Source organism: Heterocephalus glaber, unplaced genomic scaffold, assembly GCF_053883595.1.
Source record: "Heterocephalus glaber isolate CG9 unplaced genomic scaffold, H.glaber_assembly_v1.0 deba00001729, whole genome shotgun sequence".
NCBI lineage: Eukaryota > Metazoa > Chordata > Mammalia > Rodentia > Bathyergidae > Heterocephalus > Heterocephalus glaber.
In genome coordinates this window covers 2,491,316-2,779,673 of record NW_028258440.1, presented here as the reverse complement: position 1 = coordinate 2,779,673, position 288,358 = coordinate 2,491,316, and the positions used below count along the sequence as shown (strand labels likewise).

The 288,358-nt window shown below is 37.9% G+C and overlaps 2 protein-coding genes across 8 annotated transcripts; both read right to left on the bottom strand.

The window, feature by feature from the left end:
• Positions 1-22,948: 22,948 nt before the first annotated feature.
• On the bottom strand, positions 22,949-26,207 carry Rap2c (RAP2C, member of RAS oncogene family). 2 transcript variants are annotated; one of them, XM_087199870.1, is made up of 3 exons: positions 26,021-26,201; positions 25,739-25,899; positions 22,949-23,261 (listed from the first exon to the last, which is right to left on the bottom strand). In XM_087199870.1, the coding sequence occupies exons 2-3, from the start codon at positions 25,811-25,813 to the stop codon at positions 22,983-22,985; spliced, it is 354 nt and encodes a 117-aa protein (XP_087055996.1). In that variant the 5' UTR covers positions 25,814-25,899; positions 26,021-26,201; the 3' UTR covers positions 22,949-22,982. The 2 variants fall into 2 exon arrangements, with proteins under 2 accessions (XP_087055996.1, XP_087055995.1); XM_087199869.1 differs by having other exon boundaries at positions 25,739-26,207.
• A 131,177-nt stretch (positions 26,208-157,384) lies between these two features.
• Positions 157,385-269,045, bottom strand: Mbnl3 (muscleblind like splicing regulator 3). Of its 6 annotated transcripts, none has more exons than XM_087199838.1 (9): positions 267,929-268,236; positions 263,590-263,632; positions 221,946-222,595; positions 193,194-193,358; positions 178,772-178,960; positions 177,490-177,726; positions 172,692-172,842; positions 170,650-170,685; positions 157,385-165,315 (listed from the first exon to the last, which is right to left on the bottom strand). In XM_087199838.1, exons 3-9 carry the CDS (start codon positions 222,120-222,122, stop codon positions 165,176-165,178), a joined length of 1,095 nt encoding a protein of 364 aa, XP_087055964.1. In that variant the 5' UTR covers positions 222,123-222,595; positions 263,590-263,632; positions 267,929-268,236; the 3' UTR covers positions 157,385-165,175. The 6 variants fall into 6 exon arrangements, with proteins under 6 accessions (XP_087055964.1, XP_004860132.1, XP_012933336.1 ...); XM_004860075.4 differs by lacking the exon at positions 263,590-263,632 and adding an exon at positions 168,211-168,305 and having other exon boundaries at positions 267,929-268,232; XM_013077882.3 differs by lacking the exons at positions 263,590-263,632; positions 267,929-268,236 and adding an exon at positions 268,930-269,045.
• Positions 269,046-288,358: the final 19,313 nt, after the last annotated feature.

Genomic DNA, 288,358 nt, shown 5'->3' with positions numbered 1-288,358 from the left:
AGTGAAAAGCAGTGTTTTACAAACAACGCCGTGTTGTCAGGGCGTGACACAGCCACTTTGGGCACTGTCCTCATCCATTCATTTTTCAGTCCACAGGTGCCTAGCTCACACCTGCTCTGCACCAGTCTGTGCTAGCCCTTGGGGAACAAAGCGGCAGCTGTCATTTGAGGGTGGCCTAAAGAAGAGGGAGGCATTTTCCGCCATATTGCACCAAACACCATATTCTTTGAATTTGACTCTGTAGGCAGATTCACAGCTGTACCTTTGTATGAATCAGAAAATGGCACCAATTCTAGGCACTCCCAGAAGCTGGTGAGAGCCCAACACCCTCTCTAGTCAGATAAATTGGAAGTAATTATCTTTTCCCTCCTTTAGGACAGATTCAACTCCACAGGTATTCTTCATGGCAGGGGAACACAGGCTGGATTCTAGACGCCTCCTTGTCCTCTCAGTAACCATCTCTTGTGCAGTGTGTAACCTGCACGATTGTCCATGATAACCTTGGCTGTGGGGGCCCAAGGTGTCAACATTTCCTCCGGACAGAAGATAGTGATGCTTAGCAACTAGGAAAAAGCTAATACCCGGAAAAACTATTACTTGATAGAAGTAGTAGTAGTTTTTAGCATGAATTGCAGAAGCCAGTGGAAGCAGCTGGGAGCCAGTGTATGTGATATAGTACTTTCCAAATGCAACATTACTCAGTAGAAGTGTCAGCTATGCCCAGGAAATATAGCAAAGCTTTGACCACCCAAGAACACTCGGGAGTTATAAACTAGGAAAATGCAAAATCCATATGGAAAGTGACAGTATTTATTTGTGAGCACATTTGAGATTCCCCTTAAAACCATCCAGAAACAAACAAACATGTATGATGGTAGGAAGCCTTCTGGAACTGAAAGGCAGCCAGGGCTAGAAAAATGTATGCGCAGGGGAGGAGAGGGAGTTTGCACACGTGTGAGGGTTCCTCTCTACATTTCGTATAAAGCATATAGCCCGAGCTGTGTAGCCAGAAGTTTCTAGTATCTGCAAGAAAAGAGGTAGTTTTCTTTTTCCTTGAGTAAAAGAAAAGCCATTTGTTCAGATAGGCCGAAATGGTTTTCTGTGCCATCAGTCAGACCATTGAATTTAGGTCCATGGGACTCTCACAGTGCTGGTGACATCAAAACACAGACATCTATGTAGCCTTCTGTTGGCTTCGATTTCTGTAACTTATTGGTATGAGAAGAATAGCAAGGGGCTGGGGTGGAACTCAATGGTGGAGCACATGCCTAGTGTGAAGGAGCCCCTGGGTTCCACCCCCAGCTTTGCAAAGAGAATGAAAGAGAAGAAGAAGGAGCAGAGGGAAGAAAGGAGAGGGAGGTAGAATAGGGGACCATGTAAAGAATTGCTGTCAATCTTCATTATTCCTCAAGTGTTGCTTTTTTATTAACAACCTTTTTCTTATTATAAAACCAATATATGTGACCCGGACTGAAGAACATGTACAGTTCATACAGAAGCAAATGAAAATTAGTCCTTAGCTGGGTGTGATGGTGCCTGCTTGTAATCCCAGCACTTTGGGAGGCTGAGGCAGGACGATCACAAGTTTGAGCCCAGCCTGGGCAATTTAATGACTTAGTGAGACCCTGTCTCAAAACTAAAAATTTAAAAAATATATAATAATAATAAAATGGGCTTGGGATGTAACTTTGTGTAGAGGACTTGTGTTTAGTTCCTAGGGCTGGAAAAAATAAATATTATCTTTGAAGGACAGACAGATGGATAGCTGACATTTCCATAGCAACATTAGAATTCAGACACCCTAAAATGAAATTCCCAATGTGGAATGAGAAAAATTATCAACCCAGAATTATACAAAATAATAATGAAGATGAAATACAACTTTTGCATATTTAGACATCTTGCCACTGGCAGACCTATATTAAAATGCTAACCAGGCATGGCACACACCTGTAATCCCAGCTAAAGAGGAAGCTGAGGCAGGAGGATTACAAGTTCAAGGCTAGCCTGGCATATTTCCTGAGACTCTGCCTTGAAATAAAAATAAAGAAGGCTAGGGATATAGCTCAATGGCAGATCACCCTTGGGGTCAGTCTCCAGTATCGCAAAAGGAAAATGTTAAAGGCTGTATACTCCAGGCAGAGTGAACATAATTCTAGATGGAAAGTCTAAATCACAAGAAGGGTTGACAAACAAAGAAAATGATAAATAGGTGGAGATCCCAGGACATTGGCTGTACAAAACAATAGTTTCATGGTTTAAACAAGAAAATTTAAACATATATTAAAATTGTGTTTCTCTGTTGTTTTATCTGCATATATATATATATATATATATATATATATATATATATATATATCTACCTACATATTTTTCTATGGATTTTTCCTTTGCCCAATTTTGTTTTGAAATTTTATGTTTGACTTCTCACTTTGTATGATATATTATATATATATATATAAAATAAACAATAAAATAAAAAAAAAATCTAGTTAAAACTCAAAGTCTTATCTTTCATTATTTCCTCCACTGACTGCATTTTTGGGCAGTTCTAGGGGTGGGACCCACACCCTCATGCATGCTAGGGAAGCACTCTAGCACCAAAATTACACCCTCAGCCCCCTTTGCTGCCTTCAAAGTTAAAATTTTTTGGTCAGAGGATCTTACGAATAGTGCTCTTTTTTTCTTATAGCTTTGAGTTCCACCTTTCACATTTCTGTTTTAGATCCTTGAGGATTCTATGTTGATACATATTGTGAGGTGAAATTCTTTTTTAATTAATATTTTTATCTGGAGACAGGGTCTTGCTAAGTAGCTCAGTTGCCCACACTGGGCTCAAACTTTCGATTCTCCTATCTCAGCCTACCAGATGGTGAGAGATTAAATTCTAAAAATAGTTAACTAATTATCCCAGCACCATTTGTTGTATAATAATTTATTTTGCCACATAGTTTAATACCTTCTTATAGTATAGTACATTGTTATACGAACATGGAATCTCTAGGGCCTGAGCCTTGTGTCCTGTCTGTTTAGGCTCACAGCTTTAGCACACTGTAGCTTTGCAGTATATGTTCATGAACGCCAAGGCTAGGGCATGTCCTGCCATTACTCTTCATTTCTCTAATCATTTGCAAGTGGAGAGGAGCACTCGACTGATTTCCGGAAGCACATCGATTGATTTGACCTTGAGACTCTGGTATTCAATTTGGGGAGATCATCAAGGAGAAGGCCTAACAGGAAGCTCTTGGGGGGCAGGAGCTAGGCCTTGGCCTCTGCAGCAGAGGAGACTGAGCCCTTGTGGCCTGCTCTGCCAACCTCCAGCAGTGGACTTTTCCATGTAGAACCTGGGAGTAGGAAACTTGGAATCTAATCTCTTCTTTCCCCGCACCTTCCTGGCTTCAAATCACTTGAAATGTGTAAATGAGTGGAACTTTACTTTAGCGAGAACTTTTCACTCTTCAGCTACAGTTTCTGTCTTTGTTAGCAACTTTATCCTCAAACACAGTGGCTAGCAACGTTACCCTTCACTGGAAAGGATGTTGTAATGTTCCTTCCACATCTCTTTAAGGGTTAAATCTGTATCTGAGACCATCTGGAAGCACAAGTGGCTGGCATTTGGGTTGTAACTCGAGACTTTGTTCGTAAGTTAAAACTAAAATTCTGGTCATAACCCAAGTTGTTCATATGTCAGGCCGGACATAACTTAAAGGTCCACTGTAGTGGGGTTTAGAAGTCTTGTTTCCTTATTTCTTTACCTAGGCGCTTGTCTAAGATCAAAATTTCACCAGATCCTTTCCCCTAGTATTTTCAGCACATGCTCACTGTTCTCCCTATCTTTGTTCTACTCATGTTCATAATTGCTCTGTGCCTAGTCTCATTTTCCCTTCTTTTGATGCTCCTAGTAGTTATGTTAAGTCTTAAACTGTAATTTTGCCTTTTCAATTTTGATACCTCTTTATGACTTAACAATAAAAAGGTTGTCTGGTTTTTATCATCTGTCTCCATAGTGATCTCTCGTTATGCAGGGAGTACAGTTCTTTCCATTCATACATGATTTCAGTAGTTGCTTCCTTAACTGCAAAAGCAATCTCATTTACTGTAGCATCTGAGAGCAGCTTTGAGTTAGAGGTATGTGTGTTACCCCACATCAACTACTTTGTGGGGCTGTTGAACACAAATGTAACAATGTATTTTTGTGAATGATCCCTGGCAGGTCAAATACATCCTCTAGAAAAATTCGTGTAATAGTCTTTGATTTCTAAAGTTGACACTCTGTATTATTTTTGTGAACACCCTGATGTTTGACATCTTTTTTTTTTCTCAAAATAAATCCTTATTAAACCAGGAATTTGGAGGAAAATAACCTGGTTTCTTATTTTGTATAATTGTTTACCTTGAATTCTTTGTTTTACAGAAGCCTCCACAAAACCCTTAGAATGTTCTAAGTGCTGTAGATTTCTCTTGAAGTCATTCAGGAGCATTGTGTAGAACTCAAGATGGATGTTGCATTAAGTAGTAAAGGAGACGGGACATAATAATTACTGTGCTTTCATGCGGGATGACAGAAGCTGAGTGTAAAAAGTGCATGTAATCTACCTGTTCTAGGATGGCCAGAAGGTTGGCTTCTTGAGGTGGTAAGCAGTGGCCTTTCCTCCCACATACTGACTTGGTGGATCTTCCTAAGCTGGAACAGAGAGGAAGGTGCCCTGAGGAAGGCTGCACAGGACCCTGACTTGGGGTGTAAAGGAAGGCCCTGAGGTAGCTAAGTGCGGAACCACAGGTACAGGGAAGTCTGAATCAAAGATCTTTTAGCAGTAACTGCCCTAGGGTGAGGTGGAGCCTAGTGGTAGAGTGCTTGCCTGTAAATGTGAGGCCCAGGTTTCGATCCCCAGTCCTGCAAAAACAAACAAATCAATAAACAAACAAACAAACACTTGGACCAGCTGCCCTGTCCTGTTTAGGGTCTATTTCCATAAGGTAAACCACTGAGCTTCCTGGGATGTGTGGGGAACAATGCACAGTATTGTAGGTGGGATCTCTCTAGATGGTGCAGATGCTTACTAGAGTATGACTGTCTTCCACAGGGAGAGTGAGCTCTGTATTTAGGTTGCATAATCCTGCTATGTATTACTTTCTAACTGCAAATAAACAAACCTATCAGAACCTGAATTATCTGCCAAAGGATATATTTGTGTCTAATGCCTCCGTGGAAACCTTAATAGGAAATGGAAGCCCTTAAATCTGTTTCTATCAATGGAAGAAACTTCAGCACTGATGTGAACACTTGACAATGCCATGGGAAAACATTCTTTCCCTCGGTAACAGATTAGGATGCATCTTGATTTGCTAGAAGGGCAACTGGAATTTAGCCACGTTATTTGCAAGGGTTGCTGGGATAAGAAAGTCCCATTTCAGCTTCACTGAGCTTTAGCTACGGCCTCACTTGAGGGTGATGGAAGAACACAAGTCCTTGTCCCCATCTTCAGTCACAGCACCAGAGGCAGAAGGACTAGAGATTTGGCTTAGGTGGCTTTTCAGTTTCGGGTGTGGATTTGGGTTTTGGTTTTTTCTTTGCTTGTGTTTGAGACAGGGTCCCACTAGGTTGTCCAGGCTGGCCCTGAACTCCTGGGCTCAAGAGATCCTCCTGTCCCAGCCTCCTGGCTACAGACGTGTACCACCGTGCCTGGCTGGACTTAGTGTGGATGTAACTTGCGAGCTTGACATCTGCCCTGCTTAAGTAGAAGCAGTGACTGCATGTGCTTTAAGTCTGCACTCCATGTGCCTGCCCACCTGTCATTGCGGGCCAAGCCAAAATGATCACACCACCATTCCCAACTACCATCAGCTTCCTCTCCCGAAGGAGCGTTCTCTCCATAGTCTTACTATTCACTCAACTGCTTGGCTCCAAAAGTCCATTAGTCATCTGCATCGTGCTAGCACAGAGGTAAGGAGTGAGAGAGACACGGTCCTTTCCCTTTCGGAGCTCACTGTCCACAAAAGGTACGCACACAGCCATTTCCTATCTGATTAGGAGACCTGCAAAAAAGTAAAGGAAGACGTAAAGGGTGGAAGAAAGACAATGAGCAAAGGCATGAGAGTGTGTGGAAGGAGCCGAGAAGCCATCGAATGTGCAGGGGAGGTGTGAGGGCAGAGTGGGAGAGAAACTGGGATGGACAAGGAGGCAGGAGTGTTGCATTGTGAGGAACTACTGAGAAGTATAGGGTGGTGGGAGTGTAGGAGCCAATTGGCATGCTATTTATACCTATAAAAGATCACACAGGGCTGTTTTAAAGAAAGGATTAGAATAGGCCAAGAGTGGAAGCAGAGGAACCTATTCAGAAATGTAACTATAGCAGGCCTGGTGGTGCAGGCATGTAATCCAGCACTCTGGGAGGCTGAAGCAGGAGGGACTCGGGTTTGAGTTCAATCTAGGCAACTTAGTGACTTGGTGAGACCCTATCTCAAAAATTAACTAATTAATTAATTAATTTAAAAGGCTGGGGATGTAGCTCAGTGTGAAGGCCCTAGTACAAAAAAAAAAAAAAAAAAGAACTATCCAGTTACCCAAAGTAGAAACTACTTACTTTCTTCTTCCCTCTCTACACTGTAACATCGTAACCAAATAATCACATCAGATCCTGTCAGCTCCACTCCCAAAGTTCATTTAATCACTTAGTGTTTATTGAGCTCTTGTATGCATCCAGGCCTGTGCTAGGTGAAAAAAGAATCCGTTTCTCTCCCAAGAGAAGCTGATTGCCTTGTGGGGGCAACTGACAAATAAATAAGTAATTTTGAAATAACGCGGTGAGTAGTCACTGGATACTAGCCAAGGTGGAATGGGGAAGATATCCCTCTTCCTGCAAGGGGAGAAGGAAAAAGGGAGGCAGAGGGAGGGAGGAAGGGAGGGAGGGAGGAATGCAGAGAGGGAGAGGAGGAGGGGGAGGGGAGGGGAAGAGGGGGAGGGGAGGGGAAGAGGAGGAGGCAGAGAGCGGAGCGAGCTAGCTGAGGGTGCAGAGGAAGTAAGGGAGTCCTGAGCCTGATGAGGCCCTTGGGGAGAGGCTGCAGGGGAGAGGGAATTAGGAAGAGGGAATGGGAGTGAGCACCGGCAAGGGCATGTTCAGGGTCCAGCCGGGGTGGCTGAGACCAGAGCTTGGAAGGTGAAAACCCTGGCCTAATGAGGTGGACCCTGGTGAGCTAGGAGAGATATCTAAGCCGAAGGATGTGGCAGTGTCAGATCTGTGACTTGAGTCCCCATTTTAGGCCACTTGAATGCCTCACAGTCTCCTCATCCCCGACTGTGCCCTGTAGCCCTGTAAAGGCTCTTGCTCTTGTCCTTGCCATGACTGTCATGGGCTCTTTGCAGACCTCCTGCCTTGGGCCAGGCTCCTCCCAGCTGTTCTCCGCTTCTGCTCCTGTTAGTCTCCTGCTGCTGCCTGCCCTTGGCTCCCCATCAGCGGCAGGAGAGCTCCTCAACTGTTCAGCACTGCCCCCGGAAGACCCCCACATCCAGTCCAAGCTAGAGCTGCCTCCCAGCCTCCTCTCCCACCTTTCCTTCTCACTCTTATTGCAGCTCCTCCCTTTTGCTGTCCCTGCTGACTCCATCTCCTGAGCCTCCAGGCACACCCAGGACTCCATGTCTCCTCTCACTTTCCCCTCCAAGCCTGGGCAAAATGCCCTTGCTGCAGATCTCCGCATAACCTTCAAGAATCTACTGGAAAGGCAAGTTCTGCTGACCTTCCCTGACCTGCTCAGAGAACAAATCCTTTCCCTTCTCAGGGCTCCCTGGCCTCTGGTACATGCTGATATGAGAGTGCACACCACGTTGCCTCATAATTTATTGCTTGCAAGTCTGTTTTCAGGCTAGAATGTAAGCTCTACCAGAGACAGCCTTGCCATATGCCTCTTATAAACTCAGCTCATAGCCCCCTGCCCGGTACCTACTTAGAAGCTCGGTGAATGTTAAATGAAGGCACTGATCTCCCTGTCCCATTTTTGCCTAGCATAATTTATCCTCCTCACCAAGTAACTATTTACTGTCAAAGGGAAATCACTTCTTTTGTGGGACAGGTTTCCATTCCTGGGTCATTGTCACTATTTTCTTTAGCCAGCCAGAGTGCTGAAGGCCTTATAAACTCAGGCCTCTGTTGCATTAGAGAGCAAGGGCACCATTCTCCAGGCCACAGCTGCCAAAGGGCCTGGAGCAGCCCCCAGACTCAGCTTGCAACAAGCCCATGTGTCTTTTTCATGTCCAACCCCCCTTCATCCACCTCTATATATTTTGGGCCTGATCAAAGGACCAAAAATATTTGTAGAGATCTCTTGGTGAATGGCAAAATGTCTCCACTTCATTTGAGATTTTTCTAATAGCCCAACTTATGTCCAAGAGGGACCACTGGAAACCAGAGAAAACTGTCCATTGGTATCAGGGCTTGCTGGTGCTCCCTATTAAATAGAGAAACAATGAAGCCCCCCCCCACCAAACATACACATTTATTGAAGGATCAGAACCCGCTGGGATCATTATATTTCTCAGCTGTAGATTTAGCACCTGTCAACTTTAAAGTTCCAAGAAAAATTCAGCAAAGGCTTGACTCCCCACCCCCCAGCTTTTAAACTTTATAGCAGCTGGGGTAGGAGCTTCAAACATCTAGGCCCAGAGGTGTTCCCTGGGGCAGACAGCAAGAGTGAGAAAGTATGTAGAACCTTAGGAACCAATTCCTGGGGGCTCTCTGGGGCCTCGGGGGGGCGGGTTCTGGTTACCTAGCACACTGCACATACCATTAATACTCAAATGCATACATGGGATAACCTTAGGTTGGTGTAGGGGAGACCTGACAAGTCTCCAAGAACTGATGACAAAGGAGTTGGAGACGGACTCTTGGAAGTTGGAGGAAGCAGAATAAAAGAATCTTGCAATAGCTTCACTGTTTGTAAAATTATGATTCATATAGAAAGACGGGGAGGGGCAGGGAAGGAGTTCAGTTAAATGTGGTTCAAGTTAGTTGGTAGTGCACTGAGAAGATGGGGCAAGGAGGAGGGAAAAGCAGAGGGGCTGACTGTAGGGGTACAGGTGAGGGTTGTCTCCAAGGGAGAACTGGAAATGTCTCATTAGAGGGGAAATATTTGAAAGGTTTTGGTATAAACATTTCTCTGACTCACCAAGGAATGAAGCAGGGTTGGGTCTAGGAAGCTTTGGAAACCCAGGTATGGGTAGCAAATACCTTTTTTTAATTGCAGTCTTGAGGATTGAACCCACGAGTGCTATAGCACTGAGCTACCCCGCCCCCAGCCCTTTTTGAGACAGGGTCTCACTAAGCTGCCCAGGCTGCCCTTGAACTTGGAATCCTCTTGCCTCAGCCTCTGGAATGGCTGGGATCACAGGCATGCACCACACCACACCTGGCTTCCTTTCTTGAGTATATTTGTGACCCTAGAGCCTTAGAAAATTTAGTCTTACACTCAAGGCCCTTCCGTCCAGCCACTGTATGTCTGTAAAGACTATCTATGGTATACATTTCCTTTGGAAGTGAGTCTAGAAACAATTATTATAAACAACAAAAATAAAACAATTTAGTTCTATAGAGGGTAGAGGAAGATGAGAAGACAAAATACATTTCCCACACTATTGAAAATGTGTGGACGACCAGCAAGGAATGTCCTGGTTAGTATGCTTGAAAGGCAAAATGCCTTACTGACTCTGTGACCATAATTTCATAATATATTTATTTAGCACCTATAATGCAGTTGAGATAAGCATTGAGGATGAAGAGGTGATTTAGGCAAAGTCCCCGGAAATGATAAATTATATCAAATAGTTGAAGCAGAAAAAAGAAGGAACACTTCTCCCCTCATCTTAGGAACTCAACATTGTGCTAATCCTAAAATTGGATAAAGATAATAGAAGAAAAAAGTATGAATATAGATAGAAATTTGTTTAACAAAACAAACTCTTAAAAGTCAGATCTGGCAGGATGTAGAAAGTGGTTTTGTTATAGGGATGGCAGTGTTGGTTCAGCATTGGAAGATCCACCCCCAAAAGTCATCATTTTAACAGAGGAAAGGAAAAAGCCATATGATCCTGTCACTAGTTGGAGAAAAAGTATTGGACCAAATTCTACAGCTGTTCATGGTAAAAGCTATCAGGAGACTAGAAGTAGAACAGAAACTTCTCAACAAATTAAAGACATGTACTCCATGGGTATGGCTTATCACTGATAATGAGACTGAGATCAGCTGCACTTCTGGTCCTCTATCCAAACTACAAGTTTAGGCAGAAAAAGTGTGCAGCTGAGCCTGCAATGGATTCAGGATACAGCTGCTAAATCTCTAGTTCTGTTGGCACTAACTGGGCTGGGTTCTGCTTGGCGGCCAAAGGCTGCCAAATCCCTGATTTAAGATATTGCCTTTCCAATGAAAAACAGCTATAATGAAAATAGCTTATGTCTTACATAAACTCTTAGCAATATAACACACACACTACCTTTAAATAGGACCTATAGCATCTTGTTACATATGGACTGTCACACTGACTTAAAACAGCTATTTTTTTGCTGTGTGCTTTTTGCCTTGATTCCATGAGTTTTATAATTTTAATAGTTCCACTTGACTCTATGCAATGATAAATTTATCTGAGACCTTCTCCAAAAGGACCTTTCTCAACATTTTAATAGTTTAACCTTGCCTTTATGAACTTAAGTCACAACTTTCCTGAGCCTTGGTTTCATCGACTATAAAATGAGGGCAATAAAGTCCAAAACACCAGGTAGTAGGAAACTTCAATGGAAATACAGGTGAAAGCAGGTGCCTATCTGAGAAATTATCCCTGCTTTAAATTTGAAAGAGAAGTCTTACAGTTTTGGATCTTGACCCCAAGGTGATGTATCTTGGGGTATAAAGACCAGATGAATCCTCTCCCAAGATAACAATGAGTGAAGAGGCCAGAAGTGAGGTGCAAAGGTGATCTACCTGAGAGTCTGATCCTGTTCAGGCTCACCAGCCTAGTCTCCCTCGCTCTTGTTCCATCCTCTCATGCTCTCTTTGTGTCAGTCTGTCTGTCTGTCTCTCTCTCATTCAGTTATAAATGTTGACCTTGCTAAATGTGAAAAAAAAGGAGGGCTCTGAAATCATCAATGGCTTCACTGCAGAAAAAAAAAAAGGTTTTGGGGCTCCAAGGAGAGCATTTAATACAACATAATACAGCCGGAGCCCAACTAAAGACCAATAAATTGACAATAATATTTTCTATATGGTATGACTCAGGTATATAAATCTGTCCATTCACAATGTAAAAAATAGTCCATACACATTTCAGCAGAATTGTCTAACCTCAAAGACTGATGATGAGTTTAACAACCACTAAGAGAGTTAGCCCAGTGTGGTGGTGCACGCCTATAATCCCGGCTACTCAGGGGACTGAGGCAGGAGGATTGCAGGTCTGAGGTTAACCTGGGCACTTAGCAATGCTGTGTCTCAAAACAACACAACACAAAAAGAGGACTGGAATTGTTGTTCAGTGCCAGAGTGCTTGCCCAGCATGTGTGAGACCCCGGGTTCAATCCTCAACACTGTAAAAACACAAAAAATAAAGTACACAAAAATATACTGAGATTAAAAGAATCTCAGTTCAACAATTTAAAAACATTGAGTTAGGCCATGAATTGTCATTGTTTTATCCACTGAAAGATTTTGCCAAAGTAATAACTTGTGTTGAATTTTCTGAATTTAGTATTTCAAAATTAAATTATATTGCTTAATGTTTCCTGAAATCATTGGTACAGAGACATTTCCCAACCAACAAATGTGTATGTGGGGCACTTTCTTCAGATGGGCCAAATTATATACATTCTTTTTTACCCATTTTTCATAATTCCTGATTTATTTATGAGTTATTCAATTGGATTATTCTACTTTAGGACGTATTTAACTCCCCCCCCCCATATGCCAAAATAGGGGCTAAGGAAATAAGTGAACATTTAACTTTTGTTTAAACATCCTCTGTAACGCACACTATCACTTTGATAAAAAGTAATGACTCTCAACTATGAGAAAGACTTATACACTAGCAAGTCTAGAACAAGAAGCAATACATGAAATAATTAAAGAAATCAACCTCAGTAATACAGATGTCTATTTTATTAAAAAAGTTACAAACAGGTGGACTGCAGGGTCATCTTACAAAATGACAAGAATGAAATCTATTGGAAAAAATTTACTTTTACAAATCTTTATAGGTAATTGTTCAATGTTTGTACTTGTTATTTGAGATTTTTACCGTTCACTGATAAAGTTACAGTACATTAGATCCATGACAAAAGGTTACATGATTTTATTTGCAGAGCCCTACTGCAGTGATTTGAACAACTCCTAAACAGATGCCATAGTAAAGACAAGACATATATTGCATTTAATATTAATTTATTATCCTAATAGGCAACATGCAATCTATTGAGGAAGCTAAAATAACTTTTGGTCCCTTTTCTTAAAATGTGCTGGAGAAACCACTTTTAAAATCACTTTCCCCTGATTCCTGCGATCCTAAGTGAATTCAAGTTAAATTTGCTGTTGAGGTCAACGACAATGAACACTGTAATAGGGAGAGACGGGGGCAGGAGGGATGACAATATTCGTAGGAAAGAAATACTGTTTTAAAAAATCAATCTGCAGAAACTTTAAATCATCATGAATTATTTGATTCCTTTAGAATTTCACAAAGCTAAAAAGATGAATCATGATCACGTAACCTACTTTGAAATGAGTGCTGGGTTTAAGTTTGGTATTAAAGTGCAAACTTAAATATTCATTTCAAGCCATTTATAAATAAGGAACAATGTTTCAACTGCCTCTACCTTTACAATCTCACCATAAAATTCAAAATTCAAGAATTAAGAGTTCATTTTGAGGGAATTTGATCAGGAATCAAATGCAACACGATTTAAAAAAAGGAAATCAAAGTTTAATCCATTTCTATTCAATAATTAATGGTCATGCTGACCAATAAGTCACATGAATGTAGATATCACTTTATTTGAACATCACACACAATATAAATTCAAAACTTGCCACACCCTTCCATAAACCATCACTGCATATATTAAGAGCTTTCCTTGACAAAGTTATTGAGCTATTATTATAAGTCAAAAGTATAGTTTTGGTTTTTTTGTTTCATTTTACTTAGAAGCATGTTCAAATGACTAAAGCTGGGCTCCTAAAATCGAGAACTTTGGTGCAGTAGGTGAGCTGCGGTTACTAACGTCTGCAAATTAAAAGCACAAATAAAACCAAATAAAAACCTAACAACAAAATACTGTCAAACTTACACAATTGAAAAATCATTGCTAGAAAAAGCGCTCATTGTCATGATGCTGAAAATGAACCAAAAGATTACTCTTTATAAGTTTCCTTTGTGTTTCTATACCTGTGTTACTGTTAAAATGTTCAAGTATTCAGACAAAATGTGCTGATTAGGTAAACAACATGGAAGGCAATGGCTATTACAATGCACATTTGCAAAAATAAAAAATAGCCCAGAGACTCGGTGCTATTCTCCCTCCTGTTACACAGATTTTGTCTCTACTACGAACATGCTTCTTGAGAAATAACTAAAAAGCAATTGTGATAGTGCAAGAAAACTTTAACAAATATTGCTTTAAACTATTATTCAGAAAGATAAATATTAAGAACTAGAAAGTATACATGACTTTACTTGAATTCAATTTTACATGTGCAGAAGTCTACTAGATGTCAATTACAAGCCTGACAGGCAAAGCTGAGCTATCTCTGTTTAGGTATGCAATTAATTTACCATGGATACAATATCCCTTTTCAAAAGCATTACTAAGTAGGTCATAACTAAATTTAGAACTTCACAGAAAGGAAAATGTTACTGCCACAATTCAATGCTGTAAATGAGATTAACACATGTGAAAACCTAATGGAATCGAATACTTAACTCTTCAACTAAATACAGTCAATTTCCAATATCAATTTTAAGTTTCAGAATATGTTAATTACAAAACATCACAAACTGTACTTGAAGAAAGGGATATTCCATCCATACAGGTAAAATGTGATCTTTAGTTTCTTTTTACAACACTGCCACACGTAAACAAAGTCTCAAAATATCAACCAACCATTTAAAGGAGAAAGATTTTACAAATAGGATGGATGAAGCACTGGTACGAGGTAATATACAGAAGTAACCATTTGTTTAAGGCTCAACTTTTTTCTCCATTATAACTTTCTTTTAAAAGGCATTGAGTAGGTAATACTGAGTTTGAGTGTTTAATAAATACAAGTTGAGAAACTGATTAAAGAAATCAATTAAGATATTAAAAATTAATTCTTGCGTATTAACCATTAATAAGAACTTAGAAAGCTATAAAAGGACTGATTGCTAAAGAACAGATTTTAAATGTATGGTAAACGTGCTAAGCATTCCTGTGTAAGGTCACTGGATCTTGAAGGCCAAAGACCTTATGCACTTAGATGCATGGCAACACGCTGTAATAGAGACAGGTTTACCAAGGCTCAGTTCTGCAACCCAGGTTGTCAAGTTCTCCAAAGCAGCATCTGTGCAAATTTCCTCTGAGTTTTATCTGCAATTAAGACAAACATGTCATAAAAATGTAGAAATATAAATTATAGTTTAAAAAATAATAGACAAACAGATCTATGCAGAAGTGGTGACAAGAATGAAAATCCTCAGGTGGAATTTTACTGTGTTCTCCAGCAGTTTAGGTGAAACGTAATTTTCTATGATGTGGAAAAGACATTATAAAGTAGAAGCACAGTAATGATGTACTGGATATATTATACCATGCCTGTATAACTACTCTAGTTTGTTTTAATGTGATTACACTTTTTACTCATACTTGCATGATCTTAAAAACGTTCTTACTAGTTTAAATGATCTTCAAGTTTAAAAGCTGTGGCAAATAGTGCTCCTAATTTGAACTTGATCTCTTCGTACTTGAACTACATTAGAATTAAATCCAAGGTAATTATGAGTTAACTTGACAGTATGCTAGATTTTCCAAAATCTAGTTGTTTTGGCATTTAAAAATAAAAGATGTGATTCAATCAGAGGTTGCATATTGAGTACTTACTAGCTGCCCTGGTTTGCGCTAGATGCTAATTGACAGCAGTAGTTCACATTTCCAGTCTGGTCTGCCTTTTTTGGATATACTACTCCCAAGAATAGAACTTCTGTGATTGGGATTCCTCAGTCTCTGCTCTTATAGCTGATAGATTTCTGCCCTTCCCTTTAATAGTGGGGGAAAAAAAAATCTATCGTTCCTACAGACACAACGTCCTTCAGCTGTGCTGAATCACCAAATAGTTCCAGGGAAACGGAATCACATTTGCTTTTTAATGTGGGAGATAGAAATGTTATCATAAAGCCAGAAACAAAAGAATAGCAACTATGAAATAATGGCAATCGAAACTGGCAGAAGATCTCCAGGGGTTGTACCAATGCTTATAAATGCATAATTTTAATGTCATTTGACAACTACACTTCTATAATATTCAAAGATCCGGAGAGAACACTTTCCTAGTAGCTATATCATAACCATGATTACTTTTAAGGAACACAGCTCTGCTCATTATTGAAATTCAGCCACCTAAATACATTAGGAAAAAAAGTTTTCCTCTTTAGAAACTATCAGAAACATTTTTGCTAATTAAAATTAAGATTTTTTGCATTAAAGTTAATTGTTAATTAGGACATGGATTATTTAAACTTGGGCAAATCTAGTTTTCTCATTATTAAAATAGTGATAAAGATACTTTCCTCACAGAAAATGCTGTTGTGAGTATCATATAAGGTAAAGTATTTTATAAAGAGACTATACAAGTATCAGGTATTATTTTCATTTCCCAAATGAAGACCAAGGCCCTTTGTGGGGTGTTTTTCAACTTTGCCTGAATTTTCTATACCTATTTAAACACAACAGTATTTTATTATTGTATACAGGCAATTCATTATGAAGACTTTTCAGTAATTCAGAATACATTTCCCTCAATTCATTTGAATTAATGTTTTCTATAAATTTTAATCTACATTTTTTCAAAATGATCATAAAAAGCTTGAGATTGTAAAATATGTCTCCTAAATAGTGAAGACTTATAAAATGTGATGATTTAATAGTTGAGGCATTTTCTGAAATCAAATGAGAAAGTAGTTATGGTTCATATGGTGCCAAAGTAAACAGTAATATAAAACAGTATATTAACCGTAACCTATATTAAAAAGATTATATATTCATCACTTTCCACCCCCCCAAAAAACCTCGTTCACCTTTGTTCCATCCATATTCCTCCACAACACTCCAGTGAAATCAAGAGATAATTCTGGAATCAGACTGAACAATATTAGCACTTGGCTTACTGTTTAAAAGTTGGCATGTTGTTTAAAAGTATGCCAAGTGCTAATATTGTTCAAAGTATTGATACTGGCCATTTTTCAAGAGAACAGGGAATTAGAATTCTCTACAGTAATAAACCCTGAAACAAAAGCTTGCATTAAGCAAAAAGGACAGTGTCTTAGATTAGAACTTCAGAGAACATAAAACGTAAACATTCTTGTTCCAAAGAGACAGCAAAATTTTCAGTGTATTAACACTCTCACTCATTTAGAAAAAATAACCCAGAAATTTTAAAGGTAGCTAGTCAAATTAGTACTTTTTAATGCACAGGATACTGTATCCATACACCCTGCAAAGGTATTACTTGATGCTTCTGAGACAGAACACAAGTTAATCTTGTTCTCACTCTCAAATTCCAGCAAGATACCCACAAAATCTTAATTCTGGAAACTTCTACTCAAACTCGTGCTTAACATTTTGGTTTCACTTTATTTTCTTTTTCTAATAAAAAACGGGAGAGTACAAAATAAACAATAGCCCAAACGTTTTGCTCAGTATATTATGAAATAGTCTCCCAAGCAGGGTAAATTGGTATACAAGAGTGCCAAACACAGAATTGAAAGAACAAAGATCATTATTTGTCAGACTGAAGAAAAAGTGAGATTCTTGATTCAAGAATAACACATCATTTCACAAGGCAGCAGAATGCCTGTTGTTAACAAAAGCTCCTGAAAGGCTTAGCAGTTTGTGAATGTCTTTTTAGCTTAACTGGTTTTACCATTTTTAAATACAATGATATTTACTAGCATTCATTCTCTCACTCTTTTTTGCTTTTTTTTTTTTTTCTTGGTACCAGGGATCGAACTCTCATCCTTCCTCTTGTGAGGCAGGCAGCGGAACAACTGAGCTAAATTCCTGGCCCTACTCTCACTCTTTTTAACAAATACAAATGTGCAAAATGTGCCATCAGAGTTACTTACATTTTTTTCTTGTTTTAGGCACATTATGTTCTGGGGATTTAACCAAAGAAATGAATTTCTTCTCACACTTTTTTTACTTGGCATTTCCATATCCAAGTTAAGTATTAGTTGTATTAGAAAGATGTAAGGTTAGAATTCTGTATCTGACAGAGGTTACATTTTTGTTAAAAATCTTCAGTTTTGTTTTACTACCCTAATTCGCACAATACTTACAAACCTTACTGGGGGGTGGAAAGGAAGACTATCTCATTAAAAGTGCTGTCATCCACTAGAAACACACAGAAAGCAAAACCTGAAGCTATGCCATATATTTCCATGAATGGAAGTGCATTTGCCCTTGAATGAAAGCATGCACACTAAATGTTTGTGGTGAACCTAGGTAGAAGGGAAGAAATTTGCCATTTTTCATATATCCTAGGCCTAAAATCTCCAAGTTTTAAATTACTGTGAATTCAATTCTGAAATCTCAAATACTGTGATCAGGTCCAGTGATGATAAACAGTAGTTGTGAGCCCAGTGATGTGATTACGGTTTCTAACTGTGAATCCGACCAAGTAGAGAAGTACTACTCTCATCAACTCTACACTGCACTTTCTGAATGTGGTATTCCAAGTACTGTGGCTAGTCAAATGAATTTGGGAATATGTTTTTGATTGGGTAAGTTCTTCCAATAGAGGACAGGACTTGAATTTTTCTCAGTGACATTATCTTCTGAACTATAGAATTCCACTGAGAAGAAATCCCACAAGGAGACTCTTTCCTGTTGGATAGCTAGAACACTTCCTTGGTGGCAATTCTCCAACTCCATGATGCAATTTTTGTTAATTCTGATGGTTCATTGTAAGCCAGAGAGGTAATGGGGTAAAACCGAATGGCTTATATTCACTTCACTCTGCAATAAGAGTCTAATCTTGAGGTTAAATAGAAGCAATTAAATGAGGGAACAGATATACAGAGTCATTCTAGGTATGAGACACCTCCACTTCCAGAGCAGGTCTAACTAGACACCCGTCCACTCTAAACAGTGAACCTTTTGGGGGGTCAGTGAAAGCCTGGGCAAATGGCGGGGGGAGGGCAAAGCAGCTCTGCTCTTTCCTTTTACTCCAAGTTTACAGTAGGCCTTCATGGCACATACTACCCCAAAGCTTGCCTCTTCTGCCATCCAAGTCCTCTTCTTTACTCTGGGGTGCACTACGAAAACTAGATGACAGATGAGCATTTTAATTAAGCCATTTCTCTCATCCCCACTCAAAGTTAATGCAGAACAGGGTAGGAGTAAAAAAAAGAGTATCTAACAAATCTGTAACTTCTACGACAGACTTCCATTCCAGTGTTTTACTGATGATTAATATTTAACTTGGATATGAAAATTCCAGTTCAGGGTAGGAATTAATATTAAGGATTTTTTCCTCCGCACATGTTAAACTCCCAGCATATAACTTAGGGAAAGCTTGGAAACAGACTAAGGCATTCTGATTGTACATTGTTATTTATTTTAAAACTCTGAAAATGCTAATCAATTCCACTGTATTTAGAAACAGTAAGTCCAGTTACAGTAAAATGACATTCATAGATGGTTCAGCCTTTCAGGAGCCTTTGTTAACATCCCAGGCATTCGGTTGCCACGTGAAATGATGTGCTGGTCCTGAATCAAGAGTCTCCCTTTTTCTTCAGGCTGACATATATAATGAACTGGGGCTGACATAAATAATGATCTTTGTTCTTTCAGTTTGCTTCCTGGCGTTTGGTACTCTTATGCACCATTTACTTCACTTGAGAAAACCCATTCCATAATAAGTAAGGAAAATAGTGTAAAATCTTGCAGGAGACCTTCAATCCGAAGTGAAGAACATCCCCCACCCCGTTTTCTTTTTTTATAACTCTCATCAATACTGGAATGACACATAGAAATCCTTTAAAAATCATCTTTAAAAAATTCCATTTGACAAAGGCTATACTGAATTGTCACATTTAAGGGATAATTTTAACCACTTCTTCCCTCCTTTCAAAAATGGACAGAATTATTTTAGTATATTATACTCCTTTGAATTTCTTCTGTTTGGAAATAACTCTACCCCTCTTAGTCCCTCAAATTCTATCCATTATTCAAGGACTGAATCAAATGCTACTGCCACCCAGCTCCTCTAACTCAGTGGTTCTTAACCAGAGGTGATATTTCAACTGTCCCATGGAACATTCGGCAATTTCTGGAAATATTCTTGTTTGCCACAACCAGAGGAAGGGGGAATATTATCAGTATCTAGTGGCAGAAGCCAAGGATGACACTATCTGACAATGCATAAGACAGCCCCAGACAACAGAGCCCACAGTTTTGAGAAACTGCTCTCCTTTCTCTCAATCCCCACTGCAAAGTGATTTATTTGTTTCATAGTATGAGATTATTAACAAAACATCCATCCCTTCTCAATAATATACCAAAAGAGCAAGCTGCCAATTATACCAATATGGAGAAACTATGATATAGTGAATAAAAGAAGGTAGTTACCACACTGACTGGGTTTTAGGCTGTACTGCCACTGCACAGTAAAAGATGTCCTACAAAGCACTTGGCACTTGATGGCACCCCCACTGGTCAGTACAGACATCATGACTATGGCTGTGCAGGAAGATTCTGGCCATGCTTCCCAACTTACGCTAACATGACTGCCAGTGGGAGGGTAAAAGGTGAGGAAACAATCCTGGGAGCCACGCAGATAAACAGGTATTGGGCAAGCAACCAGTGACCCAAATTAAAGGGTGTTAAGAAATAAATGTGAGGATTTATCAGGAACAATTTCTAGAGTATTAATAAATTTTCCCTTTCAGTTAAACACAGCCAATTAACAATCACAGTCCTTCTGTCTTAAGTTCTATTATTTCTAACTTAGACAAAGTACTTTTCTAAATACAAAGGACGAACATTTCTCAAGTTACTTCTACCTGTCAAAGTTTTATCTTCAATCTAGATTGGGATTGACAGATTTCAGAGTTCCATGACTCATAAACTACAAAATTTAAAATCCATCTCCCCTTTTGTGTGTGTGTGTGTGTGTGTGTGTGTGTGTGTGTGTGTGTGGCACTGGGGATTAAACGCAGGGCCTTCACACTGAGCTACAACCCTAGCCCATTTTTTATTTTTTATTTTGAGACAGGGTCTCACTAAGTTGATAAATTTCCCAGGCTGGGATCAAACTTGCAATTTTCCTATATCAGCCTCCCAGAGTGCTTGGATTATAGGTGTGTATCACCATGTCTGGCTCATTACATATTTTTTTGTTAGGTAGTGAGCAAGGACAACCACAAACTTTACTAGTCTCAGATTGCAGATTTCCAAACATATCAGTTCAATCTTATTTGATGTCAGAAAAAAAACTTTATATAATGTACTGTACTTTGTTCTAAAAGATCTTAATTAGGAAGTTCACATTAATAGTTTCAAAATTCAGCTGATTAGATACCTATTTCAAGATCCACAACTTCATTCATGTACTCTGCTTACAAAAACAAAGACCAAGCAAAAAAACCACATGGGGCATTTGAGTGTGACTATAAAAATGAGTAATTAATGTTATTAATTTCTGATTTTTAGTTGGTGTTTGGGGGGAGGGTTTGTTTTGTTTTGATTTTTCACATGGGTTCTCACTACATTGCCCAGGCTGGCCTCGAACTGGCAATCCTCCTGGTTCAGCCTCCTGAATATGTAGGATTATAGCCCGTACTACCATAGCCAGCTTGATTTTACTATAATAATCAATAAGAAATGAAATCACAGGGCTGGGGATTTAGCTCAGTGGTTTCGCTGCCTGCCTTGCAAGCCCAAGGACCCGAGTTCAATCCCTGGTACCAAAAAAAAAAAAAAAAAAAAGAAATGAAATCACAGCTGGCTAGATATAAAAAAATCTATACATGCATCCCTACAGATTAATCAAATGGCTTAAAAATAATTCAGATCACAAAAAGTTGCAAAATGAAATGAATTTTGAAATAATTCCGAACAAAAAAGGCTTACAAATAGCTTTAGAAGTTATCCATTTTCCAACAGTTGGCCTCTATATGTATGAGATTACTTTTATTCCTTTTACCTCCTATAGCTGTGTACACTAATGATAGGAAACTAGAAACATTTTGTGGGGTTTGGTTGATTTTTATAGAGATGATGAAACTAAAACAAAATGTATATATTTAAGTCATCTGCCCATTTAAAAGTGTCAGAGAAATAAGAGCATCATGATAAAGATGCAATAATTGCACGGAACTTGTTCATACTTGAAGCTGGTTTACAATTTACAAAGAAAGATTACAGAAGCAAGAACATGGGACTCACCTACCTAAACCTGTCCCCTCCTCAAACAACTATGCTGCAAGTGCAACACTATCAACAAGCTGACCCACACCTACAGTCTGAATAGTGACTTTGTAACAGGTGTAGCTAGACATAAAAAAATAAATGAGTTTTCATCATATGGTAGTATGCTAAAGGCTGACAAAAGTATTTTGAATAAAGCATTGTTTTCATCTTTCATTTTCAAAGATGACACTACTTGACAGGAGACCTTGTCTGAAAAGATAAATCAGAGACCGCTAGTCTTTTCTCCAGGGAGCAGATATAAACCCAGACCTTTGATTAGGAATCATCTCTGCAATCTGAAATGTCTATTGCCATTTGCAATACTGCTTCGTAGACTCGAGGTCAGCCTGAGCTCAGAAAGATCAATTTCACTCCTGATATCATCAGACTAGTCTGGCATTTGCTGAGATTTCTCAGTCATCCTCAATATTGGTTGTTTTATTTTATTATGTAACTGTTACTGAGACTGTTTGCTCAGTTACAATCTAGTCAAAAGGCTCATGATATAAAATCGCAGTTTAAATGCTAAGTAAATTTCATATAATCTTACTTTTTCAAAACCTATCATTTAAAAAACTAAGTTATTAACTCAACAGGTTCGTTATTAATTTCATTATTTATTAGTTGGGATAGTTTAACACATCACAGGTGATTTAACCAGATTCTCATGTGGATTATATATTCATAATGAAGTCAAGGTGCATTGTGGCATAATTCATTATTATCAGAGGTCACTTAAGTCCCTAAGCACAAGGTACAGATGAACTTGATTAAATAATCATCCTGTTAAATCAAGTACTTGGGTGATTAGTAAACTGATGATCTCAATTATAGCAACTCTCTTGCCAAGGATATATAAAAGCATAGAAGCCTAGGGAAAAAATTTAAAACTAATCATCTTCTGAATTATCAATATTCTACTGTGCCTTTTGGATGCTCAATCAGCAAAACAAAGAAAATGTGTATTATGTTTTGATTTACCCCCCAAAAATATTATTTGTAAAGGACAGGAAAAGATAGTAACTCACTTTAAAAAAAATTTGGTGATGAGAACATAGGCAGTTTCTTACCTTTTTTTTGCTCATCTACATTTTTTAGAATTTTGACATTGAATGTTGACTATTTTATGCTGAGGAAAATAGTATAAAAATAAATTTATAATAGCATCATATGTATTAATATTAACCAGCTTTTTGCTAAAATTGATCAAAAACAAAACACTACCTGGCTTATTATAGTTCCCATCAACAACTAACCTGCTCGGTATGGCCATGATTGAGGTTATCTTTTTTACTGGACAACACAAGTTGTACAACACTGATCTTGCTTCTCGGGCAGGGATGAATAGTTCATTTGCCTGACGATCTCAGCAAAAAGTTCATCTACCATTGATTTACTTTTTGCCGATGTCTCCATGAAAGGACAGCCCCATTCTTGAGCCAGAGCTCTGCCTTCCGAAGACATAACCTCTCTTTCTGGTTCCAGATCCACTTTGTTACCTACTAGGATTAGTGGGACTTTTTCATATCTCTTCACTCTGACAATCTGATCTCTCATTGGCTTGATATCCTATTCAAATAATCACAAAGAGAAAGAAAATATTAAGTGCATAATCACAGCAGAAGTATAACAATCTCACAAAAAGTCATCCATTGGTGATTATATAAAAGCCAAACTCAAAATCACACACCCAAATAAGGAATGCATCATTATTTTTTTCCCACGAAGTAGGAACTTGATAATTTGCACAAGTCCTACCTGCTGGTTTCATGTCAGAAATATGTAATACAGGCTGCACACTAACTTTAAAACTCATATAATCACTTCCCCCACCCTTAGTCAATAGTGAATAAAAAAATCAAGTTCCAAAATACGATTAATACATTCGTACATAAGGATGTTTGTCCATCACCCTAAACCTGCCTGCTTGTCATTGCTCCTTGTAACACCTGTTAGCTAAACACAGGATTGCAGCATCTATGCATTCCTAGCCATTTGGCAAGAGAGCCTGAGAGAAAGTGTTTTGGGTGGGAATAAAAAACTTTATAATGTCTAGAAGACTAGCTTTAAAAACAGACTAGTTCACACTTTAATTTTTCATTTAAAATTGAATAGTATGTCTTTATTTCAGTAAAATCAAACACTTTAAAATACACTAAAAACTATAGTAACAAATCACCTTCCAGGAAGGATAATACAAGAGTTGTCTGGTGGCAAGAGTCATACTTTTCTTTGCCTATATTTGTTCTTACTAATTGACTTTTTCCCCTCGTGTATTAAATTTTCTAAGTAATTACAATTAATTACAAAAGATAAGATCCTTAGCAATTCTCCAGTAGCATTAATTTGGGGAGGGGAAAAAGTATCAATTTACAATTTACAGATTTAACCCTAGCATTACAATTTTGAGGATTTTTTTTATAACTTAAGATTTGTCTTAAACATAAAATGTGTATTTAACTTGAATAGTTATGGTAAACATATAAAAACAAGGGTTTGTGAAAACTTATAACAAATACACACTGATTTGATATTTGCAGAATTTGGTTTTGATCAGGTGTCAATTCGGTCTTCTAGGTTAAGCTGCTTTTCTGATTGTCCTTATGGAAACACAAGTTGAGGTGAAAATCCAAACTTACAGCATTTGGGCTCAAATGAGTCTAAATCTGTTGAAATAATGCCGTGGTTTTCTCTATTTATGTCCATAACAGAAGTGAATATAATAGAAATCTTATGAAACAGCCTTCAGAAGACTACTAGCCTCAAGAGAATCAGCTGATAGAATAACAAATTCTTGAAGATCCTTAGAAAGAAAACGTCTGTCAAATATCATCTTTAGTACTTTGGTAGTTTCTGTGGAAAAATGCTTTTATGACACTTTGGTTTGGAAGTTTAAGCCTATATAAAATGAACTTTAGTTTGGCCTTGATAGCTTTGATTCACTTTTTCAAAACTTGTTATCTTAAAAAAAATCTTTGCGGTTGCTATATAAAGTTATTGGAAAAATTTACCATAATACTTTAACTCAAAATACTAAAGAATGTGAAATTAGCACATTGCATTGTCTAAAGCACTTAAGGTCTCTTAGGTAAGCAACATTAAGTGGATACCTTTAAATGCAGAAAAAAAATATCCATTTCCTAAATCAATGGTGGTCAATATAATGCGTCAATATAAGGTTATTTATTTTCAAGGAATAAATAGCAACAGTTATTGCATCTCGTAAAATAACATTAAACCTTCAGTCTGTCTCCCAGTGAAGGATAGGACAGATTTTCCTAAGAAACTGGACCACATCCACTATGGCAGTGTTGCCAGGGTTAAGAAACCTGCACTCATTCAGTGTTTCTAGACCCACATATTTTCTATAAAATATAAACTATGCTACCAGAAACACTATGGATCAACTGCAGAAAAGGAGAATCAGTTTTGATTTTTGCTAGTTATTAAATCTAGGCACCAGTCTTTTCAATGAGAAACTTCCCTTTCTACTACAACCCCCAAGTCAGTAAGTAAAATGCCTACAAGGCAGGTCTTGAGCTCAGCTTGCAGCACCAAGATTTACAATTCTAGTTAAGAAACTCGGGAGAGAAATAAGGGGCGGGGGGGGGGGGAGTGGCGGCACGCAGACCCTGGTCTTATCTATACAAGATGTAATGAGCTCCCAATAATTTTCCTTTCAGAGTGCTCCATTTACCAGAGATTATCTGTTAAATGTTGTTTTCCTGAGTAGATTAATCAGTACCTGTTGAACTGAATAAGTAACTTCACAAGACTATATTCCAGGCTCCATATGTACAGACTGACCTATTTAGTTTTCACTTTTCTTTTCCTTAAAAATGACTTTAAAATATTTGTTGATGCTTGTTATTTTAGTCCCCTCTATAGAAACAACTCAATACTTTTCCAAGCATAACCTAAAAAATGTGCCATGTCTAACTTTCAAAAGCAAAAGACATTCATTAACGCACAGTTCAAACAAATCAGAAGTAGATGTAGGATTACCACACCCCCTTCTAACAAATTACAAGACTTGGTTTGGTTACCTGAAAAGACTGTTGATTAACCAGACTGTAAACCAGGATGAAACCTTGGCCGTTTTTGATGTAGAGATCTCTCATGGAGGCAAACTGCTCAGTTCCTGCGGTGTCCAGAATTTCCAGCACGGAGGGGGAAGAGTCCACTTCGATCTCTTTGCGGTAGAAATCTTCAATGGTGGGGTCATATTTCTCAATGAAAGTCCCAGTGACAAACTGCACAGTAAGGGCAGATTTGCCAACCCCTCCGCTCCCTAACACCACTACCTTGTATTCCCTCATGAGTCTCACCTTCAGCAACTCCTACCAGAGGGGGCGAAAATAACACCCCGCTAGCTGCGCTGCGGCTAGGCGAGGCGGAAGGTGGGCGGAAATCTGCGAACTGGGGAGGAGAGCGCAGAGCAGCCCAGGGCCCAGCCGGGGAAGAAGAGGAAGTTAAGGGCGGGGGAGGGGAAAGAGCGAAGTGTCGGGGTGGGTGGGGAAGGGATGGTAATGCCCTTCCTATAGGAACTGAAGCCCAGGCAGGGGGCGTGGGGAGGAGGGCGAGGCCGGAGCCGCGCTGCGCCGGTGGGGAGACGGGCGCACCCCCCACCCCGGGAGGAGGGAGGGAAGGGGTGGGGGCCGCGGCTGGGTGTCCCCGGAGCCCGCAGCAGGGGCTGCCCGGCACCCCTCCCCCGCCCTTCACACAAAGGGGCCCAGGGACCCCGCTTCCTCCTGGCGCTGCCGAGCCGGCCCAGGCCTGCGGGCTGCGCTCCCGTCACTGGCGACCGGGCGAGTTTCCCGCGGGGGTTGTCCGGCCTGTGAGGGGCACAGGAGGAGCACGTTACCCGCCTGACCCCAGTCCCAGAGCGGCGGCCCAGGCTGCCGCCTCCTGCAGCTCCCACCCGCTTCGGGCCGCCGCCGCCGCCGCCGCCGCCCGCCGCTTACCCTGCGGCCCGCACCCGCCCGGCCGCCCGGGAGACTGTCACACCAAGGCCATGGCCACCCGCCGGCTGCTCGGTGCTGTGTCCTCCCCAGCGCTCCTGCTCGCGGAGCGGGAAGGGGCGGGGGCCGTCCGGCGGCGGCCGCAGGGGCTCCAGCCGAACCCACCTCTTTTTTTTTCCTCACCCCCACCCCCCACCCCCACCCCCACCCCCACCCCCCACCCCCAGCATACACCCGGAAGGGTTTCCCTGACACACTGGCTGAGGTGCCCCAGTTCCCCAAGACTGGACGGGATCACTTCCGGTGGGGAAAGTCCCACCTCTTTGGGGCGAGCCGGGGGGCGCTAGTGCCGCGCCCTGCTGAGCAAGCGTGGCGGCTGAGACGGTTTCGGGTCGGGGCTTTGGCCAAGGAAAAGGGCCCCTCTGAGAAACTCCAGCCTCCATACTTTCCCGCCCAAAGGAGCTGCTGTCCCACCCCTAAGCCGAGGAAGCCCCTCTGCTTCTTGGCCTCCACCAGCTGAGTCTGAGGACTGCATGCCCTCCTTGCCCGGTGCTGGACGGCCGGCTGAAAAATCTAGTAGTGGGAAGAAACTCAAACAGAACATCCCTGAACTAGAAGTTGGAGGGAAAATAAAACAGCTCAGGACGTTTATTCGCTGGGTTGGTATTTTTTCCACTTGATTGGCTAAGAAATGATACAAACTACCCTTCAACTTGGCTTTGGTTCTGATTTCGTATGTGATGCGTTTTACTTAGCTGTGCCTCACAATTAGACGCACACTGTACTTTTATTGTCTGGCAAATCTGCCTTGACTCCACCAGCAAGTTCTAAAGTCACTGCTCTTAAAAAATCACAAGGCTCGGGAAAAAAAGGTATTAGAAATAGATTTTATGGTATTCAGTTTTGTCCCTATTTAATTCCAACCACTACACGGCAGAAAAGGTAACCAATATTCAGGGAAGGGTTGATTGGAAATGTTTCAGCCCTGTGGATTGATTTCATTTAATCTTTGATTATCTGCATCCATAACAGTTTTCACGGTTGGCTGTTGCACTTTAAAGTTTTAAAGGCCATCTTTTGTAGCCTCAAAACTCAAAAGCAAATTAGTGTTAAACACTAAGATTCTATTTTTAGATAAAATTGTTACTTCTTACTTATCTTTCCCTCTGCTAACTTTCCTTTTGTAAACTGTGTCAGATCCACAGGGCCCGTTGGCCAGAAGACCAGGCTATATTTTAGGCATGTCCCTCCCTCTTTGATTCAAGTACACCTAGCAACTTTTAGACAGTGGGTGGCCAGCCTTAAATTGACCCCAAATTTCTTTATTTGCAAGCCCTAATGGCCAAACTGTATGAACAGAGATGCATTACCCAATTCAAATTGTTAGATATTAGCAAACAGGCGAATCGCAGTGGTGTGGAAACCCATTCTCTTCACTATTCCCCAGTGTCACTTACAGTATTTAAAGAACAGTTTAGTTCAATCTCTGCTCAGCTTCAAGCCAGTGCCATCTCACCAGCGAAGTCCCCAGCTACGGCCGCAGCTGGCCAGGGTCCTGCTCGATATCTGAGGCACTGCCCTCTGCTGGAAGAGCTTTGGTTTCTAAATCCTGCAATTCCCCATAGGTCAGGGCTTCCTCCGCAGTGCTGTTGCCAGATTTGGAGTTGTGCTGCTCATCTCCTGTCTCCAGGCTGCCTAGTGGAATCTCCAGCCCGCCACTAGCCATGCTTGGAACTGAGTCTGAAAATTCCTCTTCTGATCTAACCAGAGTCAAGCAATCATAGTAAGTCTGTTCTTTCACTAAACCACCAAAACAGGACATTCCTTCTGAGGTTATCCCACCTGTTGGCAACTCGAATATCTCTGAGGGTGCTGGCTGTGTTTTGGGGGTGGAACAATGTCACACTCAGTCTGAGGGGCCTTCAAAACTTTCTTAGAGGGGCGGGGATTTAGCTCAGTGGTGCAGCCACCTGCCTTGCAAGGTCCTGAGTTTGATCCCTGGTACCAAAACAACAACAACTATAACAAAACACCAAAAACCAGCTTTCTTAGGAAAGGTATTCATTATCACATTGATTGGGAAAGCAAACAGTTGGAAGTTTAAAAATGAGTTTTAAAATTATACATATAATATCACAAAATGGGACACTCTGCAAAAAAGAGAAAAGTAGATTTGTAAGTGCATATATGAAAAAAATGGCCAATGGTTTCGCCGCCTGTTGCGCAAGTGCAAGGACCCGAGTTCAATCCCAGATACCGAAAAAAAAAAAAAAAAAGATGGCCAAGAACAAAAATGCTTGCATTTATGTAAAATGTGTTTGCAGTTATAGCCAGCCATTCACATCTGAAACAAAGCCATTAATTGAGTGAGGGTATTAAAAAGGAATTTCCTTTCTCCAGATCATTTTAATTTTCAAACAACAATCAGGTAGTATTTGGAAAAGGGAGAGTGAATATAGCTTTATAATTTTTTTAAAGGAGGAAAAAAGAAAGCCGTTGATCATCACTTCATTAAAAAAATCTCCTGGCTGTCTAGGGGTCCATGGACAGATCTCCCTAATTTTTTAAAACTTCCTACTACTGCCCACATCTCCAAACAACTCTATCCTTAGAAAAGTATTTCCATATATTGTCTCATTAAGCTGCAGTTGTTTCCCAATGAACTCCCATTAGGCAATAAGGGCATAAAGATCAATTAGAAGAGTGTGGCCCAGTAGCTGAGCGTTAGGGCTCTGAAATGCAGAAGAGGACACTGAAATTGCAGTTCCCCTGCCTTGTAGCTGTGTGACCTCAATTAAGTGATTTCATAGGTCTGAGCTTCTCCAACTTCCCACCTGTAAAAGGGAGATAGGAATTTAATATGAGAATGTAATGAGGTATTACAAGTAAAGAGCTTAGCAAGTCCCACAATCCCCAACACATGCTAGTTATTTGGCTTTTATTGAAAAGATTCAATGAAGTATTAGGTTTTTTTTTTTTTAAAGAGAACATAGGGAGGAAAACAAAATTTAAAACATATCCAAATGCACAAAAATAATAATTCAATTACACTTTCCAAAGACATCTATTGTTAAAAGCTTTTTGTGTTTCATTTCAGGGGAAAACATTATTTATATTCCACTATAAGTGTCAACTCACCTTCTATTTATAATTATTATAAAAGTAATGTCTTGAAAGCGCAAGGACCCAAGTTCAATCCCCGGTACCAAAAAAAAATGTAATCATGTTATACACACTATTCTACGCCTTGTTTTCACTTACAAGACCTTGAAAGTTTTTCCATTTCATAAAATACAGATTTCCTTCGTTTTTTCCCATGCGTGTACCTTAATGTAGTTAGCCAGCTCTCCACTGAACCACAAGGATTGCTTCTAGTTCTTCATACTGAATTTCTTGTGCATATGCCATTGGCAGTTAATCTTTGGGGCAAATTTCTAGTCACTCAATAATAAAACCAAAAAGTACTTGCACTTAAAATTCTTCTAGAAAGTATTGCCGAATTGTCCTTCAGAAAGGTCACACCGATTCACATTCCCATCAGTACAGTATGACCATATTGTTTTTCTTTATAACCTTACCTTAGGTATTACTAATTTTAGCATTTTATGGCTATCGTTACTTGCTTTGGGGTATTTGCAGCACTGAAAATGCAGGGTAGTGTTTTAGAAGGAATGTGGGTTTCAGAGTCAGGCAGTCCTAACAGTCCCCTTTTCTAGCTATGCCTCCATTCCTTCATTTGTAAAGATAGGCAGAACAGCAGTACCTAACTCACAGAAGAATAAATGAGACAATCCACTCAAAACATTTATCTTTCCAAACACTAGCTGTTCAGTAAGTGGACGCTGCTAAAATAATAGTTCTCCAGTCCCAAGGCTCAAAGATGAAGGGGTGAGAGGATCTTCTTCAAAGACCACGACCCTAAGTTTCAGAGAGTTTGCTTTAATTCTGTATTGGTCTCTCCAAAGTAACTGATTTTTTTCGTTTGTTTTGCAGTGCTGGGGATCAAACCCAGGGGTTTACACATGTTAGGCAAGTGGTCTACCACTGAGCTACATCCTCGGCCCCTCCAAAGTAACTGCTGCTCAGCCATCATTTTCAAGAACACAATTAATTTTTACCATGGTGTAAAGAAAGCTTAGGGTATAAACTATACGCAAGGTATGTAAATTACAGAATGAGCTTGGCACAAGATTATAGTGCTAGACAGTCTGTTTCGGGTACTGGTTGCTCATTATGCCTCCCTTCCTCCTTTCAAGTTGGTACCCCTTCCATTGCAGACCTTGGAGCCATTAACTGTCCTGGGCCATCTATTTATCCACTTGCCAGGTGAATCTTCTTGCCTTCTAGGTCCTGGGGAAAAGCCAAGCCCTTTCCTGTCCATGTCCCTGGCACTTCCCTTGTTTTTTCTGCCCCAAGTTGCCCTTGAGTTAACAGAAAGCTTCTTAGGTCAGTAGTGTCAGTCTTTGCCTATAGAAATCTCCAGAAGGGTGTCTCAGTGTCTTCCCTTCATGTTTCAATACTTTGGGATCCCCATTGAGACTATTTATATTGTTCTGGATTTTTTTCCATCTCCTGCTGACCTCTTAAGATTGCAACCTCCCCTTTCCAATCCTGCCTCCAGCTAGCGCAGCCATTGCTCTTGCACGCCAGGCTCCACAGGTACACAGAAGCAATTTTATGCCTCTGTTGTATTTTTCTCATTGCTATAGAGACACAAATCTAGGTTTCCAGGTGTGACAACTGAGAAAGTTCGTTCTGCATAACTCAAGGACTTCCTCAATAGGCATGTATCTGCTACAGGTCTGAACTCCTTAATCACAATTTATGTGTACTTGGAGGTGATGGGAAGCACCGGAGCCCAGGGCCCGCCCCCCAGAGCTTTTGATTCAGTAAGTCTGGGGTGGGGCTGGTAATTTGCATTTCTAAATTCCCAGATAGCACTGTTGCTACTGGCCCAGGGATTGTACTCCAATCACCATTGTTCAAGCACTGGGGTTGTGGCTCAGTGGTAGAGCCCTAGCCTAGCAGGCCTGTAGCCATGGGCTTGGTCAACACCCCTGTTCTACAGCTTTATATTTGGGCCTTCCCTATTCAATATTCATGAATTTATTCATTCATCACACATTTGTTGTATTCCTACTCTAAGCCAATCACTTTATTAGTGCTTTGGAGGAATATGGACAAAGAAATCAACATGTATGGTACAGTAGGGCAAATACAGGGACATGGCCACAGTACTGTAGCCAGCTCAAGAAGGAAACCAGGGAAGGTTTCTTGAAGGTGATTGGGCTGTAGGCAAGGAGGCTGGAGAGAGTGATAAAGGCTAAAGACAGAAAAAGAAAAGCCTGTGTCCTCAGGTAAGCAGTTTGGCCTTGCCTCTGAAGGCTGGAGGAAGCTATAATAGGTGTTTTTACAAAGGTAGGGCAGTACACTGCACTGAGCAAAAGTTTGGGCTACAGCATCCAGGCCTAGATTCCACCACTGGCTGTGCTGTTGGAGAAAAAAAAATGGCTTAACTTGCCTGAGCTTCTTTTTATTCAGGCATAAAGGTAAAAGAGTATCTAGCTACCTTATTTAAGTGTTGTGAAGATTAAAACACGGTACTTCCATTTTTGGCATGTGGTAGGTGCTTAACAGATGGTAATAATAATCATGTTTGAACTTTAGAAACCTAAAGACATGTTCCTTAGATTATTGCAATTCATTTGACACCACCAGGCTGATCCAAATATCACAGTTGTATCTGATGGAGTGGCAAGTTGGATGATTTAAGGGTGTAGTGATAATGATTTATTGACTAAAGACTATATGCCGGGCATGGCAGAAAATGGTTTACATATGTAATTTTATTTAATCTTTGCACTAACCTTGCATTATATACTATTATTATTACCTCCAATTGTACAAAGGGATGAGGGCTCAGAGAAATTAAGGAACTTCTACAATGTCCTACTGCTTGAATTAAACCTCAGTTCAGTCTGACCACAGAGCTTACACTGTATCAATCATCTTGGTCCAAAATAAGCAGTTCTCTTTCTTTGGAGTACAGGGGGTTAACAGGCAGCCAGACAATGTTGCAGAAGTTGGACTTTATTTTCCTGTTTTTCTCTGACCTTGAGAAAGGCTGGTTGCTCCTACTGATTTCATAGCCCTGTAGGGAACATACCTGCATGGTCTGCCATGGGCCATTTGACGCTGGCTCTTTGGCACCTGGTGCCAATGCTGAGGTGGTCATAATTCCCCTGCACAGTGCTCTGGAGCTTATCTAACAGCAAACCTTCTCTTCTTGCCACTGAGACCACATTTGACTTCCTGGGAGGAGGCAAAGGGCTAGCTTCATTATTTTAATATGGCTGTTCCAAATACGTTATTGTTTATTGGGCACTGGCCATGGGTCAGGAATTTTGTGGAATGTTTCAATTCGCACAGCAGCCCTACAAGACAAGTATGTTATCATCACATCTAGCCTAAAGATGAAGAAACAGGCATGTAGCAAGTGCAGTCAGCCTGTAGATGTAGATTCAAGTGGAGAACTGGTTCACACATTTTCACAAACCTTATATTTTTAATTTCTTCCTTTGCCTCCCTAGCTACAACACCACCAAATACAAATTCAATCCTCACGCCTGCCTGGCAAGCACAAAGTCCTGAGTTAGATCCCCGGTACCGGGAAAAAACAAACAACAAAACACTGTGACACAAATTCAATCCTCTCGAATGCTTCTACTGTCTACATGCTTTAATTATCACAAATAGTTTTAATGCATATCATATTTATGCGGATCATGCCTGTTTCTCCTTAAAACATCATTCTTCCCCTCACCCTATTTACAAATTCATTCTTCTTTATAAATGGCCATTTTAAATAATTACATGGAAGGCCAGAATTTTGTTGTTTAGTACTGAATAAACTCTTACCATGAAATTGTGCGTTCTTCAACAGCTGAAAAGAATGCTTATAAAAACGTTGCAGACTCCAGACACAGCTGACACATCTTCCAAGGAGAATTTATTTATCCTGAATGCTTTAAGACTTATGGAGTAAAATCTCACTTACTTGGCCCTCCTTGTACTTTTAGGAATTCCTCCAACAGGTCACTGAAAATAAGAATAGAAAGAAATCGTCTCCCAGATGTTTACTAAAGACTGGTGTCTGAATGCTTTAAAAGGCTGATACTTAAATGTAAGAAATAGTGTATAAAATGTAAAGATAAGATAGATATTGAAGCTTGCTAAAATAGCTCCTCGTTATTTGTTTCATATTCATGGCAATTTAAAAATCCAGGTAAAGTTTTTGTTTTTGTTTTTTCTTGTGGCACATAGCAGAATATACAGAATTCTGGCACTAGGTGTCAGCAGAAGATTAAGTTAGAAACACTCACTTTGCTTGTTTTTTTCTCCTATTTTCTATATGTTTGAAAGTTTTAGAACAATAAAAATATAATGCGTGCCCTGGATTGTTAAAAGAAGACACAACACACTTCCTTGCTGTGACAGTCTCAGTGTAGGAGAAGCTGGGTTGCTGTTGTTGAAAGTAGGTACCTCAGGGAAATCCCCATGTCTAACTTTGACCTTCACTTAGGAATAGTTTGGAACTCAGTTTTCTGTCATACAGAAGTCTGGTGATTCAGAAGTTTGGAGGTAAGTGTGAGATGGTAAAATACATGCCTGTGAATCAGTTCCTAAAAGTCAATTTATTTTACACACGGAATTATAATGCCCACGTCAATCCAAGGTGCTTGTAATAGTTAACTGATTAACTTTGAGGATCTTTGGAAAATAAAGGAGTTGGCTGAGCCTAAGGACCTCTCAATTTATTACAGTTTGAGCATCCCTAATCTAGAAGTACAAAATACAAACTGTTCTACAATCCAAAACTTTGAGCGTCAACATGATACCATGTGTAGAAAAGTCCACACCTAACCTTGCTTTCCAGGTCACAGTGAAAACACATGCATGCTAAAAATATTGTATAAAATTGTCTTCCGGATATGTGTACAAGATGTATATGAAACACAAATTAATTTCCTGTTTGTGCTTGGGTACCATCCGTAAGATGTCTCATTATGCATATGCAAAACTCCAAAAATCAGAAATTTGAAATACTCCTGTTCCCAAGCATTTTGGTTGAGAGATGCTCAATATGTATATTCAAATTTAGAATATCATTGCTTTTTATTTTAATTTCCAGAACTTTTTCCCCAATATATTTCCTGCCACAGCAAAGGGCATCACTATCCACCACTTATTGAAAGTAGAATGTAGAGTATCATCCACAATTCTATTTTCATCTTCACTTCCAATAATTAAAATCTATTAAGTCCTGCCGATTTTACTACCTTACTATTTCTTATACCTGTCTCATCCTATCCCTACTCCAGTGTGTAGAGAGATTTGAGAAACATTTGTGGGACATCTCTTTCCTAAACACTGTAATACCCTCCTAAGTGGTTTGGATGTCTCCAATCGTTCCTTCACGCTTCTACCAGCATCCTGAAGAAAGTCTGTTTGAAGCTAGTCTAATTACATCTTTCTGTTGATTTCTGATGATCTGTCAAGATTGTGTCCAAGATCATATGCATGCAATGTAAAGTCTTCTAGAATTTTGTTCCTGCCAGCTTCCAAACACATCTCCCACTTTCACAACTGTTATGTTCCAATTCAACTAAACTCATGCTGCTTTCAGTAAATTTTCACTCAGACTCAGGGCTTTAGATGTATCTTACGTATCACAGACTCAAATTCACAGCTTCATGTCCAGTCTAGGCTGCTTTCCTGAGTATGCTCTCTCTCTCTCTCTCTCTCTCTATATATATATATTCATATGTATATATTCATATATATATATTCATTCATTCAGGCATCTCAGATTTAACACGGCTAATGCTGAACTTTGATAACCACTTTTCCTCAAAATAAACCCATGCCCCTCCCTAGCTCTTAAAAATCTCAGTCAGTAAATATTCCAATTTCCAGGTGCTCAAGCCAAACACTTTCTGGCATCCTTGAATCTTCTGTTTCTGCCATGACATTTAGTTCAATCCATCCGGAGATACTGAAGGTCTTACCTTCATAATATGTTGGAAAGTGAACCACTCTGTACCACCTCCCCTGCTATGAATCTGGTCCAAACCACCATTTTCACTTTCCTAATTGATTTTATTCTTCTGACTGCTCTTACTGCTTGTGAACTTACTACCCCATTCAATGCAACAGCTAAAGTGATCCTGTTGTAGCCACAGAATCCTCTAGTAGATTCCTTCAGAGGAAAGTCAGGTTCTTATAATTGCCTAGAAGGCCCAGAAAGATCTGGCTTTGACAAGATAAAAGATTCTGACACAAACCTTTGCACTTACTGTGGCATCTGCCTAAGAAGTTCTTCCCTTAGGTTCACACAGCTCCCCTTCTTTCTTGAGATGTTTTACTGTAAAGCGGTTTCCTCAGGAAGGTCACTGTATAAAACATTGTGACCCTCTAATACAGTGGTGCCTCGGTTCACGAACTTGATTCTTTCCATGATTCTGGTTGCAAACTCAATTGGATGAGAACCAAATCAAATTCAATGATTAGGTTCAATGTTGACCTGATAGGAAAATTTGATTTGGTTCTCATCCAATTCGGTTTGTGACCAGAATCATGGAAAGAATTAAGTTTGTGAACCAAGGTACCACTGTACGATGTCTTCAAGCCTTCTTATTTGTTTCACTGATTTCTCAGCAGTATTTACAGTATCCTCTTCTAATGCGGTATATAATTTGACTAGGAATTTTAATAGGTTTCCTTTGCTAGAAGTTAAGATCCACCATGACAGAAAGTTTTGTTCAGTGTGGATCCCAGGGTCTCGAACAATGCCCGCAGCACAGTAGGTGTTAGAGAGTGATGCATTTATCAGCCAGTTTCTGTTTTTCTGCACATGATACTTCTTTTCCTCTGGACTTTGTGTTATTGCCTCTGTTGAGAAATTTCCCCATCTTAATTCCTCCCAGCATGGATTTCTTTGCCATCGTTCTTTTTGTTACTTTTTATTTCTTTATTTATGCAGTGCTAGAGATGGAACCCAGGGCTTTGTACATGCCAAGCAAGTGCTCTACCATTGAGATGTGCCCCCTGCCCTATTTTTTTTATAAACAGATTTATGGAGACATAATTCACATACCATAAATTCATCCATTTAAACTCTAGAATCCAATATAATAATATTACTATATTCAGTGTTGTGCAATAATCATCACAGTTTTAGAACATTTTTATCACTTCAAAATGAAATCTTGTGCCCTTTAGCTATTGTCCACTTTTATCCTTACTTCCCCAGCCCTAAGCAACCAGTAATATACTTTATGTTGCTATAGAATTGTCTATTCTGGACATTTCATATAAATAGAATGATATACTATGTGATCTTTTGTGACCTGCTTATTTCAATTAGCATGTTTTTAAGGTTCATCTATATTGTAGCATGTATCGCCACTCCATTTCTTTTTCATAGTCAAATAATATTCCACTGTATGAATATACTGTATTTTGTTTATCCATTCAGCAATTCATGGACATTTGGGTTATTTCTACCTTTGGCTATAATCAGTAATCCACTTATAAGCACTGATGTACAAATTGTGTGGACATAATTTTTCTTGAGTATATACAGGTAGAAGTAGAATTGCTGGGTCATATGGTAACTCTAGGTTTAACTATTTCAAAAACTACCATTTTACAAAACTGTATTTTCCAAAGTAGCTGCATCATTTCTCATTCCCATGAGTGTTTGAAGGTTCTGATATTTTCTCCTCCTTTATAACATTTGCCTTTTTAATTTTAGCCATCCATGATATCACACCATAGTTTTACTTGCATTTCCCTGATAAATAATGATATTAATCATCTGCTCATGTATTTATTGTCTTTTCATATCTTCTTTAGAGAAATGTCAACTTGAATACTTTGCCAATTTTCAGATTGGGTTGTATTTCTATTACTGAGCTGTAAATACTACTAAAGCATAGTCATGCAGTGGAATATTTTGCAGCTACAAGAGAGTGGAATTCTTCATGTAATAATTAGTGGATAGTCTTTAAGACCTATCACTGAATTAACAAAAGCAAAGTGTAGAACTATGTATAGTGTGCTTCCATTTGAGCAAAAGGGGAGAAAAGCTGCATGCATACTAGCTTATATGTACATGAAATATTTTCAGAATGATAAACTGAAATCTTTGGTTGTCTCTGGGGACATGTAATGGGTGCCTGAGAAACTTTGATATCTACCCTACTTGGCCATTTAAACTTTTAACTGTATTAATATAATGTCTATTCAAATGGTTCAATGTATGCACTCTGTTTTGTGCCTTGAGACTGTGATTAAGGGACTCAAAGTCATGCACATATTAATTTATAACCAAAATATAACAAAAACATGATACCAGTGGACTGACTGATGAAAAGATATGACCTAGCCATCCATAGCTCAGCGGTTCTCCATATGTGGTATCCAGGAGCATTGTCATCATAGGAGAAACGTGTTAGAAATGCAGTCTCAAGTCCCACCGTACACCTACTGAATCAGAAACCTTGAGGTCGATCCCAGCCATCTATGTATAACAAGAGGATCCTGATGCAAAAGTCAAGTTTGAGAACTAGTGCAAGGTCAAATTCCCCAATGAAGCATGTGTACGTAATGAGTACCTGTGTGCAGATCACCTCTATCCCCCTTACCCTTGGTCAGGCCGACCTCCCCCTGTGGATTCTTGCTCTGAAATGGCTGCATCCATTTGTCTGTCACTGCTTCTTCCCATTGTCAGCCCTGCCATCTTGGTTCAGGTGCTCATCATCTCACACTACAAGAGCCTTCTAATTTCCCTTTCTATTTCTAACATTGTCCCTTCCAGTTCAACCAAAGATTCTTAAGATATTGCTCGAAAAACTGCTTTGTACATATCAGTCTGTGCCTTACTCAAAAGCTTCATTTCTCCCAAGAGAAAGTACCCATTCTTCAATTGAACATTCCTTAATTTGGCTCCAAACTAACTTTATAACTTTTCTATTTTTAGGTTCTCACCAGTAATGCTCCTATTAGCCACATTAGTCTTTACACATTCCATGAGAATTTTTACCTTTGTATCTTTCTCTAATCCAATTTTTCCCGCCCTGTCCTCACCATCTTTCCCATCTACCTCCTACTTACCTTAAGTTAGCTTAGATACCTTTTGCTGAAGCAAAAGGATACCTTTCCCAGGTGCATCACAGGAGGTCAGGTGACTCTTCTCTGCGCTCCCATCGCACCCCTTTCTCCTACACTCTCTTTTTATTGTCTGTCTCTTCCAGTAGTGTGTAAACTCCCTGGTGGCAAGAACATTGTTCATTATTTCCACAAATATCTATTGAACATACTCTGTGCCAAGCTCTGCATCCCCAGCACCTAGGAGGTATTTATCCAATAGATTTTTTTCTTTCTTTTTTTTTGAGTGTTCCCTTTCTTTTATTGGTACATTGTAGGTATACAACACAATTACATTTCTCATCGGGAATTGTACCTTTACATGATGCATCTTGGTTCTTATTTTTTCCCCATTCCTAGCCCTCCCTTCACCCCCTCCACCCTTCCCTATTTACAAAGACTTTATTTCCATTTTTTCCATTTCTCATCATTTTTCCATTCCCTTCTTTCCTTTCCCTTGCCCCTCCCACTACCCCTACCCCTTTGGACCTTTTCTTCCTAGTTTACATTATCGACTATTCATTCTAATAATTGGTACATTTTAGGTATACAACATAATGACATTCATCATTGGAAATTTGCACCTTTACATAGTCTCTCTTGGTTCTTATTTTTCACCCTTGCCCAGCCCTCCCTTCAACCCCTCCATACCTCCCTATTTACAAAGATTTTGTGCCTATTTTTCCATTTTCTCATATTAATCCCATTCCCTTCTATCCTTTCCCCTAGCCCTCCCACTTCCTTCCCCTTTGCCCTTTTTCTTCCTATTTCACATTACCTATTATACATTTAGTCCTTATGTACACTTTCAGTTTCTCACACCAGAGAAACTATTTGGTATTTACACGTGTGTGTCCTATTTATTTCACTTAAGAGTATTGCCTCAATGTGCATCCACTTAGCTATAAATGTCTCTAATTTCTCATTTTTTATGGCTGAGTAGTACTCCATTTTATTAAAAAACCACGTTTTCTTTATCCAGTCTCCAGTTGATGGGCATTTGGGCTGTTTCCAAGTTTTAGCTATTACAAACTGTGCTGCTATGAACATGGGCACACATATATCACTGTGGTATGATTCTTTGAATTCTTTGGGGAAGATCCCCAGCAGGGGAATACCTGGGTCAAATGGGACTTCCAGTCCTAGTTCTTTGAGATATCTCCATACTGATTTCCACAGTGGTTGCACCAGTCTACACTCCCACCAGCACTGGAGCAGGGTTCCTCTTTCCCCACAGCCCCACCAGCATTGGTTATTGGTTGATTTCATGATAGCAGCCATTCTTTCTGGAGTGCAGTAGAATCTCAGCGTTGTTTTCATTTGCATCTCTCGAATGACCAGTGATGTTGAACATTTTTTCATGTATTTATTTGCTATTTCTACTTCTTTGTCTGAGAAATGTCTATTCATTTCAGATGCCCATTTTTGGATTGGGTCTTTAAATTTGGGAGGTCTGATCTTTTAAAATTATTTGTAGATTCGAGATAGTAGACCTTTGTCTGAGGAAGAGCAGGTGAAGATTGTTTCCCACATGGTGGGTTGTCTCTTCACACTGCTGCTGGTGGTTTCTCTTGCTGTGCAGAAGCTTTTTAATAAGAAGAGATCCCACTTGTTGATTGTTTGTGCTAGTTCATGGGCAACTGAGGTTTTGTTCATAAAATCTTTTCCTACACCAATGTCTTCAAGGGTTCTACCTAACCTCTGTTCCAACTGGTTCAGAGTTTCTATTTTAATATTTAGATCTTTAATCCATTTTGATTTTAGTTTAGTGCATGGTGAGAGATACAGATCTAGTTTTAATCTTTGGCAAGTTGAAGCCCAATTTTTCCAGCACCATTTATTAAAGAGGCTATCTTTCCTCCAGTGAGGCTGTTTGGCTCCATTATCGAAGATGAGATGGCTGAGTGTGTCTGGCGTTGTTTCTGCATCTTGTAATCTGTTCCACTGGTCCTCAGGTCTGTTTCTTTGCCAGAACCATGCTGTTTTTATCACAGTAGCTTTGTAGTAGAGTTGCAGATTGGGGATTGTGATACCCCCTGACATGTCTCTGTTACCTAGAATTGCTTTTACTATTCTGGGTCTCTTCTTGCTCCAAATGAATTTTTGGGTTGTATTCTCAAGGTCCATGAAGTATGCTGCTGGGATCTCAATTGGAATTGCATTAAATCTATATAGCAGTTTTGGAAGTATGGCCATTTTCACTATATTAATCCTTCCCACCCAGGAGCAGGGGATGTCTGTCCATTTTCTGATATCATCTTCAGTCTCTCTTTTCAGAGTGCTATAGTTTTCAGAGCAGAGGTCTTTGATTTCTTTCATTAGGATGATTCCTAGGTATTTCGGTTTTTTGGATGCTATTGTGAAAGGAATTATTTGCCCTATTTGTCTCTCAGTGAGTCTGTCATTGGTGTAGAGGAAAGCTATTGATTTTTGTGTGTTGACCTTGTAACCAGCTACTTGACTGAATTTGGTTATTAAGTCTAGAAGACTTTTGGTGGAGTTCTTGGGGTCTTCTATATAGAGTATCATGTCATCTGCAAATAATGACAATTTGACTTCATTTACTGTCTTTATTCCTTTTATTTCTTTCTCTTGTGTAATTGCTGTGGCTAATGTTTCCAGAACTATATTGAACAAGAGTGGTGATAGTGGACATCCTTGTCTTGTTCCTGATTTTAGTGTGAAGGATTTCAGTTTTTGACCATTTAGTATGATATTGGCTGTTGGTTTTTCATGGATGGCTTCTATCAGTTTGAGGTAGAGACCATCTATTCCAATTTTTTTTAGGGTTTTTTTTTATCATAAATGCATGTTGGATTTTGTCAAATGCTTTTTCTGTGTCTATGGAGATAATCATATGGTTTTTGTCCTTGGCTCTATTGATATAGTGTATTCCATTAATTGATTTTCGTATATTGAACCATCCCTGCATCCCTGGGATGAATCCCACTTGATCAGGGTGTATGATCTTCTTGATGATCTTCTGCATTCTGTTTGCCAGTATCTTATTAAGGATTTTTGCATCTATGTTCATTAGTGAGATTGGCCTATAGATCTCCTTTTCGGTTGGGTGTTTCTCTGCTTTGGGGATCAAGGTGATGCTTGCTTCCAGGAATGAATTTGGGAGTATTGCTTCCCTTTCAATTTCACTGAAGAGTTTAAACAGTAGTGGCAGCAGTTCCTCTCTAAATGTCTTGTAGAATTCAGCAGTGAAGCCATCAGGGCCTGGGCTTTTCTTAGTTGATAAGTTTTTAATTACATTTTCAACTTCATTGGTTGATATTGGGTTGTTCAGAATTTTTAAGTCTTCTTTGTTCAACTTTGGTAATTCATATGTATCTAGGAATTTGTCCATTTCTTCTGTGTTGTCCATCTTATTGACGTATAGGTTCTGGAAGTAGGTATTGATGATCCTCTGGATTTCTGCTGGGTCTGTTATAATTTCACCCTTTTCATTCCTAATTGCATGAATTTGGGCCTTTTCTTTCATTTTTCTGATAAGATTGGCTAAAGGTTTGTCAATTTTGTTGATTCTTTCAAAGAACCAACTCTTGGCTTCATTGATTTTTTGTATCGTTCTCTTAGTCTCCATTGCATTGATTTCTCCTCTGATCTTTATAGTTTCTTCCCTTGTATGAGCTTTGGGGTTGTCCTGCTCTTCTTTTTCTAGAAGCTTGAGGTTCAGCATCAGGTTGTTTAATTGGGCTTGTTCTGTTTTCCTAATATGCATATTCACTGCTATGAATTTCCCTCGTAAGACTGCTTTCATTGTGTCCCATAGATTCCGATATGTTGTACTGTCCTTGTCATTTAATTGAAGGAACTGTCTGATTTCTTCTTTAATTTCCTCTGTGACCCATTGGTTATTCAGAAGTGTGTTGTTCAATTTCCACATGTTTATGAAATTTTTTGAGTTTCTTTTTTCTTTCTTTTCTTAGTCAGGGATCAAACTCATGACTTTGTGCTTGTGAGGCAGGCGCAGTGCCACTGAGCTAAATCCCCGGCCCAGATATTTTTAATGGATTTTAAAAAAGTCATTTTATGCTTGAACCTTTAGAGGTCACTTCAGGTATAGTATGTAACTATGATTTAGAGGAATTAATTTTTGGACACTGAAGATCACATCCAAAAGCAAGAGAGTGCTGTAAAAACAGAAGAGCTGTGGAGCTAATGGCAAAGAGGAAAGAGGGAGAAAAGTATATTCATCAAGCAACCACAGTGGGCCAGGAAATAATGCTATTTATTATCTCACGATCTTTTCATGGGATTTGCATATCAAAATTAAATATGACCAAATAAATAGAACTTAGCCTGAAAAAGCAAGCCTTTGGCACATATTTGCATGTCAGAAAAGATGAGTGTTTCATATTAAGGTTAGGAAAGTGGTTTTGAGTGTGAATTAGATTCCACTATGCGTAACTTACATTTAGATTCTTAATCTTTCCCTCTACTTCTTATTGTACTCTCGTCCTACTCTTCATTAATTAATGACATCAAGTAGGAGTGCCTGCAATGTAGGAAAATGTAAGAGAGAGTGAAAACAGGAACTCCAACACGTTTTAAATCCTTATACTGAATCTGGTCCATATCATTAATAGCAGCACTTGAATATCTACAAGTTCCTTTTTTAATGTTAATGACTTCAGAAGAGCTTTATGTCTCCACGTCCTTCCTCAAAAGTTGGATTCCCTGGGTCTAGTTGCAATCACATAGGAGACCTTGCAAGTTGGTTACATTATAAAGGGTTCTAATGGAAGAATTTGCTTCCATTAGAACCATTGCTCTGTCTGTGCACCTTGAGGGCTATGGATTGGGTTGCACTCTGTGAGCTGTTTTGTACATTTGAATTCTCCTCAAGGTCCAGGATATGCGAGCAGGTAAGAGAAAAATATTGAAGTTTATCTAAGTCAAGAATTAAGGCAAACAGATGTTTGGACTTTTGCCTAGAGGGAGAGAATCTAATTCAGTTACTACCTGGGATAGTACTGGAAACAACAGTCTCCAAGAGCTATGTTTTTGTTAAATCACAACGTATTGCCATGAGCTATGACACCAGGGATCTTGGAATGTTTGTCATAGTAGATAATTCATGTCATTTAGAAATGCCAGCTATAACTCATGACATACTTACCCATTGGAACATGACCCCCAAATAAGTTTGTACTTTGGTGGTAGCATTTTATTAATTTAAACGAATTTAAAATTTCATCTTCTGTGTTGGGCTTTTGCCTAGTGCAATCATGATACAGTCATTATTTAAATCAACAATGTGGTTGAACACAACCTCATATTTTGGCTGTTACTGACAATTGGACAATATTTACTCACTACTCCATATGGATTGGAGGTAAATTAACTGCATTGTTTGTTTGTTTTTAGCTTTGTTTATATCAATCCAAACAAATATGTCATTAATTTCTGCTAACAGTATTGTTTGAATGAGGTAAAATTAGATGGGTGTTATTACAAAAATCAGGGGTTTTTGTTATTTGAGACTATTAGAGATTACAATAGAAGATTCTGCTGAGTTTTGCTTGCATACCAAGAAAAGTTTATATGTAATATCATGATAAGAAATGAGTGGCAGGCCCGGGGATTTAGCTCAGTGGTTTCGCCGCCTGCTGCACAAGCACAAGGACCTGAGTTTGATCCCCAGTACCAAAAAAAAAAAAAAAAAGAAAAGAAAGAAAAAAGAAAGAAAGAAATGAGTGGCAGGTTCTTGGAACGGGGCCATTATACCAAAGTGTAATATATTTGCAGCAGTAAGCCAGAGGCCAGGAGTTACAGAAAGAAGGCTGCCAACTCAGATGGGACATCCTTGCAAATAAGAAGCAAACCAGAGATCTAAGATTATTCATTCAAATGTGGTAAGGTCTGAGTTTGGAAGCCTACTCCTAAAGTAGCAAACCAACTCCCTATGAAACCTAGATCTCTCTCTCTTTAGACCGCCCCCCCACCCTGGCCCACAAGGTTCTTTTCTAGCTCTAGCAGCCCAGGAATTCTATAATTCTTCTCAGTGTAAAGTACTATGCTAGGTGCTTAGTGGGAACCAATTTCAACAATTAAATGTTTGAGGCTATAATGTTTGTCTTCCCTTCAACTTCATTTCTTGTGCTCCAGGTACCTACTTACGCACTTCCAGTAAGAAGTGATAACATTATTTCTTACTTTTTGGGCTGCTATAACAAAATACTACAGCCTGGATGATTTATAAAGAAAAATGAATTTATCATAGTTCTAAAAACTAGGAAGTCCATGATCAAGGCACCAGGACTGGTTTCTGGTGAGGGCCTTCTTGTTGTGTCTTCACATGGCAGAAAGCAGAAGAGAAAGCTGAGACAAATGTTGTGCCCTCACATGGTGGAAGAGGGAAAACAGAGTAAACCCTCTCAGCACACCCATTTTATTGCATCATTAATCCAGTTATGGGGATGGAGCACACAAGCATTGTTGTGGTCGGGGTTTCCAAGAATAGATTTAATATAGGACACATAATTTATAAGATTATTTTATAATATTTACCCAAAAAGTCAAATACAGAGGAGGGCAAGAGATTTGTCCACACCCTGGAGACCCGAAGAATCCAGCTGGGGGCCTGGATCCCACAGCAATGTCCCCGACAGGTCCAGCCAGAGGCCTAGAGCCCACCGAAATGTCTCATGCAAGTCTGTATTGAGGATCTGCACGGGGAAGGCCCAAAAGCCAATGGTGGAAGCTAGAAAGCCTGTGCCAGCAGAGTAAAGGATTTGTGCCACTAGGCTGAGGGACCTGCATTGGACCCAGGAAGCGATGCTCAAGGCGAAGATCAGATCTCTCCCGACCTCCTGAGGAGAATACCAACCAATCTCAGTGACTGCAAGGACCCAAGATCCTCCTCTGAGAACAGCCAAGTTCACATCAGGAAAACCAGCTGCAGCAGGCTTCTCCTAGAAAATCATGCCAGGATCTTCCCCTCCAGTTCTTGTTTTTTGCTGTTGGCAACAATCCTCAGGTGGGTGTTCCACCCAAATCACACTGATTCAGTTCAGCTGGGCATTTCAAGTTGACCACTAGTTAATCCATCACAAGCATCTGAGACCTGAGTACCTCCCATTATACTGTAACTCCCAGCTGTGTTGCTTTGGCGTTTAAGTTTCAACATGAGTTTTAGAAAGAACCAAAAGATTCAAAACATAGCACATTAATTTAAGAACTAACATCCTAACACTTAGCTACATGTATAGTCTCTTGGAAGTACTTGGCATACTTATGATTTCAGAGTTTGTTGAGTTTGAATACTAGCCATGCTATGAACAGTTACATATTATACCTGACATGCCCTTGTCATTTCATTTTTGGAATAAGGAATATCTTTTACTTCTGAAGGGAAACATTTTAAAGTAATACTGAATGGCCCCTCCTCTTAGCCATTTGTTATGTGCTATATGCTAAACAAGATTAATTGCCACAGCAAATCTGTGATGTAGGCATTGTTTCCCCCTGCTTAATAGATGGTAAAAGTGAAATCTCCCCAAAGTAAGGGAGATATCAATAAAAATGAAACTCTTCCTTCAAGTTTGCCAAGAATTATAAGAGAGGATTGCTCCATAGTGTATTTGAGAAGTTCTTCCTCAGTGGTTGATAATGTAGCTTTACTGCATTTGACTTTCCCCTTATACTTTTCCAATGTTGTAAAACCATTTTAACTAACTGGAAGAATACACTGCTCTTTCCACACTTACCTGCCAGAGATGTGTGACTTTCCAATTTGTCAGCTGTGTATGGTAGGGGTTTCTCTCTTCTGTTGTGTGGTTTATTTTATTGAGCTTCACGTCTTTTTGACCCACAGTGCATATTCATCTTGACTCATGATAAAAATTCTTTTAAATAGTCTCTAGGCTTCCAAGATATTTTTCACAGCCAAGAAAATAGTAACTAACCACAGGTAATTTATTTAATCGCTCTGAACCTGTTTTTATACCTTCCACTTTGGGGTGCGGGGCGGGAGGTTCTGTCTTACTGCCTCTCACAGGATGGCCAGATGGTCTGAAGCAGCAATCTGCTTGAAGGGACACTGAAGTATACTGTATGCTACGAAACACATGGAATTTTTTCACGTTGATTATGTGATTGACTAAACCACTAAGGCATTGTAGATTCGGATGTAATTTGATCTAGGCTCTCTGACCTGGCTCCAAAGAAAGATTATATTCTTGTGTTAGCTCCAGAAAACAAAAAGGAGTCATACATTACTGAAGTCCAGGCTCTGAAAGATTTCTTTTTGGCAATGAAGCATGGCAGCTGTTACTGCTCACTGTCTAAGGCATTCCAGGAAGTAGTTTATCTCAATGAACCCAGTGGGGACTTTTCTCCAAAAAGGCACCCCCTGCAAAGCGAAGCCAATGGATGTAAAGCATGAGAACAAAGGGCATGAGTAAACACTCTCAGTGGGAGAAGCAGGGGCCCTCCTAGGACTTTCAGCCCATATTCTCTCCCATTGTTCCAAGATAGGCTAAGCTCCCCTCACTCTGAATCACTTAGTTTATTTAACTAAAACAAGAGGAGGGATGGAAAGAAGAATACTTGCTTTGCTTACCCTGCTGAGATACTGTGAAGGGCTTTGTCAACTGCAAGGAGCTATCCACAACTAAGATCTGTTGAGTGCCTACTGTGTACGATGCACAAAAGTAAAAATTCGCCTGCCCTGGAGAAACTAGTTGTCCTTAGAAGAAGAACAAAATGTAGGGGAAAAAAAGTGAGGTAGAAAATCATGAGTGCTAAAATAGAGGCTCATATTATTATTACATTTCAAAAAATAAGTCAAGTACATGGTGACTGGAACTGATCAATAAACTGATTAAAATAATAACTATCATTTTAGGCACACAGCTCTAACATCATATATGCTTTATTCCTTGTGCTAAATTAACTAAATTTGTTTTCATGTGGCAAAACTTTATTGAGCATCTACTCTGTGTTGGTACTTGTGGCAGAGCTGGAGATATACGGAGAACTACAAATGCACATTCCTTCTCTCAGTGGACTTATGTCTTAGGAAGGAGAACCAAACACACACAAACACAATAAAAAAGTTACACACACAGTGGTGGACACTGAGGTTCCAGTAGGGTGTAATGCAAAGGAGGCAGTGGTAGGTTTGGGCTAGAGGTAGGGTGGGGACCTGGGAAACTTCATAGAGGAGCTGCCATTGACTCTTGCAGGAGAAGGAGGACTCCCTCAAGCAGACAATAACCACCCTTCCATGTGTATTTCCTGTGTTTTTGGAAGTATCTTCAAATCTGACCCTCACAAAATTGGAAGGACTTTGCCTTTGCAAGAAAGTTTTGTTTCCAAAATTTTTGAGTCTTTTCTGGGTAAAAAAACATGGTGATAGATGGCACACCTTGATTTGGGGTAGTGGATTGCTAGCTGCTACATATTGGTTAAAGGCTTTCACTGTGAACTGCTTTTCTTGCTGGAAACAACAACAGTCAGAAACATTTCAACATATCATTTGGGTTTCTAAAGCTCCTTAGTAGTTGTTAGCTCACCAAATGTTAGTATTGTTCCAGAATATGCTTCAATAAAAGGCTGTGCTTTTCCACCTTTCCTTTTCCCTCACTCTGTGGCTTCACTTGCAATATTGTTTAGCACTGGGCTGAGGGTAGGGTCTTTCCCTTTTCCTGAGGAACCTCTCGCTTACTGTGTTAGAGTTCACAGAAATGGAATGAACACTCCATGCTCCTAAGAGGCTGACATGTTAATGTTCTTTTGTGATATATTTCTCTCTCAAAATTAGAGAGTCTTTATCTGCTGTTGACTACAGGCTATCTTGCATGAGCATCATTCCTGCCTTTTCAACAGAAGCTAGTCTAGTGCAATTGCCATTTGCCATAGGGGAATTCCATTACCTCTCCTTACTAAAAGGATAGATTCTGTCTGGTGTTTACTGTGAAGATGGGGGAAAATTTAATTAAATTCTTTCAAGTGCTAGATTTACTTACACTATCAATTTACTGCTAAAACCACCATTCTCATTTTGGAGAAAGAGAATAGGACCATATGTCTCAAACTTATCAACTGTCAGCACTTCCAGTAATGGTTTTCTGCTTAGAATCAAAGAAAGATTTGGGTTTTTGAGTTCCCAAAGCCCTCTAGTTAGAACCTTATGGACTTCATGATTTGGAACTGAATTTACTATACATTTTTGTTGATCAGAATGAGTTTTGCAATAAATCCAGTATCTTATTTGCAAAATGTCTTAGAGCAAAGTTTGGCAGCTTCTTCAAAGAGTAGTTCTTTCCTCCTATCATTGCCTGGTGAAGACTATGCAAGAATTAAATTAAACAGCACCACTGCTGATAAATCATCCACATGTTTGGCCAAGTGTCAAAACTTTGGCCTGTGGGGAAAGCTGCAGAATGTTAGGATAAGTACACACATTCGTTGGCACAGAAATAAATATAAAGAGAAACTTGGTGAAAATTTCTGATGCCACTGTCCAAAAATGGCATTATGGGAAAATTTCCCTTGGGTTTCAGTTTAGATGATTATTTGATGTTTAGGTGGAACAGAAATATATATATATATATATATATATATATATATATATATATATATATATACTTTTTCATATTCCTGTAACTTACAGACAAAATGTTTGACATCTGGGTAAAAGTTGAAAAAAATCATATATCTAATGGGATGCCTGATCCTGCACAAGGAATGTAAACATTGTGTACTGCAAACATGTACTATTAAGAAGTAAATCTTATGAAATGTAAGACCTATCCTAAAGTAGCGTATGGTACAGTTGGAAGGATGAGACTCCTACACATGGCATCATGAAAGTCAAAGAAAGTTTGTAATAAAGAGTAAAATGTGCATAAATTAGTGTAAAGCTATGTGGTATAGACATATCTTAAACTGTGGAAAGTTAGGAAGAGGAATAAAGAATTAATGGAGTGCTTGAATCTTGGGGAAAACTTCATAAAAGAGGTGTGATTTATGCTCAGACTCAAAGGCTTGGCAAGTTTGTATGCACAGAAAGGACATGGAAGTAAGATATTTTCATTAAAGAAAAAAAAGGAGTAAGGGCTTAAGAGATAGAATCAATATCATAGGTTAAAAGGCAAAGCACCAGGCTGCCTGGCATAGAGTATATGAAAAGGTCAGCATGACTAGGTAGATTTAGACTTGGCAATCCGGGCATAAGAATTTGGTTCAAATTCCAGAGGCAAAGAAAAGCCATCAGGATCCACTGAGCAGCACAATGACATGATGAAAGCAGTGTTGTGGGAAAATTAGACTAGGATTTATGGGATTACATATGGCCATCCAGATGGCAAATGTGCCTCTTGCAAAGATTCTTACTTGCCAGTACAATGAGGAGTGAGATGATTGTAAAGAGAAAGAGGCTGAAGGCTGGCATCAAATCAGACCAGGATGGAGGCTAGGACTGACCCGAATAAATTAAGTTAAGGAGGACAGATAGTTTCAACTGGCTGACCGGAGAGTTGAGATGAAATATCCTGACAGTGTACCCAAAGGAAACTAAGTGGGAAAAGGAAACTAAGGAAAAGAAGAGAACTAGAATAGTGAGGGGCCATTATTATCTGGCCCCTGTCTCCCACTCCAGTCTAATTTCCATGCATGCTGCAATCATTTTAAACTGTCTGCATTTCCCTGAAATCCATATTTTTCTCATTTTCCAGGCCTTTACCCAGAGCACACTTTTGCTCATTTTTCCTTGAATGTAGTTGTAGGTGGAATGACAACTAAAAATAACCAGGTCATAATCCCTGGAACCTGTAAATATACTACTTTAGTTAGAAAAAAAAAACATTTGCAAATGTAACCATGATGACAGACCTCAAGATAGAGAAGATTATCTTGGATCATCTTAATGGGCACAGTCTAATTAGAGAATTTTTTTTTTCTGGCTATAGTCAGAGAGATATGGCACAAGGAGAAGTCAGAGAGACTTTAAGTATGAAAGGACCTCACAGATGTCATATCTACTTTTGCTGGAGGGAAGGTGACATGGAAAGTATAAGAAGGAAGAAAGATGGCCCCCAGGAGCAAAGACTGGCTTCTGCTAATAGTCAGCAAGGAAATGGGGACCTCAATCCTACAACTGTCAGGAACGGGATTTGGTGAATGACCTGAATATTTAGGCCTGGAAGTAGGTTCATCCAATAGCCCTGAAAGAAATGCAGCTGCTGACATCTTGGTTTTGACCTCGTGAGACTCAAAGCAAATGAACCACCCAAGTTTCACTGTACCCAGATTTCTAAACACTATTGTTTTAAGAATTTTATGGTACAGTAATTTGTTACAGCTGCCATAGGAAACCAATACAGCATCCTTAAACACTCAGCTCCAGCATCATGATTCTAATTATGGCAGCTAGTAGTTATGGGGTCAGTAGGGCTTAGGAACAATGGGGTGGTAACAGTTACTAGATATGCAAGAAAAAGGAGATAGAACAGTTAGAAAGGAATAGTAACAATAAGCAAGCTGATCCATTTTAAGGACTGAACAACCCTAGACATTACCGTCATTAAGTTCTGCCCACCAGTTATTAAGTGCAGTACGCTGCCCAAGGTGCTTTTCAGTTCTTTAATCTTAAACAAGAATGGATATCCAAAAATTATCAGTCATTCACAAGAAAACTCCAACTTGAAAGAGTCTAAAGCAAAGGAAAAATAAAACAAACTAAAACATGGTCAAGAACAGAGGAAATCTCTCTGAAATAATAATATTCTCAAAGAAAAGAGAGGATATTGTATCACTAAGACAAGAACATAATTATATGAAAGAAAGAACAATCAAAGAACAAAAAAGCATCTGAAAAATTATAAATGTGGTGCCAAAATTTTCAGTAACAAGGGTTGACGATAAAGTTGAAATTACACAGAAAACAGAGCAAAAAGATAAAGAGATTTCATTCATCAAAGTTGCTTGAGTGCTTATTATGTGCCAGATTGTCTGCTAGGCCCTTGGATACAACATTGCATCATCAACAATAACAAACTGACAAAAATTTTCTGTTCTTGTGTAGCTTACATTTTAGTAGACAATATGATAATAAAGATTAGAAAAGTAGAGGAATTATCCAAATAATCTATCCACAAACTCATAAGAATTTCTAGAAAAAAATGAAAGGATGGTGGTGGGAGCAAATTATCGATAAAATAATCCAAACTAGTTTCCCAGCTCAAGGACATGAGTTTCCATATTTGCAGCAAAAGAGTATTGTGAGAGTCCAGAACACTAGGGATAAAGGAAGAACCTGGAAACTTCTTGAGAAAATAGAAAATAAGTCACACACAAAGTGTTATGGTGGTCCCCCTTCCTCAAGAGCCTCATGCACTAGTAGAAAGTCATGGCGACTTATAGCGGACTTGCTGTTAGGAGGTGGGGTCTGATTGGAAGAGGTAGGTCACTGGGGATGTGACCCGGAAGGGTTTATCTCCCTCCCTACCTCCTCACTTCTCTCTCTGTTTCCCAGCTGGCCACCATGAGATGAGCAGTTTTCCTACACCAGACCCTTTCATCGTGCCTTCTTCCTTTGGAGCTGGCCAACTGTGGACTAAGAATGTGAGTCAAAATAAATATCTCTGTTAAGTTGAGGGTGTTGTGTATTGTGTCCCAGCAAGGAGGAAGGCAACTGAGACACACAATATTTGGACCTCTCAATAGTAAGATGGAAGAAAAGAAGACAAGGAGGTATTGCCTTCAAAATTGTGAATAAATGATAAGAATCAACCATTTATCCCCAGCTGAATTATTAATCAAGTCAGAAGGCAGAATAAAAACATTTTCAGATATGCAAATTCAAAAAGTATTATATCTCCACCAGACAAATGTGTAAACTAAGAAGATTCATGAAACACCTGTTCAGTAGGAAGTTGACAGGAATGACAGCTGTGTATCAAACTCATTGTGGTAAATTCTATTGTTACAATAGATGAGGCAAAGGGTTATGTAAGCAAATTAAATCCTCATCTACTATTGTAAGATGGCAACAGATCAATTATAATGATTCAAAAGATAATGGTGCATGCATGTTATTTACCAATGTGGAGGTACAGTTTCTCAGAAACAGTTGAAAAATTAGAAGTCAGATGGTGCAAGTGTGGGGGTAGTAGATGGAGGACAAGGGTTTTACTTTTTAGAATAGAGTAATATAACATTGTAAATCACTGTATATTACTATATAAAAATAAAGACTATGTTGAAAACCAGTCAAAGGTAGTTAAACATATGATAAGGGTTATTTTTTCCCTCATTGTCTGAACACTTTGCTCCTGGAAATTATGTGGTTTCTCCTGGGCCATAAAGGGAGAGAATAGAGTCTGTAAAGCTCTTTCACACTGCAATCCTCCAGTGATGGCGAATGTCTTAGAGCTTTTAATGATACAAATAGCCCACTGCAGCATGTGTGCCATAGGTTCGCCACCACTGTCCTAGGCACTTTGTTTTCTTTCAGGAGGAGGCTCTTGTGGTTAAAATCTGAATTTTTAAAGACTTTAGAGCAGATCAATGCTAAGGAATTATTTCTAAATATAGATATATAAGGCGTTAGCACAAGTCCTGATCAGGATGGGATTTGGTTGCATAGGTGAGCGAGTGAGATACTTTCTATTAGAAAAACTTTCATTTCATTCTGAAATAGAATCATGTATGAAAACCAAATATTTGGAACCTGGCATGGTGGCACACATGGCAGCACTTTGGTGGCCAAGGTTGAGGATTGCAAGTTTGAAGCTAGCTAATGACACTTACAAAAGAGGACTTCCAGAGTCCCATTTGACCCCGCTATTCCCCTGCTGCTTTCACACGACTCTTTTGTGGCCCCTTCCCCCACCGACCTTAAAAGGATCACCTGGCCAGCAAACTAGTTGTGCACACAACTCCACTCTTGCCGAAACTCTCGGCCAACCTACCCTTCCCTCTGCCTCTTTTCTTTCTAAGCACTAAATAAAGGTGAGCAAAGGAAAGGCAGGGGCATCAGAAATGGAAGGCAAGCAGGTTAGTGAGGTGGAGAAGCGGTGGGAACAAAACAGGTCCCAGATCCCTTATTGTTTGGTGACTGGAATTCCAAACATGGCACCTGTGTGTCTTCTCACCAGAGTCACAGAACTGAGCATTCTTCACTGCTAGCACTCAAGGCTGGGCACTAACAGAAACACACAAGGAAAGGCACAGTCATTGCCCTTTAATCAGCAATTACCTGAAATGCATAGGTAACAGTCTTCTCACAGAGTTTGTCAGCCTTCCCAGCAAAGAACCAAAAACTACACCCAATGGTTTGCCCCATCAGGGCCTCTCTGATTGCCTCCAACCAGACACCTGGCAAGCTGGATGCCATTCAGAGCAATGTCCCAACCAGCACCTCAAGAAAACCTACCAGCCCTACACCAGGAAGTTCCCACTGTGGAGATACTGGGGTAGGCCGAGCTTGAGAGCTGAATGAGATGAGTGACAAGGGTGGCCCCCGGGATTGCCCAGGAACTCACTGTTTAGGCCAGCCTTGAGAGTCTGCAGGAGCTAGCCTTGTCCCCACTAGTGGTGGCATTTTCTCAAGCAGACCATCCTGTGAGGCCAGGGTGAAGACTGAGGTGCCTGAACACTAGGGATGCCTCTTTCCTATTTCCTCCTTTCCCTGATAGGTTGTTCCACACATGTGTTCCACTCTGCAACCAACCTAGGAGGCACTGTATCATAGACTACTCCCTCACTCTATCTGGGGAAAACAATGGAATCAACAGAAGCAAACACATTGAGATATTTGAGATTTAATGAAATATTCTTCAGATGCTTTGCATTTAAACAGAAAACAAATCTTTGCACAGCACTTTAAGCACTGACAAATAGTCTATGGCTGCTTTCAAAAAATATACAGAAATTTAGAGCTAGCAGAACCACTGGAAATCAGTTGTCCACATCCTCACTTTACAGAAGGGGAAACTGATATCTGGATAGCAGAAGAGACTTACTCATAGTCCTTAAAGAGTCAGTGACAGAGAACCCAAGCCCCTACAGACAGGCCAAGTTCAACCACACCATTTCTAATGAATACATGGTTCCTAACAAATGCCTTAGAAAGAAACTCTTGGAGACCAGTTCATCAGAAGTCTGAAAGCTTTTCTATGTCCTAGACAAACTATCAAGAAACTTATTCAGTAAGCAAATCAATAAATGTGGGTAGAATATTAGCTAGTGGATATTCAGAGGAGCTCACAGTCTAGTGGAGGAGAAAGGGTAAAAGGGACAATCAGAATGCAGTGTGATCATCATTGTTTAGGCCATAAGCTGGAGTTGTTGAGATTCTTTAGGTACATAGAGGAGGGGCACCTCATCCCATCTGGAGGAGAAGAGGTCAGAAAAGGTTTTTCAGAGTGGGGGATATCCGAGTCCAAATTGAGTCCTGAAGGGGTTTGGGGAAAAAAGTCAACGATCCAGGTGTAGTCTAACTCTAGTGAGAAGGACAGATAAACGTATGGGCCCAGGAAAATTTACACAGCGTCCTCCACGTTGCCTTCAGAGTGGCTCTTGTTAACCACAAAATTAGTCATGTTAATCCCCCTTTTAAAATCCCGAATGGACAAATAGGTTCACAGCAAATTTAATGGCTTCTGTACAGCCAAGGAAGCAATCAACAGAGTAAGGAGACAACCTATGGGATGGGAGAAAATATTTTTAAACCACATATCTGGTAAGTACCACCCAAAATACAGTCACCCCTCCATATGCACAGGTTTCACATCTTTATATTTAAACAAGCATGGTTTGAAAACATTTAAAAAAGTTGTTCCTCTACTAAACATTTACATGACTGGTTTTTTTTGGTACCAGGGATCAAACTCGCTTGCAAGGCAGGCGGTGGCACCACTGAGCTAAATCCCCGGCCCTCATTTACATGACTTTTTTCTTGTCATTAGTCCCTAAACAATACAATATAGCAACTCTCTACATAACATTTACATTGTATTAGTTATAAATAATGTAGTGATATTTAAAGTGTATGGGAGGATTGTTTAGTTTGTAGCAAATAATACACCACTTCATATAAAGGGCTTGAGCATCTTCAGGTTTTGGTATTTATGAGGGGTCTTGGAAACAATCTCCTGCAGATATGAAGAGACAATATCAATTCAATAGCCCCCCCCCAAAAAACATCCAACCTAGTTTTAAAATGGGAAAAAAGGGGCTGGGAGTGTGTGTTAGGCGTAAAGCTCATGCTCAGCAAGGATGGGACCCTGGGTTTAATCCCCAGCATCCACTCCCAAAAAAAGAAAAAAAGGAAAAGAAGAGGAGAGGAGGGGGAAGGGGAGGAGAGGGGAGGGGAAGGAAGGGAAGGGAAAGGAAGGGAAGGGAGGAAAAGAGAGGAGAGGACAGGAGAGAAGAGAAGAGAAGAGAAAAATTAGGATAAAACGGTGTAGCCACTATAGAAAACACTATGGAGGTTCCTTAAAAAAAATCTTCATGCAATCTATAACCCCACAGCTGGATATTTGACCCAAGGTAATGAATTCAGTATGTTACAAGATCACCACACTTTCACGTTCATTGTAGCATTATTCCATAGCCAAAATGAGGATCAACCCTTGTTCACTGGTGTATGAATGGATAAAGAAAATTTGTTGTTTAAATATATACAAGGAAATGTTTCTCAACCTTAAAAAGAAGGAAATCCTGTTATTTCCTTGTGAGGGAAGATACCATCATCTGGAATCTGTATAATTATTTAGACACAATTTATTGGCTTTCTAGGAATTAAAAAAGATAAGGCCATGTGATGAAAACCTAGGGAAAAAACAGAAAATACCAAGAAGTTATATATAAGTTAGCAGACAAAGAATTTAGAAATTCAAATAATTAATTTTTCAAGAAATAGAGGAAAGATGGATGAACTATATGAAAAGAAACAAAATTTAATCCAATAATAAGAATCTACAATAATCAAATAGAAAACATATAATTGAGAAAATTTAGGAACTAAATAGTGCTTGATGAAAGATTATACATAGTAAAAAGAGGATTAGTAAACAGAGGACACATCAGTGTTTAAACTGATAGGCATTAAATAGCACATATTTCTTTTATATTTAAACCTAAAATATAAATAAGTAAGTGAATAAAATAAAGGAAAGATGAGAGGAATCTAGAAGGCAGACTCTTGAAGAAGAAAAAAGGGGTAAAAGGGAGGGGATAAAGGTAGAGGTGGTAAAGGAGTTGAAAATGATCAATTCTCCAAAACAAGCATCATCATTCTATATTACAAATAGGCATTGATTTTTAAAAACTCACAGAACTATAATACAAGGCTAAAACATGTAAAAATGTGAGAGAGAGATGGGACATGGTAAGAAGGTTTAACATAGTTATTGTTAACACATATGAATTGTACAAATTAATGGGATTCACTGTGATATTTCCATACATAGATACATCAGTAATATCCATCTTTGCTTCTTCTACCCTTGGTTCCTATATGCTCACATTGCCCCTTTTCCAGTTCCTATTAACCCCAGACTTCCACAAATGTTAGGACTTAATTCTTCTTTATGGCTGAATAATACTCCATTTTTTTGTGTATATATATAAACAATAGTTTTTATTCATTCATCTGTTAACATGCACCCAGGCTAATTCCGTATCTTGGGTATTGTACATAATGCCACAATAAACATGGGTATGCAATTGTCTCTTTTATATGCTGATTTCATTTCTTTTGGATGTATACCTAAAAGTGGGAATCGCTGGATTATATGATTGTTTTATTTTTAGTTGGTTTTTTTTTTTCAGAAAACTCAATACTGTTTTCATAAGGGTCTATACTAATTTACATGGTCACCAACAGTGCATAAAGGTTCCTTTTTATCCATGTCCTCCCTAGCTTTTGTGTCATTTGTTTTTTTGATAATAGCCATTCAAGGGTGAGGTGGTATATCATTGTAGTTTTGGTTTGTGTTGCCTGGTGGTTAATGATATTGAACATTTTTTATATATTTGTTGGCCATTTTTGTTCCTTCTTTTGAGAAACATCTAATCAGATCATTTGCCATACTGTAATTTGTTTTTGTTAAGTTTTGTAAAGTTCTTCATATGTTCTGAATATTAATCCTCTGTCAGATGAACAGCTGACAAAGACTTTTTTCCATTTTCTAGGTCAATGGTGGCAACCTATGGCACACGCGCCTCAGCAGGCCGTTTGTTATCATTGAAAGCTCCAAAAGCTTCGCCATCACTTCTCTAGGCTGTCTCTTCACGCTATTGTTTCCTTTGCTATGCAGAAGCTTTTTTTTTTTTTTTTTGGTACTGAGGACTGAACTCAGGACCTTGCGCTTGAAAGGCAGGCGGCAGCTTTTGGGGTCCTATCCAGTTCATCCTTGCCTGTATCAATATCTTGAAATGTTTCCTAGCAAATAAACATATGAAAAAAATATTCAACATCCCTGGTCATTCGAAAGATGGAAATTAAAACAACACTGAGATTCCATCTCACTCATGAAAGAATGGCTATTATCAAGAAATCAACCAAACAAATGCTGGTGGGGCTGTGGGGAAAAAGGAACCCTTCTCCACTGTTGGTGGGAGTGTTGACTTGTGCAACCACTGTGGAAATCAGTGTGGAGATTCCTCAAAGAATAAAACCAGAGGTTCCATTTGACTCAGCTCTTTCCCTTCTCAGTATCTTCCCAAAAGAATTAGAAGTGTCCTAGAACAGCGATACATACACACCCATGTTTATAGCAGCACAATTTGTAATAGCTACATCTTGGAAACAGCCCATATACCCATTAACCAATGAATGGATAAAGAAGATGTCAGAAGATGTCGGGGGGTTTTATACAATGGAGTACTACTCTCCCATAAAGAAGGATGAGCCTCAGACATTTATAGCTAAATGGATGGACCCTGAGACCATACTCTTAAGTGAGATAAATCAGACACGTTTACTGCATTGTTTCTGTGATGTGAGAAACTGAAAGTGAAAATAAGGACAGATATATAATGGATGTTGGGAAATGGGAAGAAAATGTTCAAATGATAAGGGAAACAAGGAAGAGGGGAAGGGGAAAGAAAAGAAGGGACAAGGAAACAAAGCTTTTGTAAACAAGGAATGGAAAAGAGGTTGAAGGGAGGAGAGGGGAATGGGAAAAAATAATCAAGATACATTATGTACAGGTACAAATTCCCTATGATGAATTTTTATCATTATGTATATCTAAAATGTACCAATAAATGTTTTGCTTCCAAAAAGAAAGAAAGAACGAAATGTTTCTTCTGAATTTTTCTGCAGGAGTTTTAGGTCTCAAATTAAGGTCTTTGATCCATTTTGAGTTGTTGTTTGTACAGTGCGAGAGACAAGGGTCAAGTTTCAGTCTTCTAGTGTGGATACCCAGTGTGCCCAGCACCATTTCTTAGAGTCTGTCCTTTCTCCAATCTATGTTTTTGGTAACTTTGTTGTGAGTTAATTGACTACAGATGCATAAATTTATTGCTGGGCTTCTCTATTCTGTTCCACTGGGCTCTGTAATCAGTTCCATTTTTCTACTTTTATGCCAATACCATGATATTTTTGTTACTATGGCTCTTGAAATCAGGTATTGTGATGTCCCCAGCTTTGTTCTTTTTGCCCAAGATTGCTTTGGCTATTTGGGTTCTTTTGTGTCTCCATATGAATCTTGGGATTTTTTTCTATAGTTTTGTGAGGAACATCACTGGTATTTTGATGAGGATTGCCTTGAATCTGCACATCACTTTTGGAAATATGGCCATTTTAACAATATTAATTCTGCCAATCCATGAATATGGGTGGTCATTCCACATTTTAGTGACTTCTTTGTTCAGTGTCTTGTGATTTTCATTGTAGAGGCTTTTACTTCCTTAGTTGAGTTTATTCCCAGGGATTTTTTTGTGGCTATTGTGAATAGGACTGCTTTCATAAATCCTTTCTCAGAAAATTCATTATTGATGTATAGAAAAGCTACTGATTTTTGTATATTGATTTCATATCTTCCTACTTTTTTGAATTCATTTATCAGTTGTAAGTGTCTTTTGGTGGAGTCTTCAGGTGGTTTGTGTGTCCGTGCATGTATGACCTTCACACTGAGCTACATCCTCATTCCTTTTTTATTTTGAGACAGAGTCTCACTAAGTGGTTAAGTTGGCCAGGCTGGGATCTAATTTGTGATCTTCCTGCCTCAGCCTCCCAGAGTGATGGAATTACAGGTGTGCATCACCATGTCCAGCCATTTTTACAGGCTGTGTGTGTGTGTGTTTGTATATGTGTATAGAATCATATCATCTGCAAATAGGTATACTTTGACTTGATCTTTTCCTCTTTATATGCCTTTTATTTCTTTTTCTTGCCTAACTACTCTGAGTGAATAATATGTGGCATTGCAGAATTGTGGTGTGGAAAAGCACTGGGCTTTTTGCCACATTTACCTGATAATTATAATAAGGATGAGTATGTAGTTGAGGGGATATTTGGGTATCTGATTGGGTGTGTGTGGGATAGGTAGTGATTTTAGAGGGCATTCATTTTTCCCTTGTATCACAAACGTCCATGGAGGTTCCTCTAGTTTTTCCAGTTGGTTAAATAGAGCAAGCTCCCATTCTGGTCCTGTTGTAAGTTACATCGAGAGAATTTCAGTTTTAAACTTTTGCACCCTAAGTCATCAAAGACCCTTTGGGTTAAATTATCACTCAGTGCCCCATGCTGTGTAGATTCATTATTCTCCCTTCCATATATATATATATATATATGAAGGTAAACTCCAAATACTGCGAGCACTACATTTTGAATAACTGGTTGAGGCCAGCTTTTATATGTAGTCATATCTATATGAATATATATTATATTCATAAAGAGTGAATATGAAGCCCAGGAAAAGGTTAAACATTTACTTGTATTCCTAAAGTTGAGTTTCTTCACTCAAAATTGCAGTAGTAAGGACTGTGAAGTTTCCTCAAGGAGGTGCCCCAGGAGCATGCTAGAGAAAGTAGAGTATCAGGTCATTCTTTTCTGATACCTAGCCTCCAATGACGGTCCTCAGTGAGCCATTCTTCCTGGTATGCACATGCTGGTGCCGTCCTCTTGCACACTGCTTCCGGGGTGGTCTGTGACTGGCAGCGTCCAGTAGAAAGCAGCAGAAGTGAAGTTGTGCCAGTTCTATGCCTATTATTTAAGACGACTGGCAGTTTCCTTTCCCTTTCTCTTACTGTACTTGCTTTGAGACACCCTGTAAGAAGCCTGGTTTCCCTCCTAGAGATCCAGAGACCACGTGAAGATGTGTCTGAGACTTCATGTAGAAGAGCACAGGGCCAGCCACGTCAGAGACTCAGTCAAGCTTCTGAATGTTCACCTGCCATCTAACTGCAACTGCATGAGAAACCGCGAGTGAGATCAGCAGAAGAACCATCCTGCCAAGCGCAGTCAATCACAGAACAGAGAAAGAAAACAGGTGGATGTTTTAGCCTTTAAGTTATGGGGTAGTTTACAAGGTGACAACAGATGATAGAAACACTCTTTTTCATAGCTTTTCTGTAGCCCACACTGCAATGTAGGGTAATGGAGATCTGATTTCCAAACTTTCCTGAGCCCACAAGGCCAGCTTTCCCTGTGGGAAACTGAACTCTCTGAGCCATCACCACATTGTGATCCAAACTTCAGTACAGTATCTTCCCAGAAGGTAGGACAGTCATCCCTCTGGATCTGTGGGTTTCACTTCCATGTATCCAATTGCAGATCAAAAATACTTGAAAAACTTGTCAGTAGTGAGCATGTACAGACATTTTTCTTGTCACCATTTCCTAAACAATACCGTGTAACCATTATTTGGCTGGCATTTACATTGTCTTAGGTATTATAAGTATTAAGAGTAATTTTGGGATGATTGAAAGTGTATGGGAGGGTGTGCAGTGGTTATATATGGCACTGCTTTATATCAGGGACTTCAGCATCTGTGTATTTTGGTATTTGCTTGGTGTCCTGGAACCAATCACTCAAGTATACCCAGAAACAACTATATTCCAAATCTTGTCTTGAGTTGTGCATGAAAGGCCTCAGGCCCAGATCTTGGCATTTCTGGCACCAATAAATCGGTAGGGAAACTCTTTGGATGATTTCTAATCAATCATCCAGATAGGCGGTCTCCTCCTTCAACATGCCTGCCTATCCGCAGGGTGACAATTCCTCAGTGCCATTAGCTTCCTAGACAACCATACTGCCCACCACATACCCAGACAAAGCCTGGTTCCACTCAAGCATTCTCACCTATGAATACATGATGTCTCCTAAAGCTTGCCTCAGATTGAGCTCGGATTGCCTATTTTTCTACAAGCATCATTCTGCTGCAAATTCAGAAGGGATATTGCTTTCTGGCTTTGTTTACTTATTTTTGCTTCTCTAACAAGAGCTATACTTAAACAGACCTTTGAAAATATTAATTTGCAGATGTATATACTTTTGCAGATGTAAATATACTTCCAAGTATATTTTGGAGATAGTTGATTGGCATATCATCCAAGTTAACCACTTAAACACAGCAACCTTCCTTGCATTGTTTCATTTAGAATGCACATCTTTATTTTTAAATGTATCCAACTCAAATTATCTAGGTTACTGGAAGGTCAAAGGGCTGTAAACAATGGGAGGGGGAAGTTAATTTATATTTGTTTTGAGAATATATTGTGGTTTTCTCCAGGAGCAGCAGGTGTCCTTAATTATGGTTTTGCTTACATGCACACTGGAATGAGCTTGTGCAGTCCAAGCATGTATTTGTCAAGGACATACTGGGTAACAGGAGGGAGAGCTGCTGTTCCTCACCATGACAGGTTGCATGCCAAATCCAAAGATGCCACACTTACTCAAAATTCTGAAAATGTCTCTTTGTTATTTACCTCCAAGATCTGCCTCCCTTTCCCTCAGTTGTAGGAGAGTTTGGGCCGAAGTCTCTGCTTGTCCATTCTACAGTCTGTCCCGGAAGAACTTCAGGGACCTGGCACGGTTGGGAGGCATGGTGAGCGGCAGTGGGACTGTACTGGATTCAGTATGAGAATGCAGCGCTTCAGGTGGCATCTGACTTGATAACTCCCGTGTTTCTATCCCTGGCCCAAACTCTCTCCCAAACCCCAAGAGGTGCCTATTTATCTCCCCTGGAATGTCCCACGGGATGGGACCTGTACTTGAACTTCTTTCCCTCTTTCTCTTCAAAATTGCCCTCTCCTCTGTTCTTCACATCAGTGACTGAGGTACCCCAGTCCCCATAACTAAGAGTTTAGGAATCATTCCTTCCTTCTCCTCCTCCTCTGTTGCTCTTCACATTCTCCAGTTTTTGCTGATTTATCCACTTATTTTTACTGTGTCTACCTCTCTCTCTGCACCCTCACTTCCATTGAGACCAGCCTCCATCAACTCATGTCTGTTCTACTCAAACATTCTCAGAACTGGTTTTCTTGCATTCAATCTTGCTTCCCATTCCCATCCATCCTCCACAGAGCAAAGACGATGAAGGGCTGTCACAGACTATTGCACTATTGCATGCCATTCCCTACCAATGGCTCACATTTTCAAGCCTTCACACCTTTGCTCTGGTGATCTAGTCTCCTGTAAGCCCTTACCCTGTTTCTTCCTGTTAAGTCCAGCTTCTCTTTCACAAACCAGCATAAAGGTCTTGTCTTCTCTGAATATTTGTCGTCCCTACCTGCAGCTAAAAATGTCCACTCCATCCTCGGACTGTATCTAGTCCTTTCTCCTTCATTATGGCACTGATCCCAGTGTGCAGGAAGATCTTTCTCTTCTACGTTGCAACCCGCAGGAGATAAGGGCTTCCTCATTTCTTGCTAACAACCTTCTTTCACCTGCACAGCTGATTGGACTCAACCAACACTAGCCATTTGGGGCCTATTTGGAGGCCTCCCACATGTCTTATTACCCTGTACATAAAGGATGGTCCACCAGGTTCTTAGATATCACCTGAAGGCTTGTTAGTAACTCACAACCTCACTGAATTTATCAAATCAGAACCTGCATTTTAGCAAGATCCCTAGGTGATCCACATGCACATTAACATTTAGGAAGCAGTACACTACATCATTACCCAAGGCAATGAGCATTCTCAAAAAACGGCAAAGAGCACACCTTGTAACTCAGTGCTCTCAGACATGGTCCCAACTTTCAGATCAGCTGTGCAGTGTGAGTTTTGGCTTCTGAACTGCCAGCCCAATTTCCTTCTTCCTTGTAGTTTGAGACCGTTCCCTTCTCCAGAAACATAGAAGGTCCCTGTCCTAGATGCTGCAACCCTTTCTCTATTGGAGGGCTGTGGTTGCACAAAGATAGCCCCCCTTAGGGAGGGAGCTTGTGATTCCTTACAGCTCGCGTAGTCACTGTGGTCTTTGGCCAAGGTGTGAGTCAGGCCTTGGATCCTCTATTAAGCATCAGTGAAAGGAATGCTGCTGAATGATATCCAGCGAGCTTTTGAGCTAACCACTCCTAGAAACATCTGGCACTGGCATAGGCTCTTGACTATGAATGTGGATGAAGGAAACAATTGAGCAACTTGAAGCAATCACAGTTTTGAATGTTTTGTGTTTATGCTTTGATGAGAAGAGGCAAACAACTAAGCAATGCTTCCTAGATTTTAGAAGAAAGGTAAAGACTCCATTAAAGGACTTTCTTTCCTTTTGAATTTGAACAAGAATGCCTTTCCCTTCCTTCTAGACCTTCCCTAGTTACCAACACAGCTCAGGCATGGCATTCAGTGCCCGCCTTGGTGGCAGGCACTGGTGGTCTCATGAAGTACTCTGGCTCACTTCTTCGGCATGTAGCAAAGACACCTGGTAATCTCAAAGGCCCTCCAGGTCAGGCAAAGCAGCTCCAATTGGGAAGTGGCAAAACCCGCTGTTTTTGCCCCAGGCATGTATTTGCCAATAAATTACCACTCCTCAAAATTCTTTGCTCTCATTCCAGCTGCTTGGCTTCTAGTCAGAACCACACCTAGTCTGGGATGGGAGTGGTTTCAGATCAGTGTCTGACAATGGGAAAGACACAAAATTGTCCTTCTGCCACTGAAGTGACAGAGAAATCAGGGCTTGCTAACAACCTTTCTGTCACAGACCCCTGACCGGGCATTTAATCAGAGGATTATGTTGTCAAATTAGGCTTTGCCAGTCAAAATAACAACTATTTTAAATCAGAAATTGAAAGATGATGAACAACCCAATGATGGAAACTACACTTCTCACGAGAAAATTGCCTTTAGACAAAATTGGGAAATAGAGCCACATTTCACATTTTTTCTTTATTAACTAGGTATATCAGTAAGATTTCTTTTGAGGAAAAAAAATATGCCTGTTCATGAACTTAATCTGTTCCACTATTTTGGAAAAGATGGCCATGTTCATGTTCGTGTGGGAAAGATGGCTGAGGCTGTGTTTGTCACCTAATGCAGAGTTTTCAAACAAACAAAAACAAAATTTTGCCGAACACTTCCATTTGTGAACCAAATTGTTCTCAAACAAAAGTGTTCACGAACCGAGGTACCACTATATCTCAACAGATTTGTTGCCCTGCCCAGGAGAGATATACTCTAATGGGGTCCTTTTTCCATTTGGTGTCCCGAAGCCAACAATGAAACTGAATCTGAGTTTCCATGGCACATGTTTTAATGCAGCGGACAAAGAACAGAGAAGCAGGAGCCCAGTGTACAAATCAACTTCTCAGTTAGGATTGAAAGGTTGTACATATAGAGTAGCATGTCTTTTCCTGAAATTTGTAGAATCTTCTCAGAACTCAGGTGCCACCTCTTTCTTCCTTTCATGTTCTAGTTTTTCCAGTCATGACATCAGGTAGGTGTGTCATTTAGCATGGAAATTAGATTATAATGAAGTTAGAGATCATCTGACAGCCATCTCAGATCCAACATGTTTTGGCTACCTAGCCAAAGGGGAATTGTTGGCCCTCACACATGCTGTCTTCAAAGATGAACAAAATTAGGACAAGAAATTCAGCTAGATCTCATAGGCATTACACTGGGTAACCAGACAGATGATAGATAGATAGATAGATAGATAGATGATAGATGATAGACAGACAGACAGATAGATAGATCAGATTTTGAGAAATTAGCTCACATGATTGTGGGGGTTGGCAATTCAAAATCCATAGAGGAAGCCAGCAGGCTGGAAACTTAGGCAGGATTTTTATATTATAGACTTCAGATGGAATTCCTTTTTCTACAGTCTAACAAGGCATGTCTGGGATTTCAGTTTCATTTAATCTACGTCATATTTTGTTCCATGTTTCATCCCACCAATTACACTGTTAGACTGGGTAAAAACCAACTGGCCTTCCTGGTCGAAGAGGACACAGATTCAAAGATATTGGTGTGAATCACACAGAAATATGGCAGGGCACCCTGTGTAATTAGCAACCCAGGAAGGGTTAGAAGAGAGTGGCATTTGTCTGATGACTCCAGCATGCATAGACAAGTAGGCTGACAACTTGTCTCAGTCTCAGCTTGTATAAATGACCTTTGCAGCAATGTCTAGGGAGCCTGTATTAGTCTACTCCCTGTTGCTACAACAAAATACCTGAGGATGAATACTTTATAAAGAAACTCTAAGAATGGTACCAACTCAAAGTCACAAGATTTTCTCCTATGTTTCTATATAGAACTTTCACGTTTAGGTCAGTAATCCATTTTGAATTATTTTTGTGTATATGATGTGCATTAAGAATCTACTTTTCACATGTGGACATCCAATTGTTCTAGACCATTTTTTGAAGACTAACCTTTTTCCATTGTATTGCTTGTGTTGATTGTTTGTCAAAAATTAATTGGCTATTAATGGACTTTCAATTCTGCCCAATTGATCTCTTTTTCTGTCCTTGTGCCATTTTTAAACTTTCTTGTTTTGAAACCAGGTCGTTTTTCCTTCCAAAATTGTTTTGGCTATTCTATATCCTTTGCATTTCTATGTAAATTTTGGTTTCAGATTGTCAATTTCTACACAAAAGTCTGCTGTGATTTTGATAGGGCTTGCATTGACATTTTACATCCCTTTTAGGATCATTGCTATCTTGACATTATTGAAATTCTCAATCCATGAATACAGATTCTCTCTCCATTTATTTAGATCTTTATTTTCCCTCAGTAATGATCTATAGTTTTCAGTGTGCAGGGTTTTTTTACACCTTTTGTTAGATTTAATACTAAGTGTTTCACATATTTTTATGCTATTTAGCACATATAGTTTTTGGCAGTGCTGGGGACTAAATCCAGGGCTTCATGCATATTAGGCAAATGCTCTACCACTGAGCTATATCTCTAGCCTTTTTTGTGCTATTGTAAGTGGCATTTAATTTTAGATTCTTTCTAGTACATGGAACTACAATTGAATTTTGTATACCGGTCTTGTACCCTGTGAATTTTCTAAGCTATTAATTCTACCATTTTGTATAGATTCCTTGGAAATTTTTATACACAGGATCATGCTATCTGCAAATGAATACAGTTTTACTTCTTCCTTTTCAATCTGGATACCCTTAATATCTTTTATTGATATTACTTACTACGTTGGCTAAAATCTCCAGTGCAGCGTTAAATAGAAGTGACTGAAATAGACATCCTTGACATGTTCTCCTCTTAAAAGCAGTCATTCTTTCACCATTAAGTATGATGTTAAACTGTGTTTTGTTTTATTTTGCTTGTTTTCATAGATGCCTTTTCAGCCTAAGGAAGTCTCTTTCCAGTCCTAGTTTGTTGAGAACTTTATCCTGAATGGGTGTTGGATTTCAGAATTTGGAAAATGCTAATTTTCTTGTTTTATAGTTCTATTGGGATATTCATGTGGTTTTTTGTTATGATATATCATGTATATACTACTGGCAGTACTAGAGATTAAACCCAGGGTCTTCACACTGAGCTATGTACCCAGCCCTTTATAGCTTTTATTTTGAGACAAAGTCTCACTGAGATGATAAGTTGCCCAGAGTGGGTTCAAACATGTGTTCCTCCTGCTTCAGCCTCCCAGAGTGCTGGGATTACAGGCATACACCACCATGCCTGGTTACTTTTAGGCCTTTATGCAGAAGTGGGGGCCAGGTATTCAGGTGGTGCCCTCTAAATTCTGTTCACTGCCTTGCTTTTTTGTACAAGAGACATGGGAATGGAAACCATACTTTCTTTTGTGCTAAAACACACAATTCTTAGTGTACCATTTTTACTTTCTGTTATTTTAACCATATGTTTTAGCTAATTTTAATGTTCTAAGCATTACAATTATAATATTTTAACTTACTGCAGTCACTTTAGATGAATATTAATTTAATTCCAGTAAAATATAGAAAGTTTTCTTTCAACAGAGCTCAATTTACTCATTCCTACCCCACTTCTTTGTGGTTTTATTGTCATATATACTACATCTCTATATATGTTATAAATCCAACAATACTGTGTTTTCATTGTTGGTTTATGAAATCTTATGTCTTTAATAGAAGTTTAGGGAAGAAATTAGACAAAATGTATCTCTGAGGTCTTTTATATTAACCTACTATTTCTGTTACTCATTAATTCTTGCTGTGGGTTTAAGTCAGAAATTATTTCCTTTCAGCATGAAGGACACACTTTACTATTTCTTATAAGGCAATCCTGCTAACAAAGAATTCTCTCATTTTTTTACCCTGAAATATCTTTATTTCATCTTCAGTTTTAAAAGAGTCTTCTACTGTGTGTAAAATAGGCAAATGGGATTACATCAAAATAAAACCTCCTTCACAACAAAGGAAATAACAGAGTGAAGAGACAAGCTATGGGCCAGGCGAAAATGTTTGCAAACCACAGATCTGATAATGGATGAATATCCCAAATATATACGGAACTCAAAGAACTCTAGGTGAAGAAAAAATAATCTGATGAAAAGATGAGCAAAGAACCTAAATAGATGTTTCTCAAAAGGCCAATAGATATATGAAAAATTGCTGAACATCACTAATCAGGGAAATGCAAATTCAAACCACAGTGAGATATCACCTCACACCTGTTAGGATGGCTAGTATCAAAAGGACAAAATGAGAATAAGAACTGGTGAGGATGTAGAGAAAAGAGAACCTTTCTGTATTGTTGGGGGAGATGTAACGAAATATAGCCTTGATGGAAAACTTTATGGAGGTTCCTCAAAAACTTAGAAAAAAGCTCGGTATGGTGGCATGGGCCTATAATTCCAGCTACTCAGGAGGCCAAGGCATAAATTGGAGTCCAGCCTGAGCAATTCAGCTAGACCTTGTCGCAAAGTAAAATTTGAAAATGGGCTGGAACTATAGTTCAGTGATAGATCACTTACCTAGCATCCATTTAATCTCTAGTGCCACAAATAAATGAATGAAAGAAAAATAAATTAAAAATGGAATTATATATATATATATATCCAAAGGAAATGACAGTTTGACGTAGAGACATCTGCACTCCCTTATTTACTGCAGCATTGTTCACAATAGCCAAGATATGAAAACAACCTGAGTTTTCATCAACTGATGAGTGGAAACCAAACACCACAGCACAGGCTTATAATCCCAGCACGCTGGAAGGCTGAGGAGAGCAAGTTTCAGCCCAGCCTGGGGAACTCAGTAAGACACTGTCTCAAGACAAAAACTACAAAAGGGAATGGGGATGTAGCTCAGTGCAAAGGCCCTGGGTTTAATCCCCAGTATGGGAGGCAATGAACGAATAAAGGAAAAGAAATGTGTTAGGATGCATACAACGAAATATTATTCAGCCTCAACAAGAAGGAATTCTCTCATCTGTAATAACACAAGTGGAATTGGATAACATTGTACTGTGTGAAATTACCTAGGGGAAGAAAGACAAATACTACAAGATGTTCCTACATGTAGAATCTAAAACTATTGAACTCCTGAAAGCAGAGAGTAGAACTAGTGCATACCAGAGGTTGGGGAGTGGGAGTAATAGGGAGATACTAATCAGAGGGCACAAAGCCTCAGTTAGATAGGAAGAATATGCTTGATTTTATTTTAAGCCTGCTCCATAGCATGGCAGATATAGCTAATACTTGAGTACTATACATTTTAACATGTCTGGGAGGGTGGATATCGAATATTCTCATCAAGGAAGATGTCAAATATTTGAAGTGATGAATGTGTTTGTTTGTCTTGTTCTGTAATTCCACACTGTATTAAAAAATGTAGCACAACTTTGTACCCCATACGGGTGCAGTACATCTACGATTTGTCAATATATGGCAGTTTAAAAAGGGACATTGTTTTGGTGGAGGTCTCAAAGACATTGCCAGGAAAGTTGAGTATGCTGAGTATGAAAGGAATTGGGGTCTGGATTATTGAGAGGATTAAAGGAGCAGACAAAGTAATGAGAAACAAGGTGTGGGGAGAGGTTTTAGGAAGAAAACGTCCCTGGCTAGTGTGGTCTTTGCTTTTAGTGATGATAGAAATTAAAACTGCAGTGACGGTATGAATTTACAGACAAAGGTTTTGTTGGAAGGGAAGAGAAGATGCAGAAAGGATTCCAGCTTCAAAAACCATATGATCATCTCAATAGATGCAGAAAAAGCATTTGACAATATACAACACACATTTATGATAAGATCCCTACAAAAAATTGAAATAAACCTTCTCTACCTCAATCTGATAAAAGCTATCTATGAAAAACCAACAGCCAATATCATACTAAATGGTCACAAAATGAAATTTTTTTCACACTAAAATCGGGAACAAGACAAGGATGTCCTCTATCACCACTCTTGTTCAATATAGTTTTGGAAACATTAGCCACAGCAATTACACAAGAGAAAGAAATAAAAGGAATAAAGATAGGTAATGAAGAAGTCAAATTGTCATTATTTGCAGATGACACGATACTCTATATAGAAGACCCCAAGAACTCCACCAAAAGTCTTCTAGACTTAATAACCAAATTCAGTCAAGTAGCTGGTTACAAGGTCAACACACAAAAATCAATAGCTTTCCTCTACACAAACAACAGACTCATTGAGAGAGAAATAGGGCAAACAATTCCTTTCACAATAGCATCCAAAAAACTGAAATACTTAGGAATCATCCTAACAAAAGAAATCAAAGACCTCTGCTCTGAAAACTATAGCACTCTGAAAAGAGAGATTGAAGATAATATCAGAAAATGGAAAGACATCCCTTGCTCCTGGGTAGGAAGGATCAACATAGTGAAAATGGCCATATTTCCAAAACTGCTATATAGATTCGATGCAATTTCAATTGAAATCCCAGCAGTATACTTCATGGACCTTGAGAAAACAATCCAAAAATTCATTTGGAACAAGAAGAGACCAAGAATAGCAAAAGCAATTCTAGGCAATAAAGACAAGGCAGGGGTTATCACAATCCCCAACTTGAAACTGTACTACAAAGCTACTGTAATAAAAACAGCATGGTACTGTCAAAGAAACAGACCTGAAGATCAGTGGAACAGATCAGAAGATGCAGAAACAACGCCAGACACACTCAGCCATCTCATCTTCCATGAAGGAGCCAAACAGCCTCACTGGAGGAAAGATAGCCTCTTTAATAAATGGTGCTGGAAAAATTGGATTTCAACTGGCCAAAGATTAAAACTAGACCTACATCTCTCACCATGCACTAAACTAAAATCAAAGTGGATTGAAGATCTAAATATTAAAACAGAAACACTAAATCGGCTGGAAGAGAGGTTAGGTAGAACTCCTGAAGACATTGGTGTAGGAAAAGATTTTATGAACAAAACTTCAGTTGCCCTGGAGCTAGCACAATCAACAAGTGGGATCTCTCCTTATTAAAAAGCTTCTGCACAGCAAGCAAAACCACCAACGGTGTGAAGAGACAACCCACAATGTGGGAAAAAATTTTCGCCAGCAGTGCTTCAGACAAAGGTCTACTATCTCGAATCTATAAAGAACTTAAAAAAATCAGACCCCCCAAATTTAAAGACCCAACCCAAAAATGGGGATCTGAAATGAACAGATATTTCTCAGACAAAGAAGTAGAAATAGCAAATAAACATATGAAAAAATGTTCAACATCACTGGTCATTCAAGAGATGCAAATGAAAACAATGCTGAGATTCCGCCTCACCCCAGAAAGAATGGCTGCTATCATGAAATCAACCAATAACAAATGCTGGCGGGGCAATGGGGAAAAGAGGAACCCTGCTCCACTGCTGGTGGGAGTGTAGACTGGTGCAAGCACTGTGGAAATCAGTATAGAGATACCTCAGAGAACTAGGACTGGAAGTCCATTTGACCCATTTATTCCCCTGCTGGGTATCTTCCCCAAAGAATTAAAAGAATCATATCACAGTGATGTATGCGCACCCATGTTCATAGCAGTACAATTCGTTATAGCTAAAACTTGGGAGGAACCCAATTGCCCATCAAGTGGAGACTGGATAAAGAAGATGTGGGGTTTTTTTAAAATAAAATGGAGTACTACTCAGCCATAAAGAATCAGAAATTAGAGACATTTATAGCTAAATGGATGCACATTGAGGTGATACTCTTTAGTGAATTAATAGGACACACATGTGTAAATACCGAATAGTTTCTCTAGTGTGAGAAACTGAAAGTGTAAATAAGGACTAAAAGATATAATGGATAATGTGAAATAGGAAGAAAAGGTGCAAAGGGGAAGGGGAAGTGGGAGGGGTAGGGGAAAAGAAAGAAGAGAATGGAATTGATATGAGGAAAAGAAAAAATGGAAACAAAGTCTTTGTAAATTGGGAGGGGTGGAGGGGTTGAAGGGAGGGCAGGGGAAGGGGGAAAAATAAGAACCAAGATGGATTATGTAAAGGTGCAAATTTCCATTGGTGAATGTCATTATATCTTAAATGTATCAATAAAATTAGTTAAAAAAAAGAGAAAGGACTCTAGCTTGAGTAGTAGCTGGAGGGGGCACAGTCTTATGGAAGAGGACCAGACTGGACTATCAAGTCCAAATGGGGGCCACTTTTAGTGCACTAGTGGGCTGGGGTCAGGTCAATCACTATGTCAGCCCTGGTTTTGTAACTCAAGTTGAATCTTCATGATTTGGCACCTGAGTTCCATGGAAGAAATCCTCATGACTTGAGGGGCACTTTCAGTCATGTGGGGCTCTGCTGGGGTCCAAGGTCCCTGCAGGTTTCGAGCAATGGAGATTTGGGGCATAGGTAGGTGTCCCTGTATATCTCTTGTCTTGGTGTCTTCGGTTTTGAATGGTTAATGAGATAGGCTAGATAGATTTAGGGCTAATAAACCTTGTTTTGCCAACTGTTAGCCAAGTACTCTCTAAATGAGTAACAGATCAGAGAAGGATTTGACCCAGAGTTTTAAAAAATGGAGGTCAAGCTTTGTTCCACTTTTTGCCACTCATTGGAACCTTAAATGAAGTTACAATTTTTAGCAAAAACCACTTTTAAGTGTCTGAATGCTTCAGAAAACATAAATCGTGCTTTTTATGAGTGAAAGTTAAGGATATAGGAGTTTATTTTTTGTCACTATGGTGGCCACTACGTCCAAAGGAGAAGGGGTGTAGTTTGGAAAAAAATTCATTTTGAAAAGCCATGAGCACATCCAAAAGAACAGTTGGAAATGTAAGGCATCTGGAAATGTAAGTCTGAAGCTCAGGAGCAAACCCAAAAACAAAACAAAAACCTCCAAAGGTGAAAAATACAAAAGACCTTTCATATTGCTATTTAGATACACAAGCTGGGTATGCTACATATGCATGGCTACATAGCACCCTGGGAGGCTGAGGCGGGAGGATCACAAGTTTGAGCCCAGTCTAGGCATCTTAACAACTTAGAGATACTCTATCTTAAAATAAAAAACAAAACGAGCTAGGGATGCAGCTCAGTGTGAAGGCCCTGTGTTCAATCCTCAGTCCTGTAAAAATAAGGGGCGGGGGGGGGGGATTACAGATATGTCCAAAAACCTTTGGTCCTCTATAGTCCAGACTTACCTACAACCCCAAGAAAGCCGTTTGTTGTTGTTTGTTTTCATTTTTGCTTTTGTTTTGTGGAAATTGTATATGGAGAGGTCATGCGGAAAGGAACATACAGACTAAGTAAAAGAGTGTGGGATACAGAAGAAATTGAAAAGAAAGGACAAAAAAAGCTCATATGACATACCAGGAAAGTAGTCAATAACCATCCCCTTAAAACTATGATGCAAGTGCTGGTCCAGAGCAAGTAACTATGGTAATTTTCTCTTCCACTTACTCCCTCTCTGTCCCATTTTCAATGTGAGCTTCATAAATATCTGTATGGGTTTTTGTGTCACTTGCTTCGGGTTTGTTTTGGTACTTGCCCTTTCTTGCCTTTTTTCCTCTTAGTTTCTTTATCAAACATTCCCTCGGGGAACTTTGCCATTATACACAAGTCCAATATTTGTCCTTGCGTTGGCCCACGTTTCTCCAAAAGCTTGTAATTAAACTACATCTGAGAATGCCGAGGAGTTGCCTCAATATAGCCCAGAAAGGCCACTAGATGGCAGTGTCTGGAAGGAAGATTTGCTAACCAGACTTAGGCATTCAGGAGTCCTTTATTGCTGCTAAGCGGCGAATTGATTATTCTGCTTTTAGGCTGTTGAAACCAGTTGTTAACAAAAAGCACTGGACCTAACTGGATCCCTTTGTCTACCGCAGGAGAAAATTCTTGTTTATAAAGCTCTCAGGGCTGCAAAACCTGCTTTCCAAGTTTGTGCGCTTTTTTCCCCAAGTTTGTGTTTTCCCCCCACCTCAAATATCACACTACTTCCTAGCCACAAATCTTCTGATCTGTTCCCTTTTATTCCCTATTCTCTATTGTTTGTTTTTATTTTTAATGCAAATAATGAATCACTTCTCATTCTGCAGCTTGGTTAGTGAGCTGGGTTGATTTTCTTTCCTCATTTTCAGCATCAATTTGTAGAATCATGTGCTATCAAAGCCCAAAGGGATCTTAGATTTTGTTGAGTCCAGCCCTATCATTTACATGTGGGGAAACTGAGGCAAAGAAAGAGCAGAATCTTTCTCAAGGTCACAGAACAAACCAGGGCAGAGTCCTATGGGTTAGTCTCATAACGTACTTGTAATTATCAACAAAACAACCTGGAGATCTTTTTTCTTTTTTTTTTTTTTGTGGTACTGGGGATCGAACCCAGGTCCTCGCGCTTTTGGGCCAGGCAGCGGAACCACTGAGCTAAATCCCCAGCCCCTGGAAATCATTTTTGATTTATTAATTATGGGTATGGTACAGCTGGGAAAGGGAAAGGGACAGGAGGTATAAGACATGGTACCTGACCTCCAGGCATCTAAGTGGAAAGGTAGACTTACACACAATGAAAACAATTAATGCCTTGTGTGATAAGGCAGTAGAAGAAAAATGCTAATATGGGTGAATCACACAGGGATTCAGAGCAGCCATGAGAGGAAATGGCCATGGGTGAGGGTAGAGGAGTAGAAACAAGAGGAGGCTTGGAGATGGACAATTCAAGAATTATTATTCTTCAGGGACCAAACCTAGACTGCTTTAAATAGCGCATGAGGGCTGAAGAGAAGTAAAAGACTAGATTCAATGGTGGGCTGGAATTGTACCATGGAGGCCCTTAAATGTCAAGGAAATTTGCTACAAAGGCTAAACAGGAAGTTGCAAAACTTTTCAATTTTCAGATTCTCGATTGTCAGTGGTAACTTTCCATTCCATTTGAGTCCTCCAGAAGTATCATCTTTGCTTTGCCCCACTTTTGTTAATGTATCTCAGCATCTCAGAAAGGGAGATGAAATTGAACTTAAAAATTGGACTGAAGGTTATTTCTATTACACTTGTTCCTTAATGACTAAACCGAGGGTGACCTGGCCATTCTCCAACTATAAAACCCATCCATTCACTTTGTTTTGATTTTCCACCCACTCAGGGAGTCTGAGTACCCCATCTCAGCATCCCACAGCTCCCTTTGTTCCAAGGCCCTTAGAGAGTCTTTGCCATCTGAGAAATCTCTATAGGAAGCGAACATGACTTCATACAAATGAAAGAGACCTCCAAACAAAAGGGCTCTTTAAAAGCAGTCTGAACATAGGAACAAACCAATATCCTTTTCAAATTGTCAAGAGCACATCAGTGCCCAAGCAGCTCAGCTAGTCATATTTCAAGGCCAATAAAGCCCACCCCCACCCTTTCTTGAGTCTTCCATTAATGCTCCCAAATGGCTTAAGTTCTTCTCTTTACCAGCGGACCTTCCATGTGTCTTTCCTCCTCCTACTGGCTCCTTTCCCTCCACCAGTATGCCATGCTTTTCCTCTTGGCCTTTGCTTGATACACTGACAGGAACATTCCAGGCACTCCGTAAATGATTTTCTTTTCCTTTGCAAGGGCCTTTGCAAGTTAGCAAAAGTGGGCTAAAACAAAGATGATACTTCTGAGGGAATCAAATGGAATGGAAATTTACTACTGGCAATCAAAAATCTGAAGATTAAAAGCATTTGAAACTTTCTATTTAGCCCTAGTAGAAAATTTGCCTGACATTTAATGAATTTTGCCTTTTACCTAGGCTTTAGATATTCTAGAGCTACTTACTGGATCATTGGATGTAAGGATCATTCAGCAATAAGAAAATAGTCATGACATTTACAGTTCTCACTTCTGTGCCTCGTCACATGGCCATAGGTAGTATTTAGAAGTACCTTCTTCTATTTTCCATTCTGCATTACCTTCACTTCAGCTGGCACCTCAGCTAATGGCTCTTTACCTGGTGAGTGACCCAAATCTTCACTCCTGAAGGATCCGGGCTGCTACTAGTCCTGCCTGGATTAGGTTATTGTTGTTTTTCATTAACATTAATTATAGGATTTGGGAGTATTAGGAGGCACTGTATGGATTTCCCTGTATTCCATATATACTTCTTACCTCCATTTTGGCGGAGTGGTCCAATTACCTCTTGGTCATGAGGATCAATTATCTCAGCTAGCCCAGCACCTCTTTTCTTTGCTTTGCTTTTACTTTGCCTGTTGATTCAGAGGCATGAGGAATTCGAAGTGGTCAGGCAGTGGTCTTAACTTCACATTAATAAAGTCATCATTTTATTTCCTGGTGGAAGCATTCCTCCTTTTGGAACTAAGATTTCTAGTTCACCAAAACAAAAGGTCATGGGAAGAGAAAACAAAAATGTTGCTAGTGTTTCACTTAGAGTAATGATGTGTGCTGCTGCTTCCATTTCCACCCCTTTGATTCCCAGATCAGTGAATTTCCTGGCTATGAGACAAACAGAGCCATATATTGGATGCTGATTCAAAGCATACACTGCATTTGGTGAATTTCCCCCCAGCCCTACAAGTTATTTCCTCCTAGCTAGTGCTATAACTGAGTCACCAAAAAGGCATTCAACCATTCTATCAAGCTAGCCGCTTTAGAATCGTGAGGAACATGGTAAGACCAGTGCATTCTGAGAGAATGAGTCCAAGGCTGCACTTCTTTGGTTGTGAAGTGAGTTCCTTGGTCAGAAGCAAGGCTCTATGGAAAACTATGATGGTGGATAAATCATCATATGGATGTTAATTTTTGCACAAGCTTTGTGTGGAGAGAAGTTTTGTGTGCAAATCTTTCTCCAGAGTAATTCTAGAAGGACAAAACACTGCACCTTGTATGATGGAAGCAATCCAGTGTAATCAGCCTGCCATAAAGCTGGCTGATCACCTAAGAGAAGGGTGCCATATTGAGGACTCAGTGTTGTTTCTCAGCACACTGGAAATTCAGCAGTGGCTGTAGCCAGGTCAGCCTTGGTGAGTGAAAGTCCATGTTGCTGAACCCATGCGCAAGCTTCATTCTTGCCTCCATGGTCACTTTGGGTGACAGTTTCATGTGGGCCATTTGGGCCACTTCTTCATATAACTTATTTGCTCATGAGCCCATTCAATGATAGTGTGTGTCTGGGTAAAGATGTTGACTGGTATCCACAGAATGGGTCATCCTGTCCACTTGATCATTAAAAGCCTTTGCTACTGAGGTCACTTTTTGTGAATATTCCAATGGGACACACATATTTTCATCTTTTTGCCTATTCAGAGAAATCTAGCCACATACTTCTTGCCAACAGTTTCTTTTTAACTTACCAAATTTTCAATCCAGTTAAACCATTTGCCACAGTCCATGAATCAGAATCTAATCATACATCTGGCTATTTCTCCTTCCAACCAAAGTGAACAAGCATTGCTGAAAGTTGTGTCGGTTTGGAGATTTCCTTTCGGTGTTGTCCCACACAGATGTCCCACAGTGGGGCTATAGCACTGCTGCTGTCTGCTTTCAAGTAGTGCCTGAACAATGTGTAGAACAATCTGTAAATAAGGCCCAATTCTCCTCTTCGCCTGTGAACTGATTGTAGGCAACTTGTTTTGAGGCTGCATGTGCAGGCTGAGCAAGAGAAAGCAGTGCCACAGGAGTGGGAACCATGGGCATTTGGGCTACTTCTTCACGAGACTTCTTTGTGCTTTCAGAGCCTGCTGCAGCCTAATACTGTGTGTGCCATTTGGTAGTGGGAGGACCAAATGCAAAAATTTATTTTTCACCTTAGCAGAGATTTCTTGACATGCTTCACACAATTGGACCCCTAGAAATTCGTCGAGCTAAGGGCTTGCCAAATTTTTATTGAATTTATTTCCTAGCTGCTGTCACTGTCTTTTCATTTACATAATTGCTAATATGCTGTCACCCATATATTTGTTCCTCTGAACATAATGCATCTCTTTTCTCTCTATTTAAGAGTTTCTCTTTATAATTAGTTTTGAGCAATTTGATTATGATGTGCCTGCCTCTGGTTTTCTTTTTTTTAAAATTAATTTTATTGGTACATTTTAGGTATACAATATAATGACATTCATCATTGGAAATTTGCACCTTTACATAATCTCTTGGTTCTTATTTTTTCCCCCTTCCCCTGCCCTCCCTTCAACCCCTCCAGTCCTCCCTATTTACAAAGACTTTGTTTCCATTTTTTCATTTTCTCATATTAATCCCATTCCCTTCTTTCCTTTCCCTTACCCCTCCCACTTCCCCTTTGCCCCTTTTCTTCCTATTTCACATTATCTATTATACCTTTTAGTCCTTATTTACACATTGCCTCTGGTTTTCTTCATAAATCTTATGCTTGGGGTTAATTGAAATTATTGAATATATCGGTGTATGTTTCTCACCAAATTTGGAAAATTTTCAGCCATTATTTCTTCAAGTATTTTATCCCCACCACCTTAGAGCATGTCATTGAATGTACATTAGGCCACTTATTTTCCTAAGCTTACTTAACATTTTTTCTTTCTGTACCTCACTCTTTTGTGTTTCCTACTGATATCTTCACATTCACTAATCTTCTCTTCTGCAATATGTACTCTGTTATTTAACCTATGCAGTCTATTCTTCATCTTAAGATAGTTTTCATCTCTAGAAGTTCAAATTGGGTCTTGTTTATATCTTTCCTGCCTATGCTTAACTCTGAATATATAGAGTTACAATAATTATTTTAATCTCCTTTTCTGCTAATTCTGATACACTTCTTCTCCTCAGCATAGGTCATGTTTTCCTCCTTCTTTGCATTCCTGGTAATCTTTCATTGGATGCCTAACATTGTGATGTTTACTTCATTGGGAGCCAGATACATTATTGAGGTTTATTCTGGGATACTGTTAAATTACCTTGGAAACAGTTTGATCCTTTCAAATTTTACCTTCATAATATATTGGGAAGGTTTGAAAGAGTGTTCGGTCTAGGCCTAATTATTCTGCACAACTGAGGCAAGACCTTCTAGAATACACTACGCAATGCACTGGAATACTGAGGCTTTCTAATCTGGCTTGTTGGGGACAGGATCTATTCCTGGCTTCATGAGGGCCAAATGCAGTTGCTTGTGATCTTTGCAGATGGTTCTTTCTCCAACATCAGGTACTTTCCTCCAATACAGGTCTTGTCTTAATACTTGACAGGAACCATTTGTGAATCCTCTCTTTATGCGGTGCTTTCTTCTCTGACACTCTTCTGTAAACTCTTGCCTCCAAAGTCTCCCCCAGATTAGCAGCTCCATCTCTTCAATTCAGGGAGCCTGGCACACTCTACCTGGGACTTCCTTCCTGCACAACGTCCTGGGAGGTTGCCCAAGGCAGTAGACCAAAACATCACAGGACTCACCTTCCATATTTCCCCTCCCCCAGCTAATACTGTCCTTCATTGCCAGATATCCAATAATGAAGAGTATTGTTTCATATTTTTTTTCCCCTAAATGTTGTTATTTCAATGGAAATAAATCTGGTCCCTAAAATCTTAACTGATTCAGGTTAAGCTATTTTACTGTGGCAAACTTTACAAAAACCATATAACCTGTGCTAGAAAAGTACAGTGTATGCAAATGAAGGGCCCTGAAGCTATAAAGTTCATTTCCATGATAAATCAACACATGCATGTACTATTTTGACATTTTATCTTAGTTCCTATGCTAGTGTCTTTCTCTTAGAGTCTTCTCTGCCTCTTCAATGACTTGCTGCCAAACAACCAATCTCTACATTATTTTTAATAGCACTGGAGACTGAATCCAGGGCCCTCACACTGAACTACATCCCCAGACCTTTTTATTTTCATTTTTTATTTTGAGACAGGATCTTGCTATATTGCTAAATTGCCCGGGGTGGGTTTGTGATCCTCTTGCCTTAGCCTTCCAGATAGCTGGGATTACAGCCCTGTGCCACCACGCCTGGCTGCAAGCACTACTTTTGCACTTTGTTTTAATAATTCATTTTAGTCATCCAACTACCTGATTTTCCAAATGCATAATATTCTCATTATCCCACTTTGCCCCAGGCTTCGCCCAGCGCTACTGTAAACACGAGAACCAGTTTTTTCCTCAACCTTCGCTCTCCCACCCTGGCCAAACCAACTTATCAAATGTATCTGGACAAGCTACTTAGCAAGGAAAAAATGAGTGGCTATAAGTCATAGTGAGAGTGTTATCAAATATACAAGGAAGTAGAAAGAAAAGGTCATCTAAGACAAATAAAAACATGTTCAATTTTGAGATGACCTAGATAATTTCCAAAGAGACAATGATATGTCTATGAAAATGTTCCCCTCCATAGGTCCCCACATATCCCAAACCCCTCTCTACCCACAAGAGTTAAGCATTAACATCCTTTGGGTCTAACTTTTAACCATATAAAGTGTGAGAGGTGTGATAAAAAAATACAGTGAGTGTTTAAATTTTAAAAAGAATTTATTACAGTAAAAGACACATTGCGATTAATCCCCCTGAAAATACTTCCCATCACTTCAAACACACTCATCACATTGTTCTTGCCACTTTCTGAAGCAGTTTTGGATGTCCTCTTTCACGAGTGTCTTTAGTTTTACTGTCATGGCTGCCTCAATGTCCTGAGTCAATTCAAAATGTTTATCTTTCATGGCCATTTTGACTTTGGGGAAGACTCAGGAGTCTCATGGTGCCAGATCCAGTGACTAAAGTGGATGAGGACACACTGTAATGTTTGCACCAACCTGCTTTCCGTTGGATGGCACGCAGCAGCAGCATTCACCGAATATTTTGATCTCATCTTATAAAGACACTCACAAAGGAAGACTTCCAAAACTGCTTCAGAAAGTGGAAAGAACCATGGGGTAAGCATGTTTAAAGCAATGGAGAATTAATGGCAATGTGTCTTACTGTTCCAATTTTTATTAAATTAGAACATTCACTGCCTAGTTTGACTATCCCTTGTGTCCATAGCAAACCTGGGCTCGTAGCAAACTGAAGATAGGGACTTTTGTTTCCTCACCAGCTAACAATGACTGAACCAGAGTAAGAGTTCAGTGAACATATGTTGAATGAAATTTGTTACTCTGTATTTTACTAATCTTTCATTCATTTGGTGCTAGGTATTGAACCTAGGGCTTTTGCACTGAGCTACATCCCCAGATGCTTTTTATTTTGTATTTTGAGACAGGATCTCATTAAGACACTAAGTTTCCCAGACTGGGCTTGAATTTCTGATCCCCCAGCCTCAGCCGCCCAGAGTGCTGGGATTACAGGTGTGCACTACCATGCCCAGTTTATTTTAAGATCGGTACACACTTTGTGTCCCATGAAAAAGGCACTGTTACTTATTTTCTTACCTGTAATGTCTAGCACTATGCCTGCAACTTTGTGCATATTTTTTCTCGGTTCTGGGGATCAAACTCAGGACCTTGCACTTTTCAGGCAGGCACAGTGCCACTGAGGTATATCCCTGGCCCCTTTGTGCATTCGTAATAAATAGTTTATGGATGAATGGAAATACAGCATATCACTTAGGGAATCACATCAAGGTAACACTTGCAGTAGGGTTTAACACTCCTTCAAGAATCAATAATGGTTCCCTATACCTGGGAAGGACAGAGATTTGATTTGGGCAATGAGATGGAGCATGAGGTGGCCTGAATCGGAATTTGAAGTGTGCCTTCCCCACCATTGCACAGGTGCCCTCAGATGAACGGACACCAGCCCATTTGGAGCTACTGTCACTTTTGAGCACATGGATCTTTACTGTCGTGGCATCTAGTCTAACGTTAAGCTTACTAAGTGGATTTTTCACTTCTACATATTCATTCCATTGTTTATGGTTGAGATTAATGTTTTTATTTGATCTTCCAGAAGATTTTTTATTGTTTAATATGGGATGAGACTTGACAACTTGCTGGGTTTCAAACCTTAAATAAATTGCTTGTTAAGCATAATATGTGTAATGTGTTCTTAATCTATATACTATGCCATAAATCAGCAGCATTTAACCGTTTACTTTAAAATCTCCCAAACAAGCAAAATATTCTTTTAGTAGCTAATGTGATCAACATTCACCTTGTGAAGTGGTCAGAGATTGGATATGTAATTCTAGTTGGAATTAACTAACATGTACATAAACAGGATATTTGTTACAGTTTCTATTATTTTTATGTCTCTCTTTAAAAAGTTAATTTATTTTATTTTGGTAACACTTAACAGGAAAGCTACTTGCTTGCATTTTGAAATGTATGCCATAGTATTGTTGACTATAGGTACAAGGTAGTACAGCAGCTCTGTAGAGCTTATGTATGTTGCTTGACAAACTTTGTGCCCCTCGATTAATAACTCCCCATTTCTCACTACTCCTATCCCTTGGAAAGCACCAGTTTACTCTGAGTCTATGAATTTGGCTATTTTTGATACCTGACATAAGCGGAATCATGCAGTATCCATCCTTCTGTTACTGGCTTATTTCACTTAGCATAATATCACCCAGATTCATTCATGTTGTCCATATTGTAGAAATCCCTTCTTTTTTACTGCTGAGTAATATTCCATCACGTGTCTGCATGTATGCATGTATGTACCACATTTTCGACAGCCCATTTTCTATAGACATTTAGATTGTTTCCATTTCTTGATCATTGTGAATAATGTTGCAACAAACATAAGAATGCCAATATCTCTTTGCAATCCTGACTTCAATTCATGTGGATAAATACCCAGAAGTGGGATTGATGTGTTATATATAGTGGTATTTTTAATATTTTGAGTGACTTCCATATACTTTTGCATAGTATCTGCACCATTTTTATTCCCATTAATAGTGTGCAAAGCTTCTAATTTTTCCACATCTGCTCCAACATTGGTTGTCCTTTGCTTTTATTTTTTTTGGTACCGAGGATCGAACTCGGGTCCTTGTGCTTGCAGGGCAGGCGGTGGCACTATGAGCTAAATCCCCGGCCCTGTCCTTTTTTGTTGTTTTTTGGTACCGGGGATCGAACTCAGGACCTTGCGCTTGTGAGGCAGGCGGCACAACCACTGAGCTAAATCCCCGGTATCCTTTGCTTTTTTGACACTAGCTGTCCTAAAGTTATGGGATCACATCTCATTTGTGGTTTTAATTTGCATTTCCTGAGTGATTAGTGATTTGGGGTATTTTTTTCACATACCTATTGGCCATTTGCATATCTTCTTCAGAAAAACATCTATGCATGTACTTTGCCTATTTTAAAATCATTTTTTTGCTACTGAGTTGTAGACATTCTTTATTTTTAAATAAAGATATTAGTTCTGTGCTATTGAGTTAAAAGAATTGTATGATTTGCAAATATTTTCTCCCATTCCATAGGTTGCCCCCCTTTTTGTAGTACTGGGGGTTGAACCCAGGGCCTTTGCACTGAGCAACATCTCCAATTCCAACCTCCTTTTTTATTTGGAGAGAAGTTCTCACTGAGACACTAAGTTGCCCAAAGCAGGCTCAAATTTATGATTCTCCTGCTGCAATGTCCTGAAGTGCTGAGATTACACATGTGTGTCACCATGCCAGGCTGTACATTGGCTTTTCACTCTGAGGGCAGAATTTTTGTTTGGCTGTAGTACCATTTGTCTAGTTTTACTTGATTGCCCGAGCTTCCAGTATCATACCCATGAAATCATTGGAAAGACCAATGTCATGAAAATTTTCTCCTGTGTTTTCTTCTAAGGGAAAATAATTATAATTTGGGATCTTATGTTTAAGTCTTAAAGGATTTTTAGTTGTATTTTAGTGTATGTTAATATAAGGTCTGATTTCAATTTTTTTGCATGTGGATATCAAGTTTTCCCAACACAATTCATTGAAGAGACTATGCTTTCTTGTTATGTGTTTTCTTGGTACTGTTGTTAAATACCAGGGGACCATATACATGTGGATTTATTTTTTTGAATTCTGTATTCTGTTCCATTGGTCTAATTGTCTGTCTGTATGCCAGGGCCATACTGTTCTCATAACTAAACCTTTGTAATATATTTTGGAATTTGGAAATGCTATGCCTCCAGCTTCACTTTTCCTTTTCAAGATTGCTTTAGCTATTTACAGAGTGTTTTCAGGTTCAATATGCAAAAAAAGTTTTGTATATGGAACTATGATTGGTACCAGTTCAAGCCACTCTCTCTGTTGTCCGTGGGGTAACTAGACTGTGTCAGATCCTTTAGAACACCAATACTAGCAAGACAGGTGTCAATATTTTGGACAGCCCTGGAAGATGGGACATTGAGTGCATATATAAAACTAAACTCTTTGCCTCCTCAAAGGGAAGGTGAGATCTGGGATTTTTTTCCCCCTCTGCTCTCTGTGTTGAACAGTGGAAAGGAGCGATAGCATCTACTAGTCTAAGCTGTCATCTCTCTTCTCCCACAGGTGACTAAATCATGCTGGATCCATCCAAGCTTCGACTGGCAAGAAGGAAGATAATCAATCCTCTGATGAGCACTCTCACAAAAGTTGGAGTAATGAACACATAAACCAACTTTCCCCTCCCTCAGAAGGCTCTTGGAGTGAAAGAGTCCCTTCCTGCTCATACGGTGCTGTGCCAGGGAGAGCGTGCCCCAAGTCTCCCTCCTGGGTTCCATGAGTCTGTGTTTGCATTTGCTCAGGGTGTAGGAGCCTTTCATTTAGTTTCTAGATTTCTCAGAAAGAGAATTTATATAGGAATTATTGCTTAAACGGTGTGTTTGTGAGGGGAAGGGGGATCCAGGGGTTCCTATTCTGCCATTTTGCTGGTATTACTCTTTGTTTCATAATTTTCTCCAATCTCCTGTTTTCCTCTTAATGTTTTCCTTCCAGTACTTAAATATATTTATAGTAGCTTTCTAAATGTCCTTGTCTAATTCTATAACCTGAGTTATTTCTGAGTCTGCATGGCCCAAATTTTTCTGGGCTCTGAATCACATACCCCTGTCTTTTTCACATTAGTAATTTTGCTTTGGATGCTAGATATCATGAATATTGTTGGGATCCTGTTATGTTACCATGAAGAGTGTTGGGGTTTGTTCTGACAGAAAGCTAAGATACATGTGGATCATCTTGATCCTTTTGAGTCATAGTTTTATGCTTCATTCAAGTGGGTCTAGCATAACCTTGAGACTAGAGCTAAAATGTAAGTCACTATGAATGCATGAGTTTTTCACTCTTTACTGAATATTCCAATTATTCAGTGTAGCTTCTCTACTTTGGTCAGAATTCAAGTGTCCTCTGGCCAGTGTCAGTTCTGGAAATTATCCAAATTACGAGTCCCTAGTAGTTGTCCTTTGAAGGTCATATAGATTTCACTCCATGCATGTGCAGCTTAGTATTCATAAAAACTCAAGGGGACCACATGCTATTTTCTGGGCCTTTTCCTCTGCACAGCTCCCTCTTCTCTGGTGCTCTGCTCTACAAATGCCAACTACTTCAGCCTCAGTGAGCCCACAATTTTGACTTCCTAACTCAGCAAGGTTACCATGCTCTGCTTGAGTTTGCTCTCTCTATGCCAGTGGTAGGAAAGCACACCAGTCAAAAACCTGAGGCAACCATGGGACCTACTTTATTTATCTTCTATCTTTTCTTTCAACTGTATACACTTTAATTGGTACATTTTAGGTATGCAATATAATGACATTCATCACTGGAAATTTGCACCTTTACGTAATCTCTCTTGGTTCTAACTTTTCCCCATTCCCCTGCCCTCCCTTCAACCACTCCATCCCTCCCTATTTACAGAGACTTTGTTGCCTTTCTTTTCATTTTCTCATATTAATTCCATTCCCTTCTTTCCTTTCCCCTACCCCTCCCACTTTCCCTTCCCCTTTGCCCCTTTTCTTCATATTTCACATTATGTATTATACCTTTTAGCCCTTATTTACACTTTCAGTTTCTCATACTAGAGAAACTACTCAGTATTTAAACATATGTGTCCTACTTATTACACTTCAGAATATCACCTCAATGTGCATCCATTTAGCAATAAATGTCTCTAATGTCTCATTTTTATGGCTGAGTAGTACTCCATTTTATTTAAAAAACCACATTTTCTTTATCCAGTCTCCAGTTGATGGCCATTTGGGCTGTTTCCAAGTTTTAGCTATCACAAACTGTGCTGCTATGAACATGGGTGCACATATATCACTGTGGTATGATTCTTTTAATTCTTTGGGGAAGATTCCCAGCAGGGGAATAGCTGGGTAAAATGGGACTACCAATCCTAGTTCTTTGAGGTATCTCCATATTGATTTCCACAGTGGTTGTACCAGTCTACACTCCCACCAGCAGTGGAGGAGGGTTCCCCTTTCCCCACAGCTATGCCAGCATTTGATATTGGTTGATTTCTTGATAGCAGCCTTTCTTTCTGGGGTGATGTGGAATCTCAGCGTTGTTTTCTTTTGCATCTCTCAAATGACCAGTGATGTTGAACATTTTTTCATATGTTTATTTGCTATTTCTACTTCTTTTTGTGAGAAATGTCTGCTTATTTCACATACCCATTTTTGAACTGGGCCTTTAAATTTGGGGGGTCTGATTTTTTTAAGTTCTTTATAGATTCGAGATAGTAGACCTTTGTCTGAGGGACAGCTGGTGAAAATTTTTTCCCACATTGTGGGTTGTCTCTTCACACTGCTGTTGGTTTCTCTTGCTATGCAGAAGCTTTTGAGTAAGAAGAGATCCCACTTGTTGATTGTTTGTGCTAGTTCATGGGCAACTGAGGTTTTGTTCATAAAATCTTTTCCTACACCAATGTCTTCAGGAGTTCTACCTAACCTCTCTTCCAGCCGATTTAGTGTTTCTGTTTTAATATTTAGATCTTGAATCCATTTTGATTTTAGTTTAGTGCACGGTGAGAGATATAGGTCTAGTTTTATTCTTTGGCAAGTTGAAACCCAATTTCTCCAGCACCATTTATTAAAGAGGCTATCTTTCTTCCAGTGAGGGTATTTGGCTCCTTTGTCGAAGATGAGGTGGCTGAGTGTGTCTGGAGTTGTTTCTGCATCTTCTAATCTTTTCCACTAGTCCCCAGGTCTGTTTCTTTGTCAGTACCATGCTGTTTTTATCACAGTCACTTTGTAGTATAGTTTCAAGTTGGGGATTGTGATACCCCCTGCCATGTCTATGTTGCCTAAAACTGCTTTTGCTATTTTGGGTCTCTTCTTGTTCCAAATGAATTTTTGGATTGTTTTCTCAAGGTCCATGAAGTATACTGCTGGGATTTCAATTAGGATTGTGTTGAATCTATATAGCAGTTTTGAAAGTATGGCCATCTTCACTATGTTGATCATTGCCACCCAGAAGCAAGGGGTGTTTTTCCATTTTCTGATATTATCTTCAATCTCTCTTTTCAGAGTGCTATAGTTTTCAGAGCAGAGGTCTTCGATTTCTTTTGTTGGGTTGATTCATAGGTAGTTTAGTTTTTTGGATGCTATTATGAAAGGAATTGTTTGCCCTATTTCTCTCTCAGTGAGTCTGTTGTTTGTTTAGAGGAAAGCTATTGATTTTTGTGTGTTGACCTTGTATCCAGCTACTCTACTGAATTTGGTTATTAAGTCTAGAAGACTTTTGGTGGAGTTCTTGGGGTCTTCTATATACAGTATCATGTCATCTGCAAATAATGACAATTTGACTTCTTCATTTCCTATTTTTATTCCTTTTATTTCTTTCTCTTGTCGAATTGCCTTGGCTAATGTTTCCAAAACTATTTTGCACAGGAGTGGTGATAGTGGACATCCTTGTCTTGTTCCTGAATTTAGTGTGAAGGATTTCAGTTTTTGACCATTTTGTATGATTTTGGCTGTTGGTTTTTCATAGATGGCTTTTATCAGATTGAGGTAGAGAAGGTTTGTTCCAATTTTTTGTAGAGATTTTATCATAAATGCATGTTGTATTTTGTCAAGTGCTTTTTCTACATCTATTGAGATGATCATATGGTTTTTGTTTGGGCTCTATTGGTATAGTGTATTACATTGATTGATTTGCGTATTTTGAACCATCCCTGCATCCCTGGGATGAATCCCACTTGGTCAGGGTGTATGATCTTCTTGATGATCTTCTGCATTCTATTTGCCAGTATCTTATTAAGGATTTTTGCATCTATGTTCATTAGTGAGATTTGCCTATAGTTGTCTTTTTCAGTTGTGTCTTTCTGTGCTTTGGGGATCAAGGTGATGCTTGCTTCCAGGAATGAATTTGAGAGTATTGCTTCCCTTTCAATTACACTGAAGACTTTCTGTTTTTTTTTGTTGTTGTTGTTTTTTGTTTTTTGGTACCGGGGATTGAACTCGGGACCTTGTACTTGCAAGACAGGCAGGAGAACCACTGAGCTAAATACCCTGCCCTCATTGAAGAATTTGAACAGTCGTGGCAGTAGTTCCTCTCTAAATGTCTTGTAGTATTCAGCAGTGAAGCCATCAGGACCTGGGCTTTTCTTAGTTGGTAAGTTTTTAATTACGTTTTCAATTTCATTGATTGATATTGGGTTGTTTAGAATTTTTAGGTCTTCTTCTTTCAACTTTGATAATTCATACATATCTAGGAATCTGTCCATTTCTTCTGTGTTTTCCATCATTTATGTTCTATCTTTAAGGGGTCATAGTCTTCTACTTTTTGTTGCCCAGTGTTTGTCAGTGTTCTTTCATATATTATGTCTAGTTTCATAGTTATTTATTTCAATGTCAAAGCTGCTGCCATTTACTCTCATGGTTACTCTCTTACTCAGACAGAAGTACTGCTGTCACCTTCAAAATTCATTGACTTGTTGATTTTTCTTAAGTGTCTTCTGTATTCCTGCCTTGTGCTAAATCCCAAATGATGTACAGAAGAGAAATGAGACAGAATCCATGGCCTCCAAGGATACACACAAGCTAAAGGAAAAAAAATCCATCTGAATTCTCTTTCCCTTTACTTGGAAAGTCTTCTTTTGTCCACCTCAGTGCTAGTTAGCCTCTGCCCCCCTAGCTCTCAGAGAACTCTGTGCATGAGGCCATTCCCTGGATTCAACGAACAATGCTGTTCTTTGAACCCAATTAGATCGTGCATATGTTTCAATCTGCACCCTTTAAGCATCTTCTTGTGTTTCATTGTTTATACATTTGTCTTCTTGACTAAGAAACAAGATCCTCTAAGGCAAGGATCCTATCTTTTTTCCAACAGCCAGAAAAGTTACTAGCACTGACTAGCCACACAAAGCAATAAATACCAGTTAATTAAAGGAAAGAATGAGTAAATATAGAGATATAGGCTAATTAAAGTACAACAAGTGAGAAACAGTGTAGTGCTCTTATGCAATAACATTTTTAAAAAGATCTTGGCATGGTGGCACATGCCTGTATTTCAGGAACTCAGAAGCCTAAGGGCTCCTGCCTCAGGAGTTCAAAGCCAGCTTAGGTAACATAACAAGACCCCATTTCAAAAACAAAACAAAACAAAACATTTTTAGACATCACTTAGTGCTGGGAAAATCAGGAAGGTCTTTAGAAATCAAGTGATACTGGGAGGTTGTGGTAGATAGAATAGTGCCTACCCCCCATGCTCATGTACTAATGCTTAGAAGCTGTGATTGTGTTCGCTTTATATAGCAAAAAAAAAAACTTTCCAGGTGTGATTAAATTAAAGACTTTAAAATTAGGAGATTATCTCATATTAGCAGGTGGGCCAATGTAATCAATTCTTAGAGCTCTTTAAAAAGTCATAGAAGGAGGTACTATGGCAAAAGCAAAAAATGCAGAGTGATACAGTATGAAAAAGTCTTGATCAGCCATAACTCACTTTGAAAATAGAGGAGTGGAGCCATTAGCCAAGGGAAAAAAAGCTGGAAATGAAAAGAAAACATTTCTGCTGGAGGACACAGTACCTCCAACACTTTGATTTTACCCCATTGAGGCTCATTTTGGAATTCTGACATCTAGAAATGTAGGATAATAAATTTAGATTGTTTTAAGCCACCAGGTTTGTTATAATTTGGTACAGAAGCAATAGGAAACTAATATTATTGTACAAAGAGAACAGAAATGGATTTGTCTGGGCCAACAAAGGGATCTGTTCTGATGCAAGAACTGAGGGTATTTAATGAATATCCATGGGATTATCAGCCTCAGCTTGAGTGTTTCTCAATTGGAATGCAACTCCAATTGAGTGTTTCTGGGCAACTGGAAATGAAAACAAATAGAATTGATACTCAAAAGTCATGCAGAAATCAGATGTTGGCTTAGACAGACTTAAAATGCAAATCAAAAGACTACTGTTTCCATGTCCAGAGATTACACAGAGGGCACAAATAACTCCTTAATGTAATTGCACTCTATCTTGGAGTGTGTTTTCTAAGCCCATTTACAAAGATGAATTTCCTTTCAGCCAGCACTCACAAAGAAGGGGACACACTCATTCATTCACATATTTGTTCTCTGCCTAGATATTGAACTACCAATGTTCTCACTACTGTAAATACAATCCTTGCTTTCTAGGAACCTGAGTATAATAGGAAAGTTGGATAACTTTAAGTACAGTGGGACCGAGTTCTTCATCTCTTTAACTGTCTTCGCTTCTTTTCCTTCTTATTCCTAGTGAAGGATAAGCTTTTAAGCATAATGATGCATCAAAGTCTCATCATTAAGGGCCCTGAATATTAGTAAGAAGAAAGGTCTTCCAGCTTCTCTGTGCAAAAGGCTTTGAAAGATTCAAAGGTGCTCACAGAAGAAAAGTAAGGAGCTCTTGGAAGGAAAGACTCACCATGAATAACCTTCCCCCAGAGAAGAATCCACAGCCTGGACAACACTTAAGGTCCTAGACAATTTGGAAAGCATGCAGGATGGAAATGGGACATAGTGGGGTGAAAGAAAGGAGATTGGGGTTATCATCAGAAATGGATTTTTTGTTTTTATTTCTTTGAGTCAGGGTCTCACTATGTTGTACAGGCTTCCCTTGGACTCACCATGCAGCCTAGGCTGGCTTCCAACTTGCATTCCTCTTGCCTCAGCCTCCTTAGTGCTGGGATTACTGGTGTGAGCCACCATGGCTGACTTAAAAATAGACATTGATTGGGTGGAAACAAAAAACAATGGGTAAGGTGAATAACATTTTTGTCCTGTCCTCTTGAATCTTAGTGTGTTCATAATGGGCTACTGGTTAGAAATGGGCTATCCTTGTGAATGATTCCAAGATAGTTTGCAAAAAATTGTGGTGTTACATAAAGCAAAGTGTGCCAAATATTATAAGAGTGACAAACAAAATGACCCAGGGGTTCCATATGAGTGTGATCAGACAAAAACCAAACATGGGGGTCAGGAATTTAGCTCAGTGGCACTGCGCCTGCCTTGCAAGTGCAAGGACCTGAGTTCAATCCCCAGTACCAAAAAAAAAACCCAATACGTTTCAAGTCCCCAACATAGCTCTCCATAGGGACTGCAGAATCTGAAATTCTACCCCTGATGCCTAACACTTTTATCTTAAACATTACTCTTTTTACTGGCCATTTAGTTGTTGTAACCTTGGACAAATCTCTTCCAATTTCTGAGCTTCAGCTTCCCCTTCTGTAACATGATTGGAAGGGCAGGGTTCATTAGTAAGGATGTTGAAATTTCTGATTTTAAAAAGTAGAGAAAGAAAGCAATCAGTTCCTTTGAAACAGTGCTGCCCAGCCACGCCTGCCTCAAAAGCACAAGGTCCTGAGTTCAATCTCTGGTACCACCAAAATAAAACCGAAACAACAACAACAAAACTGTGCTGCCTGAAGAAGCTCCATCAGCGGGCAGCAGGCAATCTCTGGGTTTGCAACTTCCAACCGACAGCTGCAAATCCAGACACAAACACTTCTGAAATGGGAGCTTTAAAGGCATGGTGACAGCACTGGGGGAGACAGTGTTGTCCAGTGGCGGCACCTCATTGCTCCTCAATGCACACCATGTAGGTGATCACCTCTTCATGAGGCTGATCTTCACACCAGGCAGTCACTGGAGCTTGGCAGCTTCCCTCAGGACCCAGTCCCAATTCAGATGCACTTCTTCCTTTGAGGAGAACCAGAATCCAAACTCTTGAGACCGGAAGGGTGTTCTCCTCTGTTGCTTGTTTAATTACATTCTCAGAATGGATAAGACACTTGTTCTGACAAGAAATCGAGCAAACAGAAAGGCAACTCGGAACGTTGTACCCACCCTATGACTTATGCCAGACACTGAGCACTGACATTGAGAGGCAAGAGACAACCTTCTCATCCCAAAGTGCCTAATGAGGACTTTCCTTATCATAGATATTCAAAATCCTCTCTGGCCTTGGGAAATGCTGTATAGGATGTCAGTCAGGATTGCCAAGCCTCTCAGTGACAATGGTAATTCAGCTTCCCGTGTTACAGATAAAGAAACTGAAATATAAAGAGGGCGGGTAATTTGTCCAAGGTCAGAGAAAAATGGCGGAAAACGTATGCACATCAGACAGTTCCAACCTGTACCACCTGTGTCTAAATGTGGAGTTCCCCAATGTGCATGGCTCTGGCACAGAGGCTCTAGAAGCTTCTCCCAAATTCAGTCATTGCTGAATTGCTGGGGGAGAGAACAACAGCTAGCAGTGGACCTTCACGACAGAAGCACTTCCCACAACTAGACCTTCCCCCGAGAGAGAGAAAGATGAGAAAGAACACTGAGAAATTATTCCTGGCCCTGTATTATTTCAACCTCTATTTAGTTTTCCACGGCATAGAAAGAAGCCTGTGGAAATGTCTTTTGGACACGAAGACAATTTTCCTTGGAATGAAGAGAACTCTTTTAAGTCATGCACAAAAGGTTTCCTTTCAGTTCACCAAGCATTTAACTGCTGAACTTGTTTTACCAGCTCTCAGCCTCAAGGTTCCCTCCAAGACAGCCTGGAGTGACTTAACTGGAGATAGATTGTGTCAATCAGGCCTCTCCTGTTTCCCAAGGAAATCTGTGGCTCACCTCCTGCTCTAAGGAGGGAGGTCCAGAGAGAACAGGCACAGGAAAGCTAAGCCGGGTCTAGTTGTATGGAACTTGTCAACTGCCCAAGTATTTGGAGAGAGAGAGACAAAATCCTGGTAGCATCATATCAGCCTTGACAAACATCTGTACAAAATTCCAGCCCACCCCATCACACCAACATTTTCTCATGTTTTTATTTGAAAAGGAGAAAGCAATGCTATCCCCTCAGCAGAGCACGAACAGAAGCCCCTGGATCTCTAGAAAGTTTGTTCCCAGCATTGTAGCTAGGAAGCTTAGTGAAAACCTTTTTGGTGAGAAAACATTTCAGTACAGATCTGAATCAATAAAAAGGAACCAGCTTTAGCAGGATTTGAGGAAGAGCATTCCAGGCAGAGCAAAAGAACAAATGTAAAGGTCTTGAGGTGGCAGCATGCCTTGGCATATTTGAGAAACCACAAGTAAGCCAATTGAACTGAAGGGCAGTGAGAAAGTTTGATGAAAGAAGAAGACGTAGGAGAATTAAGCAGTAACAAGGATAGAGCCTTGTAGGCCTTTTAGGTAAGACATTTGGATTTTATTCTAATTGTTCATCATACAGAAGGTGAAAACAACTAAAATGTCCATTTGCTGTTGAATGGATAAATAAATATGGTATATCTATAGAGTTGAATATTATATGGCTATGAAAAGGAGCAATGCACTGACAGATACTGTAATATGTATGGTGAAACTTGAAAACATGATACTAAGTGAAAGAAGCCAAACACAATACCACACAATTCACCTATTTAAAATGCATAGTTCAGTGGGGTTTAATTATAGTCACAGTTTTATTACCATTATCATAATCATATTAGAAAATTTTCATCATCTCAAAAAACAACCATGTGCGTGATATATTTTATTAAACAACAAAACTGTTAAAATAAAGATTTGGGCTTGAGACATTTCAAGTTTCAGGGTCAAGTAGAGATACTGAGTAGGTCACTGTGTACCTGAGTCTGAGAATTCAGAGGAGAGGTACATGCTAGGAAAATAAATATGGGAGTTTGGGGGGATTTTTTGTCTCTTAACTCTACTTTTGTCCTCTTTTCTAGTGAAGTTAGGGATTTAAGTGTAATGATGCAGTGATGCAGACTTGTTATTAAGAATTCAATATTGACAAGAAGAAAAATTTAAAAACCCATTCATGAGCCTGGCATGGTGACACACATCTGTAATCTGAGTAGTCAGGAGGCTGAGGCAGAAGGATCACAAATTTGAGGCCAGCCTGAATTACATAGTGAGACCTTGTCTAAAAAAAATATATTAAAATTCATTCATACTAAAGGTACTAAAGTCATAAAGGAAGACTCTAAAGACCCTTTTGGGGGAAGGAACCACCACAACTCTGCAGGGGTAATGACTCCTCAGCCCTGACCAGAATTATTCACAAGTTCTTTCTGGGCTTACTACATACTGTATAACTCTTCATCTTCCGCTTAGAATTGCTCTGAGGTTTACTATATGTACTTTTAACTGTTTTACTTTCAAATAATGCTCTGTCAATTCTAGTCTAGTATATACTTCCATTTCTCCTCTTGCCCTTTGCACTATTATCAACAGATTTTACATCTGCATATTGATAAGCCATATCATACAATGTTATTGTTTTTGCTTCACAGTCAATTATTATTTCTAAAAAATTTAAAGTGTGAGGGGGAGTAAAATATTTGCCTACACATTTACCATTGTGTAGCACTTTATGCCTTTGTTTACATCCTGATTTCTTCCTGCTGTGGCTTTCCTTTAGGCTGAAGGATTTTAATATTTCTTATGTTACAGGTCATCTGGCATGAAATCTCTTAGCTTCCGTATGTTATGAAAGAGTCTTAATTTTGCCTTCATTCTTGAAGAATATTTTTTGTGTGTGTGGTAGGGTACTAGGGATTGAACACAGGGCCCTTCCACTGAACTACATTCGCATCTCCAGCCCTTTTAATTTTTTTCAATTTTATGGTACCAGGGATCGAACTCAGGACCTTGCACTAGCGAGACAGGAGGCAGCACCACTGAGCTAAATCCCTGGCCCTTTTCAATTTTAAAATAGTTCAGGCTGGGCTTGAACTTGCTTCTTTAAATTTTATTTTATTGGTACATTTTAGATATGCATAATAATAGCATTCATCACGGGGAATTTGAACCTGTACATGACATAGCTTGCTTCTTTTATTTTCCCATTCCCCCCTCCCTTCAACCCTACTTCCCCTCCTTACTTACAAAAGCTTTGTTTCCATTTTTCCTTTTATTTTCTTTTTTTCTTTTCTTTCCTTTCCCCTTCCCTTCTCCCTTTTGAAAATGTTCAAATGAAAATAGCCTTGAACTTTAAATCCCCAGCTCAGCCTCCAAGTGTTAGGATTATAGGCCTGCCCCACCACACCCAGCTTTACGATTATAATCTTAAAGGATATCTGGAATTTTAAACATAGATTCTCTTCCAGGTTGCATTGTTTCGGATGAGAAGTCTATAGTCATTCTTGTTTTTGACCTTCTCTGTGTCTTTCTTCTATAGCTAGTATTAAGATTTTCTCCTTAATCATGTCTTTTCAACTGTTTTTAAATGGTACGTCTTTGTGGTTTTTTGCTTGATGTATTGAGATTCTTGGATCTGTGAGTTTAAGTTCTTTATCAAATTTCTAAAAATTTTGGCCACTGTTTATTCAAATGTATTTTCCAAGTTCATATGCTTCTTTTTTGGACTTTAGTTACAGATATCTTAGATTGCTCAGTACGACCTACAGGGCTCTGTTCTTTGCTGTTTTGGCGTTTTTTCTTTCTGTGTTTTACCTTAGTTGCATTTGCTTGTCATGTCATAAAAGTCACTTATATTTTCTTCTGGAATGTCTAATTTTCTATTAAAGTACAAACTGCTCAATACCGTACTTTGATTTCACGTTATTTTTGTATTAAATGTTGTAGTTTTCAGCGTTTGAAATTGCATTTGTTTCTTTGTATGTCTTCCATTTCTCCTTTCATTATCTTCATATATTTTTTATTTTCTTGAGCATGTTTAAAATAACTATTTTAAAGTTATTGTCTGCTAGTTGTATCGCTTCTGTCATTTTTTGTTTTATTTTTATTGGCTGAGACTTTTGCTCTATTTGTAGAAAGTATTTTCCTGCTTCATTGCATAATTAATAATTTTTTTTCCAGTACCAGAGATCAAACTCAGGACCTTGCACTTGCGAGGCAGGCGTGGCGCCACTGAGCTAAATCCTTGGCCCTAATTAATAATTTTTGAATTGAGAATAATACACTGTTGAGTGTTCCTTCAGAGAGTGTTGGGCTTTAACTGGTATGTAGTTATGTTACTGCCAATTCATTAGGATTGTTTTAGTCTCGTTTAAATTTTGTTATACTGGATTGATCTTACACTTTACTCAGAAAATTTTTAGCCCTAATACTAAGATATACCCCTTCTTACATCTATACCGAATTCCCTGGTGTTTAATACATTCTCTCTCCTCTGTCTGTTTGGGTTTCAAGTATCTCCTATCTCTATGTGAGCTCTGTAAACTTTTCTGGTAGTTTTCTCAGCACACCCACATGGAGTTTTATTACATATCATCATATGGCTTAGTAAACAGCAACAGCCTTAGGGGTAGCCCTATGTACATTTCTGAATGTCGTTTCTTACACTTTTGCCTCCTTTCATGTGCTCTGCCCAATAAATTGCACTCACTTTAGCGTCCCCTAAACCTAATCTCCATCTCCTGAATTCAATGTGTCTGCTATGTTCTGTTTGAGTTCTTTCTCCTTGTACACAGATAAGAAAGTGGGGTTTATCTTGATTGCTCTATTTTTTTATAGGTCACAGTCCTGTGCCTAAAACCAGTTGTTTCTCATATTTTGTACAATTTTCTAAATGTGTGTGGTAGAGCAAGAAGTTTGGTACTGCTGACTTCATCATGATAGAAACAGAAACCTCAAAGTATTATTACTTTTCAACTTTTTTTTCAATCCTGGGACTTGAATCCAGAGCCTTGTACATGCTAGGCAAGAGATCTACCACTGAGCTACATTTCAGACCCCAAACTATTACGTTAAAGCTCATTTCTGACCTGATTCTTTGTAGTCTCTGTACCTTTGCTCATGACCAAATCATATGCATTCTTTGAGACCCAAATGTATGCTCCCCTTGATGCCAGCTTTGATATTTCCCCTCAGTTCAAAGCAATCTGCCTTTCCTTTGTTCTCTAGAGCATGTTCCTACATTCCTTTATTCACTCCCTTAAAAATTAAACAATCATATGACAAACATTTATTATGTTCTAGGCACCGTGATAGGTTTTGAGGATATGGAAATAAAATGTTCCTCCTCTTTAAAAAGTGGTATTTTACTGAGAGTGAAGACCATGTACTGCGATAGTATTGTAGCTGAAGGCTGCCAAGTGCGTTGTGTAAGCACAGCAAAGGAACACAAAGTCCACTGGTGGAATCAAGATAAAAGTTTCCCAGTAGAGATGACAATAGCTGGGAGACATGAGAGAGAAAAATATCTCAGACAGAAGGAAGATCATGTGCCATTAGCACTCTTCTTTGAATTTTTAAAAATTAGTACATATTGATTATATGGAATGGGTTTCATTGTGACATTTTTATACATATATATCACATATCTTGAATTCTTAATAATTGTGTAAGTTCAAGTTATGCCACTGTTCTCAGCTCCCATGCTTTGTAAACTCCTGGAATCCAGGGATTAGGTTTGTTTATCATCTCTGTATTCCTATTATACAAACCATTCTTAGCACACTGTATAGCACATCATAAGTATTTAGTAAATATTTGGGTTATAAAGTTGGAATAGCTTATTTTTCTTTGATGAGTTTATAGTGAGAAAAAGACTTAGAACTGCCAAACTCTCTCACATATGATATTTTCCAGAGTGAGAAATGCTGTCCTGAGCCTCAGTGATCCCTAATACATAAAGAAATCTCCTTTTGGAGCCTTACAAAAAACAGTCTCCTATACATGGCTAAGAAAGGGTGTTCACACTTAGACACTACAGATTTTTACAAAGGCTTCAGAGCGTCCCTGCAGACATCTGCAAATTATGTTTGTAGGGAAGTTCTCAAACGGGCATATTGTCATAGGCATACTTGATGCAGTTGGATAGTCTGGCTAATTCAGCTAAAATCCTGTATTTCTGTCCTTACTACCAAGGTGATTGCCTGAATCCTCTGCTTGGCTTCTTACATGACTTATTGAGGTGGTTAACATTCATGTCTATCAACCTCTAAGTGACAACCATCACTCTGGTTGGTGTGTTGAGCTGAAAAGGGATTTGTATACCTAGATTTTGTTTGGGGATCTGCAAGTCATAATAATGCTCTAGGTCTCACTCAGAGAGATGATATACAGTACTTCAAAAATCACTAGTATGATCATGTCTCTTAGCTGATGGGAGAATATTTTAAGTTTTATTAAATATTTTAAGTTGTTTAGAGAATGATTCTACATACATGCTTCTTTGGGCTATGAAACTCAGCTTTGTGTGTTCTTGAGTAAAACATTTTTGTCCATGGATCTTTAGTTTTTACGTCTTACTTTGGACCATTTTTGGATTCCTTACTGAAAAGCCTCTCATCTTGTTGCATATATACTGCTCTTAGGATGCCATGTTACTTTGTTCTTGCTGCTATAACGAAGAACATCAGAAAGGTAATTTATACATGAAAAATTACTTCTTGTGGCTCTAAAGGCTGGAAGTCCAAGGTTAAGGCACTGGCAGGTTCAGTGTCTGGGAAGGGCTTGCTTTCTGCTTTCAAGGTGGTGCCTTCTCGCTACATCCTAATTTGGCTGAAGGGAGAAGAGGTGACTGCTATGTCCTCAAATTGTGGAAGAGACAGAAAAATGAAAGCTATGGACACACTCCCTTGGGCTCTCCTCTAGCAGTACTACCCAAATCTATGGGGGTGAAACTCTGCTGGCCTAATCACCCCTTAAAGGCCCCTCTTTAGATGCCATGGCATTATGAATTAAGTCTAAGCCTGAATTTTAGAGGGACACGAGCCTTCAAACCATAGCAGCAGTTAAATGTCCTAGATGAATTTACCCAAAATTCACGCTTAAAATGGAACAACTTAGCAAAATCATCTTAAGAAGCACTAGGAAGGGCAGCCAAGTCTTTCCATGGGACAGTATTCCTGGAAATAACACTTCTCAGAGGGGATGGCCTTTTGGAATTTTGATACAGCAGTAGTCTCTTGAAGAAGGAGTCTCATTTAGTGATTAAGATGAACATTGTAAAATAAACAGTCAATGTGAACTGGAAATAGGGAAACACTGCACAGCACTGGATGGACTCCTTAGAGCATGAAGTCTCCCCCTTGGCAATGTTAACATTTTAGGCTGGATTGCTGCTTGTTACAGGGAGCTGTCCTGTGCATTGTAGGATATGGAGTGCATATCTGACCTCTAATTATTTGAGGCCAGTTGCACTCCCCAAGTTGTAGCAACCAAAAATGTGTCCAAGCATGGCCACAAAGCCCCTGAGAGGCAAACACCCTGATGAAGAAGCAATACCCTAGCGCAATGATGGTGAACCTTTTAGAGGTTTCAATGATACTGAACAGTCGGCTGCAGCGTGTGTGCCATAGGTTTGCTGTGCCATAGCACTGCTTAGAGGATGGCAGAACAGTAAAGGCAATTTGAATCTCAGAGCACCATGTTGGCCCATTCATTGGGTCCTTGAAATACCTGTTTTTGTACTTTTCACTTAGATGTGTTAGGAGAAATTAAGTGGAGAATTGAGCAACATGAAAGTCAATATCCCAGCGCAAAATGGAGGAAAAAGTAGAGGAAGACAGTTTGGGATTCCTCTCTCCCTGGAGGCCAGCCAGGAGAGATTTCTATTAGTAGAAATAGTACAGCCTTTAGCTTCCAACAAATGAATTTTTAATCATAACTGTTACTTTCTAGCTGTAGAGTACTGGCCAATTGGCAATATCTCTCAGGATCTCCATTTCCTCAACTGTAGCTACATAAATTTGATTTCTATTTTGATATTTACAATTAAAACTTCCTTCTAAGGAGGGTAGATATTTTAAAATGGAATGTTCTTTTACATGCTGAGCAACGTGATGGAGTTGACTAAGTAAATGTAGACATCAGAGCAAGAGAGAGTTGAAGTAAAGTGTATAAGAAGAGTTCGGAGTTCCCAAGGGCTCTCTGGAGGAGAGTGAAGGGGCTTAGGAAGAGGGAAAAGGGAGCCAATAAGACGTGGTGTATGATGTAGCCCCATCCCCGAGTGTGTCAGAGCTGTATTAAAGTGGTACACTCACAAGCTTTTTGTGTGAGAGTTGTGTGTGTGTATGTGTCTAAAAACTGAAGAACAAGCTGGATTCCACATCATGCTTGGGGCTGTGGAGACCACATCAGAAGTTGTAGGAGCCCAGCAGACAGAGGAAGCTCTGGGGTCATAGAAAATGTAGGCTGAATTTTCATCTTCCACAGGTTTTGAGGTTTGGCATCAGTTTTACCTAGAGTTAAGTGTTATGTAGGTCCCAAGTGACATTTACAACACTTGTTAAAGTGGGCGTGAAAATTCCTCCTATGTTTGTATGAAAATGAGAGTTAATGTAAGCAAACTGAGCACCTGAAACTAGTCCTGCCACCTATTTGCTCACATTCAACCCTATTCCACCCTACCTTTTACATTAAAAATTCTCCTTCCTTTAATTCCAGCTTCCACCTGCCAACCACATGTACACAGCATTATCAGTCTGTGACCTGTTGGTGCTGATGCAGTAACCTTGGAGACTCAGGGTTTCTCTTCTCCTAACCTTGCTCCTCTTGGTAACCACAGCTTTCTTTTGATGTGTCTTCCCATTGACTGTACCTGTAAGAGATCATCCTTTGTTTTTTTTTTTTGCCCTTCCCCAAACCCCAGCTATGTGGAAGTGTCATTGCTTGACCTTCATGTTACAACATCAGTTAGTCAGAAGCCTTTGACCCATTCTGTTCACTAGGCCCTACGTCCTGACATATAAAACTGCTGAGAACTACATTTTTATTAAATTTGTTTTCCTGGGTTTTAGTCATAGTACTAAAACTGAATCCCGATTACCTCAAAAGTTGTTTTAAAAATCTATTATCAATGTATTTCTACAGTAACCATAGCAGTAAGATTTGCACTCAAAAAATTATCACAATTTTTCCCTTCTCAGAGAAATTCATGTTTTAAAGCCAAGGAAGGAAAAAAGTAAATGAAATTACTGCCATACTACTACAATTTTTTTCTATCCTTATAACTCACCACCTTTGATACATATAACAACAGATTGCCTGTAAACACATAATAGTCTTCTCAGAAAAAGTAGGCTTTTTGTTTCATCACTGTGAAACCCAGATCCTTTGATAGGATGACTGATGACAGAGAAGATAGGATACGAAAGGGCGAGAAGGCCTACCTTTCTGCACTCTATGCCAGCACCCTGTGGACACATTAGGATGAATACTGACCTGACTCCTCTTAGCTTCCCAAGATCAAGTGACCCAGACTGTAACTTGCAAATGATGGATGGAACAAGTGGATGATGGAATCTTTCCTACTCTTAATTCACTTACCATTTTACAAAGTGACCCTCTGAACTGGAAGTTTAATGGGCCAGGAGTTTCCATGGCTGATATAATTACTTGGTAGCTTCAGTTCCTGAGGCTCCTGGGCAGCTGGGTGTCTGAACCTCACAGTGTTCCCCTTCCTGTATACCTCCCTGCAGAATCAGCTGCAAGGAGGTGGATAACTTGGGGAGCTGTTTCTTAGTACTCGTGCTAGAATTGGAGCATCCTATCTAAAGCAATACAGGGAGCATCAAACACAAGGATCAAGTCAATACTGATAAAAAATCCAGAAGGCTAGCAACAATATGAGGGTTGTGGTTTCTATCAGCATCAGACAGATTCAGAGTGACATAAGGGATGAGCTGGTAGCTTATCTAGCATGCACAAGGCTCTAGGTTCTATCGCTAGCACTGCAAATACAAGCAAGCAAACAAAAAGCAATCAGTGTGACAGCCAAGGAGTGAAAAACAAATAGGTGAGTTCTGTTGAGTCTTTGTAGCCTTACAGAAGGTGGATGCACCATGTGTGTTGCCTGTAAGGCTGGAGCCATCTAAATGCCTATCGCTTCAGTTCTGTATATTTACTGCATAGGACGTGTTCACTCACCAAGTTTAAAAGTAATATTATTTTTCAGGATGGAAAGAAAGAGGATCATTACAAATGATGTCTTTTTTATTGTTTTCTTGTAAGAGTAAAACTCACAAAACAAAACAATGATTTTGAAACTCCACATTCCTCTCCACATCAACCTTGTTTCAACTACAATACGTTTAAACAATAACTGTCTGTGGAATAGCCTTTTGTTTTGTATGGCTTCATTACATTTAAACTCTTTTTTTTTCCAAGTTCCCCTATATTTATTACATAAATTTGTAAATTTTCACACAAAGAGCAATGTTCAGGTTTGAATATCTTTAGGGAAAAATTATATTAAATGGTTAGGGAAGAAATAATACTCATCAAACTAAAAACAAAATCTCAGAAAATAGAGTCTAGCTCCCTTGCTATCTGACCAGAAAATATGGCGGATACGTAAACATATCATAAGAAAAGAAAATTATATATCAATATCTCCATTAACATAAGCACAAAATCATTAACAAAATGTAGCAAGTGAATCGAGTAATTTCTACAAATATGACATGTGGAGGATATATCAGACATTAAATGTTTATCAACTGACCATCAATTATGTCATTTCTGTCTTAATAAAGTAGAGCAGAAAAACTATTTGATTACTCAATAAACACAATAAAAGCTTTGAAATAATTCACCATCTCTTCAAGAAAGCAAATCTCAGTAAACTAATAAGAGAAACAAATACTCTTACAGAACTTCTACGAAAAATCTAAACTAAGGGCCAGGGATTTAGCTCAGTGGTTCTGACGCCAGCCTCAAAAGGGCAAGGTCCCTAGTTCGATCCCCAGTCTTAAAAAAAAAACACCAAAAACTAAACTAAGTTTATTCTTTTTTTTAAAATTGTATATCCTTTTATTGGTACATTTTAGGTATACAATATAATGACATTCATCATTGGAAATTTGCACCTTTACATACTCTCTTGGTTTTTATTTTTTCCCCCTTCCACTGCCCTCCCTTCAACCCCTCCATCCCTCCCTATTTACAGAGACTTTGTTGCCGTTTTTTCATTTGCTAATATTAATTCCATTCCCTTCTTTCCTTTCCCCACCCCTTCCCCTTTGCCCCATTTCTTCCTATTTCACATTATCTATTAAATATTTTAGTCCTTACTTACACTTTTAGTTTCTCACACCAGAGAAACTATTTGGTATTTACACATGTGTGTCCTGTTTATTTCACTTAAGAGTATCACCACAATGTGCATCCATTTAGCAATAAATGTCTCTAATTTCTCATTTTTATGGCTGAGTAGTACTCCATTTTATTAAAAAAAAACCACATTTTCTTTATCCAGTCTCCAGTTGATGGCCATTTGGGCTGTTTCCAAGTTTTAGCTATTACAAACTGTGCTGCTATGAACATGGGTGCACATATATCACTGTGGTATGATTCTTTTAATTCTTTGGGGAAGATCCCCAGCAGGGGAATAGCTGGGTCAAATGGCACTTCCAGTCCTAGTTCTTTGAGGTATCTCCATACTAATTTCCACAGTGGTTGCACCAGTCTACACTCCCACCAGCAGTGGAGCAGGGTTCCCCTTTCCCCACAGCCCCGCCAGCATTTGTTATTGGGTGATTTCATAATAGCAGCCATTCTTTCTGGGGTGACGTGTAATCTCACTGTTGTTTTCATCTGCATCTCTTGAAAGACCAGTGATGTAGAACATTTTTTCATATGTTTATTTGCTATTTCTACTTCTTTTTGTGAGAAATGTCTGTTCATTTCAGATGCCCATTTTTGGATTGGGTCTTTAAATTTGGGAGGTCTGATCTTTTTAAGTTCTTTATAGATTCGAGATAGTAGACCTTTGTCTGAGGGACAGCTGGTGAAAATTTTTTCCCACATTGTGGGTTGTCTCTTCACACTGCTGTTGGTTTCTCTTGCTATGCAGAAGCTTTTGAGTAAGAAGAGATCGCACTTGTTGATTATTTGTGCTAGTTCATGGGCAACTGAGGTTTTTTTCATAAAATTTTTTCCTATACCAATGTTTTCAAGAGCTTTACCTAACCTCTGTTTCAGCCAGTTCAATGTTTCTGTTTTAATATTTAGATCTTGAATCCATTTTGATTTTAGTTTAGTGCATGGTGTGAGATATAGGTCTAGTTTTATTCTTTGGCAAGTTGAAACCCAATTTCTCCAGCACCATTTATTAAAGAGGCTATCTTTCCTCCATTGAAGATATTTGGCTCCTTTGCCAAAGATGAGGTGGCTGAGTGTGTCTGGAGTTGTTTCTGCATCTTCTAATCTGTTCCACTAGTCCTCAGGTCTGTTTCTTTGTCAGTACCATGCTGTTTTTATCACAATTGCTTTGTAGTATAGTTTCAAGTTGGGGGTTGTAATACCCCCTGCCATGTCTATGTTGCCTAGAATTGCTTTTGCTATTCTGGGTCTTTTCTTGTCCCAAATGAGTTTTTGAATTCTTTTCTCAAGGTCCATGAAGTATGCTGCTAGGATTTCAATTGGGATAGCATTGAATCTATATAGCAGTTTTGGAAGTATGGCCATTTTCACTATGTTGATGTTTCCTACCCAGGAGCAAGGGGTGTCTTTCCATTTTACAATATTGTCTTCAATCTCTCTTTTCAGAGTGCTATAGCTTTCTGAGAAGAGATCTTTGATTTCTTTTGTTAGGTTTATTCCTAGGTATTTCAGTTTTTGGATGCTATTTTGAAAGGTGTGTGATGCTATTGTTTGCCCTATTTCTCTCTCAGTGAGTCTGTTGTTCATGTAGAGGAACACTATTGATTTTTGTGTGTTGACCTTGTATCCAGCTACTTTACTGAATTTGGTTATTAAGTCTAGAAGACTTTTGGTGGAGTTCTTGGGTCTTCTATATACAGTATCATGTCATCTGCAAATAATGACAATTTGACTTCTTCATTTCCTATTTTTATTCCTTTTATTTCTTTCCCTTGTCTAATTGCTGTGGCCAATATTTCCAAAACAATACTGAACAGGAGTGGTGATAGTGGGCATCCTTGTCTTGTTCCTGATTTTACTGTGAAGGATTTCAGTTCTTGACTATTTAGTATGATATTGGCTTTTGGTTTTCCATAAATGGCTTTGATCAGATTGAGGTAGAGACTGTCTATTCCAATTTTTTGTAGGGTTTTTATCATAAATGCGTGTTGGATTTTGTCTAATACAGTTTCTGCATCTATTGAGATTATCATATGGTTTTTGTCCTTGGCTCTATTGATATAGTGCATTACATTGATTGATTTGTGTATGTTGAACCATCCCTGATTCCCCGGGATGAATCCCACTTGGTCAGGGTGTATGATCTTCTTGATGATCTTCTGCATTCTTTTTGCCAGTATCTTATTAAGGATTTTTGCATCTACGTTCATGAGTGAGATTGGCCTGTAGTTGTCTTTTTCAGTTGCGTCTTTCTCTGTTTTGGGGATCAAGGTGATGCTTGCTTCCAGGAATGAATTTGGGAGTACTGTTTCCCTTTCAATTTCATTGAAGAGTTTAAACAGTAGTGGCAGTAGTTCCTCTCTAAATGTCTTGTAGAATTCAGCAGTGACGCCATCAGGACCTGGGCTTTTCTTAGTTGGTAAGTTTTTAATTACGTTTTCAATTTCATTGATTGATATTCTGTTGTTTAGAATTTTTAGGTCTTCTTCGTTCAACTTTGGTAATTCACATGTATGTAGGAATCCGTCCATTTCTTCTGTGTTTTCCATCTTATTGGCATATAGGTTCTGCAAGTAGGTATTAATGATCCCCTGGATTTCTGCTGGGTCCATTGTAATTTCACCCTTTTCATTCCTAATTGCTTGGATTTGGGCCTTTTCTTTCCTTTTTCTGACAAGGTTGGCTAAGGGTTTGTCGATTTTGTTGATTCTAATGTAGAACCAACTCTTGGGCTTCATTGATTTTTTTATTGTTCTCTCAGTCTCCATTGCATTGATTTCTGCCCTGATCTTTATAATTTCCTCTTTTCTATGGGCTTTGGGTTTGTACTGCTCTTTTGCTAGAAGCTTGAGGTTCAGCATCAAGTTGTTTAATTGGGCTTGTTCTGTTTTCCTAATATGTGTATTCACTGCTATGAATTTCCCTCGTAAGACTGCTTTCATTTTGTCCCATAGATTCCGATATGTTGTATTGTCATTGTCATTTAATTGAAGGAACTGTCTTCTTTAATTTCCTGTGACCCATTGTTTATTCCAAAGTGTGCTGTTCAATTTCCATGTGTTTATGAAATTTTTCCGGTTTCTTTTGCTATTGATCTCCAATTTCATCACACTATTTTCTGATAATATACAGTGAATAACTTCAATTCCTTTGGACTTACCTAAATATGTTCTATGAGCTTGTATGTGTTCTATTTTGAAGAAAGACCCATGTGCAGCTGAAAAGAATGTGTACTCTGATTTTGCGCAGTGAAATACTCTGTAAACAGCTGTTAAGTTCATTTGTTCAAGAGTTTGATTGATTTCTAGTATTTTATTGCTTGTCTTTTGTCTAGTTGATCTATCTATTTGTGACAATGGGTTATTGAGGTTCCCCAACTCTATTGTATTAGTACTTATATGATTTTTCATGTCTGTTACTATTTGTTTTATATAGTTGGGTGCACTAGTGTTTGGCGCATAGATATTTATGATTGTCATCACTTTCTCTTGGAATTTCCCCTTTACTAGGATGTAGTGTCCTTCTTTGTCTCTCTTAATCAGTGTGAGTTTGAAATTCACTTGGTCTGCAAAGAATATAGCTACTCCTGCTTTTTTGGGGGTTTCCATCGCATGGAGTATTGTTTTCCACCCTTTAACTTTCAGTCTATGAGTTTCATTTTGAATTAAGTGTGTTTCTTGTATGCAGCATATTGTTGGATCTTGCTTCTTGACCCATTCTGCCAGTCTATTTCTTTTGATTGGTTAGTTGAGACCATTAACATTGATGGTTATAACTAATACGTATTGAGTTATCATTGTCATGACTTTTTCTTTTTGTTGGATTCTCCCCCTTTGCTTTCAATTTCTTGTCCTACCTGGTGGGTTCATTCTGCTGGGCTTCCTGGGGTTGTGATCCTCATTGTCTTTTCCTAGGATTTTGTGTAAAAATTTTGGAGTGCTGGTTTGGTTGTGATGAAGTTCCTAAGGTGCTCTTTGTTATGAATGTATCTTATTTCTCCATCAATTTTGAAAGATAGTTTTGCAGGGTACATCAATCTGGGTGGGAGGTCGTTTTCCTTTAGGGCTTGAAATACTTCACTCCAAGCTCTTCTTGCCTTGAGGGTTTGCATGGAGAAGTCTGCTGTCATTCTGATGGACTTTCCTTTGTATGTGATTTGTTTCTTTTCGCTAACTGCTTGTAGAACTTTGTTCTTCTGTTGGGTTTCTGGAATCTTAATAATTATATGCCTATGTGTACATTTTTTTAATCAAAGTAGTTGGAGTCCTATATGCCTCACTTATCTGTATGTCAAGTTCATTTCCCCTGCTTGGGAAGTTTTCTACCATCACTTCTGTAAACAGTTTTTTTATGTCATCTTCACCCTCTTGTTTCTTCATTGACTCCAATAAGTCTTATGTTATTCTTCTTTGCATCATCTAGCAGCTGCTGGATTGATTTCTTGTGGTCTCTTACAATTTTAAAGAAATTTTTCTTTTTCTGGTCACTAATTGCAATCTTATCTTCTATATCTGAAATTCTGTCCTCACATTGGCTCATTCTGCTGTATAGACTTTCAGTGGCGTTTTTAATCTCCTGGAAATCTGTTTGCATTTTTTTCATGGATTCCATTTATTTCCTATGTTGGGATTTCATCATGTTCCTCAGCTCCTCTATTTTTTCATCTGTGTCCTCTCTAGATTTATTAATCATGTCTCGCACTATGGGCACAATCTCTGCTGTTATGTGAGAAATTATTTCTGATTTCATTTTTTCCAGATCCCCTTTGGTTGCTAGTTCAGGGCATCCAAGTTGTTGAGTATCACAGTGTTCCATCTCGTTTCCCTTTGGTGTTGCTGTAGGCGATCTGGAACTCTGGTTCTGAGACTTGTTCACGTGTCTTCTCATTGCGACGGGGGGTCGTGGTGGTGTTGGTGGTGGTGTGCTGCTGGTGCCCACGCAGCTCACCTCCTCTGTGCTGGGAGCAGTGGTAGGTTGGCCTGGAAGCCTGTTACTCTGCCCTGGGAGCTGTGGCACATCGACCCAAAAGCATCCTCTATGCTGGGAGCTGTGGCACGTTGACCTGGAGTCCTCCTCTGGGCTGGGAACTGTGGCATTTAAACTCTTAAGGACTTAAAATATTTCTGTTTCATATTCTTCTCAGAGGGAAAGTGGACCAAAAAAAAAAGCCATAAAACAGGGAAGAATGGGAGTACTGCTTACCTTCTATCCTGTTGGAGGCCCTTGAAAAATGGATTTTTGACTGCTCACCACAAGGCTTCTGTAAAGTTCCCTCTAGAAAAGATTTATATTAAATATAGCTCATAGATACAGAAACTCATGGGGGAAAGGAATTAGAGTGACAAACAATTTTCAAATGTTGTAGGCCAAAAGAATACATAGATCTATGTGAGTGATAGGACTTTGGACTTCGTATATCAAGGTAAATATATGATCTATAAATGTAGATTATGATAATACCATAATTAGTACATATAAGTAAGATGTACTTCTCCATGCCTATCTTAGACTCAAGAACAGTCAAAGGTTTGACAACAAGTTCAGTGATACTTGGCTCTTTGGCTATCAGATTTTGGTTACTAAAACTAGAATTTCCCTCATTCTAGGCCTCTTTGTCTACTATTCTCCAGAGGGCTGTTTCTTGTCATGAACTGCATTCTATATTGTTTTGTTCTTGCTCTGCTGCTTTGGCTCCATTTCCAAGTCCCTACTTTCTAACTCTATAAGTCATTATACTCCCCTAATTTCAGATTACCTGACAAAACATGGCTTGTCTAACATTCATGCAACAACAACTTTTAAGTTCCTGGTTTCTACCCACCACCCCAAAGAGAAACTTCAACTTTAGGCTCTCCTTTGAGGAATGCACAACCGTTTCATCATGATCTGCTTGAAGGGATAGTTTAGTTACATCTCTCTATGGTATTCCAGGAATATTTCTTCTAAAGGCCCTGCACTATGACCATAATAAAGGCTCATTTGACTTTTTTACTCATTGGTCCTCATTTTTCCACTTTCCAGAGGTCTTGTTGAAAAGACTTTTTGTGAGTTGCATTTAGGTCTCTAAATCTCCTTCTCTGTTTCTTTTTTTTCCCCCATTAAGTTTATTGGTACATTTTAGGTATACAATACAGTTGCAGTCATCATTGGGCTCTTGTACCTTTACATGATGTATCTTGGTTCTTATTTTTTCCCCATTCCCCTGCCCTCCCTTCAGCCCCACCACCCTTCACTATTTACAGAGACTTTGTTTCCATTTTTTCCTTTTCTGACATTCTTTCTTTTCCCTTCTTTCCTTTCCCCTACCCTTCCCAATTCCTGTACTCCTTTAGACCTTTTCTTCTTATTTCAAAATTTCAATCATACATTTTGATCCTTATTTACACTTTTAGTTTCTGACGCTAGAGAAATTATTCATTTCACTTAAGTGTATGGCCTCAAAGTGCATCCGCTTAGCTATAAGTGTCTCTAGTTTCGCATTCTTTATGGATGAGTAGTATTCCATTTTATAAACAAACCACATCTTTATCCAGTCTCCAGTTGATGGGCAACTGGGCTGTTTTCAAATTTTATCTATTACAAACTGTGCTGCTATGAACATGGGTGCACATATATCACTGTGGTATGATTCTTTTAATTCTTTGGGGAAGATAGCCAGCAGGGGAATACCTGGGTCAAATGGGACTTCCAGTACTAGTTCTTTGAGGTATCTCCATACTGATTTCCACAGTGGTTGCACCAGTCTACACTCCCACCAGCAGTGGAGCAGGGTTCCTCTTTCCCCACAGCCCTGCCAGCATTTGTTATTGGTTGATTTCATGATAGCAGCCATTCTTTCTGGGGTGAGGTATAATCTCAGTGTTGTTTTCATCTGCATCTCTTGAGTGACCAGTGATGTTGAACATTTCTTCATAAGTTTATTTGCTATTTCTACTTCTTTGTCTGAGAAATGTCTGTTCATTTCAGATGCCCATTTTTGAACTGGGTCTTTATATTTGGGGGTCTGATTTTTTTGAGTTCTTTATATATTCTAGATAGTAGACCTTTGTCTGAGGAACACCAGGTAAAAATTTTTTTCCCACAGCATGGGCTGTCTCTTCATGCTGTTGGTAGTTTCTTTTGCAGTGCAGAAGCTTTTTAATAAGATGAGATCCCAGTTGTTGATTCTTTGTGCTAGTTCCTGGGCAACTGAGGATTTCTTCACAAAGTCTTTTCCTATGCCAATGTCTTTGAGAGTTCTACCTAACTTATCTTCCAGCAAATTCAGTTATTATGTTTTAATATTTAGATCTTTAATCCACTTCAATTTTAGTTTATTGCATGGTGAAAGATATAGGTCTAGTTTTAATCTTTGACAAGTTGAAATCCAGTTTTTCGAACACCATTTATTAAAGAGGCTATCTTTTCTCCAGTCAGGATGGTTGGCTCTTTTGTCAAAGATGAGGTAGCTGAGTATGTCTGGTGTTGTTTCTGCATCTTCTAATCTCTGTTTCTTCCAGATGGTCCCTTACAAACAGGAATCCCTTTTGTTGCCCCTGCAATCCTTGAGTTTGTCAAGTAGGTTTTCAAATAATCTCCTACAACAAGGAATTTGCTGCGGTCTTTCTCCACAACATTTTTACAGATTATGTAAGCTTTCACATTTACCTAAGATGTCCTCTTTTAAATGATGAGTCAGGGACAATTTCTACTCTTCACCCAGCTCCCTGCATAGAGTAGTTACTCAGATGTTTGCTGAGTGAATCAATCTATAAGGAAGTGACTGAATCATATTATAAATGCCAAATAGCACTGAGCAGGAGATAGAAATAACCCAAGACAAAAGCTCACTTTGAGGCTCATCTTTCCCTATCTTTCTGTTTTTGTTTTGTTTTAACAATAGTAGAGGCAGCTTTGATAGAAATCCTAGTTTAGAGACACATTCTCCCCAGGTAGTAGCAGACAGATCAAATTGAAAGTGTTTTTTTCGTAAATTAATTTTTTCCTGGTTCAAATCATTATCATTACCTTGATCTTGAATTAGACTCTTGTTCCCCTGCTTTAGATCTAGTTTATAGTGCTGAACCTAAGGAACCAAAAACTTAGATTAAAAATAGAGCAGCAGAAAATATTGACAAGATGCAACTCACTACCTGTACTTACCCCATCTTTTCATAAAGGCCAGCATTGCCTCATTCAAGAAACATTTTTTTTTTTTATATCGGGGATCAAACTCAGGACCTTGTGCTTGCAAGGCAGGTGTGGTGCCACTGAGCTAAATCCCTCATCCCTCAAGAAACATTCTTAAAGAAACATTTTTATAAGTATACAAAGGCATACATAAGCACAGGACTTTTTTCTAGCCATACGTTGAAAACAATGAAAATGTCCATTGAGAAAAAACTCACTAAATAAACAATAGTAATCCATCTATATGGTACTTAAAAGACTTCAGAGATCCTATCAAATGAGAGTCACTTTTTGATGAACTTCTAGGCTCACAAGAGTAGTAGGCGAAAGGATAATCCTTTCAATAACTGCAGGAAAAACTGAAACTCAATTTTTACCTCTCACCATACACAAATATTTACTTGAAATGGATCATAGAAAAAAATTATAAAAGTTAAAACAAATTCTAAGGGAATACTTCAGAGAAAACTTTTGTGGTCTTATAGTGGACAAATATTTCTCAGAAAATAGAAACCACCACTGTATAAAAATCATAAAATGGATTTTGTGAAAACCAAAATTTTTGCCCTTTAAAAGAAACACTTTAAAAATGTCAGGTAAACACAGAGATGAAGAAAATATTTCCAGTGCATATATCTAACAAAGGACTTACATCCAGAATACATAGACTACTAGCAATTAAATTATAAGAAAATAAACAACGTACTTGAACAAAAATACTCATTTTGCAAACCAAGATGTCTAGATTATCAAGCATATGAAAGATATTCAAAATCATTAGTCATTAAAGAAATGAAAATTAAAATGGCAAAAGCATACCCCCGTATACACATTAGAATGGATAAAATTTAAAAGATGGGAAAAGATAAGTCTTGGTGTGAATGGAAACAACAGAAATAAAAACTATTACTCATTGATTGGAGAACAATACAACCACTTTGAAAATAGTGCATTTTCTTAAGCAAATATATACCTACTATATAATCCAGCCTTTACAATTCTAGATATTTACTGAAGAGAAAGAAGTGTATATCCTTAGAGTGATTTGAATATGAATATTCATAGCAGTTTCATTGAACTACATAAGCAACTCAAGTATCCATCAAAGTGTGAATAGACAAAACAAATTACAATATATCTATACAATGGAATAGTGTTCAACACTGAAAAAAACTATGACACACATAGCAACATGAATTAATCTTTAAAAGACTATGCTGATCAAAATAGTCACAAATGTATATGTATTTTATGAATCCATTTATATGCATCTCTAAGAAATAAAAATCAAATGTATGGTGATAGAAAGCAATTATTTAGAGCTATTGGAGGGAAATGGAAGGGATGGATACTGACTGAAAAGGGGGATGAAAGAATTTTGTGTTGTGTTGAAAATGGTCTATTTGTTGGATATGGGGATGGTTACAAAAGTTTTGCATGTTGATTTCTTCAGAAGATGATGCTGAATTGGGGGCACAAGTTGTTTATTAGGGATCAATACCTCCGTAGGTACCACTCTCACTCCTGGCAAAACAGCAGGGGAAAAAAAGAAACTAAAACAACAATACTACTAGAAAACTTAAGAGTAAGGGAAAAAGCATTATTAGAGCTGGACATGGTGATGCATGTCTATAATACCAGCACTCTAAAGGACTGAGACAGCTGGATCACAAGTTCAAGCCTAGCCATAGTGACTTAGAAAAACCTGTCTCAAAAAATCGTTATTAGGGATAGGAGAGGTCATCACAGAATAAAATAAACCAATTAAAATAAATAAAAATAAATTCAGTAGAAACATATAGCAATTCTAAACCTATCCACCTATATACATAGCCTCAGAAAGGCAGTATTAGAAGAACAGAGAAACAAAAGAGACACAAGACATATAAAAAACAAATAGCAAATTACAGACATAAACCCTATCATATCAGTAATTATATTATGTGCAGAAATACATATATATATATATATATATATAGCAATCTTTTTTAAAGCAAAACATTTATTGGTACATTTTAGATATATACATAATAATAACATTCATCATAAGGAGTTTAGGCACAGTAAATAAATTAGGTAATTACATACAGATATTTATTTTTAAATAATCCAACCAAAATTGAGAAATTGAAAAATGGTTAAATATAACAAAATCCCACTATATACTGCCGACAAGAAATATACTTTGAATTCAAAGATATAAGTAGATGAAAAGTGAAAGTATAGATAGATAGATGACCTACATGTAAGGGCTAAAATTATAAAACTCTTCAATGAAAACATAGAAGTAAATCATTATGATCTGGGGTTAGGCAATAGTTTCTTATACATGTCACCAAAGCCATGGTACCAAAAATGGTTAAACGTAATCAAAATAAAAATCATATTGCTTTAAATTATGCCATCAATAAAGTGAAAGATAACTCACAGAATGAGAGAAAATAATAGCAAATCAAGGACTTCTGGGAAGATGGCAGAGCAATAAACAGCGATAAATCAGACTCTCTGAGATTTGGAATCCAGACACGGGAAAATAACAACTTGGGGAAGAAAAGAAGGAAGAGGTGGATCCCTGAACTCCGGAAGGATCTGAAGGGGAAATTGGAGCCTATTGAGAAACTGAAGAGACAGGCCAGAGTGCAGAAAAAGAGGAGGCAATCTGTACTTTCTCCCTGGTTCCGGGCTTGTGCCAAGAGAAAGCAAGATTCAGTCTACTGAGATACAGTGAAAGTGGGAAACTCCAGAGGCCTTCAGGCAGAAACACACCAGTCGAATGGAGTAGTGGATGCTGTGTGCCACAACAGCTGGTGAGTGACTCCAGTCTATATCCTCTGGAGAGGGTGCCGGGTCAGATGCCATTTTAAGGAAGGACCAACTGAACCTGGGGCTCAGAGAAGCCATTGGTTCCACCTCAGTTCTTCCACTGTTAAACCCTGACGGTGACTGGTGATGGACATCAATGGGAGATGTCCATGGTCAGGGAGCCGTGGTCAGGCTGCCAAGACACCCAGAATGTTATAAGCTAAAGGACTCAGGACCCATCCCCATGACCAGAGGTCGAGTTCAGCTTGAAGTTCTGCAGATTTGTAAGTCCCAAACTGGCACACTGCCACAATCCTACTGCCAGCTTGCTGGGGCTATCTAACATGGATCTGGGATCTGACTGCCTCCTTTGTTTACCAGGGAGAGCAGAGTTACATCTTGAAGTGAATACTGCCACAAAACTGTAGACCCCAGAAGATAACTACAGGCTTGAAATCACAGAGAAATTTCTCTATCTTTTTTTATTTGCTATTGGTCTTTTTGTTGTTGTTGTTTGTTCATTTTTTTTCAATTGCATGTTTTTGATTTTTAGTGATTGTGAACATTGTTTTTAGTTTTGGGGATATTTTTGCTTTTGTTTGTGTTTTCTCCTTGCTTTCTCTCCTGTCTTCTTCACTAGTTTCCTGAAGCTTCGGTAATATTTCTTTGGCCTTCAGTCTTGCTTCTAATCTCTTTCTCTTCTTTCATTTTTCTATTTTTTCTTCTTTCTTTTAAACTTGCTCCCCTTGGGGTAAAATTGCTCTATACAGTGAATATTTAATGTATATAATTTTTGGATTTGTCTTATATTTTGTTATATAACTATAAATCTTTTACCTAGAGTTAAAGATGACCAATTATTAGTCATCATAGTTGTCACTTTCCAGTCTGTGTTTCATGCTATTGTTATTACTGATTGTACTATTTTAGCCAAGGTGACATGGTTGTTATGATTAATTGATCTTCCTTGTATGTCAATACCTAGATTTTCTGGGGTCATAAGTAGCACTACAGCCCAGTAACAAAGAACTGGGTGCTAGACCAAACAGGCTGTAATCTTTCATTCTTAATAAACAGAAGAGGCAGGATCCTGGGACAGACTTAAAGGCAAAAGCTAGCTATGGCTAGAAGACATCTCTGAAAAATAGTCATTTCCTTAAGAGGTCTGGATACTAGTAATAAAGCTACCTAGCATAAGCAATTTGTGAGCCTCGATGCAGAAAACAAACAAGCAAAAGAATGAAAATGAAAAAGCATAGAAGAAGAATGCAACCCAGCATTATTAACTCATCTAAGGTAAATCCAGGGGGCATTGATGTAGAAGAAACCAAAAGCCACTGAGCTGAATTTTCTGAAATAGTAGTAGCAGAAATAACAAAACAGATGAATAACCCTCTTGACAAAAACAAAACAGAAAAAATTACACAGATAATTAAAACAATAATGAACATAATGAAGGAAATGGTTACTGAACCTAAAGTAGATAAAGATTAAAAAATAGAAGAGCTTAGGAAATACAAGGAAACCATGAATGCCGAACATAGGAAACAACTGGATGCCATAAAACAGATTGAAACAGATAGGCAGGAAATTAAAAGTTCTGTTTAAAGTATATGCAGCAGAATCAACCAATGTGAATATAGAATATCAGATATAGAAGAGAGAGAGTTGTGACTGGAGATCATCAAATGAAAGATTTCTTTAAAATATTAAGAGACCAAGAAAAATCTATCCAATGGCTGGAGATCATCAAATGAAAGATTTCTTTAAAATATTAAGAGACCAAGAAAAATCTATCCAATGGCTGCTAGATGATCCAAAGAAGAATAATATAAGATTAATTGGAATTAATGAAAAATCAGAAGATTGCACAAAGCACATATTCCCAGAAATAATAGCAGAAAACATTTCAAGCATGAAAAAAAATTTTTGGCATACACATAAGTGAGGCATATAGAATCACAAATAGCCATAATCAGAAAAAAAACTTTACCAAGTGCATAATCATCAAGATTCCAGAAATTCAACACAAGAAGACACTATTAAACTCTGTTAGATAAAAGAAACAAATCACCTATAAAGGAACACCCACCGGAATCACAGCAAACTTCTCAACACAAACACTTAAGTCAAGGAGAGCTTGGAGCAAAGTATTTCAAGCCCTAAAAGAAAATAACCTCCAACCCAGATTGATGTGCCCCACAAAGTTACTTTTCAAAATTGATGGGGAAATAAGATACTTCCATCATAAAGAACATCTGAAGAAATCATGACCACCAAGACAGCACTCCAAAAAGTTCTGAAGGATATTTCAGAAAAAGAGAACATAGATGAGAATTCCAGAATCCAAATAGAATGAATCTAAAAGGCTAGGCAAGTAACTAAGTAGAGGGGAAAGAAAGAGCACCAACAACAGGAAAATAGAATAATGAAAAGGAAAGGTCAATAGCTATCAGTTATGACCATCGATATAAATGATTTCAATTCACCAATCAAAAGAAACAGATTGGATCAAGAAACAAGATCCAACAATATGCTGCATACAATAAGCACATTCAAATAAAGAAAGAAATTTGTAGACTGAAAGGCAAAGGAAGGAAAACAATACTCCATGCAACAGGAACCCCCAAAAAGTAAAGGTGGCTATTCTATTTGCAGACAAAGTGGAATTTGAGCCAAGACTGATCAGAAGAGACAAAGAAGGTCACTATGTGCTTGTTAAAAGAACAATCCAAGGGGAAGTGATAGCACTCATAAATATATATGCACCAAATACAGGTGAACCCAACTTCACAAAACAAACATTAATGAAGTTGAAAAACCAGGTAAACATCAATACAGTTGTAATGGTGAACCTTAATACCCCACTGTCACAAATAGATCAACTAGACAAAAAAATCAACAAATACTGGAGCTGAAAAACCTTTGAACAAAAGGACTTCATAGATATCTACAGAGCGTTCCACCCCACAACAGAATACACATTCTTATCAGTAGCACATGGGATCCAAAATAAACCACATACTAGCTCATAGAACATGCTTCCGTAAATGCAAAGAAATTGAAATTATCCCATGCATATTATCAGATCATAGTGCAATGAAATTGGAATAAATGGTAAAAGAAACCACAAAAATTACATAAACACATGGAAATTAAATAATAACCTCATCAACAACCAATGAGTCATAGATGAAATTAAAGAAGAAATTAGACCATCTGTACAATTAAATAATGCCGACGTGACATACTAGAACTTATGGGATTCAATGACAGTAGTCCTGTAAGGGAAATTTACAGTGATGATTCCCCATATCAGAATAATAGAATGAGCTCAAATAAATAACCTAATGTTGAACCTCAAGCTTCTAGAAAAAAGGCAAGTTAAACCCAAAGCTCACATGAGGAAGGAAATTATAAAGATCAGAGCAGAAATTAATGCAATTGAGACTAAGTAAACAATACAAAGAGTTAATGGATCAAATGGTTGGTTCTTTGAAAGATTAAATAAAATAGACAAATGCTTAGTCAACCTTATCCAAAAAAGGAAAGAAAAGACTCAAATCCATGTACTTAGCCATGAAAAGGATTGAGTCACAAGAGATCCTGCAGAAATCCAAAGATCATCTGTACCTACTTTGAAAACATGTATGCTAATAAGATGGAAAACTCAGAAGAAATGGACAGACTGCTAGATACATATGAATTACCAAAACTGAATCAATAAGGTATAAAATTTCTAAATAAACCAATATCAGTCAATGAAATTGAAGAAGCAATTAAAAAAAAAACTACCAACAAAGAAAAATCCAGATTCTGATGGATTCACTGTTGAATTCTCCAAGAGCTTTATAGAAGACCTAATACCACTACTCTTCAAACTCTTTAAATTGAAGGAGAAGAAATATTCTCAAAGTCATTCCTGGAAGCATGCATTATCCTGATGTCAAAACTAGAGAAAGATCCAACCAAAAAAGAGAACTACAAGTCAATCTTGTTAATGAACATAGGTACAAAAATCCTCAATAAAATACTGGAAAACAATGAGCAAATCATAAAAAAGATGATACATTATGACCAAATAGGATTCATCCCAGGTACGCAGGGATGGTTCAACATATACAAATCAATAAATGTAATACACCACATTGACAGGACAAAAAGCCCATGATCATCTCAATAGACACAGAAAAAGCACTTGACAAAGCCGAACACCCATTCAAGATAAAACCATACAGAAAATTGGAATAGAAGGTCTTTATCTCAATCTCATAAAAGCCATCTATGAAAAATCAACAGCCAACATCATACTTAATGGTCAAAAACTGAAAGCTTTCAATCTAAAACGAAAAATTAGACAAGGATGCCCACTATCACCACTTCTGTTCAACATAATTCTGGAAACATTAGCCAGAGCAATTAGGCAAGAGAAAGAAAGAAAAAGGAATAAGGATATGAAAGGAAGAAGTTAAATTGTCATTATTTACTGATGACATGATATTCTACATAGAAGACCACAAAACCTCCACCAACAGACTCCTACAATTAATAACCAAATTTGGTAGTGTAAAAAGATTCAAAGTCAACACTGAAAAATCAATAGCATTCCTGTATGCAAATAATAAACTCATTGAGAGAGAAATCAGGGAAGCAACACTTTTCACAGTAGCATTAAGAAAAGTGAAATAGAAGCTGAGCTGGTCCCAGCACCCGGAAGGAAGCACCCCCGCCGCCATCCCAAGCTCCTAGGGCAGAGAAGGTGAGCCGCATGGGCACCAGAAGCATCCCCGCCCCCCCGTGGAAATGAGAAGACACATAAACAAGCCTCAAAAACAGACTTCTGGATCACCTACAGCAACCCTAAAGGGAAACGAGATGGAACAATCTGATACTCAACCACCTGTACTCTCTGAACTGGCAACAAAAGAGGATCTGGGAAAAATGAAATCAGAAATAATTACTCAGATAACAGCAAAAATTGTGTTCATGGTGCAAGACATAATTAGTGAATCTAGAGAGGACAGAGATTAAAAAAAATAGAGGATCTGAGGAACATGATGGAATCCCAACATAGGAAACAAATGGAATCCATAAAACAGATGCAAACAGATTTCCAAGAGATTAAAAACTCCATTGAAAGTCTGCACAGCAGAATGAACCAATGTGAGGATAGAATTTCAGATATAGAAGACAAGATTGCAATTAGTGATCAGGAAAAGAAAAATTGCTTTAAAATTGTAAAGGAACACGAGAAATCAATCCAATAGCTGCTAGACAATGCAAAGAAGAATAACATAAGACTGATTGGAGTCAATGAAGAAAGAGGAGAGAGTGCAGATGACATAAAAAAACTGTTTACAGAAGTGATGGTAGAAAACTTCCCAAGCAGGGGAAAAGAACTTGACATACAGATAAGTGAGACATAAAAGACTCCAGCTAGCCTTGATCAAAAAAAATCTACACATAGGCATATAATAGTTAGGATTCCAGAAATCCAACAGAAGAACAAAATTCTACAAGCAGTGAGAGAAAAGAAACAAATCACATACAAAGGAAAGCCCATCAGAACGACAGCAGACTTCTCCATGCAGACCCTCAAGGCAAGGAGAGCTTGGAGTGATATATTTCAAGCCCTAAAGGAAAACAGCCTCCAACCCAGATTGATGTACCCTGCAAAACTATCTTTCAAAATTGATGAAGAAATAAGATACTTTTATGATAAAGAGCACCTCAGGAACTTCATGAATATCAAACTGGCACTCCCAAAATTTTAGACAATACCCTAGGAAAAGACAATGAGGATCACAACCCCAGGAAACCCAGCAGAATGAATCCATTGGGTGTGACAAATTAAACGCAAGGGGGGGGAGAATCCAACAAAAAGAAAAAGTCATGACAAGGCTTTTAAAACATTTAACTTCATCTCCCTAATTAGTGTATAATTCAATCTTGTTATTATACTGATTAGTATTTTTCTGATTCTAGAGTTGCACAGCTTTCCTTGTGCTGTACTGGCTATTTATCTTCTTACGTCTACTTTTTAATTGGGTTGTCTATTAATGAGCTCTAAGAATTCTTTATATATTCTGGTCATAGGTTATATGCATTGTAAATATGGTCTGTTTAAGGACTACTTTTCATTTAAATGATGTCATTTAAAGTTCTAAATTTTGATTGAATCTCATTTATCAATGTTTTTCTTTTATACATCATGTCTTTTGTATACTAGGTAGCTTTTGCCTACCCTAAATTCATAAACATTTTCCCTTATAATTTCTTCTTAAAGTTTTATACTTTTAGGCTTTCATGTTTAGGTTCATAGATCCCTTCAAGTTATTTTCATGTATGGAAATAAAGGGTTGAGTTTAATTTTTTATATACGGATACCAGGTGTTCTAGTGCCGTTTGCTGAAAACACTGTCTCTTCCTTGGCTCGTGAATCGAGTTTATATTCTATAAAATGCTAATGTTAAATAATCTTTCAAAACTCAGTGGACCATGTATGTGTGGTTCTATTTCTAGATTCTGTGTTTTATTCAAATGATCTATATGTCTTTCCTTACACCAACACTGCCTTGATTACTGTAGCTTTAGAAGAAGTCTTAAAATTAGGTACTAAACGTCTTCCAACACTGTTTTTGTTTTTAACTTTTCTAGGTCCTTTGCACTCCTACATAACTTTTAAATTTCAACATCCAATTCTTCATTTATAGCAAGTATACACATACCTGAATTTTTATATATACCTTGTGTTTTCTAATCCTGCTAAATTCAAGTACAAGTTCTAGGGGCTCCTAGGGAGTTCTTAGTATTTTCTCTGTAGATGATCATTTCATCTACATATAAAGATTTTGCTTCTACCTTGTCAGTTCTATCCTAATTGTGTCATTTTATTGCCAGACTATTTTGGTGGGGCCTAGGTTTCAAAGTTTAATGGACAGATAAAGAGTAAGCAAATCTTCCCTAGTTCCCCACCTTAAGGAGAAAGCATTGTATCTTCTCCATTCATATAAGGCGTTCTCACTGGAAGTATGGAGTACATGTCTTTAATCTGTTGAGAAGGTTCTGTTCTACTTCTAGTCTCCTGATAGCTTTTACCATGAACAGCTGTAGAATTTGGTCCAATACTTTTTCTCCAACTACTGACAGGATCATATGGTTTTTTCCTTTCCTCTGTTAAAATGATGACTTTTGGGGGTGGATCTTCCAATGCTGAACCAACACTGCCATCCCTATAACAAAACCACTTTCTACATACTGCCAGATCTGACTTCTAAGAGTTTGTTATCTAAAACAAATTTCTATCTATGTTCATACTTTTTTCTTCTATTATCTTTATCCAATTTTAGGATTAGCACAATGTTGAGTTCCTAAAATGAAGGGAGAAGTGTTCCTTCTTTTTTCTGCTTTAATTGTTTGATATAATTTATCAGTTAAAATGTATACGAGCCTGTTGTTGTCATATAGGTATGTTTTCAAGCTAGGAATATACTTTCTTTAATAGGTGCTATTCAAATTTTATATTTCCCCCAGAGTTAGTTTCATTAATTTGTCTTCCAAGGTACTTCGTAGAAGTTGTCAAATTTATTTCAAAACAGATTTTTGAAATATGATTTCTATATCCTTTTAAATTCTGTAAAATCTGTGGTAATGTCTCCTAGATCTTGATACTGTAATTTAAAAATGTATAATTGATATTGTGTAACTGGAAGAAAAGTTCTAAAGGTGCAGGGGAAGTGGGAGGGGTAGCGGAAAGGAAAAAAGGGAAAAGAAAAAATGTGAGAAAAGTAAAAAAATGGAAACAAAGTCTTTGCAAATAGGGAAGGGTGGAGGGGGTGAAGGGAGGGCAGGGGAAGGGGAAAAAAATAAGAACCAAGATACTCATGTAATGGTGCAAGATCCCAGTGATGAATGTAACTGTATTTTATACCTAAAATGTACCAATAACCTTAATGGGGAAAAAAAAGAAAAGTGAAATACCTAGTAATCAATCCAACAAAGGAAGTGAAAGACTGATACAATGAAAACTACTGTACTCTGAAGTAAGGAGATCAAAGAAGGTATCAGAAAATGAAAAGATAGCCCCTGTTCTTGGATAAGCTGAGCCAATATAGTGAAAATAGCCATACTTCCAAACCTGTTATACAGATTTAATGAGATCTCAATCAAAACAGCAATAGCATTCACAGAAATAGAGAAAACATTCCTAAAATTCATATGGAACCCGGGGAGACCTAAAATAGCAAAAGCAATTCTAGGCAGCAAAGGCAAGGCAAGGGGCATCACCATTCCTGATTTGAAGTTATACTAGAAAGCTATGGTGATAAAAACAGCATGGTACTAGCAAAGAAACAGAACTGAGTATCAGTGGAACAGAATAGAAGATGCAGAAACAGCTCCAAACACACTCAGCTAGGTTATTTGACAAAGGGGCCAAACACTTTCACTGGAAGAAAGACAGCCTCTTTTATAAATGGTACTGGGAAAACTGGCTTTCTGCGTGCTGAAGACTGAACCTAAATCCATATTTCTCAGCATGTACTAAATTGAAATAAAAATTGATCAAAGATCAAAATATAATGGTTACAGGGTTTATTTTTGAATAACTAGAATATTCTAAAATTAAAAGGTGATAATAGTTGCCCAATTCATTAAACATACTACGAATCACTAAATTACACACTTGAATAGAGGAAATTTTGTTACATAATTTATATTTCAGAAAAGGTATTCAGAACACTGAGGCAGCCACAACAGCACAGCTAAAAGCACTCACAACAAAGAACTTTCAGTATTGCTTTAGAAAGTGGCAAGAATGATGAGATAAATGTTTTATTTTTAAAAAGAATTTGAAGAAATATTTCATAAATATTTAAAATTAAGCACTCTTAATTTTTAAATTTTATTTTGATTATTACATGTTTGGAATACATAATGAATGCATTCATCATGGAGAGTTGGGGCATGTATATAACACATCTTAATTCTTTTTTCAATACCTGTCTCCCTCCTCTCCCTTCCATTCCCTCCATCTCTTGGTCCCTTTCCCTTTGGCAAATAATCTATATCTCTTTTATGTTTCTTTTATTTTGATCTTTAATCTATTTATATGTTAGGTTTTTCATATAAGAGAAACTATGCAATTTCAAGAAATCAAATAATAAGTTAAGTACTCTTTTATGACACAAAATTTCTGCAATTCAGAATGGGAGGGAACTTCCTAACTTTGTGTAAAGTTACTATTAAAAATCTACAGTAAGTAGGGCATACAACATAATCCCAGTGCTCTGGGAGGCTGAAGCAGAAGGATCCCAAGTTCAAACCCAGCCTGGGAAACTGAGTAAGACTCTATCTCAGACAAAAATAATGTTTGGAGTTGTCAGTGCAAAAGCTCTGGGCTCAATTCCCTGTAGTGCAAAAAAAAAAAAAAAAAAAAAAAAAAAGCAAATTTTTAATGTGAGAAAAGTATAGCTTACTTCTATTCAATATTGTGTTCAAGTTTCTAGACCATGCAGTAAGATGAGAAATTAAAATACAAAAGAGTGACAAAAAAGGAAACAAAAGTGATATTGTTAGCAGTTGATATGGTTTTCTATGTAGAAAACCTAAACAAATGCAGACATTTTAGAAATAATAACAGTATTTAGCAATGTAACTGAGCAATGCACAAAATGTGATTCCATTTATATATACTGGTGAGAAACATTCTGAAATTACAATTTAAGCAAATGATGCCACTTATACCAGCAATTCTATCAGGTACTTGGTTGCATGCATAATTGCATGGTACTGGCATCTATGGAGATGTACAAGCCATCTATGGAGAAAGTTATAAACCTTATTTTGAGAACACTAAAGAATATCTAAGTTAATAAAGAAGTATTTTCTATGCATGAATATTAAGGTTTCACATTTTACATATGTCAATTATCTCCAAATACAAAGTATGATCAATTAATACAGTTAATGTTGAAACTTTAAAAAATTATTAGACTTTTAAGGCACATTGCCACTAATGTGTATATTAGACTTTTAAGACACATTGTGCCAGGGATTTAGCTCAGCAGCAGAACAAGGTCCTTGCAAGCACAAGGTCCTGAGTTTGATCCCTAGTATTGGGGGGAAAAAAGACACATTCTCATTAATCTTCCTCAATATAGTCCCCCTATGCTTTAGTTTTTTCTTTTTCTTTATTTTTTATTAAGTTTATTGGTACATTTTAGGTATACATAATGATCACATTCATCATAGGGAATTTGTGTCTATACACGGTATATCTTGGTTCTCATTTTCACCCACGCTTTAAATACATTCATCTCATCATTCTTTCTTTTTTATTACTTAAATTCTTTTATTGGCACATTTTAGGTATACAACACATTTACATTTCTCATTGGGAACTTGGACCTTTACATGATGCATCTTGGTTCTTACTTTTTCCCCAATCCTAGCCCTCCCTTCACCCCCTCCACCCTTCCCTGTTTACAAAGACTTTGTTTCCATTTTTTCCATTTCTCATCATTTTTCCTTTCCCTTCTTTCCTTTCCCCTGTCCCTCCCACTACCCCTACCCCTTTAGACCTTTTCTTCCAATTTTGCATTATCAATTATTCATTCTAATCATTGGTACATTTTAGGTATACAATATAATGACATTCTTCATTGGAAATTTGCACCTTTACATAATCTCTCTTGGTTCTTATTTTTCACCCTTGCCCAGCCCTCCCTTCAACCCCTCCAGTCCTCCCTATTTACAAAGACTTTGTTTCCATTTTTCCATTTTCTCATATTAATTCCATTCCCTTATTTCCTTTCCCCTACCCCTCCCACTTCCCCTTCCCCTTTGCCACTTTTCTTCCTATTTCATATTACCTATTATACATTTTAGTCCCTATTTACACTTCAGTTTCTCCCACCAGAGAAACTATTCGGTATTTACACATGTGTGTCCTATTTATTTCACTTAAGAGTATCGCCTCATTGTGCATCCATTTAGTTTTAAATGTCTCTAACTTCTCATTTTTTATGGCTGAGTAGTACTCCATTTTATGAGAAAACCACATTTTCTTTATCCAGTCTCCAGTTGATGGCCATTTGGGCTGTTTCCAAGTTTTAGCTATCACAAACTGTGCTGCTATGAACATGGGTGCACATATATCACTGTGGTATGATTCTTTTAATTCTTTGGGGAAGATCCCCAGCAGGGGAATAGCTGGGTCAAATGGGACTTCCAGTCCTAGTTCTTTGAGGTATCTCCATACTGATTTCCACAGTGGTTGCACCAGGCTACACTCCCACCAGCAGTGGAGCAGGGTTCCTCTTTCCCCACAGCCCCGCCAGCATTTGTTATTGGTGGATTTCATGATAGCAGCCATTCTTTCTGGAGTGAGGTGGAATCTCAGCATTGTTTTCATTTGCATCTCTCGAATGACCAGTGATGTTGAACATTTTTTCATGTATTTATTTGCTATATCTACTTCTTTGTCTGAGAAATGTCTGTTCATTTCAGATGCCCATTTTCGGATTGGGTCTTTAAACTTGTGAGGTCTGATCTTTTTAAGTTCTTTATAGATTCAAGATAGTAGACCTTTGTCTGAGGAAAAGCAGGTGAAGATTTTTTCCCACATTGTGAGTTGTCACTTCACCCTGCTGTTGGTTTCTGTTGCTGTGCAGAAGCTTTTTAATAGGAGATCCCACTTTTTGATTGTTTGTGTTAGTCCACGGGCAACTCAGGTTTTGTTCATAAAATCTTTTCCTACACCAATGTCTTCAATAGTTCTACCTAACCTCTGTTCCAGATGGTTCAGCATTTCTATTTTAATATTTAGATCTTTAATCCATTTGATTTTAGATTAGTGTGTGGTGAGAGATATAGGTTTAGTTTTATTCTTTGGCAAGTTGAAACCCAATTTTTCCAGCACCATTCATTAAAGACGCTATCTTTCCTCTCCTGAGGGTGTTTGTCTCTTTTTTGAAGATGAGATGGCTGAGTGTGTCTGGCATTATTTCTGCCTTTTCTAATCTGTTCCACTTGTCCTCAGGTCTGTTTCTTTGCCAGCAACATGTTGTTTTTATCACAGTATCTTTGTAGTATAGTTGCAGGTTGGGGATTGTGATACCCCCTGCCATGTGTCTGTTACCTAGAATTGCCTTTGCTATTCTGGGTCTCTTCTTGTTGCAAATGAATCTTTGGATTGTTTTCTCAAGATCTGTGAAGTATGCTGCTGGGATCTCAATTGGAATTGCATTGAATCTATATAGCAGTTTTGGAAGTATGGCCATTTTCACTATATTAGTCCTTCCTACCCAGGAGCAGGGGATGTCTGTCCATTTTCTGATATCATCTTCAATCTCTCTTTTCAGAGTGCTATAGTTTTCAGAGAAGAGGTCTTTGATTTCTTTTGTTAGGCTGATTCCTAGGTATTTCAGTTTTATGGATGCTATTGTGAAAGGAATTATTTGCCCTATTTGTCTCTCAGTGAGTCTGTCATTGGTGTAGAGGAAAGCTATTGATTTTTGTGTGTTGACCTTGTAACCAGCTACTTGACTGAATTTGGTTAAGTCTAGAAGACTTTTGGTGGAGTTCTTGGGGTCTTCTATATAGAGTATCATGTCATCTGCAAATAATGACAATTTGACTTCTTCATTACCTATCTTTATTCCTTTTATTTCTTTCTCTTGTGTAATTGCTGTGGCTAATGTTTCCAAAACTATATTGAACAAGAGTGGTAATAGAGGACATCCTTGTCTTGTTCCCGATTTTAGTGTGAAAAAAATTTCATTTTGTGACCATTTAGTATGATATTGGCTGTTGGTTTTTCATAGATGGCTTTTATCAGTTTTAGGTAGAAACCATCTTTTCCAATTTTTTTTTTAGTTCTTTTATAGGTACATTTTAGGTATACAATTTGTTTACATTTATCATTGGGTGTTTGTACCTGTACATGATATATCTTGGTTCTTATTTTTTTCCCCATTACTTATGCGCCCTTCACCCCCTCCGCCCTTACCTATTTACATAGATTTCATTTCCATTTTTTTTTTTCTTTTCTCATAGATTTTCCTTTCCCTCTTTTCCTTTCCCCTACCCCTCCCTTCACTCCTTCGTCTTTGGACCTTTTTTCCTATTTCAAATTATCAATTATTAATTTTAGTCATTTTAACCCTTGTTTACACTATCAGTTTCTCACACTAGGGAAACTATTCGGTATTTACACATGTGTGTCCTATTTATTTCACTTAAGAGTATGGCCTCAATATGCATCCATTTAGCTATAAATGACTCTAGTTTTTCATTCTTTATGGGTGAGTAGTACTGCATTTTATAAAAAAACACATTTTCTTTATCCAGTATCCAGTTGATGGGCACTTGGGCTGCTTCCAAGCTTTAGCTATTACAAACTGTGCTGCTATGAATGTGGGTGCACATATATCACTGTGGTATGATTCTTTTAATTCTTTTGGGAAGATACCCAGCAGGGGAATACCTGGGTCAAATGGGACCTCTAGTCCTGGTTCTTTGAGGTATCTACATACTGATTTTCACAGTGGTTGCACCAGTCTGCACTCCCACCAACAATGGAGAAGGGTTCCTTTCTCCCCACAACCCTGCCAGCATTTGTTATTGGTTGATTTCTTGATAGCAGCCATTCTTTCTTGGGTGAGGTGGAATCTCAGGGTTGTTTTCATCTGTATCTCTCGAATGACCAGTGATGTTGAACATTTTCTCATATATTTGTTTGCTGCTTTTACTTCTTTGTCTGAGAAATGTCTGTTCATTTCAGATGCCCATTTTTGAATTGGGTCTTTGAATTTGGGAGGGTCTGGGTTTTTTCAGTTCTTTATATATTCTAGATAGTAGTCCTATGTCTGAGGTACAGCTGCTAAAATTTTTTTCCCACATTGCAGCTTGTCTGTTAGCTCTGTTGGTGATTTCTCTTGCAGTGCAGAAGCTTTTGAATAATATGAGATCTCAGTTGTTGATTCTTTCTGCTAGTTCCTGTGCTATTGAGGTTTTGTTCATGAAGTCTTTTCCTATGCCAATGTCTTCAACAGTTCTACCTAACTTATCTTCCAGCAAGTTTAGTGTTTCTGTCTTAATATTAGATCTTTAATCCACTTAGATCTTAGTTTAGTGCATGTTGATAGGTATAGGTCTAGTTTTAATCTCTGACAGGTAGAAATCCAGTTTTTCTAACACCGTTTATTAAATAGGCTATCCTTCCTCCAATGAGGGTGGTTGGCTCCTTTTACAAAGATGAGGTAGCTGAGTATATCTGAAGTTGTTTCTGCATCTTCTAATCTATTCCACTGATCCTCAGGTCTGTTTCTCTGCTGGTACCATGCTGTTTTTATCACAGTAACTTTGTAGTATAGTTTCAAATTGGGTATTGTGATACTCCCAGCCATGTCTCTGTTGCCCAGAATTGCTTTTGCTATTCTAGGTCTCTTCTGGTTCCAAATGAATTTTTGGATTATTTTCTCTTGTTCTGGGAAGTATATTGTTGGAATTTCAATCAGCATTGCATTGAATCTATATAGTAGTTTTGGAAGTATGGCCATTTTCACTATATTTGTTCTTCCTACCTAGGAACAAGGATGTGTATGCATTTTCTTATATCCTCCTCAATCTCCTTTTTCAGGGTGCCGTAGTTTTCAGTGTGGAGCTCTTTTGCTTCCTTTGTTAGATTGATTCCTAGATATTTCATTTTTTTGGATGCTATTGTAAAAGGAATTGTTTCCCAAATTTCTCTCTCAGGGAGTCTGCTATTTGTATATAAGAAGGCTATTGTTTTTTGAGTGTTGCCCTTATATCCAGCTACTGTACTGAATCTGTCAATTAATTCTAGAAGTCTTTTGGTAGAGCTTTTTGGGTCTTCTATGTAAAGTATCATATCAGCAAATAGTGAGAGTTTAACTTCTTCCTTTCTTATCTTTATTCCTTTTATTTCTTTCTCTTTTCTAATTGCTGTGGCTAATGTTTCCAGAACTCTATTGAACAGGAGTGGTGATAGTGGGCATCCTTGTCTTGTTCCTGGTTTTAGCATGAAAGTTTTCAATTTTTTACCATTTAGTATGATGTTGGCTGTTGGTTTTTCATAGATAGCCTTAATCAGGTTGAGAGAAAGACCTTCCATGCCAATTTTTCTTAGGGTTTTTATCATTAATGGGTGTTAGATTTTGTCTAATGCCTTTTCTACATCTATTGAGATGATCATGTGCTTTTTGTCCTCTTAATATAGTGGAAAATACACCTTCTTGAATGCTGCTGATGGCCCCAGGTTTCCTATGACCCTTGTGGAAGGCAAGAGGAGACCTGCCAAACTACTATCTCCTAGCCACTTCTGCTCCTGGGTTCCCCACAGCACATGACAACCAAAAGACTGACCTTATTGAACATAAGACCAACACCCAGGAGGAGGGTTTCACTCCAGGACTGAAGTGTTAACACTATCACACATCTCCCTTTTAGGTATCTTCCCCAAAGAGTTACAGTCATCATATTACAGGGATACATGCATATCCATTTTTATAGCAACACAATATATAATAGTTAGATCTTGGAATGGACAGCAAATATGTACATTAACATATGAATAGATAAGGAAAATGTGATGTTTACACATAACAGAGTACTACTCTGCCATAAAGATAAACTTGAGGCCTTTGTAGGAAAATGGATGCAACTTGAGAACATATTAAGTGAAATAAGTCAAACACACAAGCTTAGATATCACAGTTTATCTTATATAAGAAGCCATATATATATATATATATATATAATATATATATATAAAGAGAGAGAGAGAGAGCAAAATAAAAGAAAGTAGTAGGGAGAGGGCAGGGGATTTAGCTCAGTGGCACAGCACCTGCCTTGCAAGCACAAGGTCCTGAGTTAAGGTACTGGGGGCGGGGGAAAGTAGGGAGAAGTTCAAATAATTCCCCAAATTACCTATTCCATTGTTTCAAAAATATTTCAATATATATGCTAATTTGCTTCATTCATACTCTTAGTTCACTTAAAAGAAAGTTTTGTGCTAGTATCTGTTGGTTCTCTGTAATAGAGAATCTTTCTGTCTGTGTTTTGAACTCTGAGTAACTACTTTGAAGATAATGATGCACAGTGTGTTAATGATTGTTATTTTCTTTTTTGTTATGAAATTTTGCTTTTCTTCATAAAATTAGAAAAGGAAAAAATAAAAACATACATTCACTCAACCATAGCTCACAACCAACTGACTGCACAGAACAAGTTGAAACTTGTCATATACTGTTACTCAGGATCTATGCACTGTTTCTTGTATTAAAGATCCCTACCTTTCACTTGCATGACATGTGACAGCAGCATTCACTATATATATATTTTTTATTGCACTGCTATATTATTAGTGCAGTGCAATTCTTATCAAAATCCCCAAAGGCATTTGTGGTGGAACTAATAAGTTAATTCTAAAATTAATATGAAGAACAAAAGGACCAAAACCAGCTAAGATCCTCATGAAGAAGACAGTCAAGAGCACCTTGACCACTTGCACCAAAATTTATTATAAATGTGGACTAATTAAAAATGTTGATTCCTTCATGAAGGGATAAATAAAATAATCAATGTGAAATAACAGAGAGCTTGGAAATAAAAACATGTAAAGTATCTTAGTTTATTAAAAAGACATTAATATCATTAGGCAAGGAAGATTTAGTTGTTCAATAAATAGAACTAGGGTAAGTGGTTATCCATATGGAAAATGAAATAAAACCATCACTTCACGCCCTACAGCTAAATGAAACCATATGGATTAAGGAGTGAAATGTGAAACAACTCAAACTGAATAGGATGAAATGAAACTGTCTTTATTCACAATTCATGTGATTTTTACATAGAAAATCAAGAAGAATATATGTAAAATTATTACCAATATTAATGGAGTTTAATAACATGACTCACAATACAGCAACATAAAAATGTAATCGCCTTTATATATTCTAGCACAAACAGAAAGCATATTTTTAAAAAAGATAACATTTATAATAGAAAGAAAACTATTAAGGTATCTGCAAATGAATATAATAAAATATGTGGGAGACATCTATGGAGAAATTTATGAATCTGCATTTAAAGACATGAAAGAAGACCTACATAAATGGAGAGAAATTATACATCTACGGGTTCATGTTCACTTTCTAATAGGTTTAGGAGAAACTATAGGAGCATATCTGTATAATCTTGGTCTTGTTTAGACTCAAGATTAAAAAAGAAGCATAAATCTTAAAAAACAAAGTATCATAAGTTGAACAACATTAACATTAAGAATTTTTGTTTAAAAATACCACAAAGAAAGTGAAAAAATGTAAATAGTGAGAGGATATTTACAACATATAGAATAAATTTTTGATGTTTACATATAAAATATATTTCTACAAATCAATCAGAAAAACAAAATATCTAGTGGAACAAATTGAGGAAAGGCAGTGGGAGAAAGATGACAGTCATTTAACATTAAAACAAATACAAATAGCAATTTGAAAATGTGATAATTTGCTCACACCATCATTGATAATCTGGAAAATGCGTATGAAGGATATAACCAGATTCATTTTACACCCGTTTGATTGGCGGTGATTAAATTGTCCGACAGTCTCAAGTACCAAAGAGGATATGAATCAGTGGGAACTTTTGTACAGTACTGTTAAAGTATAACTTCTTACAATATCTTTGAAAACTCATTTGGCTTTCTCATTAGGGTGATGATTTATATGATATTCTACCCAAAATTCTATTTCCATGCTTATACCATACAGCGGCAAATTCCTTTAGGAATATAATATGAGCCATAAATGCTAGCCAAATATATAATTTTGGATATTTTTGGAGCAACATAATAAAGTAAAATGAAGCAAGTGATGTTAATTATAATGGTATATTTAACTTAACCAATGTATCCAGTAGATGATAATAATTTCAACAGGTAGTCAAGATAAAAATTATAAGTGAAATATTGTACATGTGTCATGTGATATTCAGATACACACACACACACATATATATATATATATATATATATGTTAGGTGGATGTTTCAGTCAGATTAAACATATCTGTCTCCTGAAATATTCATTATTTCTTTATGGTGAAAACATTCAAACTCCTTCCTCTAGCTTTATGATATGTGCAGTGCATCACTGTTGTCTGTAGTCACCCTGCTGTGCAATAGCACACCGGAACTTCTTGCTCTTATCTAACTGTAACTCAGTACCCACTGATCAACATTTCTGTGTTCTTCCCAGCCCTCTACTCTCCCTAGTCTCTGATAGCAGTTTTATAAAGCTCAATGTAACCCAAACTAAGCAATATAACTTTTTGGGAAACATCTGTATGTGATAAAACTGTCACAAGGGAAACAGGTTTAGAGGACAATCATGGCTGCCTGATTTTGAATTTCCCTCATAGCCTACTTTTAAAAGTCAATAAAATCAGCTGGGTGTGGTGGTCCATGCCTATAACTCTAGCACTCTGGGAGACTGAAGCAAGATGATTGCAAGTTCAACCCCAACCTCGGTAACTAAGCAAGACCTTGTCACAAAATAAAAAATGAAAAAAGTCTGTGGATGTAGCTCAGTGCAAAGGCCCTGGGTTCAATCCCCAGTCCCCACGAGAAAACCCCATAATCAGCAAGGCATATCTATAAAAGCACACATGCCCCTCTCATTCAGCATTGATTGGAGACAGAGAGCATTGAAACTTTAAAATTATTATTAAAGTGGGGGCATGGGGGCACAAATCCAGCTACTGGGGAGGCTGAGGAGGAGGATTACAGATTTGAGGGCAACATGGGCAAGATTTTGTCTCAAAATAAAAAATAAAAAGAGCTCGGCATGTGGTTCAGTATTCCCTATGTTAAATCGAGAGAGAGAGACACACACACACACACAGAGAGAGAGAGAGAGAGAGAGAGAGAGAGAGAGAGAGAGAAGAAATTGGCCTTAATTATAGAAAAAGATCCAACCCTAACATAGCTCATGTTCACTTGTTGCTACAAGCATAAGCATGCCGAAATTGGGAGCAGGGAGATGTAAGAGGCTCCTTGAAAAAGAATGGATGTGACCAAGGACTCAGATGAAACACAGATAAAATCTTCTTAGAGCTAATGTTTAATCAAAAGTTTGATGTTCATAGGCCCAGTTGCATAGCAGCATTATTCAAGAAAGCCAATGTTAGAAGCAACCCAAGTGTCTATGCTTAGGATAAATGGACAAACAAAATGTGGCATAAACATGAAATGGACTATTACTCAGGTGTAAAAATTATGGGAATTCTGACACATACTACAGCATGGATAAAACCTGAGAACATTATGCTAAATGAAATAAGCCAATCACAAAATGACAAGTACCATATGATTTTCTTTATCTATTAAAAGTCATCACACTTAAAATAAAATATGATTAATGTTTTTAGAACTACAAATTGATCTGCATGGAGGAACTGTGGTCATATAATACAGATGAAGGACTAGAGAAGAAACAGACCACAAGTTGAAAATGAAACAATGATAATAAAAATGAAGTAAAGATTGAAGGAAAAGAATAGATATGAGTTTAAGAATGAAAAAAAACAGAAGGACAATAAAACACAAGTATTATACTTGATCTTAGCCAACAGCCCAAGAAGCTATAAATACAAGTATTATACATGAATAATCTATAAGTAGAAATCAACTTGTAAGGGCATAATGTGGACAATATGTGTTCTACTGTGGGCCATGAAATACAAGGTAGGAAGGACAGAATTTAAATATAACACACACACACACACACACACACACACACTAAATGATACCCCCATGGAAAGGTGTTTGAAATATCTGTTGTACTCCAAAAGCATTATAATGGAAATGCAGAAAAGTACAGTGGAAAATATGAATTTACATCTGCAGGTATGAAGACAAAAATCAATCTGTAGTTACAAAAAATACGTTTTCTTCTCAAGACTCCTACTGGGTACAGGGACCCTAAATGATACCATCAGAATCTTCCCCTGATTCTCCATCTCTATTGATCTCATCTTATCTCTGCTTTTCTTTACATCTGCTTCAATATTAGGCAGCATCTTCCTGCATGATGACAAAAATTCAGGAAGCACCAGGCTCCCATTCTCTTAACTTTACAATCCCAGTGGAAAGAGAGCAGCATTTCTTGCCTAATGACTCCATGAAAAGTCTCAGGTTTAACATGTATTGGTACAGTTTGTGTCATCTGTTCATCTCTGAATCTATTTCTGTGGTGCTAGCCTGATCACATATACATCCCTGCAGCTTGGGGGTGAAGTTTAAGAGTATGAGTTATGAGCTCAACTGTAGCTCTACTGATTAAGTTTAAAGGGTTCTGGTTTCCAAAAGGAAAATCAAGGTTCTCATTGCTTGACACAATACCAGATACCCACAACTTTAAAGAGAAGTTATTTTTATTTTTTACTTACATTCTTTTATTGGTACATTTTAGGTAAACAATACATTTACATTTATCATTCGGTGCTTGTACCTGTACATGATGTATCTTGGTTCTTATTTTTTCCCCATTACCTGTGCGCCCTTCATCCCCTCCACCCTTCCCTATTTACATAGACTTTGTTTCCATTTTTTTTTTCTCATAATTTTTCCTTTCTCTCCTTTCCTTTCCTCTTCCCCTCCCAAAACCCCTACCCAAGAAAAGGTTTATTGTGATTCATGGTTTCAGGAGATTTAGTCCACCGTCAGCAGGATCCAGGGGTAAAACATCATGGTGGAAGGGTATGGTGGAGCAGGGCTGCTTAGTTCATGGCGATCAGGAAGCAGAGCAAGGGAACAGCACCAGAGAGGAAGGGGTCAAGGACTGCATATAGTACTCAAGGTCACACCTCAACAACCTCATAGTGTGTTTTACTAATCTCTTGGGTGGTTCCCATGCCGGTCAAATTGACAATCCAGCCCAATAGTCACAAAAGTGAAAGATGTTGTTGGACATTTATAAATAGCAGTTGTTTAATTATAGTATTTAGTGAGAAAAACAAACAGCCCCAGATCTGAGTCATTTGCAAACTAACTGAGAATATCATATTATTAGAGAAAGCCATTTTCTTCCTCATGTCTTCCTTCCAACCTTGATATTTCACTCTTCTATATATATTGAGTAGAGCTCATGCAGTTCTTTCTACCTTGTATTTACTGTTTCTACCCAAAAGGAGCAGTGTCATATATGTGGTAAACTTGAGAGAACAGATTTAGCAATTATAGCTCAGACCTTCCTTCCCTCACTACGATGCTGCCATGTGGTAACTGCACTGGTCTGAGGCTTCTTTGCTTTGTCTTGGTGGCAAGTCTGTCAAGTGTGATGGCAAGGAGAGGGCGAAATTACAGCTTTTTAAAGCTTATTTGTAGCCAAGGATCCAGGCCACATTATCCAATATTTTATCATCAATAAAGCTGATACTTGTATCTGATTGCAATGTCTCTTTAACAAATGTTTCTAGATGTAGATGAAAATAGGGTTGTAACTGGCACTTCTTGTGGTGATGTGGAGGCCTAAGAGTACACCAAGCTGAGCATCTGGTAACCTAGGCTTCAGGACCACCAAGTAGAACACTTCCTTTTTTTAGGATTCAGTTTTCTCATGTATAAAATGAATAAGTGAGCTTTGGAAAGCTCTAAGGATACTTCCAAATCTAACATGTCATGATTACCATTGCACAGTGAACTGAGTCTTGCAAGAAAAATATGATTCAGTTGTTAAAGAGAAAGAGAAGAACTGGCATTGAAGCTAGCAGGGACGAAGGCATCAAAGCAAGAGTTGTGTGATGAATGTGAAGAACAGAAAGCAACAAGGGTGGTTGTCTACCTCAGACATTTGCAGGCTGAATCTCCTCGGCAACCATTTAAATTTGTGTACATAAAGCTATATAGAAGATTTGGACATAAGCACATGGAATTTCACTGATGCATGTCTTGAAAAATCTACTTTCATGAGATTATCTTAAAGATCTCAATCAGGAAGATGAAAAATTACAAAATATTAATAAAGAACAAAGTATAATTTCTCTAAGAACAGCAAATGATGAGATAAAATTAGTCACTTATTCCTTAGTCCGGGCTCTTTGTCTAATGACCATGGCAACTTTTGGCCTTATACTGAATTTCACAATATCATCATGAATATAACTGGCTTATCTTAGTTGGCCTATCTTACTCTGATTCTAGACTTAACATGTCCTGATTATCATTGTACGATGATAAGAAAACAGAATCAAAGATTTTATTTTTTTTTCTCAGCTTAATTTCTTGCCTAATCACTCCAGTCCCGAACCCAGCAGCTCTGAGTGACACGTGTGGGGAGACCATGTTCATGCCCTGGGAAAGCTATGAATGTGTTGATTATGGTTCTTCATGTCTTCAGGCAAACTCTTTCTAACCTAGAATCTTACACAGGATGAGAAGAGGACGCTGAAGATCAGGACTGCTCACCTACCCCCAAATCCAAGTCCTAGGATTTATATTTTCTCTATGTAATTTGTGAAATTTTTTTATTATATTATTCTCTCCCAGGCATCAGCACCAGTTTATCAGCTAGATATATCCATCTAGCTGTGTACGAGCTCAAAAAACCTACGACAAGAACCCACCACTCAACTACACACTTTCCCTCCAATCCAAAGGGCAGCCTTCCATTACTTTTTTTGTTTTTTGTTTTGTTTTGTTTTTGGTATCGGGATCAAACTTGGGACCTTGCACTTGCAATGCAGGTGGTAGAACCGCTGAGCTAAATCCCAGCCCTCCATTACTTTTGAAAGCTTCTCCTTTTCCTGCTCTAGGGTGGGGGTGTCAGTGTTAGGTGAGCCTCCTAAGGATTGTGGCTTTAAAACAGGCTGAGAAAAGCCCAGAGGAGTGGAATCACTGGTCTTCGAAATGGAGTACTACTCAGCCATAAAGAACAAGAAACTAGAGCCATTTATAGCTAAATGGATGCATATTGAGGCCATATTCTTAAGTGAAATAAATAGGACACACATGTGTAAATACCGAATAGCTTCTCTAGTGTGAGAAACTAAAAGCGTAAATAAGGATTAAAAGGATTAATAACGAATAACTGATACTTTGAAATAGGAAAAGGTCCAGAGGGGTAGGGGTGGTGGGAAGAGATGGGGAAAGGAAAGAATGGAAAGGAAAAATTATAAGAAAATTAAAAAAATGGAAATGAAGTCTATGTAAATAGGGAAGGGTGGAGGGGGTGAAGGGCACACAGGTAATGGGGAAAAAAATAAGAACCAAGATACATCATGCACTGGTACAAGCACCAAATGATAAATGTAAATGTATTGTACACCTAAAATGTACCAATAAAAGAATTTAAGCAAAAATAAAAAAAAGAGGTCCAAGCCAGACAGTTGGTGTCCACAAACAAATCTGAATCTGTAGCGTAAGCTTTTTACTTCACCTACCTGTCCTCCTTAGTGAATATTGATTATCAACCCCTGGTCACTGAGAATATGGAGTAGACAACATAGACAGTCCTGCTCTCATGAAGGTTGGAACTTAGCAGAGGAGAAAAATATGCAAGAAGAAATAGTGATTGAGTTTGATGACAAAAGTAATGTGGAAATGGATTGCAGGAATAACTAGCCTATTTTAGGAGAACATAGAAGGGTCTCCAAAGAGAATAAAATTTCAGTTGATATCTAGAAGCTGAGTAAAATCTAGCTAAGAGTGAGAGAGATGAGGTAGAGAAAAGGATTCCTAAAAAAAAAAGGAACAATATTGCCACCACCCAAAAGCCTAGTGCTTCTAGGAACTGAAGGAAACTCAGGCTGGCTAGAATGAGGTCAGAATGTAGAATAAGGACAAGAGTTGGAACTTGATAGTAACTGCTTGGACTAGAGTAAAGATTAACATAAAATTTAAGAGGTAGGCTTGGATGTGGGAAATGGAGAAAGAGGATATACCAATCATGATTCCTGGTTTTCTGCCATGCACAAATAAATGATAATGGTATCATTTATTTAGATAATGATGATTAAGACAGAGGCATGGCTGACCAGGAAAAATGCTAAATTCTGGTTACACTTGTAGGTTCTGAGGTGCTTGTGAGACATCCAAGTGAGCCCAGAAGTGTCTGAGCTAGAGATGAACATCACAGGAATCGATGAGACCACCTATGAGTAGAGGGCAGAACAAGAAAAAGGGAGCTTTGGACCAGACCTTGAAGGTCCTCGTTTACTCTCTGAGAGAAAAGGATGAATTGTAAAATAGGGAAGGAAATAAGAATTGCCGTCATGAAAGCCAAAGGACGTTTTCACTTATTTAATTTCCATTTAATTAACTTCAATCTCTACTGTGAGCACTCTCTGTGTTTTTGAAAATGTATAGTCATATAATACCAACATCACAAGTAAGAAACTGAATAGCTTCAACACTCCCAAAATTCCCCATGTTATCCCTTTTTGTCAACCCTTCAGCCACTCCTGACAAACACTGATCTGGTTTCCATTGGCATGGTTTTTTACTTTTCCAGAATGACATGCAACGGAATCCTACAATGTGTAGCTTTTTGACTCTGGCTTCTTTCACTTAATGCATTTGGGATCCATCCACATTAAGTGTATCAATAAATTCTTTTCCTTTATTGATGAATAGTGTTCCATTGTATACTACGCTAGTCTATACATTCACCAATTGAAGGATATTTGAGTTGTTTACAGTTTGTGGAGACTATCACTAAAACCACTGAAAACATTCATGTACGCATTCTTGTCAAATGGAAGTTGTTCATTTCTCTGGGAAAAAATACCTTGGAGCTCTGTGATGTGATAAATATGCGTTTAACTTCATAAGAAGCTGATGAACTCTTTCCAAAAGTGGCTATACCTTTTTGCTTTCACATCAGAAATGTATGATATTTCCCATTTGCTTTTATTATTACTGGTATTTAGTATTGTTGCTTTGCAACCATTCGAGCAGGCAAGTGAAAGTTTCACATTGTGGTTTTAATTTCTATTTCCATAATCTTGAACATATTTTCTTATGTTTATTTGCCATCCATATATCATCTTCAATGAAAAGTTTTTACACATTTTGGCCATTTAAAACTCTGGTTGTATGGGATCTTGTTGCTGAGTTTTAAGGGTTCTTTGTATATTTTACATACCAGCCCTTTGTCAGGTATGTGATGTTGCAAATATTTTCTCCCAGTCGCGGGCTTGTCTTTTTATTCCCTTAACAATGTCTCTCAAAGCATAAAAATTTTAAATGTTAATAAAACCCAACTTATAAAGTTTTCCTTTCATGGATTATTCCTTTGGTTTGGTTTCTAAGAACTCTCTGTTTAAACCAAAGAAGGAGATTTACATAAAAAATGGTCAACAGAACCCCTAATGTCCTTGGTAAGGTAAGTTTTATGGAAAGAGGGCTGCAGTGGATAGAACAGTAGTTCAAGCAATGAAGGAAGGGTAATTCGATTGAAGCAACAAGTATGGACAATTCTCCAGGAAATTTTGTAATAGATGAAGATGGACAACTGTTCTGGCTTATATCTAGACATCCTCCCAAAGCCTCATGAGATCATAGGTGGGACTTTTTGGTGGTAGCTGGATCTAGGCTGTGTGATGCTGGGATTAAGGATGTGATGCTGAGATTAAGGATGTGACGCTGAGATTAAGGGTGCCCCACCCTAAGTGTGAGTGCTACCTACCCAAAGGGCTGGTTGACTGGGTGGAATATAAGAGACAGAAAGAAGGCTTGTTGCTGCTGCTTCTTGCTACTTTGCTGCCTTCTGCCTGCCATGCCATGCCATGGACTATATTTTCCTGTGTGATGCCTCTCTGCCATGACACCCTGCCTTGGAGTCAGCCAACTATATGGACTGAACCTCTACAAACTGTAAGCCAAAATAAATCTTTCCTTATTTAACTTTGGGTGTTGGGTATTTTGTCTCAGCAATGAGAAAAGTAACAACTTATAAGTTGAAGATCGTGTGGGCCTTGAGAGAGATTTTATTAAAGATGAGAGACTTGAGACTGTACAAATTCTAGTGGGAAGGAAGCATTAGGGAAGGTTAGGTTTCTCCATTTGTGGCTTTTGTTTTAAATTTAGTTCCTATATTCTAGATCATGTGATAATCTTGGATGAATATGGCACCTGAATCCTTTGCTGAATTTGGAAAAGAGGGCCCGTCCTCTCATATAGCCTCACCTGTGACACTAGTACACTTGCTAAGTTTCAGGCAAGGGTATGAAGTCTTTGTTCTTGTGAAGTGCCTGAGCTGTAGTCTTTGTCACTCTTAGTGACCACCACTCCCACAGCTCCTTGCTGAAGAAATCAACTCCCAGAGGTCTTCCTACATAAAATTGCTAGAGCCTATGCCATAGCATTGAAAACAACTAACTCTTGGAACAGAACTATGATATATTGCACCAGAGGTCTGCACATGATTAAGGCTGACTACTATCTATAGTTGATTGGTTTGAAACGCTTCCATAAAATGGTGCTCTATATTAAAAGGTACCAGTATCAAGGGCAAACAACTATAGAATGGACTTGAAAGAGGCTATCTGTCCTTATGGTGCCTTATTGAGAAAGCCAGCTCCTCAAGTTCCTGTCAATGTAGAGAAGGTAAGGAAGGAGGAGGTATCTCTGAGATTCTAAATGTTTGCTCTTAATGGTGTTGAACTATTATTGTCATTTTCCTTAAAACTTGATAATCATCTAAGTCTAGGAATCATGGGGATATAAAATACCTATGTAGGTAAGAAAATGGTATATTCCACCAAGAGGCAATAGAACATTCATTTTAGAGGCAGTTTCTGAAGAAAAATTGCGTTTGAATATTGGGTCTGCCACTTAAGTAGCTGTGTAACCTTATCCCAGTGACATAACATCTCTGTGCCTAAGTTTTTCAATTTAGCAGACTGAATTGTGAGGCTGAAATGAATTAATACATGTCAAGCAGTTAGAACAGTGGCAGACACATAGTATATGCTCAAGAAACACAAACTCTGGCTATTATTTTATTTTGTCACCAAGTGAGGCCAGGGCAATTTCTTGAGATATTGTGTTTATTCTCCTCTACTTTTCTTTTGCTGTAAACCAAAGAAGAATCCATACTCTTGACATTTTCTTTTCTGGGGAGAGAGTAGGTTGTTTTGCAGGAACTGAAGTCTGTCTTCCTAACTTTAGTTGACCTGAAATCCTGAGCACACTGGGAGGCTAATGCTTAAAGAAGGGAGGGAAGTAAGTGCCTTTAGAGCAGAAGGATGGCAATTTCTCCAAGTCTTAGGAAGGACTTAGAGATGCCATTTGGGCAATGGCAAAGAACTGGACCACTTCCTCTCAGAACCCCTGGGGGTATTATGTCTGTGGTCACTGCAGGTTTTGTAGCTTCCATCTAGGCATGAGACAAGTGTGCTGCTTGTTTTCTTAGTACTATGCAGCCTTAGGCTAAAAAGTACCATGACCTATGGATTAGAGATGCTCTCCCTATTTGATAGTTGTCACAGAAACCTCCTGAGTATTTGTGTGATCCTATGGAGGCTAAAGAGCCTTAGAAAATGAAAGGGATTTCCTTTTTTTGCCATTTCTTACAGCACATAATGTGGAGTTGGAATAAATTGGATTTAAAGAAAATAAAGAAATGTGGCAGTTCTTTTATACCCAGCTCTGTGGAGTATCTCCCTATGAATACACAGCAAAGCATCATAACGTAGTGTAGTACTATAGTATTTCTTCCTTATAACATTGAAAGACTAAATTATATATAAATGGGTGCTACAAAAGAAGATATGAAGAAAAGATCTTTAGATGGGCTGGAGGGATAGTGTGGGGAATAGTGAAGCTCTTCCCATGGCAGCCTTTGTTGTGGAGTCATTTGTTGAGATGTCTTTGAGAAGTAAGGTAAGGCTTTGGAGTGCATGACATTTATTACTTGAGAGTGTGCATTAGTTTCCAACAGCTTCTAAAACAAAGAACTACAAATTGGGTGTCTTAAAACAACAAAAAAAATTATTCATTTTTTCCCACGCTCTTCCCTCCATCTCTGCGTCTACTTCTCATTCTCTTTTTTTTTTTTTTTTGCACTTTATTAAATTCTTTTAGTGGTACATTGTAGGTATACAACACAATTACATTTCTCATTGGGAATTATACCTTTACATAATGCATCTTGGTTCTTATTTTTTCCCCATTCCTAGCCCTCCCTTCACGCCCTCCACCCTTCCCTATTTACAAAGACTTTATTTCCGTTTTTTCCATTTGTCATCATTTTTCCATTCCCTTCTTTCCTTTCCCCTGCCCCTCCCACTACCCCTACCCCTTTGGACCTTTTCTTCCTATTTTGCATTATTGATTATTCATTCTAATCATTGGTACATTTTAGGTATACAATATAATGACATTCATCATTGGAAATTTGCACCTTTACATAGTCTCTCTTGGTTCTTATTTTTCACCCTTGCCCAGCCCTCCCTTCAACCCCTCCATTCCTCCCTATTTACAAAGATTTTGTTCCTATTTTTCCATTTTCTCATATTAATCCCATTCCCTTCTATCCTTTCCCCTATCCCTCCCACTTCCTTCCCCTTTGCCCTTTTTCTTCCTATTTCACATGACCTATTATACATTTAGTCCTTATTTACACTTTCAGTTTCTCACACCAGGGAAACTATTCGGTATTATTCTTACAGGTTTGGGGTCACAAGAACAAAATCAAAGTATCTCTAATTGCAAAAATAATTATATGTAGAATTTTTGTCTGGGAATGTTTTATGATTTTTTTTTACTGAAGGAATGCCTAGTGGAGACATTCTTTGAAAACACTTAACAATAGGGCAAGTAGCTTTTTTCTATCTCTACCTTTGTTGAGGTATGATTGGTGAATGTGAATTGGTTGTGTTTACAAGGTACAATGTGATGGCCAATAGCTTTGGATATCCCCCAGTCACTGTCTGGGATATAACGACAAGGTAAGATTTGCTATACCCTTCGGAAAGGGGTAAATGTAATCCTGGTTGGCTGCATGATTGTTCGAGTATTCTAGTGAAGATACATGCAGAAGAAGTATTTTATACAAGGTGGGCAGAGAGTGAAATGCAGAACAACACATGGATTTCTTAGGATCTGCCACTCCTATAAAGCTACTCTGGAATGGCATAGATTCCAGGCAGGTGATACTAATAACTGGGACTGGCCAAGTGGAAAGTGGTGACCTGAAGAACATCTAACTCATCTGAAGGAAGTAGCTGCATCTCAGCTGCAACAGATTGTTGCAGTATGGCCAGATCTTGATTTCTTTACTGGAATCCTTAAATCTACCTCATTCTTATGGCTTGTATCTAGATGGCCCCAAAGCCTCATGCAGTCATAGGTGGGGCTTTCTCAGACATGGCTGCATATAGAGTGTATAATTGATTCATAGAGCAATACTAGGATTAAGGATGCCAGGATTAAGGGTGGGTGATTATTAAATCTGTCCACCGATTGGTTTGGCACCACTCTAATCCCAGTAGCCTAGATAGAATATAAAAGGGGCAGAAAAAAAGCTGTTAAGGCCACTTGCTTGATTTTCTACCTTCTGCCCACCATGAACTGTTTCTCCTCTGTAATGCCTCTCTGCCATGCTACCCTGCCTTGGAGCCAGCCGATTACAGACAGTACCTCTACAGACTGTGAGCTAAATAAACCTTTCCTCCTTTAACTTTGAGTGTTGGGTAATTTGTCTCAGCAATGATAAAAGTAAGACACTCATCATGTGAAATACCTTGATTTTTCAGTGTTGCTAAGTAATTGAAGAAAAAAACGGCCATGCTAAATATGACCCAAGAGCTTCCACTTTGGAATATTTGATAAGAGCTTGAGTCACAGGTGTTGAAAGAAATCAACCCTGCAACCCTGTCTCAAACATCTAGGCAACTGCTGTTTTTTTGAAGCTCCTTCACTGCAGGGAATCTGTTCTTTCACACCATACCTTGTACAAGTTACTTATGCCAACATATATAGTAGACACCTGCCAACCAGATCTCTACCTTGGGAAATACACTGCATAACTGTAAGGCAGAGTTCCAAAGGCCATATTTATAGTATGTGACCCTACCTTTTGGCCACAGCTGATCTAATGATGGTGGGCACTGAACAGAGTGTCTTAATCACTTTCCTTATTGCTGAGACACAATAATGGACTCTCACAACTAAAAGGAGGAGAGGTTTATTTTGGCTCATAGTCCGTAGAGGTTTTCGTTCCTAGTCAGCTGGCTCCAAGGCAGGACAGACTGATGAAAGGGCATAGTGGAGAAGAGCTGCTTGTGGCATGACACACAGGAACCAATGAGAATCAAGGGAGGCCCTTGGGTGGGAGGGAGAGAAACCCTTTCAGGCCACTGCTCCAGTGACCCATATTTTCTGACCAGACCCCACCTCCTAACAGTAAGTCAGCTATAAGCCCCCATAATTCAGTGACCTTTCAAGAGCCCCACCTTTGAGCTCATGAGGTTTTGGGGGGAACACCCAGATATGAATCATAACTCCGAGTAAGATTCTTTCGCTAGGAAATTTTAATTTGGGACCCAGTGATTTTCTGGTGAGTCTTGGTGCTTTGATTAAACTGAGTATGGTAGTACTTTTTTGTTGCTAAAACAAAATACACAAGATTGGGAAATTTATTAAGAAAAGTGGTTTATTTAGTTCACATTTCTGGAGGTTCAAGATCCTAGCACTGGTACCTGGGTTCTGGGGAGGGCCTCATGCTGTAGCATAACAATTCAGAGAAGCAGAAGGGGAAGTGGTAGCTTGCAAAGGGGCCAAGCATATAAAGCCTTGAGATGTATATATCTTTATCCCCAGTGCTCAGGTTGAAACCAGGGCCTCGTACATGTCAGGGAAGTGCCCTGAGGGTATGGTAATCCATGTATTGATGAAATCAGCAGAAATCCCAGAGAAACAGAAATCTGTCCTGAACAAAGGAGAATGAAACAGATATACAAAGAGAAGTGGCCACAGTGTTAGGAAAAACTACAGGGGGAAACCAGGGTGTTAATAGCGGTTACTTCTGGTTGCTCATCAAAGTTCTACAAAAGAAAAATTAAACTAGAACTGAGAATGGCTGTATGCAGACAGAGAAAAAACCCCAGCAATGCTATGATAAATGCTTTCTGACTATTTCATGTAGTCTAAATTGACCTACTGTCACATAATTTTGGAGATTTATAGGCTGAAAAAACCAACTGCTCTGTATCTCAAACTGAAGGTGTTATAATCAATGGCAAAGAATTATAAGCCACAGCAAAAGATAAAATTGGTGGTCTCAGCCTTTCTCAAGTAAGTTCTATTAATAAAACCACTGAGCAACTCCTCTGACAATGATCTGATTATGAGTGGTCTCATTAGCTAAGGTTCTTGTAGGGCTAGGGGATGGGTAGAGTGCGAAGACAAGTAGATTAAAATGGGACACTTCAGATTTACACACCATATCTTGTCAAGATATTTGAATATAGTTATTTTCACATAGAATTGATTAGAATCATACTTAAGTTTTTGAGGGAATTCTATTGTCAAAACCAAGAGCCTATTGTGGCTATTCAATGCTCAAGTAAACCACAGGTGCCTAAAAGGAAATGTTGAGAAATTGTGCAGTCTCCAGAATACTGCCCTCATATCTTCCACAAATTTGCTCATGAATTGAACAAGAAGGATGCTCTCAGAGAAAAGATTTTTTTTTAATGAAAGAAATTGGATAAGGGAGATTCTCCCAGACAGCAGAACCAGAAACTGTGAAGTTGACTCACTAAGGAATTTAATCTGCTGTCAGCACAGGGAATCCTTGTCATTCCCGTCTAGCAGGATTTGATACAAGCAGGATTTGATTGGACTGCTGTGTGTTGCCCTTGTACACACTTTCTGAATGGAGTTTTAGTGCAAATATCCTGTTCCAACTGCAGCATGTTATACTGGTTATGTGAAAAGACCAGTTGTTTTTATTTGTAGGTCACAAAACCAGACTTTATAATGAAGACTGCACACCATCTAGGGACTCTTAGTTCAGGGAGAAAGCTATAATCAGAGGAGACTTTTGGTCTGCTTCCCTTTTTCTATTTAAAGCCAAACAAATGAGTACTAACAGTGTCTACCCAAAGTGGTGAAATGTATCAGGCACTGTAGATTGCCTCTCTGTGGCCTAATATAACAGCTAACTCACTGGTTGGAAAAATTTTCAGTGGACATATTCTCTTGACATATTGTTGAAGCTTTCTATTTCTTCATTCTTCTTTCTGCCTAGAGCATACTCAAAGTGCCCATGAAATACAGAAGATCATGTGGCTATAAGTTGCAGGGCAAAAGGTCTACATGTTAAGACTTTGGGCACCTGCAGAAAGATGTCAGCCTGTTAAGAGTTTATGGGGTCTTCTTATGGCCTTCACTAATTGCCTGTGAAGAGGAAAATAATTGTGGCTGAAACTGACATGTTCAAAATTGAAGGGAATACAGTTTTGGTAGTGGCCATTTACACCTGTTACAGTAATTCAAAATGAATGTGACTCATATTGTAAAACTTGCAGGAGTAGAAAGCCTACATTATTTGTCTCAAAATAAAGATAGAAGTTTTCAAAAGCTACGACGATGGAAACACAGTTGGATGTAAGAATGGGGTTTGGGAAGAAATTTATCTCCCAGGCATCCCCTAAATATCTACTTTTACCAAAGAAGAGCCAATACCCGGGATTATCTGTGTCTTCTCACACTAATTTTTAATGACTTTAAGTGCAAAAGTCAAAAGAAAAATCATTTCAGTGAGAGACAGGGAGGCTGGGAAGATTTCTAAGGCCTGTTACCTGTTAGGCTAGGGTGAAGATCTACAGATATGAGTTGAAAGCATCTCTTCCCTCAACTATCACTCTATGAAATAAAAGATAAACCATATCTATTGTGTTAGAATTTTAGGTTCCTACCCCAATATCTATTTTCTCCTTTTTAAGAAACAGATACTCAGTTTGAACCTGAGCATATTGCCATTTGGAATAAAAGGCTATACGCCACATTTCCCAACCTCTGTTACTGCTCCTAGGCATGGCCGTGCCTTTAAATTCTGGTCCATGAGTCACAGGCAGTAGTGTTTTGTGGATCTTCCGTGAAGTTTCCTTAAAAGGGTGGAGGCATGCCCTCCTTCACCTTTCCCCATTCTACTACCTGGAATGTGGATGTGATAGCCATCGTGAGCCCTGAGAATGAGGCCATATCCTTAGGGGTGTTGGAACAGCGAGCTAGAAGGAATTATGTACTTCATATCAGCTTCAGATTATCTACTCACACACTTTTTTTTATAAAAGAAAGAAATAAACTTCAATATTGGGTAGGTCATTGTTATTTTGGGGTTTTATCTTATAGAGAACTAAATGTAATACTAAGTGGTGTACCTACAAGGTTGTTAAGGAAGTTATCATCTTTTCTTAAACCAGCTTTGTTTTGAATTCTCCTTATAACCAGAAGAATCCTGACAAACAGAACCCCATATTCTTATAATGTGTCATCCTCCACCCTGGTTTTGCTTACACTATGAATCATTTAGTGTAGTTTGTGCTTTTCTCACTGCTATAGATATTTGTTTCCTTCCATATCATGAAAGTAACCAAGATTTCATTCTCCCTTGTCTGATCTCCTTTTGAATCAGACACAAGAAGCCAACTACAATCTTGTTTATTGTTGATGTTTGGTTGGTTGGGTTTTTAAGCATTGCTTTATTTGGGGGAAATTATTCTGCATAGTCCCTAGAGGGAAAGGGAATTAAAAACAAAGGCTTGGGGATGGAAAAGTCAGAAAAAGCAAAATGGAAAAGGGCTTTGGAAAACCTCCTAAAAGACCTAGAAGAACAAAGAGAAGGAAGAGTTCTCTCATGCTGTGTCACACAGGCCTTCTCAGTGCTCTGGGAGACATGGCAGAGCTGCAGAAGAAAATGTCTGGATTGTACAAGCCGGGAGGCTGATCTCCAGGAACTGTGTCTCCCCGTCTTGCAAGTGAGACTCTTGTGTCCAGGTTTAGCATAGAAGTTGTGGGAGTCATCTGCTTTTATTTTTAAATTGTGGTAATACATACATAACACCTTAACCATTTCTAAGTGTACAGTTCAGGGGTATAAAGTTGTACTATCACTCACCTCCAGAAAGTTTTTTCATCTTGCATGACTGATATCCTAGCATTAAATAGTAACTCCCACTCCCTATCCCTCAGTCCTGGCAAACATCATTCTATCATCAGCCTCCATGCATTTGACTGTTCCTAGTAACTCATATAGTACAGTATTTGTACTTCTGTGACTGGCTTAATTCATTTAATGTCCTCAAGGTTCATACATATTATTGAATGAGATAGGGGTTCCCTCCTTTAAAGGATAACCACTATTCTAATGCACTTACATACTGTTTGTATGAATTCTACTGTTGTTAATATATAGTTTGTTTATCCATTCATTCATCAGGGGACACTTGGGTTGCTTCCACACTTTAGCTATTTGTGAATAATGCTGCTATAAATGTAGATGCATAAGTGCTTGTCTGAGACTTGATTTCAGTTCTTTATACAACCGGGAGTGGATTTATTATATGGGTCATTCTGTTTCACTTCTTGAGAAACCACCAAGCTACATTTCACAATGGCTATACCATATTAGTTCTTACCAGCAAACCATGATGTTCTGATTTTTATGTCCTTTCCAATACTTTTTTTTTCCTTTCTTCATTTTAAACATTTTAGAGTGTGTGTGAAGTGATATTTCATTGTGGTTTTGATTTGTATTTTCCCAATGACTAATGAGGTTGAGCATCTTTTCATATGCTTATTGGCCATTTGTATTACTCCTCCTCCTCCTCCTGCTCTCCTCCTCCTCCTATTTTGTGGTACTGAGGGTTGAAATCAGGGCTACACCCTCAGCCTTTTTTATTTTTGATTTTCTTGAGACAGGGTCTTACTATGCAGTTCAGGCTGGCCTTGAACTCACTATGTAGCACAGGCTGGCCTTGAATCCTCCTGCCTCAGCCTCCTGAGTGCTAGGATTCCAGGTGTGTGCCACCATGCCTGGTTTAGTTTTTATTTTGAGACAGAGTCTCACTAAGTTCCCCAGGCTGTCCTTGAGCTTGTGATTTCCCCTGCTTCAGCCCAGAGTGCTGGGATTAGAGACATGTGCTTTGTGTTCTTCTTTGGTGAAATATCTGTTCAACTCCTTTGCCCCTTTTCTAGTTGGATTTTGTTGTTGTATAATACAATTTTTATTCACTATTTTAGGTGCTAGAAATATAGCAATATGTTAGATAGTTAGATAGACCCTGTCCTCAAGAAACTCACAGGTAAGAGAAGGAAGCAAATAATAATAATAATAATAATAATAATAATAATAATAATAAAGTGTGGTGAGTCTAGTGACAATTACATGCTCAAGGTATTAGAAGAGAGTTACACTAGTAGGAGTGGGGAGCATGTGGGAGTCTTCTCAAAGGATGCTTGCCAGCAAAAAGGGAGGAGGTTGGCAGTCCAAGCAGAGGGAAAACCATAAGCAGTGGCTTGTACTCAGGAAACAGCAGGGTGGTGCTGGAGCCTGCAAGCATTTCTCTGCTGTGGATGCAAGTCCAAGGCAGGCAATGGCAAGAGACGAGACTGGAGAGGTAGACAGGGACTGGTTCATGCCGGATGTTAGAGACCACCAAACTTGTGTTTTAGATCTGCGCTTCCAAAGCCATTTTCACATCATATTACAGTATACTTGATGATTTTTGTACAGAACTCCTTGGGAGTTGGCTTGCACCTGCATGCTGCTGGATACAATAGGCCTAGGTTTCAGCTGCCCCTTCCCAATACAGCTAACCTGAGAAGCAAAGATGGGAAGCTGTATTGGGTAGGTTGAAGGCAAACAGCTACAAAAGGCTGTCAGCTCAAACTAATCAGGCATAGAAGGATAGTGAAAGTAATTTGGAGATAGAATTGATGCTTGGTAGATTGGATCTAGGGAACAAGGGAAGTACAGTCAAAGGAATTTTGGCTTGGGCAACTGGATAGAGATTCCCCATGCTTGAGAGGGAAGATTATAAATCTAGAGCTAGATGTAAAGTTTTGCTTCACTTTGAGATGATTGGCTAGAGATGGTTATTGTGTTCTTTACAGGCTGTGCTGTCTATAGAGAATGGAACCACATGGATCAAAACTCTAATTCAGTGTGGGCATTCTTACAACTTTCAAAGCAGCCATGGCAATGACTGTAATAGAAAACCACCTTTAAAATGTTTCTCAGTCCACAGCTTCAAAGAGGCAATGTCATAGGTACCTTCAGACTCCATCCTCTTGGGCGTGATTGGATGTAACACAGATAAGCAATCAGACTCAAGTAGAGCTGATTGGATTTTTTCTTATAAGAGCCAGACATTGGAGCCTAGTGACTGGGGCAGTTCTTTGCAGGGCATCACACGCAAAGGTCATACAGATCAGTGGTTCTCAATGTGTGGTCCCCAGATCATGGAAATCAATTGTCTGCGAACTAATTGGAAATTCAAATCCTCATATCTACTCAACTAGAGACTCTGGCACGGGTGGCAGCCACCTGTTTCACAAGGGGCTTCTGGTACAGGCTGCCACTTCTGTAGACTTATAAGATGGCTACCATTGTAAGAGTAACCCTTGCCAGTCCTCTGAGTGTGAGCAGTAAGCAGAGAAGTCTGGCCTGAGCATAGAGAGACAGACTGAGAGGCTGAGGTGGAGACAGTGAGGAGGAACCAGCTGCCTGATAACTTTCCAGTTCCATGAAGCCTAGTTGTTCTTTCTACAACTGGAATTTGTGAAATGCCTTTGATTTGACTGGGGTTTTCTTCTTCTTATTGTTGTTGTTTTTTTATCGTGTGGCTACTATTCCAGGCATCCCAAAGGATACCAAGGTTAGTTAAATCTAGTTCTTGCTCCTGAGAAGCCCAATTTAATGGCAGAGGCATTATAGATAATGTTAGAATTATTGTAGGGGAAGTGGGTACTAAGCTTTAGATTACTCGTAAGCATGAAAGAAAAATATTAGCTGCAACACAATGGTAGCAGGTTAAGTCTAGAGAAGACTCAAGGAGGATTTGATCGCTGGTATACACCCTGATGAGTAAGTTTGCAAAGAAGTGGGAGAGTGTTCCAAGTGGACCGAAAATTGGGGCAGAGATATAGGGAACTATGAGGTTTATCTGGAAAACAGTGTGTGATGCAAGGGCAAATCCAAATTAAAGATTAGAAGTGTAATTCTTCCTGTTGAAAATCAGGGAAGAGACTTCTTCCCGCTCCTTTTATTGAATCATTTCCTTCTCTGTCCTTTTCAAACACACGTAAATCTTTACAAGGGCTAAATAAATAAGGCTTTCTCCTAATCTCTCAACTCCAGGGAGACATCTTTTAGAGATACAAACATCAAGGGAGTTAGCGCTCCTATCTCCCAGTTCCCATAGGAGGGTAGGAGCCTAACATCTGTGTGGGGGAAGGGGGAAGGAACTTGCTTCAGTCTGCTAAACTGCTTCCTGTCACAAAGATATGAAAATACTTTTTGCCTCCAGATAAAGCCAACACAGGCAACATTCCTTTGTTATGATGGAACTGGACAAAATTTTGTGTCAGAAGAGGTGCTCCTCTCACTTGTGGACTGGTTATTGCTTATGGCGAGACTGTGCATGTAATAGGATGGATCTGCTTGGCTATATAAAGGGGCCAGAGTCCTTCCTGTCTCTGCATTCTCTGAGCAGGCCGCCTGAGATGTGTGTATCACATTCTGGTTTAATGTTTATTCAATAATAAAAGTCCCCCTCACACACACACAATACCTTTGGGGAGAGGATTTCTGAGTGGGAGATCTCTTTTTGAATTATATTTCCTCGAAAGTAATTTTGTCTGATGCATAGTCTCTCCTTGACCAGGCTCTCTTAAATTCCCTCCCAACTAGTCAACTTTTGGATTCCCATGTCTTTTTTTTTTTTTTTTTTTTGGTACCAGGGATCAAACTCAGGACCCATGTCTGTCTTTGCATGGCCCAATTTTAGCAAGAATTCTACTAACTGATTTAGCCAGAAGCCCCGATCCTCACTGTCTAATTACCCTCAATATCTGATCAGTTTCCTCATCTTCCACAACCCCTTTGATGAAGTCCCATAACCCCGGCCTGCCTGCAGCAAGAATCCTTTTGGCCAGTTTAGCCAGAATGCCCCTTCACCCCTGATGTTCTCTCCTAATAATTTTCCATCCACTGACTCCCACCCTGTTCCTTGGATGGAAATCTCCACTTTTCCTTGTTATGTTTAGAATTCAACCCAGTTCAGTACTGAGATCTCTTTTCCTTTATTGCAATAGTGCTGAATAATATGTTTTACCACTTTAATTATTGTGCAGCTCTGGTTTTCTTTGATGAGAAGTGACAGAAAGAAGAAAGATGAAGCTAAAGAGCAAGCTTGGGGCCAGAGGTTAAGAGTGCTATGTCTGTATGTAGGCCTCACCCCATAGCCATGGAGTGATTATGGAAGATTCATAGTCAGGGAAGGAAAATAAACAGATTTTGACTTTAGAAAAATGACTCCAGTGGTAATGTGGAGGAAGGATTAGAAGGAAGAAGGTTTGGAAAGGAGAAGTGGCAAAGAATCAAATGTGTATAGGATAACAATTTGTAAATACTAAAGGGTTTTTAGTCTCTTGTCACTCAAAAAGTTATTCCTTGACTGACTTTCTGTAAGCCACCATAACAATATCTGGGGTTGGTTTTTTTTTTTTTTTTTTTAACCCCACAAGGACAATATTTCTCCAAGATGGGGAGAGTAGAGGAGAGCAGTAGTAGGCGCGGCTGCATGTTGGCCACAATCCTTGACAATTTTACTGAATGCTTTTCATTTATCACTGGTCCCGAGCGCCTAATGATTCCCAAGATCCCAAGCACTGTTAAATTCTAAAATATTTCTGATGCTATCCATCAGGAGAAAGGAGCTGCTAATCACAGTGGCTGGTGGCTCAGTTTATGGTAAATGCTTAATATTATTAGTGAGTTCTTGTACTCAGTTGCAAAACTGGGGTGTGCCTGACAGCACAAATCCCTCATTTGTTGACAGCACCTACCTAGAGCCCCAAACTGACTATTGATTTTCTGGACTCACGTGGGTACAGGTTTTCCTAGTATAAACTCCTGTAAACGAATTCATGTTGAGACACTTAGTAGAAATCAAGATGAACCAAGACAACTTGAATGAACCACACACACGTTTATTAAATAGTTAACAAAGGCACATCAATAACCACTTACAACATATTTAATCAACACGGGCACAATTACCACTTAACTGCCAATTTTTCAAGAAAAAATAATTGTTCAACTCTTCAGGTCATGACAACTAAGGTCAAAGTCTCAGTCCCAGTCTTATTCTTCCCGCTCTCTTCTTGAGAACTGCACTGATCCTCCAGGGGTAACCGTGTGGTCTCTGGGAACACACTGACCAGAGACACCCCTCAGATTCCTTCTCCACTCCCTCAAATCCAGTTTTAGTGACCACACTGTCTTGTTTAGCAGGTGGTTTCTGCTGTCCACCCACTGTTACTCTATGATTTTCCCCCGATCTCACTCTGCAGTTGCACCTGAAAGCAGCACATTGCATCACTTACAGGCAGACACTTTCCCCTTCTCATCCAGAAAACTGTACCTTGCACTGGCTGCCTTAGCTGTCCTTTCATTGTGCTGTGTCCATGCACAACACAAAACTGCTAGCCTACTCTGACAAGAATTGCGTTCTTCTGTGGATTTCTGCATCTGCTTCAGAATTCTGTGTTTCTGCTTTGGGGACCCGTTTGTATGGAGGATAATCAAACCTTCTGTGCCTCTCATAAACATTACCCTATGTCCTGGTGGCAGCCCTTCTATCTAAAGTACTGTTCTTGGAGCTCTTGACTTTTATTTCCCAGAATCCCATTGTCCTCCTGCTTAGGGGAAGAAGTGTTCAATTAGGTAGTAAAAGGAAAATGTAGGAGGATTCATTTAAATGGAAACTTCTAGTACAGGAAAGGGCCAAATAAAAAAATCAGAGTATATGTGTTCATCTGTTGAATATTAGCAAGTGTACCGGGTGTGACTAAAAAATATAGTGAATGTTTAAAATTTAAAAATTTATTACATTAAAAGGCACATTGCTATTAAACACCCTCAAAAATATTCCCCCCTTATCATGAACACACTTATACCATGGTTCTTGTCCCTTTCGGAAGCAGTTCTGGGAAGTGTTTATGTCTTTGGGAAGTGTGATTAAAAGATGCAGTGAACGCAGCTGCCGAATACTATCCAACAGAAAGGCAGGCTTGTGAAAACATGCCTGTATTTCCGTCCCCCTTACTCACCAGATCTGGCACCATGTGACTTCTGACTCTTCCCCACAGTCAAAATGACCATAAAAAATAAACATTTTAAATTGATTCAGGACGTTGAGGCAGCTACAATAGTGCAAAGACACTCATGAAAGTAGACTTTCAGAACTGCTTCAGAAAGTGGCAAAAATAATGGGATAAGTGTGCTCAAGGTGAGGGGGATTAATGGCAGTATATCTCTTATTGAAATTAAAATATTTAAACATCCACCTTCATTTTTGATCATGCCTCATAGGCTTATATAATCATGTATAGGCTTGTCACTGTATCATAATTGCTACAGATGCTGACCACGGGAAACAATTCCGTTTCATGGAATTTGGGGATGATCACTAGTCAAATTATAGGTTCATTATCATTTCAGGACTTTTTTGACAATTAACAGAATTAGAAGTCTTCAAATTTTTGGCCTTCTTGAGGTGATAAATGATTACAGCACTCATCTGTAGGAATTTGATTGTTGCTGCTAAATGCTGAGGTTTAATGCCTAGAATATAGCTTTGGTAAAACACATCTCCTAACACTCTAGTGTTACAGAATGGCCATGTTTAATGTGCTACACCTCCTGAGAATATGTGCACATGGCTGCCTGATACTGTACCACTGGAGAGTCTTGCCTATTTAAATAAAAGCATTCCCAGGACGGGCAGCACAGTAAACATTGCCATTCTTGATTTTCTCTCACAAATTTCAGCTGTGAGCTTCTCTCTCTTAGCTAGAGGTGCCCAACAGGAAAGTTCTGAAGTGGAGAAGTCCAGATCTAACTGAGGATGCAGGCCTGACAAACTGCTACCATAGGGCTTTTAGAGGGCGAAAGGCAACCATGAGGGATGAGTAAAGGAGGGCCTTAGGAAGACCCCCTGAAAAGAAGTTGAAAAGTACCCAAGACAAACTTGGTTTTTACATAAAATTTTGCCTGTGGGTCACCTTTCTCCTGACAAAAGAAACTCCAAGACTCCATTTTGACCAGGGTTGAGAATGCCTGCCCTGAACTCTTATTTATCATTCAGCAGCTTCAAAGAGAAAAACAAACAGAAATCTGAAGAGGCCAAAGACCTCTTGTAAATGTCTATATACTGAATTGGTCTTAGTACTAGGACTATCAGACTGAGAAACACACACAACACATCAAAGAGCTTACAGTTGACTTATCAAGATATACTAAAGTGGGAACCACAATTAGAAGTAGGAAAGTAGGGCACAAAGGGCAAGGGACATCCATATAGTACAGCTGATATGGACAAGAGCCCAGTGTCCTCCCTGGACTCGTCACGGTGACAGACAGGTTAATAATACTTTACTCCTGCCACAACCTCTGATCCGCATGCTCTTCAGTTGGGATTTTGTCAGCTTGACTGCAGGCGGGTGATCAATGCAGAGAAATTCTGGATTGGTGTTTCTGAAGGGCTTAGAAATCTGACAGAATAAAGCATTACCAAGTTACATCTGTTTTCTTAAAGAACAAAAATGATTATCCTTTCATTCCTGTGTCTTTTGTTGGTGATAACCAATTTTAATGATTATCAGAAAATATTTTAATGGAAAAATGCACGCATCTCATTATCGTGCCCATCTGGAAAAGGATGAAATGAACAACCCTGCTCTCATATATCACACTGAAGATGCAGAATGGAAATGAATACCTGGCATCCACGAACTTCAGATAACTTATCTTAGAATATGCCTTAGGATTTCTGAGGCACAATAGAAAGCAGTAAGAATGATCTCAAGATTCTTAATTTAATCTAATATGAATAATACATCTAACACAATGGATATATTGTCTACATAATTCAAAATACTGGAAGTATTTGTAAGTAAACTTACTCTGTGTATGAAATATAACATTGGACCAAATCACAAATTTCAATTTTATACTAGAATTGCTAAATATTAGGATTGATATGCTAGGACATGAATAGTTTTTTTTTTTTTTTGGTACCGGGGATCGAACTCGGGACCTTGCCCTGCAAGGCAGGCAGCGGCACCGCTAAGCTAAATCCCCGGCATGAATATGAATAGCTTTCTGAATATGGATTCATAAAAAAGACAGGACCATGAAATTTACGTACTTTATTAAAAGCACAAAATTAAACATAAAAGTAGCATACTAAAATGAGTTACAAAATGCACACTTCTAAACACCGACAGGTACTACAGCACTAGAACTTGGAAAAAAACCCAAAAGGCAACACATCTGCAGTTGACGGAATGAGCTATTAAATTTTGTAGGCAAAATATTATGATATAATGGGAATGCTTTTTATTTGTAAAATATTCTGATCATCATTTAAATCCACTATTTTTGCACAGTGCTAAACATTTTATTATAGGTCTTTTTAAATGGCCTTTTTTCTTCTCAAAACAGTGCCTCCATTTTTTATATTCCAGACTGTTATTATATGAATGCATACAGCTAGCCCTTAAATTAAGGGCTAACTTAATTTAGGAGTATCACTTTTATTTAAAAAATTCTTAGTTTATAGCTAGGCATGGCAGGACACACCTGTAACCCCAACTAACAAGGAGGATAAGGTAGGAGGCTTGTTTGAACCCAGGAGCTTCAGATCATCCTGAACAACAGAGAGAGGCCTGGTCCCAAAGCCCCCCGAAATATAATTTCAATTATTGTAATTTGAAAACAAATGGCTCATTTTCTATGAATTAAAGCAGCAACAATAAAAATAAAAGGCAACATTTTTGAGAAGGGAATCCCCAGAATCTAATGATGTGATGATTATATCATTCCTTCAACTGCTAGACACAAAAGACACAGCAACAAAATAATTTGATTTCCATCACTAACAAATAACATCTGTATACAGAAATAAAGCTTTGAAACCAAGCAGTTCTATGGCAGATAAAGCTTTAGGTTGTGTGTTTGGGAGGAAAAGCTTACATAATAGTTGTGTTACTTTTAGGTCTTGTTAAAAAGGTATTTTTAAAAAATAACGTGATGTAGATGACTAGTAAGGATTTTTTTTTCATTTTCTGCAGTGGTAACTTATTTCATAATGATGTATGTTTATTTTAGGTATATAGTAACTAAGGAAGGGTTCAATATACAGATAAAATTTCTTGGAACACTCCAGCTTTTAAGTATTAATGAGAAATTTTCTACAAGCAAGGGACAAATTGAGGAGCTGGAAGCTAAATGAATTAGTCAAACTAAATTTTAATAGAGGTTATCTTTTGGACTCACTTACATGTCTTTGTTATACTGCAGGCCCTGATTTGTTTTACTTATTTAAACACAGTCACTATGTTTAACATGTATCCTCTGGCCTGTACCACCTGATAGGACTGTTCCATGCCACCCAATGGGACAGTTGTGCATGTGCTACTGGTGCTTCAGAGCCAGTCAGCAGCGATACATATGAATTATGGCCCCGTCATGAACTTGTCAAGCTCCAAAGAGCATAAGCCAAGGGCTGTAATACCTACTATTTTGTAGATGATTCTTATTGACTTAAAATGTCACATCTCAGGCTGGCAACGTAACTCAGTGGCAAAGCTCTTGCCTAGTATGCTTGAGGCCCTAGGTTCAGTCCCCAGTACTGTAAAACAAAACAGAATAAATCTCCTACCTCTATTAACCTTATGAAAATATATTCTTCTGGGCCACAGATTCACCAGGAAATCCGAACACAAGGAAATGGGTTACATTAGAAAATTATGTTGGTGATAAGGTTGAAGTTAGGAGTTCCTAACTACACAATGAAAGAATGTTTTATATCAATGGAAATCCCGGTCAGATTGTCAGGCTGTTTGTTGCATCATGGACACTACTAGGTGATTATGAGCTCATGGGTGAGAAAAAGAAGTTTGTAGCCAACTGGCCCTGAGCTACTGGACAACTGTAAGGCTTGGATTGCTTTCTGGCTCTGTCTGCCTGCCTGCCTGTCTGTCTCTGGGAGTGTAACTAAGGGCCTCACACATGCTAGCAAACACATTGTCACTGAGCCACATCTTCCAGGCCTATATTTCCATCTCTGAGCGAGCAAAATAGGTAATAATACCCCAACACTAGCTCTTCTAACACCAGAATGCTGCCCTTTTCCAGGGCGAGAGCTACATGCCCCAAGATGCGAAGGACTCCAAGTACCTGTGGTGATCTAGCCCTTAATCTTTCTAACCTCAATCCTTCCTAGGTCTCATTGCTTGGGGACAAGAAAGTTCCATGGCTATCTGTAGGTGGTATGGGGCTAAAACTGGTAGAGGCAGTCAGATCAAAGCATTCCCTTCCAGCTCCTATATTATGTAAGATTTTGGCTGGTTGTCTTCTGTTTCATTTAAACAGAACATTGGGAGGCTCAAGTGGCACACTGAAGTGTACTTTGTAATCTGCTCAAGGGAGGTCAGAAAACAGCTTCCATTGAACAAGCACAATGTAAACAAAGCAGTTGCCAAAGTTGTGCCAGGGGTAGGTTTCCTTCCTTGAAGGAAACAAACTGCCCTACACCAGCCATACTTAACTAGGAAATGAAATCTTGCAATGCTTGTCAATTTGGTTTGGGGTTCTGGATCTTAAAGAGGGAACAGAGGTCAACAATAATATTTTAAATGTCACTTGAATACATATTGATGTACACGCTAACTGATTATACATCAATAATTTTCTGTAAAAGATGAAATGGGAATTGATCATAATGAAAACTATCTTGTAGCTTACAGGGTGTTTCACTGCTTGCAGTCATTGAAAAGAAGAAAACTGCCACATACAACCTACCTGGGGTGTGCGTTTGTATGGGTGTGTGTGCGTGTGTTTGGGTGTGTGTGTTAAGTAGGGATTCACTTAAAAAGCAAACAATCTTTGCTAGTGGTCTTGCTAAAAAAAGTACTTCTACTATTGTTCAGTGTTGTTACCTAACGGTGACCTGTTACCTGCTACCAATTTTCTCTTCTGGTAAGATGTAGCTAACTAGAAAGCCTGTACAATAGCAAATGCTTTATATAAATCTTAGAGCAAAAAGAAAAATCTTTCCTTTTCAAAGCCTTAGGAATAACTTTCTCTTACTGACTTTTCCACTATTTATCACAGTCTTCTTACATTAAAAAAAAAAAGCTCCAAAGATTGCTTTCATGGACTATGTACATAAGTGCAAAAAAGGTGTGTCTCACACATTCGCACCCTAACTGAGACAATCAGGTAACTGCAGCATATGTCTCTTAAACACTGTTCGGGGGTCATTCCACAGTATCTTTATATATGGTTTTGCAAATATGAATTAATTTCAAAATGTGTTTAATCATGTTTTGATCCTCATGCATACTTGCATACATAATTTCATAAAAATTTTTTTGCAGCTACAGATATGTCATATAAACCAAAGTTATGAAAAGGTCAAGTGATTATATATATTGTGTTTTGAAGTCAAAATACTGTGGAATAACCCTATCCACACAACAAAATCTATAAACTATAAAGCCAGCCTCAAGAATCCACGTGTTGTAAACTTTTTGACCAAAAAGTCACAGGACACAAATTCAGCTTTCACATGTGACTTAGGGATTAAAATATTCAACCATATCTGTTTTCTGAGTTTTGAGCTGTATCATCTACATGCTCGTACTGTCACAAACCACGGATAGTTTACAAATAAAAGTTACACACACACACACACACACACAAATGTCTAAAGGTAGCCATGTTGTAGTTTTGTTGCCAAAGCAACAACTAAATATAGTTAACAATTATTATTTTTGTATAAAGTTAAATTTGTTCTTAAACTGTGAACTTAGAGAGTAGTTATGGACTGTCATCTATATCTGCCATGCTTTAGTGTCGGTTTGGAACCTATCTAGCTAGGCTGAATATATGTAGTAAAATAAAACTTAAAAACTTTCTCTAACTCTCCTTCAAAATTAAATTCTTAAATTTATTAGTTACTTAGAGATATAAAAAGTCATAAAATAAAAACCTTAAAAGCTAAGAATAAGAAAAATGAAAAGATGGCATCAATCAGTGAGTTGGTGCTCAGACTCTAGATTTGGTTATATTTATAATTTGATTAGGCTAGCAACTTAATTGACACAAATTTTTGGTATGCTCTTTTACATGCTGATTATTCTATTGCCCTCAGCAGACACTGATAAAATTAGGCCACTATCTCTATTCTTAATCAGAATTTGAGAAAAATATTTCCCCCACAAATTTTCTTTATTTCTATTTCAATGTATGTAAAATGTATAAGAGATAAGAATGAGTACTTCAGTTTCTAATCATTCTGTGCACGATTGCCCACCCTACAGACTAAAAGAACTCAGAAAACATTTGGCTATGCTTTACCTAAGCGCACCCTCACTGACTCCAAAAAGGGAGAAAAAGAACCAAATAACATTCCAAGAAGCCCCGAGCCTTCCCTCTTCTCGCGAAAAAATGTAACATAAATGTTGTTCCCTATTAGACATCACTATGATTACTGGTCAGGCCATTACAAACTGATTCAAGGTGTAATTTCATTTGGTACCTGCTGATGGCAGGGACAAGGTGCTGGCATCTTCCCAAATTGGAGAGCAGGTGCGCTGAGGCTTTCCACTACTGAACACAGCCTTGCACTGTAGGACAACACTCAAGGCCACAGCAAAATGCTTTTAGCATGATCAGAAACTGATGGAGATGACTTGATGGAATAGGGAGAAGATGGCTTTTATGATTAGCTACAAATTAAAGTCTAATCTAGAAAAGTGAAATGAAATGCAACAGCTGGTTGTGGAATCATGCTCCAATTGCAAAAGTAAATACTGTATTTAAATAGCAATTTTTATGAATCCATTTAACTTAATTTAATCTTAATCCTCCTTAAAATATACTTTCATTATGGTAACATAGTGCTTTTTGTAAAAAATCGATACTATTAAAATCCTCTTAAAAGATAACTTTTAGATTATTTTTCTGTATATAAGACCCGTTTTATCCAAGTTTCAGCACACTTGCATATTTTTGCAAAAGGCTGAGAAAAATGGACAAAAGCAATAATTTTGGATAAATAAAAATAGAGGCCCTGGTAAAATACAGATTATAAAATGTTAACTAAGAATTATAAGTGATTAGAATTTTATATATATAATTCATCCAGTAAATTTTTGCTTAGAGTCACTGATTAGTTTGTGACTTGTCTTTTTAACTGGGAATTTATAGTCTAATGACTTATTAGTCTAGTCTTTTCTTGAATAAAGATAATTTGAATAAGTCATTGCACAACTAATTTAAAGAGTGCTGTTTTAAAATTTCATTTTCTCAAAACTCTGTTGAATTTGATCAAATCTTTAGGGCTTTGAACTTTCTTTCCTTAAATTCATTTATATAGCAACTTTTCAAATGTCAACAATGTAGAAAACGGTGGCACCCAAAATACAACTACCCTGAATGTTCCTCACTCAATCTTTTACTAAAAATAGATCATTATTAATGTCTTCCAGTGCTTACGGCAACATGAAAACAGCTGTACTTTATGTCTATGTACATCTTTGTCAAAAGTTTAAAAAGTTAAATGAGATAGTATGTTGTATCAAAAATGTCAAAAAAGTTCATTTGCACAAAAAAAGTTCCCATCTTCATTAAGGAATACATCTAGACTAGGTCAGGTGCATCCTTTCTGGATTCGTGTGGTCAGAACTGCCCTTCTGGAGAGTCACTGACACAGGTTACACAAAACTCAGCTCCAAACACAAGGCATCTCCAAAAGGCATACCCTAGTTTCTTCTCTAGCAATGTTAAGATGTCAGGAAAGAGAAAACTAGTGGTTCAGAGAGTTACAGGTAAAGGAACAAATCTTGATCTCTAACTGCAGGCAACACTGTTAACAGATGACAGTAGCTCAATACAAGCAAGACTGTTTAGAAATCACTGTTGAGCAGGATTTGGGTTGATAATTAAGACCAATAGAATACCAACTACTGGAGTTAATTCTACTCTTTTGTATTCTGAGCCAAACTGACCTGCTTTGAGATGGGAATCTAAAATGCTCTGAAGCACATCATTAAAAGGATTTACAATTGGAGTCTGGAGATGGTTCTGAGTCTCACAATGGTTACTTAGCTTTGCGGAGGTCACCTAGTCTTGAGTTTCAGTCTTATAAACTGTGAAAAGTTTTTGCTGATTCCATTGTTTCTTAATTCAAACCTACCAGCTGGCTTAAGGTATCCTAAATCATATTTTCTCCTTGCTGGTCATTTTCATGAAGGAGAAAAACAACTCTTTTCTCTATATCAAATTTGATGGCTTTATATTTTCCAGTGAGAGAACATAAATTTAGTAGAAAATATTAAATCTATGTTGGTATAAAATATCATATGTTTCTACCACTGTATAATTGAATAGAATGGAGATGTACTATAGAGCACAGAAATTAATTGCTATTTTACTTGTGTATTAATGAGAATGCAGCTCATCTCTGAGGAATACAGTCACTCTATATTAACCAAAGAGTGTTAATCTACCCTATTATAAGCAGATATAAGGAATGACTCTAAACAAATGAAAAAAAAGAGCCTAAGTTTTGATGCAAAAGATTCTGATGTTAAAGCTTGGGCAGGAAAACACTTGTCATGTATCACAGGCACTTGGTCCTTCACTGAAGTGTTTAACAAAATTGCCAATTCAGTTAAACTTAAGCTCAAGACAAGTGTGACATCTTTCCCAGTTCTTTTGCATAAATCAAAGGGTAATTTTAAATGCCTCCCTGCCCCCGTCCCTGCCATTTCCCCAAACCTGTACTCAGGCTCCCTCTGTGATCAATAGAGAAGATTGTCCATTTGAAGAGGAAAGGCCTCATTTGGAACCAATTCTCTTTCACCCTGACTGACTTGTGCTAGATTGTATCTTATTATTTAAAGAATAGTCTAAGAGCTTGAGCCATTTGCATTTGGAAAATGGTACTTGTGTAAAAGGTTACATTGCAATGGTTTTACACACTTTCCGGCAGTATGTAAAAACTATCTCTACCTCCCCTACCTGTTTGATTTATAACCTGCAATTAGCATACCTTTAAGCCTCCAAGTACCACTTTCTCAGCTGAAGATGACAAATGGCTCAATTTTAGACACTCAACCTAGGAGATAGTATTCTTGAGAATAAAAAAAAATGTAATGGTTACTTTACATAATTTTTAGTAGAAATGCTGAAAAAATTCATTAAAAAGTCAATTGTTTTTCAAGCTATTTAAGAGGAGTGTATTAGGGGTTAATGTTTTAAGAAGTTTCCTACTTTGTGTGGCTAATTATTTCTCTCTTGAAGAAAATCTAGTAACTTTATTGAATTACACAAGGTTAGATCTGTAGACACAAATTATACACATGCATGTTTATGAACAGGTTTGTGCACACTCAAAAGTGAGGCATTGTATATGTGTGCCCCAAGAAACCTACAGAAATATTCTAAAGAGAGATATTAACATGAACCTGTCATGTTTTTCAAACACATAAACTTCTGTTCCCTACTAATAACATTTTAATTCATATCAAACACCACACATATACAGCAAAACACTATAGTATGTGAAAACTAAATATAGCCCAACCCAATATAATACCACCATGGGGAAAATGGTACTGGGTATATTTGTTACATTCTAAATCAACTCATTAAACTATCCTGTAAACAAAATAGTAAGGTAACACTTCAAAAACAGATTAACATTTTTAGCCATCAAAATGTACAGTAAGTCAACAGCACACTGTGGAAATTCATTTATGGTTACAGGGGAAAAAATCACAATATTTTATGATCATGTTCTATCTAATAATTCAAATCAGATGGATGGTAGTTTTGTGATCGTGTTTTAACATTTCTACTTATCTTTAATGCTTTATTTTACTTGGATTTGTTGGCTGGCATGTTTGCTTTGTTTAATACATTGAATGCATCATGCTTATTGTTGTGTTGGTAGAAGAGGACATATGAGAATATATATAGACAGGCCATATGGAGATTCTCATGGGGAGATTCTGATACTCCATGACTCTGCTGTTCAAGTTCAATACTTCGACTGAAATGGAAAAAAAGAGAAAGAGTGAGAAAATTTTGAAGGATTATTAATCTAGGAGTCAGGCGACTGGTTCTTGTTCAAGTTCTGAGAATGAATTATCCCAGTATATGTCCTATTCTGAATTTCAGATTTGACATCTGAAAATGGAACTGTTGGTGACAATCACCACAGAGCAATATAACTGGTAAGTTTATGGCAGTGATAGAGAACATTTTAGAGACTGAGTGCCAAACTGCAACCCAAAACCCACTTATTTATCACCAAGTGCCAACACTGAAATTAAACCTGAATACTGAGGTTTAGTTTAGAAAAAACAACTCTACATTAATATCTTTTGTCTTAAAAAAAACCCCAAAATAAAATGCATACCATAGATTCACCACCATTGGTCTATGGGAAGCCCCTACTGAGGAGCTAATGTGGAGAAATTCCCTAACAGAGATGCACTCCATTGTTTAAGGCATTTTCTATACAACGCTGAAACTTTTTGCTGATCATTCACCCATAGTTTCACATCCTTTAACAAGCATACATTGAGAAAACACTTTGAAATATGCCAGTATTAATGAAAAATTACACTTTTATTTGAATGTTTTAAAACCTTGCAGAAATACTCTAAGCGAAGTATATAGATATAATTTTTACTTTTGATCTTTAAAAATTTTCAACACCTATTACAAGTTGAAGTGATTATATTCTGCCCAATACCACTACACTTTCTAATGGAATCAGCAGAAAACAATCACACTTCCCTTTTGTTGGAAAGTTAATTACATTTGACGACTTTTGTTTACCTTGATGTGCAGCATCCTGTGAAAGTCAAGCAAATGTTGGATAAAACCTACAATCTCATGTTTAGTGCTTTTCACAAGTTGCCATCATCCCAAATGACACCCTGCAAACCATTACAACTTATAGCTCCTTCCATTATTCCACATACTCAAAGATATCTTTTTAAAACATTCCTTATGATGCAGAGGACCTATTTATATCAGGTGGCTATCCACTGTGTCCAAAATAGAGTTCTGGGCCTTGTCCTCAACAGCACATAAGGATTAGCTGGGATCCAGGGGACAAGTCCAATAGGGAACACAACTGCTGCCTATTTCAACCAAGTGACAGACACAATGCAGGTATACAACAACTTGGCAACTTTCAGTAAGTAATGTGTGCAGTTCAGAGTTGGTACACTTGTTTAATAAATCCCTAGAATTAAGATACAGAGAAGTCTTAAGAGGCTTCAAAAAACACAGTTCCAAGTGAGTGACTGCTCAAATTAGGTGTGTGCTACTATGGGCCCTGGATCAAGCAAAGACAGGTCAAAGGGGAAGGGAGAAAATCCAAGAACAACAAAAAGTTTTTTTAAAAACATGATTCAAATAAAAATAATGATTAAATTGCTAAATTATGTCACTCAAAATTCGAAACAGCTAGAGCAATTTTGTTTGACTTACACAGGAAGCAACACAATGCTGTGGACTATGAATGCATTATTTTTTACATTGTCATAGGAAAGCTGTAATGCACTGTTTTAAACAGAATCATCTGAGTCAAATCCTGATACAACTACTTTATTTTAACTTCACCAAAAAAATAAAGCTATAGAAATGTTAGACTTAAAAAATGTTAGACTTAAAATTCAAAGTAATTTGTGCTTTTGGCTAACAAATCCTACCCCCTTGACAATAGAAAAAGGTTTCAGAATTTGTAAGGTCACTGGGAAAATATAGTACTAGCTGTCATTTCCATATTTTAAAATATATATCTGCTCTCACATTTTAATTCAAAAATGTTGGGATGTGTAAATTAAGCTCTAGGTTATAAGCAATGTCTATTAATTAAAATACAAAAGCCTTTAGCAAATACAATTGTCTAAATAAAAGATATAACCTACATTACTCATATTAATACTTAAACTGACCTACTGGTATCTTTTACATCTGTGAAACAAACATGCTGCTATTCAGTTAGTCTATTTTTAATGGGGGTATCTACAGTAGTAAGAAAGACTTCAGATTAAAAGTTTCCTGATTTTTGTTTATTTTGTTCACTGCTTAGACATGGTAATCAATAACCATAATAAATTTCACAGAAAATTCTAGACATACTATCCATTTCACTAAGTTAATTTTGCAAAGCACAGATTAGAGTATGGTTTACTCTCCCAATGAATTAATGCTCTTTGTGCTTCCTGGTTATTTGTTTTAAACAGCAGTGGAACTTGCAGTCTGTGGGCATGCTCAGAACTTTTAATGAGGCAGGATGGCCATAGCATTATTCAGTAACTATTGTATGTATTGTCTTACAATTTCAAGACTCTCCCTAAATTTATAATTTTCCTGTGACTCTGCCTGAAATACCTACAGCAAATGAAAAAGCAATATAAGCATATCTAATGTGTATATGGCAGGGAATTTCTGATGTAATAACTGGTAATGATATCTGTGCCTTGGAAAGAAAAGTGATGTCTTTCTTTCCAGTGGATCTGAAAGTAAAGGTGATGATTGTATTAACTCAAAGTTCAAACACAATAACCAAAAATGGCAGTACATTAAAATAAATTCTCCTCTTGACCAATGAGGAAGAACTTAATTAATATTTGGTACAGTATATGCATTTTAGGATTGGTGTGGTACTAATAATTGGATACAAGGTATCAAGAACATCTGATCATCAATTAAAAATGAGTAAATTTCCACTGATTAACTTTGGGATGAATAGAAAGTGCATATGGTACCTTAGAATGTGCACAAAAAGAAAACTAATAAATATGACAATTGCTTAAGAAGCACATAAATGTACAGACTGATATCTGTCACCAATCCAAAAAACATATACTGTGCCTTTCCAACATGTTGTAATCTAGGTCTCAACAGGTGAAATAAATGGTCAAACCTGATTGCCTGTAGTTGTTGCAGCGAAGGGAACGCTGGTGGCAGGTGTTGTTGCTGCAGACATAGTGGTAGGTGTAGCACCGTGCATCACAGGCACTTTCAGTAGGAAACCATGGAAGCAACTCACAGGAAGGTGGAGCATTTATGCCACCAGGACATATGCGATGATGGAATGGGGTGTGGTAGGTATCACAGCAACAAGCCATGTGACATCATCATGATGGACACACCAGGGTGCAACATGCAATCAAAATCAGTGCAAAGCAACACAGCATGAAGGGGAAAAAATTAAAAAAGAGAAAACGGGAAAGCCAATTATAGTTATCATTTAGAAAAGCGGAACCATTCTCAACATTTAGTAAGTTTTTGAGTAGAATCACATTGTAGTTGACTCAAAAGGCCAAATTTTCACAAAGGGTTACAATGAATGCACATGAAAAAATAATCCGATGCTATCAGGGCTGTCTGAAGCTAATTAAGCAGACAAGTAACTGAGCTGCACATTAGACAGGGGATTAGGGAATTGTGAACTGGTGTTTAGGTTTCACTGACTTATTCACATAAGTGCCCTCACTAGATTTGCAGGTGCAAAAGGGTAGTTTTATGTATACTTACCTGATCTGCAGGCAAAAATTAAAAATTAGTTCTATTGGTATGTGGTAGGAGAGCAGCTATAAAGAACACAGTGAAGTATATGTGCAGATTTTTATGTATACTTCTAGAAAATTCCTTGGAATCGTTGGCTCTGCATCAAATAGATGGAGTAGTTCATGGAGTAGTTCATAGTAAATCTTGCCTTGACAGCAAATATTAGGGCTGCAATGGCTAGCAGCTGCAAAATCTCTTTTAGGATGTTTTTCTCTTTGCCTTTTCTAGTTTCTATTTCATTTGAAAGCTTTTGGATGCTTTTCTAATTTCCAGCTCATTTTGGAAAGCCAACCAGGGAATTAATGTGCAAATGGCAATGTGTGAATGGCAAGCATATATATAATAATTTATCACGTCTACATCAATTGAATTCAGATATTCTGAAAGTTTACTGAGGAAGTTAATGGTTAGAAGGAGGAAAATCAACATTCACAATGTCACGGGAAACAAAAACATACCCCAAATGGTGTTTAACAGAACTTCATCATTATCTCTTCTGTTCATCCCAAGTTACATATTACCTATAGCTATGCCTCATTGTCTGATGTGCCAATTTAAAAAACACTCCTGTTCACCCTCTGGGAATGCAGCAACTGTACAGGAAGTAGCACCACCATGCAAGCATGCAATTTGCATTCCTAAGCAGAGCTCTGGAAGTGAAAGGACAGGGCAGCATCCCCAAGAAATAGGTCACAAAATGTGAACACAAAGACACATTTCTCAGATTTGTAGCTGTCTATTCTTCTAATATGCATAGAATCTTCCTGTTAGTATCAATGGAAATGCTGTTCATTCCTATAAGGAACAGCTAATCGCTCAGTAACAGAGCCTCACTCTTCTACTGTCAGGGTTCAGACCTTGTTATGTGAGTGTTGCTTCTACATGGCCATTATTTTGATCTTTTGTTTTAACTCAATAGGCCCGCTGGTGCCTTTATGGCTCTGTAACTACTATAGTCCAATAATAGGATGGGGGTCAAGTGGTTGCAAACGCCCCCAAAAGGATGGGAGGAACTGTATCGATGAGATGCTGGGGTGGGTTAGGGTGGGATCATTCCTCCCTGCACTCAACAAACCTACAGTCTCCTCATCTGTTCCTGGTCCCCAGGAGAACCCTAAGAGCTGTGAACTTCCTACTTGCTTTTTCATCATCTTCAGTATAGTGATGGAAAAATAGCTTAGACATGGCTACCATATTGTGTCAGTGCCTAACTAAAGGATCTGTGTGCTAAAAACCACATAACCTCACCATTTTTAAAATGATTCTGCTGTGCCTATTTTCTGTGCAGATGGAACTTCATCTTAGAACACTACAAAATTCATTCCAGAACACTGCAGAAGGCTGTAGCTCTGTTCAAGTCATTCTTTCTCAACATTTGAGTACTGAATTGTTTGGGTAGCATGAACAACTTTTTGGGGCAAGAATTGTTTTACTGTACTTTATAAATTATACATTAAAATAGTGCACAATTTAAAAAAATAATAGATATAAATCTAAAAATAAAATTGTTCAGTTTGGCTAGGCAAAAAAGCATTTAAAAATATTTCAGTTGCTAGGTTAGGGCAGAAATAAGAGAAATGGAAGAGTCTGTATTTGGCCACAGTGGCAACCAACTAGGTCTTGAGAAAGTGGGGCGGTTTTGATTCCATAAACACGTGGGACACAAAACACAATATTAAACCTTAAATCAGAAAATGTCCAGTCACATCAGTCACTCATCTCTTTCACAGCCACAGCAGAGAAACACATTTTTCAGATTAGAAGAAGTTGAGAATTTTTGTACAAAACCTACCAAAACTTGTTGCGGGTGCCATGCACAGTATTGGCCCTGTACACCATGCAGAAAAGCGTGGAAAGTAAAGAAAAGAAAGATTTCATTATTGAGGCTTTTAAGATAGAAATGAATTTTAACCAGAAAGATATTTTCTTTGCATTATCAATTAATCAGCACATGCAAACCCAGTAATCTCTCATGCTTATAATTACAGATTAGCTTTAAGATCACAAAACCCAGTTAATTAAACTAGTTCTTGGATTCTTGAATAAAAAAATGAAGTTTAATTCTTCTTTACGGAAATTACTTCATTTGAATTACACATTTATCACACATATTCTTTTCAAAATATGTGCCAGGATCTGATGATATCTGGTGCCTGTTTTTCTACTTAGAGCATCAATCTATTACCACTACCATCTTCACCTCGCTAAAATTGAGGACTTGACAATGAACCTATGGCAAAAGGCTTTCCGTTAAGGGGGACTCCTTGTTTTTTTATTTTGCTGTTAATGAATGGAAAGCAGATTTTTCAGACATATTTTCACATAAATCTAACTTTTACATTGGCCAAATCTGCCATAAAAAAAGAAAAGAAAAAGAAATCTAACTTTTAAACAAAATAACTACCCAATTGAGAAAACCTATAATGAACAATGTACATTTTTTCACATTCAACCACCTTGGCTGGCATCCTGGGCTATCCAAATGAGAAGTAGCCAAGGTATGGGTAAAGTAGCACAAATTTTGAAAGAAAAAAATACCAAAATAAAATCACTTCAACCCTTATGGTTTTTCTCTTACTTTATGGACATTACATACTTACTTCCCTCCCATAGGTTTGGGGGAAAAGTGTAAATCATCAGATATCAGTGGTTCCTTTTTATAGGTAGTGTAAAAATGTGGTAAAAATTCCATTTCTCCTCCTCCTCAGAAACTATTATATAAATATGCAAAACTTGTGTGACTTAAACCTTGTTATGTAGAACTATTGTGGTCAGTAGCTAAAGACTTTTTCAAAATTAATTAACTGATTGATTTTTTAATTAACCATTTTTCCAGGTTTGAGTATATAACACTATATGCTTAACATGTTTATATAATTAGCCAAGCTTTCTAACTTAAATTTTTTTTATTTCTTTATTTATTTATCTCAGTACCGAATATCAAACTCAGGACCTTGTGCTTGCCAGGCAGGTGAGGCGCCACTGAGCTAAATCTCCTGCTCCCTAACTGAAATTTTAAAACTGATGTTATTCTCATTTAATAATAGTTTCCAAACTGGGGCATTCAGGATTCTAGCAAAACAAAACAAAACACCTCTACTCTACTCCCAGTGGTTAGTATTCTCACTTTATTCCTAAGGCATTTTAGGCTCATTCTTAAAGCGCTGAACCACTGGACAAAATTATTGTTGCTCATATCTAATATTTATTTGAACAAAATTCTGGCTTGATATTTTCTACTCAATTTGCTGCAAAACTTAAGTTTTGCTATTAAATATAACTGAACGTAGGAGGTTAACATTAGATATGCCACAAAGTATCAGAAAAATATAATAACTATATTTTTACATTAACTGGTTCAAGGGAGGCTAAAAGTACCTCTTTTTATCAACTATATTGTGTCATACTATATTTTCTAAAAAATGAAAGGCAGTTTTATAATAACTACCTTTGGTATATCAGAGCTATATGGAGTACTGGGTTTTGCAACACTGAAACTGAGATTTGTTTTTTGACAGCTGACCACCACCTGTGAAAGTGATACCCAAGAGTCAAGGAATTAGTTGAGACTGAACCAAGTGAACTGATCATAAAAAGCAAAAAATAAGAAAAACAGAAAGAAAAAATGTCAATACCTTCAGCATTAATTTTCTCAATCACAGAACAAACAGGAAGTTGTTCTAGCTACTAGCAGCTCGAGCATAATTACCATATTTTATTTCTAATCAATATACATGGGGATGGTCCCCATTATAAAAGCCCCTTAGAAGTTGCTTTGCACTGTACACATTCACAAGCCCTTTCGACTCATGGGGTCCAGAGCCATGTCCTCACCTGCAGGGATAAATGCTGGCTGCGGCAGCTGCACGTTAGCCAGGCCCTGTTGGCAGTGGAAAACAGTGGGACTAAAGACCGGGGTGGCACCGTTGGTCTTTTCAAGGGCCGATCTCTTTGGTATCAGTTGAAGTGCACCAGGCTGTAGGGCCTGTGGGGAGGGATGAATTAATCACTAGTACCAGAGAAAGTAATAAATGTACTCAAACCAAGCAAGCACCAGTTATTTAAAATACGGCCTGGGAATTCTCTGCAAGGGCATCCATTGAGCAAGACATCCAATAAGCAATGGCAAAGTAACCAACTGCTGGGATTAAGTGTAGTCTGTCGAAAACAGGAAATAAAAATACAAAGATAAAAAAGGTTTTCAAATTCACTAATTTTGACCTCATTTGGACAATATGTGACAGAAAACTATTATAACCATTAAATGACTTACAATTAACATATCAGTAATGCTCATTATTAATCTATAGAAATGAGATTAGCAGAAGCAACAGAAATAGCAGGAAAGATATTTGTCAATTAAAGTTCCAACATGGATCTAGGAAATAAATAGTATGCAGATAATAAAACATATGTTGGTAGATTAGTGCCTGATACTGTAGCCCTATGAAACAAAATCTAATGTATAGATCTCAGGTTCAAATCCATTTTTCCATATTTCCTAACTCACATGTAAAAGCAAATGAATCTTTCTTCCCCTCCCAGTTACCTCACCCAGATACCACATGTGGTTAAGCAAAATTTTTGCAGTTCTCATTTTATAGGCTTGCTGTGCATTTTGGTACACACCATTTGCTTTGTTAGATCTTTGTACGGTTTTAGAATAAAACCTATCAGCATTTTAAGCCCTTCTTTTATGCCTAGAGTTTTTCCAAAATCTCACTATGCTTGCAATACTCAAACTTGCCCCCAGATCAGATTCGTTGGAGAATTTTAATATTACCTGACATTTTTTCCCTTCAGCAAATTGAACATTACTTTAAAAACAAGTCTTAGCAACAATTAGGTGTGTTTCAAATTCTTAAGGAGACAGGAACACTCATGCTAGGTAACCAGCCTTTCATGTGCCAAAAAGGGTCGTGCCATACCCTCTTTATTCCTATGGAAAACAAAGGCCTAAAACTATCTTTGTTTACTTTTGGAGTCTCTGCTGTTAATGGATACAGTGTGAAAGGTCTGCTTTTTATATAAAGTTTATTTTCATCTCTTAAAAAGTGAAATAAAAATAAACTCAGTAATTTAGCAGATATATAATTTCCCAATTTATCTGGGAAGACCAGATGACAAAGGTCAGGACTAAAATCACTAACTGTAAAATGTAATTTATCATGTTGTATGCATTTTATTACCAATGAGGGGAAATGGGCTTGCCAAAGATTTTAAGAAAGTAGGATGGGAAACTATTTGTCTGGTTATTTAAAAGATTTCCCTTTGGAGCCAGGTGTGGGTGGCATATGCCTGTAATCCCAGCACTCTGAAAGGCTGAAGCAGGAGGATCAAAAGTTTGAGCCTAGCCTAAGAAGTTTAGTGATTTAGCAAACTCTGTCTCAAACAAACAAATAAAAGACTTGGGGATGTAGCTCAGTGTGAAGGTCCTGAGTTCAATCCCTAGTACAAAAGGAAGAAATCATTTCCCTTTGGTATATAAGTGGAAGGTGCCTCTTTCTCTAGAATGCCAAGCAAATGGTAGGAAGCAGCACCGAAGCTGTGTTGCCTGGTGAACTACAAACTGAGGTAAGGCCTGATGGACACTCACCCAGTGGACCCTGATACGACAGTACTGCTTGTTCACTGCTGGGGTCTACCTTGAGATGCCAGTGCCCAGTTCTCATTGCCGGGGTGATACTATTATCAAATGTTTCTCTAATCAACCCTCATAAGGGCCTCAACAGCCTCATCACCAACTCTCTAACTTGCCAAAGACTAGATGAAATAAATATCAATCCTCCAAATCTTTTTTTTTTTAACACAATTCACATGTCTCGCTGCTGAGTGGCTTGAACCACTGAGGGGTTCAAGCCGGTGGGAATGTGTGAATGCATACAAGCTGCTCTCAGCAAAGTCAACTGAGCTATACCCATGCACAAGGTGAAAATGCCCCCTTTCCAAAGCATTTCTACTCTAAATCCCTAAAAATATAAAAGAAGATTAAAGTTCTTCATGAAGGCCTCCTTTATTTAGTCCTACCTATAACTTCATATGGGCCAGTTTGACCTTACCACTAAGACCTCACTGTGATCAGTTACTCAGAAAGGAATTTTATATTGGCATTCACAAATAACAATGGAAGGTATCCAATGTTCAGCTCCCTAAATGGAAACTTGAGGCTGATATATAACTTATGCCTTCTACCAAACACACCCAAACTATCAGATACATATGAAGACCCACAGGCCTGAGTATGGATACAGGTGCATAATGGCATAAGCAAGCTGTTCTTTATATATTCCATGTGTATGTCTATTCATTTTTAGGGGAAAGCTACATTCTGCTCCTTTAATAGGTCCATACTGTTTTTGAAACCAAGACAAGTAATCAAAAAATTGAACACTTAACTGGACATTGTGGCACATGTCTGTATTTCCAGCTACTTGGCAGATTGAGGCACTTGAGCCCAGGAGTTACGGGTCAGCCTGGTCAAAACAGTGAAACCCTGTCTCTTAAAAAAATCAAAGGCTTAAACTCTGCATTAAACCTCCTAGATAATGTACCATTTTAATACCTTAGAAGTCCTCCAATCTGAAGCATTTAAAACAAAAAATATTTGTTGATGTCTTTTTAAACATTCATTAATAGAATACGTTGCCCAGCTCAAGCAGAAAGTAAGTTTGTTTTGCTTTGGTGCTAATATCCTTCACAAAGTAATGAATTTAATTGAGGCAGTCCGAAAATAGTGCAGGGTCCTTGAAACCAGTCTATGCAGAACAGGTGGAGACATCTGGGGTATTTGCCTTAGAGAGAGACATGAGAGGCCACTCATATGCAGAGTGATCAAGAAATATGGTGAATATTTAAAAATGTTTAAAGTTTATTATATTAAAAGACCAATGCCATTATTCTCCCTCAAAATATTCCTACTCTCCTTGAACACATTTATCCCATGGTTCTTGCCACTTTCTGAAGCAGTTCCGGAAGTCCTCTTTTATATGTGTCTTTAGTTGTACTGCCTCAGTATCCTGAATTGATTCAGAACATTTACCTTTCATGGTCATTTTGACTTTGAGGACAGCCACAAGTCACAAGGTGGCAGATCTGGTGAATAAGGTAGATGGGGACAGACCATAATGGTTTTATTTGCCAGAAATTGCCATAAACATTTTGAATTGATTCAGGACATCAAAGCAGCCATGAAAAGATACTCACAAAAGAGGACTTTGAGAATTGTTTCAGAAAGTAGCAAGAATGATGGAGTAAGTGTGTTTAAAGCAAGGGGAAATATTCTGAACAGTATTAATGGCAATGTGTCTTATGCGGTAACACAATTAAAAAATCTTTTTTTGGTATGGGGGATGGAACTCAGGACCTTGCGCTTTTGAGGCAGGCGGCGGCACCACTGAGCTAAACCCCCAGTCCTAAAATATTTTTTAATTTAGACATTAACTGCGTTTATCACACAAGGCATGGGATAGGGGCTGACATGTTCTGTGAAGTTCCAGTTGCAACAAGATAAGTTTCAACTCAGTATGAGGAAAATCTTCCCAATAGGGATGTTTGAAAAGAGGTATAATTCTTTTGTAAAAGATAAGATCTCTGGCATTGGAATCTGAACAATACATGCCAGTGAGGGGATTGTGTTCATACTGCATTTTTTTTTTTTGAGATAGGGTCTCACTATGCAGTGCAGGCTGGCCACGAACTCACGGTGATCCTCCGGCTTCAGTCTCCTGAGTGCTGGGATTACAGACGAGCACCACCATGTCTGGCTTCATACTGCATTTTCAGGACTTTAAGGTAATGTAGGTGCTTTTCTCACAGACAGTAAGCATAAGGTTTCCTTAAGGTTTTGTCCCTTATTGAACTGTTTCCTTTTACATGAGGAATGTCACAGGTAGCAAAAGAAATCAACAGCACACAGATCATCAGCTGTGATATACTTGAGTAATCCTAAATCCCATTTCTTAACCTGTCACAGTGCAGTGTTACCCAAATATTTTTCCAACTTCCTTCCTTTTAACGTTATTAAGCACAGTTAACTTTTACCCAAAGCTGACTTGCTAGGAAAATTCAAAGGTAAGCCTCCTCCGCTTGTCCTGTAGAAATATCCCCAGCTCCCAGCCTCAGCAGGCTTTGGCCTTTTGTTCTCCCTTCTGCTAGCATAATGCCTCCAGAAAGGAAATGTACCCTTAACCTTTGGGAAATTAGGCCCTACTTAATACACCATCCTTCAAGTGCTTTGTTTTCAAAAGGCATTAAGGATGTGAGCCACAAAATGTACCCATGCAAGTGACTCACAGAGCGGAGAGGCAACTTTCTGCTTTTTCTCAGATATTAGAAGTAGTTAGACTCTAACAACCACTCAAGAATAATTTGCTGCTTAAATCATATAATTTATCCCCTCTCTGAAAATGGGAGAAAGCACAGTGGGCTACAATCATTAGTAAAGCTTTTAAATAATTATCTTCAGAAAATCTTAGTAAATAAAGTAAATAGGTTCTATATTTTCTAGCTCATAACCTTGATTGTTCATCTTAAGGTCCATTTGTGACTATCTGACCATATGGTTACAGAACATTAGATAAACTGGAGGACATACTTATCATTTCCCCTAACATAGAAAGCCCAAGAGTCTTACCATCGCGGTGGCACCAGAATGGTTCGCCTGGTGATGTGCAGCCTTGAGTTTGGCTTGCAAGTGTGCAGGAGGATGAAAATACTTGCATCTCTCCCTGGAACAGCGGCCTTTGATGTAATCCATGCAGATAGTCACAGTATTATCACTTGCTTCAATCATAGAAACATCTGTAGGGTGAGCATAACGGCAATCGTTCTCCCCACGGGTACAATTTCCACGCTGAAATTCACGGCACACCTTAAAGAGGAAAACACACACACACACACACACACACACACACAGATTATAATGTGACCGGCTTTTATTTACTATGCAGGTGGTTATAAGAATAATCATATACATTTTGTCACTTATTTCAGAAAAATGTAAAAAGGTGAAGGATAATGCAAAGCCATATTCACGATGAGATGTAAACAATTTATATTTCTAGAACATTTTCTATTCTCCACAAAGGGAAGTTTTACAACTGACACAAAAGAACTTAGGAATGTTCCTGAAAACCAGTTTTAATCTATCAGTTAATACACAGCCTCGAGTGTAATTAGATTTTTTTAAGGGTCAAGATGAGTCTTTTATCACACAGTAATACACTGGTGGTTTTCCACAGCCAACTTGTGAGCCATGCTTGTGTTACATGTACAAGCAGATTCCATTACAATACATTACCAGACATTTAAGAGGCTGCCAATGAAGCTGACTTTCTAAGAAACTGACTAGTTATTGATTTCAATGTACAAAGAATGACAAAGAAAAACTAAAGGACTCCAACAAATCAAAAAGCTGTCTGAAATTTCCTTTAGATTCTTTAGGTATTACAAGATACTATGTAGTACATCCTTCTCAGAATACAGAAAGAGGCTTAGACGCTATGACACTAAAGTCTGCATTCATGTAACTTTATAGTCTGTAATTGTACAGAGGTAGATTTGATTTTTTTTCTCCAGTTTACTACTCTAGCAAGTAGAGACTCACTAACAAAGTAATCCTATTTTGTAGAGCCGGTGCCAGTGTTCATGGAACTTCCCCACCCAGATTTAATGTCGCATGGTCTGTGGCTGGGTACATTAAAGCATTGTTTGCCCTATTATGCAACTGAATTGATGCTTCATAACAAGGTATAACTGCAGTAGTAAAATGTTTAACATTTTTCTAAGATTATTCTCTGTAAGCTAAATAACTTGGGTGTACTTATTTAAAACATTTAATACACTGCATTCCAGAAATGATACTTTATGCATAAGGTTAATATCCTCTTCACAAATATCTATTTCCTAACAAATACCTCCAGTTTATCTGAACGCATCAGCTTTGGAGCAGGAATTCCTGTCAGTGGGAGAGGTGGATTTCCAGAAATCAGAACAGGTGTATTTGGTACAAGTTCAGCTGGAACCAGGCTCATCCCAGTATGAGATACATATGGACTGAAAGCCATGGTAGGATTAGCTGTAAGTGATGGAGTCACAGGAATATTCTGTATGTTTAAAAGAAGAGGGAAAAAAAGATGTTAGAGGTAAACAGATTCTTATTACACAAGAAGGCATTCTTTCAGAAATATCAGAATTTCCTGAGCCATATCAAAATTATTTCTTCTGATTGACTTATTTTATTTTACTTTCTTGGTACCAGGGATCGAACTTGGGACATTGCACTTGCAAGGCAGGCGGCAGAACCACTGAGCTAAATCCCCAGCCTGATTGACTTATTTTAGTCACCACACAGAAGTTGTTTATAAACCAACAAATCTCTTCAAGTACTATTTATTGGTAAGCTGATAAAGGAAACGACAGGATTTTAACAGTCATGAAGTTGCCACATTAAATCTCACTGCTTCAAGTGGATTTTCTCTAGTACTTCCTCTTTTTAACCCTAAAAACTATACCACTAGTGACAGCACATATATAATCTCCCTTGTCTCCTCATACAGGCATGGGCTTTGCAGGTGGACTTCAGGTACTCCCAAAGACCCCCTTCCTCCCACCCTTTTCCCTTCAATACTGCTTGATTCTAAGACTGCCTGTCCCACAATAGGCCCCACCTTTACTACTACCAAACACTGGCCTTGCTTCTTTTCTTGGTCTACCAACATTTATGGAAGACAGCCAGGAGTTGAAAAAGAAAAGCAGACCTTAAAGAAAGGTATGTGCTTTAACAACTTCTTGCCATCTACCTAAAAAATGATTGGAATGGATGTTGTATTTTGTTATTTTTTTAAACTACAGGCCCTGTTTCACAAATGAATAGGACTTGCCTAGCTTTGCCTTTATCTAGTGGGTCAGACGATGCAGTTCAAAAACAGGCCCAAGAAATGCTACAAGAATCCTTGTTAGGCAAGAAGAGATAAGATAACAGGATTATATGGAACATAAACTAGAACATAACTTGCAAAGAAAAGCCTAGAAATGCAGAGTGATTACTGGTTTTCCTATCTTTAAAAGTCCTGGATTCAGAGTTGTATATAAGCAGTGCCTTTATTATCTGTAACTGCATAAGTAACCTCTTTATTGTACTGCTTTTCAGTTTCTTTTACACATATCTTTCTTTCTCCGTGTGGTTATAATTTCTTTGATAGCTCTCTTATCTGCCTATAGTAGCCAATACCTAGTAAATGACTGGCTGACAGATATACTCAGTACATTTAAAAAATAAATTTTAACAGTTTAATGAATGAATACATCTGATTAAATGTTGTATATTTCCAATAGTAACTAAATACAGTAGCTATTATGTAACTGGCAGTGTCTCATTGTGTATCACTAATCGTAGTGTTCTTTCTTGTTTTCTATTTCTTCAGCTACGAAGTAATCGTGAATCTGTTGCGCTGCCAAGCTGTGCCCACACTCGCTAAGTCACATTAATAGGAACAGTTCTGAATACACAGAATAGGAAGCTGTGGAGTCTGGAGGGGGCAATAGATTCTCTCTGCCACATGGTCCACACTTACTTGAAATTTTACCAGCACAGCATTTCTCAGGAAGCTCCTGTTATAAGCTACATTTGGTTTAGATGGAAGCACTCTCCCATTAGCACATTATCTTGTGTGAATTTATCAAATTAGCTGATTGGCACATTAAGAAGCCCTGAAAAAAAAATCTGTCTCCCAAGAACAAGTAAGAGTCACCAGGGTGAGCTAAGAAGACACAGTGGCCAAGAGTTTAGGAGGAGATGGGCAACTCCTAGTGCCAGGAAAGAAAAGGTAGAGATTGGGGGGGTGGGTATTAAGGTCCCAGGATAAATAGCCTAGGGCTGACTCTGTCTAACCAGATCTCACGATATAAAGGGCTCCAGGGAACTGTTACACTTCTCATTAAATGAGATGTGAAGCTCTAGGAATTAGCTAATGTGACATTATTTTATTTAACAGGAAAAAAATCTCTTGGAAACAACCACTCAGGCATGCTTCGGCAACAAGGCAGACTGTACTAATTCAGTGATTCATGATCATATCTAAATCAGCAAGAATCTCCGAAGGCAAAAACTCCTTACTTAAACCACAAAATAGTTTTTGTTTTCTTTTTTGTTTTCTCATGGGGTTTTGTGGTAACTTTCTCGGTGAAGCTGCCACTCCATTCTCTAGGGTACTTTTTGCTTTTGCCTTTATAAAACTGGTAAAAGACCATTATTACATCCATTAACTATTGAACTGTAACAAAGGCTAGGAAGTGAGTGGATTTTCCAGATTTAAAAGCTATTAATCACCAACAAATTACTATTAATTAAATTAATGATCAATTAATATTTAGGCTGAAAGTACACATGAACAATGCTTTTTAAAATGGTATTCTGAATTCATTCTGTAATTTTTTTCTTCTTTTTGGGGGGTGACTCAGCAGGAAAATTCTGATTAACTTCTGCTTTCCTTGGAATATATTTTAACCTACTTAGGTCTGTTATGAGCTCTAAGCATATACAAAAGAGGCAGCAAATAATCAGTCTATATACAAAATATAAGAAGCTTGCTGAAAAAGTTTAGATCTTTTAAAGATTTCATCACAAACTGTAATGTGCTATCTTTAGATTTTAAAATTAGTATCATAGCTTTTATGACTATTTCCTCCTTGAGTATAAATTTCATTTTATAATACGTTTATTGAGAAGCAGCAAGTTCTTCCATTCACAGCCCTATGGCTCAGGCAGGAACTCCTGAGCTACTCATTTATTTTCATATAGACATTTCTGTTTTCTCACCACCACCTCTGCCCTAGGGTAACTACTCCATTTCATGAATTTGAGCAACTAAGGGGTTAGCCTTGACTAACAGCTATGGGTTAAGTCAAGCAGGCTGCACACTCACACATTCAGCTTTAATAAGTAACTTAATCCTGCTTCTATCTGTATATCACAGGCCTTGATGTTAGTTGAGCTAACATGAACCTATCTGTAGGCTAATCCTTATTTTAAAGAAAAGAATTGGGGGAGGGGTTGCTGGGATTGAACCTATGGCCTTGTGCATGCTAATCAAAGGCTCTACTGCTGAGGTACACCCCCAGCCCTAAGAGAAAAAAGTTCTTAATTCATTGAATCTGATTTCTCTTTATAGGCTAATATAGTCTGGACACTTAAATATGTTTCAGATGTTTAAATCTGAGTCTAATTTATTTACTAAATACTTGGAAATGTGAGAAGAGTTTTCCTCCCAGAACCAGAGGTAAAACAAAATGATGGAGACAACAGATTTTATGAACAAGGCAGTCACCTGACAATTCTTTCCCCTCAGTGTCTCTACGAGTATTACCTCCTATGATAGGAATTCCCCTGTGTCCCCAGTGACTAGCACAGTATCTAGGAACTAGCAGGCATTCAGGAAATGCCTCCTGAAAATTAATGAAATAGTTGCCTACAGTAGCTCCCAATGTTTTGAGCTTGAGACTTCTCTGAGAGTCAGATAAAAGCTGCAGTCCTTATCTACAGAAAAACTCGTGTATGCACAAAATGCTCTGTGCTGACCTCAGGGCCAAGGGCTCCATGACACTCATCTGTGGATCAGGGTTATGGACTATGTACTGGTTAAGAAGCTTATAGAATAAGGATCCACAAACCAGGGCTCCCTTTTCAAATCCATCCTGCCTCTATTTTTTGTATGGCAGCAACCTTGTTTTATAATTTTAAATGGTTGAAAAATATTACAAGAACTATAATATTTAGTAACACGTGAAAATTACATGAAATTCCTTTCACATCTGTTCAGAGGTTGCATTGTGCTCTTTAGTAGACCTCTATCACAAGAAATTGTGGATATTTATTTTCTTTCTTGGTATACAGGAACTATATATCCTCAACTTTGCCCCTTGTCCCACACAGCCTAAAATATTTACTATCTAGCCATTTACAGAAAAGTTCACTGTACTAGAGGATCCCAAAAATTTAAACTTTCCAATTTCTACAGTAAAGCACTAATTAGACACAAATCTGCTGACGTGAATTTAATATTTTTGGTAAGATTCCACAAGTTAAAGAAGTCTAGTTTTATAAATTAATATTAAACTATTCGCTAGAGTGTTCTTTTAGGGATCTTAACTGTTTATACATCACTGTGATTAACAATGAGGAGATAGTAGTTGTAATTCTATAAAAGTTTAGGAGCAAACCAAATATTGGTCTTACAGGATTCTGAAACACCTCTGAATAATAAATCAATCAATAAAACTCATCGCCTCTTTATTCATTCATCTATTGATGGACACCTTGACTGATTCAGTATCTTGACTATTGTCAATAGTGCTGCAACAAACATGGAAGTGCACGTATCTCGTTATAATGACATGAATATTGTCTACAACAATTTCTGATGTATATCAAAATCAATAGAAGAGTCTAAAGGTTTCCAACACATAGAAATTATAAAGGTTTGAGACAGAAATGCCAATTAGCCTTATTTGATCTTTACACATTCTATATATGTATCAAATTATTGTACTGTATCTCATAAACATATACAAATATATGTAAATTAAAAAGGAAAACTATGCTTCAAATAAACGTCGACTTTACACACATTTTAGGAATGCTAACTTTTTACTTAAAACAGGATGCTGAATGAGCTAGTATAATGAAATGAAAATTTAACTAATTATGCTAAATCAATCATGATGTCTCACAACAGAGTAGATCTATATGTAGTTCCCTCAATAAAATCCAAGATCAGTTACAATTATTGATGGATGAATACTAAATATGTTAAGTCACTTAAATGGCATTCTGTTCTGAAGTGTAAAGAATAATTGAGGTCTTCCTTCTAAATGGCTGTCCATAAGTGGACAACTGAACATTTTCTTTCATACTAAGGTAAACATTTGGTAACAATTTACCGTCGATTTTAATGCTGGGAATAGCACTCTTAAATTTTACTAGCACTCATGATGCCATCTTTTTATTGCTCATTTACAAACATTTATGAAGTATAAAAGAAGCCAGCCCCCTTTAGCATCATCAGGCTCATTTCCAGCCTTAGATAATTCAAAAGCACATTGAAATGAATAATTTTTGTTTCTATCAGACTTTACCCACCCCCCAGGAAATAATCTTTGTTTCACAGTTTTCACTTGATCTTTCCACATTCTCTGAGTGATGCTCTACAGAGAATGAAATGGCCAAAAGGCAGGCTACAGGAGGCCCGTATAACCTCCAGACTAGTGAACTGCTCCCTCAGTAATTGAGACTGAGCCTTATAAACACATGGAAACTGATAATGGTGCTTATGTACTAATCATACTTGTTAATGAATAAGTCACTGTGGCCCTAGAGACAACTGAAAAAGAAAAAAGTTCAAGGGTCAAATGTGAAAAATTGTCCTTACCTAGACCTGGCTTTTCTGACCTTAACAATCAAAGTTGTCTACAGATAAGATGAAGAATTAAAGGCGGGAGAAAGAACAATAGATTATTGTGGGTTTTGTAAAGAATAGCTCAAAAAAGCACATGAACAGTGGTTTCAGTCCACCTGTATTTGGTGGAAGGAGAAGGCTAGGAATTATAATGGCGTACCTAAACACAGATCGGCAGAGGAAGAGAACAAACAACTTCTCCCTTAAACAGGCAGTCTGAGACCGCATAAGTAAGGCAATTTGGACTGTTCTGAGACATGAACAGGAATTAGTCTAAAAGTTATTTGTTGGTGACCATTTTGTATGTAATAATAGTGACAACTCCATTAACTTTACTTTCCAGTAGGAAAGGAAAACTATTTTTTAAAAATCAAGTCTGTGGCCTGGATTGTGTTGATTATTTCATAGGTGTATGTATGGTTGACTCCAAGCTCACTGAATTGTAAGCATTGAATGCATACAGCTTTTTGTGTGTCAGTCATATCCCAATAAAGTAGTTTTATAAAAAGTCAAGTTATGGGCCGGGGATTTAGCTCAGTGGTTCTACTGCCTGCCTCGCAAGCACAAGGACCCAGGTTTGATCCCTGGAACCACAAAAAATAAAAATAAATAAAAAGTCAAGTTATTACCCAAGTTTTTAAAAAAGAGCCTGAAACAAAATGTGGGTGAGGAGTGGATAGGAAGAACTGAATAGAGCAAGGAAATCACAAGAGACCTGGAGACTGTAAACATGGCAATGCCAGTCCAGGATTAAAGGATGCTAGGAGGTGAAGGGATTGAGCAAATCACCACCAATACCACCACCAAAAGAACAGATACTAAAACAAAATTTTGCATAGCCATTACTGTGGGAAGAAGGAAAGTCCAAAGCTATAAAAATATGGAGGATCAGATAAAAACTAGAAATTAAGTGGATCAGAAAAATGTTTATGCAACACCTCTCTACTGTTAGATGATAAATTCCTTGAGATAAATTCCTGTTTCATGTTCATCTTTTTAAAATCCACCCCTTATCCATTTAATGCCTGGTACAAAGTATATGCTCAATAAATACTCACTGAATTGAATGAAAAGAAATTCCTAAATCATTGATTAATTTTTGGTTTACCAAATGAAAAAATCCAATTCAAAAATCATAGTGTAGAAGAAACAAAAGTAATTTCAAAAGTAATGGCAGAGATATTGAATAAATTCATGTCTCTCTGTCTCTCCTTTTCTTGTGGTATTAGGCATAGAAACCAGGGCCTTGTACATGCTAGGCAAGTGCTCTACTCCTGAGCTACATCCCCAGCCCTAAGTTTTTCTGACTGAAGAAGACCTTAAGCAGATGGCTGTTCCCAAATGTTCTTTTGATAAAGATATGAAATATTAGATCAAGAAGTATAAAAAGCACAGGGTATTTTCTATGTATATTCATACATGTATATATGTATCACACACACATGCCCATATATTTAATTGGAATGGCTAAAACATTAGTAACAGAAGGTACCCAAAGAAAAGTTATGAAAAATAGTTTTATGATACTATATATAAAAATGTCACTAGTTTTTAAAATTTTTATTTAAGAAAATTTTAGAAATGACACATAATCATATATATTTATGGTTACAATTATGTGCCACATGTATACAAAATATACCTGTGTAATACATATACATGTAATATATAATGGTATATGTATATTTTGTATATTATATAATATGTATGTGATACATGCATGTATTATACAGTGATCAAACCAGGGAAATTAGCATAGCATTCATCTCAATGATCATTTCTTTGTGATGAGAGCATTTGAAATCCCTTCTTTTAGATGTTTTGAAACATATATTACTTTATCATTGACTATGGCCACCCTACAATGTGATGGAACTTCATAACTTATTTGTCCCATCTAATCATAAATTTGTACCCAATGACTAACCTCTGTCCTCGTCCCCTTTTTCCCTGTCCCCTCCCCAGTCTCTGGTATCCATGGTTCCATTCCTTACATCCATGGGAACAGCTTTCTCAGATTCCAAATACAAGTGAGATCAAGTAGTAAAATATGGAACTACTTATCAAAAACCGCGTAGCTCCAGGGGCTAGTGGATTGTCAATATGACTAGTATCCACAGATCAGTTCAAGAGAAAAGACTGTGTAAAGAAAGACTCAAGTGAATAATGAACAAATCCTTAAAGCCTATTAAGGCAAAGTAGGAATGTCAGGGGGACAACTTTAAGATAACCAGGTGATGGGGCAACCACAAGTTTTAACACAGCATCTCCTGGAAACCCCCTCAGTGACAAACTACTGAACCACATCCACCTATTTGAGAATGGTTTGGATGAGAAAAAAATTCTTTATAGATAAGATTGTCAAGTGTTGGTTTTGTTTACTGTTGTTTTGTTTATTCTCCATCAGGAAAAAAGATTTTCACACATTCACCCAAACTTCCAGCCTTCATCTCACTCGTGATCAACAGCAAGCAATTTTGAGGGAGCTGGCTGGTAGCTTAGGCTATGACCATGAACACTGCACACCCACAAGGTCTCCTTGGTACCAGGTTGTAGCCAACCGAGCTAAGCGGTCCCAGAGGAGGACACGGAATGGGCCAAGGGAGATTACATTTCATTTATCTCATGGGAATATACAAGGGAGGATAAAGGGAGAATTTCGAGATTTATTACTGTCAAAGGAACCAGGCACTATAAAAGATGGTATCCTTTGTTTGGCTGCAAAAGTGTAGCATTTTCATTTAACTTTTGAAACAAACAGATTTCACACTGCCTATTATCAGAGCTGGGGAAAGGCAGCCAACCTACCGCTAGTGGATTTAGTTTACTTTATTGTAAAAGAACCTTAAGCTGTGTGACATACACAGTCACAGGAAAGCACCTGAATGACTACTCTGCTTTGGACTAGTAATTGTATTAAGGAGTGAATCTGGGATCTGTGGAGGCTGCAGCTTAGGCCCCTGGGTGGGAGAGGGAGCTCTTAAGACAAAGAACACACAAATATGTTTTGTGAATTTTACAAATACCTTTTGAAACCACTGCTAGAGCCCCTCTCGGGGCCTTGGAAGAAGACCACACATATAAGAAACCCTGAACTTTCATTATCCTCAAGGTAAGACCACTTCAGGGAACAATGTTTGTTGAATGAATAAATAATATAAGCTTTAGTTGCTATATGTGAAAGTAAAGTCTTATCTTTTACAAAATGTAATAAAATCCAGATGAAATTTTGGGCTCATAGCATAGTAGCCCTCTAGACACTCCTGAAATGTGTTTGGTCAACTTCACTCAATGCTGAACTTCACACAATTGTGACAATTATATTAGGAACACATTAACCTTATAATTATATGCCCGTATCTGAACATTGTGCACAAATCACTTTACAGAACATTTAAAGTCACCACTTTGAGATGAACAAGTAAAAACCATCATTTATCATTCCATGAGCAGCTAAACTGAAAAGCCTGCTGCAGAACCACCACTAAAACACTGTCATTTCTGTATTGGTGATAAGACTAGTAAGCTGGAGCTGGGATGTATGGAGCTAGTAAGCTGGGGATGTACGGATTCAGCATGACATGACTGCAGCCATGATGAGTCCTAACTGCCGTGTCCCTGCTCGGTTTTTCCTGCATAGTTTTCCAGCACACTATAAACAGACAACATCATTAGAATGGTATGTGGAGCTTTACAGTTGGACCCTGGCACCAGGAATGTGCTGACTCTTTGATATTGGCTTAAGAATAGTCAGGTACATGCTGGCTAGGATGAAGTCATTTTGGTTCTGACCAACATATATACACCCTCCTTCTGATTCAAGTTGCAGAAATCCAGCTGGTCTTGCTGCTGCCCTGGGCCACACTTCTTTCACTAAATCCCCCATGTGCAATCCTGGATCTGCCCACCTCTTTCTTAAGTCTCACAGCACCCGGGGGTGGGATGAGGGTACTCATATACTGGGATCAGGTGGTTCCCGAGTTTCCTTTTCCCTTAAAAACTGCAAAATATCTGAACCACATTTCCCATGTAACTTTTAAAAGAAGGACCATGACAATAACTATTCTCTCTAGCATAAATATATCAGTTGATAAAATTTTTGTGAACTAAAAAATTGTAAATCTAATACAAAAAATGCAAAATATAGGCTAGATTTTGGTGAAGAAAAGGAAATTCTAATTTTGGTTTCAACTACTAAATCACTTAATTATTTATTTTCAAAAATTAAATATATTCTAATTTTATGTCCAGTCTCTTAAAATTATTCTAGTCCAAATTTTCACAAATATACTACTTTCTAGCTTTTATTTAAGTAAACATTAAAATGCTGTAGTCTAAAATAATTATATTTATTAGTATATAATTAATTACATAGTATAATCCCTCCTATCCACTGGAACTTCCTGTTTTTTTCTTTTGGTTCTGAAGTGCTACATCACCTACATTGCTTACTATATTAATGTGAGCTAAATATATAATCCTATTTCTTAGATATACGTTTGGTAAGTAAAATTTCAAAAGCGATGTAAAGAGAGGTAGGCCAATGTCCAGACATATATCAAATGATTTAACTGGAGATAAAGGAAAATCATGGGGTAAAACCCTTGTTTATAGCATTTGTGGTTTGGACTCCATGAACTCGGCCACAGGAATGAAAGCCATGAAAAGCATAACCAAACCAAAGGGCTTGGCATGCCCCCAGTGCAACCTCAACTGTCCCGAGCCAACACCCTCTGTATAAGTCATCAGGTGAATATAATTTACTGGGTCAAGTTCACCTATACATCAGGATCTGTGTCCATATGAACCACCACATTCAAAGAGAGAAACCAAAGAAATTTCCCAGATATGGACAAGTCTAGAGAGGCAAACTGTCTAAATAAAAACATTTTAGTAGAGTTATAACATTATATCTACTATATACATATGTAGTCATACCCAAAAGTTAGACTACTTTTCCCCCCTAACTAAAATTCCTAGTGTAAAAGTGAAAAATGTTCGTAATGCTTGAAAGTAATTGTGTGTCTACTTTTCCTAACATTCCTCTATAATATTCATGCTTGCCTCCAACTGTGCAAAGGGGAGTTCTTGATCACACATATAGATACATACACACGTATCAGGAATAGTTTCTGAAAAATTCTGTGGAGCCACATCCTTTGTTTCACTTGCTAAACTTCCTTAATAAGGCCAACAGAAAGCTTTCAGAGGTAGAATTTTATACTAGCAAATGTCAAAACAGACCTATTAAATACAGTGAATAAACTTGCTACAGCAAGCATTCTACCAAAATTGACTAGGTGACTAGGTGTGGCTTTTATTCATTGTTCAGTCACACTGAACAGAATCTGTTCTCTAGCTACCATTTAGGTTGACATTCCTTTTATCTAGGGGCTTATAATAAGCAAACCATATTCAGTTTTGCAAAGGCAGATGTGCTCTTCTGGTATCCTAGAAACAGCCCAAAGGATGCTTTGTGTAAAGACCTGAAGTTCAAGCCAGTGATACAAATGGTTCTTAATGTACAAGCACAGAAATACAAAGACTAGAAATATTTTAAACAAAAGCTTGACAATTCTAAGGACAAATATCAGATTATCGGTGAGTGGAGTGATTAAAACATATACTGTACTGTAGTTGTTTAGAGGACGGTGAGTACCAGGGAAATTGAGTAAAATTATACATTATTTCCTTTTTTCATTTTTTCTGTAATAATATCAGCATCAGGACCTATAATAGATTTCTTCCAGATCAGACTGATAAATGCCACTTAAAATTGCTCACACTAGCTCAATTATACCACACCTACGAAGCAGCTTTCCAGGCCACAGAGGAGCACATCAACATCTCAGGGTTAGATTTCTATATGCAGAATTGCAGAAATTAATCTTTTATCAGTTTATCACATCACAACAGCTATTGTTAAATAATCTACAAGACAGAGAAGCAATTTCTAATTGCTCCCTGGGGTGTTCTAAGTAATGCCTTTTATCTTGTGACATGCCATAAAATAAACTGTACTCCTGTGAGTCATATCAGTCATTTTCCGTAATCTGAAATCTGAAATTACCCTCACTGAAGAAAAAAAAAAGGAAATTTGTTCTGTTATAGAAAGCATTTAGAATCGAATTAGAAAGCACAAGTCAAGAGGCTTGAAAACTCAATGAATTTCTTATTGGATTCTAAAAAAGCCACTCCCAGTGTGATCCTGCATGGGCAATAACACACACAGGACTATGACTTGGAATGGACAGACTCTAGCAGAACCTGAACAGAAAGTGCATTCCTGACTTCCTTCTTCACATTTTGTTACTTATATGCATTAACTATATTGTATAACTTCCACGCAGCTGAAGACAATTCCTCTTCTCTCAACAGGACTCAGGCAAGACAGGCATGCCCAACTCACAGGCCGCAAGTTAGACATGCCTGCTCACTCTGACTCACCGAGACAGGGCATTTGGCTGGTGCACTGAAGTTGGCACTTGAACTTTGAAAAGATATATGCTCTCGCATGATAGGATAGCCTCAGCTCAGGTATTTCACAATAAAACTGCTCCTATTCCTTGCTCTGATTGCAACTGAGACATCTAATGAGAGGCTGAGAGTAGTAATGGTGGGTTAAGTGCTCCCTTGTTACAGTTACCTTTGGCTAACATCCCCTTACTCCCTAACAACCATTCCTTCTATTCTTTTGTTTTTTGGTACCGGGGATCGAACTTGGGTCCTTGCGCTTGCGCAGCAGGTGGTGAAACCAATGAGCTAAATCCCCGGCCCCATCCTTCTCTTCTTTGTCCCCGTGAGTTCAACTTTTTAAATAATCTACATATATGTGAGATCATGCAGTATTTTTCTCCATCTGGCCTATTTCACTTAGCATAAATTTCTCCAGGTTAATCCATGTTGTCTCATTTTACAATGTGTACATACCTCACATCGTACACCTTAAATATACATACTTTATTTGTCAACTATACCTTAAGAAAGTGGGTCAAAAGTAAAAGCTCTCTTGGTTTATTTCCCATGTGCTTACATTTTCTGTATACTTCCCTGTACTCACCAAGCATGTTCACTCCTCGGTGGTTTTGTTCCTATTATTCTCAGTATCTAGAGGTCTTTCTTCCACAGTGCCTTATAGGTAGGGAGGAACTGTGATCCTCCAGCATGTGAAACCCCAGGAATGTGACTGTATAAAGTATTACTGACAGTCAAAGAGGCTCTCTGACAAGCTCACTGGTGACCTCAAACTAACCTCAAACTAATTTATCCATGTAATTAATTAGCACCGAGTTCCACGGCAAATATTTTTGGAAAACTAAAAATGGTAAAGGACATGAAATCTATTCATTTTAAGTAAATCTGTCTAAACATTCTGGATAAAGCGTATCACGGTACAAAACTTTAGTGACTTATCATTGTCCCCACCAGCTGTTGTATTTACGTATGCAGATATGCTGCTTGAAGGGTGCTAGATCAATGGAGATTTCCTTGAATTCTGAGAGTCAATATTATAATGAGATAGGCTTTGCTGAGAGCAGGTTATCCTACTCCTGTGTTTTCACTGCATCTAAACACCACATAAAACTTTTAGCTTTCATTGCGTTTATTACCTAGTCATTGATGAAATGGCAACAGATAAAGTTAACATAACTCTTTCAAATCTATCTTGTTAATAGCTTAAAGGAAGTAGGCTAGCTGAAATTAGAATGCCAAATTTGAGACCTGGAAAATGGCAGCAGAAAGGGGACAGTTTTCAGTTCTCTCTGAGAAGTGTCAGACCAGAATGTAACTTTACATTTTAAAGTATCAGGACAAGATGAATTCTCAATGAACAATATTAACAGCTATAACTTAATCACTTTTCAAATGATACCTTTAAACTCTGTATACAAAAATACTAGACACTTGTCTAGAATGATACCATAACCTCATGAATTTCTGCAAATAGATTCTGCTGCTAGATTAACCACCATCAAATACCCAGCCAGTGTTCTTCAATAACGTTAAGGCCATGGGAAGTAGGGAACAACTGAGAAACAGTTACAGACCAGAGTGAAGGGAGAGAACTCTGAACATACTGTGGCATCCTGGATTAGGCACTGAATAGAAAAGGCATATTAATAGAAAACCTGCTGAAGTCTAAGTAAACTCAAGTTACTAGTAATATGTGAACGTCAGTTTCTCAGTTCTGATAAATCATGGTAATAGAAACTGTAGACTGTAAGGGAGGTCTGTGGGTGTAGATCCTTGGTAGACCATTTGCCTAGCACAAGGAAGGCTCTGAATTTGATCCCCAGCATGGCAAAAACAAAGCAAAAAGCAGTGGAGGAAACTGGATGAGGGGTAATATGGGAACTCTGTACAGCTTTCAGAATTTTTCTAATCCTGTTTTAAAATAAAAAGTTTAGTAAAAAGCAACAACAAAACTATCAAATAACAGAGAATTCTGTTCAAATTAATGTCCTGAAATCCAAAGGCTTCCATATTAACAGTCAAACCTTCTCCTCATCTTAAAGTCCGCCCGCTCGTTTATTAATATTCTTCCCGAAAATGAACTCATGCATAAATATAACCAGGGTTTCAATCCAACACACCTGATTGCTGCCTTCACGAGCATAGCTCTGAAGTGTCAATTAACATATGAGCTGTGTGTCCTAAATCCTGTAGTAACTAACTTCTCCAAGGCTTTGCAAGGTTATTCCAATGTAGATAAATATGCTTTTATTTATTAAAACATGGGTCTCGGGGTATAGCTCAATGGTGGTGCATTTGCCTAGCATGTGGGAGGCCCTGGGTTTGGTCCCCAGCACTGCAAAGGCAAAACAGAACAAAATACCCCCCCCCCCAACACACTGGCAATTTTCAAGACATGGCTGTCACTTACAAGGGCTGACATTTGAGCGTTTTGGAGCATAAGCTGCATCTGCTGGGTGAACATGGCTGCTGCAGTCTTCTGTTGAATCAGATTGTTACGTCCATTAATCTCCAGCTGAGTCTTTAAGTGTGGAGGAGGGTGAAGGTACTTGCAGTTCTCTCTAGTACACCGACCCTAATAGTAAAAAATAAGCCAAGTTTTCATTTAGTGTTTCTAAAGATCAGAGATGATTAAGAACACAAGAGCTTACTTATTAGGCTCTTATCATGAGCCAAGAACTGTCATAAGCCCTTTATATGAATTAGTTCATTTAAGCTCCATAACAACCCTGTAAAATTGATACTCTTATAATCTTCATGCAAGTGAGGAAACTGAGACTAAAAGAGGCTAATGGCTTGCCTATGGACATACAGCTAAAGAGTGACAAAACTAGAACTAAACTAGAGCCAGTTAGTCTTATTCCTGACCTCCTCTTTGCTACTCTGCTCTACTTTGACATGCACCAAATTTACATTCATAACAGAAAATATTAGAAATAGTATATCATAAAATTTAAATAAAAATTACAAAATTGAATAAAAAATCGATGTGAGCTATAAATCTGTGCATGTTCAAATTAAGTAAGACTGAGGATTTGGGCCACCATGTACAATTAACCACTTATTGATCCAATTATTTAAATACAGGATGACCAAAAATTGCAGTTTTCATTAATTTTTATTAGATAGTATAATAGGAAATATAAAAATGACAATTTTATCAAGTTTATTCAATACAAGAATTGACTAGTTTAAAGGATACCTGCCCGAGTGACACTTGGGATAGTCAGTACATAAACAAATGCGCTGCCCAAGTGATGCTCAGAGTGAACTGTTAAGTCATTAATCAAGAGCACTCAGGGAAGATAGTTAATAACCATACACACATAAATATATAAATGTTGCCAGGTGTCGTGGGGCATGCCTGTAATTCCAGCACTCCAGAGGCTGAGGCAGGAGGATCACCATGAATTCAAAGCCAGCCTGGGCTACATAGTGAGTTTAAGGCCAGCCTAAACTACATAGTGAGACCCTGTTTCAACATAAAGACATCATATATATATATATTTTTTTTTCCCATTAATTGGGATGATCTAGGTCCCAAAGCTCTTTTTCCCCAACCTACAGAATGTGAGAAATATCCTGAGATTCACTGACATTTGCTAATCAATAATGAATTCCTGTATCTGGCAGCCAAGTTGTTTTTGACATTACAGCCTTCAGTTACTTTGATAATTGAGACCAAGTATAGGATCCTCAGAAGTTTGAATGTTTTAGTGATGATTTAAGCACTTTAAAGATGATAGGATAACATAAGTTCCATGGAATCAACCATATCCTTGGTGTCACCTAAATGCTAAAATGGTTTATTATAAGGTAGCAAACAATGTCACTGGGCTAGTTGTTTATTATATAATCATGTCATCTCATATTGTGTTCAACTCATGAGCACCACACACAGCAGCTAATCATAGTGCCATTCAGATTATTAGGTCTGCCACAATCCTTTTCAGGCAACTGCAAGCCATTTTCCCCCCACAGTTGCTAAGAGTCTTTACAGTATTTGAAGTTATTGGGGGAGAAAGAGAGACCCAGGTGTGAAAGTCACTATGCCACTTAAATTCGCAGGAGAAAAATGAGCTCGCTCATCAAGTGTTTTTATTCAACCACATCTTTTATGCAACCACGTCTTCATATTCAGTTACCTGGCTATGAAAGCATTCCTATAATTTCACTGAAAACCCAAATGCACTGCAACTGCTCTGGGGGGGGGGGTGTCTTCATTAATTTTAAAATGTTTAATGAAAAAAATTCACAACATAATTAAACACATTTATGGAGTACAGTGATATTTTCATGCATGTATACAATATGCAATGATCAGATCGGGGTAATTGGTTTAACACCTTAAACATTCGTCATTTTTTGTGTGTGTGCTGGGAACATTCAAAATCTTCTCTACTGAGCTATATTGAAATACACAATTAATTGTTGTCAATCATAGTCACCCTACTGTGCTACAGAACGTTAGAAGTTTTGCCTCCTATTCAACTGCACCCCCTGTACCTGTTGAAACATATTCAATCACTCAGACTGGGTGGCTCTATTGTTTAACCTCCCCCGATAAGAATCTGCGTATAACCTTAAATTTAATTTGAGAAATTAAAAGATATACTGTCATTTTTCTCGAGTTTGTCTTTTTTCTCCCATTTATTTATTTACTCATTCATTCATTTATGTTTGTGGTACTGGGGACTGAATTCAGTTGTAGCTCAAAGAGGTGCTTTACCACTGAGCTACAACTCCAGCCCCTTTTATTTTTTTATTTTGAGACAGCATCTCATTAAATTGCCCAGGTAGGACTTACAGTTGCGATCCTTCTGCTTCATTTTCCCAAAGTGCTGGGATTACAGGGACCACCACAACTGGCTTCAATTTGTTATTAATCAAATTAAAAATGATTTACAAAACTGAAAATTTTAATGTACCTTTATGTCTTTGTAAATCCTTAAAAAAGAAGAATTTATAGGTAGCAAGAGCTGAGAATGGTATTAAACCTCTTGAATTCACATAAGTAACTAGTTGTAATTCCAGCACATTTAAGGAAATCTGCACGTGCACACAAAAAATCACAAAAATGGAGTCTTTTTCCCATGAATGTACACCTACTGGAAACATAAGCTTCATTTCATATTTGTCATATTGTGTATAAAGACAGTTACAGGGATATCAGTGCCTAGATCCTCAACCCTTCATCCACATAACAGGTTATCTGCCTCAAAATTCACTGGTCCAGAGGAAGCATGGCACACGGTGACTTCTACCACCAGGCACGCTAGTTTATACTTCTACTTTGGGCTTCCTCCACCTCACCCCACACCATAACATTAAAGATTTCCCCAAGGCTCAAGTTTAAATTCTTTGCTCTCTTTACCCTGCAGAAGTGAAGTTGTTTCAAGGTTTCACCCAGCCCTGTAATTGTTCAGATCTTAAATCTCTTATCTCTAGTCTGACCTCTCTTCTGAATTTCAGTCCTTTTCATGACCATTTGCAGCTGGAGTGGGAGATGCCCACTGACGAGGTCTGAATACCTACTGCTGACCTTCCTTCTCCTCTGCATATCTTTCATCTTGCTACATATTCACACTCAGGGCCATTGCGCCAAGCCCTGTGTTTTGGGGCAGTTACACAGCAGCAGTGAGAAAAGAAATTAGCCAGCTGTTAAGCAGGATTGCAAAGACACCTAGGTAGCTTTGTTTAAACAATTAATGCACACAACTATGGAAGGCAAATTGTACCCCTCTGCAAACAAAACCAAACAACAACAACAACAAAACAGCAGCAACAACAAAAACAACAAACTAAAAATTTCCCTATAAAAGGACTGTTTCATATTCAGGAATTCCAAACAATAGATTAGTTTAAAAAATAAAGAAAAATAACAATTGTGAGTTCACTGTTTGTAACAATTTAGAGAGTTTTAATGTCAATTACATTAATGCAATCATAGAGAAAGAGAAGAAAGGGAGCAAGTATATTGTATTTGGCACAGTTTTTTTTAACCATCCCATAGCAAAAAAATTGAACACACCCTTTTGCTTTTATATCACTGTCCTTAAATATAGCAACGTTTCTTAAGCTTTTTCTTGGGAAACTAATGAGATTTTTCACAAAGCAAAATCAGTACACAGAAATAGAAAAAACCCTGCACTTTACAAATTACATGAAGTTGAGCTGTAAAACTACAGTATAGAATATGAGGTAGCATGAGATTTCAAGAAACGTATTCATCTTAGTTATGAGATTTTACTTGATTTATAAATCATTTTCTTTTGAATGACAGAATCAATAATTTAATTCTATAACAATACAAACGCATAGCTATGCTACCTTACCAGAAAATGCTGCTTATGTTAAAGAAAGCATATAATATAAAAAAATCTGCATTTTCTATCAAAACGATAGATGAGGAGACCAAGTAATTTAATATGTATGTTATCTATGGAATACAACAAAAGAACACTAAAACCATGGTGCTTTTTCAAAATAACTTTAGAATACAATAATGTATTTATATGCACAACACTTGGTAATAATAAACATCCAATAGGTAGCATGCATTCTTCAAGAGACTCAAATTTAGTTATAGGCCAAGATACTTTAACTGGCATTTCAGGGGGACCAAACTTTGGTTCTGAAATTTGTTAAGACTTGCTTTTCATCTTTGCAGGATATAGACTGTAAAGCATTGGATGGATGGGGACAAGATTGTCCCAGCAGAGCAGGTAATCACCTATGATTCTTGTCCTTTAGAAAACCAAGGACTGCAACTACAATGGTTCCAATGATTTCCCTAGGCCAGCTAATTACCACAAGGGGAAGGGGACAAGACAGTTTATCACACTGAATCTGTAACAAACCAGACACTATCTTGGGCCTGAAAAAAAAATTCTTCAGACTTCCCTAGCAAGTGAATGGTGTGCTAAGCCCTCCTTCCAATCTAATCACAGGGTCATATTTTCCATGTGGTAGTGCAAAGTACTAGACTCTACAGATGTCATGCATATGACAGTCGCCATCATTTGGTTGAGCAGGCTATGTCCCCAAAGTTGCAGCGACTATTCAAAACATGTTAATCACGTAAATACTCTCTCTGTACCTTCCACATACACAAAATTAAAGAAATATTTAAGATTATAGTACAAGCTCATCTATGCTAGCCTCAGTATCCCTCCTTTGCAGTTTCCTTATAGCCTTAAAAATAATGGCATTCTCATTCAGTTTTTTGCTGTTGAGTTAAAAAAAAATAGGGAGTGATTCAATAGGAAAGTAGTTGTCTGCTGAAATAAGTGGTCCTACACCTATGAATCTTTCAGCTCCCTTTTCCCATTTACTGCTTTTGAAAATGCAGCCAAAAAGCAGCAGGAGAAGGAAATGGCCAGTGACATTTCTGAACTACATCTGCATCAAAAAGTTGATAACAGACAAAGGAAAAAGTTGCAGAGCATTTATAAAACCTCCCAAATTCAATCTATTGCCTTTTCCCTACTTTCAAGCTTTTCACAAATGAACACAAAGCCTTTGACTGAGAAAGAAAAGTAGCATTGTAGTGATTCAAATCCCACCTATGTCTTGAGAATTATGAGACTCAGAGTCTGTCAGATAACACAACTTCCCATGCACTTGGTGGTAGAAAAACCTGTGAAAAGTACTTTTTATGTTCATGAGAAAGCTCTACCATCCATCAAAATAAGAAAAGGGCCATAGGAAGCTGAAAACTACTCTTTGTCAGTCACAGTTTCTTAACAAAAACAGCTGCTTGCAGAATGGCTTGCTTCTCAAAATACATTTGGAGTTATAGGGCAAAAAATCACAAAATACCCTCTCTCAAATACAATTATAACTGGATTACCCTTTCGAAGACATAATCTCATTGATCTTCCAGACTATGGATAGTTGGATTGTTAAGTGTTAAACATACCACAGAGATGATTTGTTTTATGAAGGAAAATACTGTTATTACATTTTAATGATCATGTATTAAATGAAAAATCCTTTTGATGATGTTGCCCCACTGTAATATGTGTTCATATACTTGGCTTCTCAGAGGAAGTAACAGTGATTTTAGAATTGCAAATCATAGACTTTATGGTTGCTTGGTCCCTGCAGCCATCACAGATCTGTTAAAATGTAGGAAAACCCTGAAAAGAGTCAAAAAGGAGTCAACATCAACATATATTGAATATTAGCTAGATACCAGTATACCTCGGCAATTTTCCCCCTTTCTTTGTTAGAACTGTCTTTACAAAAATAAGTAGAATCTGCATCATTTTCCCTTCCAAATATATCATCAATAAGGATTTATATCATGCACAAAGTATCTTAAAATTCTGCGTACAAATTTTATTTTATTTAATAAACCATTTCCTGAATATATTGAAGGCAAAATTAATGAAGCTGAACACAAACTCCCATGGAGTGAGCCAGCCAAGTGCTCCCCACCATTGCAGTCAGCACTGCAACCTTCTTCCTCACACTGTTGGAATCCCATTTCCTTTGAACAACCCATATGCATATATACGGGGGCAATGGCTTTAGTGCAAACCAGCTATCCTTTGAATAGGCAAGAAGCTGGGAGGAGAGAATTCTCTGGCCTATCTGCCTCCAGAGAGCTCTCCATTTGTGACCTTCAAAGGATGAAGGGAAGATTAGGCTCAACAATCACACTGTTGTTCCGAATAGCCCACTAAGATAATTTGATTCCCACAGTTGAAACATTTTAGGGCTGAACTGGATTTTAAGAAACAGCTTGTCACCTCTATCTGACAAAGAAAAAAAATGAAGGCCAAAGGGATGAAATGGCTTGTCCTAATCCTCAAGCAGCCATCTTTCCAGGCTCTCACTATCCACTATGGCCTCTCTGTTCAAATAGCTTCCTCAGGAAAAATTTCCCTAAAGCCATACCCTCAGGCCCCCTTCTCTCTCCCACTTACCTCTAACTGCTCCTCTACTGAGTATCACCACAGCACCTAACAATGAATAATGGTTGGCATGCCTACCTTCCCTGTTAAACTTTGAATCCATCTAAAGGTAGAATTCTACCTTCTGCAGTGATATGTCTGTGCCTGGTGCACAGCAGCCACACCACACAAGTTTGCTGAACTTTGAGAGAACAGTTTTATAAGGCATAACACCCAGAAGCCTACTCCTCTTGCTACTTCCTTTCATAAACTCTTCTCCATCCATGAAGAGAACAATAGTCAACATGTGACTGAGACCATTCCTGGTTGTTTCTTCCAAATGAACCATTATCTTATTCAGGTCTAGTAAATAGCACATTTGGAACTTATTTATTCAGGTAGTTTTTCTTTTTCTTTTTGCTATGACTATAAGCTCTAATGAATATGTGACCATCATGGCTGAAAAATCCTGGCAGTTTAGTCAACCAGAAATGACACAAATCCATGAGTCACACCCTAGTCTAAATCTAGGGGGTCTCTGGCCGTAAGAGCTCCCAGTATGTAGGGTTCCACTCGCTGAATTAAAAACCAGCAGCAGATCCATATCTAATGAGCACCTGGATCAGCCCAAGGGGAGCCCTGCATTTCCAGGGTCAGTTTACAATGAACTGCTTCTCCAACTGCCCCACCTCCAACCAGAATTTCTCAGAACAAGCTGGAGGTCAAATTCCCTGAAGCTACTTAGACAAAGGTGGAACACATGGCTTTAGGAAAATCACAGCAGGTGGAGCCTTCTCCTGGATCTCTACTGCACACACGGACTTACAAGAAAAATGTTCCGCCCACATTCAGCTTCAGCCACATTAAACATTTATTTTCAAATAAGCTTGAGCTTGAAATTTTTCTCTGAAAAATTTTGAGGAGCAAATGACATTAAAAATCCTAGTTCCTGTTCACCGAGAAAGCAAACCTGCTTCACCAATAACCTCAATCTACTTCCAGCCCCCCCACCCCTAAATCTACTTTCAGCCCCACCTACCCCCCATATGTACACCTCCCCTCTAATTAAGTTCCTTCAAAGGCTATAGAAAACTATTAACTGATTGTTTGGTCAATAATCAGCTTATCAAGAAAGCATCATCTATGTTTACAAAACAGCACCATCCTCAGAATCAAATTAAAACCCCAAACACAATGAGGCACATTTGTTTCCAAGTTGCCTAAAGTCAGAAGACATTCTTGATAGTAAGTAGTCATGGAAGCCATCTTTATAGCAGCTGATGGCAGCTAACATAAAATGTCATTTCACACAGGAAAAGGAGAGAATAATGGTATTCATTTTGTTACTCCAAGAAATAAAACATACATAAAAGTCATACAATCAAAAAGCCACTTACTACATAGGCTTCGATAGGAAACAACCTAAAGGCATGTCTCTCTCTGGCCCGCAAGTCCAATTTCCTGCCCTCATGGCTCTCTGGACTCCTCGGGACACCCCTTCCAGCATTTACCATAGCAATTTATATGCCAGGGCACAAAGGACACCAGCTGCTTGCACCCTTTCTTCCCAGCGAGGGCTTCTGCTTAGAATCCTATCTAGAGATGTCAGATTTATCAAATAAAAATACAAGACTCCCAATTAAACTTGAATCTCACACAAACAATCAAATTTTTTCAAGTGTAAGTATACTCCTTAGAATATTTTATCTGGCAACCCTCTTCCTATCTGTTCTGCCCTGGTGAGTTAAGCTAAATAAAGTCAAATCCTCCAAAACCCAATTTACCCCCTTTTACTCTAAGGTCCTTAGCAGCTCCCTTCATATATTCAGCCTAGGATCAGTAGAAGACACTCTAAGCACCAGCTTACCTGACGAGCTGCAAGCAACTGAAGGAAGTGGACTGTTGGAGAAGGCAATTTTATTGCATAGCTCCTCCCACCAAAAGCTTCACACCAATCGCTTACTTCATCATTCACTCCACCTTCCCAGCCCCAGTGGCAAAACTGGACTAAAAGATGTCCAAGAGATCTCTTTTGTCTGCTGGAGCTCCCCCTTTAGGTTAGAATAAAGATGGACATGGTGTGTGAACCAGACCTCCAATTCTTTTTTTCCTGCTGCTGAATTCCCAGGCCCTCCAGTATGCTAGGCAAGTACTCCACCACTGAGCTACACCCCTAGCCTGACACCAAAGTCATATAAGTTTTTGAGCATATGGAGTATTAATAAAGAGGAGGCTTTTATGTTTTTTAAGATTTTTATTTGTGTGCAGAGGAGGAGGTTAGAGGGTCGGTTAACATTTTTTGGCCCTGTATGTGGAATACGTACTCAAATTCAAGGAAAAGTTATCCTTGAAAGCCCAGGAAAAAGACGGCTTAGCATGTTTCTATACTCACACATCATGATCTATGCAACTACATATTCAAAACATGCAGCTGAATAGCCATTATTTGCATAGATGTCTTTTTCAGTCAACCCTCGATTACTCATATTAAAAGAGAGGGAGAAGTTGAGGGGCATGACTAATTCTAATGAACCAAATTATATATATGGAAAAAATGGTAATTCATAATGGCCCCACATTACTGAATATACATATCACAGAAGTGTCAATCATGAACATTTAGGCATCAATGACTAGACATAGTCTTGAATTTATTTTTTATTGAGAAAAACGCAAACTCTTTCCTGAAATTAGCAAGGATTCAGAATTATTAAGGTCAGAATGAAAGAAAGTGTCCTAAGCTAGGGACATTTATACATGTACAGACATATCAAAAATATTAATTATAAAACTAGAAAGATTCTTCAGGACCTTTTAACCCAGCATTTGTCAGAGGGTGTACCACAGGATTCTCAAAAGCTGGGCATTCTGGTCAAATGTTTAGAAATCACATACTGTATTCCCGTCTTGGAGATGGACAACACAAGAGAGCATGATACAGGTCTCACACATCTTCCAGTAAAGAAATCTGCTTATTTTTCTCAAACCAGCATTTCCCAATACAGTTTAACAAACTGTCTAATATTGTTCATCAAAGTTCTGTTAACATCTCCCCACTGATCTATCTTCCTCATGCTACAGGTAAAGAAACTGAAGCTCAGGCCACACTGTGCATGGCATTTCATAGATCAAGTTCATTTTTCTTCACACTTTCATTTCCGTTTCTCTCCTAAATTGAAACATAGAATGAACTCCAGAGAACTAGATCTTCTGTTGAAATATTTTTTGCTAATGAGGTCGATATTTTTCCGTATAATTGCTACAAAATAGCATCCCACAAACATCTTCCCAATGCCCTTTTCAGAAACTGTAAGTTTTATCAGATATTTCTCAAGGGCAGCTGTGGCTTCCTTCATTGTTTTGAAGGCTTCACTCAGACAATTCCTGAAGTGAGAACTTCAAGCCTTCTCCATCTAACTGGCTTTCCTACACTGTGACTTCTTTCCCTTGAGACTAAGCCAGTTGCTTTAGGTTTTCCATGACTTAAGAGTCTCAAATGAGTTTTAACTGTACTGAAACTTATGCCGTAGGAAGATATTTGGCAATTCCTTAAATTCCTAAGGCTTTTAGTTGTCCTGTGAATTTAAATTTTGGAAATTCCACTTGACAAAGTTAAATTTCCTGTCCCAAAGTAAAAGGAAAGTTTCAAACAAGACTTTTATTTAGATAAATATTTTATAAAGGTGAAAGAATATAAGGTGGAAAAGGTTATGATTATTGTTCAGATTTAAACAATTGATCTTTGCAGCACTTGGTGTGATGTTAAGAATAAGTTAAATAATTATATCTCTATAGCTAGCCATATAACCCTCCACCAAATATTACATAAAAGGCAGGTATACTTATTGACTTCCCACTATGTTTTGAAATCAGAGACACAAAGATTAAAATCTGTCACTGTTATCCTAAATACGAATTTTTTTTCAGATAGGAAATTTGAAAGCATGACATCAAAATGGCTGTTTACAGAGTACTGCTAAATTCCTAAGTGTGAGATCATGATTCAAATCCCACATAAAGCCAAATGTATTCACTTTAAGCATTTCCCTCATACTTCCACCCTACTATCTGATAACAAAAAATACAATTTCCAAGAAAAAAGAGTTTTCCTTCATGACAGAGAATGTCATTAAAATACTTTAAGGTATGTACTAACACTACTTTTTGTTGTTATTATTATTATTATTATTAATATAAATTTTTTATTTATCAAAAAAGAAAAGCTTTACTGAAATCTTTGTGTTAACTTGTGATTAAAACTGTAGCGTTTACAGTATCACATATATCCTTAAAGAAAACTCTAAACTCCATGAGTATTAAGTAGTTAAATAAATTGGCATTTTTAGCCAAAGTGATTCTTCAAAAATGCATCTGAAAATTAGGCTAACTTACTGTCTGTTTTTGTTCTGCAGATGTGAAAACAAGCAATTTATCAGTATAAATTATTTTCTTTCTTTTTAAAAAAAGGATCTATTCTGCTGAGCCTGAACATCTACTAAATATCAAGTGTCATCCAAAATACGTCTCAGAGATGTGAACAGAATTGACAAAGTTATAAGTGAAACTGCAGCAATTCTTTTCTTAAAAATATTTAAAAATGATCCTTTCTCAATCTAATTTACTAAATACAGCACACTTGTTGATGAAACTGTTCTGAGTACTCAAAGAACTAAACAAAGCCATCTACAAACAATGTAACGAGAAATGGGGTTCTTTTAAATAAAATGATTAAGGAGGGGTTTTAGTTTTAAAATAAATCAACTCCTCAACCATAAATGTCTCCTGCTTTTACAGAGAAGTTGAAATTGAAATATGACCACTGCCAGAGGAGGCCTATCTGTGAATCTAAAACAAGATAAAATGCAACAAATCAAAGAATAGTTAATTAGCCTTGAAATTGATCAACTGTACTCAGTAAATCAGCTGGAACAAGACTTATAGGGAAACCTAGAACACTTACAAGGATTTAGTGTTCTATTAAAATGTATATCCTTTATAATGAGCACAAAAAGATTGCTAGGGTCATTCGGGGCACAGTGATAGTCTAATCAGTACCTTTTAACGAGTGGAATACTTGGTTTGGTGAGGAAATTTTAAAATTCTACTCTAGTTTCATGGTATCTTCCCTCAAAATCAAGATAAAAATATGAAGGGAACCAAGAGATGGAGCGGGAGGTGAGAGGGATGAAAGGAGAAGGGGATGTAAAAAGAATTAAGATGTGTTATGTACGTGCATCAACTTCCCGTAATGAATGTAAACATTATGTACTGCAAACATGTACTAATAAGAATTAAAATTTTAAAAATACATAGAACGCGTTGGTTTATGTTTCTTATCAAAGGTAAATCAAAATCCATGGCAGAAAATATTTGACAAAGTAGATTCAACAGTAAAATAAGCAATATAAAACATCAGTGCACCAACCTTTTATACTTTTTTTTCTACTAAAAATCATGGGGCATTTATGTGGTGTTACATTGATTCATGCTTTTCATTGACTGTATATTCTAGATTCTAGCATATGAACTAATTCAGATCACTTATGATTATCCTGGAGAATAACTATATACAGTCTTAAATTACATCACTTAATATGGGTCGATTGTTGATACACATTTAAGAGACCAGGCTGAGATCATTGTAAAATTATATTTTCCAGCTAATATCATGAAAGTAGTCATGATAACAAAACTGGTCGGAGGGATTTATTGAAAGCTCTGACCTGGTTTGCATTTTTTCATGCCAGGTCCACCTGAATATTAAAGGCTAATTTCATTGCATATTTACTATGTGCCAAGCACTGGTGAAAATACTGTATGTGCATTATCTCATTTACTCCTCACAGTTGAGAGAACTGAGACTAGGGGAAGAGTATGACCAAGCGGACAGAACTAAAAAGTAGCAGAGCTGGGATTTGAACCTAGGTGCTCAGCATTCAGCATTTATATTCTAAAGAGCAGGACAGTTTATGGCTTTGTAATCCTTTGCCAGAGATAAACTGAGAAGCTCATTCAAATATTTCTACTATCTGAGCCACCATTTTCCCTCTGAGAGTATACAAATGTTGTAAATCAACTAGTTGATAGGAATGTACAGAAACTATTTAATAGAGGAACATGCCCAGGGGGATATTTTGTTAAGTGCCTTGGGATTTGGGGTGACTTGAAGGGGAATTGTCAAAGTAATCAAATGCAAAAAACCAGTCTTTCATCCTTCCTGATGCAAAGGAGGTAGGATAAACATACCCTGTCCTAACAAAGCTGTACTACTTTTGTGTTATTGTGTCAAAATACTGAACATACACAAGTTAAAGGATGACAGGGTTATTTTAGCTCATGGCTTCAGAGGTTCCAGTCCATAGCTTGCCGCCTCCATTGCTTTTAAGCCTGTGGTGAGTTACAGCATCATTGCAAAATTGCTCACCTTATGGGGCCCAGGAAGAAGAAGAAAGAGATAGGAGGGGCCAGGGTTTCAATATACCCTTCAAGGCCATGACCCTAATGATCTGCTTCCACCAACTGTGTCTCACTAATCCTACCACCACTTCCCAGCAGTGCCATCAGCTGCAGACCTAGCCTTCAACACATATATTTTTGGACAATATTTAAGAACCAAATCATACAACAGTAGTTTGGTAAATGTTTGCAGAATAGCACTTTGCAAATTAGTTTGGAAGAAGCAGTACTTAATGACCAGGAGTTGGGTCATGAACACTTAAACACAAACAACCACCATGTTGTGATAAAAACAAAGAGCCCAGCAATGCCCTATGCAGACAGAGAATCAATAGAGAAGGAAGAGGGCCTCAAGGAGCCAATTGCTCTGTGTACTTTATGACCTGTATTACCACCCTATAAGAAAAATCCACATCATCGAGATTCAGAAGCTGGTTTACTCAGACCACAAGTATTTGAGTACAGCAGGTATGACACTATCACAAAGCGGAGAAAGCCTCTACATGATAACAAAAGTCTGACCTTGTCACAAAATGGCACAAAGTGTTCTGAAGCATTTTATTCCTCTGAGAACACAGGCAAATGAGAACTCACAGAAAAACACACAGCTATACAAAAAACTATCCCCGCTGCAGTGGGGATTTTATTTACATGAACATAGAGTAGATGTACTCTGAGATAATACCAAGTGGGGGTTTTGATCTTTGGACCTAGGAAATAGAGTTTGACTTTTTCAGTTCTCCAAATGTAGCCTATGAACATTTTGTTTATGACCTTTTCTATAATGCCAATTTCTTGTTGGTTAAGTAAACATTATTCACAAGATAAAATTAAAGATTTTTAAATACAAAGAATATGTGGCTGCATCCTGTCAATATGTCAATAATGTAAACGTTCTATTTTAGAGAATTCTATAATTTATCCTTTAGATTTTTCCATAATTTTTAAGTATAAAGCATTGTACACATTTGCTGTTGAGAGTAGGGAATCTGTCTCATATAATAGTGACTAGACAATTGAGCATGAAGAATTCAAACATGTACTTATACTTTTAAAGACAATCGGATAGGGAAAATAAAGACAGCCTGTAATCTAGACAAAGAATAAATTTTAATATGAAATCAGTATTTTATTGGAAAGAACACTAAACTGGGGTTCAAGGGCCTTGCATTCTAATTACTTCTAGATCATGGGTATTTTTCAGTTCTGTTAATTAACTTCTCCAGGAATAATTTCTGCTTCTATATACTTTATAGGTACTTTGAAAAAAAATAGGTCAGAGTAAAATTTAGCATGCTTTGGAAGTAAAATAGTACCAAATGTAAAAAGTATATTATTTACTTCTATAAGTACTTTACCATAAAATTAAAATACTGAGAATGAACTATCAACAGTCTGATAATTTATATATGTATTTTGTATGTATGTATTATGTATGTATGTATTTTGTATGATTTTTATCTCTCCACAGGAAGTAATGCATTAGTATATGCCTAGTTCATTATATAGGTAATATGTATTATCATTCACCTACAGATGGGATTCACATATAATGTTAAAAAACTGAGATCACATCTCTTATTCGAACTTGGTGAAAGAGTAGAGGATAAAGAAGCAGATCCAAGCTTCTATCTCATCCTTGCAAATAACTGAAAGAAAAGGATCATTGTTCCTTTTTCTTTTCAGCCTGTAAAAAAACCCCAGTGCCAACTTAAGACACTAGTTGACCTAATCAAGACACATTCTTTTACCATCGCATGCTTCTTACTTGAATTTCAGCATAGTGAGGGCTGGGGGTATAGTCCAATGGTAGAACACTGGGCTAGCACATAAGGAGGATCAGAGTTCCACTCAAAATCATTTCTATTATTTGAAGAAGCACAGATCATCACACTCTTTGGTTGAAACTGCTTTTATTCTAACTTTGCCATAATTACTGTTATATTTTATTTATAACATTAAAATGATAAAAATCAAGTGAGTCATTTGTTCATTGTTGGACAAAGCAAACAATAAATTTAAGCGATAATGTTAATGATATTTAAAATACTAATGATTAATTATAGCGATGAAATTTTAAAATGTTATTTATGTAAAATGATAGAGTAATAAAATTGAATCTCATTATAAAATTGATTATAAATGTTTTAACTCAGTTTTCATTTCAATAGGCAAACCTCAGAAGCCAAGATCGACTCATACAAATATAAAACACCTCCCCCCATCTTGTCACATTTGCTGAACATGAAGTTTTGTAGGTTCATGAGTGGCAGCTATCAATACCTACAATGGAGCTTTAGGATATTTAAAAAAAAAAGTCGCTAATGTGTCCAAAGTGTTATGATAGATAAATAACAAATATTTTCTTTTGGTCCCACACATTTATACACCAACATGATTCTTGCCAGTCATCTTTCATGCAATACTCCATGAGTAGTTTCTGTATTATCCACAAAAACAGGGTTCTGTGGTCAAAGTATTTTGAGAGCTGGGTTATGCACCACTGAGCTGCTGTCTTTCATGCAGTACCTCTCAGAGCCTTCTCTCAGCTAATAAACATTATGATGCACCTGTGAGGAGAAACATACTATGCTTCCTCAAGAGACAGTATATAAGGTGTCCAGGACAGATACCATTTTTCTACCATCTGATCTGAATAAAAAATAACTCAAGAAAAAGATCATTGAAACAAGTGACAAGGAAGGAAGGAAGCACTGGGAGAACAAAGTAGTGTGCTGAGAGTTCCAAAGCCTTGAAACTTTATCTTTAATTGATACTCTGTCAGACTGTTATGGCTTCTGCTACCAATGGCTCTAAAACACTGGCATTCATCAGAATCACCAGGAGGGCATTCTGAAGCACAGATGGCCAGGCCGACCCCCATTGTCTGATTAGGCAAGTGTGGGGTGGGGTTCTAGCAAGTACTCTGCCACCACACTTCTGAGAACGTCTGCTCTAAGGGACGACTGTCCTCTGCAACTGTAGATTTAGCTATTTACTGAATACTTTCTTATGTCCCTGATAACTCAGTTTCTAAAAGGTCACAAATGAAAGGAATTTGGGCATTTTAATTCCATGTCTCTGACATCAGTAATGTTAGCAGTCATGTTAAAAAAAACAACCCAGTCCAGGTCACTAAAAAGAAAGATTGGACTTCTATAACTAGGGCTGTAATAGCATTAAGTTGTTTGTTCATTTGATGTGAAAAGTAATTTCTTCCTTTTTACCTTGTATTTTTCCAGATATATTTTTAGGAGGTGAGGGGAATGAACAATACTTTCAAATGACTGGGGTTTCTGCCATGAATAAAAGTATACATTTATGGAGAGTGAAGGGGAATTTATTCAGAAAATCCTTTATTATTTTAAAATTTGGTACATAGCGGATGTTTAGAAAAACACTCTGGAGAAGCTGCAGAGCAAATGTCAGCAACATGCAGAGTGCTCTAATGCTTACCATTATAACAAATGGCCCTAGTGTTGTAAACAAAATGCCAGTCTCCTAGAAGTGGTAGAAAAGTCTTCAAGAAGCCCAATCTTTCCTTTTAGTGGCCTGGACTGGCCTTTTGTTTCTTTAAACGACTGCTAACATTATTGACGTCAAAGACATCCTAACCCTCAGGGCAAGCCCTGAATACACAGGTCACCCGCAGAAAGCAGTAAGACAAGATGCATCTCATAGAACACTTTCTCCTTTTTTTTTCTTCAGGGCTGGGACCAAATACCTGACAGCCACAACTGAAGGTAAGAAATGGTTTATGTGGCTCACAATTTGGAAGGACTCAGTCTGTGGTCAGCTGAGGCAGAAACACCATGGCAGAAGGGCAGGTCAGAGCACAGTTGCTCACTTTATGGTGGTGGGAAGCAGAGCAGAGGAAGAGTCCCAGAGAGGAAGGAGCTAAGGACCACATATATTACCCCAAATCATGCCCCTGTGACCCTTACAGACACACCCCAAAATGAGCTTTACTACTGGGTGTCTAGCAAGCCAGTTAAGTTGACACAATTAAGCTTCACCGTCACAGGTCCCAAACCCCAGTTCAACACTCTACTGAGCTAGGCTGCACACAAAGAGGCTTAGGGTAGAGAGACAGCCTGACCAGATACAGTCACATGAATGACGCCACTTCCATGGTACCAATTTTCTGTAGTAGCTTTCCCATTGCTGGGACATAACACAAAGGAGAGGTTGAATTTGCTCATGCCTTCAATCCATGGTTGGCGGGCTTCAGAGCAGAAACATCATGGTATAAGGGCAGGGCAGAGCAAAGATGTTTGGTTCACAGGATCAGGGAAGAAGAGCAGGGCAGCAGTGTTAAGGGGAAGGGGTCAGGGACCAGATATAGACCCCAAGATCATGCCTACATGACTCACTCATATTCACCCAGAAGGGTGCTTTACTAATCCCCAAGGCAACTCCCAAGTCAGTCAAGTTGACAAGCTCAGCCATCACACCAGCGTCTTGTGTACACTCACCACTGAGCTACATCCTCAGCCCTCCTCCTATTCCTAGTAAATGAAACAAACTCCTATCTAAGGGGTTTCAATTTTCTTCACTCTTTACTTTCCTTATTAAAGAGTAGTCTCTGCCACACTTAGTTTCCTTTTTTTTTTTTGGCTTGCTTCATTTTTATTTTAGACTGACACTTAATAATTGTACAAACTTATGGGGTACAACGTGACATTTTTATACACAGTGTGCAATGATCAAATTTGAATATCACTGGAAGTCTCTTTTAAATTGAGATTCCACCGTTTACAATACTGTAATATACATCTTAATGAAAAAGCATTCAAAAGCTTAATAAACCACAAATAACAAATTTAGGAATAGAATTAGCTCCTTCCACTGCTGACTTCCTTTCTTCCTAAAATCTTGGAGATCGTTTATAAGAAAACTGTTTTTCCAAAATGATTACTATATTAAAGCCAAAAGAGAAAGACTGACATAATGGAAGGTGGGATGATGTGACTAATTATATGAAAAACTTCAAGGTTAATTGCTGGGCCCAAAATACAGCTGCGACCTTTCTGGCACAAAATAGAAAAATGCATTCGATTGCATTTTTCTTTCTGTAAGAAAACGTACTATTCAAGAACAACCTCTTATGTGAAAAACACTGTGCTGGAAACCAGAGAAAAACAAAGAGGAAACTGGGCATGGTGGTGCTTACTTATATTTCCAGTTCTCTGAGATACTGAGGCAGTAGAACCACAAATTCAAGCTCAGCCTGGGCAACTTACTGAAATAGAAATACCCTGTCTTAAGATAAAAAATAAGAAAGGGCTGGGGATGTAGCTCAGTGCAAAGGCTCAAACCCTAGTACTGACAGAAAGAAAGAAAAAGAAAGAAAGAAAGAAAGAAAGAAAGAAAGAAAGAAAGAAAGAAAGAAAGAAAGAAAGAAAGATGAAACAGGCCTACAAACAGTTAATATACCTTATCTCTTTCACAACTGCACAGACAAGAGAAATGGTGCTGAGGGGATCCTAGGACTTGACACATGTTTGGAAGTTATGAACAAAGAGGAAGAAATCAAAGATGACTAGGAGTGCATTTTTAATGGTGCTTTTGAGAAGGAGGAGCACATCTTGGGGAGAAGAAGAATTCTGTGGGCCATAATTAATCACAATTCTTCCTTTGTGCTTTGGAAAGCAGAGAAGTTTATGATGGAAAATGCATGATAAAAATGACACCAATAATTCTCTCTGTATTAGCCTCTCTTTCATTAGTCATTACCTCTTAATTGTGTTTTTGTTTAAAATATATTGTTATTGGAGCTGAAGTATTTCAGAATGAAAAGCTTTTCAATAGCTGTCTCCTAATTTCTCTTTCTTTCTTTCTTTCTTTCCTTCCTTCCTTCCTTTTTCTTTCTTTCTTTCTTTCTTTCTTTCTTTCTTTCTTTCCTTCCTTCCTTCTTTTTTCTTTCCCCATTCCTCCTTCATCCTCTCTTATTCTCATCTTTCTTGTCCTTTTATAATCTCTGACTTGAAAGCAATGTCATTTTTCTTTGTTTCTTATAGAATAAGAAAACTTCGGGAGAAATAAGCAAACTGTGTTTAAATGTTTTACTACTTCAAAAGATGGAGTGTCACGTGCCCCCAAAGTGAGGTCTTGAGAACTTGGAGAAAAGAGGAGACAGTCATGGCTCTCTTTTATCTGTCAGTTGCTCAGTAACACATGCAAGTCACAATTCTGGGAATGATTGCCAAATGCTGACATCAGTGGAATACTTTTAAATACTTAAAATCATCTTAAATTTCCTTCTTTGTTAAAACACTTTCCTAAAATGTTCCAGGCACTTTTCCTGGTTTTGAAAGCAGAGCCAGTTTCCCAACCTGAATCATATCTTGGTTCAGATATGTATTGTACTAAGGTCTCGGGCTCTTCCATTCTGAGAACCAGCAATCACCACCAAGGAATGGTGATGAAAATGGGGAAGGTCTAAGAGATTGGAATGACTTCATATAGCTTATAAGCCTCGGTGTTCTTCTGTAAAATTCCATTTTGAGATTACTTTCTTAATATTTTCCATTTCTTTTAAAAACAGATTGCTTGGACTAAATTGCAGGTATTGGGTTTTTCAAGTGTCAATGCATGGGCTCTATTAGAATTTGTCTTTGCCTTTCTATGCTCAAAATCTTTGGGATTTCAAAATATCACTGTGTATTTAGGGTAAGAGTTATTGATTATAAAGTTTAAATATATTTTGATTGGACTAGGTACCCTCCTCTTTACACCAAACCCTTTTCTGTTGAATACGACTTTGTACTTGACTCTGACTTTATTAGGAGTAGTCATGCTTTCAAGAATACCTTGATTTATGAGCTTACCATCTGCTGTAAAATTCAATTTCAAACATTATTGTACAAAAATAATGCTTACATATTACTGGCTTATCACATTAATTGTTTTAAAATAATGTTTAACAGTAGCCACTCAGCAAAAAACTTAAAGCCTTATATAAAGTAAAAAGATTCAAATGTAACACTTGGAGAGTATCCAATAATATTTGGCCAAAATATTTCTATGATTCTGAGGGACAAAATTACATTTGCAGAAATCAGCAATCTGTAGACCATCAAGTTTAGGTTAAAATGTGGTTTGCTGAGGAAAGTTGGTACATGGACACATATAATTTTCATCCGTACTTAAATAAAAACTGAACCAGAATAAAAGTACAGACACAGATAGAGAGTTCACTAGGCACCTCTTAGTACATATTTATTCTTCCTCCAAGTGATTCAGTGGACTCATGTTTCACTCAACAAAGATTTTAAAAGGTCTTACTATGTGCTAAACACGAAAGATATGATAGTGAACAAAAAGCCACGAATGTAAAACAACCCCCCCCCAAAAAAAAAGTATGGCAGAGCTTCATTTAAACTTTACTTAAAATTTTTTAAAACCTACAAATTTTCCTAAGAGGCCACTGTTAAATATTATTTTAAAATATAGCAATATTCAAGCATTAACTTAAAAGTTTTGGAATTGAAACTTCACTTTTAAAAAACTCAATAATAGCAATTCAATTTGAGCAATCAGGTGTCAAAGTTGAGTACAAGAATTGCAGGCTGGAACAAAATGTCAAGTACCCCCACTTAACCATGTTGGCTTCATCTAATTTTCAATTCCATTAGTGGCTTTCTTTGCCACTGCAACCACCTATTCAAATCCTTATCAGTCCATGCCTTCAGCACTCCAATAGCTTTCTAAAAGGTACTGTCTCATCAATCTTTTTTTTTTCTTTTGTACCAGGGATCGAACTCGGGACCTTGCGCTTGCGAGGCAGGCAGTGGCACCACTGAGCTCAATCCCCAGCCCACACCAATCTTTTTTTAACACTAAACTAAATTTTTTGCATAGGCTGACAGTGTCATTTTTCTTCTCGAAAATGGCTGGATTTTCTACAAGTCCAAACTCCTCACTAATGTTTAAGCCCACTTCCATGAACTTAAGCTCTATGCTTCAGCCAGCTGCACTTAACATTCAACTCCTCAAACACATCGGTGTTCCCTATAGTCCTTGCTCAGCTTGGCCCCTCTCTGCCTGGAATATCTTCCAATTCCTTCTCCAAAGAATACTTCAAACAGTATCTCTGTCATGACTGAATCTTTAACTCCTATAGCTGGAATGTAATCCCATTCCCTGCCACTCCCTCTTGGACTCCTTTAACTGTTAGGTTAGCCCTTGCTTATGACACAGAATGTAGGCAACATCATGCTAAGAGGTCACATGGTACCAGATCTTCCATAACTTTGTATTCTGGACAATAACAAACTCAGTGTCTAACAGTAATAAATTTCAATTTATTGTTGAATGACTCATTTCTTTGGAGAACTGAATGTATATAGAACTCTTGATGGATTTAACCGGACTTCCAGCATTAAATAATCTCTGACATTTATAAAAATTCTGGTAGCAAAACAGAACAACAGTCCTACAAATTGAGTCTTGCTACTTGCTCTTATACGAAAAGAAACAGAGGTAGTAGGATTCCCATGACTTACTCAAGGTCACAACAGGCAACATTTTTGATATTTATGCCACTTGCTGATATCATATTTCTTTCCAAATATTTCAGCAGTTACATCTGCAGTTCACCCAAGAAAGGGGCATTTATGCATTCCTTCTCAGGCATCTTTGAAAAATAAGACTATATTCCAAAATGAAATCCTTCCTGCAGTGGGTATTGGCAGAAGGAAGATGGACATGGATTTAACTTTTTTAGTTACTTTTAAAATAGAATTTATTTCTCTACAGAATACTTTCCTTGGTGATAAAAATGAAAGAATGGGAAATTACAGAAACTCTACCTATTATGTTTTTATAAAAGTTAGAAAAATTTGAGTTTACTTAAGTAGGGCATGTGATAAGCATAGATCTTAATAACAGAAAAACAACTCCTAGGATAGGTATTTGTCAAATCTTTAAAATAACTAGAGTTCATGGAGATATTAAAAATTCTCCAACTGTTACTTCATCATTACTATCTTTTACAAGTAGGAGGATGAACAAAGGTTTTAAGACAATGTAATAACAATGTAGTCTTTAAACAATGAGACCCTGAGTAAGAGATATTGATATAATAATGCTGTCTATTCTGTGTACTTAGAGGCATAGAAAAGATGGGTGAAAAGTTCAAACTTACAGAGAAAAAAAGTTTTCGGGTTTTTTTTTTTGCTTGCTAACGGGAGAAATTAGTACATTACTACTATGTAGTTAGCTGGCAAATCATAGCTGACCTATCATTTCAGGGAATTTATCATATTTAACACAGTTACATTACTGTGGACTGTACATTTTCAAATTTATGAATAGTTTTCACAGTGTGGAAATTGCCTTCACTGTTCACCACCTAACCCATAGGAATACGCACAAGAGGTAAGGCTAATTTATTTTCTACCAACATCCACTGGGTAAAAAAAATTGAGCTGCAACCAAAGAAAATCCCATTTATGATTCAAAAAATCCAATTTAAGGCCTATATTTAAATGCCTCTGACCAAGTTATAGTTTCAGAACAGTTTCTTCTTCTTTCTTTTTTCTTTTTTTTGCACTGGGGATCGAACTCAGGACCTTGTGCTTGCGAGGCAGGCAGTGGCACCATTGAGCTAAATCCCCAGCTCAAAGGTGTTTCTAATTCATGGATACTATAGCCCTATTAACTAAATAACAATTTAGACTTGAAGCGATATTACATAAACTCATCATGAACAAGATACTGAAAAATGATTTATTTTATCACCAAAGACAACATGGTTAAGACTAAACTGGGGAGATCATTTAGAAAATAAAAGTTTGACAAACAAACGGAATCATGTATTGGATTTTAAAAAACGACATCAAGAGAGACAAAAGAAAGCATGAGTTAAACTTGTAATTATAGCTAGCGTTAAAACTTGACCCTGAGGTGAAAATTGAAGCCACAGAAATAAAAACTGAAAACCTAAGCTGGATTACGAATTTAAGAAACAGAAGAGCAATTACATAATGGAAGAAATATAGAAGACAATGGAAAGACTACTTAGAGATAATGAGAAAAGAGCAGATGGCCAAGATTCCTCTAGTATATATAACCCTATCAGTCAAGGATCAAATGACACACTAAACTAGAGGGAAACCAGGGTACCTCAAGGATAGTGCGAGCAGAATGCTCATCTCATAGGGCACAATGAGCAATAAGTAAATGATACTGTAGGAATTTCTAGATGCACAGAAATACCTTGTATTTAATTTCACAAAAATCTTGTATAAAGACAATATTTGTAATGATTTCATACATCTATGGTAAGAGACAAGAGATTTAATTACTGACCAAGTAGGCTCAGGTATATATCTCCCTAACATGTAAAATTTCCTCTAAATAAAATGAGTTGACATATAATATGCAGTTTTCCAATTTCAAATTTTCAAATCTCTCCCATTTAATGCAGATGGAATAGTGAGACTGCAGTAGGGGAATTCATCCCTGCCCCTATCCTGAGTTTTTTCTCACCAGATGCCCAATTACAACTTGGCTGCAAGGTGGGGAGAGAAACAATCTTGAACTATGATCTCACAAGTCAACATTTTAAATGAGCTGTTAGATTCCAAGTATTTTGCAAAATAAATTATTTGACACTTTAGCTTTTTTTTTTTTTTTTTTGGATCGGGGATCGAACTCGGGTCCTTGTGCTTACAAGGCAGGCTGAAGAACCACTGAGCTAAATCCCCAGCTATTTGACACTTTATAAGGCTGAACTGCTCCTGCAATATTTTCAGCTGATCTGTGTCAGATGTCTCTCTAGCTGGCCAGAGCATTGTACAGAATCTGACTACAGAGGTACTCTGCAATCATAACGCCAATTCGGGCTAGCTAACCCAGCAATGCAGTGTTTGGGGAAGAAGGAACAAGGGAACAGAGATAACTCCACTTGATACTTGGTGTTAAGCAAAGCTTGATATCATTAAGGCAAGTAACTTTGTCTAAAAATTAAAATCATCCTGCTTGCTTTCCTCTTTTTTAAAACAAAATTTCCAAATGATTATCAATGAACTAAACATGAACCTTAATTTAAAATGTTAGTCCACATAAATGATGATGAGACAATAGAAGAGGGGAGGATTAGGAAAGGAGGAGTTGGCACCAGATCCTTGTGGTTCAGTGAAAGGATAGGCTTTTTGATGTTTTCTCCATTTCCTTCTTCTCCATACAGAAAAAGAATCCACTAGGTTGTTTTGATAACCGCATACGTGTTACTTTGGGTAAATGATTTCTCCTCACTGGCTCTTAAGTTTCCTCATCTGTGAGTGGAAAAGGCTGTGAACAAGATGGTCTTCCTTCTACATTCCAAATTCTTGATTTGCTAGATTGGCGAGCTGTTATAATGGGTATGGGCACTTTCTGAATTGAATTGTCTGACTACCAAGATTTTGTAGAGCAGTTTTAGGATCAGCCATTGCATGGATTTCAGAGTTTTCTTACTACTACAGCCAAAGTTATTCTAAAAATTAAAAGAGAAAAGGAAAAGAATACTATATACATATATATTTATTCTTAAAGTGGTATATGATCTTAAAAGCTCATTCAGAAAAGTACTTTATTTTGAGAGACCAGTAGTATAGCCCAATGGTAGAGCATGTGATTAGCATGTGCAAGGCCCTAGCTTCAACCCACAGCATTAAAAATATTTTTATTTTGAAATAATTTTGGACTTATAGAAAAATTGCAAAAATAATACCTCATGTCTCAGGATATCCTTCACCCAGATTTCCTTACTGCTAATCATAACACATTTACCAGAATGAGGATGAAGACACTTTAAGAGACCTTATTTGAGTTTCACCATTTTTTTCCCTAATGTCTGTGACCATGACACATCGGATGAGATCAGTTATTCTGTAGAGTGCCTCTAGCTTATGGCATGGTCATGAAAGACAAGAAAAGACTGAGGAACTGTCACAGAGTAGAGGAGACTGAAATATGATGAGTAAATGCAATGTAGGATTGGGGATTGGATCCCATAATACAAAAAGGATATTAGGGAAAGACAGGGAAATTCAAATAAAGTCCCTAGTGTAACAGAGCTTCATGGAGTATAATTTCCTGTTGTTGATAACTGTGCTATGTATGGTATGTAAGTTGTTGAGATTAGGGAAGTCTGGGTGAAGAGTGTACAAGAACTGGCAGCACTATTTTTGCAACACTTCTGTAAATCTAAAATTACTTCAAAATAAAAAGGGAAAAAAAGTGAGGCTGAACTATCAATATAGATTGATTTGACTTCTAATTGTGACTATATTTTTATTTCAAAAGTAGTTTTTGAAATGTCTAAAATAGCACAGAATTTTACCAGGTCAGTGTCAGAGAGGATAGAGATCCTGACTCTCAGGATGACACATATTGCCTCTGGGTCTTTGCAGTACAGCCAGGCTTCTCTGATGGAGTTTATAAATGATACTAAATCATTGCAATCTGAGAACCATTGGGATTATATTGCCAGGAGTCTAACTTCTGGCAAACTTTCCTTTAACAAACAGGAAGAGTAATATTTAGTCAAAAATAGTTAATTTTTTTTTTTTTTTTTTTTTGGTACTGGGGATCAAACTCAGGTCCTTGCACTTGCGCAGCAGGTGGCGAAACCACTAAGGCAAATCCCCGGCCCCAAAATAGTCAAATTTTAAACTAGTGAAATACTCTGTATTAGTGAAATAGTGAAATATACTCTCTATTAGCATCACTAATAGAGGTATCTATTAATCACTATAATAGATATTAATTAATCATCTAGTAATCACTAATATTGGTATCTAGGGCCAATTTTAGCTACAAGATAGATTCATATCCACATGCCTACGCAACAAATTTCACTTGCTGAAATATTCTTATGCTTATGATCATATGTGATATTAGAGGACACAATGTAAGGCTGTTCTATATGTCTTCTTCCAGTTGCCATCTTTTAGGGATGTATATGGGTTGACATGACTGTCCTCTGACTATGTCTGGGATATGGCCTTCACCAGAAAATAATTGTTATAAAACTGCCCAAAGTGGTAAGTACAGTAGGCACATATGATGGGTATGGATCTGTCATAATGAATAATGACAGCATTTATATCCATTCTGAATAACATGTGACTGCCGTCACATATTACTTCTACTTGGAAGTAGAAGGTTCAAGACATCGTGATATTATTGAAGCAGAATAACTTGTCTCTGAAAACAATTGCAAGATTGATTTAGTTTTAAAAGTGATCAACCTTTGTTAAATCTAAGGGACATTCACTAGAAATACCAACCTAGATAAATAGCAAACTGTAACATCAAGAAATTTGCCTAAAAAGATTATCTTATACTTTGAAGAGAACTTTTGAAATAAACTGTACCAAGCAGACTAGGCAATTGAGACGAAAACAGCTGCATAACAACATGACACAAGACTCTTCTATGTAGTTGGAAATTAATCTACTGGCTGTACTCTCTAGATTTCTGTCTAAAGATGGTGCAGTCTTCATTACCAAATACTCAAAATTCATGGAGAGATGGGCACAGCACTTCAGCACAATGCACAATCAGCTATCTGGCTCATCCTTATTTTCCTAACATTTCCTCATTATGAGGTGAGTATAGGACACTGTGTCTATTGTACCTATTATAAAGGCAAAGAACCATCATCTGGTAGAGTAGCTAATGCTAATGGAATCCTTACAAAAATAAAACAAAACAGAAAACAAAAGCTGCAGCCCAAAACTCATCAAATGATTGCTTTGGTTATTGGACCATTTGTAGAAGAAATAGTACACAGATGGATTTTAATGGTATTTCAATTATACAAACTCAAGAGAGGTAGCAAATGCTGCAGCAACCGTTAAGGTATGATCTTTGTGTATTGTAGATATGACAAGAGTCCAATCCTCATAGGTCAATTACCCTCAGCTTAGTATAGCTTTCATGCATATCACAGATGAGAAATAACACAAAAGAGGACTACAGTGCTTTTGTGCAGACATGGTACTCTGATAATGTGCTATCTAAATGGCAAATTAAGCAATTGTTTGAAAGGGTTTGCGTGTTTGAAATATTAAGGTTTTCATTAAAAATTTGAGAATGTGGGGATTATGCATATCTTCTTTATCCTGTGTGACTGGTCATCATTATTAACATAATGCACAAAATATTTTTTTAAAATATGAGATACAGTGACCAGACAGCTTATTTAAATAATTCAGTGGTTTATTGATATTTATTAGCCATTATCTATTTTGTCTCTGAATTAAACATTTTCTAAGCTTTAAAGTGCAGTATGGATTTTATAAGCAATCTTCTTCCATATTATTTTCTTCAAAATGTTTAGTTTATGGTGCTTCTTCATCTTTAAATGGGAACACCGACCTAAAATATATGGCGTCATATAGATGCTAAACCTGTCTTGGACAGGATAAAGAAACTCAACTACTTAAGCATATGTTAAGCATCCCTAATCTGAAAATCCAAAGTTCTCCCAAATCTGAAACACTCTGAACACTGATATGATGCCACAAGTAGAAAATTCTGCACCTGATCTTATGTGACAAGTCATGGTAAATTGAGGGCACATTAACATATTGTACAAAATTACATTCAGACTTGGTATAAAGTATACATGAAACAAATTGATTTCATATTTAGACTTAGGTCCCATCCTCAAGATATCTCATTGTTTATATGGAAATATTTCAAAATCTAAAAGCTCTGAAAGCTGAAACACTTCTTGTCTTAAGCATTTCAGAAAAGGGATACTCAACCTGTAGTTTGGCATTTGCGAAAATGTTTTTCTTAGAAAGTTATTATGCAAACCAATACAGTCATAAATTATTAACAAGGGAAAATTGGTCATCATGAGGTAAAATGGTATTAATAAATCAAAAGGGTTCTTTTAAGCTTAACTCATTTTGTGATGCATTCTGAAAAAAATCTCAAATGCATCATAGCAAGTCTTATTAATTAAATCAAGAATCATTACTATTTTTGCTTCTATGTTTGAATTTGTACATCTTTAGCCTTAGTTTAAGGATAACTATTTATGAAACACAAAACATGAAAACCAGTGCAATTTCTTGTATTATAAGCATATACTTCCAATTCTTCATAATACTTCATCTCTCTATAATACTTCATCTGTCTGCATATTTTGTTTATAGTCTGGTACATAATAGTCAATTTTTTCAACCTTAGCAATAGGACTTTTCTTACCATATGTATGCACAAGTCTTAAATCGGTCAATCATTTGTTCACAAGGAAAATTAAGTGAACCTAGTTTTGTAGTATTATATTTAAGTTAAAGGTTCAAAATATACTTTTACTAAAAATGTTCTAAATGCCGTAATTTTCCTCCAGAATGGTAAGATGTTCACCTGGTACTCTCTCAGTCTGACTTTGTTTATCTTCTGAAAGCTGGTTGGTCCTTGCTAAGTGTATTTTGGTGTTATGAATAATAACATATACCATAATTCATTGAAGGGATTCTCTAGGTTATAAAAAGATTTTGATCACTAAATTCAACATATAAATCCTATACCAAAAGGTAAGCGATAGTAAGACTGCTGTAATCACTCACTCCTACAAACATTCTTAAATTTTTATTTTTTAAGTTTATCTATCTTGCTAAGTGGGCTGTGATGGAGTGAGGGTTAGACTGGTGTAGTTCTACAAAGTCTACATCCTGCCTTAAAAACGAAACTTACCAATTTCAGGCTGTTGTAAATTTTACTCATTTCACAACATATAGCATTTCAAAAAACAGAAACCAACAAATTGAAATTCCATGCATTCAGATGGCGCTCACCTTTAGAGAATCAAAACAGGCCACCACACGACCATTTTCCACATGGCAAACTCTTGGTGGATGGGCAAACTTGCAATCTGCATCACCTCGAGAGCAAGTTCCTCTCTGAAATTCTCTGCAGACCTCTAAAGTCAGCCACTTGGTATCACGAATCAGGGTAACATTGACAGCCGTCATATTGCAAGCAAAATGTAAATCAAGTGCACACTTTTTAGGACAATATCACTACTGATTGTGAAAGGATTAAAAGTGAATTTGAGTTCAATGAGAAGAGATGGCAGGTTGCTTTGGTGGAATGGCTAGCTTGCTGGCTGCCCCTCAATTAATGCAATGGTCTCAGGTCAGGGAGAGAAAATTTTTCTTCCTATTTCTTAGCTTTTTTTTTAATAAAGAGTAAGACTGAGGAGGATGTTTCAACCTAAAAAAAGTTTTGCTGCAAAATCAAGGGGAGGGAAAGTGACTAAGGAAACTGAGAATCACAGAAAAAATAAATGCACAGGTTGCTGACAGTGAATTACGAGCACATCAGGTTTCTTAGGGGACAGGGACAGGGAGTGGGGAAGGGAATGACTGGCAGAGGGGTTGGTAAAGAGACAGTTCTAGAGTAGAATCCAAGCGGCAGAGTTTTCAGAAAAGGCACTTTTCAGAACCTGCAAGAAAAAAATAAATAAAATTAGCTAAAATATGACAATGCTTCCTTTTCAAACTCTAGATTTGGAGAGAAAAGTAATCATATACTATCTAATACAGGAAGCATTTAGACACAGACAGTGCAACATAATAAGATCTACAGTCAGCTATTGATAATAAAGAGGGCATTTCTCAGTGTAAAATTGTGCACAGGAAGAGGAAGCAACTGCTTAGATTTACTTTTGTACTACAAAACTGAGCAAAAACCCAGTTTTAAAAATGATTGTTTATTTTTTTCTGTTTTGTGTAGGAATTCATTTTTGTATCCACTATGCAGAAAATGACATATTAGTGATGGCAAACCTTTTAGAGGTTTCAATGATAACAAACAGCTGGCTGGGCCACTCGTGCCATAGGTTTGCCACCACTGTCATAGCTTAACATGACAGCCCCTTACACATTCACAATCCATTCGTGTGTGCCCAGTTTTTAGCGGTTACCAGTGACCTATCTTTCAACTAACCTTATTATGGTCTGATTAATGGTTTTATTATCTGATCAAAATCTAGAAATCAGGAATTACTATGAAACTTTAAGTTGTTTGAAGAGGCAACTTGTGTATTGAAAATGTAATCATTGATAATCTCATGAAACAATTATCACATGACTAGCTGGAGACTCACTGTATATAAGGTAGGGTGGAAGATGGCAGTGTAAAATGTACTTCAGATAAAAAAAATTCTTTGAAAAGAGCCTGGATTGTTTTATTTTTTTTCTGAGTCTGCTTCTTAGTCTCTATGAAGAGAAACTGGAACAATTTGAAAGATTTCCGCATACACAAATAAGACAGAAAGCACTGTTCAGTAATACATTTAATATTGTGCAGCTTTAAGGTTTGCAGTTTAACCCAGTATCAACAGCAGAGTCAAGCAACCTAACTGAAGATTCGTGGAAGTTAATTTATAGGCCATATGGCATGAACACATACCAAAATAACAATAAAGCCAAAGTAAGTTCTGAGTATTAGTCACATCAACTAATTGCTAATATTATCAAAAAGTGATATGAAAATTCTTCAAAATATTTTATTTTTAAACAATTTTTTCAATAACTTTATACAGCCTGTGTCTTTCTTTTCTATATACAAGAGGAAATTCATTATCAACTGATTTTTCAGGTATCACTGGGAAATTAATCACCTGGAAAATTCAAAGCTTATCTATTCAAGAATAAAACATATTCTCTGAATCATTCTTCATGAAAATCTTTCTAAATTGTATTACAAGTAGCTTTCCCTTCTTAAAACTTATTGAAGATATGCTAGCCTCTGGGTAAAGACTTGGAATCATTAACATCTTGGCAAATATTATAGTTCTCCTTCAGTGGCAGTTGGTGGTAACTTCTGTCACTTCTCTTACTGCCCCAATATCTGTCACTGTGAATTTTCTACTTCCTTTCTGGCAAACCTAATGGCCAGTCATGAATGTCCAGTAAGAGTTAATTACTGCATGAGGGACCTGAGGGGCAAGGTACAAGCTTTCCTACAGAAGTTCTATGACTGCTGTCACTGCTTCAAGGGCCATTTTACATTCTATCACAGGCCAAACTATGTTCTAGGGGGCTAAGTTGTCAGAGAAATAACATCTCAAAAATCATTAATAAAAAATAGCCTGATGGCAGAAATGCAAGTCTAAACCACAATGAGATGCCACTTTATAACCATGAGGATAGCTGCATTAAAATAGAAACACTGGAAAAATTGGAATCTTCATAAATTGTCGTGGGAATATAAAACAGTGCAGTTGGCAAACAGTCTGCCAGTTTCTCAAAATGTTAAATAGAGTTGCTACATGACTTAGCACTTCCATACTTCAGTATATACCCCAAATAACTGAAACAAATCCTTGTACAGTAATGTTTGCAGCACCATTATTCACATAGTCAAAAGGTAGAAACAACCCAAGTGTCCATTAACAGGTGAATGGATAAACAAAATGTGGTATTCCACACAGTAGAACATTTTTTCCACCACTGAAAGGAATTGGATGAACCTTGAAAACATTATTGTTAGTGAAATAACCCAGTCATAAAAGCCACATATTTCATGTTCCACTTATGTGAAGTGTCCAGAATAGCCAAATCCACTCAGACAGAAAGTAGATTAGTGGTTGCCAGGAGTTAGGGGGAGGAAAGAAAAAGGAAATGACTGTTTAATGGGTTTGAGGTCTCCTTTGGGTGTGATTAAAATGTTTTGGAATTAGAGAGCTGTGATGGTTGCACAATCTTTTTAATATACTAGAACCTATTCTTAGAATTGTATACTTCAAATGAATGGATTGGGTAGTATCTGAATTATGTCTCAATAAAGCAGTAATATTTTTTAAAAAAATTCAAGCAAGCATGACAACCAAAAATAAAAGACTGGTGAGTGATGGGAATGGCCGCTTCGAGCTTCTTAGATTTTCCTTAGACACAAAATCTTCTTAGTAGTGTTAGCTACTAAGTTAAATTCCAAGAGTAATTCAGTTTACGTACTGTAAGTGGCTTAGTGACTTATGAAAAGTACTCTAAAAGAGTATGTTCTGGGAGTTGGTAAGTTTATATTCAAATTTAATCATACAACAAAATTATATAGGATGTCTGAACACACTTGAGGGAAAAACAGCCAAAAACTTAGTATACGGAAAGATTGAAGATTTGCTCAGAATATAAACAGCAAGGATTTGGAGATTTTTCTACAGAGGTCCATCAAATATAGACATGGATGATAAATAATAAACTTGAGTTTTGAACTTTTACAAATGAAAAAATGCAAGCAAGAACTGGCCTCTGATACATGAAATCTTTGAAATTTATGTAGCATTAGCAATGGGAGAAGAGGGATTTTTTTTGGGGGGGGGGTCTTTAACCTGGGAGGACTAATTCCTCAAAGCAGTTCTAGCCAGCATATGTCTTCCTTTGGACTGGAGGATGGGCTCAGACAAAATGAGGTGTAACAACTAAAGGGAGTTGGTATGGGTAGGGATGGGAAGTCCTCTCATGCAACTCTGCTCGGCTATGTACAAAGAAGACTTGCCAGTTTCCTCCATGTCCTTAGGAGGTCAACCTTACCTGAGGGACAGTACAAACTTATCTTCACTGCCTTACATGTGAGTAAAAAGAATAGCTTTGCTTTTCCTGATTTATAGTCCTCCAGTGTAGAGCATGAACAGTTGTCACTTCTCAGTGCATTTGTACTTTACGGCATTCACAATTTCCATGTGCTTGCATTGCATTGATCTTTGGATCACTAACAAACACACTATTTTCTTTCTCTCTTTCTCTCTCTCTCTCTCTCTCTCTCTCTCTCTCTCTCTCTCTCTCTCTCTTTTCCACTGTGGTGTTTGGAGTCAAACCCAAGGCCTTGTGCATACTATCTCAAAAACTACTCTAAGCACAAATGACAAGTCAACATGCTGATGAAGGAAATGAAGCCCATACAAGTTAAATTACTTGACGTTAAGCCTTAATTGGTTGAGCCATGACTTCAGAGGAGATCTTCAGACTCCACATCTCATGCATAGATCCTGACAAAAAACTGTAGACTACCATTTTTTAATCTACCTTGGGAATCTTTTTGGGGGAGGGGGTTGAAACAGGACGTCAATACATAGCTCAGGCTGGCCTCAGACCCACAGTGATCCTCCTCCCTCAGCCTCCTGAGTCCTGGGATTACAGGCCTGTGCCACCAGGCCTGGATTCCTTGAAAATCTTAACAAGGAAAGCCAATAATTTTTGCAGCGTACTTATAGTTCCTTCTCAAAATCACATAAGTCTTCATCACTTTCAAAAATATCCCTGAATTGTGCTAAACCAACATCTGTCCAGTACCTATTATGTGCCAGGCTGTGTTTTAGAAAATAAGACTGCTAATGTTCCTGCTTCCATAGAACTTCTTATATTCATTTAAGTGGAGAAGTAATCTAAAGCACAAAGAAGTAGAGTGGTGGCTAGAGTTTTTAAGGGGCCGGAAGTAGACACTAGGTACTGACTTCAACATAAGCCTCTAACTCATCAGGAATGAACACTGAGTACAAACCCACACTCAAACATGACTGCACTGAAGTGATTCACAGAGGCAAATACCTCTTAATTATTGTTGTCTGAATCCCTCTGGGAGAAGATACTGCTATTCCCATCCTACAGATAGGGTAATGGGTGTAGAGAAAGGTTAAGTAATTTAACTCACACAACTTCATGTAGCTAATAGATGATCGAGCCATTGTGCAAACTAGGCAGTCTGACTCTAGAGCCTGTCCTCTTACCAAGTGCCCAATACGGTGTCTCTCTTATGGCACGGACCACATTCTTCCTCATTCTAGCTGACTGGACTCCTTAAGTTTACTCTGTTCTTAGACTATAAATTCCTCACAAGTAAAGATCATATCTAACTTAGCTCTATCTTGTCCTTGTCCTTGGAGATTAAAGTGTTACAGAATTCCCCAGGATTCCTGTTTTGAAAAGTATTAAGACTAAATGATAAGTTAACATGAACCCTTTTGCTGCACAATACTAGAAAGGAATTTTGTGATGAACACTCTATAAGGCTCTACCTGAGTTTTTGCCACCCCTCCTGGTTTTAAATCCACTGGACTTATAAAGTCGAGTATTTTCTAACATTCTAGCCTTCAAATTGGAATTATAATACCTGAGATTCTTCTACATTCAGTTCTCATAAGGAATATTCTACTCCTGTTCATTTGATAGCAGCAAGATCTTTAAAATATGGAACACCCAAGTGATTTCCATCTATGACTCTGGGTAGTCTTTGGAGTGTTTCTACCCAACAGTGAGTGTGATGAAATGAACTGGTAGTGGGAGTGAGAGTGGGAGAGATTTCACTTTGAGCCACAGGAAGAAACATTTCCTAGGTATTATTCTTTCAAAATAAAGGAGTTAATATTCACTTTTAATGAATGCTCATCAATAAAACTCCTAGATAAGACATAACAGGGTAACTACAAATATTTAAAATTACGTACACATTAAAATCACTATTAAGTGCAATCTTTGAAAAAAGAAGACTGTACTTTCTTTTTAATGATTCACATCTTTTCTCACAGACATTATATTGAAGGTAAGACAAAATCAGGAAGAAATAGTTTCTACTCATCTAATGGAAATGGGACCTAGTTGCAGAGCTATTTGCAAAGTCAGTTCCAGCAACAACTTTTGTTCCCACTTTTCCTGTCTCCTTTTCTGCCTTTTTTCCCACAAGCCAGCACAATACTACAGAAATATAGCCAATGCCTGGTCCTGAAGATGACAAAAATAATATTTGGTGCCCAAACCAATAGCTGAAGAAGCATTTCTTTAAACTTACAGATCAAAATCTTGAATAAACATGAAAGCAATGTTTTCTTTCTATTTTAAGCTGCCCTTAGCATCTGCATTACCTCTGAAATTTCTTGTGGCCATTTATTTTGGCTTTACAGATATATGACACACCTGCCACACACTGCTTGAACTGGCAGGTTGACAGGATTTAAAAGCCTGCACCAGTTTTCCAATTTGTTTCTGGTTCTAGTTTCCTCCCATTTTGGAGTTGCCAGACCACCACCACACATTCTGGAAGGCATATGAGAAGTGTTCAGCACAGCATATGCAAACCACGGTTTCATAGGCACCCTACAGAAAACTTGAGACTTCTGTTTAAAAAAAAAAATGGTCATAAAAATACAGCTACTTGCCTATGTGTAGAACTTTTCTCTTAAGCTTTTATAAGCTTTGTTGCATTTTTTCACAATACTCTTGAGATAACGCATTTCATATACCCTTTTTCAAAAAGCAGGTAAGTCAAGGTATTCTATTTTCATAAAGCAATTAAATGACCTACCTCAGTTCAAACATATGGTCATAGAAGAAAAGATAGGTGTTACAATATCTCTTTTGAACATAGCTGTGGTAATGGATACCCCTGGTTTTGTCAAAGGAATTCATTTTTTTAAACGTTTGTCTATTTTTGGATAATATACAAAATTATGAGAACTTGCTGATACATACCATTTAACATATTAAATCAATCTCATTTAATATAAAACTAAATTAACTGGATTCTAAACATAGTTGTTATTATATACCATTGGCTAGGTGCTTGCTTATGTGCATGGGGCAGAAATCTCCATGTTTTAAAAACATATTTGTTAGGGCCGGGGATTTACCTCAGTGGCACCACAACTGCCTGGCAAGTGCAAGGTCCTGAGTTCGATCCCCGGTACAGAAAAAAAAATTATCTCCCTTGAAACATATTTGCTCACCAAAACTGTATTTAAACTGGAAGAGAACAAGAATTTCACATATTATGCAATTCTAATCCTATAATCCTCAAGTATTTGAGATGAGTGAAGTACAAAACGAGTCACAAGACTGACTGCATCTAATATAATTTTGCTGACACTTCACACAAATATGTAATAAGAGCCTAATACAGCTAAGGCACTGTTGTAAATATTGAAGAAATAAAGGTAAACAAGACAAAATGCTCATTCTTTGAATCAGACATTCAAGTGAGTATGGGGGTTTAGCAGAAAACAGCAGCATAGCCATCATTTATTTAATGTAATGGACAAATATTTATTATCAAGGCAAGTGAGGCCTTAAAATGTTCATGTGTAAAAATATCAATCAACAAACATTTATTGTTCACTGACTATTTGCACAGACCCAAGTCTTGGGAATCTGAAGAATTTCAAGGCACTGCCCCTGCCCCCCACAAGCCCCAAATTTCACTGGGGGAAGGAAGGACAACATATATGAATCAAAAGCAAAATTCAGCAACACTAAAAACAAATTCAATGAGAATTCTGTAGAGAGAATGTCACTAAGGTCTGGAGTAGGCAAGGAAGTTGTGAAGGAGCCTCCACAAATGAGAAGTAGGTGAGTGAGGCAGAAGGGCAGAGAGCATTCCTGGAAAGAAGAAGAGGCAAGGAAATTAGATTGCATGCTATGGCATACACGGTGTTGAGGTTACATGGGCCATCTAGGATGGCAGCTTCACCCTGGGACAGAAATAACATATGGGTGGTTTCTGAGAAACCAGGAGAATGGACTAAAGAGTATTCATTTGTTATAGAAATAGGAGCCTCTCCCAAAGTCTTTGAGCAAAGCAGACTCTGGCCATATTTGTGGAATATTAACAACGATCTACCCTTGGGAGCCTACAACACAGAATCCCAGTAAAGTTCACACATGCACCATACTCTGGAAGAACAAAAGATGAAGGGGAGTGGATAAATGTCAGAGTAGCTCTCCACTTCACAGGTTCTGTGAGGCCATGATAGGCAGTGCTTCAAGTCCAACCAGCATAAATGTAGGTTGAGAAACAGACTGAAAAGTTGAGCTTCTTGTTTGCATTTTGCTAACTATCCTCGTAGCAATATGCTCAGTCATCAAGAATACATAACTAACTGCATTTCTAATGTCTGGATTGACTCAAATATTTTTAAAATCTTAATGTTGATAAGGGAAGATCCTTTTTAAAATGTAGCTGAAATTCAGTTAGAGTTTGCTAGACAACAAGCTTATGCTAGGAGCTAAATTTAGACAGTAATTTTGACTACAATGGTATCCTGTAAATTCTTGCTATAAGGCTCTAATCAGCACCCCAGTGAATTGAAAATGTTCTTGCTCCTCCCAAAGTATGTATTTAATTAACATTTTGGGGCCAATGTACTCACTGATAAGATTTGGTTGAACATTCACTGCTCACCCCCTACCCCGACCTAGCCACTAACACACATATTGCAAAATGATAAACCACAGCTATCACTAAATGTTTAGTCTTTAAGTATTTATAAACAGTTCAAGTATCTCTCTAACGTGTGTGTGCATGCATGCATGTATATGTGTGTGGTGTTAGGGATTAAATCTTGGGTCTTGTAAATGCTAAGTAGGGTGCTCTACCACTTAGTTATTCCCCTTAATCCCCAAATATCTCTCTAATCAAACATGTGAGTCACATGAGGATGACTATCAGAGAGGCAAACTGAGGTAGCACCTAGTGATTTAATGGCATAAGGTATTCATTGCTATGTGCAGGAAGGCTATCTTGCTTGAATTCATCATTGGAATCATAGCCAATAAATTCAGATTTTCAATGTCAATACTAATCACTCACTCTTCATTAGGAGCACTGATGAAAGAAGTTGAAAGACAGAAGAAAAAAATTGTGGTTGAAAATGTCAGGAGATTCCTGAATGGATCACGGTTTCAAAGACCAGTGCAAAATCATCTAGTAGTCTTGAAGGGAGTGAATATGAAAGTGAATTATCTAGGAAAAATATATGAGAGCTCTAACCCTTTATGTCTGTAGCCACTGCTTCTAGAGCCATTATTTCACACACATGACCAATCTAGAGATCAACTCCCTGGAGTTCATTGGAATACCAGCTACTTTAGGAAAGAGGTAAGAGTTGGGAGTGTAGACAAAATGGAGTCTTACATTCTCCACTTCCAAATTTTCATATGGGTATGAAATTATCCTTCCTTAAAGACTCTTAAGACAGGAATTTCACTTTTATCCTGACATTTCAGTATGATTTATACTAGACAGGAAAACACAGGCCTTTCTTTATAGAAAAATTTGGAGGAACTATAAAAATAGGCTAGCTTTCGAACATCATTCAAATGAATTCTGGACAAGTATTCAATGTCCGTGCTAACACTGAAGGAGGGTGTATGACTATAATACAATCATAATAGCCACTTGGCCCAGACAGAATTGTTCTCTCAAGGTCAATCTCAACAAGTCTCAAAGGAAAGATTACAAAACTTCCAAAGTGTAAAATCCCCAAATTAGAAGGGAGCTGGATAGAAGAAAGAATTAACAATGAGATTAAAAAGCAATACTTTAAGTCTAGTAATTTAATATTCATCTTCAATAATAACAATTGGGAAATTGGGGAGACTGGGTATGTGGTTTAGTGGAATTACATTTGCCTAGCATGAGCAAAGCTGTGGGTTCCATGGCAGGGGTAATTCTATTAAATTTATGAATTTCAACTCTGCTTTACCTCAATAGATGGGGAAATAACTTCTTGCTTACTTTTGCAAGGCATGTAAGTTAAATCCAGACATGAAGTTTTCAAAAAAGTGGTAGACAGTCAGGTACACATCAAATATTGAAAACACTTCAAAAGAACTGTAAATGAGCTCACAACAGAGTTAACAAAGTCAGTAAAAGACAAAGTAACCTATTGATCACTTCAACTTTGAACAGAAGCCCAGAACGGTTCAGCTACTTGGTTAAGGTGCCTGAAATTTTTAGTGTACACATGAAGAACTTATTATCTAATTTCATCATATCAGATATCTTGGCAATCTATGTTCAGAATGAGTAGGCAGATTACCAAACGTTTAACCCAACCATCCTAGTTCATTTTATTTCTTTCATTGACAACTCAAGATAGATCACCTTTGGCAGTTTAATTCCTAGCAACGGAAGAATTTTCATACTCCTGAAGGGCACCCTCTGTAGCTTCAAGTCCCAAGGGGGAGGTGATCCTCTGATTCTGGAATTAGAAAAATTTACAAGCCTCTGTGGATCTGTGTCTTACAATAATTCCAATGCAACTTCCTCGACAGCCTCTTTCAGGTGACAAGCTTTCAATTTCAGAGAACACCTTCTTTGCATGCATGGTTTTATCCCAACTGCCTTTCTACAGTAGTTTGTCCAAATTTTAGACCCTGCTTTTCTATCTTTCTTTTTTTGGTACCGGGGATCAAACTCGGGACCTTGAGCTTGCCAAGCAGGCGGCAGCACCACTATCATGCTTTTCTTGATTCTCTCTCTACTTTCTTAAAATTAGACTCAAGTTCAGTTTATTCCACTATAATGAGCTGACCTTCCTGGCCACAGTCTGTTGCCATCCAAAACTAAGTCTGGCACATTTTTCCCGTTAAACAAATATTTGGTTTTGTCCTCTTTTTTTTCCCTGTTTTCTACCTTGAGAGCTCATTTCTCCTGCTATCCTCTGGATAGGATAGACAGGCTCCATTAAAATTTTTTCTGTATTAATTTCTAATCAATTGGGATACTAGAAATTTTATTAAGAATTTGAGTGAGTTTAGGGTTCACAAAATAATCACTAAAATACAATGAAGGAGATAAATTTGTCTTGCTGAATACATTTTACAATCTATTCAAAGGCCAATATCTTGCTTACCTAATCAGCATTTATAGTTGTTAATAATAGTTCACATTTATGGAGCTCTTATTCTATGGGAAACACAGTCCTAAGTATTGTATATTACCTCATTCAGTCATGCCCCAAACCTTATGCAGTTCATACTATTAAGGAACAATGTTAAAGTTTAATTGGAAAACAAAATCTGTCTCTCACAAACTCCAATTCTAGACTTGCCATCAAATACTTATATTGGGGTTTTCAACATTAAAGTTCTCAGAAATCATAATAGTCATTGGCACCAATAAAAAACCCTTTGGGTTCTCAATTTTTCCCAGTTTCCTACAATTGCAATATGAAAGCTTACTACTCTTTTTCCATGGAACCAAGACAACACTGAATTGTTTGCATGTCTGGCAAATAATTTAGAAAATGCTCAATACATTGGGGTTAAAATCACCTTTGGAAGGGTACATGTTGTCCAGAAATCTGGTATCCAGCTGCCAGAAGAGAAGCATGAAAACCTTGGAAAATAGCAAATAGCTACCCCAGTAATAAAATTCCTCTCCTAAAAAATGGTTATCCAAATTAAAATGAAAACTTTGAACCAAGATTTAGATATCATAAGAAAACTATATCAAGATCTTTGGTATGCAAATCACACAGAGAAGGCAATTTTTTTTAAAAAAAAGGATTTTTGCCACAAGAGGATTTGAGAACAAGATCTGAGTAAGGGCCTTCAAGGAAAGCAGGAATCTGAAAATAAAACTCAAGGGAAATGCTGAAATCAAAAGCAAGGAAGTCTATACATCAAGTAAGTACCAATATACATGGCAAGCAGCAAGATATCTATAGATTCTTAAAGTTTCATACTTTTAGGCTTTCTTATTTAGGTTCACAGATTCCTTCAGGCTATTTTCATGTATGGAAATAAAGGGTTGAGGTTAATTTTTTATATGGAGATACCAGGTGTTCTAGTGCCATTTGCTGAAAACACTGTCTCTTCCTCGGCTCTTGAATTGAGTTTATGTTCTACAAAATGCTAATGTTAAATAATCTTTCAAAACTCAGTGGACCATATATGTGTGGTTCTATTTCTAGATTCTCTGTTTTATTCAAATGATTTATATGACTTTCCTTACACCAACACTGTCTTGATTACTGTAGCTTTAGAGGAAGTCTTAAAATTAGGTACTAAACGTCTTCCAACACTGGTGTTTTTTTTTTTTTAACTTTTCTAGGTCCTTTGTACTCCTACATAGCTTTTAAATTTCAATATCCAATTCTTCATTTATAGCAAGTATACACAGACCTGAATTTTTATATATACCTTGTGTTTTCTAATCCTGCTAAATTCAAGTACAAGTTCTAGGGGCTCCTAGAGAGTTCTTAGTATTTTCTCTGTAGATGATCATTTCATCTACATATAAAGATTTTGCTTCTGCCGTGCCAATCCTATCCTAGTTGTGTCATTTATTCCCAGACTATTTTGGTGGAGCCTAGGTTTCAAAGTTTAATGGACAGATAAAGAGTAAGCATATCTGCCCTTGTTCCCCACCTTAAGGAGAAAATATTGTATCTTCTCCATTCATATAAGACATTTTTACTGGAAGTATAGAGTACATGTCTTTAATCTGTTGAGAAGGTTCTGTTCTACTTCTAGTCTCCTGATAGCTTTTACCATGAACAGCTGTAGAATTTGGTCCAATACTTTTTCTCCAACTAGTGACAGGATCACATGGCTTTTTCCTTTCCTCTGTTAAAATGATGACTTTTGGGGGTGGATCTTCCAATGCTGAACCAACACTGCCATCCCTATAACAAAACCACTTTCTACATCCTGCCAGATCTGACTTCTAAGAGTTTGTTTTGTTAAATAAATTTCTATCTATATTCATACTTTTTTCTTCTATTATCTTTATCCAGTTTTAGTATTAGCACAATGTTGAGATTCTAAAATGAGGGGAGAAGTGTTCCTTTTTTTATGCTTTAATTGTTTGATATAATTTATCAGTTAAAATTTTATGAGCCTGCTGTTGTCATATAGGTAGGTTTTCAAGCTAGGAATATACTTTCTTTAATAGGTGCTATTCAAATTTTATATTTCCTCCAGAATGAGTTTCATTAATTTGTCTTCCAAGGTACTTCTTAGAAGTTGTCAAATTTATTTCAAAAAAGATTTTTGTAATATGCTTTCTATATCCTTTTAAATTCTGTAAAATCTGTGGTAATGTCTCCTAGATCTTAATATTGTAATTTAAAAAATGTATAACTGATATTGTGTAACAGGAAGAAAAGGTCTAAAAGAGCAGGGTAATTGGGAGGGGTAGGGGAAGGGAAAAAAGGGAAAGGAAAAAATCTGAGAAAAGGAAAAAAATGGAAACAAGGTCTTTGCAAATAGAGAAGGGTGGAGGGTGAAGGGAGGGCAAGGGAAGGGGAAAAAAAATAAGAACCAAGAAACACATGTAATGGTACAAGATCCCAATGATGAATGTAACTGTATTTTATGCCTAAAATGTACCAATAAAGTTAATGGGGGGGAAAAGATATCTATAGATTAAGAGTCGTGTCAAAAAATCAACTCACCTTAAATGGTCAAGCGAAAGAGGAAGCAGAAGAGGAGCTTAAACACTAGGTTAAAGACAGCATTTACATTTATACTGAGGTGAAGAGACTGTCCATCAAACCAGATGAAATCCTACACTGTAGCTACCACATTACATTCATCAATTTAAAATACTGTGCATACACAGCACAGAAGTGATGAGAAAATTAAGGTTAACATTATATCATCCAAATCACCAAGTAATGAATGATTTCAATGATTAAATTTGACAGTCATATAATTCAATATGTACACGAAGGAGAGGAAATTGTCTTGACTCTATTTGAGGTAACAGTATAACCCCACGAAAGATCATAAGGGTTCTGAACAAATACAAGCTTCAACTCACACTGACATGGATGAAACAGACTTTAAATTTCCAAGGCCCTAAGATAGGTGGTATTATCTATTACATGCACTAGTAAACACTTGCTCCACTACAAGAACGAGCGCTGCAAGCAACAAGGCAGCCTTCCCATTAGTAATTACTGAAAAACCCAACTCAGGTTTGCCAAAAGCCAAATCGGACTAATTTAGCAAGGGATAAAGATTTTGAGAATTTTCAAATTGGAAGCAATCCTGAAAGATGATGTCTAACTCATAACTTGCTGGCAGGTAAATGAAAGCCCTAAAACTCTTTATAGATGGCTCACATCCAATTTTTAAAAAATTTTTATTTTATTGGTGCATTTTATGTATACAATATAATGACATTCATCATTGGAAATGTGCACCTTTACATAATCTCTCTTGGTTCTTATTTTTCCCCCTTCCCCTGCCCTCCCTTCAATGCCTCCATCCCTCCCTTTTTACAAATACTTTGTTTCCATCTTTTCATTTTCTCATATTAATTCATTCCCTTCTTTCCTTTCCACTACCCCTCCCACTTCCCCTTCCCTTTTGCCCCTTTTCTTCCTATTTCACATTATCTATTTTACCTTTTAGTCCTTATTTACACTTTCAGTTTCTCATAATAGAGAAACTATTTGGTATTTACACATGCGTGTCCTATTTATTTCACTTAAGAGTATCAACTCAATGTGCATCCATTTAGCTATAAATGTCTCTAATTTCTCATTTGTTATGGCTGAGTAGTACTGCATTTTATTTTTTAAAAAACCCACATTTTCTTTATCCAGTCTCCAGTTGATGGGCATTTGGGCTGCTTTCAAGTTTTAGCTATTACAAATTGTGCTGCTATGAGCATGGGTGCACATATGTCACTTATATCACTGTGGTATGATTCTTTTAATTCTTTGGGGAAGATACGCAGAAGGGGAATAGCTGGGTCAAATGGAACTTCCAGTCCTACTTCTTTGAGGAATCACCATGCTGATTTCCACAGTGGTTGCACCAGTCTACATTCCCACCAGCAGTGGAGGAGGGTTCTTCTTTCCCCACAGCCCCGCCAGCATTTGTTATTGGTTGATTTCATGATAGCAGCCATTCTTTCTGGGGTAAGGTGGAATCTCAGCATTGTTTTGCATCTCTCGAATGACCTGTGATGTTGAACATTTTTTCAATTATTGAATTCATAGCATTACTAGGTATTCATAATACCTAGTATATACATAATACCACCAAACAAACACTTATTAAGGACTAATTCAAGGAACAACATAATGAGATGCTGAGGGTACAAACATGGATAAGACAAGGCCTCTCTTGTTTATATTTCATTTTTAACATTTAGAACAAAATTTCTGAAAGAAAATATTAGTGGAATATTAGTGAAAATATTAGTGAAATATAAGTGGAATTTTAGGAATTCAGATGTTATATATCCTCCATTAAAATAGAAAAATGTTTAGGCCTGCACAGTTACTGATAGCTAGACCAAAATGTATTATCATTAGGAACCCTCCAGGCCCATTCCTTGACCATGTTCCTTGGGCATTTTCTTTTTATCTCTTGAGCTGTGATTCTCTCTCACCAATATCCATGTGAATTTCCTACACTTCAACTCTGCCTCTCTCAAGAAATTTTTCCAAAGCCCTCACTGCTGGAATATTTTTCCATCTGAGACCTCCTCCTCACTTCAAATCGCTTCTGCACATACTAAGTAGGGCTTCCATCTCCACCATTTCATTACAACTACCATAGATTCAATGACTGCCTTCAAGAGAAACTCTAACTTGAACTAAGTATTACTAGAACTACAGGTACATTCACTATTTCCTTCCTCCACACAGTAGATGGCACAACTAGATCCTCAAATACTGGCTAAGTTGACTAGTCCATAAAAAATAAAGATGGTAGTATTCATAACACGGTTATTACTCATTAAATAACACTCAAATTATCGGGCCGGGGATTTAGCTCAGTGGTTCTGCCGCCTGCCTCGCAAGCACAAGGACCCAAGTTCAATCCCCAGTACCAAAAAAAAAAACAACCTCAAATTGTCAGCTGTATACAGACAAGTGACTGCATATTTATAAAAATGATTTTTCCTTGTTAATTTTGCAAATATGTATTAAGTACTACATATGAAAATATACTTTAAGGTCTTACGGAATTATGGAATGTGTATTCTTAGAAAGGGAGAACTCCTACTCATTTCTCTGGAGTTAGCTTCTCTCCTTTTTTTTTTTTTTTTTTCTTTTTGGTGCCTGAGATCAAACTTGGGTCCTTGTGCTCGCGCAGCAGGCGGCGAAACCACTGAGTTAAATCCCAGGCCCTAGAGTTAGCTTCTCAACCTTCTCTAAGCAAAAAGGATCAGTGGGTGCTCAGAACCCTGTCAGAGCAGACCTCTTCACCACAAGCTCTACTGCTGTGAAGCCCTTCAGAACAGTACATCATGCCTGATACTTAGCAGGCTCTCCTTTCACTTTATTTTGAATTTTGTAGATAAGGAAACTTAGGTTCAGAAAAGTGAAGAAAGTCTGTTGTTGCATACAATATATCAAATAAGCTTTAGAAGCACAAAGACCTGCATTTGAACCTTCACAAGTTACTTCATCTCAGTATCTCAGGATCCAAACAGGAATAAATCATACGACAGATGTGTGAATCTGTGGTATGAGATAAGCACTCAAAACACCCAAGATTTCAGCTAGCAACGTCAAGCTGCTATTAGACAGTTGTTAGGAACTTAAAGAAAATGAAAAAAAAAAGAGCAAATTAGAGTATTTATTTGATATTTTAGGCTTGACATTAGCCAAAGGGAACATTTAACGTTAGGCAGAGAGTACAAAGGACTAGATGGAAAAAAGTAAACAGCTACCCCAGAGACAGAATACAGAGCTGTTGTAATAGCATCCACAGAGACTAGAGCAAATATCTTACCTGGCTGTACACGTCGTCAGTTAATTAAATAGGCAGAAGCTTCATAAAATCAAAATGAGTACAGTGTTTCAGAGAGTCAAAGAGAACAAAGGGAAGAACCTTTCCAGGTCTTTGGGAAGTACTTTTTCCAGACCTTTTAAAAGAAAGATGAATTTTTTAAAAAGTAAATACAGTCTGAAGAATTGGAACCTTTAAACACCTGATACTTATTTAGGAGAACAAACGAGAGAAAATTAAATGTCCTTTAAAAGAAACCATAAAAGATATCCAAGCATAGCACGTTGGTTAAGAGTAGGATTCTGGAGCCAGAAGGCCTTGTCCATAATTCTACCTCTTACCTACAATTGAAAGATCTTGGGCAAGTTACCTAAATATTCTGTACTTTAGGTTCCTCATCTATAAAGTGGTGTCAATAACAGTATCTATCTCATAAAGTTGTTTTTTAGATTGAAATGAGTTAATATTTATAAAGCACCTAAAGAGTGTCTGGTAAAAAGTAAGCACTAAGTGTACCTGAAATAATTACCTGAATTCATCTTGTTCACTATGGAAACAAAAATCTGATATGCTTCATTCATTATTTTACAATGACTACATTAAAAAAATGATTTTCTATATATTTACTCTGAAGCCATCAAGCTCCTTATATAAATTCTTATAAAATGGGAAACTCTAGATATGAACAAGAAAAATAAAAACAAGTCGTTCATTTGTTTCCTCTTTATCCAGGATCCATAGGTGAACGCTCGAGAGACACGTTTTCCCACAGCCCAAGCTTCACAACAATGGATGGAACTGTTTTGCTAGATGGTGCCCTCCCCTTCATCAGGTTGCTGTTACACTGGAAGGGAAGCTGGACCAGAAACCTCAAAATCACCAATGAGGTTTGAGTCAGTAATTTAATAAATTTATTTTATTAATTTTTTTTGCAGTGCTGGGGAGGGAACCCAGGGCCTTGCAAATGCTAGGCAAGAATTTTACCATTAAGCTATGCCCCCAGCCTTGTAGTTGTTCTACTATTGTGTAAAGGAGGAAATACATTGTTAACTGTATGCTATGTGTCTAGCACTGGTCATTGGTGTTTGGATAACACAAAATGCATACAAGACAGTCTTTTTTCCTCAATGAATTTATAATCTACTTAGCAGATGATCTCACACTCTAAGACTACTAGAGCCCGCATATGATTAAGTTGTGAATTTCACTTGCTTTATAAGCAGAAGCTTCAAGAAATAGAAAATGACAAACTGTGCCTTCTTAGAATACTCTTACTCAAAGATAATATTTCTTGTAAATTGCAGTGACTGAATCTATGTTAATAAAGGAAATAATCACTACTGGATCTTGTTTTCCTCTAACATACATGAGAAAATGTCATATCTGTTCAGATCTCCCAAACGCAAAGCATAGCCACATTATCTGTCCTTGTATATTATACTACTGGAAACCAATGCTAGTGAAGTGAATGAACTTAGGTAGTGTGTGGGGGGGTGTGTGGGGGTGGGTGTGTGCTGTTGTTTTTGTTGATGATATTGTTGTTGTCAGATGAGAGGACAGAATCTTAATGTCTGCCGGCTGAAAAGGAGACAAATCTCCTGAGACATTGTACTGAATACATGACACATTTTTTTCCTGCTTAAAAAGTATCAGAGACTAACACTTTACCTCAAAATTAAAGAAGTTAGGTTTTGGTCTTTTAGGGCAATTAGAGCTAGTAGTAAGACAGTTAACTAGGTCAGAAGAGAAAGCCAGGAGCAAAAAGCCTACAGGAGACTGTATATAGGCATAGGGTTTGGGGCTTCTTAATGCACAAAATAGTTTGAGTAAATGGAATAGAAAAATTCTCCTCAATGGCAAAACTAAGAAAGCACATGAGATGATTAATAACATGTAAAGTTTGGTGGAGAAAGGTATTCATGATTATGCATTTGTATTTATTTAAATATTCTTTAAAATCATATCAATCTGAATATAATTGCTAATTTATTGAATATTTATATTCATCATTTTAATAGCAAATTAATTTTGATAGAAAAAATTAGCCTGATTCAACGGCATACTATAAATTTATGCTCAGTTACCCACACTTGGGCTGCCCAAAAGGTCACAATCTGCAACCACGGACCACCTAGTGGCAGAAAGTAGCATTGCAAGGATAGTGACTAGTTAAAAATAAGCCGCCCAAGGGAGGGTCTTAGCAAACACAATTTAAGAATAAATATGTAAACTGGGAGTGTAGCTCAGTGGTAGAATGCCTGCCCAGTATGCGCGAGGTCTTGGTTCTCATCTCGAGCACCATAGATACATAAAAAATTTACTTTATAAAATGCTACCAATAGCTAAAGTAATACCTTTACAATTACAGCACTTCTTTCTCTCGTTTGGCAGTATTTAAAATACATACAGATTAGTACTACTGAATTAATTGCAGAGAATTCCTTCCAATACATCATATTTAGAAAATGAGTGGGTTTCTCACTCATAATCAAACAAACATTATCCACATAGGTGCCAAAGCAAAGACAGTTTAAGCTATCACAGCACCTTAAAAGGTTGGCAGAAATTCTTGGAAGGGTAATAGAATAATGTAGAATAAAATCATGATCCTGCAGCATGGACACATGAGAATAGCTTTTCTTCCTGAGTTTTATGAAAAAGATAAAACACTATTGTCTAAAATCAGTATACATATAAAATAGAATCAATTAATGAAAATACTAGACGCATTTAAAAAATCATGGTTAGAGATGACTTTTTTTGGTTGCCCAGTCTGGTCTCAAATTTGAAATTTGTGACCCTCCTGCATCAATCTCCCACAGTGCATTCCCTACCACGCCTGGCTTAGAAAACACTTTTGATGGAAAGCATTTCAAAATAAGCATATTCTTTAAGCAGCATATAATAAGCCTATTTCAATCTCTCGCTGATTACCACAGAACATGACTATTTTTCCTCAAATTTAACTATTCTCTGGAAAATTCGTATTTTGTTTTTCCTAAAAATCAAGCACAGATAAAATTCTTATTGACTGCGAGTTCAGAGGGTTGTGTTCCACTTAATATCTTGCTGAATTTGAAAAAACATATTGGCAGAACCCCCTGAGAAGTAAAAAGGTAAATTCAAAGTTCAATATATCTTATGTTGCTAAAATCAAGAAAATATGCTCTTCACAGTTACAAAGATTTATACGATAATAGAATGCAGGGACTTTTGACATTCACATTTAGTGGAAACTTAGACTTTAAAAAGTGAGATTTTTTAAACCCCAGAGAAGGTAAGAAGAGCATGTTTAAAAAACATCTGATGCAACAGAAATGCCATTTTCTAAAAGCAGCTGAGAGCCAAAATGATAAATCAGGATTCAGGAGGAAAAGGGATGGGAGTAAAGCATGAAGAAGGGGACAAAAACCAGACTTTTTAGTGCAAAACACAAAGTAGGACATTTCGCATAAATATTGGATTCTAATGTGGAGCCTATCAAAATGCCTTCCTCTGACAAACCACTTTGAGTATCTTCGCACATAGAATATTACTTAGAGCACATCTTATAAGGTAATGTGTATTTTATTATGAGTGCAGTAATAGTTTTAAATAACGTAGAATATTTGTTACTCATCACACTGTGAACGACACAAAGTTGACCCTAAATTTTAAAACTATGAGTCTGAAGAAAATGCATGTGGGTATTATGCAAGCACACACAAGCCGTGTTTCCATTTGTATTATATTCCTCCCCCATCTTATAAGCCATAGCATTGTGAGCATTCGCATACACAGAGCACATGCAAATGAAAACCCACATAAGAAGAGTGTCACTAATATTTCAAAAACTTTCTCCAGTAAGCTGAACCTCAGAAAGATTTAGTGTTCTTATTTTTATTCTTCTTTTAGTCCATACTCTGAATTCTACATAATGTACAAATATTTTGGCACATTTATGATACTGGTGACATAAAATCAGTTTTCCTCCAAATTAGATGCTTATTTATGAAAAAGAGATGCACATGTAAAATTTCAGTAGTGACACCAGGTCATTTTAGACTTTTCTTCAACTAGCTCCCATATAGATTTTTTAGCATGATACCTAATAACTCGTCATTAATATTTCATTAAAATAGACACAAGAGATTAATGTTTGGTACCCTTTCACCCCACAAACTCTATGAGCTGGGAAGTGTTTTCATTGAGAGAAGACAAGACAAGACCATCCCTAACTCAAAACTGCAAAATCTGAAATGCTCTAAAGGCTAAAACTTTTTGAGTACCAACATGATGCCACAAGTGAAAAACTTCAAATCAGTAAATCCTGTTTAATGTATGAAATTATTAAAATTAATGCACAACATTAACTTCAGGCTATGCACGTAAGGCACAGATGAAACATAAATGAATTTCATGTTAAACTTCAGTGCCATCCTCAAGATATCTCATTATGTATATGCGAATATTCTCAAACCCCAAACATTTCTGGTCCCAAGTATTCTGAATAAGGGTATTCAATCTAGACCAGTTTATAATGCTGGATGTGGTCCTCAAATAATTTTCTCAATGCTCAAATATCTATGGTAATTTTTGTGGTGCTGGCAATTTAACCCAGGGCTACTCTACCACTAGGCCAAATTTCCAGCCCTTTTTATCTTTTATTTTGAGACAGAATTTCACTAAATTGCACAGTCTGGGATCACACTTGCAATCCTCCTGCCTCATCCTCCTGATAGCTTGGGTTACAGATGTGTACTGACAAATAATTTTTTCCATCAGAAACTACAAAAGTTCATAAATTCACATTAAGGCCTCATTACAGTAACATTTCAGTTATTGGAAAAATGCAACACAAGAAGACTAATATAAATGCAATTTCAAAAACAAAATCCTTAAACTGTTAATCAGTCAGGATAGAAATCTTTCTGAAATGCCTTGTAAAACTTCGACTCACTCCTAAGACATAAGATAGTGAGAAAAGCTTAAGTTCTTTTTTTTTTATATAGTTCTGGGGATACAAAATGCCTTGAAGAACATGATGGGCACTTTGTTAAGTGGCCCCAGATTCCTGAGCATTTGGAGCCTTCATGTCTCCTTTTTATAGTTTGCCTTCTTCCTCACGGTCAGCTTTTTATTGGCTACGACTCCAGTGTATACCTGCCTCTGTTAAGTCTTCTACAACAACAACAAACTACAGATTAAATTATCTGGGGCTTGCAAAACCAGATTCAACTAAAGAAAATGTAGCAAGTAATTACTCTGTGTAAGGTACTGAATCAAATGTGTTAGACTTGTGTCTTGAACACAAATGACCTGGGGTCTGGAGTGCTCCTAGGGAGAGCTTTGAGGGAATCCCTTTGAGTATGCTTTGAAAGCTTTAGATCTGGCCTTCATGAGCTCTATAATATCTGCTAGAAGTTGAGGTTTGGAAGTAGTATCCCACCTCTTTATGGATATGAGTCTTCTCCCAGAATCCTAGGCGGCATTTAGGAAGTAATCAGGGGAACTGTGAGGGTACCAGAGCGCCAACGGCATGGGTTTTAGGGCCAGAGGTTGACTTTAAAGCAAAGGCACTTGCCAACCATGACGGTTGCCCTTCTGCTAGCTATTGTCATTTTTGTTGCTGCATTATGAGGAAGGAAGTATTCCAGTAAGTATTTCAATATTACATGACCATACTCCATGGCATAGTGCTGGAATATCACACTTATTGTATGTTAGGTACTTGCTAATACACAGCACACACTCAAACCCCTCCATATTGTGAACACAACATGAAAGGATATGTAAGGGGTTAGCTGCATTTTGACCAACCAATGAGAGGGATGATCAGATTTTTCAGGGAGCCAACCAAGAGAAAGCATAATTTGGATTACTAGGGAGACAGACCCTTCCATAAGTTTAAAATACAACTAAAAGGCATGCTGATAATTAAGAATGCAAGGGAACAGTTATTGCTGCTTCTGTTTATCCTAATAAAAGCTCTGGAGAGCCACTCACTGAAACATGAAGATTTCTAGAGGTAATTACGGTAGTTTATAAAGACTGTTGGTAATTTTCTAAACCCAATTTAACTGCTTAGGCATTTTATTTAAGGGAACTTTTATCAGTGGTGCTGGGGATTGAACTCAGGGCCTCTCATATGCTAGGCAAATAAAGGCACACTTCAGTCCCTATTTAAGGGAACTTCTGACTAAGCATTAATAATGATTATACACATGAGAACTATAACTCATTACTTGTTGGTACTGGGGAAATTTTCTTGGTAAGCTCAACATTCATGTTTGCAATTAATGACAAAGGTAACATTGTGATCTAAATTTTTATATTTAATGACAAAAGTAACACTGTGACCTAAACACAACAATGAGAACATTGCTAGCAACATGGTTCATAAAGGCTAAAAGGATAAACTGGGCCAGCTGTGGTGGCATACAACTGCAGTTACAGCACTCTGGGAGGCTGAAGCAGGAGGATCACAAGTTTGAGCCCATCCTGGGCAACTTAGTGAGAGCCTGTCTGAAAAATTTTAGAACTTACAAGTGGTTGGGGATGTAGTTCACTGTGAAGGCTCTGAGTTCAATCCCCAATATGACAGAAAGAGAGAGAGAGAGAGAGAGAGAGAGAGAGAGAGAGAGAGAGAATGAATTCTACCCAAGACCTGGGTAGTACAGTATAGCATAATGTTGCAAGAGGCTTCCAATTTTCAGTGTCAAACTAGCTCCTTCACTCATGTCCTTTGCTAAATTCTGAAAACAAACTATATCATCATTATACTGAAAATAATAAATATAAAAATAGGCAAAGATGAAAGGTTACAGTAACCTTGCACTGAGGCATGAGCAGTAATTCAGTGTTATTTTTCTGTTATTCTAAATGGCTGCTCTATCCAAATGTTTGTCAGCAACTGTATCACTGAACTTAGGCTCCTAGACAGCAGACTGGACAATGATGCTACTGCCTAACTTAACAACAACAACAAAAAAAACCCCATGCAAATCACAAGACTGGCGAACAGAATGGCATCCATCAACCTCACTGTATTCTTTACTTCGCATGGATTTTAAACTATGCATCAAATATTCTAAAAGCACTGATCCCTTGGCGTGGGATGATGTCTGAATTACTGAGATTTTATCAAGTTAAACTAAGAGGAGATAGGCAAGTGACTTGTAAAACTCCGTGGCCATGTAAAAGAAGCAGAAAGGAAGGCCAAACTTGGCCTTTAATTTAATTTCAAGTAGAGATACTTGAGAATATGCGATAAGAGAAACCTTCACATCAATCTCCAATGACCTGAATGTCACTTAAGGGGACCATGTATGATTTACGAAGAACAGAGTTGTAAATTATGAAATCTCAGTGGAATCAAAATAACAGCAAATGCTAATTTATTTACTGCTCATAACAATCCTGTAAGGCAGGTTCCATTATTGTTCCCATTTTATAGATGAGGGAACAGATATACTAAGAGTTAAGTAAGTTGGTTCAAGGTTATGCACCAGAACAGCTCCCAAATGTCTGTTATTAATAACTAGTCTATACTGCCTGGACACAAAAGTCTACACACATAATCTAAAATGTATCGGCTTATTATCAGGGACTTGGACACAGAAGGAATCCAAGTACTTCCTATAAAAACATAAAATGTTATTCAAAGGTCTACTTATAAAATAATTTCTGGAGCTGCAAAGCAAAATTAATTACATTTTTCATTTTAATTATAAATAAAAAATGTAATTGAGTTGTATTCATAGACTTGATGTCAAAAGATGTGGGCACTTGGTAGATCAGAAAATGAGTTTAGCTTCACCGTATTAGTAAAAAGTGACCATCTTGTTATTGGATGTGTTCAGATATGGGGGGCGTGCCCTACATGGGATGTGCATATCAGCTAAATGAACAAACTAAACCCACACATAGAACTATACTCATGGATTCAGCCTCCTCACCAAACATATCAGCCCATATGTAGTGTAACTGGTACTAGCTGCCTGGCTCACCATGAGCTTCCTGAGGGTATATCTTATTAATCTCCAGTGTCTGGCTCAATGCCTTATATTAGTAAGTTCTCAACAAATAATTGCCAAACCAAAGGAAGTAGTTAGCATCTGCTATATGGAAAGCACTATGCTAGATTGTGAGAAAGCCAAGATTTGGTCCACTGGGCGGGCCACATGGCAGAGTCTTCAGTATACTGTAGGACCAAAAAGGGAGGCACCCCTAGAAATAAGGACAGTCAATGTAGGACTTCAGGTTAAGAAGACAACTTTCTCCTTTTAAAGGTCACAGAGTAAGTGGGAATCCATATCTGTTCCAATCTATTGTTTCTCTATAAAAATAGGTCAACAGCTCCCTTTATTTACCTATTAGCTAACTTTTCTGATTCTTAAAATGAGAATAATACAAGTTTCAACATAGTACAATTTGTAACAACGGCTTTATTGAGACATAATGAACATACCATATAATTTGTCCTTTAGAAAAGTATAATTCAGGAGCTTTAGTATATTTACAGATATTCGCAACCACCACCACAGTCAATTTTACACAGCTTTCTTCCCTCTCTTCAAAGAATCTCCATACCCTTTAGCTCTGTCCCCCATGCCTCCATCCCTATACAACCAATAATGTATATTCTATCTCTGTGGATGTTGGACATTTCATATGAATGGAATCATATTATGTGGAATTTGTAACCAGGTAATATCTTTAAGGTTCACCTATATTAATGCATGTAACCATTTGCCATTTCTTTTTATCACTGAATAATATTCCATTGTGTATGTATACCACATTATGTGTACCTAGCTATCAGCTGATGGACATGTGGGCCATTTTTGCTATGTAAGTCAATATAATTTTAAGTCAGTAAGATTAGGCTGAAGACAGATATTCAAAGGAATGAAGATAATGATGCTTTGTGATGTTCAATTTATAGAAAAGAGCTTAGGTCTCATATCTCAATATTAAAATTCATTTGAATACTTGCTCAGGGTTACATCTTCAGCACCTAGAAACATGACTGACTCATACCATGTGCTTAGTAAGTATGCTGAATAAACAATAAATAGCAAAGAAAGAAAAAAAATGCAAAGGGAAAAAAAGCTGCAGGTGGGATGGAAAGAAGATTGAAAAGTGAAAGACTTAGGGAGTCAAATGTCAGAGACAAGAATCAGCCTGAGACTTAATATGTGCTGTGGATAAACTCCGTGCATTCAACTACTTACATTAAAATCTCCTACACAAAAAAAATTCTTATAAAAATATCAGGAACTGTGACTATTCAATAATAAGCCTCACCATAATATAAAATCTAAAGGTCTGAAACATTCAGGGTTGTTGCTCCTGACAATATTGTGCCAAGCAACATTGTGCCAACTCCACACATGTGTACTGTGAATTGAATGATGCCTTTTCCTCTTCACTTCTAACCATCTATAATTCTGCAACTCAGAAGCATCTGTAAAACCTGCAGTCTCTAGTCATTTCAAATGCTTACTGTCTTTATTCAGAGCTCAGTCATAGGTGGCTAAAACATTGTGAAAGTCACAAGTAGCAAGCTTATGGTCCCAATCAATAAATTTTTATATTTCCACAAAATAACCATGGAAGTTATAAGCATACATAGACTTTGAAGTTAGAGCTTTCTGTTCAAATTTTGATGCTTCTGTTTATTTGCAGTGGGCACATGATTCATCCTCTCTCTCTCTCTTTCTCTCTCTCTCTCTCTCTCTCTGTCTGCCCCAAGTTCCTAATCTGTAAAAGGAGATAAATAAGAAGAAAACCAACTTCACAGAGTAGCTGTGAGGATTAGATGAGATAACATGTGTAAATTGCTTACCTCAGAGTCTAGCACAGAATAAGTAGCTGTTTCTACAGGCTAAGCATCGCTCATGCAAAAATATGAAATCTGAAATGCTCCAAATCCAAGACTTTTGGATGCCACAATTCTAAACCTCCACCCATGGAACTCTGTTTCATGCACAAAATTATGAAATACATTGCACAAAATTACTTTCAGGCTATGTGTATAAGGTATAAGGGAAATATAAATGAATTCTGAGTTTAGTTTGGATCCCATTCCCAAGATATCTCATTATGTATGTGCAAATATGTCAAAAATTTTTAAAAGCCCAAGTAAGTAACACTTCTGTACTTATGCATTTGAGACAAGGGATATTCAACCTATATTAGAAAATAATTTTTCAAATGGGAAGGAAAATGAGAGATGGAGGGAGGAAGGCAGAAAAGAAGGGGGAAGGGATTTAATTTTTATTCTTAAATTCTTTTATTGGTACATTTTAGGTATACAATACGTTTACATTTATCATTGGGTGCTTGTACCTGTACATGATGTATCTTGGTTCTTATTTTTTCCCCATTACCTGTGGGCCCTGGGGAAGGGATTTTTTAAAAGAGAGTTGAAGAGGGGCCAGGGATTTAGCTCAGTGGTTTCGCTGGCTGCTGCACAAGCGTAAGGACCCGAGTTCCATCCCAGGTACCAAAAAAAAAAAAAAAGAGAGAGAGTTGAAGAAAAACTAGAAATAAGAGTTTGTTAATGGGAAGGGGAACAAGAGTTGAAGGGAGCAGGGAGGGATGGGAGGGGAAGGGGATAAAAAAGAATTAAGACATGTTGTGTATATGTACAAACTCTCCATGACAAATGTAATCATTATGTACTACAAACATGAATTAATAAAAAATTTTTTTTAAAAACCAGTTCAAAATTAGATCATTTCTTTCTGCCACTTCTTAATATGATCTCAATATTCCTTTTACTTTTCTTTTTTTCTCCTTAGTGTGTTGTTCTAAAGACAGACTCACTCTGAAACTAAAAACTGGTTATCAATTAATATTACATTTAAATTAAAAGGTATTATTAGGTGATTTATTTTAAGTCAGTTGTTACATGTGAAGATTCGATTAAAAATATTTGTAATACAATGGCAAGGCACTACCAAACTCTGATTAAAATACGTTGAAGCTGCCTCTGTGTATATTTGAATGTGTACCTGTTGCAAGAGGAAGGGGAAAGTATTTTGCACTTAGGACCTCCTATTACAAACAAACAATACATATGTAGTCCGTAAATATACTTTCTAAAGAAGAAGACACAGTGACTAATACATTTTATTACTGAAACCATTTTCCAAGGTTATAGATCGAGTTTTGGAGTAAAGACTTCTTTGGCAGGATGCTGGGATTGATATGCTTAAAAAGCCAATTACAGAAGTCAAATATGATTGGTATACCTGACTTTTCCACATATCTTTTGGAGATTAGCTTTTCTCATGTGAAGTTTTGTGCCCGGAGTCAAGTAAATTAGTACCATTGCCCTTTGGGCACGCTGCAGTAAATATGTTAAAACACAATTTTTTTTATGTTGGAAGAATGAAATTCCTGTCAAGAAAAGGAAATACAGACTTCTGGATGTCAACATAGATATTTAGGAACATTGAGGAACTGAGGCTGAAGGTCTGCTTGCCTTGTGACACAAGAGGGAGTTCTGAGAATGAACGAACACAAGAGAAATTAAACAGAATTTGAATCAGAAGGACTGGATAACTACATCTCAAAGACCACGAGCCCTACAAATCTAGCCTTAGGTTGGGAATGCTTTAAAAAAGACAAATTACTTGGCATTCTAAAGAAATGTTCCTCTTCACCTAAGGCAGTTGGGTAGAAATGGAGGCAAAGGCTTTTCCGAAAAACTATTTTAAGCATTTTAAGAGTATGTTTAGAAATGTTCTCTCATCACACTTTTGTCTTCCTTGCTAGAATTTTCCCACTTTAAGCTCAACAAACAAGTCAACATTTCTTTGGTATTTATTATTATATTAATCATACACATACACAGCTCAAATAAATGATGCTTTTAAGAAAATGTATTTTTCTATGTTTTCAATTTTAATTCTTTTAATTTTAATGTATAAAAAACTTGCTGTTAAAAATGCAATTTTAGGGTCAGGGATTTAGCTCAGTAGTGCTGCTGCCTGCCTCGCAAGCACAAGGTCCTGAATTTGATCCCCAGTACCAAAAAAAAAATGTAATTTTATAAGGATTCTAAGAATGTAGATTATTAATACTCATCAAATCCAAAAAGGATCTATTTATAAATTCAGTTTCTATACCGAATCTAGTAAATAATAATAATAATAAATCAGAAAACAGATCTTGAAAGAGGGGCTGAAATTCCTATGAAGCATAGTTCATAGGTATCATAGAGCATGGCCTTTGAAGCAATAACAGACTAAATTAGTTAAAAGATACATAGAGTTCACAACTTGATTAGCAAACTGAGCAATTGCCTCAAAAAATAGCCTTAATTGAAATGAACTATATGAACTTAACTTCCTTTGCAATCCTACCAATTACCAAACAGTTGCAAATCCTTGATTACAGGCCTAATAAGGCCATCCATAGTATTATTTCAAAGTTATCATCTGCTGAATAGTTTTTCCGGACCAAAGTAAAGGAATGCACTCAATAATTTAGATGTGAAAGCATTTAGATTTTCTATTTAGGGTAGTATAAAAAATCTGTATTCTCCAGTATAAAGTGGGAAGAAAGAAATTTAAACCAGTTACACTGCTTGGATAGCATACATGAACCTCCCCCAAAATAGAAATTTAAACCAGTAATCCTAATCAAGAAATTAAAAGCAAAAACTTGTGTAATCATTTTAGAAATGCATTTAACAAACATTCTCCCCTGGTGTGAGGAAAATCTTTTAATCTAAGTTATTTCTGATTTAGTGCAGTGTGTTCCATTGGAGGATGAGTGGGTCATTAAACTATTTGATTCCTGTTGATAAAGTATTCTTAAGTTCTTATCACCAAGTAATATTTGCATAGTAACTTGAAATGCAGCATAAAAAACCAAAACCTGAACCTCAAAGGATACAAACACACACACATACACTACACACACCATACACCTACATACATATATTTTGGGAAATAACTGCTTTTATGCAATTTAATCCTCAGAATGTGGTGCTCTTTCAATCATCGATTCTCAGGCACTCCACCTGAGAAAGCTTTTATCCCTGGAACATGTGGGAAAATAAACAGTTTGGGAAATGCTAGTTTCAATAATTAGTACTTCCACAATAATTTCAAAGGCTTACGTTTTTCAACATGGAACAAAATTTGCATCATTCTCCTCTTTAGAGTAAAAAGAAAAATTCAGAACCTCAAAGTGGCAACATTTTCTATTTGAGTAGAATAAACAGACATTAACATCAATGCATAAGTTAAAGATAATTTTTAACAATAATCATCAGATTCTAAGATGAGAAACAGAATGTATTTTTCTACAAAAGAAAATAGAATGGATGATTAAAATGAGGGGAATTAAATATGGACCTGAAGTTTTTTTTAATTACACATTGAACTGTGAAATCCACAAAAAACTAAAATTGACAGATCCAACACAAGGAAGTATGGCAAATGTTAAATTTCCATTTTCATGAATAACAGACACTGAATCCTTGTCTCAAGGCAAATCACAGTATAAAAGCGTATCGTTGGTACTCATATCCTAATCCTCATTTTTATACAGCCTTCTCCACTCTCTCATTTTCATTGAGCCTGAGCTATAAAAAGCTGTCAGTCACATTTCCCTTAACTCAGTAGCACCATCTTGTTTCATAAACTATTAAAAAACAATCTTACCTGTTATTTTGGCTGAATTCCACTATCTTTTTTGTCGGGGGGGGGGAGCACAATTTATCCAGTTTTTTAATGAAAAGTTTAATCCTACACCTTAAAGGCACAAAGACCAAAAGTCAAGTTCAATAGAGTTTTATTACTTAATCAGAATGCACAGGTAATACTGTGCATATTAACAGATATATTGGCAAGTAGGGAGTACTCATTACATATTTTGTGCTTCATGGACATTTTATACACACTTCTGCCTCCTTCACATCAGCCAGTAAAGTACATCTAAGTCACTCCCACTTCAAAAACAGCAAAAGCCTCTCTTTCTTTGATCCAATTTCTTTGTGAAGTTCCAATATTATTTATCCTTCATCATCAAATATTGTACAAAGTCATTATTACCACTTTCATTTCCCAACGTTTCACTTACTTGGACACCCACAGTACAATGGCTTAGAGATTCCTCAAAGGTCACTGATAACTTTAATTCCAGAACCAGTGACCACTCCTTACATAGTTTCTGTAGTATTTGCTGATTGCCCTCAGAAACTTTCTTTTCCCTCTCTGTTTCTGAGACACAAAAAGCTTCCTTCCTCTGTTGCTCTCCTTGTGTTGCCTTGGCCCTTCCTACGGGTGAAGGGTTGACTGCCAACATCTTCCCCTGGTATTTTCTCTGCATTATAGACAAGTTTAATCTAACTGTGCTCAAGATTGTTCTACACAGCTTCCACTAGCACTTTAGGACAGTTTACATTCCCAACTCTCCGCTCTTCAGCTCTCAGGCCTCTTCTGTTTCTCCATCCTATTGGAGCATTGTGCACCAAACAGCTAAACCAGCATCTGGTTATATCAAGGGGAATGAAAGAGTAATGTTGTATTGACTCTGAGGAAATAAATGTCTTCCCTGTTGGAAGAGGCAGGCCATGGTCCATGAGATGGTCCCTAAAAGATGAAGAAGAAATTAGTGTGTGCTGGTGGTGGGGTAATGTAAAAGTGAGCAAATGTTTAAAGGGACAATTTTTAGCCTAATATCTGTTAAATACCAGAGCAAGCCCTGGCTAGAACAAATTGTATTTCATTACTAAAGGAAATTTTGTCACAACAAAATGAAACTAGCTAGTGGAGCATCTGGCACGCAGTAATTGTTCAGTAAATGTCAGTTGACTCTGAGTAAACACCTATTATAGGACATTTTTATTGGGTGTGAAAATAGGGGTTCAAATTTTATTCCTATATATAAACTCCTGCCTACAGATATTAAGATTGATTTAAAAGTACAATGCATTCCTGGAGGTGAATGTGTTTGTAAACACTGGTTCTCCTGCCACCCAAGTGGCATAAGAGCCAATGTCACCCTGCCTTGGTTGGCCAGCATTGACGTGTCAATGGAAGTCCCAGACTCTAACACCTTAAATGCTTAAATTCTGTAACACTATTCACACTAAGAAAACCAAAAAAGGACCTGTAAGAGCGCAAGAGCAGTGATTGCTGACTTTCTTTTCTCTCTTCCTGTTTCTTAAGACTGCCCTGCTCTATAAAGTTAAAAATATGAAATCTTAGCAGTCTAGATACATGTTTTACAAGATTCCATTTATACAGATCTTAGGAAATCCAACTTATTTTCACTTTTAAAATCTGCCATTTCAAGGGCTGGGGATTTAACTCAGTGGTTTCACCACCTGTTGCGCAAGCGCAAGGAACCAAGTTTGATCCCCGGTACCAAAAACAAAAACAAAAACAAAACAAAACCCTGCCATTTCAAGAGTTTTGTTTATTTTTATTTCATTGTAATCATTATCCAACACGAGGAACAATATCAGCGAGCACTCCTCTTCAAGAACTGGGATATTCAGGCTTTCATTTTCCTTATGTCTGATCATCACCAGCTACAACTCATAGGAACGAGTGGTTTTCCTCATTCATCATTGAGAAATGACTACTAACAGCAATACCAACTGAACTCTCTTTTGGCCTCTAGCATTCTACAAAAATGAGAAATGTGATGGAAGCAATGGCCCAAGCAGAAGAATAGCAAAGCTTGCATCTCTTTCTCCCCTGTCTTCTTCCTCTTCCTTTCTAGAAGAAAGTTTGTCTCCAGTCTCACTGCCTCCTGGGGGAAATTTTTTTTCTCATGATAAACAAAGCAAACTCACCTGTCAAAGGCCCTGAGTTCTGTGTATACCTAAAATTGGAAATGTAATGCGGAAGGTGGTTTAAACAACAGATACTATTCCCAAGCTGACTGAAAAAAATCTAGATTGCAGCACGAAATGAATGATAAGAGTGGGATTTTGCTGTCTTTGGCACATCTTCTCATGTATCTTTTGCTTCGCAGTATAAATTTGCCTAGTATTCCATAACAAAAACCCAGAAGGCTACAGTTTAAAAATGAAGCCAACACCCCCAATGACTAATTTTGTTTGCCTAAAACACACAATCAACTACATGCTAGCTGCAGCTGAAAATTCTGAATTACTCACACTCAAACCACCCACACCTCATTCAACCTACTCCATGCTGATCTGTAAATGTTGCTTACAGTAAAATAGATGCTACAGGCAAAGGTAGCCTCTGGCCCCAGAACATATGTATTACTGCTTTCTAAATCCCTTTAATAAACAGAATAAGAAATAGTTAAAACCTATCACTCCTAGGGTCTGCAAATGCATGCATTTTCACCCATCCACATGTTTTAGCCTGTGTTACCATGAATAACATATTACATAATAGTTCTGGGCAGTTTGGTTCTTTTTTTTTTGGTTTTGGTGTAACTTTATTATGTACTTAATTTGTTTTATATCTCATTTCATAAATTGATTGCTAATTACACAGCCATTAGGTGTGTAAGTCTTTTTCAATTCTTAATAAGTTTTAAATGTAGTATATCTGAGGAGGGAGTTACAAACTCATTTACAATCACAGAATTTAGTTACTAACTCATTACAGCTGAGATTATATTTTATTTTCAGAACAGTAACTTAAGTTTAACAATTAAATATATATGATGAAAAGCCTCATTGCATTAAAGTCCTCAGAGTTGAGGGAGCAGCATGGCTATTAGGCTCTGAAAGATGTCCACAGGAAGTGGGCTTTGGGAATGAATTCAACATGTAGGGCAGAAGGGGGTGTGGGGCAAAGGGTCAAGGGAGAGTAAGGACACAATTCTTATGATTCTACTGGAAATATAATAGTACCCCAGAAAGCAATATTCCCTCCCCCCAAATAATTATTTAATTCAAAGGACTATGCCTAAATTGTCCAGACAACTAAGGATAATTCCAAACTCCTAATGAATTATATTCAGTACTCAACCTCATATCTGATCGGGGGTAAATCTTTTTGGTTTCCTATTCCTGGGCTCAATGACTAGAAATTCTGTGTGGCTACTGTCATCTTTATTTGTATAATGATTTCTATTAATATCTTAGACATTTTTAAAAACAGACAACTATGAAGATACTTAACCAATATCACTTGGTATGTTAGCACCAGAGAGAGGAGAGAGGAGAGAGGAGAGAGGCGAGAGGAGACAGGGAAAGGAAAGGGAGAGGGAGAGAGGGGGAGAGAGGGAGAGAGAGGGGGAGAGAGGGGGAGGGAGAGAGGGAGGGAGAGAGAGAGAGAGAGAGAGAGAGAGAGAGAGAGAGAGAGAAACTGACGTGATGGTGCATACCTATAATCCTAGCACTCTGGGAGGCTTATGCAGGAAGATCTCAAGTCAGAGAGCTTAGGTAACTTGACAAGTTACCAAGATGCTGTCTCAAAATAAACAAGGGCAGTTTGAATTCACACTTGCCCAAACATTGCCTTTTAAACATTTTGCTACTAACAAATAGTAAAAAGCATACTTTAAACTAGCGATGGCAAACCTTTTGGAGCTTTCAATGATAACAAACAGCCCACTGCAGCAGGTGGTTCATCACCACTACTTTAAACTCTAACTCAGTACCTATAAGGGTGTCAAAATATACGGTGAATGTCTAAATTTTTTAAAAAGCAAAAGACACAGCATTGCCATTAATTCCCTCAACATACCACCTCTCATTTCAAATACACTTAACCCATGGTTCTTGACACTTTCTGATGCAGTTCTGGAAGTCCTTTTTTGTGCCTTTTTGATGTGTGATTAAAAAAATACAGCGAATGTTGTTGCTGAGCACCATCCAACAGAAAGGCAGGCTGATATAAACATGACTGTATGTCATCTTTCTTCACTGGATCTGGCATTATGAGACAGCTAGCTCATCCCCAAAGTCAAAATGATCATGAAAAGCCAATGTTTTGAATAGATTCAGGACGTATATGCAGTCACCAACATGCAACTGGAGACACTCATAAAACAGGACTTCAGGAACTGCTTCAGAAAGTAGCAAGAATGATGGGATAAGTGTGGTCAAAGCCAGAGGGAGTATCTTGAAGGGAATTAATAGCCATGTGTCATTTACTGTACAGATCTTCCTCATTTAATGACCTACCTGTTTAACGACTCTTCAGACTTACCACGGAGGGGCGCTGTTCAGATTTAGAACCCGCTGCTTGGATTTATGACCCGTCTTTTTTTGTTTTTTTCTGGTACAGTTCTGTACATCTTGTTTATAGAGCCTCAGTGTCTTTTTTTGGGGGGGGGGCGTCCACCTTGTTTATATAGTACTATAATTTTTGCTGATTGTACCGTGCAGTACTGTAGTTTTATGTTCTGTTATATATCACTGTACTGCATGTAAGAGTTATGCAAATAAAAGCAGTCAACAAGTTGGAGTTGCCTTTGACCATTTCTTTGTTCTGAATATTGTAATGTACATACTATATACAACTCCTCATTTAGCGATCAATTCATTTAACGACTTAGTCACAGGAACAGAACTTGGTCGTTAAATGAGGAGTAACTGTAATACATTTTTTTAAAAATTTAAGCATTCATATTTTTAATACACCTCATATGTGCATGGATTTGAAATAATAGTCTCACCAAAAATATATAACCTTACTATATGATATATTCTGATATTTTCTTACTATTTTATGCAATTTCATTTAAAAGAAATACTAATGAGTTGTTGCCTAATACTTGAAAGCTCTCATGATAAAACCAATAAGCTTTTCTAATGCCACAAGGTAACACTGTTAGATACGAATATAGAAGTGTGAAGCTTCATTTTATTTATATATTTATTTTATTTAATTTCTTTTGGTACCGGGGATCAAACTAAGGACCTTGTGTTCATTTTATTAGTAGTTCAGATTGTGGCAAGTGAACCTGAACCAGCTTGAAGTATAATTTTGGATTACCTATAAAAAAGGGTTTGCTAAATAAAATAATATCAAGAAAACAGAAGGAATATTTTCCTTAGAATAAGCTATTCCTAAGGTTTTTGAATCATTTAAATGAAGCTGCATTGCTAATTATAAATGAGTGTTAATGTTCAGGTCAATAGGATATGTACTTAGAAAAATCTTGTAGGTACTTAGCTCAAAAAAGTTTGTAATTCAGAATATTGTTTTTAATCTGAAGCGGCAAAATGTTCATGTAACATTCAGACTCAACAGTGGCCAAAACATAAAATCATATATGTCATATATCATATACATACTATACATATGATAACTTCATAAGTCACTTTCATGTTTACAAACCTGCTCAAGGCATCATCTAATAATAACTGCAACGGGCATACGCTTTATTTGTAGAGCATTTTAAACTGCAGAAAACCTTTTCACTTTTGTGTACTGGTAACAACCAGCAATCCTTGGATTACTGAATATTTAAAAAGCATATAATGACATTTGCCAGACTCAGATGAAACTTAATATTTGTTTTTTTCTGCATATGACAGATTACCCCATCCCATGAAGAAGTCCAGGTGTCTGGCCTTCAATGACTGCCTCTGTTTTAGAAGCCCAGCCCACCCCTGCTATTCCCCTACCAAGTCTGAAAGATATGAAAGAAATTAAAATTTCAAGGTAAAAGAGCAGGGCAAGTCGTGGGGTGGGGGAATGCCATACCACTTTTTATATGTGAAGGTATCTACTAAAAACAACTCAGAATAGATGTTTTACCTTTTAGAAACATTCAACTTGTCATTAAATTGAAGGCACAGGAAGCTAAGGGAGTGAAAGACGGGCCAGGAACTCAGGGATTCCTGGATGTGAACCCAACCTTGGTCTTAATTCTGTTTTTGCTCTAAATCAATGCCAAATTCTTCACACCGCAGCTGCTTTATAGCAGGCAAGAGTTATACTAGGGAACAAACCTGTTTCCTAGCACTGTTGTGGGCTAAATGGTTATACAGTATTACAGATCTCAAAGGTGCTTTCCAAAAGGCAAAACACTATTCATGTATATTGGTTACCTTCGTTATATTAGTCAGGAGATCAAAATAGAGTATGTGTATCTTGCTAAGATGACCTTGAAAAGAGACCATTCTTTCCATTTCATTCCACGTTTTTGTCCACTGTAGTCATGTAGTTATTCAACCAGTTAGAAGATTTGATCATGTGATCATACAGGTTTTTAAAGCATCTGTAACACCTCTGAGTTTAGCATTTTCAGGCAGTTCCCAGCATGTTCAGGGCCCTCAGCTTTATCTGACCTCTCTCCACTGAGCCATCTGTCTCAAGGAAACACCCTCCCCACTCAACTCCCAATTGGGCAATCTAAGAGAAAGAGTTAGTTTTTGCCTGTCAGGAAAAGAAGCTCTGTTCTCTATACCATGAGGCCCCACATCCACTGCTACCTCTGCCCTCATGGCTCTTGCTTCTTCAAAGGATAGAATGCAGTTTCACTTTCTCCCCACCACTTCATGAGGAAAGTGCCTGGCTCCTTCGTGGCATTTAATGAATAGTCCTCTCTCCTTAGATTTGGACTATTAGTCCTCTCACCCAGTCATTAACAGGCAGGAAATGCCCTCCCCAGCAATCACTATTGTGTAAATAAAGCCATAAATTTTTGAAGGCTCGTGCAATCCCAAACCCCAAAGCTGCATGTGTGTATATGTGTGTGTGTGTGGAGGGGTGTCTTGATTGTAAAAGCATTGCCTTCCAAATTAAACTCAAACCACATGATACAGTCCATAAAATATACAAAACGTGCAGTCCAGTGACAGATTTATTGGGGCCTTTATGGAATAAAGAAAAAAAACACACTCTATATGGAAAACACTGCTACTTTTGACCCAAATAGCCCCTAAACAGGAAGTTTAAAGCAAATCAGCCAGCTGTGGCTTCATTGAGTTATGAAGGAGACCAGTGCAAGCAGCATTTCCTGTCACTGCCTGTCACTGTTTCTAAGTGCTTCTATCTGAATTGTTTTCTTAGATGGCTAAAAATATTATAGAGATTTCTTTGGGGATAGACACAAGACAATAAGGAGGGCTATTTTATGATCTGGGCCTGAAAGTGAAAACTGTTAACTTTTACCAAAAAATTTCACTTAGCACAGGTCGGTCACACTTTCAGTCACTTGAACTACTGTATTTTAATAAATACCAGACTAACAGGCCACATTAATACAAGTGTTTAGAATCAGACATTAGATAGCCTGTTTCCTATTAACTTGGGGTCAACATTCAGATCCACAATTTTCATGCACCTAATTAGTAAATGATAGAACTTGCAGACTACAGTGCCCCAGAGAACTACAGTAGGTTCTTAGAGCCCCTACACACACAAACACACGCACACACGTGTGTGCATGCACACACATGCAACATCCCACAGAATGACTTGTGCAAGTCCAACATATGTGCAGGGATAAGCATTCTCTGATCAAATCATATTCTAGACCCATTATTATTATTATACTCATCACTAAATGCAGAGACATTCTCATGTTCTTGCAGCACTCTGAATGCCAAACACTAGGTCACACGTTTTCAGCCTGTCAACTTCTCAACACAAAAGAGCTTGGGGGAGGGGGTTCAGTATGAAAGTAAATGCATTTTGCTCTTGTATTATTACCACATTAAGTTTCTCAGTATGTCCAAATGATTTTTCCCAACAGAATCAAGTGTATCTTTCTGAGAAGGAGGATTAGTACATGGCAGAAAGGCAATTAGTTGGTCGGTAAAAAGGCCCACCGAAATCCAAGGTTTTTCTCCAAAAAGGCCCTTCATTCTCCCCCGGGGAACCTGTCAACCTTGCCCCTCCCCTTGCTTGAACACTCTGGCACAACCTCAGTGTGCAGCTGAAACCACTGCTATAGACACTCACAAAACAACCCAAGTTACATAGGCTCACCACACCTCCAAAAACACACAACATTTAGAACTGCCAACATCCACAAGTGATGTTCTGCTTCATACTTGTGCAGGATCGAATAAGGCTTCTCTTCCTGCTGTCCAATCACTTGGGGGCAGAGGATACTGACATAAATATGTTGAGAGTCCACATTTTTCTCAAAATCACTGCTGAAAAGAAATACCTCTCCCATTCATCGAGGTCCTGATCAGTCATAAATAGCAAGAGTTTGGAGAAATATCAGAGTGCCCTTTAACAAGAGAACACCTACAACCAGCCCATCTATTGAGCATCTACTTTCCAGAAGACAAATGCAACCTTCACTCGGCTATGGAGGTAAAATGCGAGCCCCAACGTCTGTGCCATGGGTCTTGTTGAATGTACTTCTATATGTTTTAAATAGAACTAAAAAAAACCCACTCTCTAATATATGGATCCAATCTTAATAAAGCAGCCACCTTAATATTACCCAATAATCTCATCTCCATTTGCAAATAGCTAGGGAATTATTACACAGGTATGTGCCCAAGCTGATATTATATACCACACTTTTGTTTTGCTTTGTTTTATTTTCCTGAGTAAAGGTTGAAGACTACAAAACAAAAAGTGAAATGCAAGCTTTGGTTCTTTGACACTTTTTTTCTAACAGGCCACCCCTCCCACCCTGCTCCCCAACACACCCTCTCCTTTGGTTTCCTCATGCTGTCACATAAGGAGAAACTGTAAGAGCTGCACCTAAAGACCAATGGTCCTCTAGGCACAAAAGATGATTGTGGTAGATCTTTATGGATACAGTAGAAAGAGGCACTATTCACACCTGTATCTTGGTAAATAAAAACCTATGCAAATCTACCCTGTAAATGACCAGCGTCTGGCTGAAAACGCGACTTCTTCCAGTATCCTTTTTGGGTTTCAACTGTGACTTCATCACTTTATAAACTAGACATAACAGGAGGCATCCCTGTCACAATTTTTCTTTTGTTCCTTTTTAAATCTGGTGAAACAGTTTAAACAACCGTTTCTACATAACTTCGCGCTGAAGACTGATTGCCCTGGGATGTAGGGAACACTAAATGCAACTTGAGGTGACAGAAAAGTAGCAGTTGGCTTTCAGGCTAGTTGCCATTGCATGTTTCTCCCTGAGTTGTTACTGTGGCCTCCAGGAGGACGGTCAAAATAATGTTTACTCTGTTGCTGACTTTTCACCAATAAAAAAGAGAAATAATGATTACCTGAAATCACAGGAAGAATGTTCATAAAATGCAAGAATAAATTGGAACACTAAAGCTATTCTTTCATTATTTCTATTTCTACTCCAGGCATTGGAGATAAGAGGGAGAGACTCTGTAACCTGCCTAATAAGGAGTAATATACTGGTACATTCAAAGAAACCTGAATGGGCCTAAAGAAATCTTTCTCAAATTTCCACCCCAGTTGCAGGCACTGCCAAGAAGCTTCGAATTCAAAGAATCTGATGGGGACAATTTTAAGCCAATCTAAGTAACCCAAAATGAAAACACAGACCCAGAGAACATTCAGTTGCTAGGATGCTCTCATGGCCTAAGATCAAATAGGCTGCTGGAATTCTCTGTGGAGCCTGCCTTTGCTCAGTTGGGCCCTTCAAGCTCATTCAGTGTACAAGCATGAAACAAACTCTGGCCCAAAATCAGAAACAAATTACTCCTTCTGCACAGGAGCCTACTTAATGCTGATGCAAGAAGGACTTGAAAGTGGACATAACATTTTAACAAGCATGACTAATTGAGTCTTAAATCACTAATCAGCCTCCTTTTTTCCTTAACACTGTTCTCATGGCTGTTAAAAAGAGTTTTGGGAAGCCAGGCACAGTGGCTTATGCCTGGAGTCCCAGCTACTCTGGAAGCTAAAATAGGAGGATCCTTTCATCCCAGAAGTTTGACATCAGAACCACAGAGGTTCCAGACCAGCCTCGGCAACATAGTCTCAAAAAAAAAAACAAACCCAAAACAGATTAATTCTTGAAAAGCATCATTATATATAAAGGAAATATATATCCACATAGACACATACACTACAACACACATTTTAAATCAAAGTCCTTTTTGGTTTTGCTTCCTCTTGAGTTCTGAGCAATGCATCTTTTTTTCTGAAACTTAACTGCCTGGAGTTGAACACTCGAGTCCCAGCTTTTTTCCTGATCTTCAGCGAGACATCACTTATATCAAATATCTACTATAGTTTACAGTGAACCTTTTTTTCCATTCTTAGAATTGGAGGAATGCTGTGAAAATAGGTGTTTTTCTAGGGAGAAGCCAATGCATGACTGTAAAAAATGTTCGAAGCTGACCACTAATCTGTGCAGTCGTATATATGTGTGTTTGTGTTCCCAGACAGTTTGGGAATACTTTTATTTCTCAAATTAAAATAACGTACTACTTCCTGAATTGTCCTTTTTTTTTTGAGACAGAATCTTGCTATGTAGTTCAGGCTGCCTTGAACTCACTATGTAGCCCAGGCTGGCCTTGAACTTGCAGTGATCCTCCCTCAGCCTCCTCAGTGCTGCGAGTTTGGTTGGATTGTACTATTTTTCCTATCAATTTTTAGAACAAAATGATGGCTTAATACTGTGCCTTTGCTAGAATGACATGAGAAAAGCAATTTTTTGAACCTGTTCAGGTACTGTGGATGTCATTCATTAATTCTCGATAAGGAGGGCCGGGGATTTAGCTCAGTGGTTCTGTGGCCTGCCTTGCAAGTGCACGGTCCTGACTTTGATCCCAGGCACCAAAAATAAATAAATAAATAAAAGAAGAAGAAAAAAGAAAATTCCTGATAAGGTAATTGATGCATTATTTATCCTAATTCTCGGTTATCTTTCCACCATTGTCACGTGGCTATCTTAGGGTAACATATAACCACTCAGAAAGAACAGGATGCCATGCAACCATTTGGTTTCCTTTACAACTACAAGCTCACATTAATATAGATCTAATTGCTTTCTTCATAGTCATAATGTGTTCCTTGGTTGATTGATTAGTTTACAACTAAACCACTTGCACCTATACATAGTTTATTCTCTTACAGGGAAAACTCTATTTTACCTGAAGCTCAGGTTCCATTTTTGAGGTGAGAGATGTATCACACCTATGGAGAAGCAGAAAAATCTCACAAAGAAACATAATTTTTGATTTCTACTTTCTTACATTGTATATATTTATAATGCAGGAAAATCCTTCTGTTCAATCTAGTAGATACTGTCACAAGAAAACTCGACAGCACAGAAGCATGTTAATGAAGTAAAGGTAAGTGGAACCCACATCTCTTTCAGACACTTGATCTTTTTAACATGGCACTGGTCATTATCTAACTTTAATTACAGGATCAAATTACTTGTCAAACATGTATTGTTACTTACTCCTGTCTGCTCTGTCCCAATCCCTGTTTGTAATCCAATCAGACAACAGCACTTATTTCAAAACAAAGAAATTCCACCTTCCTGAATTTATTGTGTAAAACTATAAATGAAAATCTTTATCATATTAAGACTTCTTTTTTCCTTCCTCTCTCCTTTCACATGTAAAGATAGCTGCCTGAAGGACAAAATTGTACTTCAAACTATGTTATGAACATCTGCACAATAGCCTAGTGATTGCCAATGTTCCAGCATGTGCAGCACTGTACAGCCACTCAAAAGACAAAAGGTTTTTTTTATTCCCAAGTTGTTTTTTATTTTTCATATTGTCAACCTCACCAGACAATAAATAATATACCTACTGGTAAAGGGATGACTTATAAGAGTGCTTGGAAGTACAATGACAGGCAAGAAAACACATCTGAGGCAAAAAGAACACAGGCAATTACAGGAAAGTACATTCTAATCTACCTTAAAATTTTAGGTTCTTGCAAGTGCACAAAAAGTCTTCTGTTTAAGCGAACAGTTGTACACAAAATCTGCTCCCCTGTGAGCATGTAAATTGTCCATTTTCTTTTTAACTTAACATTTACTAAGCACCTATTTTGTACACAGCATTATTTAAGTATAGAATGGGCACAAGGTAATTCCAAATGTACTTTGGCTACCAGTTCATAATTACAGGCATTATCCCTCTTACAAAGCCGCTGTTGTGAAATGCCTGAAGTGGACAGTTAAGGAAAAATAGGTATTTTATAATAGTCCTGGGAGTCATTATAAGTGCTTAAAGCAGCAAAGAAAATAAGAGAAAAAAGCAGCTCTTAGAAGTAGAACAAAACACGCAGTCACCACCTGTAGTCTAGCACTATTATCAATCCTTTCTCCATTATTTATGATAAACTCCTCCATTTATGTTTTCATACAGGATGCCCAATCCTATCACTGTAAGCGGGGCAGAATGGTAACTACCGAAATTTCCTCCTATTGTTTCCAATACCCATTTACCTTGTTGGTTCTGGCCCCAAGCTGTATTATTTTCACTTGAAACATTAAAAATGCATTTGGTCCAAGTTGTTCAGCAGCAAGTCAGTACATCCAAAAGCAAAACCAAAGCTTATGGAACTGGGATCTAGGTATATAATCACTAGCAATGGGACAAGTTGCTTTTGGTCACCCTCCCATTGTAAAAGTGGAAGTATCTTTTGCTTGGCCTGAAGAAATTCCCCTTTTTACACGGGAAGCACTGAACTGCCTCACATCCTTCTCTTGACAATAATTTGAAAAGCCGATGTGAAATTTATTATATAGTGAATTCCATTATAAGCAGTTCAGTTCTTTGTTTCTAGGTAGAAGACAGCACCTGGGTGGCAACTGCACCTTCCTTTAATAATCTCTTTCTCCCCATTCCAGACACTTGCTAAACTTAGTAGCAGGAATGCCTGCCAACCAAGTCGCTTCTACTGCACTGGGAGAATTAAGTAGTGTGGAAAGGTAGAATATTAGCTGGGGCCTATGGGCAAGAACCTACTTAAGCTTTGTTTGGAAAAGTCTTATAAATATGAAAGCATCCTCCAGAAGTGCTGCAAATTCAAAAACTGTTTTAATTACTTTTAACAGTATTTAAACATTAAAGACTAAATTTGCATTGGCAAAAGAGAAAATCTGAATTTAATCAGGAAAAAATTCCAAGGTCTCTGGTAAACTTCATTGTCAATATGCTTTTCATCACATGGGGGAAAAAAACCTGAATTTTATCATGCATTGATGTATACTCACTTGTACAGTTATATCGACAATCTGTTTTACAGCTATTCTATCAGTAATCACCCAAAAACTTACTGATTAACCCACAGTGCCTGCATGGAGAAAAATGAGCAATCATTTCAAAATTAAATTAAACCTTGTAGTAGTTTTGTTTTAATTTATGCTTTTCTGTGAACTCTACACATGCATATGGAAAGGCAATGGGGGATCCTAGCCCAATTTACAAATAGCAATTAAAGAATATCTTGGAGAGATTATTTTGGTTTGGGCCTATGCTTCAAAGTTTAATGGACAGATGAAGAGTAGGCATATCTGCCCTTGTTCCCCACCTTAGGGAAAAAGCATTGTATCTTCTCCATTCATATAAGACATTTTTACTGGAAGCATGGAGTACATGTCTTTAATCTGTTGAGAAGGTTCTGTTCTACTTCTAGTCTCCTGATAGCTTTTACCATGAACAGCTGTAGAATTTAGTCCAATACTTTTTCTCCAAATACTGACAGGATCATATGGCTTTTTCCTTTCCTCTGTTAAAATGATGACTTTTGGGGGTGGATCTTCCAATGCTGAACCAACACTGTCATCCCTATAACAAAACCACTTTCTACATCCTGCCAGATCTGACTTCTAATAGTTTGTTTTACTAAACAAATTTCTATCTATGTTCATACTTTTTTCTTCTATTATCTTTATCCAGGTTTAGTATTAGCACAATGTTGATTTCCTAAAATGAGGAGAGAAATGTTCCTTCTTTTTTTTGCTTGAAATGTTTGGTATAATTTATCAGTTAAAATGTATATGAGCCTGCTGTTGTCATATAGGTAGGTTTTCAAGCTAGGAATATACTTTCTCTTTTTTTGTATTAAATTCTTTTATTGGTACATTGTAGGTATACAACACAATTACATTTCTCATTGGGAATTGTACCTTTATATAATGCATCTTGGTTATTTTTTCCCCGTTCCTAGCCCTCCCTTCACACCCTCCACCCTTCCCTATTTACAAAGACTTTATTTCCATTTTTTCCATTTCTCATCATTTTTTCCTTTCCCTTCTTTCCTTTCCCCTGCCCCTCCCACTACCCCTACCCCTTTGGACCTTTTCTTCCTATTTTACATTATCGATTAAGGAATATACTTTCTTTAATAGGTGCTATTCAAATTTTATATTTCCTCCACAGTTAGTTTCATTAATTCGTCTTCCAAGGTACTTCTTAGAAGTTGTCAAATTTATTTCAAAAAAGACTTTTGTAATATGCTTTCTATATCCTTTTAAATTCTGTAAAATCTGTGGTAATGTCTCCTAAATCTTGATATTGTATTTTTTAAAATGTATAATTGATATTGTGTAATAGGAACTAAAGGTCTAAAGCAGCAGGGAAAGTGGGAGGGGTAGGGGAAAGGAAAGAAGGGAAAAGAAAAAATATGAGAAAAGGAAAAAAATGGAAATAAAGTCTTTGCAAATAGGGAAGGGTGGAGGGGGTGAAGGGAGGGCAGGGGAATGCGGAACAAGTAAGAACCAAGATACATCATGTAAAGGTACACGATCCCAATGATGAATACAACTGTATTTTATACTTAAAATGTACCAATAAACTTAATGGGGGAAAAAAAGACTATCTGGGAGAAAAGAACTCCTTCGAAATACATTTCTTTAATTAGACCAACAATAAATTCATACATTGTATCTATCTATCTATCTATCTATATATATATCAAACAAAAAATGTTCAGAAAAACACACAGTAGGTCTAGCACAATCATTATAAAATTACAATCACCTAAATGCCAGCTTGCATCATTTCCCTTGGCTTCATTTTTTTTTAACCATAGAAGCGAACTGTGCGCTGAAAACTAAAGTCACCTTTTTAATTTCCCAAAATTCCCCCTTCTGCCCTTCAGACAGGTAGTAAAAGCAAGCTGCCCAAACGTGGAGCTCCGGGGAGGGAAGAGACACGGTTCTGCCAGACAGCTGCACCACTGCTCCACGCTACATGGAAATGGGGAAATGAGTTGTTAAAGCATTTGCTGATGATATGTCATGCGAGAAGTTCCTTTACATTAATAAAGAAGAAAAAAGAAAAAGGAAGAAGGAAGGAAGGTGGGGAAGGGGAGGATCAAAGCTCTAAAATCGCAACAAAGTTTCGGGATCAATTTTCTTTCTATTCGTGGTTTTGTAAAATAAAGTTTAAAAGACATCGCATTTCGTCGGCGTCCTAGAAAGGCAGGCACTCTCAACAAACCCCAACTCGTCTCCAGCCTTACCTTATGATGCTAGCGCAAACCCAGAAGCTAAGGGGCCCTGCTCTCGGCGGCAGCAGTAGGGGCAGCGGCAGCGGACAGTGGCACATGCCATCTGTTAGCGGCAGAAGCAGAAGAACCGCTGCGCGAGGTGGCCCCTGCGCCGGGAGAGCCTTTAGCAGGGGTGTATACTGAATGTCGCCATTTTAAAGCGAGGTTCCTGAAATCATTAGATATAAGCAAATTAAAGCCCGCCCCACCTACATAACTTCAGGGCTGGGACGTGCTACCCGGCTCAGTCGGCCGCAGTGGGGTGTAAAATGTCAAGTCTAGAGACACGCACAGGGGGACTCTCCGACAGAGGCGACAACCCCTCCGCTCCCCTCTCCCCCGGGCCGCCCCCGAGCTTCTGCGAGCCCCCTCCGGCCCCCAGAAGAGATGAGGTCCTCTCCTCCGGACCCCAGGGGGGCTCCTGCCCCGGGCCGGCCTGCGGGCCAGGGGCGGGGACGGGGGAGCGTGCCGGCCCTCCCCTGCGCTCGCATCCTCTTGGTTCAGTCCACTTGGAGCACACCTCGGAGCACCCCGGCTCCCTCGCGGCCGGCGGGATGGCGGGCAGGGGGCTCCCGCCCCGGCTAGCGGCTGCCATGGCAACTCCGGCCCAAACCCCGGCCGGCCCTAACCAAAGGCTTGCCCCGTGTCCCGGTAGGCGCCCTCGGCCAGCTGCGCCCTCTCAGGGTCCGCCGGCCTGGGCAGCCTGGGCCCGGCGCCACCGGGGCCGCGGCTCTCAGTGTCCCGGGCCTGACACAGGGGCGCGCCGAGGGAGGGGAGCCGGTGAGGGGGCTTTGGGAGCCAAATCGGCAACTCGCGCGAAACTTGCGGGGCTCTGGAGCCGCGTTCCGGTGGCGGCCGTAGCAGCGGCAGCGCCGAGCTCGGAAGCGGTGCGCGGCCGCCCTCGGCCTCCCGGCTCCGCCCCGCCCCGCCGGGACCGGCCAGGTACACCTCGCGCCCGCACCCGCCAACCTCACCTGGCTCGGCGCCGCTCCCGGCCCGGCTCCCCGCTGCCAAGCGGACGGCAACTCGGACGCCCGCTGCCCGGGCTTCCGCGCTCACCCCGGGACTCTGTCCTCTGCCTCCCTCTCGCTGCTCCGAAGAGCGCCAAAAAGTCGCGCTCCCGATCACGCTCAGAGTGCGGGCACTTTCTTCCTGTAAGGCGCTGTTTCGTCGCGAAATACACTCTTTGTGTGATTCGTTCTTTCGTGCTGGGTTTTCGGAGCGCGCAGCGCGGGCTTTATTCTCAGGGGGTGTGGCGCCTCTTCCCCAAACCCCGCAGCCCAGCCCCCGCCGCGAAGGCCCTCCGTCATTTCATTCTGAAGAGGAGGGGGGAATCACCACTCTCAGGTTAGAGAGAAAGGAAAACAAACGGAGCACGTACGCGTGCTGTTGGCACCGCCAAAGTTTCCAGAGCTTCGGAACGGAAATGCCAAGGAAATGCAGAGGGGCTCAAGGCTGTGAGCCTAGAGACACGCCAGAGACCCCTGAGGCGAAATAGGTGATGCTAAAAATGAGTTAGTCGATAAAAAGTATCAACTCATTGTAGGTTAAAGAAATACTCACCAGCTGCCTTTCTTGGTCCTCTCCCTTCCAAAACTGTCCCAATCTTTTATTTCCCTGTAAGAACTTCGCCAATGAAAATGGTCATCAGTGCAAATAGTTGCCCTTCTTCAACGGAGTTGCAGGGTAGGAAAGACGCCGAGGTAAGCGTCCGGATACTTTTGATTGGAAAATGGACAAAGCAAATGCAGTTTTATATTTGATTAAAAAGCGTGCATCTGGACAGCTAAATTACAAGTTTCAATTTAATGCAAGTGTAATAGGAGCACCAGCTGTCCTTTAATTGGAGCTCCGCAATAATAAACGCGTGCTTTTATTTAATTTTATGAGGACAATTGTAGTTGATAACGCACGCATATGCACGATCATCACTGACAAGCTCATAGCAATTCAGGGCTGCTTTCCTGTAATCAACTGCTTTACCTGAGGACTCGGCTCTCCAGGCTCTACAGAAAGTGCAAAACGTCGCGGGGATATTTAAGCAGCGGTAGGTCGAGGAGTGGAGTGAATTCTCGAGCTAATTATACTTGTTAATTCTGCTGGACGGATTCAAATAGAATTCTCCAGCTAATTTTAGGCAAGAAATCAATCTTTGTTTGGTAAATGCAAGATAATAGCAGTAGGATCCTAATGCTAGGGAGAAGATTGAGTAAAACCGCCCTTTGCATAATTGAGAAAATCCCCCATGGCTTTTCGCAAGAGCTGCGAAAGTGATCAGGACAACGTGCAGGGACAGTGTGTGACACTTTGTGATTATGGGTAGAATCCTACCCTAAGTCAAAAAGAGCAGGAATTTCTAATTATCGCACTAATTTCTAACCATCTAGCTGTACCGACCTCCCTTCAAACTGGCCAAATTGCCTGTCTGGCCTTAAAAGTCAAATTTGTCTGACATATAGGAAGTGGCTTTGGCAGTCCAGGAACTACCACAGCTAAAAGTAGTAGGTGTTGGCTACCACAAGAGGCTGGAGAGAAGGGCAAGGCTGAATTATATAACTTTATACCCAATGATCTAACAAATGTGGAACTGTTATCACCAGGAGTCAACAAAGGAGTCTTTATACTCAACATAACTTGGGTCAACACTAGGACTCTTACCTCTGTCCACCATTGCAAGCCCCATCTCCTGTAGGACACTCGGGGTTTCCCTAATAACACACCAACTGGCTCAGTTTTATTGTTCTTGAATTCCTGAAATCCCTGTTCTATCATAAATGTAAGGTAAATGCTAATTCTTGGGATAGTACAGCTTCCACATTTTCTCTGGCTTGAAATTGCAGGCTAGTGAAAAATTGCAAATGAGGCTGTATCATTTTCTTTCCCACACTGGGGGCAGAATATAACCTTATAAACAAATTGCAGCCTGCTAAACTGTCTTCCTTTTATCTAGGGTGGCCTGACCTCCACAAGGGTCGCTAGGCAAATTTCTATGCCACCCAGCCACTGGGGAGGATTTGCAAAGGCTGTAGGAAGTTGTTGTTCCCTCCCCTTGGCACTTTAAAAGGACTCATTTGCTCTCTAGGGTGGACTCACCTTGAAATTACTTTCCACTTTACTAGAGTGGTTAGAATACCCGACATTTTCTCTTCTGTTCTTCTCCTTAGGCATGATTGGGGACGTGACCCAGAAAAAAATAAGGCTGTTTACTGACTAATAAGCTAGATGAGTTCTTCCCATAATGTAAGTACATTATTGTCTTTCTATACTTATGCCTATTCCTCTTTTGCAATGTGAGATTGTCTCAGAACCACTATCCTAATGGATCTTCAAAGGTCAGTGCCTTGCAAAACTTGGACTCAAAATACCAGTCCTGTGCCTCCACTACAAAAGGTCACACGGAGTCATGTAAGCAAACTTTTCAGCACACTTTGGGAACATTCTTCCTCGAGCTCTTACATCCTAAAGCTTGAAATGGATGCTTATGTGGAAGATGTAAGGCTAATACTCATGTAAGGATGCAGCAGCCTTGCAAGTAGAATGTCCTTCCAATAAAATATAATTAACTATGATGCAGAAAAGATTTCTAAAAGTTACTTAATGGTTTAGTAACAAAGGGATCATTGTGATCCACCACCAAACAAATGTTGCTGTGTTTTTAAAGATGCTGGGTAGGTGAAAAGGTAAACTCAATTCTCACTATATTGTAGTAAGATTATCTTTTCATTCTTATCCTAAGCCACGTAACTCATTTAGTATTTTTTAGATTGTCAACCTGTGCTATGGACAAATGGGAAAGACTCCCACCTGATTGAAATCCGTGGAGTCGTCCTCATCACCCTGGGATTATCAGCACCAGTACTATTTGCTGCTGCTCTGTTCTAGAGATGGCCCTGCAGCCTGCAGCTATACCGTGACATATATAAGCATTTGAGAAAGAGGCCTGTGGCCACTGAAGAGTAGTTCAAGAGCTATAGACATTGTTCATTATTCATTTATTCCTGAAAAGCCTTTTTCATTCAGAGTTGGGAACTTGGAGTTTGAGGTTCACACAAAGTTTCCAGCTAAAGAAAGAGAAAATAAAAGCAGAATCTGGTTGTTAAAAAAAGTTTGCATAATCAAACTATGTTGGCTTCCAAGGTAACCCCCCTGTAAAATAGAGGAGACTCTATTTCCTACAGAAGAAAAGGAAAAGAAACCTAGTAACTAGCAAAATACTGAAAGAATTGCAAACATAAATAATAAATTGATCAACAATTATCAGATTGTAAAGAAATTTCCTGAAACTTAGGTTTTTTTCAAACTTGGACAAAATTGTCAGAATTATCTGGGTATATTCTAATAAAAAGAGAAGAAAATAGGACAAATGTCGAAGAAACACATCTTTCAAAACACACTGGGACCTGTTGGATTTACAAGGCAATTTCCCCCTAAGTCTTTGAAGAATATATTATAGGAATTATCCTTGATTATTTAAAAGTATGGTATGTTTCTTGAAATGATCTTCAGATGGAAATGTGCTAGTAATGAATGATACAGACAAAAATGATACAAAAAGATAAGAATAATACAAAGGGTAAAATGCTATAAAAAAGAAAAACAAGGCCTGTTCTCGCTTACGAATGTGAACACTATAACAGCAACCATTTAATGTGGAACTACACCACACAAGGCACTTGTTAGCTCACTGAATTCTGACAACAGTCCCTGAGGTAAGCGTTATGATGTCCCCATGCTAAAAACTGGTAAAATGACTCATCCACAGTGACAAGCAACAGCACTACTAAATAGCAGAGCAAGGATTCTGAAGCAATTTCCTCTGGTGGCAGAACTGACACTTTTAACTTCTCCCCATGCTGAGTAAGACTGCTGTGAGGTCCAGTTCCACTGGAGCTCAGATGTTTGCTCCACCCTGCGTACCATAATGCCTCTCATTGATGTGGGCAAGTTAACTATATGCTACAAATATAATATAGAAACTTATGAAAATAATTTTAAAACTTGATCAAGTATTGTTTATTCCAGGGGTGTAAAGAATTTCAACAAAAATGTTAATATTCTTGAAAAATATATGATTATTCCAAAATACGAATTTGATAAAATCCAGTTCCTATGTATGTTTTTTTTGTTTGTTTGTTTTGTGTTTTGTGTTGTTTTTTTTTTAAACAGGGTCTGGCTAAGCAGTTCAGGATGGCCTTGAACTCACTATGTAGCCCAGGCTGGCCCCAACTTGTAGTGATCTTCCTGCCTCAGCCTCCTGAGGGCTGGGATAACATGTGTGCGCCACCACACCCAGCTAGTTCATACTTGCTTATTGTATCCACATCTAGGAATAGTGAACTGTGTATTTAACATGATAAAGTGTACATACTCCAAAAGCTCAGAATTGCCTACCTATTGAAAAAAATCATTTTCCCTAAAAGCTGGAGCAAGCACTGACAACTTTAGTGTTTCTAAGCAATTCCTGTTTGGGCAGTAAGGCATGAAAATAAGTGGTCATAAATACTGGAAAGGAAGAATTCAAAAAAATTTTAAACTATATTTTCAGAGCAATTTAAGTCCAAAGCAAAATTGAGAGGAAGATACAGAGATTTATCATATAGCCCTGCCCCCATTTCTGTACTACCTTGCCTACCCACTTCTTAAGGTCCTCCACTAGAGTGGTACATTGTTAAAAACTGATGAATCTTCATTGACACCCCCAAATCACCCAATCCAGAGTTTTCCAGGGTGGATAGGATCCACTTTTGGTGGTAAACATTCTATGAGTTTAGACAAATAAATAATGACATTTATCCATCATTGTAGTATCAGAGTAGTTTTACTGTCCTCAAATCCAAGATAAAGAATTTTTAGAAATTAATTTTTTCCATCCCCTTTTCCCTCCATTCCCTCCATCTCCTGTTTTCCCATTCATTTGAAAATGATCTCTCTACTTACTATTTATCTATCTTCTATTTTTCACCCCCTATATATATTATGTACATGTATATGTATAGGTTTTGAGTTTCTCATATAAGAGAAACGTTGCAATATTTATTGTATACCTAGAAAAGTCACAAAATTTACTGACAGAGATTAGACATAACTACAATTTGTCAAAATCACAAAATACAAGGGAAATAGTCTTTGAAAGCCAATAAATTACCTATTTCTAAGCCAACCATAAAAGCAAAAAAAGAAAGACATTTTAAAAAAGCACAAACATATTTGGAAACATTATGCAATCAGAAGTTTGAGAAGAAATGATATGAAGTCTTAATGACAGAAATAAAGAAAATTTGAGAAAATGTAAAAGTATACTATATTTCTGAATGTGAGCACAGTATGGACACTTTACAGATAAATTTATAAATGTAAATAACTCAAATGAAGCTATCCTTTCAAAAATGATACTATATTAATCTGTAGTAGCAATCGCACATGACTATCATAGGAAAACAAAAGTCTAAAAGAATTCTGCACTATTAGAAGGCATTATAAGTTTATGCTAGTTTAAACAGCAGAATTCTGACCAGTAAATACAACAGTGAGACCAGGAAAAAGGCCTAATAAATGTAAGAATTAAATGTTTGATGAGCAAAGCATAACTAAACAACAGCGAAAACATTTTTTTTTATTTAATAAATTCACTTGGGGTAACTGGTCATGAATATGGAAAGAAATTAACATAAGCTTTTATATTTTATGATAAATGATAAGTCTTTCCACATAAACTAAAATGTGAATTTTTTTTTGGTACTGGGAATCGAACTCAGGACCTTGTGCTTGCCAGGCAGGCACTGCACCACTGAGCTAAATCTCCAGCCCTGTGAAATATTTTTTAATACTCCCCAAAAACCTAGGAAGAACAGAATATTTAACTCTATGTGGATTTTTTCAAAGTTTTGAAATCATAGGAATCATTACAAGGGGAAGCCTGGTCAGAGAACATAATACAGTAAAGTAAAACCAATACTGAAACTAATATTAAATTATAGAAATCGTAGGTTCAACAGAGAAATTAATAACATATAAACTGCATTACAATTCCCAATAAGAAATGTAATTGTGTTGTATACCTACAATGTACCAATAAAAGAATTTAATATAAAAAAAACATATAAACTGCATACAGTAGTGTTACAAATCTACAAGACCTTTACTAGATCTCCCAGGGACAAATGGTCAAAGAACTCCACATGGAAAGAAACATTCAAATTGACTGGCACCATTTGAAACTCATTAAGTTGCCAAAAATGACAATTTACAAAATCTAATGCTACATAGGTCCTGGAAGAACAGGCACTGCAAATTGAGCCAAGAATCATAAAAATCTTCATAGTCTTAAACCCGGGAATTCTGACCATGGAAATTATCTTAAAGTAATACTTCAAAAGAAGGGGAAAAAAACCTAGCTCAAATATTTTTTAAAAACTTAGAACAAAGTCCATATCCAAAGAAAAGTAATGCTTAGATTAGTTATTATATATTAATCTCAGTAAATCATTTGAATACTGTAATTTAAAAAAACAAAATTGTATAGGAAGTAAGATTAATAAAAGGTTACAGTGAAAATTCTAACTTAATTCTAAATTATATTCTTCATTTTGGTTGAATCCATGTGTATTAGTAAAAATAATGATCAGCAAACCCTGAAGATTTTTTTATTAATTATATTGGTACATTTAAGGCATACAATATAATGACATTCATCATTGGAACCAAAGATTTATATTTAAGGTTTTTTAAAAGTTAGCATGGGGATATTATTCTATTTATTTTTATTATTTTAATACTATGTTTAATAAAAGATGATTAAATTGGAGAAATAAATAATTTCATATGAAAATTCAATATCTATTTCAAAGAACCAATTCTATTTCTCTTATCTTTTCCCATTTCTTTTTCACTGCTTCTACATTGTCAAAATCATTTTTTTACCTTCTGTGAATATTTGACCCCTCTGTCTCTTTTGTCATTCTTCCCTATTCCAAATATCATTTTTTTCTTTTCTATCATCCCTTTTACTCTGTCTTTTTCCCCCTTTCATCCTTCTTACCTTTTTTTGTGCCAGAGTTCTTGGAATGGTTAAGATATGGTATAGAAATATATTTTATTTGTTTTTTTTCTGTTGAATAAAACATTGCTTTTGTTCATTTTTAAAGTGAATGAGCTGAATATTCTCTCTCTCTCTCTCTCTCTCTCTCTCTCTCTCTCTCTCTCTCTCTCTCTCTTTCTCTCTCCCCCTCTCTCTCTCTCTTTTGTACAGGGGATGAAACTCAGGACCTCGCTGTGCAGCTGAGCTAAATCCCTGGCCCTGAATTCATTATTTTTAAAATCTTTTATTAAGGGCATCCAAATTGAATTGTCTTTTAATTATTTATGGATGGGCAAGGCTAAATCAAAAGCTTTTAAAAATGCTAAACTATGTCAAGTAGAAAATACTCTACATAATTCCATTTGATTTCTTACCACAGGTGAAACAATGAAAATACATACGAAAGGTTTGCTTTTGCTTGTACAAGAAACTCTTACTATTCAAATTTTTGAGTTTTCAAATATCTGCCTTTTAATCATACTAAAATATGTCCTACACCTCATGCAACAACTTGATACACAAATTATGATCTCATTGTATTTTGCACTCATGATATTGTGAATGTAATATCACTATGAGTGCCTGCCATTAACCACGGAAGCGAGATGAAACTGAAAGGCAAAGCACAAATGCAGAGAACGGATAGGAAGCTAGGACATATCTATTGGTGTTTTAGTGACTTTGGGCGAGTTACTTCTCCTTTTCATAATTTCCTCAGAAATAAAATACTAGTACCTTCCTTAAAGCATCTATTGTAGGATTAAATATGAGAGGATTCTGAAGGGGGAGACAAAAAACCCCCCAAAACTCCTTTGTTCCTAAACACTGCAGTCTTCAGTATGCTTTTTCTAAAAGCAAGGATGGGGTGTGGTACTAGAGACTGCACCAAGTCCTTCGCAGTTGTGTTTTTTTGTTTTATTGGGGTTTTTTTTCAGACAGGGTCTAATTAAGTCACTCAGTTGCCCAGGCTCGGCTTGAACTTGCAATCCTCCTGCTTCAACCTCACAGAGTACTGAGATTATAGATGTGTGGCAGCAAATCGGGCTTATCATCATCATCATTATCATCATCACCATCATCATCATTAAGATATGGGATAGAAATGTATTTGTTTATTCATTTTTAAAGTGAATGAGCTGAATTATTTTTATGAATTATTATTTTTATCATTAATTACATTCTTCCTGTCCTGAGGATGGAACCTAGGGCCTTCACATACTTGGTGTACTCTGCCACCAAGTTATACCCTCAGCCCCTACATATGCCAGTTTTGAAAGCACCTAAAGCAGTGGCTGGCACACAGCAGGCGCTCCATCGGTGAGAGAAGGTAGAGGGCACTGCAGATTTGGAGGCACAGTTTGTGAATTGTCTTGAGAAAAAATTAGCTCTGGAGGGTTAATTTGGCAAATCTTTCCTTTCCTTTTGGAAACCAGAATTAGTGACACTCCAGGCATTGCTTCTGAAACCTGTAGGGCAGCCATCAGATCTAAGCATGGAGTGGGAGAGGGCGAACACTAGGGGTAGCCCCTGGTCAGCCTTGCACAGTGCAGAAGGGAAGAAGACCAAGTGGGCTCCAGAGTAAGTTAGGCTCCGAGGAGAGGGGCAGAGTGCTGGGTCAGCAAGCCATGGCTGCAGCATCTGGATCTGGGATGGCAGCAGGCCCTTTCATGTGAATCTCCAGGAGCCGATGGCTGCATCTGCTCTATCTGCTGAGGCTTTGCAGGAAAAGGGGACTTGAACCCCACATAGTATTGATATACCACAGTGGCTGAGACCTTCTGTCCCTGAGTCCACTCAGTTACGATGTGACCCTGAACAAGTTATTTAGCTTTTCTGTGCCTCAGCTCGTTGTTTGAAAAGTGGGTTAATGATAGCACCTACTTCCTGGGGGGGGGGGTTGTGGTAAGAATTCAGTGAGGTAACCTGTAAGGCATTTGGAATGCTGTCTACCAGATCATGAGTGCTGCCTGTTTTTATCCAGGTACTAAACGCCCATTCCTCAGCTTCTTTTGTGAGAAGGATAATTTTTTTCCCGGGTCCAGACAAGGCACATTCCAAATACAAAAGGGGAATATCATACATTTTCTCTTTGATCCAAACTTGGATGTGGCATAATAAACGCTACAAGGCAGTGAAGTGGCTGTGGCAAGTGGAAAACTTTGCAAAAGACCACAGACACCAGACTGAGGCTCATTCTGCAAGCCTGAATAGTACATGGCACTCCTTTCTCTCCAGGCTGCCGTAAGACTTAAAATTTCCAGCCATCACGCCTTAATGTCTTCAAAAAACCTCTTTTGAAATGAACAAATTACCCAAGAAGAGTAATACATTCACCTGTTAGCTGGATGCACACTACACACTGGAGATTTCTATCAGGTTACTTAGCTTGGGGGAGCTGGACCTGAGCTAGCAGAGGAAGGGTGGCTAAATCATGCCTTGAGGCAAAGGAGAGCAGGCAGCTTCCAGGCTCCTGGGGACTAAGGCTGGGCCAAGCCAGGCTCGGCAGGTCTCCCAGATAGAGCATAGCGTGCCCATATTTATGCCTACTGTCTTCCCTACTGCTTCTATCCTTCCTTATCCTTCCTTTTCTCCTGTGTGTGTGTGTGTGTGTGTGTGTGTGTGTGTGTACATGCGTGCACTCACCATGTATCACTGAGCACATGGCCAGGCACCCAACCAGCGGATACTTGTTGTAAAGGATCTGGAGAATGAATACATGCCTAGAATAGACACAAGTCCCACCTTGCGGTGGGACATCCTGTCTTGAACACAAGTGGGTCGAGATCAACAATAATTCCCCAGAGGCTGGCCTGCTGCATATGGTGGGTTAGGTACTTGTGGCCCGAACATAACATGCTCTAGGGAAGTACTGACAAAACAGCTAGAGGGTAGTGGTCAGCAATCTGGAAGCCAGGGTAGAAGATGCAAGCAGAGAGGCAGCACATATTTACGAAAACAGCAAGGCAGAACTGAGTCGAAGGGCCCAGAGAAGATGGAATTTCTGAGAGAGCAAAAATTTGAAAAAAAGCAGCTTTTTATTCAGTGCCTTCTTTGTGCCAGACATTTTTATTAACCTTGTCACATTTATTCCTCACTACAGGATCAAAAGAATTCTTTCTGTGTTCCTTTGTTTTGTGGTATTGGGGTTTGAACCCAGGGGCTTTCCCCTTATATCCACAGCCCTTTTTTTATTTTATTATTTTAAATTCTGAGAGAAGGTTTTACTAAGTTGCCCAGGCTGGTCTTGAACTTTCTATTCTCCTGCCTTAGACTCCCAGCGTGCTAGAATTATAAGTGTGTGTCACCATGCCTACCAGAATTGGTTTTTTTATAAGTAGGAAACTGAAGATCAGAAAAACTGAGAAATGTGTAGCATCATATAACAGCTAAGTGCATAGACACAGATCCAAACTGCCTAGGTTTGACTACTTGCTTTGCCACTTATTAGCTGTGTGGCCTTCGACAATTATTTCACCTCTCTGTTCCACAGTTTCTTCTTTGATAAAAATGAGGATAGTAATAATATCTGCTTTAAAGAATTATTATAAAGCTTAAAGGAGTTAATAGTCACAAAACACTTAGAACATGCCTGCTACATATGGAGTGCTATACATTTGCTAAACAAATAAAATTATCTTGCTCAAGATTATACAAGCTAGTATGAGAATGAGGCAGGACTTGAGTTGGGTCCAAATCCTTCAGTCTCACTACAATTCCTACTTCCTCTATGGAGCCCAAATCTAGCTGTTTTTCGAGAACTCCTTTAAATCCCCAATCCCCCAGAAAATTGGCCCTGATTGCTCCCTACTCTGGTTCACAGCTTAACACTGGATGGCAGATTGCTCACCTAATGACTTTCACTCATTCTTCCACATGGTCTGGTTACCCGCACCAGCTTGTCCACCTCTTCTTGAGGAGGGTGGATGCTTCTTTACCTCCTCCAAAGTGCCTGGCCTTCCCTGTGTGTTTCGCAATTGACATTCTACCCACAGCTCCTCAGTGGAGTGAGCGGAAGTTCCGAGTGGAATATGCACGTGGCTGGTCAGAGTGCTCTCACGTAACCCGCGTTGTCCACATCTGTCCTTCCCGTTTGAATTGTAAACTAATCAATGGCTTTTAAATTGCCATTCTCATCTTTAACCCCTTCTAAATCAAATTTTAGCAAGCTTTTTCTTGGACTTAAAAAAAACCCAATTCTCTCAGATTTCATCATTTAAAGCATTTGCTAAAGCATAGCTAGTAAGAGATGCAGAGACAGAGACTAAAAGCCAGAGAATATGATGCCACCAAAGTTCCTGTAAAAACGTAATTTTCTACGTCGCCCCTTCCCAGGGAGATGGCACTGAGTCATAAGAAAGAATAGTAATGGAAAATGGCCAAGCGTACACTGGTGTACTTGAGCTAAGTATGAAAGGAAATATGTTATTTTTAAGATACACTCTATTTCTAAAGTGATTTCTGGGCTTTGGCTATACTGTATAGTCATATCTCTGAAGGGAAAGAAATGTACATGAGTTCTAAAAACACTTGCTGAGACAGTAAATGAATGCACTCCATTTCCTTGATCAGAGCCCTTCACTCCAATTTGATGCAAGCCATAAATGAAATGACTTGGCTGATTATAAGTCAGTCCCCCATGAACATTTGTTTACATCTGAAAACCACTCCACATAATTGCTGTCTCTGCTCAGGGGAGACCCAGCTGGGATTACAAGAAGTGTTGCAAGGTTCTAGTGAGGTGTGATCACCAGTTACGGCACGAGCCTGGCACTGCGTGTCCACACTGTCTGCCTTGGCAATTGCATCCATCAGTCTTCCTCCTTCACACAACTAAAATTAGCCAAAAAGACAGCAGCAGTCTCAGAAAGGAGAACATGGAGGTGTAAATAACATTTCGATCTAGTATGTCAGGGTGCAGAGTCCTTGGATCTACTTTGCTCCTGAGACATAGTCTGTAATCACAAAGTAGTTACTGTGTTCCTCCAAAAAGCCAGTGATAGGTCATTTTCATTCAGGCAGAGAAGGGTGGGCTTGAGAATAACTTAGGGTCATTGACATACTATAAACATTGATTTCCCTGAAAAAGGGAAATTGGCAATTCGCCTTAATTGTTCCCATTGCAAGAAAAAATGGATCCACTTGGAGGAGTGAATGATAATAGAAGATAAGCATGTAACTGCTTCTTCTCTTTGTTAACAAATTGAATTTAAAGTAAACTTATTTAATATCTATGGTGAGGAAAATAATGGTATTTAACATGTAGTTTTCAAGATTAACAAGCTTAGAATGCATAAGTTTTAGAGCAGTGTAAACATATAGGAAACCCTATATAAATGTTTGCCAAATAAATAAACAAATTTTTAAAAACCGAGGGAGGAGGAAACCAATAAACCTTATTATAATCTTTCATTGGTGCAGCTAACATACCTATATGAGTAACAGCATGTAAAAAATAATTTTGTGCTACAGTGTTCCTTTGCACATTTTGCGCACACATGCAAATACATATATTTATATTATCATTGTAATGCGACCCAAAAGAAGTTAAATTCTAGCTTGTGAGTCACTATCATTGCCTCCAGCACTCCAAATTTATTATATATTTTTAGATAAATTATCCATCATCTTTTCCCCCAATATACATAGGTCTTATCTATAAAAGAGGATATGAGCCTATCTTACAAATATGATCAATATGAGAAGGAAAGAGGTGAGATAATGCTTTGCTTTTGTGTTTATTGTTAATAATAACAAAACAGATTTCCACATTGGGTCTGTTGTTTTTGTGTTTAGGCCATGTCCATAAAAATCCTCTGATTACAACTTAAGAAAGAAGCCCCACGAACCCGGGAATTTGTAAAGAATTCCAGTGACTTTTCCAGGCGGTGGTGTGGTTGGGGAACGAGGTTCAGGCTAAAGAAGAAGAAGGGAAAGGTCTTCTCCCTTTATGCAAGAAACTTGCTCCCTAGAAAGCTGCGGCCAGCAGAACGTGAACTCCCCTTGTAGACTCCCCTCGCTTCTGGGTGAGGATAAAAATCTAAGTTTTCTGTTATGGACCATTAAAAATACAGTAAAAATTTGGTTTACAAGCATAATTCTTTCTGGAAACATGCTTGTAATCCAAAGCATTTGTACACCAGAGCAAATTTCTCCAAAAGAAAGAATGGAAACTCAGATGATTCATTCCAAAACCCAAAAATATTAATATAAAATGATTATACTGTAAAATAATACAAATACTGTAAAATAGTACAGAATAATAAAGAAGATGCAAAATATAAAGAAAAATAAGCAGATCAACCCGCACTTACCTTTGAAAACCTTCCTGGCTGGTGTAAGGGAGGCAAAAGAGAGGACGGCTACTGTGTAGGACGACTTTCAGACTTTAACTATCACTAACGGAATCACTGCTATCTATTGGCTCAAAGGAATTTTTTTTTTTTTTGCGCAACTTTGACAAGCAACCTATCCAGTGACACTTGCTTTTGCCTATTTTTGAGGATTTCACAGAAATGTGATATTGCATTGTCCTTAAACAGATTCATTACTTGCACTGCTACAACCTTATTTGGATGATTTTCTACAAAATTTTGCACTGTTTCCCACATTTTACACATCTCCCAAATCTCATTTGAAACCTCTGCCTTTTTCTCCTCCTCCTCTGCAGATGAGATCTCCTCCATAACCTTTTAATGTTGGAAAAGGATCACCCACAATCTCGGGGAGCAGGAGAGGAACCATTGACTCAGTTGTGATTATGTGTTGTTCTGCTTCATGTGCTACTCATGTTGCAAGACATCGCTCATTCAACAAGTTAAAATTTATAAGAAATATTTGTTCCTCTTGCAAAACACTCACAGAACAATTACTCAAAATCCAAGGTTTTACTGTATGGTATTTAAGTAACTCCAAGACTTCACCCTTGTGGAGAGGCCCTCAGCCATTGTCACAACCCACTTGCAAAGAGGCTCATAATGACCTAGATCCAAGGCTGTTTGGGGTAGCTCTGGTCTAGCAGAATAAATCTGAGAAGGGAAGCAAGGGGAAGGAGCACTGAATCTTTCTCTTTAATCATGCTCTCTAACATCACATGGGAGAATATGATTTTGTTTCTGTGGATTTTTTTTTTTTGCAGTGCCAGGGATCAAAATCAAGGCCTCATGCATGCCATGCAAGCACTGTAACACAGCTATGCCTCAGTCTGTTTATGTGGAATTCTTTGAGTAAATGGTTCGGGTTTCCTTTGGCACTTATGGGGGCAAGACCCATTTGTTTTTACCATACTGAGGTGTGACCTCAAAGGCCTATATTGAAATGGCAAGGTGGTATCAAATTCTGCCTCCCACACAGGATTTTGGCAGCTCACTTCCCCTCTCCAGGCCTCACTGTCTTCATTAGCACACCTGGTATCATAACACCTGTGAATTGTTATTATTTTCTTAATTTATGTGGGCAGATGTGACCATCCTCCCCTTGGTGCCCCCACTGTAAATTGGATACAAATCAATCCCTTCCCTTTCCACTTTGTCTGATTAGGCCTTGAACTCTTTTAGTGCTGGAAATGGATCTTACTTATATTTGTGCCACTATCACCTTGAACGGAAGTGTTTGATGAATAAATGGAGAAAGAAACAAATAACTAGATGAGTGAAAAAGACTTGAATTGTATATCTCCCAAGAGCTTACAACTACAGACTGAATCAATACAATGTTCTCTCACTTTGATTAAACCCAAATTTTATGTAGATTATTTCTTTATAGTACATTTTCAAAGTTTTTATGCCCTGCTGATATTCTGTGAAACGTAAAAGGCCCAACAGTCATGTATGAATAATTCAAGGTGGGGGGGAGAAAAGATGGAAAATTTAAAAGGACTGTCTTAGTACTGGTTCCACGACAATTCCTTTCATGGACCTAGAAAAACAGACCAAGGAGGAGAGTATGAAGAAAGGCAGAGGAATTTAAATCAATGGTTCATAACAACACATAATGAATGACTAAGGCTTAGGTCAAAGCACCTATTAAGGATGGCCCTCTCTGACCAGCACCAACCCTCTGCAGGGCTTCCTGTGAAAGAAAGTACATGCAGATTCTACTCACAAGTGGACATCTGTAAAGAGAACTAGTTTGCCTCTTTACTGTATGCATAATGGTCCAAGGCCTAGACCTCCTTACTGTACTATTGTGTAATGCAGTGGAAAAATCCATGCAGGCAGCCCTGGATTTGTAAGATGCCCTGAACCCCAACTAAGGTCAGCTTCCAAATACTTGCTTTTTCTATATAAGGATATAAGGAAAAGCATCAGGATGTCTGCATAGGAATACGAGACTCTGATGTCCATGTGGGAAGACATCGAAGGTTCCCTCTTCTTCCATTCCTGCTGTGCTGTGTGTGTTGTGCAAGTGGGCTGCACACCCCACCACCAACAGTTAGCTACACTTCAGCTGTAAAGAATAAAAGTATCATAGACCTGTGAATATTCCTTAATTCTCCTGAGTATGATTTCTCTTGAATTCCATTATATATTTCTTGACATGCTTCCATTTACTGGATCCTTCCTTGCTCAAGGAACTTTTAGGCCTGAACATTCCACAATTGAAAGGATGCTGACTGCTGTTGATTACATCTGCTTCTCAGTCCTGACCCAATGCTCCTACTACAGTTCACACAGCCAGGCTTTTCATGCTTGAGTTTGGCACAATTTACCTGATATTTGAAATTCTTCAATCCAAGCAACAACAGCATTTCTCTTTACTAAGATGTTTTCTACATCACCAAGACATCCAAATTATTCATTTTGATTGCACAATAATGCCGACTAAGGGGACTGAAGAAACAAAGTGTTATTAAGTAGGCAGGGGTTAGAGTTTACAGAACAAGTGACTCCTATTAAGTAGTTGAAGGAATTGTTTTTGTCAAAAGGTGAGGGAAGTGAAAGTAAAATTATACTTAGCTCACCAGGAAACAGGCCAGCCTCCTGCATTGCCACTGCCTGCCTAAAATCCATGCAGCTACTGCACTTTGTTTCAACAGAACTCAGCAATGGAGACATCCAAGTGAACTTGGTCTTTCAAAAGTAACCTCCTTTCCACCATCGCTTTGCATTTTTAAACACCTCTCCGGAAATGTCTTCAGAGCCAGTGTCTGAGTCATATAACCAAAGCACATTCATTCCTTCAAATCCACACCTAGCTATTGAACAAAAAACAGCATTGCCTAGCTTGATTGTCACTCCCACCCTACATTGTTCATCAGACTTGGCATTCAGAGACGGTGTGTACTTTCTAAAAATGAAATCAGCTCTTGGAAGACCAAGTTTTCACACCACTGAGAATCATTAGAATGGGTCCTGAAAGCAGTTCGCACAGAGGAGAGTTCCTCACTGAAGTACAAGTGTACAGTCCCCACAGTTCCTGCAATTAAATGACAATGACAGTATAACAGATTGGAATCTATGGGACACAATGAAAGCAGTCTTACGAGGGAAATTCATAGCAGTGAATACACATATTAGGAAGACAGAGTGAGCCCAATTAAACAACCTGATGCTGAACCTCAAGCTTCTAGAAAAAGAAGAGCAGGACAAACCCAAAGCTCATACAAGGGAGGAAATTATCAAGATCAGAGTAGAAATCAATGCAATGGAGACTAAAAGAACGGTACAAAAAATCAATGAAGCCAAGAGTTGGTTCTGCCAAAGAATCAACAAAATTGACAAACTCTTAGCCAACTTTATCAGAAAAAGGAAAGAAAAGGTCCAAATCCATGCAATTAGGAATGTAAAGGCTGAAATTACAATGGACCCAGCAGAAATCCAGAGGATCATCAATACCTACTTCCAGAACCTATAAGCCTATAAGATGAAAAACACAGAAGAGATGGACAGATTCCTAGATACATATGAATTACCAAAGTTAAACGAAGATGACCTAAAAATTCTAAACAACACAATGTCAGTCAATGAAATTGAAAACGTAATTAAAAACTTACCAACTAAGAAAAGCCCAGGTCCGGATGGCTTCACAGCTGAATTCTACAAGACATTTAGAGAGGAACTACTGGCACTACTGTTTAAGCTCTTCAATGAAATTGAAAGGGAAGCAGTACTCCTGAATTCATTCCTGGAAGCAAGCATCACCTTGATCCCCAAAGCACAGAAAGACCCAATCGAAAAGGAGAACTATAGGCCAATCTCACTAATGAACATACATGCAAAAATTCTTACTAAGATACTGGCAAATAGAATGCAGAAGATCCTCAAGAAGATCATACACCCTGACAAAGTGGGATTCATCCCAGGGATGCAGGATGGTTCAACATATACAAATCAATCAATGTAATACACTATATCAATAGAGCCAATGACAAAAACCATATGATCATCTCAATAGATGCAGAAAAGGCATTTGACAATATTCTACTTGCATTTATGATAAAAACCCTACAAAAAATTGGAATAGATGGTCTCTACCTCAAACTGACAGAAGCCATCTATGAAAAACCAACAGCCAATATCATACTAAATGGTCAAAAACTGAAATCCTTCACACTAAAATTAGGAACAAGGCAACGATGTCCACTATCACCACTCCTGTGCAATATAGTTTTGGAGACATTAGCACCAGTAATTAGACAGGAGAAAGAAATAAAAGGAATAAAAATAGGAAATGAAGAAGTCAAATTGTCATCATTTGCAGATGACATGATACTCTATATAGAAGACCCCAAGAACTCCACCAAAAGTCTTCTAAACTTAATAACCAAATTCAGGAAAGTTGCTGGCTACAAGGTCAACACACAAAAATCAACAGCTTTCCTCTACATAAACAACAGACTCACTGAGAGAGAAATAGGGCAAACAATTCCTTTCACAATAGCATCCAAAAAACTGAAATACTTAGGAATCAACCTAACAAAAGAAATCAAAGACTTCTTCTCTGACAATTATAGCACTCTGAAAAGAGAGATTGAAGATGATATCAGAAAATGGAAAGACATCCCTTGCTCCTGGGTAGGAAGGATCAACATAGTGAAAATGGCCATACTTCCCAAATTGCTATATAGATTCGATGTAATCCCAATTGAAATCCTAGCAGCATACTTCACGGACCTTGATAAAATAATGCAAAAATTCATTTGGAACAAGAAGAGACCCAGAATAGCCAAAGCAATTCTAGGTAACAGAGACATGGCAGGGGGTATTACAATCCCCAACTTGAAACTATACTACAAAGCTACTGTGATAGAAAGAGCATGGTACTGGCAAACAAACAGACCTGAGGACCAGTGGAACAGATTAGAAGATACAGAAACAACCCCAGACACACTCAGCCACCTAATCTTTGACAAAGGAGCCAAACACCCTCACTGGAGGATAGATAGGCTCTTTAATAAATGGTCCTGGAATAATTGGGTTTCAACTTGCCAAAGATTAAAACTAGACCTGTATCTCTCACCATGCACTAAACTAAAATCTAAATGGATTAAAGATCTAAATATTAAAACAGAAACACTAAACTGGCTGGAAGAGAGGTTTGGAAGAACTCTTGAAGACATTTGTGTATGAAAAGATTTTATGAAGAAAACCTCAGTTGCCCATGAACTAGCAGAAACAATCAACAATTGGGATCTCTTCTTCTTAAAAAGCTTCTGAACAGCAAGAGAAACCACCAACAGTGTGAAGAGACAACCCCAATGTGGGAAAAAATTTTTACTCACTATTCTTCAGACAAAGGTCTACTGTCTAGAATCTATGAAGAACTTAAAAAGATCAGACCTCCCAAATTTAAAGACCCAATCCAAAAATGGGTATCTGAAATGAACAGACATTTCTCAGGCAAAGAAGTAGAAATAGCAAATAAATACATGAAAAAAATGTCCAACATCTCTGGTCATTTGAAAGATGCAAATGAAAACAACGCTGAGATTCCACCTCTCTCCAGAAAGAATGGCTGCTATCATGAAATCAACCAATAATAAATGCTGGCAGGGCTGTGGGGAAAGAGGAACCCTTCTCCGCTGCTGGTGGGAGTGTAGACTGGTGCAAGCACTGTGGAAATCAGTATGGAGATACCTCAAAGAACTAGGACTGGAAGTCCCGTTTGACCCAGCTATTCCCCTGCTGAGTATCTTCCCCAGAGAATTCAAAGAATCATACCACAGTGATATATGTACACCCATATTCATAGCAGCACAATTTGTAATAGCTAAAACTTTGAAGCAGCCCAAATGCCCATCAACTGGAGACTGGATAAAGAAAACGTGGTTTTTAAAAATAAAATGGAGTACTACTCAGCATAAAAAATGAGAAATTAGAGACATTTAT

What these genes read in the sequence shown, in the direction of transcription:
- Mbnl3 (XM_013077882.3), bottom strand. Translation starts at nt 222,122, where the DNA reads ATGACGGCTGTCAATGTTACCCTGATTCGTGATACCAAGTGGCTGACT. An exon ending in CCTGTTTTGATTCTCTAAAG is followed by an intron (nt 193,359 to 221,945) that starts GTGAGCGCCATC and finishes TTTTACTATTAG; the next exon opens with GGTCGGTGTACTAGAGAGAA. An exon ending in ATTCTGGTGCCACCGCGATG is followed by an intron (nt 172,843 to 177,489) that starts GTAAGACTCTTG and finishes CCCTCCCCACAG; the next exon opens with GCCCTACAGCCTGGTGCACT.
- Rap2c (XM_087199869.1), bottom strand. Translation starts at nt 26,011, where the DNA reads ATGAGGGAATACAAGGTAGTGGTGTTAGGGAGCGGAGGGGTTGGCAAA. An exon ending in TTAATCAACAGTCTTTTCAG is followed by an intron (nt 23,262 to 25,738) that starts GTAACCAAACCA and finishes TTATTTGAATAG; the next exon opens with GATATCAAGCCAATGAGAGA.